The sequence below is a fragment of the Mirounga angustirostris genome, unplaced genomic scaffold (genome assembly GCF_029215605.1).
Source record: "Mirounga angustirostris isolate CCGP_5_RB_7025 unplaced genomic scaffold, mMirAng1.0.hap1 SCAF_5, whole genome shotgun sequence".
Lineage (NCBI taxonomy): Eukaryota > Metazoa > Chordata > Mammalia > Carnivora > Phocidae > Mirounga > Mirounga angustirostris.
Genome location: NW_026991713.1, coordinates 15,233,469 through 15,447,180, shown reverse-complemented (window position 1 = coordinate 15,447,180; position 213,712 = coordinate 15,233,469). Strand labels below are relative to the sequence as shown.

Here is a 213,712-nt window from a genome sequence, read left to right as displayed (position 1 = left end):
TATTGTCATAAAAACAGCCACATAGATAAATGGAACAGAATGGAGAGCCCAGAAATAAACCCATGCATATATAGTCAATTAATTTATCACAAAAGATCCAAGAATATACAATGTGGAAAGGATAGTATCTTCAACAAATGGTGTTGGGAAAAACTGGACAGCCATACACGAAAAAATGAAACTGGATGACTACCTCACACCATACACAAAAATTAACTTGAATTAGATTAAAGACTTGAACATAAGACCTGAGGCCATAAAAACCCTAGGAGAAAACATAGGCAGTAAGCTCCTTGACCTAGGTCTTGGTGATGAGTCTTAAAATTTGATTCCAAAAGCAAAAATAAACAAGAGAGACTACATAAAACTAAAAAGCTGCTGTACAGCCAAGGAGATTATCAACAGAATGAAAAGACAACCTACTAAATGGGAGAAAATAATTACAAATTGTATACTAATAAGGGGCTAATAGCCAAAATATATAAAAAATTCATACAACTCAATAGCAAAAACCCCAATCTGATTTAAAAATGGGCAGAAGATCTGAATAGACATTTATACAAAGAAGACATACAGATGGCCAAAAGGTACATTAAAGATGCTCCACATCACTTATTATCAGGAAAATGCAATTCAAAACAACAATGGGATATCACCTTACACCTGTTAGTATGGCTATTATTAAGAAAACAAGAAGTAACAACGGTTGGCGTGGATGTGGAGAAAAGGGAACCCTTGTGTACTGATGGTGGGAATATATATTGGTATAACCAATATGGAAAACAGTATTGTTTTCAAAAATTAAAAATAGAACTACTATGTGATTCAGCAATTCTACTTCTAGGTATTTATCCAAAGAAAATGAAGACACTAATTTGAAAAGATATATTCACCCTTATGTTCATGGTACCATTGTTTACAATAACCAAGATATATGTTACAACAAACTAACTGCCCATAGATCGATGAATGGACAAGGAAATTGTGATACATATACAACGGAATATTATTCAGCCACAAAAAGGAATGAAATCTTGCCATTTGTGACAACATGGATAGACCTGGAGGGCATTATGCTAAGTGAAAGAAGTCAGAGAAGAACAAATACCATATGATCTCTCTTATATGTGGAATCTAAAAAACAAAACAAAACACCAAGCTCATAAAAACAGATTGGTGTTACCAGAGGTGGGGCGTAGGAAATGGGAGAAATGAGTGAACCATTTTTTTTTGTCTACACTGAATACAAATTTTTTAAAAATAATTCTAAGCCTGTAATATTTGACCAACAGTAAAACCCTCATTGCAATTCTGTGATCTCAAGGGCCTTTGGGGATGTTCCCAGGCTGCTCAATGTAACAGATACTTGTTGGGTACCTACTAGGTGTGTAGACCACTGTGCAGATGTGGTGGAAAAAGGCAGGAATTTGGTTTCCTGCAGTTTAGACCCTGTAGCCCTATTAGGATGAAGACTAAGATCTTTTGGAAGTGTGTTCCTGGTTAGCCTAGGCATCTCCAGCAGCTACATAGTATTGGCACATACCAGGAACTTCACAAATTCTTGCTTTCAATGAATGAACAAAGGAATTAATGGATGGCCTGGATTTGAATTTGTGTCCCCTATGTAAAAGGGTATTTTCTTCTCTGAACTTCTATTCCCTAGTCCGTAAAATAGAAATGATAACCCTTACCCCAGATTGTGAGGATCTATTGATATAACGAAGGGTGATGCCTCTGTCAACTGGAAAATACTAAAAAAAAAAAAAAAAAAAAAAAAAAGGAGGTGGGGGAGGGGAATCTCTGTATTTTAAGGCTCACCAACCATTTACTTAGCATAACTAGGAAATATATTCTTCGCTCCCCAAAGTGATGTTTCCATTTGAGAACTAGAAAATGTTTTCTGCCATATTTTCTAAGTTTACTTGATTAGCTCAAAGGGATATTGTGGAAATAACCCAAATTCAATGTGAAGTACAGACTGTTTTTCCCACCCCTTCTCCCAACCTTCTTTCTTGGCAAACAAATAGGTTGTGCTCTTTGTTTGTTTGTTTGTTTTTTACCTCATTTCCAGGTTTCCATATATGTCATTTGAAGGAGATAAATTGGATAAATTCTAAATTCTCTTCCTTTTAAAACAGATTGGAACAGGGACAGCTGTCCAGCAAGGACAACATAGCAGGCCCAATGTTGTGGAAAAACGGTGATATGCTGCCACCTGTTGGTGATGCATTGAATTATTTTTTGATTTTTTTTTTTGTCAAAGCTGAAGTTTAGCATTTAAACATTATTAACTACAACCTAATGAATTTACACACATATTTACAGTAGAAACTCACTACAGTGCCAAGGGAAAGAAATACCTCCCCCCAAGTATTAACAATAGTCGACTCTTAAGAAGCATCCAGTACCAAATGCTACGTGTATTCTCCCATTTAACTCCTCATCGCCACCTACTGCAGAGATTCTTTGATTATCCCCATTTTACAGATGAAGAAAGGGATGTCTCTAGGTAATGGCTTGCCCCAGGTCACAGGGGTGGTAAGGAGCAGAGGCAGAACTCAAGCCCAGTCCTTTCTGATGGGGCCCAGGGCCCAGCATTAACAGGTACCCCCGCAGGTGTATTTTATAGTATTTGATTTCCTTGCTTCTGATTAGAAAAGTAGTTAACATCTTTGTAGAAATTTTTGTAAATTACAAAGAAAATAAAAATAACTTGAAATCCTATGACTAAAATGAAATCAATGTTAACATGTTGTGTGTATCTACATAGTATTTTTTTTAAGTTTATTTATTTTAAAGTAACCTCTGCAACCAACCTGGGGCTCGAACTCATGACCCCAAGATCAAGAGTCACATGCTCTTCTGACTCAGCCAGACAGGCACCCCTCTAGGCAGTATTTTTTTTTTAATATTTTATTTATTTATTTGACAGAAAGAGACACAGTGAGAGAGGGAACACAAGCAGGGGCAGAGGGAGAGGGAGAAGCAGGCTTCCTGCCGAGCAGGGAGCCTGATGTGGGGCTCGATCCCAGGACCCTGGGATTATGACCTGAGCTGAAGGCAGACACTTAACGACTGAGCCACCCAGGCGCCCCTCTAGCCAGTATTTTTAATGCTTATATTGTGTATATATTTGTATTTTAATATATAATTGTCAAAAATCCCCTTCTCCTTTTAAAAATTCATTCAATCATCCAATTAAATTTAGCAAATGCTTAATTTAGCAAATGCCAGGGGGAGATGCAATGGAGGAGATTAAAAAACAAAAACAAAAATATGACCCCCACCCTTGTGAAAATAACAGTCATAAAGAAGTGGACAAATAATTACACTAAAATAAATACTCCAAAGTATTCCATTCGGAAACTGTTCCAGAACAGGTGACAAGGGAAGCCAGTTTACACTGGAGGCCACAGAAAGCTTTTTTGAGGAGAAGTTTAGAAAGATATGGACAATTCACGTACTTTTTGACCACCCTTCCCACTCCCTACCCCTGCCCCCACCACACATATATGGTCCCACAACCAACTTTCCAAGCAATTCTTGGCTTCCCAGAGGGAAAACCTGGCCTCTCCATTCTCTCTCCACTGCTCAGGTAGGCACAGAGACAGACGTGTAAGCCCCTCTCTAAGCAGATGAAAGAGTGGGAATAAGATATTATTCTCTTACTCCAGGCACCCCCAATATTTACAAGTGATTTTGGGGGACCTCCCCTCTCTTGGCTTCAGAGAGAGGAAAGCTTCTCCCCATACAAACTCCCCATTTCCACTCCCACCACTGCAGGGATCTAGCTGGTGCCTCTCTTCGGGGAGAGCTCGAGTCTACAGTTTGCAGCTGAGATCCTAGTGTCAATGCCTGGGTGACAGGAAAAGGCCCACTTCACAATTACGCCACTGGTTCTCAATCCTCACTGCAGAGTAAAATCACCTGAGTTTTGGTCCTCAGCCTCAGAGATTGATTTAAGTGGTCTGGGGGCAGTGCCTGGGTCTCTGGGGTTTTTGTTGTTGTTGTTCTAAGCTATCAAAGTAAGTGGACAAGTGCAAAGTAAGTGGACAACTGTGTCATTTTTGGTAATTCTGTAACATTTAAAACTATTATCTGCTTCCTTCTCCCACGTCCTTAAAGCTTTTTCCCCCCTTGTTTTCTGAGGTGGTGTGGTTCTAATGGACACGTCCCTGACCACTCCACATCTCCCTACTTTGATGGCTCCTTTCTCCTTTTGGCCCCCAAATGTAGGTGTTCCTCTGGTTTTTTTCTTCACCTTCTCTACTGTTACACTTGTTTCTTTGGCATCACATAAACTTCCAGAGCTTCAGCTGTCTCTCTTCAGTTCTAGTCTCTTCCCCTAAACCCAGACTCACATTATATTTTCCTCCTAGACATTGATACTTAGAAATCTGATAAGACCTATGGAATCATTACTTCTATTAAATGTCCTTGCCACATTTCAGTTTCCCAACACTGATCCAACAAATAACCACAAATTTTTGCCCCAAACAGTATACATTTGTTATCTTACAGTGTTACAGGTCAGGAGTCTAAAACCAATCTTACTGAGTTAAAATTAAGATATGTCAGCAGGGCTGCATTCCTTGCAGAGGCTTTAGGAGAGAATTCGTTTCTTACCTTGTCCAATTCTTAGAGCCTGTTGCATTCCTTAGCTTTGAGCTCCCTTCTACCAAAAGCCAGCAACAACCTGTTGAATCGTCTGCCTCCCTCTCCCCCATTTAAGGATCCTTGTGATTACACTGGTCCCACCCATGTAATCCAGGATAACCTCCCTAATTTAAGGTCAGCTGATTAGTACCTCAATTCCATCTGCAACTTTAACTCCCCTGGTCATGTAACATAACACATTCACAGTTTCTGGGGATTCGGATGTGGACATCTTTGGAGGTCATTGTTTTGCCTGCCATAGTCATCTCTCCACTCCTTCCTGGCATCATTGCTTTCATTCATTTTTTTTAGGGGGGCAGGGCATGGGGAGAGGGAAAGAGAATCTTAAGCAGGCTCCACACCCAGTGCGGAGCCCACTGTGGGACTCAATCCCACAACCCTGAGATCATGACCTGAGCCAAAATCAAGAGTCAAACATTTAACCGACTGAGCCACACAGACACTCCCATTGCTTTCATTCTAATGCAGTCCTTCACTTTTTCTCATCTAAATTTTTATTTTTTTAAATTAACATATAATGTATTATTTATTTCAGGGGTACTGGTCTGTGATTCATCAGTCTTACACAATTCACAGCACTCACCATAGCACATAGACTCCCCAATGTCCATCACCCAGACACCCTATCCCTCCCACCCCCCTCCACTCCAGCAACCCTCAGTTTGTTTCCTGAGATTAAGAGTCTCTTATAGTTTGTCTCCCTCTCTGGTTTCGTCTTGTTTCATTTTTCCCTCCCTTCCCCTATGATCCTCTGTCTTGTTTCTCAAATTCCTCATATCAGTGAGAGCATATGACAATTGTCTTTCTCTAATTGACTTATTTTGCTTAGAATAATACACTCTAGCTCCATCCACGTCATTGCAAATGGCAAGATTTCAATTTTTTGATGGCTGCATAATATTCCATTGTATATATATACCACATCTTCTTTATCCACTCCTCTGTTGATTGACATCTAGGCTCTTTCCATAGTTTGGCTATTGTGGACATTGCTGCTATAAACATTGGGGTGCATGTACCCCTTCGGATCCCTACATTTGTATCTTTGGGGTAGATACCCAGTAGTGCAATTGCTGGGTCATACAGTAGCTCTATTTTCAACTTTTTGAGGAACCTCCATACTGTTTTCCAGAGTGGCTGTATCAGCTTGCATTCCCACCAACAGTTTAGGAGGGTACCCCTTCCTCCGCATCCTCGCCAACATCTGTCGTTTCCTGACTTGTTAATTTTAGCCATTCTGACTGGTGTGAGGTGGTATCTCACTCAGGTTTTGGTTTGTATTTCCCTGATGCCGAGTGATGTTGAGCACTTTTTCATGTGTCTATTGGCCATTTGGATGTCTTCTTTGCAGAAATGTCTGTTCATGTCTTCTGCCCATTTCTTGATTGGATTATTTGTTCTCTGGGTGTTATCTTGATGAAGTCCCAATAGTTCATTTTTGCCCTTGCTTCCCTTGCCTTTGGCAATGTGTCTAGGAAGAAGAAGAAGTTGCTGTGGTTGAGATCAAAGAGGTTGCTGCCTCTGTTCTCCTCAAGGATTTTGATGGATTCCTGTCTCACATTTAGGTCTTTCATCCATTTTGAGTCTAATTTTTGTGTGGTGTAAGGAAATGGTCCAGTTTCATTCTTCTGCATGTGGCTGTCCAATTTTCCCAGCACCATTTGTTGAAGAGACTGTCTTTTTTCCATTGGACCTTCTTTCCTGCTTTGTTGAAGATTAGTTGACCACAGAGTTGAGGATCCATTTCTGGGCTCTCTATTCTGTTCCATTGATCTATGTGTCTGTTTTTGTGCCAGTACCATACTGTCTTGATGATGACAGCTTTGTAATAGAGCTGGAAGTCCGGAATTGTGATGCCGCCAGCTTTGCTTTTCTTTTTCAACATTCCTCTGGCTATTCGGGGTCTTTTCTGGTTCCATACAAATTTTAGGATTATTTGTTCCATTTCTTTGAAAAAAGTTGGTGGTATTTTGATAGGGATTGCATTGAACGTGTAGATTGCTCTAGGTAGCATTGACATCTTCACAATATTTCTTCTTCCAATCCATGAGCGTGGAACGTTTTTCCATTTCTTTGTGTCTTCCTCAATTTCTTTCATGAGTATTCTATAGTTTTCTGAGTACAGATTCTTTGCCTCTTTGGTTAGATTTATTCCTAGGTATCTTATGGTTTTGGGTACAATTGTAAATGGGATCGACTCCTTAATTTCTCTTTCTTCTGTCTTATTGTTGGTGTATAGATATGCAACTGATTCTCATCTAAATTATTGATATTAGCTTCCTAAATGGTCTCTCTTAGTTTCTCCTCACTTCATCTAATAGTGGGCTATAAAATCAGTCTTCCCAAGGACAGTTCAAACAATACTATTATCTTGCTCAAAAACATTCAGCATATCTCTAGAGAATTGATTCACTGATATTTTGTAAAACAATTAACATTTGCTAATACCTTCCCTTTGTTTTCTTCTTCAATTTCAACTTCTTCCCTTCCTTTCCAGGGATAGCCACACCAAGAATTTTGTGTGATCTTTTGGGTGCATGAATTTCTATATTTCCCACATAAATACATAAATACAGCAATATATAGAATGTTTTGGATACGTTTAAGATTTTTTACATAAATGATATCCCATTGTATCTTTTTGCAAGTTGCTTTCTTCACCTTGCTTTTGAAGTTTCCACTTTTTCATATGTATAGATCTAGTTAATTATTTTAACTGCTATGTAGATTCAATTGGGTAAATATGCTACATTTTAGTTTTTGAATTCTTTTTTTTTTTTAAGATTTTATTTATTTATTTGACAGAGAGAGAGCACAGAGGGAGAGTGAGAAGCAGACTCCCTGCTGAGCAGAGAGCCAATTGTGGGGCTCAATCCCAGGACCCTGAGATCATGACCTAAGTCAAAAGCAGATACTTAACCAACTGCACCACCCAGGTGCCCCAAGTTTTTTAATTCTTTTGAATGGATAATTCAGTTGCATGGTTCAGAAATGAAAATTATACCAAATGGTACACACTGAGGTCTTGTTCTGCCTTTGCTCCTGTCTACCCACTTTGACCCCATCACTTATGAGTTTCTTTTATATCATTCTAGCATTTCATTATGAAAATACAAGTGTATGTTCTTATTTTCAACTCTTTTGTTTTACAAAAGATACTACAATATATTCACCCTTCTGCATTTTGCTTTTCACATAACAGATTATTCTGGAATCACTATGAAGCTGTGGGTCTTCAGTTCTATGGGAGGTGCAGGAACCCAAGCTCCTTCAAATATACACCTCAGGGCAGCAAGACCTTAACAGGAATGGTTGTGTACCCACCTTAAGAGCCTCGGCAATGAGGGACGCCTGGGTGGCTCAGTCGGTTGGGCATCTGCCTTTGGCTCAGGTCATGATCCCAGGGTCCTGGGATCAAGTCCCGCATTGGGCTCCCTGCTCAGCGGGAAGCCTACTTCTCCCTCTGCCTGCCACTCCCCCTGCTTGTGCGTGCTCACTCTCTGACAAATAAATAAATAAAATCTTAAAAAAAAAAAAAAGAGCCTCAGCAATGGTCCATATGGATGGTCTTGTCATGGTGAAAGATAAGCTGTCTATTTTCAAATGGAGCAATGGCACTGGTGGACCCCACAGAGCAAGGACCTTCCACATTTCCCTGGACTGTTGATTTGAGAAACATTGTCCATGAGCGAGGAAAAGGACACAGAACAGCAAGCAAAGTTCACATATAGAAATCAGCCATGTCCATACCTACTGTTAGATGAAAGTAGCGCTGACAACAGTCCTTCAAAGATCAACCCCTGAACACAAAAATAACATCCAGAAGACTGTTTATGTCAAAGAACAGAACCCCTCTCGGAAAGATGTTTCCACCAATCAACCAGTTCAGCCAACGAAGAATCCAAATCATGTTTGAGAACTGGAGAACAGTATCTATGGTCTTATGATGAATGATCAGGAAATATTTAATTCTGAGTCAATGAACTGGTGACATCCAGTTTTGCCTCTTAAAGTGACTGAAGACAATTTAGTATACTCATGCTTCTGTGAATATCATCTAACAGCATGTACTGTTAACAACAAAACAAAAAGAGGCCCAGCTATATGAATAATATAAAAACTCCTCCAACCACCCTGCCTTAGGCATGTGGGGTGGAGGACCACCCTGCCCTAGGCATGTGGGGTGTCTTTATGATAATCACCTGTGACCAACAAAGAATAACCAGACCCTAAAAAGGAAGTAAGCCTTTGAAGGTGTTACTAATAGAGATGTTAAAAAGATTTAAGTTCCCTGGTTAGCTTTCAATAAAAGACCAACCCTAAAGGCCCTCACTGGCAACCTTGTCAGGACCCCTCTCACTGTACAGAGCTTTTTCCGTATCTTCACTTAATAAACTTCTATCGCTTTACTAAAAAATAAAATAAAATAAAATAAAATAAAATAAAATAAAAACTCCTCCACTGAACACATCAGCTTGTTAGAGCTTTATGATTTCTGGCTATCTTGTTCTTTAACTTAACTATAATTCAGTGGTCTTCTAACTTTTCTCCTTCTTTCTTTATGTTAGCTTGTAGCTGCAAATTTGATGTAGTATACTAATCAAGAACTCTAAAGAAAGTTTAAATTCTATATAACTAACTCTGTAAGTCTAAAGCCAACATTAAATCTAACAAAACAAAAACAATTCAAAAAAAACCTAGTGGTACATCTTAGAAATCTTTCCAAACAAGTTCATTTGCTCATTCTTTTTTATTTTTTTAATAACTTCATAGTATTCCATTGTGTGGGATGTACCATAGTTTAATTATTTCCCTATTGAAATGATGCTGTAATGAATAACCTTGTACATTCATCATTTCATACATTTGCAAGTGGATCTTAAGGATAAATTCCCAAAAGTGGGATTGCTGAGTTGAAGGGTAAATGTATTTGTAATTGTGTTAGATGTTGCCAAATTGCCCTTTAGAAGAGTTTATCTTTTGACATTCCATCAGTAGAGGGCAAGACAGTATATATTTCCAGAAACCTCTCCAAGAGAAGGTATTGTTGAACAATTGGATCTTTGCTAGTCTGGTAGAGCAGAAAGTATCTTAATATAGTTTACATTTGCACTTCTCTTAGTATGAACGAGGACTGAAGGTCAACATTGTTTCATGTATAAGAGGCATTTTTGTCTTCTTCCTTCCTTGTGTCTTTCTTTCTTTTGGAACTCTGTTCTTATATTTTGCCCATTTTTTCCTATTCCTATTGTGTTGATGTTTCATTTCATCTTAATTTCTAGCAGCTCTTTACATAGTGAGTGGATAAGTAGAGTGATTAACTCCTTCTGTCTGTAATACGGATTGCAAATATTTTTCCCAGTTTACTATTTATCCTTGACTATGGTTTCTTTTACTTGAAGAGGTTTTAGATTTTTATATAGCCATATTTATCAAATTTTAAATGGCATCTGAATTTTGAGTCACAGTTAGAAAACCCTTCTTAAATCCAAGGTGATAAAAAAATTTCACTCATTTTCCCTCTAGTGCTTTTGTGAAGAAAGGATCCATTTTCCCCCAAATGATCACCCAGTTTTCATAACACTATTTACTTTACTAAAGCATTTTTACTCCACAAAATGGAGATGCCACCTCTGTCATACAGAAAACTCCCATACATATTTGGATCTTCTGAATTTTCCATTATATTCCATTGGTTTGTTGTCCATTAATGCACATACTGTTTTCATCACTGATACCTCATAGCATGTGTAATCTTTGGTAGGATTAATTTCTTCTCATTGTTTTATTTTTCAGAGTTTTATTGGCAACTATTACTTATTTTTTATATTAACTTCAGATTTAACTTGCCCAGATTTTTAAAAATGGTTGCTATTTTTATTGGAATCATGTTAAATGAATATATGAACATTATAATCTGTTTAATGTTCAAATTATCCTATCTTTACCAGTGAGAATCATTTTAAGTTGGCTTCAAGTTTTTTTTTAATTAAATAAAAATGGTTATAAAAAATTAAAAATCCCCTTACATACACATCATCCAGGTTTAACTATTATTAACTAAAGGCCAGTCTTGTATCATTTATACTCATCTTCACTCCCCCACCCACAGATTACTTTTAGGCAAATCCCAAGACATTATATATATTATTTAATTCATTAAATATTACAGTAGGTACTAAATTATAAGGACTCTTTTTTCTCAGCTTTTGAGATATAATTATCATATAACATTGTATAAGTTTAAAGGTGTACAATGTGATGATTTGATACACAAATATATATGAGAAATGATTAAGAACTTTTTTATTTTTATTTATTTTAAAGATTTTATTTATATATTAGAGAGAGAGAGCATGAGCAGGGGTAGGGGCGGAGGGAGAGGGGCAGAGGGATAGAGAGAAGCAGACTCCCCGCTGAGCAGGGAGCCCGCCATGGCATGCGGGGCTCAATCCCAGGACCCTGAGATCATGAACTGAGCCGAAGACAGATGCTTAACCGACTGAGCCGCCCAGGCACCCCAAGGACTTCTTTTTTTTATTTTATTTTTTTAAAGATTTTATTTATTTATTTGACAGAGAGAGGCACAGCCAGAGAGGGAACACAAGCAGGGGGAGTGGGAGAGGGAGAAGCAGGCTTCCCGCCAAGCAGGGAGCCCGATGCAGGGCTCGGTCCCAGGACCCGGGGATCATGACCTGAGCCGAAGGCAGACGCTTAATGACTGAGCCACCCAGGCGCCCCAGGACTTTCCTTTTTATAAAACATAGCCACAATGTCACCATCACAGCTAAAATTTCCTAGAAGTTAGATTTCTGGGTCAAAGAGCACTTACATATGTAATTTTGTTGATATTGCTAAATTCTCTACCATGAGGCTTGTACCATTTTTGCATTCCTAGTGGCAATGTATGAAAGTGCCTACTAATATAATCTAATTGTCAAACTCATGGATTTTTGCCAATCTGATAGGTGGAAAATGAGATTTTATCAATAGAGATATTTTCAAATGCCTCTGTATTTTTTCTGTGAAGAATCTATTCAATATCTCTTGTTCATTTTTTAATATGATTCTTGGTCTTTATCTTTTCTACTTAAATTCTTTATATATTAAGGACATTAACCCTTTGTGATATCAGTTGCAAGCATTTTTCTCAGTTTGCCATCTTTGTTTTTACTTACCATGGTTTCTGTCATGCAATTTGTTATCAGCTGAATTGTTTTCCTCCCAAATTCCAATGTTAGGTCCTAACCCCAAGTACCTCAGAATGTGACTGTATCTGGAGATAGGTCCTTTAAAGAGGTTATTAAGGTAAAATGAGGTCATATTGATGGGCTCTAATTCATTATGACTGATGTCCTTATAAGGAGATTAGAACACAGACACTGGGGAAGACCATGTGAAAACAGAAGATGGTAATCTATAAACTAGGGAGGAGGACCTCAGAAGAAGCCAACCTTGCTGACAGCTATCTCATACATGCATAATTGTGAGAAGTTTCTGTTGTTTAAGCCACCAAGTTGAACTCTGTTATGGCAGCTCTAGCAAACTAATAAACAAAAGTTTTCTAAAACCTTGTCAGATTTATCAGTCTTTTCTTTAGTGTGTCTAAGTTAGACACTAGGAAGTTAGTAAATGTGTCCTACTCCCCAATAGAGAAATTCACCCTCACCTTTTTTCTAATATTTGGTCATTTAATTTTCCCCCATAACTGTTTAATTTTAGAAGTTTTAGGTTTGCAGAAAAGTCGCAAAGATAGCAGAAAGCATTCTTGTATAACCCTCACGCAGTTTGCCTTGCTGTTACCATATTACCATAGTATTTTTGTCAAAACCAAGGAACCAATGTTGATACAGTGCTATTAACTAAACTTTACACTCTGTTTGGATTTCATTAGATTTCTTCTGATGTTTCTTCTTCTGTTCCAGGATCTCATCCAGGACACCACATTACACTTACTTGTTGTGCTGCTTTAGGTACCTCTAGACTGTGACATTTTCTCAGCCTTTCCTTGTTTTTGATAACCTTGATCCCAGAACTACTGCTCATGTATTGTGAGGAATATCCCCATTGGGGTTTGTCTGGTGTTTTTCTCATTGTAGACTAGGGGTTGGGACTGCTGGAAGATCACAGAAGTAGAGTGTCATTCTCATCACATCATATTAAGGGTACGGGATATCAAACCTGACTTATCTTTGATGATGTTAACCTTGATCACTGTAAAGTTACATTTTTTCCTCCCCTTTTCATACCCGACTCCTTGGAAACCAAGCACACCCTCAAGTGAGAAGAGGAATGAAATTCTTGTTAGGAAAATGCCTGATGAATTTTTTTAAAAAGATTTTATTCATTTATTTGAGAGAGAGAGAGAGAGCACATGCAAAGACAGGGAGAGGGAGAAGCAGACTCTCCACTGACCAGGGAGCCAGACACGGGGCTCGATCCTAGGACCCTGGGATCATGACCTGAGCTGAAGACAGACACTTAACCGACTGAGCCACCCAGGCATCCCATCTGATGAATTTTTGATGGCAAATGCCCTACCTGAACATTCCACTGCCCAAGCCTCTGCTGTGAGCAATAAAAAACCTGGTCAACCTCTTCAACGCTGGCCAGATTCCAAAAATGTAAATATAAATCATTCAAATGTGATACTTATTTGGTTTTCATGGAAACTTAAAGCAATTATTTTAATTAATTATATTGAATTGCTTTTTGAGAGAATTTGTTTACTTTATGAAACCACATACTTAAAATCTAAGATGATGTGGATTATCGTTAGAATTTGCAACTTCATTGGCAAATTAATTCAACTATTTTTCTATAATCACTACTTCCCTAAATAAACATACTTTTGAGAACAATCACATTGCCATAATTTAAATAAATGATTGCTCTATGTATAGAAAAATAAATGTGGTCCTCTTGAGTTTATGTTTTGGAGTATTTATCAGTAACTGTTGTCAGGTACTGAGTTCATTAGCCAGTGTTTATTTTTATTCTTGAGCTTTGATTAGTGAACTTTTTTTGAGTTAGTAAACTCTTTTTGAGTTCTACCTGATTTGTATTGTTTTTAGCCAAATGGGTCATACAGCTCTAAAACCTACTATTTATGGAAACTACGTTAAAAAAAAAAAATCCAGGCCAATACACAATGTAAATCATGGTTGTCCTATATTGGGATAAGCTATCAACTGCCTTTAGATGCAATATGTAATATTGTTGCATCAAGTTTACTTACTGGCAATAAATCAGTATCTGCTTTTCAGTGATAGGCAGTGACAGTGCCTTCTTCCAGGAAAAAAGGGAAAGAAACATCTCATTACTTTGTATACTTATATAGTTTCAGTGACAAAGACTTCTGAAAAAATCAATTTCTTACAAGTGACCTTGACCTCTACAGTCTTTGATTTTTCTTAAAATTGTGATTTAATTAACTTTTTAAATGACAAATGTAATGTATGTGATTCTCTGTGCATTTTAAGTTAAAATGCCTAAAATATGAATTGAGACATAGCCATGTGTTTGTATTATAAACAGTAAGCAATCTGTTTGAGATGTTAGGTTTTATCACCCGCTGATGTATTTGTAAACAAAGACAAATGTTGCTCTAAGAGGTAGTTGTAATTGACTATGGATGGATACTTGATTTCTTAAAGATAAGCTTGTTTGCTCTTGTGCATTATACTTAAAAACTTTTTTAAAATGTATTTTCATAACTTTAAAAAAGTTAGGTAAGTTCCCCCCTTTCTTTTTTTCTTTCTCTTCCCCTTGTGACAATTCAGTCCAAGACCACTAGATGCCACAGTGGGCTTCCACAGCAGGGTAAGGACACAGGGTTGGGGGAAGATGTTCATGTGGGGTGGGAGCAGTATGGGATTTTACCGCCCATGTGGAGTGAAGAAGATGTTAGTGTAGGAGGGTGGCCACTCCCTTGGAACAGAAGCCCAAGTGGAAGAGGAAGATGGGGCCATGCTGGCGATGAGAGAATGATTACACAGAGTGCGATTAATCAAATAAGTAAATACATTAAAGGTAATGGGAACCAGGTGTCTCATTATCAGAGAAAGGACAAATAAATATGGAAAGGGAGAAGGCAAAAATGAATCTTATGGCATTAATTTCAAATCAGAGGTATTGGTGTAAACTTATGGTTGTCAATATAGAGACATACAGAAATATAGATTTTATTAAGATATCAATAAATGTGTGTTTGTACAACTTAACAGCACTGAGCCTACCCAGTGCCAGATCTTGGTTTCCACATACCGTAGATAAAGTTGGAACATCTTGTATAGGAAGTTAGAAACTGCTTGAGAGTTACGGGCACATGTCAAAAGGGCATGGGAGGCAACTTAAAATGGGCTCCCACTAGCCAAATCTAGGCCAGTCTGAGCATCAAAATAAATAATGATAACCTATTGAATAAAAGAGAAATCCATGAGTCCATATTGATTTAACTAAACAAATTAATTGAATGTTTGATGAGGAATGGGAATATTTACAAAGTCTCACAATACCTCTGCACAAAATACTAATTACAAAGGGAAGAGTAATTTTATAGTAGATACCACCTAGACAAGTGATCAAAATGAACATCATGAGTAATGAGACAGATTGAAATCATGAGCCAAATGACTGTTCGAAATGCAAAGAACACAGTATCACCTCTGTCATACTCCTGCTGTTCTGGTTATCTCTTGTGGCTTAACAAAACACCCCAGCTAGTGGCAGGAAACAAAACCATGTTACATGTTCACAGATTCTGTGGGTCAGGATTTGCATGAATCATCTGTGTTCTATCAGGTTTGGGGTCTCAGCTGGGGAAAAGACTATAACTTCTGGGGGGGGGGGGCACTGAAACAGCTGGGGGCTGGAATCATCTCGAGTCTTCTTTACTCAGTTTGGCACCTGGGCTGGGATGATTTGAAACCTGGGCTCAGCTGGGGCTGTCAACCAGAGCATCCCCATGTGGCTCTCCATGTGGTTTGGCTTCTCATGGCCTGGTACCTGGGTTCTTAAAGGGAGCATCCTAAGAGAGATTCTAGGGAGGGAGTGTTACAAGGGACATACACAGAAGCTGCAAGACTTCTTTTAACCTAGACTTGGAAGTCACCAACATCACTTCCACTGCATTCTCTTGGTTACAAGAGAGTCCCTAAGGCCCACCCAGATTCCAAGGGAGAAAAATTAGACCCCACTTCTTAATGGGAGAGTGGCAAGGTCACATTGCAGAAGATCATGGGAGATGGGAAAAAGACTGGTTCAATTCAATAATTTTGGCTACACTTTCTTGCGTTGTGTGTTTTGTAGATATTATCTCATTGTCTTCTGGTGTTGAATGTTTCTGTGAGAAGTCATATGTTTCTGAGGAGAAGCTAATTTTCTTTCCCTTAAAAGTGACTTGATGTTTTTACCTGGCTGCCTAAATAATTCCTTATTTCTCTCTCTGGAATAATTTACATACCATAATATTTGCTCATTTCAAGTGTACAATATAATAATTCTTGGCAAATTTACATAGTTCATAGTTACATAGTTCTGCAACATTACCACAATCCATTATTAGAACACTTTCATCACCCCAAAAACATCCCTCTTGCCCATTTGCAATCGATCCCTATTCACAACTCCCAGTCCCAGGCAACCACCTTGACTTTCTACTTTCTATCTACTTTCTATCTTTATAAGATTTGCCTTTTCTCTCAATCAACATAGTACTAGAAGTCCTAACCAGATGAGTTAGGAAAGAAAAAAAAAAAAATACAACGCATTCAAATCAGAAAGGAAGAAGGAAAACTATTTCTATTTGTAGATAACATATTATATATGGAAAACCCTAAAGACTCCATCAAAAAACTTAGAACTAATAAATACAGTAAAGTTGCAGGATGCAAAATCAATACACAAAAATCAGTTGCATTTCTATACATGAATAATGAACTATCATGAAGAGAAATTAAGAAAACAATCCCATTTACAATTGAATCACAATGATTAAAATATCTAGGAAGGGGGCATCTGGCTGGCTCAGTGAGGGTCAATGACTCTTAATCTTGGGGTCATGAGTTCAAGCCCCACGTTGGGTGTAGAGATTACTAAGAAAAATTTTTAAAAATTTTATTTTTTAAAAGACTTTTATTTATTTATTTGACAGAGAGAGAGACAGTGAGAGAGGGAACACAAAGCAGGGGGAGTGGGAGAGGGAGAAGCAGACTACCTGCTGAGCAGAAAGCCCAACACAGGGCTCAATCGCAGGACCCTGAGATCATGACCTGAGCCGAAGGCAGACACGCAACAACTGAGCCACCCAGGTGCCCCCCCCAAATTAAGATAAATAAAATAAAATACCTAGGAATAAATTTAACCAAGGAGGTGAAAGACTTATACACTGCAAACTATAAGACACTCATGAAGAAATTGAAAAAGATGCAAATAAGTGGAAAGATATTCCATGCTCATGAACTGGAAGGATTAACATTGGGTTTTTGGGGAAGAATTAATATTGTTAAGATGTCCATACTACTCAAAGCAATCTACAGATTCAGTGCAGTCCTTATCAAAATTCCAATGGTATTTTTCACAGAAATAGAACAAACAACTATAAAATTTGCATGGAACCACAGAAGACTCTGAATAGCCAAAGCAATCTTGAGAAAAAAAAGAACAAAGCTGGAGGCATCACATCTCTTGACTTCAAATTATGTTACAAAGCAATAGTAATCAAAATAGTATGGTATTGGTATAAAAACAGACACATAGATCAGTGGGAAAGAATAAAGCCCAGAAATAAGTCCATGCATATATGGTCAATTAATTTACAACAAAGGAGCCAAAAATATATAATGAAGAAAGGATAGTCTCTTCAATATATGGTGTTGAGAAAACTGGACAGCCATTTGCAAAAGAATAAAATCACTATCTTGCACCATACACAAAAATTAACTCAAAATGGATCAACACTCAAACATAAGACCTGAAACCATGAAACTTCTAGAAGAAAACTTGGTAGTAAGCTCCTAGACATTGCTCTTGGCAATAATTTATTGGGTTTGACACCAAAAGCAAAGGCAACAAAAGCAAAAATAAGCAAGTGGGACTACATAAAACCAAAAAGTTTCTGTACAGCAAAGGAAACCACCAACAAAATGAAAAGGCAACCTATTGATTGGAAGAAAATGTTTACAAATCATATGTCTGATAAGGGGCTAATACTAAAAAGTATAAAGAATTCATACAACTCAGTAGAAAAACAATCAATTTTTTTATTTTTTGTTTTTTATTTTTTTAAAGACATATTTATATATCAGCATCATGATCAGACTATTACATTTAGCAATCAGCAGCATGGGTGCAAAAAAAAATCTATATTAAAACCCTTTGTTGGAATGCTTTACACCTTCCACAGAACAGAAACTACAGTAACCTGTTATACAATTAGTTACAAATACAGACCTTGAGTTTTTTGCCCATACACATGAGCATTGTCTAAAACATGTCTTCTTTGTAGCAGCTCGGCCCTGCCGCCACCGTGCTTGAGTTCACAAATCTGTTGCAGCCTGTAGCTTCCCTGTCACTTGTCTGGCTCTCCTCTCCGGCTGAGCTTTGTTTCCTGGCAGCAGGGAAAATCCCCTGTCACTGCCATAGCTGCTGCTGCTGCTGGAACCGCCGTAACCACCTTGGTTTCACGGTTTGGCAAGGTATTGGCCTCCGCCACCATAGGGGCCAGAGCTTCTGCCTCCAAAATTTCCTCCTCTCATGGGTCCAAAATTTGAAGACTGACTGTTGTAACTGCCAAAATAATGATATTCTGCCACCTCCAGAGTTGCTTCCAACATTACCAAATCTGTTCTAGCCGTCCCCACTGCCACCATATCCACCTCGACTGCCAACAAAGTCCCCTCGCCACTGAAGTTTCCTCCATGACCAAAGGTGTCATTCCCACCAAAACCACCTCCATGGCCACCACCAAAGTTTCCAGAACCACTTCGCCCTCTTTGGCTGGATGAAGCACTAGCCATCTCTTGCTTTGACAGGGCTCTCCTTACTTTATAGTTGTGGCCATTCATAGTGTGGGATTTCTGAATGACAGTTTGTCTGCAGAGTCATGGTCATCAAATGTTACAAAAGCAAAGCCTCTGTTGTTGCCACTGCATCTGCCAGTCATGATTTCAATCATTTCACTTGTCCCATACTGTTCAAAATAATCTTAGATGATGTTCTTCTGTGTCTTCTTTAACGCCACAGACAAAAATCTTTTTCACAGTTAAGTGGGCACCAGGCCTTTGAGAATCTTCTCTCGAGACAGCCCTCTTTGGTTCCACAACTCTTCCATCCACCTTGTGTGGCCTTGCATTTGTGGCTGCATCCACTCCTCCACAGTGGCATACATGACAAACTTTGGACCTGTCATGACCACACAGTCCATAAGTGTTCCCGTTGCTCATAAAGGCTCCTTGGATTCTCATCGGTTGTTTCAGAGCTCAAACCTCAAGGAAGAGCTTCCACAGCTGTTCAGGGTCTTTCGGAGACTCTGACTTAGACATGACAGTGGTGGGAGGGGAGACTTTAACGATGCTTACTTGGCACTGTCCATGGGCAGAAAGGCACAACCTGGTTTTTTAAATGGGCAGAGAATCTGAAAAGACATTTTTCCAAAAAAGACATACAGATGGCCAACAGGTACCTGGAAAGATGCTCAATATCCCTAATCATTAGGGAAATGCAAATCAAAACCACAATGAGATAATCACCTCACACCTGTTAGAATGGCTACTCTCAAAAAACAAGAACTAACAAGTGTTGGCAACGATGTGGGAAAAAAGGAACCCCTGGGCACTGTTAGTGGGAATATAAATTGGTACAGCCACTGTGGAAAAGAGTATAGAAGTTCTTCAAAAAAATTAATAGAACTACCATGTGATTCAGCAACCCCATGATGGATATTTATAAAAGAAAACAAAATCACTATCTCAAAAAGATATATGCACCCCCATATATTCAGTATAGCATTATTTACAATAGCCAAGACATGGAAACAACCTAAGTGTCCATCAGTGGATAAGAAAATGTGGTATACAGGGACACCTGGGTGGCTCAGTTGGTTAAGCATCTGTCTTCAGCTCAGGTCATGATCCCAAGGTTCTGGGATCAAGTCCCTGCATCGGTCTCCTTGCTCAGTGGGGAGCCTGCTTCTTGCTCTGCCTGCCGCTCCCCCTGCTTGTGCTCTCTCTCTCTCTCTCAAATAGATAAATAAAATCTTTAAAAAAAAAAAAAAAAAGAGGGCGCCTGGGTGGCTCAGTTGGTTAAGCGACTGCCTTCGGCTCAGGTCGTGATCTCGGGGTCCTGGGATCGAGCCCCGCATCGGGCTCCCTGCTCCACGGGAAGCCTGCTTCTCCCTCTCCCCCTCCCCCTGCTTGTGTTCCCTCTCTCGCTGTGTCTCTCTCTGTCAAATAAATAAATAAAATCTTTAAAAAAAAAAAAAGAAAATGTGGTATACATATATAATGGAATACTATTCACCCACAAGAGGGAAATTTTGTCATTTGGAACAATGTGGTTGGAACTTGAGGGCATTATGATAAGTGAAATAAGTCATAAAGAAAAAGAAAAATACCATATGATTTCACTTATATGTGAAATCTAAAGAAACAAACATTTTACAAAAAGCCACTCATAGATATAGAGAACAACAGATCAGTGGTTGCCAGAAGTGGGGGTGAGGGGGCAGGCGAAATGGGTGAAGGTGGTCAAAAGGTACAAACTTCCAGTTATAAGTAAGTCCTGTGATATAATGTACAGCATGGTGACCAGGGTTAACAATATTGTATACTGGAAAGTTGCTAAGACAGTGGATCTTAAAAGTTCTCACAAGAAAAAAATGTAACTATGTGTGGTGATGGATGTTAACTAAATTTATTGTAGTAATCACTTCACAATACATACATCTATTGAAACATTATGTTGTACACCTAAAACTAATACAACAGTACATGTCAATTATATCTCAATTTTAGAAAAGGATTTGCCGGGGTGCCTGGATGGATCAGTCAATAGACTGTGTGACTCTTGATCTCAGGGTTGTGAGTTTGAGCCCAATGTTGGGTGTAGAGATTACTTAAAAATAAAATCTTTGAAAAAATAAAAAAAATTAAAAGGGATTTGCCTTTTCTGGAAATGTCACATAAATGAGATCATGCAATATGTAGTCTTTTGCATCTGGATTCTTTTACAAGTGGGAAATGTTACTGAGGAATGTTGAAGCGTGTAACTAATCATATGTACCAGGTGCACGGACAGAGGCAACCATAGGTGGTACTGATAAAAATTATGAAGAACAGAATATGAAAGTAAGCCTGATAAATTATGAAAATCAGGACTTCAGAGTAAGCCTGATAAAGAATTGTGAAAAAGATGATGTCAGAGTAAGCTCAATGTACCTATAACACAAATTGAAAAATTGCTTCTATTAAAAGTAGGATGATGTATAACAACTGTAGCTTTTTAGCCACTTGTGAGTAACTTATATGCATTCTGGTATTTTTTTCACTCAATAATAAAATTTTCTAATTGTATATTTATGAATTGGCATGTTCCTTGGGGTCTCAATTTCTCATTTCTCCTACATACACAGCATGTTTTTGAGGTTCATGTATGTTGTTGCATCTATCAGTGGTTTGGTCCTTTTTAACTGCTGAACAGTATTCTCTTGTATGGATACACAGTCTATTCTCATTATTCCTGGTACTTATGTTCTATAAAATTGCTTCAAACACTGAATTTAGTGAATACTGAATTACTGACTGTAGGGGAAATGCAAGGTTAGGTTCCTGCAACACGTCATTTTCATCAACTAATAATATATAAACTTGTTTTGTGTGTGTTTTTGTCTAATGACACCATATTTACTATTTAGTGTTGATTCATTAACATCGAACTCATGGCAAACAGCACTATAACTCATGCCTGAATGAAGCTTCTCTAACACATGTATTTTTTGCCACAAGGCACATCACAACCTTCTTGTGCTTAGGAATGCTAGCTAGCACTTCAGCCCTAGGCCTGGATACTTTTTTAAACAAAATCACCAACAAAAGCGCCAAAAAAAAAAAAAAGTGAAAAACATGGCACTAAATAGACTGCAAAAGGACAACTGTGTACAGGAATAGAGCTGAAACAAGAAGGCAGAGTGTCGCCTTGTCTGACCTCAGCTGGGGACATATTTGTTGGGTGACTCAATTTTTCTGCTGCCCTGCACATGTGCATATCCAAGAATGGCCAGGAAATTCCTATTGATTTTGAGGTTACAAATAAGTTTTAGCAAGTAGGCAAATCTGCACATGTGGAATCCATGAATAATGAGAACTGACTACTATATTTCATCTATTCACTAGCTGATGAACATTTTGATTATTTCTACACTTAGGCTATTGTGAGTAATTCTGTTAGGAACATTTGCATACAAGTCTTTGCAAAAATATTTGCTTTTATTTCTCTTGGGCAGATACCTACGAGTGGAATTACTTGTTTGTTTACCTTTTTAAGAAACCACCAAACTATTTTCCAAAGCGGCTGTACCATTTTATACCCCCACCAGCAATGTCTGAGGGTTCTAATTTCTCTATGGCTATAGTAAAATCACCATAGGTTATAGCCTATCTTTTGATAATAGCCATTTTCATGGATGTGAAGTGGTATCTCATTACAGTTTTGATTTACATTTCCCTAATGACTCATGATTTTGTACATCTTTTCAGGTATTTATTTAGTCATTCATATGTCTGTTGTAGGTGAAATGCTTATTAAAATATTTCTCTCACTGGGTTTTTTAATTGGGTTGTCTTTTTATTATTAAGGTCTTTCTATATTCTGGATACAAGTCCTTTATCAGATATATGATTTGCAAATATTTTCTCTGTGGTTTGTCTTTCTATTTCAATGGAGTGCAATTTCATGAAGTACAAAAATTTTCAATTTTGATTAAGTCTAGTTTATCAATTTTATCTTCTCTGGAAGTGATTTTGGTGTTGTGTCTAAGAGATTTTGGTGTTGTACTTTGTCTAACCCAAGATCATGAGGATTTTATGCTATGTTTTCTTCTCAAAGTTATATTCTTTATCTTTTGATGTCTAACGATTTTAGTAGAATATTGTGTTGGCCATTATTGAGCAAATTTTCCCTAAATTATTATGTATAAGTCAAAAAGACTTTTTCTCAGAAAAAAATATATTTTAAAATTTTGCTTATAAATATTTCTATGTTCCACTGTTTTGCTTTTCTTCTTAAGGGAGAATTAAGTATTTTGCCTATCTTCTATTATTTGCCATTTGCTCTAGTCTTTTTTATGTCTTTCTTTTATTCTGTTTCATCTTTTCTTTTCTCATTTCTAATCTCTATTAGAAAGAGCCCCTAACTGCTTTCAGTCATGCCTCATCTTGCTTGTGCTTCTTATAAGTTAGTCTTCATTTTTTGTAATGGTTTTGTTTTTCTCTTGTTTCTTCTTTGATACCTATCACTTAATGCTTCACCCCCTCCTATCATCTAGCTAGTACCTCCTATTATCTGACCATTTCTTTCCTGAGCTCATCTACTTCTGCCATGTATTTTCCCTTCTTAGATTTAACTAAAGCATGGAGTTTCTGAAAGTTCACACTGGGATATTGGGTAATCATTTTCTTTTGCTTTGGGTCAACATTTTTCTGTTAAGTTTCTTTGTCCCTCAGGGAAATTTTATTGCCCTATTTCATCATTTTCTTACAATATCATTATAAGAATGTTTTTTACAAAATTATATTAGATTTAAAGATTTATCAGTTATATATTCCTAAGGAGGTTAGAAGAGGGCAACTTCTAGGTTTTGCATTGCAAAATTGGTTTGTCACAGAAAACCTCCCTAATAAAGTGACATTAGAGCAGACTTGAAGGAAGTGAGGTGGAAGGCCAGAAATCCCAAGCATTCTGGGAGAGGGAATAGCAAGTATGAAGTCCCTGCGGAAGGAGAATACTTGATATGTTTGGAAAATAGCAAGGGCCAAGCTGGCTGGAGTAGAGTGTTTAAGGAGGCAAGAATAGAAGAAGAAATCAAGGTGCAAGATAGGGGGAAAGAGTACAACTTCCACAAGGCCTTTGTAGGAAGTGAAAGGATTTTGGCTTTTACTCTGAATAAGATGGGAAACCCCTGGAAGATTCTGAGCAAGAAGTTGACATAATCTAATTGAGATTGCAAAAGAATCACTCTGAATACTTTGTTGAGAGCTGACTATATGGGTGCAAGCATGAGAATAGGGAGCCTGGTTGGGAGACTACTGCAATAATTCAGGTGAGAAATGATGGAAATCTGGACCACAGTGGTAGCAATGGAAATGGTGAGAGATGATTAGATTCAGAATATATTTTGAAGGTACAGATAACAATTCCCCAAAGACTGGATGCAAGCTATGAACAAAAGTGAGTACTCAAGATGACTCCAAGGTTTTTGAACTGAGCAACTACAAGGATATAGTTGTCATCAACTAAGTTGGGAAAGACTGATGAAAGATGAGGTTTGAGGGGCAACAACAGGAATTAGAGTTTGGACATCAACTCTGAAATGCCTGTTATACATCTTAACTGGAGACTTCTAGTAGACAAATTGCTTATACATACAAGCCTGGAGTTCAGGGGAGAGGTCTAGACTAGAGATATTAATTTAGGAGTAATTGGCATATACATAATATTTAAAGTCATGATACAAGAACTAGAGGAGTAATTGAAGTTACTCAATCTAGGGGGTCACTTTTGATTAAGATATCTGAAGCCTGAGCCCTGGGACTCAATGTTTAGAAGTCAGGATGAGAAGGCACTAAAACATGAGATTCGTATAGAGCCTAAAACACCAGTGAAGACCTAGTAGAGAGCCCAAGAACCCACTCACAGAGCGGCCACCTCTCTTCCACATTGCCATGAGGTCATGTACAACACACAGCCTCTGGGGAAGGGGAATGGTGGGGAAGACCACCCTGATGGACTAAGCATTTATCCCTAAAGAGGCTAAATTGACTCTAAAAAGACTCTTTATTATGGAAAGAGACTGAGTTACCTTTAATAACTGGCAATTTGTGATTTTTCCTCTACCATCAAAGGGAATCGAAGCATCAAGGCAAGTTATAGGAATAGAGTGCTGTATGTTTTACACATTTGGGTACAGTATGAAAAATTTAGATTCTGCTATATTGATCAACAATTCAGTCAAAGACATCCATGTTTCTCAGCTCCCCTGAAGCTCTGACAGCCCCAGTGGATCCAATTTACTCTCAAGCCTCAATAGCTTGAAGGCAGAAGATATTGTGCCTTCAATTGTCTATCACAATACAAACAGCTACTATATACTGACACTTACTCTGTGTGTAAGCAGTTTAATACATTGTTCCTTGATCATCATCACAATCTTAGGAGATGAGGACAATCAGTCTACATTTTAGAGATCAGGGAAAAGAAGCCCAGACAAGTAACCTCACCAAAGCAGCAAAGTCATGATTAAAACCAAACTCTGGTTACAGCACCTGGACTTTGATTCACCATATCATATTGCTAGTCACATCACCTTGAAACTTAGGTTCATCTACTCAAGCCTCCAGGAATCTTGAAGGAAGGGGGGGCATAATTAAGGCAACCCACTAGAGACCAATTGAGCTAAGGGAGTTGGAGGTCACATCTTTCATAAGCGTAGAGGCACTGACAGATATATCTTGCTCAAATTTTGTCACTCCTATAATCCATCTTCCTAAGAAGCATTGGGCTGTGGGACTAGTGGTCTATTTTGGGACTATTAACTAGCACAGAGGTTCTGAAAAGCTAATTAATCTCTTGGCAAATAAATGATTAGACCCCATGTAAGGATGTGCCCTCAAAGCAAAGAAGGAAATTAGGTCAAGGAGTCAGCGATAACAAATTTTAGCTTGGCAGTTTTAGATCTAGGGAGAGATTAATGTTGGCTTTTTCACACTTTGGTGAAGGATTTGTGGTTATTTCCCTCAAATTCTATGTGAGTATATATGACAGATTTCAAAAGTTGCTCTAAAATAGGGTTTCCTCTCCTGGAACTCATTTGCCTTCGCAAATTGTTGTTTGATATTAGTATTTCATGTTAGGAGAAATCCATCTTCCCTGGTTACAGAGGACTTGATTTAAGATACTAGATATCCTCAGGTTTTTCTTCACCTGTAAAAGAGAGACCATACCCTTTATAATGCATACAGTATTGCCTAAATCATAGATGGGAAGTTGTTCCCAAACACAGGCCAAACTGAGAGGCTCTCTTACTGCAGTTCACAAAAATCCCAGACAATCATACTGTGTTCTGGGGTCATGGAAAATGTTAACTCAGTAAGTCTGTCATCTAAGGGTAAACATATAGGTTCTTTCAATCTGACTATTGCAGATGACAATAAAGACCCTATGGTTCAACTTCGGGCTGCTCTACTGTGTATTTTTTTAAAGCTCTACCTTGCCCATCTTCACCAATTGCCATTTAACTCTTTATCATTGAAAAGGCTTCTGCCAGGTGAACTCTGCTACCACATTGGGTGCTTTGCCCCAAGGTGAAGTTTTTATTACTAGTTCCCTTCATGGGTCTAATATCTATACTGGATGTGGGTAGAAAATAGTAATCATTCCACTCTGCCTATTTATAAGTATCCAGCTCAAGTCCTTATAAAAGTAGGCACTTAATATTTATTAAAAGATAACTACCTCCCACCTCCTTATCCTAAAAGCTCCCTGCAGGCCACATCCCTATCTTTCTTTTCTGTATTCATTCAGTCCTCATTGTCAGACCACCCATTTTGACATTTATTTGTATTATTCTTCAATGATTTATAAATGCTTAATATGCCCATGTCTTGCCTTAAGAGTGAACTACCTAGGGATAAGATTTATATCACCTATCTTCTAATGCTAAACACATGGATGGTATGTAAGAAATGCCCAATGTTTTGGTTAGATTCTGCTGGCTACAAGAAACAAAGGCTACAGAAGTTCCCTCAACTAATGAGAGAAACTATTCAAAGAGAAACCAAAGCCAAACAGCCCATAGGAAGAGCAGGGCCCGCAGCAGAATCAGGCTATAGGATACTTAGCATTCTACTACTCTAGAAAGTAGAACCAGGGGTAGAAACCAGATTCAAACTGGGGTACCCAGGTTGTTTTCCCTAGGCATATAGACTTGAGTCCCAATAATTCTAGTAGGGAAGCTGGTTTGAAGCTAATCTGATAATAAAAGTTATCTTTCCATATCTATGAGCAGCTTCCTCAATCATAGAGAGTCTACCAGTTCATGGTTATAGACCTTCATGAGGTCTGGTTACACTTACTGTCCTTGCCTTCCATAACATGTCTACACAATCATCTTCCCAATTCCACCTCCTTTTTTTCTGACTCTAGCTCAAATGAGTTTCTCTTTCTCATAACAAAATGATCCCTTTCTAGAAACCAATTTCCTACAATAAAATGGTTCCTCACTAAGATCACAATAGTCTATGAAAGTATCCACATTATTTCAACCCTACAATAAATTTTATTAAAATTGTTTTCTGGGGCGATTGGGTGGCTCAGTCTGACTCTTGGTTTCAGCTCTGGGTCCTAGATCCAGCCCCGCATTGGGCTTTCTTTCTCCCTCTCCCTCCCCCTTCCCCCCTTCCTCTTGGTTCTCACGCTCTCTCTCTCTAAAATAAATAAATGAAATCTTTTTTTTTTTTTAAAGATTTTATTTATTTATTTGACAGAGAGAGACACAGCGAGAGAGGGAACACAAGCAGGGGGAGTGGGAGAGGGAGAAGCAGGCTCCCCGCAGAGCAGGGAGCCCGATGCGGGACTCGATCCCAGGACCCCGGGATCATGACCTGAGCCGAAGGCAGTCGCTTAACCAACTGAGCCACCCAGGCGCCCCAATAAATGAAATCTTTTTAAAAATTGGTTATTGGGCGCCTGGGTGGCTCAGTTGGTTAAGCGACTGCCTTCGGCTCAGGTCATGATCCTGGAGTCCCTGGATCGAGTCCCGCATCGGGCTCCCTGCTCAGCAGGGAGTCTGCTTCTCCCTCTGACCCTCCCCCCTCTCATGTGCTCTCTCTTATTCTCTCTCTCTCAAATAAATAAATAAAATCTTTAAAAAAATAAATAAAAATAAAAATAAAAATTGGTTATTTTCTTTTCAATAATTGAATTCCTTCCTTTTTGGAACTATTGGGAGGAGAAAATACTACCTTCAGTGTACACATTATAGCCTGTGCTGTCTCTTCTGACCATGGAGGGGTTAGTCTCCTATCTTTTTGTAGTTCCCTCAACTAATGCAAAAATGCAGACTACACTGGGCTTGAGAAAATTCTAAGTCACAGGGAGAGATGAGCCAGACAAACCTTCAGTGGCTGAAAGAAGAAAAGAAGATTCATTGACAGAAGAAATAAAAGAGAATCTTTAAGCAATTATAGACTCTCTGTCCCAGCTCTGGGTTAGGAAACTTGGACAGAATTGTAAAACTGGAAAAAGAACTGACAAATGCTAAAGAGGAACTTGAATTCAGGGCTAAAAATTGGGGGTATGTCAGATGTAGATTTTTCTTTAAAATTCACCATAGCTGAGGGGCGCCTGGGTGGCTCAGTCGGTTGGGCGACTGCCTTCAGCTCAGGTCATGATCCTGGAGTCCCGGGATCGAGTCCCACATTGGGCTCCCTGCTCAGCAGGGAGTCTGCTTCTCCCTCTGACCCTCCTCCCTCTCATGCTCTCTGTCTCTCATTCTCTCTCTCTGAAATAAATAAATAAAATCTTAAAAAAAAATAAAATAAATAAAAAAATAAAATTCACTATAGCTGAGCAGAAAGAAGAGATGCCAGGGAAATATGATGATATGGAGTCCCTAACTAGGAATACACAGTTAAAGATGACTTTATGAAAGATATGAAAGTACAACCGGTTGATCCCAAAGACACTAGATATGAAATGCTTGATTGCAAAATTTTTCTCCTTCAGGAAAAAATTTCTTGAATCCCTGTCGAGAAACTTCAGGAAAGGGCGCCTGGGTGGCTCAGTTGGTTAAGCGACTGCCTTCGGCTCAGGTCATGATCCTGGAGTCCCGGGATCGAGTCCCACATCAGGCTCCCTGCTCGGCAGGGAGTCTGCTTCTCCCTCTCCCGCTCCCCCTTCTTGTGCTCTCTCTCTCTCTCACTCTCTCTCTCAAATAAATAAATAAAATCTTTAAAAAAAAAAAAAAGAAACTTCAGGAAAACAAAGACAACAGTAGCTACTGATGTTGGAAGAGTTGGTAAATGAACCAACGTGGCACATTGAGACACTTTAAGCAGACAGCTCTATGGCAGTCTGATGAAGTTTCATACTCACCCAGGGAACTATGAGTGAGGCTGAATTCTGCAAGTGAAACTGGAAGGTTTCCAGGTATTATGCAGTCTTCTTTAACTGCTTCTTAGAAGGCGCCTGGAGCACTTAAAGCAGAATGAAGACCCTGGCCACCACTGCCACTGAAGAAGAGGGAAACAAGAAAGTCCATCAAAACGAGGCCTTCTGAGCACTAGTGGGTGATGTCCAGAATGGGCCATTAGCATGGACTGTGAAATTAATCTCAAATTAATCCACCTGTATCTTTGCTTGATCTCTACATAACATGATAGAGGTTATTATAAAAGTATTAGCCCCTGTTAAATCATTCTTAAACTAGATATTTACTCAAGAGAAATGAAAGCATGTTCACACAAAAACCTGGACCCACATTTTATAATAGCCCCAAACTGGAAATAATCTAAGTGCCTTTTAATTGGTGAATGGATAAGCAAATATTTTCGTCTTCATTCCCTTTTCCTAGGTCTAAAGGAGAGCAGCCATATATGCTCCTAAAGGGCAGCACTTCATAGCATGCTCACTGCACGAGCATCCCATCAGTAACACAACCCGAGTTCAAAGATGCTCAATTTGCTTCTATGTTTTTACCCACTTTTGCCTACTTTGCCTACTTGACCACTGTTGGCTACTGGTAGGCTCTCAAAGGCCTTTACCTCTACAGGACAGCATTAGGAAACTCATTTGTGCAATAAACATGTTCCTGCAAAGCTGTAAATCAGAGTTTTTGAAATCCAAATATATTTTCCCACAGTTCCTTAGTTTCAGAGATGTTTTATCTTAATTTGTGATTAATAATCAGTTGGCAGTGACTTTCAACTCCAGTTTTAAGTTACTCCACTATAAACCAAGTAGTTCCTCATTTGTACAAAAACATTTTTTTAAGATTTATTTATTTATTTAAGAGAGGGAGTGAGAGAACTTGAGCACGAGCATGGGGGAGGGGCAGAGGGAGAGGAAGAAAACAGACTCCCCACTGATTGGGGAGCCTGACTCAGTGCTTGATCCCAGGACCCTGAGATCATGTCCTGAGCCAAAATCAAGTCAGATATTTAACTGACTGAGCCACTCAGGCACCCCTGTCCAAAAACATTTCAATGTACTATGAACTTACTCTACAAAAAAGAAAGGACAAGTTCTTTCATAATGTGGATTATGCACTAATAATTTATCTTTTTAAGATTTAGAATTTAATTATCAGGTGGGCTACTGTTCTTGTCTTTATATTCATAGTGCCCAGTGGCCATACCTCATATCTCAACTTTTTTTCCATTTCAACATTTTTCTAAAATCAGGCTTATTGAGATATAATTGACATGCAATAAAATTGCTCCTAAAATTTCTTCAAAACTCTATGAGTTTTATTTTTTTAAAGATTTTATTTATTTATTTGACAGAGAGAGAGAGCACAAGCAGGGGGAGTGGCAGGCAGAGGAAGAAGGAGAAGCAGGCTCCCTGCTGAAGAGAGAGCCTGACGTAGGGACGTGGGGCTCAATCTCAGGGCCCTGGGATCATGACCTGAGCCGAAGGCAGATGCTTAACCAACTGAGCCACCCACGTGCCCCAAAATTATGAGTTTTGAAAGATGCAATGTGTAACCCACATCACACTCAAGATACAGAACAGTTCTATCATCCCCAAAAGTCCCTCAAGCCCCTTTGTAGTCAACACTTCCCGACTCCCATGCTACCACTAATCTGTTTTCTTTCCCTACAGTTTTGGCTTTTACAGAAACATCAGTATATAGATATTTGAATTTACATCTTTCACTTAGAAGAATACATTTGAGATTAATTTATGTTGTATCAGTAGTTTGTTCCTTTCATTGATGAGTATTTTCCATTGTATATACAAACCACTATTTGCTTATCCATTCACCAATTAAAAGGCACTTAGATTGTTTCCAGTCTTTGACTATTATAAAATGTGTGTCCAAAAAAAAAAAAGTGTGTCCAGGTTTTTGTGTAAACATGTTTTCATTTCTCTTGAGTAAATATCTAGGAATGGTATTGCTGGATCATATGGTAAGCTTATGTTTAACTTTATAAGAAACTGCCAAACTGTTTACTCAAATGTCTCTCTACTATTCTGCAGCCCCACCCACAATGTCTGGGAGTTCTAGTTGCTCCACATCCTTAACAGCACTTGGAATTATTTTTATTTTGACCAAGGAGTAATATTTCATTGTGGTTTTGATTTGCATTTCCCTAGTGACTAATGATATAATTTCTTTTGCCATCCATATATCTCCTATGGTGATCATTCAACTACCCCAATTTTTTAAAAAGATTTTGAGAGAGAGAGAGAGAGCACAAGTGGGTGGGGGAGGAGCAGAGAGAGAGAGGGACAAGCAGACTCCCTGCTCAGTGGGGAGCCCGATGTAGGGCTTGATCCCAGGACCTTGAGATCATGACCTAAGCTGAAGTGAGATGCTTAACTGAGCCACCCAGGCACCCCAACTAACCCAATGTTTTTAAAACTGGTTTCCTTGTCTTTTTATTGAGTTGTAGGAGTTCTTGATACAGTCATTTATCAGATATGTTTTGCAAATATTTTCTCTCAGTCTGTTGTCTTTTCATTTTCTAAACACTATCATCCAAAGAGCAGACATTTTTATAAATTAATTTTTTAATGGAACTTTGGGTGTTGTAAGAAATTTTTTGCCTAACCCAGGATCACAAAGATTTTGTCCTATGTTTTCTTCTGAAAGTGTTATAATTTTAGATTTATGATCCATTTTGAGTTATTTTGTTTGTGGGGCAAGGCATGGGTTGACAGGTTGTTCTCTTTTTTCTTGCAAAATAATGTTCAACTATTCCAACATTTTCTTTTCTTTTCACTATCTTTTGGTAAGATTCCATTTATCAGACACTCCATACAGAATCTACAAAAATGAAGGACATCCTTTAGCTTTGGTGTGACAATCTTATGACTAGAGATGGGAGGACAGTTCCCACTTTCTTTGGCAAGAAATGTGTAAGTAGTGTGCTTTCTGCTCCATAGATATGCATTCTATAGGACAGTCCAGAAAGAACTGTCAGTGCTCTCTAGCCAGGGATCACCAGGAACACACCAGTGGTTTGACAAGGGTGCTTATTACTCAATTTCAATGAGGGAAAGCACACACTATGGGCATCAGTGAGGCATCTCAGTAAGAGGAAGGACTTATATTAAGTTTTAGATTTGTGTCAGGTGATTTAGGGAAATGTGCTTTAAATTGGATGCTGTCAGGAAGCAGGGGTAAGTCTACGATTGAGTATCTTAATAAATCTTAATAAATCTTTTGGAGAAAGAGGGAAGACTAGCATGACACTAAAGCTGTAATTGGTAAAGAAGTAACAGTCACATTATTTGATATTTTCAGTTTGTGTATTCCATTTGGTGGCTTGGATATGTTTCATGTTTTCGCCTATGTTCAGACATGGTTATGGGGTAGTCTTATTTTTGTCCTGATCCATCATGATCATGTAGTGGCCTTTTCTGATGTTGATGTTCTCTGAAACCGTTTATGTTCCACAGGAGACATCAAGGCCTAGCTATGCCAGGCCAGCTCCTAGCAACACCAAGACCTGGCTGATAGCACCAGGTCAGCCTCTGGATGTCAGGGACTGCTTTTTTCTCTCAGAATATAGTGGTTGAGAACTTAGCCGTAGAGTGAGAAAACAAAACGTGTTTGATTCCAGGATCTGCTCTTTACTGGCTGTGGACCCTTGGATAAATTATCTAACTTCTATCTGCCTCAGTTTTGTCATATGAATATGGGATAACAGTACTTGCTCATTGAATTATTGGGAGGAATGAGATTTGTGCTAAAAACTTGTGTCAAGGGGCACCTGGGTGGCTCAGTCAGTTAAGCGTCTGCCTTCGGCTCAGGTCATGATCCCAGGGTCCTGGGATAGAGTCCCGTGTTGGGCTCCTTGCTCAGTGGAGAGTCTGCTTCTCCCTCTGCCTGCTGCTCCCCCTGCTTGTGCTCTCTCTTGCTCTCTCTCTGACAAATAAATAAATAAAATCTTAAAAAAAAAAAAAAAAAAAAAAACGTGTCAAATAAACCTTAGTTCTATCACAGAAAAGGTTAAGAAAGCTATTGGGGCAGAGAAAGGAAAACCAAGAATAGTCCAGGTAATTGTGCCAGGAAAGTCAAAGAACAGTAAGAAAGTGAGAACAGAAAAGCAAAATAATTTACATTGGGTGATAATCTATATAAAGCTGTTAACTGTCCAGCTCATTTCAAAATGCCAGGATAATGCAATACATTCATAAAAACATGATGGAACACAGGAAAACATGTGGACTTCATACCAAGTGATTTGACATTTAAATGAATTCACATAGAAACACTGAGAAGAGTGGTCAACAACTCAACAATGAAAACTATTATTGTGCCTATGCTAGGAGGTAGATTCACGTGACGGATAGAAAGTTGGATTGGGATCCCTTTCAACTTCAATGCCTATAAATAATTTATTTCTTGCTTTCATGCTTTTGGTGTACAGCTTGCTTCTTTCTGGCCCTTACTTTTTGAATGCCCCATCTTGTTAAGCATGCAATATCACATCTAATTTCTAGCTTTTCAATAATGCAGAAGGCTCTCTGTGTGTAACCAACTACAGGAAAATAGCGATTTAAGAGACTGGATAATTGATAAAGGCTGCATTAAGAATTTGTTCCATTAAAAGAAAATTATTGCCTGAAGGCTCCATGGACCCATCATTTTAAGACATTATACAATCTTTCAAAATAACATCTAGAAATGGTTTCATTTTAATAATCTGAGAATGAGATTTCACAGAACAGGAATCAAGACCTGCGTGGATTCAGTCTATAAAATGAAGAGGGCCTGACTTCCTTGAGGCTCCTTCTGTCACACCAAGGTACCCCAAATCAAGCCAGCATTCTTCTGTAGAAGCTATTTCATCATGATCATAATATTTTCATTTTGGATCTAAGGGCAGGTGGGCACGGAGTGATGCTATTCACTTTTACAAGTTTGAAAACTGAGGTAATAAGAAATGTGTCAGCCTTACCAGAAATACATGCCTATCTATACTGGCAGTTTTATAAGGTTCTGGTGAACTCACAACCTCCCAAAGAGCTTCCCTCCATCTTGGTTGGTTTATGCGGTGGTTTTTAACCACTGCTGCGGATTACAACTTTAATAACTGTAAAATGCACAATCTCCCAGGAGCGGCCTCAAGTTTTATTAATCATTCATACTTTATTACTGATTAAATTCTCTTGTAGAGAGAGAGAAGTGAAAAGGAAGAACAGTGTAATTGTCCACTTTGTAATTCTGCCTAGTGTTCACCCTGGGAAAGTTATGTATAAGGACAGAGGTTTCTGTGATAATAATAGGTACCAAACTCTTCACATTTTGGGTAAACACCACAATCCTTAGAGCCTAATCATTCAAATAATATTTTACTTATTTTTGTAATTTTTTTTTTTAGAGAGGGAGGGGAGGAGGGACAGAGTGAGAATTCTAGGCAGGCTCCACGCCCAGTGCAGAGCCAGGCAGCTGGATCATGAGATCACGACCTGAGTGGAAACCAAGAGTCCCACACTTAAGTTAATGAGCCACCCAGGCAATCCCATCCAAATTATATTTTAAAGTGACAATATTTGTTAATTTCCCCTTTAAGTTCTGGAAAACTAAAATATCCTGATAGTCTTGCAGATCTAAGTCTAAGTGGATTTGATTTGCTGCTTTGATAAATGAGTGACTAGGCTGAAACCATAAACTCTATCTAGTCCACTACATTTATGACCTGGGTCAAAGTTGGGTTCTTCCAGGGTGTTCTCCTTGGTTAGCATGTCCTTCTCTGAGCCTGGTCAATAGTTACTATTCGGTTGCATCACCTTGGTTATTTTGCATTGGGAGGCGGGTAACATTTTGTGAGGTTACTGACTGGTTGCTTCGCGTGTGTTTTGTCTTGCTCACTGGCCCGTGAAGGAAGATCTCAGACTTCTAAAGGAATTCACATTCTGGAAAGCCCTTTCACACCCACCGCCTCTTGATACTCTCAAAAAAACCTATGGTGGACTGCCTGCCTGTTCTCTTCATGTTAAGGTGTGGAGGAGGGGCAGAGAAAGGTGAGCGGGTCTCATTTACCTAGTTGAGCAGCCTCTGTGCCCCACGTCTCCTTTCGTCCCCACAACACCTGCAGTTAAGAGTGAGACGCCTCCCATCGCCCAGAGCTCAGGTGCAGACAGCGTCGTCTCAGCGCTACCCGCTTCTCCACACCTTCCAGAACGGCAGGCAGAGAGCTTCTGCCTCGGCGGGGAGGCGAGAAGGGGCACCCCGCTAGTCAGCAGGTGGCGAGGCACGGGCGCCACGCCAGGTTTCTAACTCCCGACTCACTCCTCCATCCACTACCAAACACCCACTCTCCTCTTCGAGCGTCTGGCGAGCCCTCAGCACCAACCGCAGCGGTTCTCACTGCCAATTCCGGGGCAGGGCAGCTTTATAATAACGTCCACAACGTCCCTGTCGCCACCTCTGTCACCTGGACAGTAAGGGCGCGTCGAGAGCCCCACAGTGAAGGGCTGACAGAAGGCCCAGCTCGTCACTCTCCTGAAGGGAAGCAGAGAAGGGAAGAAGATTGAAGCCCGGGGGCTAAGAAAGAGCCCGAAAACTGGCGACCATTCCACCGTCCCTAGGGCAAAGGTTCTGAATTCCGACCGACCCTTACTCGCAGCGGAGCGAAAGCTTGGCGAAGCCGCGGGGCGAGCGCTTGAACCCTGAGGGCCGCCGCCAGCGCGTTCCCGGGGCTCCGCGCCCCTCGCCCGATCTGATTGGACGGCGGAGGAAAGGGGGCGGGAGGCTCCAGGACAAGGCGCGCGCGCAGGCAGGCCGGGGTTCCCGCGGAGGCACCCAGCGGGCCAAGGGGCGGGAGCAGGCCGCCGGGGGCGCCGCGCGTGCGCACGTTCGGAGGCGGCCGGCTGGGGGCTGCTGGGAGGGCAGGGCAGTTCGAGAAACGGGTGGGCGTGTGCCGGGTGTGCGCGGGAGGGGCCTGGGGTGCGCGTGCGCGTCGGGGCCGAAGCCGCGGGAGGAGGCGGGAGCTGAGGAGGCGGTGGAGGGGGCGGGTCGCGTCCGGCGCCACGTCCGCAGCCAGAGGCCGCTGCTGGCGCCGTAGCCAACGGAGTCTTCAGGCTCCAAAGCTTGAGGAGGCGCTTTCCGAATCCGCAACTGCCCGGGGCTGTGCCAGTCGCTCAGGCCACCGCAGCCCTCTTCGGTGCTGCCCGCTCCCTCCGCCCAGCCGCGGCTCCAGGCGACAACCCTCGACCCCGGAGGTGAGTAAGTGGGGCTGGGAGGGCGGGGGGCGCCGTCCTGGCTTCCTGTCCTCCTCTCTGTCGCCTTCTTCCGTTAGCTCTCCTGCACCTCACCACCCCCGGGCCTGGCTTCCCCGAGCGGAGCCTTCTGGGGGGGACTGAGCGGGAAAGGGGGAGGGGCGGGACGATGTTGGGGGCGAACGGAGGTTCGCTGGCGGGGTGGTTATTCTTTACGTGTCCCGGACTCCCCAGCGGTGGTTTGTGACTGGGGACTCTCCGTGGAAGCCTCCGCTTCACTTCTTAGCTCCCTGGGTGTCAGGCTGGGGGGATGGGGGTGGGAGGGCGTCAGCAGCTTGGGAGAGGAGAGGGATGCGGCTGGGGGGCTGTGTGCTGGGCTTCCCCACCACACTAGCTCCTGACCTGTTGATAAACCGCTCTCTTGGGTTCAGGCACACAAGCCTTGGTCCCCAGTGCGCTTCCCACGTAGGAAGCTCTACTCTCACGCCTAACCGAAAGCTGAAAGTGTGGAATGGAGAGAGGCGCTGACGGCGCCAGGGGTGACTGGGGACCGATGGAGCACCCGTCGGTGCCGTCATTGCCTCCCGAGTCTAAATAAAAACCGTGCCTGCTAGGCACACGCAGCTTCGAGACTGGTCCCCAAGCTCCCACTTCCAATCAGATCCCCGCCTAAACAGGTCGCCTTTTCTATATGAGATGACAGAAATTCTGGAACCCTGTGGGAGTGGGGGTGTGCTTGGTGTACAACGTGGAGCAGAGGGAGGAGGTGCTGAGCTTAGCCCTAGTCACGGCTTCTCCAGGGTCATTTTCTGCCTCTCCTGCCACGTCACTCCCTCTGCTCAAGAAAAAGACTTGCTTGTGACTAAAGAGATCAGTGGGGGGAGAAGGGGCCGCTGGGAAGGGTTTAGAAACACCTGAAGAGGAGAGTTCTTATTTTGTTTATTACGCCCTTGTCAACACTTGTGCTAATTCCAAATGAAGATACTTTATTTGCTATATGCGATTGCTTAACCTTTAGAACGTCCACTGGTGTGGCTGCTCTAAGGGGCTCCCAGGAATATTGATACCACATCGACAGGTCTGTGTTTGCATGTATGTGGGCATGTCTGCTTTTTCAAAGAACTAGGGAAGTAGTCTTTAATAAACCTATATGCACTCTATTTTGACTTTTTTTCTGCCACTTTTATTTTAGTCTATGTTACGGCAGATGTACCAGAAACCAAGTTCAATAAAAATGTGACCATATATAGAGAATATCATTAGAAAAGTTTAAGGATAGATGGAAAAGTTTCTGTGTGTGTGTGTGTGTGTAACTTCAGGAAAATCTTTACCTGTCTTTGTTTCAGTCATTGAGTACTTGCTGTTTTTGCTACTTCCTGAAGATATCTCACTGGATTACATGTAAACACCTCCAGAGTAGGGCCTTCACATGCTTGTTCTAGTTGTAACCTCAGTGCCTAACACAGTGTCTGATATGGTAGGGACACAAATATCTGTTGAACTAATGAGGTATAATTTAGTGAAGATTACTGATGTACTGGTTATCTGGTTTGATAGCTTATTGTAATTCTGCTTAATGTTTCATTTAAAGGCAACACTTAAAAAATTGCCATTTTGATACTCTCAGTTGTTACTGTCACTAAGGTGGTCACTTAAGACAGGTTACTTTTTCTTTCCTGCCAGATTCAATGCATTTCTTGTAGCCTGTTTTCTGTTGATTTAATGGGCGGGGGCCGTGTTTAAAATCAGCCTGTTCAGGATAGTTGGTTAACTAGAGAAACCTAAACACAGTAAGCTGGTGTTTTAATATACACTGCTTATTGGTGTATGTGTGTTAAAGTTCTGTATAAATGTATTTTTGAAACTCCTTGTAGTTATTTGGCAAAGAAGCTAAAACGGGAGTGAGGATGTGGCAAAGTTCCTATATATAGGATGTGTAGAAGAATTTAGCTAATTCATTTATAGTCTTTTTCTTATAGGAAATTGGCACTTACTATTTAATAACAGGTTTTTGAAATGGCTTTGAAGGTAAACTGTTGTGTATTGTATTTTGTAGTTAGGCTTCATATAATGTGTTAGTGCTATTTAACTTCCTTTGGTACACAAAGGGGTGTTTAGCCATAGGCAAATTTGTGCACTATTTTCAAAGTTTGTTTTCACCATTAATGAAAACTATGTATCAAATGTTGTAGATATCCACAAACAATACGGATTCATCTGTTTTCCTTAAAAAAAAAAAAAAAAAAAAAAAGGTTCCTAAGAGGCATTTGTTTACTTATTTCTATTATTGGAAGAAATTGCCCTCTAGGGAATAGTGTCGTTATTAATCCTTGTTCAGTATACTTGCCAGCTGCTATATCTATGATACTATTGTACTGAACAAGAATTATTTCTCCTTGGCCTAAAATGCCTAATGTAACTACTGGTGAATTGTAGTCTACAGCGAAGAAGTCTTTAACATTTCACAATTTCTTAAAAAAAAAACCAAAACACTTATAACCAGTTTTAGTTGGTACTCTAAATTTCACGTTAGGACCAAGTAGTAAAACTGATTTATGTCCAAAGAATAAGTTCAGTTATTTGTCCTGATCTAAAGGCTGTTTTCTGTTTTTATTGCCTTCCTTAGGAAGGTACTTTTTTAAAATAGAAACTGTGTGTATTATGAATTCCTAGAGAGCAGGTCATTTTTTGGGTTTTGCATGAAATAAATTGATAAGTGCCAAGAAAGTGTGTCCCCTTTGGGGTAAACTGGTTTAGAGAAGTCCTGTGTGTGCTGAATCACACTGAAATCTCAGAGCCTGACCGGGTGTCTAGCACATAGTAGGGACCCAAGTATATATTGAACTAATAATTCAGTGAGTTTAGGGCAGATGGTTTGCGTAGAATTTAATAATTTTGTTTAAGGGTAACATTTAAATGGTCATTTTGACACTTTTCCTGCCAGTTGTTACTTGTCTCCATGTGTGTACTTTTAAATTTTACAAGCAGATTATTTACCTTTCCCAGTTTTAAGAGATTAGGAGTGTGTTTGTGTTCAGAATTACCAATTTAAGAGAAACAAGACCCCTGTAATGATGATCATGAACAGGATGGTAATATAAAAAATAGTTCTCCTTAGTGATAAAGTGGTAGTATCTGTAAAGAGGTAATATCACTAAAAGTTTGGCACATACATGTGTGTAGGGGTTGGGAATGATTTATGTTAGTAAAAAGTATAGGTGGCATTACAGATAGTTAAGGATTTTAACAAAAATACTTTTTACAAGGTATTTGATGCCTTATGACCAAATTAGGAATTTAGAAAACAACAATATTTCAAATACTTGCAGCTTTTACATAATTTTTATTACCCTAAGAGTTCTAGAGGAGTTTTAATACTACATACTTGTTGTTAACACCAATGATGTACAAGAAACTCAGACATTAAAAAATATGTACACAAAACAATCCCTGTGGCCTCTTAGGATTTCAGAGCCCTCTAATACCAAGTTCCTCTGTTCTTGTTAGCCAGGCTTCTAGCCTGGCAGGACTCCAGATTTTCTGTTTTACTGTTTATTGATAATCCTGCTGGTAACTATCACTAACAATATTAAATGTATCTGTGGATATTTCTGTATAATAGTATCTAGATTCTTACATTTCAAGCCCTTCTCCCAAAAATACACCTAACTTAAAAGCAGAATAAATTCAAGGGGGTTGGGTGTGTGGCGGGCTGGGAAGAGAGAGCTGGTAAATCTGAGAGTATATCCTGAAGAAGTTCCAAGCAAGAATGAAATTTCTTGAGAGTCTGGTTATCCTAAAAAATTCCCAAGCACTTTTCAATTATCTTTTTAATTTGTGTATATTTAAACACAAAAAGTATTTTAAGTTACTGTGTAGTAAAATGCGTGCCTCATCTCTCTCCTGTGGTTCTTAAAGCCACTGGCATACTACTGCTTACTCTTAAATAAGAACATTTGAAAAACACAATTCTAGCTTCAAGTATTTTTTTAACAAAAAATTTGGACCGTATATTGGTATGTATCTTTTCTTGCGATGCTTAAAATTAATGTAGCTACAGATGATAATTTTATCCCACTTATTCCACAAATACTGTGTGTCAGCTTACAACAAAACATATTCTAACAAAATGATAAGAATATAAATAAGATACTCAAATTGCAGACCAACCAGGGAGAACAGCAAAAGAGTGGGGGTCTTGAGGTGTGGAGTTGGGGGAAAATAGGACAACTAGGCAGGCCACAGGAACCTTATCCCAACCTTAAGCTGGGATTTTACCTGTAAGCTTCCTGGAAGTCAGAGGGAAAAGGGAGATACCACATCTTTCTTTGTATCTTTTAAGTAGGAAAGTACATAGATCTCAAAGAGAAGAAAGCATTGTAAATCTGTTGCGGAAACAAAAGTTTTTCTGAATACCGCTAAAGAAATTTCTTACATGGAGCTCCGTATCAGAGCTATCGAGTGATATAGTAGGTAATTTCTTTACAGTGCAGTACAATGTAGTAAATAGCCTGCATAAGGCTCTCTTGTCAGGGTTTCCTTACTAAGGACATAACCGAGAATTAAACTCAGTGATGTCATTTTCTTCAAATCTGCATTTTGTGATTTGAGTATGTTGTTTTTTAGATCACCTTGATTTGAGGATAAAAACCTAAAAAAAACTAAGATAAAAACTAGGTAGATGAACTGCATAATCTTTGGAAGTACGCTTTTTGAATATCACTGATTTCTAAGACTTAAAATATATAATTTTCTTTAGGTACGAAAGCAATACATGTTTATGGTAGGAAATTAAAATACAGATGTTAAATACAGATTTATATCTATATATCTATATAAAGGGGGATGATATTTCTCTTTCTCTGTAGCGCATTCTCTCTGTCTCTTCGCTCTCTATATATTTCTACTCCCTAGTGGCAGTCTTTTTCAACATTTTGGTGTACTTTCTTTCATTCTTTTCATGTGCATTTAAAAAAATTGGATTATATGATATATGCCTTTTATATTCTCTGAATGTAACATTAGCATTTCCCCATAGTATTTGGTCTTCATAAATTATTTTAATGTCTGCCTTGTGAGTCTCTAGGAAGCTTACAAATTCATCTCTTGCCTTCCATGAGGCTATACTCACTTGTACACTTCCACATGTATTTTGTATTTTGTTTGTTTTTGCGGGCTTCTCTTTCACTCACTTCTTAAATATGAGCAGTCCAGTTAAGGTTATCAGTCTACTTCTCTCTTCATTCTTTTCCTTGATCATATCACCCATCCCCCACATTTGTACCTATCACTTCAAACCACTCTCAGGGCCTCAGCTCTAACTCAGACTTCATGCTGAGTTTCAGACTCCTTAAATCCACTTGCCTGCTAAACATGTCCTGTAGATGCCCTGAAGGCATTTCAAATCGAGCTGTTCAAAAACAGTCCTTTCATCATACGTATAATAGTAATGTATTGCACGCTTCTATTTTAGAGGGTAGATCTCATGTTAAGTATTCTTGCCACAATAAAATAAAAATTTTAAAAAGTGCTTCATCTTTTCTCAGAAGTGGTTTTTTGTCTCCTGCCCCTTGTCTTCATCATCTTTGTCTACTTAGTTGCTCACACTAGAAATTTTCCATCCTATGTTTTCCTTTTATCTCATTAATACCCAAGCTCTGTTCTACTTCATACAAAAAATTCAAGTATTTGTCTATCATGCATCTGGCATTGAAAAGGGCTCTGGGGATGGAGCAGTGAACAAAACCAAGCCTTGTTCTCATGGACCTTACATTCTAATTGTGGGAGACACAAAGTAAACATATGTATTTATATTTATATATAAATATTTGATATATATGATATATATATAAATCATATATATATTAAGTGAAAGTAAGAGCAATGAAGAAAATTGAGCAGGGTTAGGTGAAAATGATAGGGAAAGGAGTAGGAGGGTGCTAATCTAGTGTAAGGTGGTCTGGGAAGATCTCTGTTAAGGGGACATTTGCATAAAGAACTGAAGGAAGTAAGGAAGCAAGCCCTGCACATATCTTGGGGAAGAGCCTTTCAGGGGGAGGGTGAGCAGGGAAACCCGTGTTGCTAGACTGGTATGAGTGAGAGGCAGAGGGAAATGCTATCAGAGTATTAGATGTCAGGCCTCAACTCTGGATTTTATTCTGAACAAAACAGGAAGCAGTTGTAGGGGTTTAAGCAGAGTGTGACACGGCCAGACTGAAGGAAGAGCAGAGATAGAAGCTCAGAGGCCAGTTAAGAGACTTTGTAGCAACCCAAGTAAGAGATAAGATAGTAATTGAAAGTGATAGATAGTAATTGAAAGTGATAGCCGTAGAGGTGATGAGAAGTGGTTGTGTTCTGGATTTATGTAGGCAACAGAGTTTACTGATGATTAGATGGGAATGTAAAAAACAGGAAATCAAGGGTGACACCTAGGTTTTTGCCCAAACACTTATTTATACAGGAAAAACTGGCAGAGATTAAACTGTTTATTCTATCTCACTGAACTTCTAAAGTAGCCACTTACTGTGTTTAATCTCTCTGTCCTTCACCTGTTCTTTTTTTTAAAAATTTTATTGTAGAAAGAACAAGCGTGAGTGGGGGAGGGGAGAGGGAGAGAGGGAGAGAGAGAATCTCAAGCAGACGCACTGTGCGCAGAGCCTGACACGGGGCTCAATCCCACGACCCCAGAGACCATGACCTGAGCTGAATCAGGAGTCAGCCACTTAACCGACTGAGCCACCCAGGCGCCCTGCCTTCTTCATCTGTTCTTGCTTCAGTTAGCTTCTTAAAGCACAGATCTGACGATGTTACTGTCATGGCTCCTCTTTGCCTACCCATAGAAGGATAAAGTCAATTCATATTACAAAGATGAACTTGCAGATGTCTTTTATAAAGCAACTCTAAGCTTTTGAAATGGTGGTCTTTTTCTTTTTAAAATTACAAGATATATGTGGGAAAATTAATTTTTTTTTAAATTATTTTTCTTTCTCTTTATTTCATTTTTCTTTTTTTTTTTTAAGGAAAATTAATTTTTTCAAGGGATTCTGAATTAGGAAAAGGTAAGTCTTTTAGTTGGGATTTGTGGGATATGTACAGAAAGGCAGTTTTGAAATGTATGCAATTGCTATCACACCTGTTTTTTAAGTAAGCTTTATGCCCACTGTGGGGCTTGAACTCATGACCCTGAGATCAAGAGTCACATGTTCTACAGACTGACCCAGCCAGGCACCCCCCCATCACACTTGTTTTTAAAGTCCAGTTAACATACGTAAGATGTATGTGTGTATATAATTTCTCCATATTTCTGTTCATGGTATGGTAGCATCTGTTGATTGGTTGATCAGCCAGGTGATCTGGATTTGTATGTGTATGGTATACAGATCCTGGGAACACAGTGGTGACCAAGCTAAACAGTCTCTCCTCTTGGAATTAACAGTTCAGTGGGGAAGAAGGTGGCTCCACAGTCGTTTTTCATGAGGAGGAGATACACATATTCTGTTAGGAATTTCTGCATATTTTGTTTTAAATTTGTGAAATAGTATTCTAATACTTGGAGTACTAGTATTCCAATCTTGACTTGTTTTAATCTTTTCTTAGTCAAGTGAATATAAAAGCAAATATTTTAAGATAGTAAAGGAAATTGGGAAAAGAAAGTTTAACTGTTTTTTTCATCCCAGTGTAGCTTATTTTATTTCTTGGGTTCTTTTACTACTTGTACTAAGGACATAATCACATATGTATTTTTTTCCATACATTTTGAGTTCTTTTGCTACCTGTATTTGTAAGAGCTCTAAAAACAACAATAAAAAAGTAATCAAAGTCCATCTCTTAATGATTCAGATTGGTGATGTCATCTTTATAGGATATCATGATTTTTAGAAAATTTTCAATAGAACATTTTTTTTAGTCATAGTATAGGTTTTCCTTAAGTCTGTTGTGAAATAAATTACAGATAAGTTAACCAATACTCTGTAGGAGGAAGCACTTAAGATTTTTGTCCAACCCTGACTTTCCAATTTTCTTTCAATTAGTAAGCATCAGTAACAACATAGGAAAGCTTGTACTATGCTTGTTAGCTCTTTGGTTGGTGTTTGAGATAAGATTTTTATTGTCCACTAGTGTAATTGAAAGTATTTCTTAAACACCATAAAGTAGGAGAGACATAAGATGTAGTTTCACAAGAAGTGTTTTAAAATGTTGTTTATCTGAATAAAGTTAAGTCTTAATTGAGCATGTGCTAAGAGGTCATCTCACAGGTTGAGGTTATAATGAAATGTGTATGTGTTTTTTAGGAGATCATGAATCAGGCAGATAAAAATCAAGAACTCCCATCATACCTTAGTGATGAACCACCAGAAGGTAAGTATGCATCCGACATACTAAGAACGGAAACAAACATCCTACTGAAATAAAATTCTGATTGTTTTTATTAAATTTAAAGTAACAATCTGTTTACCTTGTCAGTGAATATGTTCCAAAAATAATTGAAGATAAACATTTTTAGCTTCTAAGAAGAAAGCACAGATATCGCTGAATGGGGACACCATGCAACTGTTTTATTATATAAGATCTATTCTTTTACTACTTTTTATTAAGACCATTTTACAAGATAGAGTACCCTTTCATTTGTAAAGAATGGGTGTAGGGTGCAGAGGAAGGATGGACTATGTTTTTTTTTTCATGTCATGAATATAAAAATTCAAGAGGCCCTTGAGGTTTGTTATTAAGCTGTTATTTATCATTGGTAGTTCTTCTTCCTGTATTAATACATGGTCTTAGGGTCTGCTTAAATTTAAATTCTCTTTTGGTTTGAAACTTGTGACATCATGAGTCATTTTCTTACCTAAACTTCAAAAATCCTTGAAAACGCTAACTGCATACGTGAATGTCTTGATTATATACAGAAAATGACTATAGGCATTTTCTATTTATGGTTTTGGTGTAGAACATTATTAAACTTAAACCAAATAGTAATTTCCTTCGACAACTGCATGTTTATATAGGACAGTCCTAATAGGTAAGATAGAGAATCAAAGTGAAGAATAAGGGATGAAGTGGCCAGCAGACCAGACTGGAGTTGCAGACAGACTAGTATCTCTGGGAAGAGGGGAGAGCTGGAAGTTGTGACTCTGGGTTTTTATTTTCTTCCCAGTTACCCACTGTCCAGAATTTTCTTCCTGTATTTCTTATGTTGATAGACAAAAATGAAATTGCTAGGAAAACACAATGGAAAGTTTGTACTTAAGCCTAAAAAAAGATGGAGGTAGGTAGGTGATAAGTTTTAGTTTGGTAGAAGAATAGCCTGGAAAATTATTAGTTCAGCTGTTTTCTTGACTTACTTTTTTAGGTCTAGAACCCTAGAGTTTTGAAAAGAAAAGTTAGGGCTTAATGAGAAAGTTAATAAGGACTTTGTAGGGATAAAGTCAGGAAAGAGATAAAGATGGCTCAGGAGCATGCTTGTCAAGGAAGAGAAAGTGCTTTAGTAATAATATCTTTTATGGCAACCTGCTAAACCAAAGTAGTCTGCAGAGCAGATAATTTATATGGTGGTAATTCAGAGCACACTGTAATTAAAGAGATCAACAGCATTAATATTTATCTGCTTTGACTAAGAAAAATTGTCTTCATCAAATGCATGTGCACCAAATTTGGCATAGCAGGATAATACTAATGAGGGTATTCAGCATGAGGCAGTTATCTGTTTTATCCTCAAATCAGGATTTTTTTCCTTTTCCTAGTGTAAGTGACCTTGATTACAAAAGAATTACCGTTATGTAACCCTTTCCATCATAATTTTATAATTAACATATTCAAATGCTTTTCCACATCTTGTCTTTTATTTCAACTCTTTAATTATATTAAAAAATAATTTTATTTATTTCAGAGAGAGAGTGCATGTGCTTGCACAAGCATGCAGGGGTGGGGGGGGGCACAGAGGGAGAAGCAGACTCCCTGCTGAGCAGAGAGCCTGATGTGGGGCTCAATCCCAGGATGCTGGGATCGTAACTTGAGCCAAAGGCAGATGCTTAACCAACTGAGCCACGCAGGCGCCCCTAGTTCAAAATTTGTATTAACTATGCTTATTACTCAAATAGCTTCAGTTAAGAATTTGGTTTTTATAAATTTAGCCATTGCTATATCTTTGTGAACTATTTTGACGAGTCAGTGATATTTTCATACTTGTGATATGATGTAAAACCTCTAAGCAATGGAAGGAAAATCTTTATCAAGGTAAATTTGTGCTGTATTAGAAAAGCTCGTTTTTCAGAATTTTTTCTCCATCAAGCATTATCAGTTTCCCGTTGTTGTCTTCTCTTATACATTCTGCTACGAGTTAGTAGCTTTGGTAGTCCTAGTTGGGCCTGTGTACCCAAGAATTTACTTTTCTTTGTGTGAGTTGTACCTTTTCAGTGATTAAAGCCTGAACTATTTAGTGACCAAGTAGTTTCCCACAAAGTTTAGAAAAATATAAACACCATTGCTTACGTGTTGTTGCTGCCTAAATCATTAGATTACAGAGGAGAAAAGACCTGGGTTTGTTTGAGGTTGATACAAGCAAATTTTTATGAAATCTTCCTGTTAATTATTTTATGGCTGAGTTTGAGGTTACATAGCAACTTGAATGACTCTATTCAAAATGAAACAAACCAGAGAACAAACTCATGACTTTATAAATAAATCTGAATTTTTCATACTGATACTACATTTTCTGGAGTAAAAGAGTGTTTACAGACTAGATGTTTAAATCACATACTCTCACTCTCCTGTAAGAATTACTGACGCAGTGAAAGTATTAAGCATAGCTGTAGTTTCTCAACACTACAAAAAATGATTTTAGGTAAGTAACAGGATTTTAAGATGAATAATTATCCTATTTTTACATAGCATTAGCTCTTTAAATACATTATTAAAATGCAAATAGAACAGATACCCACATATATTTAAATTAGTGGTTCTCAAACTTTCTGGCTTTTCCACTTTTAAAAATTGAGGACCCCAAAAAGCTTGTGTCTTTGTTGATATTTGCCATATAAATAATAAAAACTGGGAAATTAAATATTTTATTCATTAAAAACCCCAATAGACCCATTACATATTAACATGATTAACATAGTTTTTTTTTATTTTTAATTTTTTATTTTAAAGATTTTATTTTTCAACAGAGAGAGAGGCAGCGAGAGAGGGAACACAAGCAGGGGGAGTGGGAGAGGGAGAAGCTGGCTCCCTGTGGAGCAGGGAGCCCAATATGGGACTCAGTCCCAGGACTCTGAGATCATGACCTGAGCTGAGGGTAGACCCCCAACAACTGAGCCACCCAGGCACCCTAACATAATTTTTAAAAGCAAAAAAAAAAAAAAAAAATGTGAACAGGGTGGGTGACATTGTTTTTAAATTTTTGCAAATCTCTTTAATGTTAGGGTTAATAGAAGACAGCTAGTTTCTCACAGCTGCTTCTGTGTTTAGTCTCTTGTGTTACTGCACATCATTTAGATTCTGGAAAATTCTGTAGACTTGTGAATGAATGTGAAAGAATAAAAGTGAAAGGATAAATGACATGTTATTACTATGAAAATAATTTTTATCCTGCAGAGCCCCTGAAATGGTCTTGTGGATACCCAGGGGTCCCAGGCCATACCTTGAGAACCAGTGCTTTAAATGAAGAAGGTTGTTTGAGTGATGATTGAATTCTGTCAAGGAAATGAAGGCTAAATATATTTATCTTCTTAGTTTTTCATGCTCCTTTTAGGACATAAAGATTATTAACAGCAGCAAAACTGTAAATCAAGAAAACATTTAAATTTAGATTCTATTTTATGAAAGTTGTCTAGTCCCCAAAGCATTTTTTCTCATGGATACTAAGACTTAGCATTGGACCAACGTGTTTTAAAAACATGTACAACCATAGCTTTGAGGGAAGAGGTTTTTAGTGTCTTGATCGGATTTGTATTTATGTGGTTCACCTTATCAAAACAACCTCCTGATTGTTAGGAAGTCTTAGGGTCACTCATTAATGATTTGTACTGCTCTTATAAAGACTTATGTTTGACGGTCTTCATTTTTTCTCTCATTAGGTTCAATGAAAGATCACCCACAGCAGCAACCAGGCATGTTGTCCCGTGTGACTGGCGGTATCTTCAGTGTTACAAAGGGAGCTGTTGGTGCTACCATTGGTGGTGTGGCTTGGATTGGTGGGAAGAGTCTGGAGGTGACCAAAACAGCTGTTACAACTGTGCCTTCCATGGGAATAGGGCTGGTGAAAGGGGGCGTGTCTGCTGTGGCTGGAGGTGTTACAGCTGTTGGGTCTGCTGTTGTAAACAAAGTGCCCTTAACAGGAAAGAAGAAAGACAAATCTGACTAAAATATGGAGATACACTCGCTCTCCACAGCATTATGATGCCAGTGGCATTGAATTGCTAAATTATGGACTACAACCAAGTCACCTGTTTGGACGTTTATCTTCTAAACTGCTGTGTTGAAAGTATTGATGACTGGCTTTTGTCTAAAAAGAAGAGACCAATACTAGCACAGTGTATGAAGGTTTCTCATACTTAAATTCCAGCTTTTTATCTGGTAAAATGTTACACTTATTCAGTTGTAACTGAAGATATGGTATATTTGATATTTACTAGAAGTCTTTCAGTTTAACTAAAAAATGTGAAAGTTGAATTTAGTTGATCCTTACAGTTCCATATGTATAATGTGCCAGGTAACTCATTTGCCCCTTAAGAAGGGAACCTTGAATTACATAAACTGTACCTTTGATGTGCCTAATAGTTTCAGATGTCTTAGTTTTTTTTATAACCATAGTTGAGTAGGCCAAGAGGCATTCTTTTCTTAAGCTGGTAAAAGTAGCAGGAATTTAGAGCAATTTAAAAGAAGAGATAAATGGTTTTATGATACTGAGTGTTAACCATCTTTTGTTAGATAAGCATTACATTAATCATTGATGCCTTATAAAACATCTTTTCTAATACCCTAAACATGTGCAGTTCTTAGAACTATATATGGATTCTTTTAAAAATTGTGAAATTAGTTTTCCCTCATAAGAATCTCAGGAGTATTGGGGTAAAGGCATTTCTTGCTCTCAGCAGATAAGGTAGTGCTTGTAGGCATTTTGTTAACTGTCAGTGTAGTTACCGGCCAAGGTTATGCTTCAGCCTGGTTTCATGCTCCATCTTTAGTACACCTCACAGTGCCTAAGGAATATTTCTTTGCTGGTCATAAGCTATCTTGGAAGTTTCATATTAAGGAGGAACAAATAATTTTAAATTCTTAAGAATCACCTAAAGCATCCAAGATATAAAAAATCTTCACACCAATTTTATCTTTAGGATGGCTTAAAATGTTAGCAGTACCCCTTTTGAAAATCACAGTAAAAGCAGCCACAAATATTTGGGAACTGACTTTTAAATCGAAATGAAATAGGCTCTACAGATTAGTTTTGAATGTAAAGTAATAAGTGCTGTCAGTGGTTTGTAGACTTTTAAAATGTTATCTTACAATCCTTTGAAGAAGTCGTAGACTTTGTACCATTTCCAAGTCAACTTCAGGCAGGGAATTGAAGTTTTTTATTGTGGATGGTAAGTGTGTCATGTCTTCTTAACATGTCTCATCATGTCTCGTTCATTCTCAAAGAATATGACTTAACTGGAATTCATTTTTTATTTCATATTCAGTTTCATAAAAATTTTAAAAGTGGCACATATATATTTGGCATTCCTCTTAACTAAGGGTTATAATCCAAGCCTGAAAAATCTTAGTTTTCTTTATACTTAAGTCTGGAAATTTGCCTCCATTTTGCAGAAGTGTGTGTGTGTGTGTGTGTGTGTGTGCGCGCGCATGTGTAGGAAAGGAGGTGATGCTCTAGAGTAAGTCAGAATACATCCTTGAGAACTTAAAACAGATCACTCCAACACCCAAGGCTTAAATGTTTGTTTCTAAACCACTGAGAGTTTTACATTAATAATGTGGAACAACAAATGGATAAGAACACAACTTTTAAAAGCTTTCATAAACACAAGTAGGGATCTTAAGCAAACCTACAAAGGTTCTTGAACCTACCGCTACATAGAAAACTGAAAAGTTGTGGAGTTCATCAGAAATTAAATGGTCGTTTATTTCATGCATTATGATTTAAGGTATATTTGTTGGTATATCCGGTCAAATGTCATAATCAGCAAAAGGGATTTTTAAAAGAAACTCCAAAGTTAATGGATGAACACTAAACAATGATCTAAATAATGGTATTGGAGAACTTGTTTCCTGCTATTTGAAAGAAATTATTGCTTCATTGCTAGTTTATATTTCTAATTTATCTTCTATAGTCATAGGCTCTGCTGTGCTTTGTACCTGAATTTCTAAATACAGACTTTAGTTTACTTTGTGCTTGCATATTTATTTTCAACCTTGCTTGTCTTTAAACTTGCTTGAGGAAAAATGGTTGTAATTTCTGCCACCTGGTAGAAAAGCCACCTGGTACATTTTAGCTCATCAAGTTTGTTTTAAACTCTGAACTGTAACTTTATTCAGGGGAGGCTTTTGCAAGGATGGCAGAGAAGTGTACAAATGAATGGTTAGTTATAGAGGTTCTTGTTGCAATGAACTTGCCATTTGATGATACGTACAGCTGTACACTTGAGTCTTTTCCAGTTTATTTGCGTAGACTTAGCAGCTTGACCTGTGAAACCGTACTGGTTCACTTCAAGAAACTACGGTTGATACATACACTTGGAGGCGTCTGTTATTCAATGTATCTTTTGAGTGGGAATTTGGCACAATGAGGATGAACTTGTGTGACCCACTTGAATGACTGATCTAATAATGTTGACAAGAATCCTGTACTTAGTGAAATGTCAGATGAAGATGACTGGTGATTAATAAAATTTTTTTTGTATTAAAGGAACGGGAAAAGAATACATAAATCTGTTAATAAAACACTATGATCTACAAAAGATGAAATGTTTCATAAAGATCTAAGGAAATAAAGGAAATTTAAAGGAAAAACAGGGCAGTCTTAGAATTTTTATAGTTCAGAAAACACTGTAGTCAGTTTTTAATTTTTGATACTAATGCACAAACATGACAAAACATCTTTGAATATGTATTTTGATACCAAGACAATGAAATGCAAATATATTTTAGTCAACTCTGATGAAGATTAAAAATGCGGATTTTTAGGTTTTACCCCAACTTTCTGAATCTCTGCAGGGTGGGGCCCAGGACTGCAATTTAACAGCCTCCACAGGTGATTCTTGTCTACCATTTGGGATCTGATGGAGAAGTAGAGAGCACTTTACTCTGTCCTAAGTAACTGTGGAACCAACTTGCACCCCTCACTAGACAGAAGTGACTCAAAGAGATGGGAAACAGTTGGAGGAAGGTAGAAAATGGATATATACTGGGTATCTATCTACTTACCTGCCAGGTGCTGTCCATACATTATCTGATTTAGTCAGTGCTGGGGAAGTACCTCTTTTTACAAATACGAAACAGGCTTTCCGTGTTAGCAATTTCCCATTATCACTTTTTTTTTTTTTTTAAGATTTTATTTGAGAGAGAGAGAATGAGAGAGAGAGAGCACATAAGAGGGGTTAGGGTAGGGCGCCTGGGTGGCTCAGTCGTTAAGCGTCTGCCTTCGGCTCAGGTCATGATCCCAGGGTCCTGGGATCGAGCCCCACATCGGGCTCCCTGCTCCGCGGGAAGCCTGCTTCTCCCTCTCCCACTCCCCCTGCTTGTGTTCCCTCTCTTGCTGTGTCTCTGTCAAATAAATAAAATCTTAAAAAAAAAAAAAAGAGGGGTTAGGGTCAGAGGGAGAAGCAGACTCCCCGCCGAGCAGGGACCCCGATGCGAAACTCGATCCTGGGACCGCAGGATCATGACCTGAGCCGAAGGCAGTCGCTTAACCAACTGAGCCACCCAGGCGCCCCCCATTATCACTTTTGAATTCGAGTAAGTCACAACTTCTCCAGTTAATATCCGGAAACAGAAATGGGGCTACTCAGTAACCAGTACTTCATTCTGCTGTTGGCAGTCAGTGCTGACTATACGCTTGATTTCCCAGGCTAACTTGAGTTCCCTGGAAGTCTTATAGGTAATCATTTATTTTGGCAGCTAATTACATTTTGCCACAGGAATGAATTTAGTGTAAACTGTTGAAATAATTTTGTTATTAGAGCCTTTTTTTTCCATGGAGGAAATAAAATCTGACTCTAGTGTTTTCTGTAAGGCTGTCTCTCCTTGCTATATTGTTGATTTTGAAGATTTCAAATTTTATTCTAGGAAGACAGAAATAAGAATGCAATTATGGAAAAAGGCAGAAAGGTTCAAGGGCTAAAAACTAATGGAATAGGATTTGGTCTAAGGGAAAATAAAGTCCGTAGACTATGTTTGGCCATGATGGCCAAATTTTCTAAAAATTTAATCTTGTCAGAGTAAGCTACACGTGTATTTCTATAACCGTGACTGCCTCTGGTTTTCCACGTCTGGACCTGAGCACAATTTTGCTGATGTACTGCCTAGGCTTTTTACAAATTAATGGCCACTCAACCCTGCCAAACTTTCTTATATACCCTCTTGTATGTTCATTTTCTTATTCCTCAAAACAACACTTCTCTTTCCAGCCCTCCTGCAGTACTCCCCTCCCATCCTACTGCCCTTTGTAAGAGGCAACCTGACAGCAACTCTCCTCTCACACCACTTACCCCATCACCCTGCCTGCATCCGTCCCCATGCTCTGTGGACCAGGACTACGATCTCTGCTCTGATCCCAAGTCAGTCCGCTATATCCTGCAGTTTTTCCATCTCATCCCTGTCTCTCTCCTGGGTCATATTCATCAGCATATAAACATGTTCTGGTATTTGCTTTCTTTAAAGAAAAATTATGCTTAATCTTACAACCATCATTTTCCTGCTTCCCTTCGCAGTATTTTTGAGAAACTTTATACAGTCTCTGCATCTTACTCATCTCCTGTTCTAGAGACCCGCTCCAGTTTCCTTCTTACCTTTCTCGTTGCACCAGAATCGCTCGATAGGCCAACCAATGATTTCCTTTTTGCCAAATCCATTGGTCACTTATCTATATCTTAATTGACCATCCCATGGCATTCAATATTATTGGCCATGCCCTCTTTTCCCGGCAGACCTCTTTTGGTCAACTCCTTCCAGGTGTGGCCAGCCACTACTACAAATCTATAATTATTTCTGGGCAATCTCATTTAGAGTCGTAGCTTTTTTTAAAGATTTTATTTGACAGAGAGATAACGAGAGAGGGAACACAAGGAGGCTTCCCGCCAAGCAGGGAGCCTGATGCGGGACTCGATCCCAGGACCCTGGGATCATGACCTGAGCCAAAGGCAGACGCTTGACGACTGAGCCACCCAGGCGCCCCTAGAGTCGTCATCATTGAAACACAGATGATCCCTGAATATCTATCTCCCGTTCTGACTTCTCACAGTTCCAGACTTTGCCATCTGCCTGTTTGACATCTCTGCTCAGATATTTAGTAGGCATCTCAAAATAAAATGAACTAGAACTAAGGTAACCATATAAATGTATAATCTGTTCCAAACTAGGCCACTCCTGAGAGTGGAAGATAAGCACACCACTGATAATTATGTCAGGACAACAAGCGAACTTTTCATAGCACATTTCATCTGGGATATAGACCCAAGTCGTCTTCCTCACCACCAGCTCTAGAACACCACTTTCTTTCCAAAGGTTCCGAAGGTTTCCCATCACACTTAGAACAAGATCCTGTTCCTTAGATGGACAGGTGACACTCATCCTGTCCCACTCTCCCTGACACTCAGTCCTGCCCCAGCTGTTGCTGCCTGCCATTCTTTTGCTCAAACAAACATTCCTGTTTAACTTTGGGTGACACCCTTTCTGTGCCTCCATCTCACTTGTGTAGCAGTAAATGGCGGTACCCAACTCTAAGGGTTCTAAGTACAGCATGCCTGGCAGTCAGTAGGTGCTACGTGGGAGTATCGTTCACTACCCTAAGGAACCAAACATTTGGATAGTGAGGGTTACTTGCATTTGCTTACTGAATAAAGACATGGCCTGCATTTCTAATAGGTTTTTCATTACTTAAGAAAAGGCCATGCACACGTAGGATACAGATGTTTGTCAGAGTCAACTGTCTGGTTGTGTATTTGTTACAAAATTCAAACTCCACAGCTGAAAGTGAGCCAGTCTTTATCTGTATAATGTTTATCTTGGACCAAGATTTAGAAGTAGAAACTTGGAATGCTACTAAAATCAGTACCAACCATCACACACTTTCCCGTTCAGAGCCAGACCTGGATTTTTAGAGTTTTCTAAAAAGCTGCTTACTTCAAATGTATATAAATTAGATCACTTCAGGAGCACCTGGGTGGCTCAGTCGTTAAGCGTCTGTCTTCGGCTCAAGTCATGATACCAGGGTCCTGGGATCGAGCCCTGCACTGGGCTCCCTGCTTGGCAGGAAGCCTGCTTTTCCCTCTGCCTCTGCTTGTGTTCCTGCTCTCGCTATCTCTGTCAAATAAATAAAATCTTAAAAAAAAAAATTAGGTCACTTCATATTTAAGGAATTTTACATAAAAATCCCTAAGTTTGTTGTTGGTACTCCTTTGGCATGTCAGGTAAGGATATGGCTTTTCTTTTTAAAAGATATTTATTTGAGAGAGAGAGAGCATGCAAGAGGGGGACAGGGCAGAGGGAGAGACTATCCAAGCAGACTTCCTGCTGAGCATGGAGCCATGAGATCAGGACCTAAGCTGAATCCAAGAGTTGACACTCAACCTATTGAGCCGCCCAGGCACCCCACGGTGTGGCTTTAAAGCAATCCTTTTTCTATTCACAGGTTTGAACAAAGTCAGATCATAGTAAATCTGGGCTCTGTCACTTGGCAGGACTCTCTAAGCTTGTTTCCTCATCTATAAAATGGGGAAAGTAATGAATGCACATAAAGAGTTCTATGAGATGAGATGGTCAGTTTTAAACTAACCACACAAGTAAGCTCTATTCTTTTTGAATGAGAAATACTTGGTTCTCAAAGGCACTCATTTATCCCAACCAAGAGATGAAATCAGCTTTTTCTAAAAAAAAAAAAATGTATTGGAAGTTTTCTAATTTCACTTAACACTAAGCTACAGGATTCAGACCACAGTAGAATGGTGTTTCAGAGCTGGTGGTGAGGAAGATGACTTGGGTCTATATCCCAGATGAAATGTGCTATGTAAATAAAAACATATCCATACTTTGAATTAAGGGAATGCACTTGTCAATTTCTTAGAAATGATTCACTTGTAAGGGGCACCTGGGTGGCTCAGTTGGTTGAGCGACTGCCTTCGGCTCAGGTCATGATCCTGGAGTCCCGGGATCGAGTCCCGCATCGGGCTCCCTGCTCGGCAGGGAGTCTGCTTCTCCCTCTGACCCTCCTCCCTCTCGTGCTCTCTGTCTCTCATTCTCTCTCTCGCAAATAAATAAATAAAATCTTTAAAAAAAAATTTAAAAAAAAATTAAAAAAAAAAAAGAAATGATTCACTTATAAAGTTATCACTCTGATGTGCCATTTACTAGTAGAGAAGTTTTTGACACAGCAGTTCAAGGTAAAAATTACCAACTTTATTTAAAATAAATGCAGTTTATAGTTTAAAATATAGCAAATGAGTCCGAGATTATCTACTCAGAGGTAACTTGGAGCTCATAAGCTACGCAGCTTCTTAAAAGTACTAGAGCCTATAAACTGCCTGACTCACTTAAGTCTTTGCCCCTCAGCTTCACCCTGCAATGCTAGAATGCAGCAGCAGTCCTCAGGTTACTCTTCCACATTCAATGGTGCCACCGGGTTAAATAATGGCCTTCCTTTTTTGGCCTGAGTTTTGCCAAAGTTAGCCTCAAACTCTTCTTTTGTTCCATTTAGATTTACTAGATGTCCATCCTTCATTCTATAGCCTAGGGAATTCAGTTTCCTCATCCTGTACTGTACTATCTGTGGAGTTAATTCAAGCACCATTGGTGTCTCTTTTATCTGAGCTATGGAAATTCCTTCTTTCAGTAATCCCTGAATTCTCTCTTCCAAAACTGGAACAGAATAATATAAAATGGCAGGACATTTCAAAACTAATTGCTTCAGGTCACGATCTGTGCATTTAAAAGCATTTTTAGAGAAGGTAATGCTGTTCTGTATACTTTCTGGGCAAAGTTGAAAAAGAAATCCTTTCAGTTTGGATAGAAGCTGGAGAATTTCAGAGTTTGTGAAACCTTGCTCCTGGAGAAATTCTAGTGTTTCCTTTATAGCTGCAGAAGAATTTAGCAAAATAAATGGATTTTGGCTTAATAATTTCAGTAACCAAACTTTCACGTTGGCCTCGGAGCCACCTAAATTTAGATAACTCTCTTGGAGAATACCTATCATTTGCTTATTTTTCTCAATAGGATTATGAAAAATACTAGATGCAGTTGTCAAAAATCTGCTAATGACCACATTTCTGAGTCCCAACTCTTGAAAGAACTGAATGTTCAGCTTCTGGGTTTCCTGGTCCTTAACAGTAAAGAAAGATTCTGGAAACTGTTCTATTAATTTGACTAACTCTTGCTCGTTTTTGCAGACCAACTGCCAGAGTTCTCTCTGGGTGTTAAAAGTGGTTGGACTGCAGACAATTGCTTCTGGGCAGTGTTCCAAAATACTGGCTATAGCAGCTTCATTGGCACCTAGCAGTTGTAAAACATTTGCAATTTCCTCAACATAGGTTTCATCTTCAAAAAGTACCCATCCTTTTAATCTGCGTATTTTCCTGATATCCACTGAAAATTTATAGAGCTTTTCCACTGTTCTTTTATTTTCTTTGTTTGACTGACGATCAGTTGCATAGGTGAAGCATGCTAAAGAGGGTCTGTATTTTGAAGCTGAGAGCATCTTTCTGAAAGAACAAAGCCTGCAGGGCTGGGAGCTTATCAGCAATTTCCACAGCATGCCGGCAGTCCATTGGCTAATTCCCACTGTCCTGGGGACTCAGAATGTACTCAGCCTACCTGTAACAAAGAAAACACAGGTTTTAACATAAGGGGCATTGACTTTTAGAATGCAAAAATAAATCTGGGCTCTAAGCAGTAGACAGAAATAACATGGATTTAAATTAGACAGGAAAACTGAATTTTGCCAAAGTTAGCCTCAAACTTTTTGTGGAATATTATATATATACTCTTAAATAATTTATAAAGAAACTAACATACCTCTTCACAACTTAGACATCTTATACATTATAAACACATTGTCTATGTGAGCTTTGCCACAACCTTGTGAGGTAATTTCCATTTTACAGATCAGTAGCAAGCCCATGAAGAGTTCAAAGATCTCAAATGTTATTCTGACACAAATTCCCTTTCCTACAACTCTGTTATGTTTTTCTTTAGGAGACATATTTTACTTCTACACACACACACACACACACACGGTTTTTAAATTTTTTTTAACATTTTACAAATTTATGTTTAGCTGAAGCAAACACTTATTGGGGAAGGGGAGTCATCTCTAATTTTATATTTTAGAGTAAATATTTCTGCTGAATAATTATCCAAAGTCAATTTGTTTAAAATGAGTTAATAAGTATAAACTTGTTTTATGAGAATTATATGAAAATCTTTTTTATAAATCCAAAATTAAAGTCTTAGCCAGATAACGTAGGGAATGCTATGTGACTGCCCCAGTGGAGCAATGGGCAATCAAATTAAGTGGAATGGGGACCATACTTTTACAAGTCTAACCAGCTGTCCGCACTTGACAGCTTCAGGTCCCTAGAGATGGCTATACTGTGCCTAATGCATTATGGACTTCGGCACTATTTTCTTGTTATCTCTGGTAATGTAAACATGCCTAGTTTGTTGTTGTTATTGTTGTTTTATTTTAACATGTTATTTATTTAAGAGAGAGAGAATGAGAGAGACAGAGAGCATGAGAGCGGGGGAGGGCCAGAGGAAGAGGCAGACTGCCCTGCTGAGCAGGGAGCCAGATGCGGGACTCGATCCTGGGACTCGATCCTGGGACTCCAGGATCATGACCTGAGCCGAAGGCAGTTGCTTAACCAACTGAGCCACCCAGGCGTCCCGCCTAGTTTGTTGTTTTAACTTTTTTTTTTTTAAGACCATATTTGAGAGAGAGCATGCACAAACGGGGGAGGGGGATAGAAGCAGAGGAAGAGGGAGAAGCAGACTCCCCAGTGAGCAGGGAGCTGACAAGGGGTCGATCCCAGGACCCTGAGATCATGACCTGAGCCAAAGGCAGACGCTTAACCACTGAGCCACCCAGGCACCCCGTTTTAACTTTTAGTAGCTGAGAGTGTTAAGTGTCGCATCTCTGCCACAAAAGCATTAACTGTTTAGCTAGTCAATAGCCTTCCCTTATTACTTGTAGGTTTGAAGGAAAGTTGAAAAAAGCCATAATCCAATCTCTGCCCTTAATAATGCCATCACCATATATGTCAAGGACTTTTCACTTTCAAGCCTGTCCTAATGCAAATAAATTGCTATTCTCTAAGGAAAAATAACAAGTAACAATGTTCTCAGTTTGGTTTACCATTTGTAATAATAGCTCATTGTTAGTGCCCATGGTGTCCCAAATAATTGTAGGCACAGTTTGTTTTACTACTGGTGGTTCAACCAGAGTTTTGTTCATATAATTCCTAATACCAGTTTCCTTTAGAGGATTCCTAATGAAGCTATTTCAAAATTTCTAGGAGGACCATGGATTTTAACAGGAAGGAGGAGATACTACATAATGAGGATGGGTACATGCAGATCTAATCTGGAGCCCCATACTCCACAGTCTTGGGCCTCACATCTATACCACATGCTGGAAGAAGCGTGGGCTCTGTCGCCAAAATGTCCATGCTCAGTCCTGGTTCTAATTTATGGGGTCATCTTGGGAAAGTTACTTAGCCTCAGATTAAGTCAGTAAACAAGTAGTGATTAGAACAGTACCTCACTGTAAATGTTCAGTAAGTATGACTACTAATAGTACCATCTGTAAAAGGGAAAGAAAGTACATAAACTTTACAGGGATACTGTGAGTCCAATACTTTGCACAGGTACATAGTAAGCACTCAATAAACAGTAGCCATTACTAGGAAAACCTGGAGCTAAAATTCTTGTACTAATACAACTTTAGATTGTATTTTACACAGAAGTACATTATTTACAAAGAATAAGTGAAAATTGTGAAAACTATTTTAAATGCTTTGGTTGATCCAAATAACTGTTTATAAAAGCAATACTCTCACTAAAGGAAATTTGCCAAATTCTGAAAAGAATAAGGAAGTGGGGGGCGCTTGGGTGGCTCAGTTGGTTAAGAATAAGGAAGTGGAAGAGTCCTTCACAACTGTTCATATCTGATATACATGTCTGTTTTTTTCTGATTCTTGTCCCTTTTGTTGTAATTTTTATTTTTATTTTTTAAAGATTTTTATTTATTTTTTTGACAGAGACACAGCGAGAGAGGGAACACAGGCAGGGGGAGTGGGAGAGGGAGAAGCAGGCTCCCCGCTGAGCGGGGAGCCTGATGCAGGGCTTGATCCCAGGACCCTGGGATCAGGACCTGAGCCGAAGGCAGACGCTTAACGATGAGCCACCCAGGCGCCCCTTGTTTTAATTTTTAAATACATAAAGCAAGGCTACCTTGTATATGAGAAATAGGGTCTTAAGCTCAGCCTACAGTTTGAAATTGTGAAGACGCAGAATTTTTCTTGAAAATGTCTTGAGCAGGCACCACACTAAATACTGACATAATGTCTTCCCAGCTGTCCCCACTTGACAGCTTCAGGTCCCTAGAGATGGCTATACTGTGCCTAATGCATTATGGACTTCGGCTAGCAGAGCAAGGGGCTCCTCGGCACTGAAGGAGATCCCGGTGTTTGGCTAAACACCAGATGAAGTTATTTGGCTTAGTGTGGGGGTTACACTACACAAAATGACAGGTTAAATGTTAGCACCACATGGACCACGGCAAGATGCTTCTGCCCAATGAGTCTGAGGGTAAAGCAGGCCGTCTCACATTTCCTGCTTACTCCAGGATGAACCATCATGTGCCCGGTGAGTTGTCCCACAATTAACGCTATCTTGCTCTTTCTTATTCTCTCTCTGATGAGCAAACACAGTGGACTGCAAAAGCGAAGAGCACAAATGTTGTGACTCCTCTATAATCAACACAAATTATATATACATTGATTTATTTTATGCACTCTAAGTATCTAAACTTGGCATCAAGAACACTATAAACATTTAAAATGAGTACATGACATATGACAGATACACTGTAATTCTGTAATTCATTCCCTAAGAATGAGTATTTGGGCTATTTGTAGTATTTGTAATATGCTGATTATCTGTCCACATTTCATCATTTTTAGGATGAATCCCAGAAGAATTACTGAAAAAGAGATGTGAGAACATTTTAAGAGCTAGGTTGTTAATTTACTATCCAGAAAAAAGATCTCAGTTGACCTTGTCACAAGCAGTATGACTGGTTCATCAGTTTTAATTCTGATATGTGAAAAATGAACACAATACTAATTTAACTCCATTTTCTTCTTTTAATGAGGCTGAGCTTAATGAATTATTCTGGCCATCTTTATTTCCTTTTGTGAGTTAACTATTCCTGCTTTTTTAAACAGGAATCTTCCTGTTTTTTAAAAACTGACTTATATAAATTCTTCATATATTAAAAAAAAAATCCTCGTTTTTGGATTTTCTCCAATTCTCTTTCAGTTGTAAATGGTATATTCCAGCATTACCAAAGTGGTTACATTTTTTTATTGTGGTAAGATATAAATTTTGCCATTTTTAGGTATATAATTCAGTGGCATTAAGTAAATTCACACAGTTGTACAACCTCTACCACTATTTCCAGAACTTTTTCATCACCCCAAACACAAACTCTGTTCCCATTAAACAATAACTCCCCATTCTTTCCTCCTCTCAGCCCCTGGTAACTTCTACTTTCTGTCTCTAGGAATTTGCCTATTCTTGGTACTTCATATAAGTGGTCATACAATATTTGTCCTGTTGCATTTGGCTTGTTTCACTCGGCATAACATCTTCAAAGTTCATACATAGTATAGCACATGTCAGAACAAAGTGGTTAATTTTAAGTGGGCAAGGGTCAAGGAAGTTTCCCTCTTCTTGATGATTCCTACTGCTTTTACGTACCACATGGTCAGACAAAAATTCATCCATATGTCCTTCTGTATTTTTGTTTGATTTTAAGAAGTTAGCTCCTTTAATTCACTTGAAATTTCTGTTGTGAGCTGAAAGTCTAAATAGATTATCAATAGTTTAGCTATCTCAAAGCACTGTTTTTGAGCAATCCTTTTCTTCCCTATGATTTGTGAGGTCTCCTTCACTATACATTAAATGTAGCTTTTGATTCTACCTAGCCTCTGTCCTCACTCTCCTGATATTTTGCAATTCCCTGAATGAGCCAGGAGGCTAATTTCTTTGCTGCAAACTCGGCTCCCTCTGCCAGACCATTCTAAAACAATCTCTGGGTCAATGCACTCTTGCATACCCCCCACAACAATGTCAAATCTCCTCAGCTTGGACCTCCAGCTTCTCCTGACCCCTACTCCACTCTCATCCAATGCTCTCGCCTCTACTCTGTACAAAGAAAGGAGAGCAACTCATCACACCAAACATACCTTCTGCTATCTCCCCTTTCCTACAATTATACCTTTCAGCATCCAGGGTAATCCCTGCTTCTGTACTGATCCCAACCTCTCTGGCCTGAACACCTCCAGAGCCCTTTTTTCTCATATACTCACTCCTTCAGCTGTATCCTTCCCTCTGGGGCTCCCACCCTTCAGCTGAATGGATCTTCTCACTGCCACTCCAGCTAAAACCCTATTTTCTCTTACCCTCAGTTAATTCTTGCAGATCCTTCTTTCTCTCCAATTCCTCTCCTACTTATATAGATCCCAATAAAGACAATTCCCATGTGATTAGAGCCAATGAGGTCTGTTCGTTCCTGTCTCTTCTGACCTCTACAGCTTTCAGCATAGTCGACCACTTTCTCCATGAAATACTCTCTCACCTGATTTCCAGGACTTCCCACTCTCAGTTCTCTTCCCCCTCTTGCTACACTCTCACTTCCCTTTATCTATCTCCTTTGCAGGCTCATCTTCAAGGCTTGATTCTAGACCCTCTCCTCTCCTTACCTTACAGTTTCTCCTCAGAGATCCTGTCCTCATCCAGGGCTTCAGTTAATCACTTGGGCTTCTCTCCAACTTCTTCTCAAAATGTGATCTTGTCACCTCCCTGCAATAAACTTTTCAATGGCACTTTAGGATAAAGACATAAAACAAAATACAAATGCCTTACACCATGGTCTAAAAGGCCTCTCTGTCTGGGCTCTGTCACTACCCGAATCTGTGCCCATCTGCCCCACCCCCAACCCCACCAGCCACACCAGTTCTTTTCAGTCCCTGGTGTTCTGCCTGTGCCCACCACAGGATCTTTGAAGGCTAAGGGCTGTTCCCCATGCCCAAAGTGGCCCTAACTCCTAGGTCTGAGGGTCACTCTCTCAGGGAAACTTCCCTGACCATCTTGAATAGACTAAGTCTCCTGTCCCCATTACAGGCTCTCATGGCACCAGGACTGCTCCTCTGTGCCACCTGTCATAGCCGCAGCTGTTCATGTGTTGTTTCTGTCTCACCCTCCAGGAGGGCAGAGACTCATCACCACCATGTTCCAATGAATTGCTTCCCTACCCTTCACTTCACTGGCATTGCTGACTCTAGGAGGCATTCCTGGACAAGGATGATCTTTGTGTGTGCTCTTCCACTGCATCTTGCTCTTAACCTTACTGTAGCACTTAACCTCCTGTAAAGTTCTTCATCCATTCAACTAGTGGTTTTTCTTTTTTCTTTTTAAGCTCATGCTGTGTTGTCAGGCATTAGGTTAGATACTAGCTGTTCCGCCACAATGTTTCTTCCTAACTTTGGATCACAGACCCACTGGAGAACCTGGCAAGAGCCACAGAGTCTCTTTCCAAAAAGAAAAAAAGAAAAGACCTGTACTCATAACATTTGCAAAAGATTTTACCAGGATTCATAGGCACCCTGCAGCCCAGCTGTAAACAACCTGTACTAGATTGCAAGCACTGGGAGGGCAGGGTCTGAGTTCTGTTCTTCTCTGTCCCTTGTACCCAGCAAAGAACTTGGTCCACAGAGGAACAAAATAAGTATTTGTCAACTGAAACTGAATGAACAAATCCAGTTCATGAGGCAGCCTAAGGTAGTGTGTAAAACTGTGGTCTGTATGGACTTAATTCCTGGTCATTGGTTGTGTTGTGACGTGGGAAAGTCACATCATCTCTCTGTGCCTCAGCTGGAGTGTCAGGAAAATAGGGATACTACATTCTGGGTGACTGTGAAGACTACATTGAGTTAATACCATAACCACTTACAGAGTAGTCAGAAAAGTTATTAAATCACCACAAAAACCCATTTTAAAGATGAGGAAACAGATGCAGGTAAAATAACCTGCCCAAGGTTGCTCAGCTAACAGGGCAGACCTTGGATTCAAACCCAACAACTTGGCTCCAGAGTACAGCTCTTACCCTGTGCCCTACACAGCAATGCTCTGGGCAAATGTTTGTTAAATCACAATGTGGTCTATTCCCAGATACTTCATGCTTCTTAAGCATTCCTGAGGAGATAAGTTCACTTCTGGAATATGCACAGTTTTCGTACTTAATACAGTCTGCTCTACAACATCAGTAATAATTCAATTAAGTTCTACTTTTATAACATGTATGATCTGCTGACAGTTTCAAATTAACCCTAATGTTTATAAATAAGTAAAAAATGAGGACCGAAGGAAGATCTCGGGGAATGATTGACAGCCACACATCCATCTTGTGGGGCCGGCGCTTGTCCAGAGGAACTTCTGACCTCCGGCGCCTGGGCATCTGCCCAGGCCAGGGAGGCTGAGCGGCTGGCGGGGAGTCCCGTTTCTCGGTGCGCGACCCCAGACCCCTGCCTGTCGGCCGCTCTGTTGCTGGTGAGGCTCCCCCCCCGGGGGCGAAGAAAGGGGTGCGACTCACCTGTCCACTCCGCGCAAGACGCACTGAGTCCCGGGTCCCTGGCCCCGTCCTTCCTCCCTCCCCCCCGCCGAGGTTCCCCGTGGCCTGCCGTCTTCCCGAGGCCTGGGAAGAGGGGTCAATGTCCCAAGACGAGGGTGCCAACAGGGCCGCTAATTTCTCCCAGCACTGCTGTCCCGGCCCCCTGCCCTCTACCCGCAGCCAATCACGGCACAGGACGCCCGTGAGCCCGCAGACGTACGCCCCCTCAGTCCCAACTCAGCCAATCAAGGTGCGGGACGCAGGCCACGCGACCCTCACGCAAGGCGGGGCTGCGCGACGGAGGCGGGCCAGCGTGGGAATCAGCTTTCCCGGAAACAGCCGGGTGCAGCAATTATTGAGCCTGGCGTTTTCACACCCTTTCCTTGCCAGCAAGTTCCGGTCGTTTTGTCCCTTGGGGAATGTCACTAGCCCATAAGAGAAAACGTAAAAGTAACTCAGAAACCGCTGTATCTTGAAGCTATAGCCATTCAGAATTCCCCAAATAATTCGATAGGTAAAGAACTAATTTACCAAAAAAAAAAAAAGTAGTTCAAAAAACAAAACACCTCTTTGGAACATAGCTAGCCTTACTGCTACTCCTCCCACCCGCCCCCAGTAGTGAGCGACTGTGTCTGATACGTCTTTAAAAGCCTCCCCCTGCCACTTTCGCCTAAATACTTGCCTTTTCCGATAAACTGTCCAGTGGTTTACATTCTAATTATTACCAGTGATGCCAACCTCATAAACTAATTTCTCCTTAAAGCCAGTCCAATGTCTATCCCATTTATTCTTATATTTATCTATCAACCAACAAATACTTATGGTATGCCTATTAAGTTTCAAGCATGTGAAACAGCAATGAGAAGACAGCAGTGGACAAGACAAGGGGGAATAAAGTACATTCCCGGTCCTGATGGAGTTTACATGTAGGACAGCGAAGGACAAAGACATTAACAACCAATAACATGATTAATCCCAACTAGAGTTAAATGTTTCCAAAGACAGGGTGCCCTGACCCTGCCTAGTTGTCCTATGCTCCTGTATAGAGTTGGGTGTCGGGAAAGCTGTGATTTTCCCAGCCTGGAGATCTCTCCCTTCATGAGTTTCATAGCACACTGTGCACAGTTCTAACAGCCTGAACACACACCACCGTAATTCTTCCAGACTGCCCTCTCACTTTGTGAACTCCTTGTGGAAACTTATGGATTTATTTTCCTATGAACAGTATCTGGCACATTATAGGAACCCAGGAAATGCTAATTGGAGCCTAGCCTTAATATTCAGTTTGTGCTCAATAGGCTTTTTGAGATGGACTGACATTTGCACTTTAATTACACTGAGCAGCAGCAAGAATCCTAGCTCTTTATCGCAAGATCAACTCTGATTTCCAGGACATTCTAAAATTAAATGAGTAGCTCATGTATATGAGGCTAGGGCTGCTTGTCCAGTGACCCTTCTCCTTCTGAGTTATCCTTATATAAAAATCCTATTATTCATGGCTTTACTGAACACTTTTTCCTGCAATTCAAGGATCTGGGACCTGGATTAACCAAAATGTTTCACTGCATTAGGAAAAGGGAATTAGAGTAGGATACAGACAAGGGAAGGCAGTCAAGGAATGTAAACTCAAGCACTTTAGAACTGCATGCTGCAATCACTGGTCAGGAGAAAGGGAGCAGACATGTACACTAGGGTGCTGGCAGCTTAACTTGTACAAGGGCTCCACATAGTTGTATAAGAAATGGTAATACATATGATCATGTGCATTGTAATCAAAACTTGAAACTGACCAAGTCAGCTATGCCAACTGTATTAAATAAAGGCTACCTAAAGTTTTTTCCATTCCAAGTATTTAGTGAATTTCTAGGACCACGCAATCAGAAAAAAAGCACTTGGATGGAGAAATGGAAAAAAGAAGCCAGTATTATGGATATTACCTATAAGAAAATTACAAACATGTTTGAAATTGTGGGAAGATCCTGAAGTTTCTAGTACTTAAGAGATGTATTAAAAATATATTGTTATGGGCTGCATGGGTGGCTCAGTCGGTTAAGCTTCTGCCTTCAGCTCAGGTCATGATCTCAGGGTCCTGGGATCAAGCCCCATGTCGGGATCCCTGCTCAGCGGGGAGTCTGCTTCTCCCTCTCCCTCTGCTGTTCCCCCTGCTTGTGCTCTCTCTCAAATAAATAAATAAAATCTTTAAAAAAATATACTGTTATCAGTCTTTTATATCCCAATTTTACTAATTTATTTCAAGTGAATGTAAAAGCATAAAAACTTTGCATGTGTTCTTTCAAAAGTTTGGTTTCCTCAACTCAATTTTTCCAAGTTGCAGAACAGAACAGGTTTTGTTAATAAGATTTCAAGATACATTTCCTGAATGAATATAAGGTCTTAAATCCCTCAACCACCAGCAGGGTTTTCAGAAACTAACCCTTCTGGTTAGGGGAAAACACTGTATTCAAATATCTGCTTACCTGAAATACACTAATACCTGTCTTTCCCTTTCAGTGATTCTTTTTAGTTACAATTTAGACCGAACTGAAAAAGCTTTCCAAAAAACCCCCTAAAAGCCCAAATCCCCCTACATTTAAAAGTAAAGTATCAGTGTCTATGCTGAAACAATGTTCTTTTACTAAAATATTTATTCACATTGAAACTGAATCTTTTAGGGGCGCCTGGATGGCTCAGTCTGTTAGGTGTCCGTCTTGATCTCTTCTCAGGTCTTGATCTCAGGCCCATGAGTTCAAGCCCCACATTTGGCTCCACACTGGGCGTGGAGCCTACTTAAAAACAAAAAAAACCTGAATCTTTTATTCCCCTGGATGATGATGACAAATCCCAGGTCTATGAATTTCTCAATGCTGTACAGTACAATCAGGTCCAAAGAGTAGGTTGCTAAATAGAAGCATCATGAAAAACAATTAAAATATCACTCCTTATTAACAGTGGTGAAAGAAGATAAAACATTTTTTTTCTTTTCTCAGTAATGGAACTTATCAATCAGTGTTAATTCATTATTCAGGATGCTTTTTAAAATGGGTATCATATAAAAAATATGTTACTGTTTTTGCATTTTAGACTCAAATTATTCTTAAGTTACCTTTAAATACAATTATCACACTGAACATCTATCACAACTAAGAGTGGGAAAATAAACAAAAACCACTGGTTATAATTCCAAAAGGAAAAAACTAGCCTACGAGAGACAGGAATGGGATAATAATAGTAATGAGAACAACAACAGCTAACCACAGCTGTGGCATACAGTTAGGCAGACTATGCACTGCACAGTCCAGGGAGCTATAAAGCATGGCAGCCCTGCAGCTAACACTTATCGACTAATCTGCCACATGCCAGGCACTGTTATGAGCATTTCATATGTAGTATAAAGCAGATACTACTCTCATCCCTATATCATAAATAAGAAAAAAAAGGCACAGAAGGTTAATAACTTGCCCAAGATCTCAAATGAGTGGCAGAGCCAGGCCTTTGACTCCAGAGCTCACATTATTAACTGTAGTGACTAACTCATAGTGTTAAGCCCCATTATCTGAAATAACCTCTTTGGTTTTAAATCTTTCTTGCAGATAGGTATGATAAAAAGTATAAAGCATTTGGAAGTTAGTAATCTTATTTGGAATAATTTTGAAAAATACTATATTACTAAATAAATGGGAGCTGTTCCTTCATCCAGAATGGTTACATGTGGTTTATAGACTCTGTCTCTGATTTGTAATCACATCTCACAGAACAATGCTCTCCCCCTTAACTAAAACAAAAACTTAAAAAGAAAAGAAAAAACAACCACCACCAAGTACACAAGATTCCATATATGCATATACTTTAATAACAAGGTCACTTAGCTGTAAATGAACAAAGGGAGACAAAGAGAACTTAACACATGATACTTCCACAGATTTGGGTCAAAACAGGCATACATGAAGATTTAAAACATATACTGTCTATGTTAACAGAGGCTATAACTACCAATTTTGATTGTGCACATTTTCTAAAACATTATTATCAAAGACTGTAAAGTTAGATCAAACAATAATTATCAAGAAAATTTTGCTCTAAAATTTTAACAAAGTCTTTTAAGAAAGTCTAAAAACCTATTTTCCCACATTGACTCTCGAAACTTTTTTATATCAGAATATCAGTTTGCCACTTTAACTTTTACCATACATGAAAAATTATCAAAAATATATGGGTGGGTCTATATTAATTGTGAGTATTTATATTTACATTAAGCAAAACTTTTACCAAGTTATTTATATACAAATTACCATTTGTCCTATGTGAAATTCATTAGAAAGTTTAAAACTATAGAAATGTCATTAGAAACAATGCATTTCAAAATGTAACTGCTTTCCATCAATGAAGAACATTTTAAAATAATTTAACTGAAAAAAGTAGTGAACTCCCCACCAATTTCAGCTGCAACAGTATTCCTCCTGAATGTTTTCTGTGATTTAAGGGGGAAAAAAAAAAACTGGGTAAAGTTTGACTGCAAGGAATTAAATGATAAAAATTTGATGAGTGTTTACTGATCTTCAACAAATGTACAGTCTAATTAGGGTTGGTGCTAAAAAAACCCAGCAATTTTTTTAAACTTTTACTTTTTATTATTGCTGTTCATATATATATTACTACTGAAGTATAACTGACAGACAATATTATATTAAGTTTCAGGTGTACATCATACTGATCCAACAATTCAATATGTTACTCAATGCTCAACATGATAAATACAGTTAGCAGTAATTTAAAAATTGCAAACAGTTTAAGATAACTGAAGAAACATGTCTTTTAAAACTGGTAAATGTACTGTTTTAGATACTTTTCATATAAACTTAAATCATAAAGTAGTATCCCACATCCAATTCAACTGAATATAGCCATGGCTTTTTGATACCTCTAAAAAGGGCCAATATTAAAAAAAATTGAACTATTCCTGAACTGGAAAGAATTTAGATTTCAGAAGTATCACAACAGACAAAAGAAACTTATAAACATTTAAGAGGCAAAGATTTGGGGAAAAGTTCATAAAGAGATTATGTTAATACCACTAAAATAAAAAGTCACTTTAATTGTTTTAAACTCATGGTCACATAGTAAGGAGTTGAAAAAGAGTTTTTTCTGAGAAAAAACTTGAGCACAACATTATTACTTTTTCAGATTTAAAGATCATCAATTAAGATGACCATAAAACTAAGTGCAGCAATTTGTCCAGCAGAGATGAACTTCTCTTATCTAAGAATTAACTGATTTTGTAACAATCACTGAAAAATTTAAGCCTCAGTTTCTCTAGTTTGAAAAAAAATGATTAGCTCCATTTTGGAAATTGTCTTAATTTATGTTGATCACACAATACACTAAAACAAGAAATAAAGGTATAAAATATTTACCTAATTAGTGCTCTGTCGCTGGACCTTAGGACCAATACTCTGCGTGTCCTCTTCCTCGCTAGGACGTTTCCCAGTGCTGAGACCAGTGCCCATGGAGCTTCTTCCTACATATTTAAAAAAATGTATTTTTTTTAAGTGTATGTTTAATATAGGAATGGTAAAAAGAACAGTATGCTCAAATGCTTCATTCTTACCTTGCTTTAATAGATGAGTTTGCTGACTGTCTCCATGAGCATAATGTAAAATACCACTCCCTTGAGAGCAACCTGTTAGTATTTAAAAATACTTAAATTACTTAAATTTACTTAAAATTTAGTAAAATTACTTAAATCCCAAGTCATATGTATTAAGACTACAAATCTAATTTTTAGTTAACAGTATTAAGGGCATTTATGCTTTTTAGGACTAAACCTCAATCCTTCATATGAGCCAAAAATCACATGCCCAAATCAGGAAAATTTAAACATAGGGTCATAGAAATGTTGACTTTTGGTTCAAAGGCAAAATCACTGATAATCATTTTCTAAAAAACATTCCTTTACTGAATAACAATTAGACACTTGGAAGCAAAATATAGAGCAACAGTGGGATATATATCCTCCTTTCACCTCTTGTCCCTTTATTCCACATTCTTCCCTCAGTGCCTGTCCAAAACATATGTCCTTGGAGAGAAGTGAATGAGGGTCTGCCAGATGAGAATTAAACAATTCAAATCATACAAAGAGGAGGAAATACAATGTGGCAGTTACCTAGCCTAAGCAATTACATTAACCCTTCTAAAAAGAAACAATGTTACAGGAGAATGGGTTGGCACAGAAAGTAGGTTCTAGAGAAACATTTTTGTCAGTGTGTCCAGATTATGGACAAATATGAACATTCTAGCTCCTACAGAGAAGTCACCTCATGGTCTGAACAAGGCAATCTACTTATTTTTTATTGTAATTTCATGCTCATCAAGTTCCTCTGGATAAAGAATTCAGCTTTTCAGGTACTCAAAATTGGGAAAGTGAATGCCCTGATCAGGGATGAGGGCTTCCATCACTGGAAAGGGATACCTCCACCATAAATAATAAACTAGTGTTCCCTGTTGATACATATTTTTTATTTTATTTTTATTTTTATTTTTTTTAAAGATTTTATTTATTTATTTGAGAGAGAGAGAATGAGAGAGAGCACATGAGAGGGGGGAGGGTCGGAGGGAGAAGCAGACTCCCTGCAGAGCAGGGAGCCCGATGTGGGACTCGATCCAGGGACTCCAGGATCATGACCTGAGCCGAAGGCAGTCGCTTAACCAACTGAGCCACCCAGGCGCCCGATACATATTTTTTAAAGATTTTATTTGTCAGAGAGAGAGGGGGGAGAGAAAGAGAGGGAGAGGGCACAAGGAGGGAGAGTGGCAGGCAGAGGTAGAAGCAGGCTCCCCCGTTGAGCAAGGAGCCCGACGCGGGACTCAATTCCAGGACCCTGGGATCATGACCTGAGCCGAAGGCAGACGCTTAACCGACTGAGCCACCCAGGCGACCCTGATTATTTTTTTTTTAAGATTTTATTTATTTATTTGACAGAGAGAGACATCACAAGTAGGCAGACAGGCAGAGGGAGAGGGAGAAGCAGGCTCCCCGCTAGGCAGGGAGCCCGATGTGGGGCTCGATCCCAGGACCCTGGGATCATGACCTGAGCCGAAGGCAGATGCTTAACCGACTGAGCCACCCAGGCGCCCCCCTGATATTTTAAATCACATGGTTGGTGTGTGTGTGTGTGTGTGTGTAATTATGTATGTATGGATGGATGGATGGATGGATTGATTTAGGGGGTAGTGCAGAGGGTGAGAGAGAATCTTAAGCAGGCTCCACAACCAGTGTGGAACCTGATGCAGAGCTCAATCTCATGACCCTGAGATCATGACCTGAGCCAAAATCAAGAATCAGATGCTTAACTGACTGAGCCACCCAGGCGCCCCTAAATCACATGAGTTTTAAACTTCTAGTCTGCCAGTCACAGGATGGTCACCTCTAATTATACTAAAAACACTCAGTTCTTGGACTTGTTGAAGGTCAGATTCTGGACTATAGCAAATTCACCACTGAATGGTGCTATTCCTGGTTTTACCATCAGCAGGGCTTCCCCTAATAGTGATAATTGTTGTCTTGCATTATTGTACAAGATTATTTAAAACTTCACACAACAATGTGAACGTACTTAATTCCACTGAATTGTACATTTAAAATGGTTAAATGCTGGGCGCCTGGGTGGCTCAGTTGGTTAAGCGACTGCCTTCGGCTCAGGTCATGATCCTGGAGTCCCAGGATCGAGTCCCACATCGGGCTCCCTGCTCGGCAGGGAGTCTGCTTCTCCCTCTGACCCTAACCCCTCTCATGTGCTCTCTCTCATTCTCTCTCTCAAATAAATAAATAAAATCTTTAAAAAATAAAATAAAATAAAATGGTTAAATGCTAAGTTTTATGTTTACATATATTTTGCTATCAAGAAAACTTCAACAGGGGCGCTTGGGTGGCTCTGTCGGTTGAGCATTGGACTCTTGGTTTCTGCTCCAGTCATGATCTCAGGATTGAGCCCTACATCAGGCTCCCCACTCAGCAGGGAGTCTGCTTGGGATTCCTTCCATCTCCCTCTGTCCCTCCCCCTGATCACATACACACTCTCTCTAAAATAAATAAATTAAAAAGAAAGAAAGAAAGGAAACTTCAACAAATACATTTTTGATTATCGTATTTAGTCATACCTTATACATTTGTTGAGTGCTCCTTTATGCTAGAGATTATACTAGGTACTAGGGATACAAATATTACTAAGACATGAAGTCTTGTCTTCAAGGGGCTCACAGTCCAAGTAGAAAGTGACAGATACATAAAATCACTAAGTACAACTAAATGTTATTATAATGGCTCTGGGATGGAAGTTGTTACAGCATACAGTGAGGACAATGAGGAAGGAAAAGTCAATTTTACTGGAAGATTCAGAGGTAGGTTAAATCACAGACTAGTCACCTCATTTTCTCAACTTCATCAATTTTCTTCCTCTTCCAGTTCTAAGATAAATGAGAATAATCTCATAAAAAAAATATTGAGTGAAAGCAGCCAGATACAAAAAACAAACTACAGGATTCTATAAAGTTCAAAAATGGGCAAAAAATTATAGTATTAGAAATCAGGAGAATGATTACTTTTAAAGATGAGAGGGTAAATTAATAAGCTCAATAAATACATTCAGAATTTCCTTAAGATAGCAGTTTATTTCTTTAGAGTTAAATGATAAGCAGGCACTTAGAATCTTCCTGTGGCCCTAAATAAATGAATATCTCAACTGCCTATAACTTCCCCATAAAAATGCAGTAAATTGGGGCACCTGGGTGGCTCAGTCATCAAGCATCTGCCTTTGGCTCAGGTCATGATCCCAGGGTCCTGGGATCGAGCCCCACATAGGGCTCCCTGCTCAGTGGGGAGCCTGCTTCTCCCTCCCCCTGCTTGTGCATGCTCTCTCTCTCTCTCAAATACAGATTTTATTTATTTGAGAGAGAGAGACAGAGATAGCGACAGAGATAGCGAGAAGACAGCATGAGCGGGGAGGAGAGGGAGAGCAGGAAGCCTGATGGGGTTCAATTCCAGGACCCTGGAACCATGACCTGAGCCAAAGGCAGACGCTTAACTGACAGAGCCACCCAGGTGTCCCAAATAAATAAAATGTTTTAAAAAAATTCTAACTCTAAGCTACTGTGGGGGGAAAATGCATAGAAAAGATATTCAAAGGAAATACACAAAAATTTAATAGTAACTATCTCTACTGGATGGAATGGTGGGTGATTTTTATTTTTCGTTTTGATTTTTCTGAATTTCCTAAATTGTATATAGTGAATAGGGTTTTTTTTTAAGCAGTTTTGAGGTATAATTTACATAACATAAAATTCACCTGTTTTAAGTATACAGTTCAATAAATTTTAGTAAATTTGCAGAGTTGTGTAATCATTGCACAATCCCATTGCATTCATTCTCATTCCTACCCCTAAACCTAAGGTAACCATTAACTTACTTTAAAGAAATGCCTTTTCTAGATAGTTCATATAAATGGAATTGTGCAGTATGTGGTCTTTTATGTCTGTATTTTTGAGGTCTATCCATGTTGTAGCATGTACCAGCATTTTATTCCTTCTTATGGATTAATATTCCATTGAATGGATGTGCCACATTTTGACTATTATAAATAAAGCTATCATAAACATTCTTATGATTCTTAAGTCTGTGTAGATATATTTTCATTTCTTTTGGATAGATACTTAGGAATGAAATTTCTGGGTTATATGTTAAATTTATGTTTAGCTTTTAAGAAACTGCCAACCTGTTTCCCAAAGTAGCTGTACCATTTTACAGACCACCTCTCAACAACATATGAGAGTTCCAGTCTCTTCACATCCTCCATAACACTTGTTATCGTCTGTCATTTTTTAGGTACTTGAGTGGGTACAGATAACAAACTCACCCCAGTTTGTCTGGGATTTTTCAAGTATTAGCACTGCAAGTCTCATGTCTCAGGAAACCCCTCAATCCTAGGTACTCAGTGATAGTTGGTTACCCTCAGTGGGAAGTCTCTTAGTGGTTTTGATTTGCATTTCCCTAAGGACTAATAATGCTGAATGGGTATTTTTAATAGAAAAAAAATAAATACAAACATATTACTATCGTAAATAGATTGTGATTTTATTATAAGAACAAAAATACTTCAAGTCATCTGTGTACAAGTTATAAAGAATCTTGCCCTTTGATATGCCTTCTGAGACACTGTAAAATAAAAGTCTACAAACAGGATAAGTAGAGGGCATAAAGGGATATGCTTCAGAAATATCCAAGTCCTTTCAAATGGAACAGAAACTAGAGGGAAGAGAAATGCTTAATAGCATAGTCCAAATCCTCAGGATCTTTCCATAATCACTCCCATTTCCAGGTCCACAATGCTTTCTCCTTCATCTGCCTACCCAAATGCTACCCATCCCACCATCTTCCAAGAAAACTTCTGTAGTTCTTTCAGCTCTCAATGACTGTTTCTTTTCTTATTGCATATGGAAGCAGCATCTTACAATTTATAATTTTTTCATTTGTGTTTCTCTTCCCCCCATTTACACTTGAAAGCCTCACAGCACCTAACTACAGAGTGTGTTACAGGCAACTATTTACATGATTAGAGTACTTCAAGATTTATTAATCCTATTATATGATAAAATATCATGTGTATTTGTAAAGCAAAATTATTCCAATTTAACTTGCTACCATGGTTAGTTTTTGCAGATAACTCCAAATAATGAATACAGATTTGAGTGGACCAAGAAGCAGTATGCACCATCACTATCCATTAGTTGGGTATCTGGAACCTGTTGCTTCCTACCGTTCTGTTACCTGCCTGTTATTTATGTGCTTCACAGAACTTCTATCCCTCAAATTCATGTATGGACAAAGGAAGCAGGCTGTGAATTGAACAAGAGATCTGACAAAACTATTGAACTGATACCCTGATGAAGTTCAAAATGTAGCTCTGAGAAGAACAGAAGAAGAAGTATACTGCCATCACTGAGCTACTACTAGACCGCTAAGTGAGACACGTTCCAGTAAAAAAATGCTTTATCTTATAAACACTATATATGGCATTACATTTGCAGGGGAGGCCCAATAAGAACTTTTGAACTAGTCAGACCTGGATCTGAATCTTAGCTCAACTACTTACTAACTGTGGGATCTTGATTAAGTTACCTAACCTTTCTTGGCCAATTTCCACCACTACCTCCCCAGATTATTGTGAGAATGTGGCAAAAATCCCCCTGTACTGGGCATAAAGTAGATAGTCAAAATGTGAGTGCTTTGTTCCTTTCTCCTTAATCTAATTGTTGGAGTAAAAAAATATATGCTCTCAAAAGGATACAAAGTATTTCTGAATAAGAAAGGTTCAATTTTTTAAAGGTTTTGTTCTTAATATCAATTTTAAACGTGACTTTTTGGAAAAAAAATAAGCATTCCTCAAATGCTGCCTTGTTTTTAATCAAATTAATTAGCCTCATGCTATTTTGGTTAGAACCTTTGCAAACGTATACAATGATTCAAATTTCCAGTACTGGCTTCTTGACATTATTAATATCATACATTAAGAATATATGTGGCGGGCGCCTGGGTGGCTCAGTTGGTTAAGCGACTGCCTTCAGCTCAGGTCATGATCCCAGGGTCCTGGGATTGAGTCCCGCATCAGGCTCCCTGCTCTGCGGGGAGCCTGCTTCTCCCTCTCCCACTCCCCCTGCTTGTGTTCCCTCTCTCGCTGTGTCTCTCTCTGTCAAATAAATAAATAAAATCTTTAAAAAAAAAAAAAAAAGAATATATGTGGCAACTAAGTATATATCATATGGAAAATCACTACAAACAAGACTGGAAGGAAAAATTCATGTGCAAAAAGACAAAAGGCCCTATGTATGTGTATGATAAATCTTTTGGCCATATTCACAGGACCACTGACCTTAACTAATTACCTTATACCTGATATGTACCTAAAGAAAGTAAAAAATAATGAACCTTCAGAAAATGGGATCTTTGAGTTTCATTTTACCCTTAAAATTGCCCTTCTCAATATCATGCAGCCATCAAAAAAAATGAAATCTTGCCATTTGCAATGACATGGATGGAACTAGAGGGTATTACGCTAAGTGAAATAAGTCAATCAGAGAAAGACAAGTATCATATGATCTCAATGATAAGAGGAATTTGAGAAACAAGACAGAGGATCAGGGGGAAGGAAGGGAAAAATGAAACAAGATGAAACCAGAGAGGGAGACAAACCATAAGAGACTCTTAACCTCGGAAACAAACTGAGGGTTGCTGGGGTGGAGGGGGTTGGGAGGGATGGGATGGCTGGGTGATGGACATCGGGGAGGGTAAGTACTATGATGAGCGCTGTGAATTGTGTACGACTGATGAATCACAGACCAGTACCCCTGAAACAAATAATACATTATATGTTAATTTAAAAAAATTGCCCTCTTCATTCAGTTTGCAAGATCTTTACTTTGAGCTAAATTCTACTACATGTAATGATGCTTTCCATCCCCAAAATGTCACTAATGGAATGACGGGTGTGTGTGTGTGTGTACATGTATGCCGAAAAAACATTATAGTGAGATTTAATAAAAAATATATTTGAGGGGCGCCTGGGTGGCTCAGTTGGTTAAGCGACTGCCTTTGGCTCAGGTCATGATCCTGGAGTCCCTGGATCGGGTCCCGCATCGGGCTCCCTGCTCAGCAGGGAGTCTGCTTCTCCCTCTGACCCTCCCCCCCTCTATGGGCTCTCTCTCATTCTCTCTCAAATAAATAAATAAAATCTTTAAAAAAAAAAAAAAATATATATATATATATATATATTTGATTATTAATCTCTTTATGTGGCTAAGTACATAAATTTCCTTTTCACTTACTTCCACTGCTGCTACAACCTGGAATATTTTCTCCAGGAGAATACCCCATGAGGCCTCCATTCCCATTAGGATTAGAAGGCACTGATGCAAGAAGACCTAAAGGGAAAAAATTTCCTATTAAATTATGATCAAGATCAAATTCAAGGATAGGTACATAAACACCTGCCAAAGAAACAAACCAAAGGTAATTAATGACATACCTAGTCCTCTATATCGTGAAAGCTGCTGATAGATCTGCTTCATCCTCTCAATATTCAAACGGCTTGCCTCAGCATGATTCACCATTGGTTTAGGATAATTAACTCCTATCAAACATTTGGCTACCTTTTGGATACCTTCTGGTGCATTCCAGGGATCATAGATATATTTTGCAGGGAAACCTCTTAGTACAGGCAAATAACGCCTTTTGGGAGAAGGAAGAAAAATTATTAATAAAATGAACTACAAGCAAATTATAACAAACTAATTATTAGCTATGAATGACCAAAATCAAGTCAATATCATTTAATGATTTGTTTACCTATCTCCTCATCTCTGCTGCCCAACATGAGTGGGGAAAACCTTAAGTGTTGCTTAAACATGAAAAGCTCTTCCTGGATTAGTTATTCCAAACTGAATAATAACCACCCTTGATTTACCTGATATAGTCTCCATTGGGATCTGTTCTCCTACCAAAACCAACAGGGCAATAGCAGTGAAAAAACTGCTGGAAAAAGGAACTACAAGACAGCCACATCCAACTTCCAGCATTTATGCTCCAATCTGCATCAAGCAATAATTCTTCAAATACCTTCAGAAGTAACAGTAACCAATTAGTTTGTACACATATAATTCTCAAAGCAAGCATTTTCCAGGTCTCTGTAGATCAAAAGTCAAGGGAAAGAAAATCTAGCACAGAACTGTAAAATTAAACATTCCAAAGTTAGCCTCCTTGTCAATGTTCTGTTCTGTAATGAGTTATTTCAGGGAAAGAAAAAGATCAGTAATATAAGTGAATTTACCTTTCTAGTCTTTGCTGTGTTACTGAGGGGAGGGTAAAATAATGACTCAAGTCACTGATCCAATTAAAAAAGGGAAGAAAAAAAGCAGCGAACACTTTCAAGAAAGGAAAGATGCTACCAAATAAATCACTAACAAAAACTGAGAAGCCTGGTATACTGGCCTACATATAGGGAGCACCCAAATATAAATGACTTTTAAAAATGCACTTGAGAAAAAATCCAAAAAAACAAAACAAAAAATACACTAGTGAAAAAGCACAAAAAAGAAAAAAAGAAAAAAAGCACTAGCATTATAGAGTTTAAATTTGGAATTCCTTGACCAAAAGGGAAACAGATTTAAAATGCCTTTTTATAAATTCATTAAGTGTTTACTATACACCCACCTCATGTACAACTTTGTCCAAGGAAATACAGGAGATGCAAAAAAAAAAGGGGGGGGGATCGAAATGGTCCTTGGATAGGGGAAATATATGATATAGGCAGGAAGGTGAAACAAGTCCTATTATATATAACCACAAGATGATGTCACAAAATGTTGTATGCTTCACTTTACATAATCATTAAAATGTTATGATGTTGTAGTAAGGCAAAATGATATATATTTTAAATTTTATAATATAAATTCACTATTTCTAAGAATTCTTGGGCAAATCCTTTTTTGTAACAGAAATGATCATCTATAAATATGTTAATCCAATGAGTCCAGAGTGTTAAACCTTATAGTTCCCTTGATGGCTAGGCTGGTTCATGGTTCAGTCTCTGAAATGACTTGAGGTTATAATCAAACCAGTTTTCACCATTTTTCCTGTCTGATTACACCATTCTGCTCTCCAAGAGTGTGCCTGTATTAGGAAATTAAATTCTTTACCTGCTGAAAAAAATTAGACTATAAATGAATCTAAGTAAGAGACAACTTCTAGGAATTGTTTTAATAAGTTATAGGCTCAAAATAAGACTCTGCTACATTAGTTAGAAAAATACTCACCTTCATTCCTTCTTCCCAACTAATCCACAGGTCACCCCGGGTCAGGAAGCAAGCCACTGCATGTCTGGCTAAATGGTGAATCCAACCCTCCTGACGAAGCTGTGTCATGATGGCATCAATCCATGGAAAGCCTGTCCGGCCTTCTGCCCATTTTGCTAAAGCCTCAGGATTCTTATCCCAAGGAATCTGAACACAGATGGGATTTCCTTCCATTTTATCAAAGCGTGGATTATTTGTTGCTGCTGTATAGAAAAATTCACGCCATAACAGTTGCCCATAAAGGGAAAGGGGAGGGGAACTGTTCTTCTTTACCTAAGGTTAAAAAGCAAAGAGGTATTACCAGCAATTTTTTAAAGAAGTTATTTTGAAAAATTAGCTTCAGTTTTAGGTAATACCTTTTTGTACAGATCTGTTAGTTTGAAGTAAAATAGTCGACATGACAAACAACCAAATCGGAGATAAGGACTGAGTCCAGTAGGGCTAGCAAGCAGGGAATTTGCATTCATTCGAGGTCTTTCAAAGTTGGCTACCCAAGCCTGAAAACACACAGAGAGAATTATGCTGGCTAACTGTCTTTTCCATTTTAAAAGAGTATTTAAAACTGACTTTTTTTTTTTTTTAAAGTTACATAGTTCTTGGGGAATAAAATTTTATTATCCCAGTCACAAACACGTTTTAATAAACACAACAGAATAAAAGTGAGCATTCTTTTGTTTCAGCCATCCTCGTGTAGCACATACTCATGTGAAATAAATTATCTTCAAATTCCTAACACCAAGCTGAGAGCACTTTCAACCTGTCTCCTTGACATTGAGGTAAAGGTGAAATAGAAGAACTTTATCTTAGCTTCAAAGTTATGGTCATCAGATACCAGCTTACACAGAAAGAAGAGAAGAGATAGTACTGGTAGTAGCTAAAGAAGAAATAGTCAGCAGAGGAGGAAAAAAATATTTAAATGAGGAGATGGTTGTTAATTTTCAAACAATTAGGTCTATGCTATTTTAACTATTTCTCTCAATTCTTCTTTTCAACAGACTATTTTTTGTTTTTAAAAAAGAGTGAAATTATTTTTTAAATGCCAGTTTGGAAATACAAGCATGACCTATATTATCATACTTTTCTTTCCAAATGCCTTTCCAAACGTGTAAGTGCTTCAGTTTCTCCGCCTGGCCATACTGCAGAGGGCAAGCCATCTGTATCAAAACCTAAAAAAAAAAAAAAAAAAAAAAAAACAGAAAAAAGAAAAAGATATTCTTCTGTAACTAAAATAATTTTTATTGAACCACAATAATTGGGAAAAAATACTTCACAGAAAAATTAACAGTAGCATAAAAATTAACTGAGGGCCCTGGATAGGTCTTCACATATAAGGATATAATATGGTCTCTATTCTTTAGGACAAACATCTTAAGGTGATTAACAGATCACATTTATAGCACACATATGTACAGATTTATCACTTCTTAAAGAGTTTCTTTTAGATTTTTTTCTCCTTTCTTTCCCTCTTAATGCAAAATACTTTACATGTCAAATTAGAAGTGAGATTTTCTGAGTGATTTATTAACTCTTAAGCTTCATTTATACCTACCTAATTCTTCTAATGAAGGGACTCCATATTTCTCATCATGGTCATCAGAAAGAGGAGTTGTGCACTTTTCTATCACTTCGGAAGTAATTGTCTCTACTGGTATCTCTAGTGGTTCCATTTTGCTGATAAGAGTCTGGAATCTCTTATAAGTAAGAGGTGGTTGTCCACCATTGAGTTCTATGATCCTATTGTAGTGCAAAGTTAGTAAAGTGCAAAAAAAAAGTTAGTAAAATGCAGTTAGTATTAAGAAATGACAATATATTTTGATTGATAACTTCTGAAAATGCTTAAAATCAGAAAACAAAAATTAATTACTTAAGACTTCCATATAAGCTTCTCTTATGACCAAGAAACTTATTAAAATAGCTAATGAATCTAAAAATTATTCTCTTCATTTTCTAGACATCTGCTATGTGTCAAAAATATACAGCACACAAATAACAAAACCTTTAAGACAAAGGGTATTTAGTATCTATGAATGAAAAAAACAAGTGGTTAAATCAGCCTAAAAGTAGTAACATAAAAATAATATATATGAAAGGTAAAAACATATTACAACACAACTCAAAGAATCTCTTAATCATCAGTAAAAACCAAACCAGACCAATATTATATTGAGGAGCAATAAAGCAAGTCTTATTAATTAGGATTCTATATACTATAGTGATAATCACTTGCTACTTTCTGTTGTGCTCATCATGCCTTTGTTAAATATGTCAGCATATGTATCTTATGGATATACTTTAAATTTCCCTCCTCCTTTTTAATGTACTGTTTGAATCAGTTTGCTAGTATTTTGTGAAGATTTTTGCATCTATATTCATGAGAGATACTGAGTTCTCTTTTTTTATGGTGTCTTTATCTGGTTTGGTATCAGGCTAATACTGGCCTCACAGAATGAATTTGGAAGTGAAATTAAGAAAACAATCTCATTTACAATTGCACCCAAAAAAAAAAAAAATCTAGGAATAAACTTAATCAAAGAGGTGAAAGACTTGTACTCCAAAAACTATAAAACCTGACAAAAGAAATTCAAGATGACACAAAGAAATGGAAAGACACTCCATGCTCATGGGCTGAAAGAACAAATACTGATGGGACGCCTGCCTGGCTCAGTCAAAACAGCGTGCAATTCTTGATGCTAGGGGGAGTTCCACGTTGGGATTACATAAACAAACAAAATTAACACAAAAGATATTGTTAAAATGTCTACACTACTCAAAGCAATATACACATTTAATGCAACCCCTATCAAAATATCGATAGCATTTTTCACAGAGCGAGAACAAACAATTCTAAAGTTTGTATGGAACCACAAAAGACCTCGAATAGCCAAAGCAATCTTAAAAAAGAAAAACAAAACTGGAGGTATCACAATTCCAAATTTCAAGTTATATTACAACGTAGTAGTAATTAACAGTATGGTACTGGCATAAAAAGAGACACATAGATCAGTGGAATAGAAGAGAAAACCCAGAAATAAACCCACAATTATATATGGTCAGTCAATCATCAACAAAGGAAGAATGAATATACAATGGGAAAAGTCTCTTCAATAAATGGTGTTAAGGGTGTGGGGCGGAGGCGGCGGAGAGGCCTGCGGCGGCAGGGAGTGGTGGGGCCGGGAGCGGTGGGGCCGGGAGCGGTGGGGCCGGGAGCGGGCGCTGGGGCCGGGCCGCGCTGAGCCGGAGTGGGTGGCGCACGCCGGCGGGGCGAGCAGCCACCATGTCGGTGTTCTGGAAACTGTTTGGGGCAGGACGGGGCAAGGCCGGCAAGGGCGGCCCGACCCCGCAGGATGCCGTCCAGCGGCTGCGGGACACGGAGGAGATGCTAAGTAAGAAGGAGGAATTCCTGGAGACTAAGATCGAGCAGGAGCTGACTGCCGCCAAGAAGCACGGCACCAAAAACAAACGCGAACTAGAACAAATATAGAATTATTTGGAACCACAAAAGGCTTGAATAACCAGAGCAATCTTGAGAAAGAACAATGCCAGAGGCATCACACTTCCTGATTTCAAACTATACTATAAAGCTGTAGTGATGAAAACAGTGTGGTATTGGCATAAAAACAGACACATAGATCAATGGAATAGAATAGAGAGCCCAGAAATAAACCCACAAATTGACCATATATGGTCAACTAAAAAATAGTAATAATAAATGGTGTTAAGAAAACTGGACAGCTACATGCAAAAGAATGTAACTGGACCATTTTCTTGCACCATACACAAAAATAAACTCAAAACCGATTAAAGACCTAAACGTGAGACCTGAAACCGTAACAATCCTTGAAGAGAGCACAGGCAGTAATTACTCTGACATCTGCTGTAGCAACATTTTCTAGATATGTCTCTTCAGGCAAGGGAAATAAAAGCAAAAATAAGCTACTGGGACTATATCAAAATAAAATGCTTCTGCAAAGGAAACAATCAACAAAACTAAAAGTCAACCTACTGAATGGGAGAAGATATTTGCAAATGACATATCTGATAAAGGGTTAGTGTCCAAAATCTATAAAGAACTTATAAAACTCAGGCGCCTGGGTGGCTCAGTCATTAAGCATCTGCCTTCGGCTCAGGTCATGATCCCAGGGTCCTGGGATCGAGCCCTGCATCGGGCTCCCTGCTCCGTGGGAAGCCTGCTTCTCCCTCTCCCACACCCCCTGCTTGTGTTCCTTCTCTCACTGTGTCTCTCTCTGCCAAATAAATAAATAAAATCTTTAAAAAAAAAAAAAAAACTTATAAAACTCAACACCCAAAAAACAAATAATCCAATTAAAAATGGGCAGAACACATGAACATTTTTCCAAAGAAGACATCCAGATGGGCAACAGACACATGAAGAGATGCTCAGTATCACTCATCATCAGGGAAATGTAAATCAAAACTACAATGATGTATCACCCCACACCTGTCAGAATGGATAAAATTAAAAACACAAGAAACAACAAGTGTTGGTGAGGATGTGGAGAAAAGGGAATCTTCTTGCACTCTTGGTGGGAATGCAAATTGCTGCAGTCACTGTGTAAAAACGGTATGGAGGTTCCCCAAAAAGTTAGAAATAGAATTACCCTAAGATCCAGTAATTTTACTATTGGGTATTTACCCCCAAAATACAAAAACACTAATTCAAAGGGATACATGGACCCCTACATTTATAGCAGCATTATTGGCATATATAACAGCCAAACTATGGAAGCAGTCCAAGTGTCCATCGATAGATGAATGGATAAAGATGTGATATGTATGTATGTATGTGTATATATACACATTATATATATATATATAAGGGAATATTATTCAGCCATAAAAAAGAATGAAATCTTGCCATTTGCAACAACAGGGACAGAGCTAGAGAGTATGATGCTAAGTGGAATATATCAGTCAGAGAAAGACAAATACCAAATGATTTCATATGTGGAACATAAGAAACAAAATAAACAGGCGGGGCGGGGGAGGGGGGAAGAGACAAATCAAGAAACAGACTCTTAACTACAGACAACAAACTGATGATTACCAGAGGGGAGGTGAAGTGGGATATGGGGTAAATAGGTGATGGGGATTAAACAGTACACTTTTACCATGATGAAAAAAATAAAATTAAAAAAACAGTACATTTTTCATTATTCCACATACAGTTACATATAAATTGTATGTATAGAAAGTAAACACCACAAAAACTATCCTCTCTGCTTTTAGTAATTTTGTTTCAGTGTAATACTTCGAGTTTATACACAGGGTCATAATGAAACTTGTGGGCTGTAGCGATACTGCAGTGATACTAGTGAAGACACTGCTAATTATAGAACTTAAGCAAAATAAAGACCTGAGAAAAATGTTTTCTGTATATTTTTATATGATGAATTATATATGGTAAATATTCACATTCAATCCACTAACCAATCCAATTATATGCATAACACTAAATCTCCCACTTAGATGCATGCAAACTGCTCTTATCCTATTTTGCCTCTGATGGGGTTTGGGACAGGTCACCCCAAAATATGTCACTTTGGCATATTGATTACTTTGAATTAAAATTACTTAAGAAACAGCATAAGAAGGACACTCTGACCCTGCTCTGTCTCCCTGAAAGCAAGAAATAAATTCTCTATGTGAAGGGTACTTTCCCAGAACCTGGAGAGTAAAAGGTATCCTTATCATCAGAGACAGGTTAATTCAGGCCTGAGAAGGCTGTATAAACTTCATACATTTGCTACCCTAAACCCAAACTTACTTGTCTTGGTATTTCTTCACTAACTTACTTTTTTTTTTTTTTTCTAAAAGGTGTAAAAGCTGCCTGCTTTGCTCACTTCTTTCAGTCTTATATCCTGGACATATGAATTAAATTTATTTTTCTCCTGTTAATCTGTCTTAAGTCAATTTAATTATTAGACCAGCCAGGAAGTTAGAAGGGAAAAAGGGAAAGTCCTATCCCCCACCCCCACCCCAAATATACTTCCTTCTTGCTATCAGCTTCCTAAAGTTAAGAAAACTGGTAAACTAGAAGGCAAGTTTATTTTCAAGAGATATAGGACTTCTGACTTAATAGCAAATAAGACCCCTGCCTGAAATCAAACCACAGTTTTTCCATACATTTGGAAAAGTAGAATAAAATTAACTAGTTTGTCATATAATTTATAGAGTTAGCTTTATTAACTAGATAAAATGAGTAAATAACTAAAAGCAAAATAATTTAAAAGGTGCATAAATTATGAGATTTTAAGTTCAGCACTTGTGAAGACAACAGTATGCCAAAAGTTACTAAGTTAATTAATCTGTGAACCTTCAAAACTCAAAGCATATAATAATTCCTAAATTTAAACTTGACCACAGAATCTTTTTTAGACAAAGCATCACCAAGAAATGGTATTTCAAGAAATACACTTCGAGAAATAAGATATTATGTCACTGTTCAGAGGACTACAGCTATAGAAAGTAGTATTACATACAGTTGGCAACTGGACTTAAAATCCAGATTGACAAGATAAACACACATGAAATAAAAAAACTTCATACAATCATACTAAATATATCACAGCATTTCATGGTTTTGTGTCATATAAATATGAAATTAATATTGCTAAGAGCCCAGAAAGGTAAGACCACAGGCTGAGTTAGAATAGTCAAGGTAAATTTTGTGATACTCTTAACAGTTTGAAACTGAAATTCTAAGTATTTTTATCTCATGCACTCACTACATCTGTAATTTTGGCATCTGTCACTGAGTAAGTTAAAAAATCCGAGCAGTTAAATAAAATGCTAAGGGTTTGACATATTCATTTAATTCTCCCACAGTTCTATTATGTATATGTTGTTACTTCCATTTTAAAAAACTCCCACAGGTTAAAACTTACTTGTCCATGTACTTTTTTTTTTTTTTTTTAATGCCCAGCGTGGAGCCTAATGTGGGGTTTAGGCTCATGACCCTGAGATCAAGACGTGAGCTGAGATCAAGAGTCAGACAATTAACCAACAGAGCCATCCAGGCGCCCCTTGTCCATGTACTTAATACCACTGAACTGTATACTTAAAAATGGTTGAGACAACAAATATTATGTGTATTTTACCATAAAAAATAAAAGAAAAAAAACTTACTTGTCCAGGTCATATAATGTATGTGAAATTCGTACAATTACTTCTACTCCAGCTTCAGTAGCCAGTTTCTTAATAGCTGCATCTCGTTCCTTTCCAAAAGGCTCAGAATCATACTCAATTGAAAGTTTAGTAATGTTCCATTCCTAAAGTAAGAAAAGGGAACAAAAATGTACACAAATTTAAATAATTATTTTTCCATTATAACAATACATTCTGGGAAAAAGTGAAAAGCTCAAACTCTACATATGAAACGATTATACATAAATCAAACTTTGAATATGCAGGAAGAAACCACACAATTTATAAATTCAGAATTATGTAACTAAGAAATGTACACTCACTAGATTTCAGGCATTATACTAGGCAGTAGACAATCTAGTAATATGCTTAAAACCAGCTTCCTACACTAAATTCGTTTGTATAGCATTTTACTTTTCAAATAATTTACACTTGTATTATTTCATTCGCTCCTCAAAATAACCCCCAGTTTGGCACTTTGGTTGATATCTCCATTTGGCAGATAAGGTTATTTTAAAAATTTAGGGACTTGGGCGCCTGGGTGGCTCAGTTGGTTAAGGGTCTGCCTTCGGCTCGAGTCATGATCCCAGGGTTCTGGGATCGAGTTCTGCATCAGGCTCTCTGCTCAGTGGGGAGTCTGCTTCTCCCTCTACCTCTGCTGCTGACTCTCTCTCTCTGTCAAATAAATAAATAAAATCTTTTAAAAAATATTAGGGACTTGCCCAAGTTCACAAAGAACAAGAATACCTGGAGGGTATTTATGGCTGCTGAATTTATGTCTGCTGATTCTAAGAATTGGTCTTTCACAAACCTTTTTTTTTTTAAGATTTTATTTATTTATTTGAGAGAGAGAGAGCATGAGTGGGGGGAGGAGCAAAGGGAGAAGCAAACTCCCCACTGAGCAGGGAACCCAATGCAATGCGCGGCTCAATCCCAGGACTCTGGGATCATGACCTGAGCCGAAGGCAGATGCTTAACCGACTGAGCCACCCAGGTGCCCTTTCACAAACCTTTGATAGTTAATACGGTATATGTTGCTTTGCAGAGGTAGTCTGTTTTATAATTTTTTATTTCTGATTACCAAAAAATGTTAACTGTGGAGATACAGAGATAGTAATAATGTCAAATATTTATTGAGTATCAGGTGCTATATTGATAAGTTCTGTACACATCTCCTTATAGTGATTTTTTTTTTTTGAAGATTTTATTTATTTATTTGACAGGGAGAGAGAGAGACAGCAAGAGAAGGAACACAAGCAGGGGGAGTGGGAGAGGAAGAAGCAGGCTTCCCGCTGAGCAGGGAGCCCGATGCGGGGCTCGATCCCAGGACCCTGCGATCATGACCTGAGCTGAAGGCAGAAGCTTAACCGACTGAGCCACCCAGGCTCCCCTCCTTATAGTGATTTTCAATGTGGAGACTGTGACTTCAGGGAATTGTGATTTCCTAAGGGGGTAGTAACTTTAATTCTAAAATCTATTCTGATATATCTTACAAGAAAAAAAAAATCAACTGTAAGTCTACTATTATTTAACTCAGGGGTAAAATATTAGCTACTAGCTATAGTAACACACTAATTCTCCAAACCTGTACAGTTTAGACAAGGGCTGTTCCCAATGGTGGGTTAAAAAAAAATACTACTATAAACCTTGCAGGGTATATCTTTATCTTTATGCATGCATCTTAAACATTTTGGGGCATTTGTTCTATTTTTCCTAGAAACAGTTCCTTGAAAAACAATGAATAGATAAGCATATTTAAAATTCTGACAGACAGTGCCAAATTTTCCACCAGATATATTGTACCAATTCACACTCTCATCAGTAGTATACCAAAGTGCTTGCTCCCCATACACTTGCCAGTAGTATGTTAAAGGTTTTTAAAAACCACTAACATACAAATGGTATACACAAAAAAACAGTACCTCATTTTAAAAATTTTCCTTTCTTGAACATCTTGAAGAATGTATACCAAGCTGTCAATAGCTGTTACCTTTAAATTTAGGAGTGCAAATAAGGTAATTATTTTTTATTTTACACACTGTTGCATTGCTCCCATTTGTTAGTTCAATCACATACTGTTTTTGAAATTCAGAAATAAAATAAGAGTAGGAAAGCATTATATTTGTTTTATAGTGAAGCAGTATAGAGTAGTAGTTAAAAAACATAGGATCTAAAGTCAGACCTCCTGAGTTCAAAGACTGGCTCAACTATTTGCACAAATGGCTAAGTTCTTCATGCCTGCTTCTTCATCTATAAAATGGGTAGAATGTGAGTAATGTGCTTAGAGAGTCCCTAGCACATAATAAACACTATGTGTTTGCTACAGTAAAATGAAAAAAAAAAATCATTATGTTACAGGGTTGCTGAAAGAGTAAATGAGATAATGCATGTAAATTGTTAAGGACATAGTATACAGTTCAATGAATGACAGCTATTATTACTAGCCATTTGTATATTTCTTTTTTTGTGAGTTGCAGGTTATGTTTGCTTGGTTTTCTATTGCAGTGAATTTTTCTCTTATGGACTTGTAAGAGCTCCTTATATTTTAATGATAGCAACCTTTCTCTGCCATATATGTTACAACTTTTTTTCCTAAATAGTAGTTTGCAATTCTATGATTTTTTTTGATAAATAATTTTTTAGTTTTTAGATAGATGATAGAGTTTAAGATAAGTCTGTTAACACTTTTGAAAAGGAAGAGAACGTAAGTCAGACACCTAAAGATCAAAATGTAGACCACATTACTAGTAAAGATGAATTGGAGAAAACATACTAGGTTTATGAGCAGGTAAGCTTGCTAATATTTTACCCCTGAATTAAACAGATTTATCCACCCAATGATAAGCATCCCCTTCCCTGCAGTATGGGCTACCCCCTTAAAATTTATCACACAGGAGAAGAAAATAGGATGTGTGCTCTCAGTAAGTGACAAGAAAAGGTACAATCTGAGCTATACTCACCTAGCTCCTTTTACTAAACTCACCAATGAAATCTTTCACTTCTTCCCTGGGGATAAATTAGTGAATATCTCTCCCGAAGAAAAACGAAAAGCTAGGGAGGAGAAGGTTCCCCAAACATTAAATGTATTCATTTATACATCAAATATTACAATCTTTTTTTTTTTTTTAAGATTTTTATTTATTTATTTGAGAGTGAATGAGAGACAGAGAGCACGGGAGGGAAGAGGGTCAGAGGAAGAAGCAGACTCCCTGCCGAGCAGGGAGCCCGATGCGGGACTCGATCCTGGGACTCCAGGATCATGACCTGAGCCGAAGGCAGTCGCTTAACCAACTGAGCCACCCAGGCGCCCTCAAATATTATAATCTTTATTACAGGCCAGATACAATGCTAGGTCCCTCCCTCCTGGAGCTTACTGAGGAAGACTGGTGACACAGAGGTAAATTTAAAAAGCAAATACAGGGGCGCCTGGGTGGCTCAGTAGTTAAGCATCTGCCTTTGGCTCAGGTCATGATCCCAGGGTCCTGGGATCGAGTTCCACATTGGGCTCCCTGCTCGGCGGGAAGCCTGCTTCTCCCTCTCCCACTCCCCCTGCTTGTGTTCCCTTTCTCGCTGTGTCTCTCTCTGTCAAATAAATAAATAAAATCTTAAAAAAAATAATAATAAATAAGTAAAATAAAAATAAAAAGTAAATACATAATAACTATTAGAAAAAAAGAGAATGCTATGATAGAGACTATGGAGATGAGGGTAAGGTGATAAGCTAATTATCTACTCTTTTTCTTCCCAAATTATGCTGGCAAGACTTTCAGTTAGTGGTGAAAGTTTATATCCTTGCTTTTCACCCTATCTTAGGTGGAAAACACTCAGTATTTCACCATTAAGAATGACATTCACTATGTTTTTAATAGACAACTTTTATCAAATTAACATTTACCAATTTTCTATTCCTAGTTTGTTTAAAATTTTTTTAAATCATAAATGGATGTTGAATTATATCCAATGCTTTTTCTTCATCTATTGAGATAATCATAGCTTTTCCTATATTCTATTAATAGGAAGGATCACCTTAATTGATTTTTATAATGTTGAACCAACTTTGTATTCCTGGGCTAAACTAATGTAGTATTATTTAAAAATATTGCTAATTTCAATTTGTTAATATATTGTTAAGGATATCTGAGTCTGTTTCTGGCAGGACATTTGGCTATTTTTTTTTCCTTAAAATTTCCTAAAATTTCTTCATCAGGTTTTGCTGTTAGAGTTATGTTGGTCTCACAAAAGAAGTGTTTTGGGGAAGTGTTCCCAACATTTTCCTATGTTTTCTGAAAAGTGTTATAAAACTGGTATGATTTCTTTCCCAAATATGTGATAGAATTCACAACTAAAGCCTTCTTGGGCCCGGAGTTTTATTTATGGGAAGGCTTTCAATTATAAATTCAATTTCTCTAAGAGATATAAGGCTATTAACTTTTTCTTTTCTTTTCCTGAGAATTTTATAACTTGCACTTTCAAGAAGTTTTTCATCATTTCATCTTAGTTGCATAATTTATTGGCAATATGTTTATAATATCCTTTATTATGTCTGTAAAATTTAGAGAATCTCTAGTGATAGCCCCCATTTTTTCTGGATAAAAGTGATTTTCTCCCTTTTTCACCCTGATCAAGATTGTTAGTGTTTATCAATTTAATCTTTTCAAAGACCCAGCTTTTGGCTTTGCTGACTGAATCAATCAGGGTTCAGTCAGGAAACAGAAACCACATCAAAAATTTGAACAGGGAAAATTTAATATAAAGAATTATTAGCAAGTAAAAGGTGGTCAACAATGACAAGGAGTAAAAGAGGAGTTAAGGCTACACTTTCCAATATGGTAGATAGTCAGTAGCCACAGAAGTGGCTTCTGAGCACTTGAAATGTAGCTAGTTGGAATAGAGATGTGCTGTAAGAATAAAATATACACTGGATTCCAAAGACTTCACATGAAAAAAGGTTAAAATAGCTTAATATTTTAATAATTTTATATTGAAAGGAAAATATTTTGATATACTGGGTTAAATAAAATATATATATTTTTTAAAAAGTAAAATATATTATTAAAATTAACTTCATCTGTTTCTTTTTACTTTTTTAAATGTGGCTATTAGAAAATTTAGAATTACATTATGTGGCGTCTGTTGTCCAAGGTGTCCAAAATTAGCAATTGCAGAACACTACTACCACCACTAAATGGAGGGAAAATAAGAAAATAAAGAATTAAGAACTTCGAAAAAAAGAACCCTCCACTGAGATTCACACCTCAGTGCATGGGTTCTCCTGCCACAGTAACACAAAACCTTCCCTGTAGGGAAGGAACTTGCCAAAGGGCAAAGCCAGACCTGGTTCATAGGAACAGCACACTGGGTGGCTGAGAAACTTGCTGCAGGGTGTAGGTAAGCTGGAGCTGGTCTGTGGAAGTGGCCTATCAAGGGGCAGGGAAATGTGCCAGAAGGTGTGGTTAGACTGGGGCATGTCCAGAAGGGGGGCTGAGGTAAACACTACTGGGTCTCCCACATGCTCAACTGCCAGCTAGTGTGCCAAGAAAAAAGTGGCCACCAAAACGGAAAGCCCCTTCTGTCCTACTATGACTTTGCAGAGAACCACCACCATCTCTCGACAAAACCTAGTATCAAGCCAGCTGACAAAGGAGAAATGTTGACAGCATCCAGCTTCACTATCACAAAGCAGGACGTAGAAGGGTGGATTAGAGCTGAGAGACAATAAATTGACTATTGCAATTTATTTTCTCTATTGTTTGCTTTCTGTTTCATTGATTTCCATTCCTCTATTTTCTTTCTTCTACTTACTATACTACAGGTTTGATTTGTTCTTGTCTTCTACTTTTTAAAAAGATGGAAGCTTAGTTCTTTGATTCCTTCTTTTCTAATAGAGTACTGAAAGCTATTAATTTTTCTCTAAGCACTGCTGTAGCTGAATCCCATGTTTTTTTAATGGCAAGTTGAGTTTTAATATTTTAAAGAAATTACCCTAATAGTAACACTATTTTTTAACTGAAGTATGTTGTGAATCCCATAAATTTTTGTGTAGTTTTCATTAGCAGTTATAAATATTTGCAATTCTCTTGCTATTCATTTTAATTCTACTAAAGTCAAAGAATATATTCTATAAGATGTCAGTTTTTTGAAATTTATTGATATGTTTTGTGGCTGAACATATGGTCTATCTTGGTGAATATTTCATATGCGTTAAAAAAGAATGTGTGGTTTTGGGGTGTAGTGTTCTGCAAATACCAATATACCAAATTGGTTGATAGCATTATTCATATCACCTGTATCTTTATTAATTTTTGTATATTCTATTAATAAGAGTTAGTTTGAGATTCACATATTTTTATGCTGTTAGTTGGTACATACACATTTATAACAGTTATATCTTCTTGATGTAAGATTGCTCTTAATCTCTGGTAATTCTGTCTTGAATTCTACTTTCTTATGCTTACTATTTGCAAAGTTTTTTTTTCAGTCTTTTTTATTTCAAAGGGTTTATTAATTAAATTTTTTTTTAGTAGAGTTGGTACACAATGTTACACTGGTTTCAGACCTACAACATAGTGATTCAAATGCTCTATATGTTATGCTATGCTCACCACAAATGTAGCTACCATCTGTGACTATAAAACACTATTACAATATCATGACCTATATTCCCTATGCTGTGCCTTTTATTTCTGTGACTTATTCATTCCACAACTGGAAACCTGTATCTCCTGTTTTTCATATTCTTATTTTTATTATTTATTTATATTTTTTAAGATTTATTGATCTTAGAGCGAATTAGAGCAAGAGAGAGCAGGGGGAGGGGTTAAGGGAGAAGGAGAGAGAATCCTTAAGCAGACTCCCCGCTAAGCAAGGCGCCCAAGGTCCTTCCCAGGACCCTAAGATCAGGACCTGAGCCAACATCAAGAATTGGACACTTAACTGACTGAGCCACCCAGGTGCCCTTCTTCATATTTTTTAAATGTCTCTTCTAATCAGCATATAGTTGGTTCTTACTTATTCTTTATCCAGTCTGACAACTTGTGCCTTTTAAATGGCAAGCTTAAAGTAGACCATTTACACTGAATAAAATTATTGATACAGTTGAGCTTAAATCTACCCATCTGCTTTCATTTAAATGAGTCAAATATTTTTAGTATTCCATTTTAAACTCCTCTATTAACTTTTTTGAAATAGCTCTTTATGCTATTTTAGATCACAATGTACATTCTTATCACTGTCTACCTACAAATCATATGTTACTACTGAATAATGTAAGAACTTATAGATACTTGTATTTATTTTGCTCCCATCTTGTGTGATCCTGTTATAAATTTTATTTCTATATATGTTACAAGCCCCTTAATATTGATATTATCTCCTACAATTCACTGCTATTAGTTGGTTTTAACCGTCAAGTCTTTTAAAGAAAATAGAATATATAAATATACATAACTAAAAATTTTAAAAAGTTGGTCTTTTATATTTACCCATATATTTATGTGTTCTTTCCTCTTTCTTGCAGATCCTGTCTTTCATCCAGAATGACCTCCTTTCACCTAGCAGAAGTTCCTTTAGTCTTTCTTACAGTACAGATCTGTTGGAAATGAATTATTCTGTTTTTGTCTGCCTGCAAATGTCTTCATTTTACCTTTTTAAATCTCTATCTATCTATCATCATCTATCTGAGCCTATAGAACCAGGTATTCCCAGGCAGTCTCCCACCCAAGTACAAACCAGGTCCAACCCTGCTTAGCTTCTGAGATCAAACAATCAGGCAAGTTCAGGGTGGTATAGCCTTAGACTATCTTCTTCTTCTTTTTTTTTTTTTTTTAAAGATTTATTTATTTAGAGAGAACAGTGGGGAGGGACAGAGAGAGAGAGAGAAATTCTCAAGCAGACTCCCCGCTGAATGTGGGGCCTGGTGCAGGGCTCAATCTCACTACCCTGAGATCATGACCTGAGCGGAAATCAAGAGTTGGATGCTTAAATGACTGAGCCACCCAGGCATCACTAGCTTCTCTTTTTTTTTAAATGCATATTTTTGCTAAGTTAACAAAGTTGTCTGTAGGGTTTTGGTTTTTTTTTAAGATTTATTTTTAGAGAGAGAGTACGCAAGTGAGAGGAGGGGCAAAGGAAGAGAATCTTTCAAGCAGACTCCCCACTGAGTGAGGAGCCTGATGCGGGGCTCAATCCCACAAACCATGAGATCATGACCTGAGCCTAAACCAAGAGTCGACACCCAACCAGCTGAGCCGCCCAGGGGTCCTGTGTGTAGTTCTTTAAAGATGGCATTCAATTACTGTCTGGACTCAATGGTTTCTGATTTAAAAAGCCACCAATAGGGACGCCTGGGTGGCTCAGTTGGTTAAGCGACTGCCTTCGGCTCAGGTCATGATCCTGGAGTCCCAGGATCGAGTCCCACATCAGGCTCCCTGCTCAGCAGGGAGTCTGCTTCTCCCTCTGACCCTCCCCTCTCTCATGAGCACTCTCTCTCACTCATTCTCTCTCTCTCAAATAAATAAATAAAAATCTTAAAAAAAAAAAAAAAAGCCACCAACATTCTTATTGTGGTTCCCTGAATAGGTCTTTTCACCTCTGGCTACTTATAAAATTTTCTAACTTTGGTTTTCAGTTTATTGACTTTGATGTGACAAGAGGTGGTTTTCTTTATATTTATGCTGTTTGGGGTTTTGTCACACTTCTTGACACTGTGGGTTGATATCTTTTATCAATTTTAGAAAATTCTTTTTTTTTTTTTTTTTAAGATTTTATTTATTTATTTGACAGAGAGAGACACAGTGAGAGAGGGAACATAAGCAGAGGGAGTGGGGGAGGGAGAAGCAGGCTTCCCGCAGAGCAGGGAGCCCGATGTGGGACTCGATCCCAGGATCCTGGGATCATGACCTGAGCCAAAGGCAGATGCTTAACGACTGAGCCACCCAGGCGCCCAATTTTAGAAAATTCTTAATCATTATCTCTTCAAACATTTTTTTTCTGTCCCAATCTCTCTCCCCTTTTTTTTTCTAGGTCTACAGTTTTACATATGTTAGGTTAGTGTCACACTCCGTTCCCTTTTTAAAAACACTTCCTTCTCTTTGTGCTTCAGTTAGGATAATTTCAATTGCCAGTCTTCAAGTTCACTGATCTTTTTTCTGCTCTGTCTACTCTGGAAAAGCCCACTGAATGAATTCTTCATTTCCTTCTTTTTAATAGTTTCCATTTTTATACTGACATTATCTTCTATTCACGTTTTTCACCTTTGACTAGATTCTTTAATATCTATAGCATAATTATTGTAAAGTCCTTTATTCTAATCCCAACATCTTCATCAACTGTGGGACTATTTCTATTGTTTTTTTTTCTTTTTTTTTTTTTTACTTGATTGCAAGTCACATTTTCCTGCTTCTTCATGTGTTTCATAATTTTTGATTATATGACAGACAATGGTATAAAGAAGAGAGATGGAACAAATAATATTTATCTCTAAAAAAAGCACATACTCTTGGCTCTTACTGCTAGAATTTGAATTACTGTAGTCTGTAACTGAGGTGGGGCTTGGCTTTGTTGCTGCTTTTGTTAAATTCCATTCACCACTGGGGTTCAAATATTTTGAGGGTAGGATCCAGACTTTTCAACAGGGCTCAGGATTGGAGTATAGACAAGATTCTAGATGGCTTTACAGCCCAGTCAATAGCATTACAAACTGTGTATCTCTCTCTGCTTTGTTGTCTACCCATCAGCTCTGTGGCTGATGGGGAATTCTCTTTGTTTTCCAGCCCTGTCCCCCAATTTTCTGAACCTCTGAAGACATCCTTCTGTCTGTCCTGCTGTGTGTCTGGAGACATCCTGCTGTCCCAGCTTCAGTGGACTGCTACTTTGCACTAAGTGAATGCCCAGTAGCACTTCAATGAGGGATCTCTCTCAGCTCTTCTGCCTTGCCCCAGCCTTTGGTATATTGCCACTGGTACTCCACAAAAGTACTGAAAGAACTAGAGAGTGCGTATGAACTTGACTGTGACCAGGGTTTCCTGGAATTCTAATCTGCCATGTCAGTCCATGCATGACCATGAAAAGCTTGGTAAATTTTGACTGGTTTCTTTTTACTCTCAACTATAGTGGATTCCCTTCTTTTTCTGCTGTGCCTCCATGGATATAGACATGAGTCTCTTTCCTATGAAAAGCTCATCTCTTTATGGAATTTATTTAGGTTTCTCTGTGTCCTCAACTCTCTAGCAGGTTAAAAAAAAAAAACCACCTATGATTTTGTGGCATATTCACTTTCTTCTCATTGTTGAGACATTAGCCTTAGCAACATATTTATGGACATCTCCTCTGGCAAGGGAAACAAAAGCAAATTAAACTATTGGGAGTACACCGAAATAAAAAGCTTTCACACAATGAAGGAAAACAACAAAACAAAAAGGTAATCTACTGAATGGAAGATGATATTTGTAAATGATATATCATCCAAGAAGGAATTAATATCCAAAATATATAAAGAACTTAATAAAACTCAACACCATCCCCCCAAAAAAATCTGATTAAAAATGGTCAAAGGACCCTCAGTTTGTTTCCTATAGTTAAGAGTCTCTTATGGCATTAAGGAGGGCACTTAATGTAATGAGCACTGGGTGTTATATGCAACTGATGAATCACTAAACTCTACCTCTGAAACTAATAATATACTCTATGTTAATTAATTAGATTTAAATTTAAAAAATGGTCAAAGGACCTGAATAGACATTTTTCCAAAGAAAATATACAGATGGGCAACGGATACAAAAAAAGATGCTCAACATCACTCATCATGAGGGAAATGCAAATCAAAACCACAATAAGATATCGTCTCACACCACTCAGAATGGTTAGTATTAAAAAGACAAGAAATAACAAGTGTTGGCAAGAATATGGAAAAAAGGGAACCCTGATGCACTGTTGATGGGAATGTGAATTGGTGCAGCCACTGTGGAAAACAACATGGAGGTTCTTCATAAAATTAAAAATAAAAATACCATATGATCCAGAAATTCTACTACTGGGTATTTACCCAAAGAAAATGAAAACACTAATTCAAAAAATATACGTACCTCTCTGTTTGTTGCAGCTTTATTTATAATAGTCAAGATATGGAAGCAACCTAAGTGTCCAATGATAGATGGATGGATAAAGAAGATGTAGTATGTGTGCGTGCGTGTGTGTGTGTGTATATATGTGTGTGTGTGTGTGTATATACACACACACACATATATATGATGGAATATTACTCAGTCACAAAAAAAGAATGAAATCTTGCCATTTACAACAACATAGATGGACCTGGAGTCTATTATCCTAAGTGAAATAAGTCAGACAGGAAAAGGCAAATATATGATTTCCTTATATACGGAATCTAAAAAACAAAACAAATGAACAAACAAACAAACCAGACTCTTAAATACAGAGGACAAACTGGTAGTTGCCAGAGGGGACGTGGCTGGGAAGATGAGCAAAATAGATGAAGGGGATTAAGAGGTATAAATTTCCAGTTATAAAATAAGTAAGTCATGGAGATGAAAAGTACAACATAGGGAATATCATCAATAATATTGTAATAACATTGTATGGTGACAAATGGTGACTATACTTATGGTGAGCACCGAGTAATAGATAGAATTGTTGAATCGATATGCTCTATACCTGAAACTAATATAACACTGTATGTCAATTATACTTCAGTAATAAATTAAAAAAAAAAAGAAAAGAAAATGTAAGTGAAATCATGTCACTCATGTTACTCAAAAATCGCCATGGATTCCATTTCACTCAGAGTAATAGCCAAACTCTTAAATATGGTCTATAAATAAAGTCCTATAATATGGCTCCTTGCAATCTCTCTGACCCTTTCTCTCCTTTTCATTCACTGCTTCTAGCCATGCTGGCCTTCTTGCTATTCCTAAACAAGTCATGGCACACTTCCACATGAAGGTCTTTGTAACTACTGCTCCCTCTGCCTGCAACATTCTTTCCCCATGCTGCAGTGATCTTAGCAGCTCAAAATGACAGATTCTCACAAGTCTGTCAATTAACTAGATGGTGGTTCTGTTGGTCTCACTTGGGACTCACCTATGAGTCTGCAATAAGCTGACAGCTTGGCCGGGCCTAGAGGATCTGAAATAATCTCTCTCCCACATCTCAGATCTTGGTGCTGCCTGTTGACTGGCCTTCTATCTCTATATGGTCTCCCAAAATTTGATATTCTAGCCCATATTCCCTGCATAATACAAGAAGCATTCCAAAAGGGCAAAGGCAGAAGCTTCAAGGTTGCTTGAAGCTTAGAATTTGGAACTCAATGTCTTCCTTGTCAGTGGGTCAAAATAAGTTATATGACCAACCCAGATTTAAATGCGACCTTTTGATGGAACAAGGTGCAAAATGTTGTGAATTCACAATATCACACCCCAGATATTTGCATGGCTCAGTCCCTTCACATGTTTGCTACATGTCATCTTAGAAGTGAGGCCTTCCATGATTCCATATAAAGTAATTACCTTCCCCTCACCTTGGCATTTAATACTCCACACTTTATTTTAGCACCACCTGACATGCATATTTACTTGTTTATTATCTGCCTCCTTTCCACTATCATATAAGCTCTGCCAAGGTAGGAATATCTTCTTTTTGGTTCCCTAATATATCTGCACCACCTTGAACTCTGCCTTGTACATAGTAGGCACTCAGTCAAGACCTGCTGAATGAATTCTCTTATTCAAATGAGCATGTACTATAAAATAATACGGCAAGAATCCAAAATAACTCAAAAAGCATAATACAAATTCTATGCATGTGAAATATTAGTGGCTTTAGATGTTCTTTGATTTATTCTAAGATTTTGAACAGAACATTTTGTTACATTTCAGTGAGTCCATCTATATAGACTTTAGTCCCTGTTTCTTGAATATAATGAGAATGTTTTAATGTTTCAACTCTTCATTAAAAGTTTCTGCTGGGCCCAGAATGTATATGGTCTTGGTAGCTTACCGTTCTGGCACCAAATGTGGAAGCTGCAAGATTTAACTGCATAATAATAATAATTTAAGTAAGATTCATATGATTAATAGCATATCCAAGTTTTGCCTACATTAGTGTCTGCTAAGTTTACCATTTCTTCAGAACATAAAAAAAGAAGTTAAAAAAAAAGTCCTATATTAAGTTCAGAATTTAACTGGGAAAAATTCTAAGTAGAAAACACATCAGAAAACAACAGTTTATCAGACATATATGTAAATATGTGTATATAAAAAAAATAAAAATACTCTGACCTCATCCCTAAATCTACTCAATATAAACAGAATGAGTGAATGCTATAGAGAGGAGAAGATATATACTAGACATCAGTACTGGAACCACTCTCACCATCCCAATCAACTAAAGCACTGTTACCAGGTCTAAAACAGTTTTACCTTCCATGTGGGAAATAGGATTACTTACCTATTAAAAATTCTATTTTCTGTACTAGAATAATAAAACTAGAGACAATAATGTAAATGAGTCAGCTGGTTACCAACAAAAGAATCTTTTCCCTCAGAGAAACGGGTATGTGAGGGTGAAGGGGTGGGAAGGAGACCTGCTTTTTATTGTATATCCTTTTAGGCTCTTTTTTTCTTTTTTAAACACATGGATGTAGCACCTCTAAACAAAAAGTAAAAATAAAAACATCAATGCAATTTAAAAAAAGGAATTAATTCCCTCTCTGGCTCTAGACATAGTATATAATCTGAAAGGAAGTTTTCATAAGTGGCATTTTACATAGTACACAGCCCAAGGAAAAATCAGAATAAAATGGTAAGCACTCTATATGCCTTATGTGTTTCATGTGTCTGTATTTTATGGCCCATGTGGAAATCACTGCTTCTCTGCCAAACTGACAAAGACCGGGATAGCATCTAAAGATGGTAGGTAGTTTAATCCAATAATGTTAATTTAGGTAGAAGAAAACTTAAAACTAAGAATATAAAAGATCTGCTACCTTAAAACAATTTTTTTAAAACAAGTAAGTTTTGTGATTTTATTTTATTTTATTTTTTGGTTTTAATTCCAATATATTCAACATACACTGTTATATTAGTTTCAGGGGTACAATGTAGTGATTCAACAATTCTATACATCACCCAGTGCTCATCACAAGGGCACTCCTTAATCCCCATCACGTATTTCACCCATCCCTTACCCCCACACCCCTCCTCTGGTAACCATCAGTTTGTTCTCTATAGTTAAGAGTCTGTTTCTTGATCTCTCTCTTTTTTTTTTAAAGATTTTATTTACTTATTTGAGCGAGAGAGAATGAGAAAGAGCGAGCACATGAGAGGGGGGAGGGTCAGAGGGAGAAGCAGACTCCCCGCCGAGCAGGGAGCCCGATGTGGGACTCGATCCAGGGACTCCAGGATCATGACCTGAGCCAAAGGCAGTCGCTTAACCACCCAGGCGCCCTTATTTTGTTTCTTAAATTCCACATATGAATGACATCATATGGTATCTGTCTCTCTGATTTATTTTGCTTAGGATTATACTCTCTAGCTCCATCCATATTGTTGCAAATGGCAAGATTTCATTCTTTTTTATGACTGAGTAATATTCCATTGTATATATACACCACAACTTCTTTATCCATTCATCTGTCAATGGACACTTAGACTTTTCCATACTTTGGCTATTGTAAAAAAATGCTGCTATACATGTAGGGGTTGCATGTATGCCTTTGAATTAGTTTTTATATTTTTTGAGTAAATACCCAGTAGTGCAATTACTGGATTATAGGGTAGTTCTAGTTTTAACTTTTTGAGGAATTTCCATATCGTTTTCCATAGTTGGCTGTACCAGTATGCATTACCACCAACAGTGCAAGAGGGTTCCTTTTTCTCCATATTCTTAAACACTTGTTGTTTAAGCTTTGTTATTTTAAAGCAACAAAGTCCTCTTAGGATTCATTTTACTTATACCACATGGATTTAGAGATACATACACTTTTACACTCATGAGTTGTTGATAAACTATTATACCATTGTTTCTGATGTGCTTTCTACTCAGAATTCTTCCAGGTGCCTAGATTAAATTCTGATTCTAAGTAGCCATAGTAGTAAAACATGCTTTGATAAAGTAAATCTTCACTAGCCAAAACTGCTGCATTAGCCAAATCCTAAACATTAAAGGTTTCTTTCATACCAGTGAAAAAGATTAGGTAGTTTAGGGCGCCTGGGTGGCTCAGTTGGTTAAGCGACTACCTTCGGCTCAGGTCATGATCCTGGAGTCCCAGGATCGAGTCCCGCATCGGGCTCCCTGCTCGGCAGGGAGTCTGCTTCTCCCTCTGACCCTCCTCCCTCTCATGCTCTCTGTCTCTCTTCTCTCTCTCTCAAATAAATAAATAAAATCTTTAAAAAAAAAGATTAGGTAGTTTATTTGACTCCCAGCACTGGGGACATTTTCATTCAGGGAAAGGAACTGTTCTCTTCTGCATTAGAAATAGGAATATTACTATAAAAAAAAAATTGATGAATCAAACAGCTGCCAAAAAAAAGAAAAAAAAGGCAGATATACATTAGAAATCCTAATGGTAGGAAAGAGGAAGGGATGGATAAACAAGAGATAACCAGGAATCACCTTCTGGTCTGACCGCTTCCATGACCTAGCTGTATGACCTTAGTCAACTCTTTTAACCTCTCCAGGACTAATTTTTTCATTTAGAAAAAAGAAAAAGAAGGGAGACATAAAACCAGGAGATTTAAGATTCTCCTTAAGTTAAAAAAAAACCCACAAAACTACAGTTTTGTATTATTAGTAGCATGTTGTTCATTATAGCCCTTGGACCTAAAAAGTTCTCTTATGAGAATTATGCCAAAAATGTACCAGCACATGTGAGCAAAGATATTTGTATCTGGACAAGGATGTTCACTGACAGCATTATTTGTATTAGCAAAAGCCTGTGGAAAATGACCAAATGTTCAGTAGACAGCTTGTTAAAGAAATCATAGCATACCTACACAATGGAATACTACAAAGCCATTTAAAAGACTGAGGGAGCAGTAGGAAACAACCTCTAAAATACACGGCCATATGAATAAAGCATGGCACAGATGGTATAAAATATAGTGCATCTTTTTTTTTCTTCAAGATTTTATTTATTTATTTGACAGAGAGAAACACAGCGAGAAAGGGAACACAAGCAGGGGGAGTGGGAGAGGGAGAAGCAGGCTTCCCGTGGAGCAGGGAGCCCAATGTGGGGCTCCATCCCAGGACTCTGGGATCATGACCTGATGATCCAAAGGCAGACGCTTAACCGACTGAGCCACCCAGGCGCCCCTATAGTGCGTTCTTATCTTGGTTGTTAAGAAGGGGATGTTAACATACACAAAAATGCAAATTTATATACACAGATGGACCTACAGGTATTTTATATATGTATATATAGACATATGCACATATATATTCTTATTAATGCAAAAAATATTTCTAATGCATACACAAGAAACTGGTAGTAGTTGTTGCTTATGGGAGGGGAACTAGCACTTTAAGGCAGAAGTAAGATTTAAGTTTTTACTGTAAACCACTTTTTCGCTGTCTGATTCTACCATGTGAAGTTTTTATTAAATAAATTAAAAAAAAACATAAAATTTTTTTAAAAAATACTTATATTTCCCATACTTTAAATTACCTCAAATACCTTACTTATCAAATATGTGTCTTCTCTGAAAAAAGATTATTATTTTATGCAAAGATTTTTCAGATTACCTTAAAAAGCCTGGGAAACACATCTGCTGGTTGTCCACGAATCACAAACAAACGAGAATTTAATTTTCGCAGATTGGCATCAAGGTCTTCAAGACATTGAAGCAAAAATCTACAGAGAAAAATATTATTAAAATTCTTAAACATGTATACTTAGAAGATATAAAGTATTACAAAATCATGTTATTCTAAAAATTGACATGCCAACCCCATAATTTTATTACCTCTTATTATCTTATTATTTCTAACTGATCTGTAAATTACTGTTTCCAGAGATCATACTTACAATTTTCTTATTACAACACAAGTTTCTCAGTATTTTAATGAAATTCCTAAATTAAATCACTAATTTCCATTAAATAATAGTGAGTGAATGTTAGCATGGTTTAATTTGTAAGCATAAAAATTATATAAATTAAATGAACTGATTTCACTGTTTCATTGATGAAATGAACTCAAGTTCAAACAGAAAAGCCATCTTGAAAAATCTAGAACATTTTTCTACAGAAAAAAATGGAAATATCCTATTTAATCACTCTGAGCAAGTGAATAATTTAAGAATTTGAGTATTAGGGGATACTGTAATCATCTATGAGAGAGAAAACATGCCTATATTCAAGTTTCTTATCTAATTAAAGAAACTGATTAAATAGACATGAAATTATGTGGCATAACTCTGAATGCCAGATTAATTAAAAAAGAAAAATTCCATGCAACAGGTGGGCTTTTCTCAATGAAGTAAGTACCAACAAGGCTTACACATGATAGTATGTTGAGAAATTCTGGGGTAGTACTAGAAGACTGCTCACTGTGCATCTTTTATTGTAAAGAAATGGAGCAGTCTCCAAGAGGAAATCTGAAAGAGAGGTCATCCCTGGAAAATTCAACCTCACTATTTGCCTCATTTCATCTAGATTCTCTTCCCCTCAGCTGGACATATCTTATTTCCTCTTTACTCTGCTCCTTTCATGTATCTGAACTTAAGGTTAAATATGTGTCTGCCTTTTCCACAGGCCATGTGTTCTCTGAGAATAGTGATTGTGTTTACTTATGAGGAGAAGCTAATATGAATGAAAAGGCACATTTCAGAAATGCATTGTCCAATATGGTAGCCACTATGCACATATAGCCATTTAAGTTTAATCACCAATTCAGTTTCTCAGTCACACTTGCCATATTTCAAGGCCTCTCGACAGCCACATGTGTGCCTATTAGTTACCATATTGGACAGCACAGGTGAAGAACATTTCTATCACTGCAGAAAGTTCTACCAGACACCATTATTCTAGGAGGCTGTTCAGTTCAGATCATTTGCCTATTCTGATACTATCATTTCATCAAGAAAGTTTTGTTAATTTTTTACAGTTGTAGTTATTACTGACATCAGTATACCTAGTCAAGTTTAATACTCTTTTCTATTTAGGAGCCATCATCTCTATGGGTGTGGGAACTCATGAAGACTCATGACTATATATATCACCTTTATTTATTTTTTTTAAGATTCTATTTATTTATTTGCCAGAGAGAGAGAGAGAAAGCACAAGCAGGGGGAGTGGCAGGCAGAGAGAGAAGCAGGCGCTGAGCAAGGAGCCAACACGGGACTTGATCCAAGGACCCTGGGATCACAACTTGAGCCGAAGGCAGATACTTAACCGACTGAGCCACCCAGGTATCCCCCATCATATCACCTTTAGGAAGTTGCAAACTTGTCTTTAAACAAACAGGAAACAAATCTTTCTATCTTCACATTTGTATTTCACCTCACCCCTGTTCTGTTTGGGTTTGGAGCCATTGCCCTAACACTGACCCCTACCCTCAACTTACCACTACAAATGTGCAAATACTCTGGGGGAGAAGATTGTTGTTATTTTTATACCAATACAAAAGTACCTGAATTTTATAAAATTATCCGTAACTATGAATAATTTTTCATGTTTGGTGATAAATGTTTATTACAAAACATCTAGTTTTATGTATTTGCTTGGCAAAAGAGTTTTTAGACACTCTAGCAGTCAGATAAAAAATTAAGAGGTTGAATGAACTAGCAATTTTAAGTTTTCTTAAATTTAAACAGTACAAAACTAAAATGTCCTGGAAGGATAATCCAAGGCAGAGATAATTCTCAAATCTCTTTTGTGCCGTTAGTTTCAGAATGGAAATGTTTCCATATGGTACAAGCAGGTCAAGGATAGATGGGAAAAAATGGGAAAAGAAAAAAAACCTGATTAATGCATAAAATGAACAAGCCTGGATTAATTAATAATTGGCCTTTTATTTTTCCCTTTCTTGTTCACAGGCTAAGCATTCTTAATACTTTTCAATAAACACCCTATGAACCAAACACTGGAGAGAATGATATGAACTGAAGTAATGTCTTACAATGGAAAATGCAACCAAATAATTAGTTTTGTTTTGGTACTGCATAAAACAAAGGAATAGATATATTTAAATATGGTGTTTTTCTTCCATAGTATGATATTTTTCTTCCACAGATGTTATCATTTATATCATTGTAATTTCACATAAAAATTAGAGAAGTACAGTGGACTCAAATATAGGTACTTTTTTTTTTTTAAAGATTTAAAAATTTTTTTTATTTATTTGACAGACAGAAAGATAGCGAGAACAGGAACACAAGCAGAGGGAGTGGGAGAGGGAGAAGTAGGCTTCTCGTGGAGCAGGGAGCCTGATGTGGGGCTCGATCCCAGGACCCTGGGATCATGACCTGAGCTTAAGGCAGACGCTTAAAGACTGAGCCACCCAGGTGCCCCCAAATATAGATACTTTAAAAAAGAACATTGTACCTTTCCACTGTGACTTCTGAAACCAAATGCATATATTTTTTTCATAAAATAAAATTTACTTTGCACATATTTACTTATGTTATATGTACATAAGAAAATTATTAGAAGAATACTTACCAAGCTGTTAATAATAGCTACCTTTGGGGAGTGGGACTGAAGATGAAACAGGCTTTTTTTTTTTTTTTTACCTCATAAAAAGTATAAAATTGATAATGAGCATACACTCAAAGTAAAACAAACTGAGAAATACTGTATCTACTATAAACAAGGTTTAATACAGAGTGAATATCTTTTCAAAGCAAGAGACATACCTCTATGGCATCAATTTTGTTGGTTTCATAGTATTCCATTACATGGATATCCCATAATTTAACAACTCTAGCAACAAATTACTATCCTTCAATCAATCCTGAAAAGTTCTAATTTCCTTATCTTTATGGCGGGGATAGTAATAGGACCCATATCACAGCATGTTGTGAGAATTAAATTAACTAATATATGTGAAGCTCTCAGAATGGTGCCTGATCCATAATAAGCACAATTACCTGTTATCTATTATTTTTGGTCCTCTCCTTCCTAGCACTTCTGTTCTTGGTATAATAATTCTAGCCTTTATTATCTCTTGCTGGCATTATTTATTGCAATGTCTTAAAATACATTTTCCTACCAACATCTGTTCCCCACTCTAATCCATTTTATACAGTACACCAAATCTTTCTGACGCACACTTTCCTGTACAAAGGTCTTCAAAAACTCATTCCCTAAAACACATAATTTTGTTTGGCCACTAACTTAGGGTTCCAGATTCATTTCTTACTATTCCCCCTTCCTTCTCACCAAACCAAACTACTCTTTTCGCTCTCCTGGAATGTGCTCCATGATCTTCCCTCAGCCTAGAATACCTTTCCCAATTTCCATCTCTTCAAGTTCATATACAACTAATCTTCAGTCTTCCAACTGAAAGTAATTTCTCCATCATCTAAACTATTAAAGGACATATGGAACTCATCCTAGAGAAACATTCACATTGTACTTTACATTACAGCTATCATATATACACAGCACCTTCTCCTTCTGATGGATTCCAAATTAGTATGTGTCTCTCATTCCTAACTATACAGTTTTCTTAACATGTGTTTTGGTTTCTACATTTGGCAAACAAATATCATATGATCAATACAATCTGTTGAAAAGATTAGAAACAGGATTAAAAAAAAAAAACCCATAGAGTTGTCTTGTATGACTGTTGAAAAACTAGAAACACACACACACAAAAAAAAAAAGAAAGAAAAACTAGAAACACTATAAAATCACCTAGTAGAATTACTAGCACTTGGTAGATATTCATTAGCATAAGTTGGTAGCATAAGTTATCATTATTCTCCTCTTGGAATAATTTATATTTCCAAAAAAAGGAACACATATTTCTATGTAAATACCTGGGAATGAGAACAGAAGACAATTAATTAGTTGGATGCCTACATCTACACGCATAATTGTCTTGGATTCATAATTTCTCCTGAATGTGACTTTGAACAAAGGTTCAATGAATATCTTTCCCAGTGACAAGGCAAATGCAAACATGAATAAGTATATAACAGGAGCAAGGGAAACAAAAGCAAAAATAAACTATTGGGACTACATCTTGGGACTTCTCTTCTTCACTCCACTCCACAGTGAAGGGAAACAATCAACAAAACTAAAAGACAACTTATTGAATGGAAGAAGATATTTGCAAATGACATATCCAATAAAGGGTTAGTATCCAAAATATATAAAGAACTGATACAACTCAACACCCAAAAACCAAATAATCCAATTAACAATGGGCAGAAGAAATGAACAAACGTCTCTTCAAAGAAGACATATAAATGGCCAACAGACACATGAAAAGATGCTCAACATCATGCATCATCAGGAAAATGCAAAACAAAACCACAATGACATACCCCTCACACCTGTCAGAATGGCTAAAATCAAAAACTCAAGAAAAAAGTGTTGGTGAGGATGTGGAGAAAAAGGAACTTTTGTGCACTGGTGTGGGAATGCAAACTGGTGCAGTCATTTTGGAAGACAGTACAGAGGTTCCTCATAAAATTAAAAATAGAACAACCTTATAATCGAGTAATTGCACTACTGGGTATTTACCCAAAAAATACACTAATTCAAAGGGATACATGCACCCTTGTTTACTGCAGCATTATTTACAATAACCAAACAATGGAAGCAGCCCAAGTGTTCATCAATAGATGGATAAAGAAGATACACAGATATGCATATATCATGGAATATTACTCAGCCATAAAAAAGAATGAAATCTTGCCATTTGCAACAACATGGATAGATCTAGAAACTATAATGCTAAGTGAAATAAGCCAGTCAGAGAAAAACAAATACCATATAATTTCACTCATATGTGGAATTTAAGAAATAATACAAATGAGCAAAGGGGCAAGGGGAGAAAAAAACAAACCAAAAAACAGACTCTTAACTACACAGAATGAACAAATGGCTTCCAGAGGGGAGGTCGGTGGGGGAATGGGTGAAATAGGGAAGGGGATGGAGAGTACACTTATCTTGATGACCACTGAGTAATATCTGGAATTGCTGAATCACTAAATTTATACCTGAAATGAATATAACACTGTAATATTAACACTGGATACAAAACTTTTCTATATATATCTCAAGATATAGTACAATTAAGATCCTGAATCAACTAATCTCTAAGTATATAATTCTTCCTTGATAATACCATAAAATGAAACCTCTAATATCCTAGGTTCAAAGTATCAACTCATTGACATACAAGATTTCTTTTCAGTGCTGAAGGGATAGTGTTACTTGAAAGGGTGCTATATAAAATCTAACCTTTCATCCTTTACCCTTAACTGGGAAGAGTGAGTTCTGTCAGAGTTCAGATTCAGTGTGTTCCAGAGAACACACCAATTTCAGCCTTTATATATTACGGTTACATGTGCCTCAGAACAGGCATCTGATATTCAATGGAATAATTCAATATAATACATTGAAAATACACAGGGTACACTTTTAACAGGAACATATGTTCAGATCTTCTCTTAATATGGCATATTACTATACCCATTTGGAGGCTCAGTTAATAATGCTATTAACTACATGCAACAAATTACTTTTAAAGGCCAAACAGTAGTAAAACTCACTACATCTCTTTGCATAATTGTATTACCTATATAGAACCACAGTTCTCTTGTTATTTAATTGCATTACTAATTTGCATCACTTCAAAACAGAAAGGGTGTTAAGAAAATATACTTCTTCAGTTTAAACATATTAAAGACTTAAAAAAAAAATCTCCAGAGATCACTACTTTATTGCTAAAAAAAAAAGTTATACGCAGTGAGTTTCCTTATACCATTTCCAACAGATGATTTCAACATGAATCAAGAGAAACAGTTTCTTAAAGTAGGTCATTGCTATAGCAACCAGTGGGTGGTTTGGTATACTCCCCATCACAATGACCTACTTTCTAGCCTGTGCTAGAATAGCTTTATATAACCAGAATTTCTAGTTCTGTCTATAAAATAGTCTAAAAAAGGCAATGATGAGATACAACATAATCCCACGGTTGTTGAAAACAAGGCATACAAATTAACATGTATCATACCAGAATAAAGCCATCTGGTTCTGCACTTTAGTTTATAAAATATATCTTATCATATGCTCAAAGATGAAAAATACACTTAGAATATCTGAATCAAAACAATTCATTGCTAATCCTAAAGAACTAATTTAAGGAATATAAATTAAAATTAAAATCACATGTAAAATACCTTCTGTCCTCTGCATGAAACAATAGTCAAATTTTTAAAAATTAAAGTTCTGGACATATTAATTATAATGAAAACAAGTAAAGAATCTTAGTCATTAACCAAAGTCTATGACGTTTTATTAGAAAATTTTAAAATTATAAATAGCAATTTGCCTCTCTATAAATTGAATAAAGTTTGCATATACTTTTTTCTGGTTTGTAACAAATTTTTGGTGCTTTCATCTAACTTAATTATTATTCAAATTGTCAGAATAGTTTGTGATACACATTTCCCCTAAAGAGAATAGCTTAGGGGCGCATGGGTGGCTCATTTGGTTAGGCGTCTGCCTTTGGATGGCTCAGGTCATGACCCCAGGGGTCCTGGAATGGAGCCCCATGTCAGGCTCCTCAGCAGGGAGCCTGCTTCTCCCTCTCCCTCTGTCTCTGCCCTTCCTTCCCACTCGTGTTCTCTTTCAAATAAATAAAATCTTAAAAGAGAGAGAGAGAGAATAGTTTAATGTTCTATAAAGACTAAATGTATATTTTTAAAGTAAATTTTTTATTTTGCCAGGCTCTAATAGTCGTAAAATAGTGAACTTATAACATGACACAATGTTGCTTTTTAAATAGATTTTATTTATTTGAGTGAGCGAGAGCAAGTGAGAGAGAGAGAGAAAGAGAGCGCACAGGCCAGGGGAGAGGCAGAGGGAGAGAGAGAAGCAGGCTCCCCACAAGCAGGGAGCCCAAAGCGGGGCTGGATTCCAGGACCCTGGGATCATGACCTGAGCCGAAGGCAGCCGCTTAACCATCTGAGCCACCCAGGTGCCCCACAATGTTGCTTTTTATAACAAATATTTTGCAGTGCTCTCTTCTAAATTCTGAAATTTAAATAAAAATTTAAAAGAAATTTAAAGATAAAATAACATATCTATATGTACAAATTTAAAGCATTAATATAATGCTTTACTGTAATATATGGCAGAAATTAAAGGAGGGTCATTTATATTTTAAAAAGAAGTAACACGTACTTCCAAATGTAAATATCTGAGTATGACAAAAGAAGACAATGAATTAGATGGCTGCCTACACCTACATCCAGAATCATTTTAAATTCAATAGTTACAAAAACGGACTGACATTTATATTAATGGTGACTCAAACACCATGAGTGGCACTGCCTTTGGTGACATGATTTTCTGTAATGTTGAGCAAGACTTAGTAAAATTCTGGACAAAACAAAGTACAATTTTTCCTTGATTTACAAAGGTGATAAATATATTCTGAGAAAACTCAATATATATCACTCAGTGTGTGTGTGCATGTGTGTGTGTATATATATATATACACACACTCAGTATATATATTAAATATATATATCTTATTTCATAAGAAATACCTAGCATTTACATATAAAATGGATTTAGGCTCTAGATTCAGAGAATTATAAGTTTTTCACTTACATGTAATATCTGGTAGAATATATGAAAGTTATTGGCACTCAAGACAATAATTTATCCTGAGAGACTATCCTGAGCATCGCAAGAAGTCTTTCGTTCTTGGTCTTTCTTCACTAATTCCACTGGTGCCCTCCAATCATTGTGAAGAACAAAAATGCCCCCACAAATTCCTAAAACACCTCTAAGGAGTTTAAAGATTTATTTGTCAGAAAGAGAGAGAGAGCGTGCAAGAGTGAGTGCGCACAAGCAGCAGGAGCAGTAGACAGAGGGAGAAGGAGGCTCCCTGCTGAGCAGGGAGCCCAATGCGGGACACAATCCCAGAACCCTGGGATCATGACCTGAGCTGAAGGCAGACGCCTAACTGACTGAGCCACCCAGGCATCCCAGGAGTGATATTATTCATTATTCACATAATTTCACTGATTTGAGAGATACAAGATAAGTGATAGGTATGTCCAATACTCGAGCTGAAAATCTAGAAAAGAAACTTAAAAATATACATGATGTATATGCATGAATATAACAGAACCTGCCAGGTAGAATGTAATATATATTATAAGAGATATGTATGGATAACATGAATATTGCTTTTAAAAATCAAGAGGGATAAATCACTTCTGGATTTCTCTTTTTGAGATGGGGAAAAATTTAGGCAAAAATTTCAAAGATGTGCTGATTGTAGAGAGAGGCCTTCCAATATTAATATAATTTTAATAGGCAGAGATAGGGAGGGAGAATTACTGACTGCTGGACTGTAACTTCCTTAAAGACTGGGACTAGATCTCTCTGTCATTCCACCCCCTCCCCCGCTTGTGTGCACTCTCTCTCTCTGACAAATAAATAAATAAATCTAAAAAAAAAAAAAAAAAGAGGGGCACCTGGGTGGCTCAGTCATTAAGCGTCTGCCTTCGGCTCAGGTCATGATCCCAGGGTCCTGGGATCGAGCCCCACATCAGGCTCCTTCCTCAGCTGGGAGCCTGCTTCTCCCTCTCCCACTCTCCCTGCTTGTGTTCCTGCTCTCGCTATCTCTCTCTGTCAAATAAATAAAATCTTTAAATAAATAAATAAAATAAAATAAAATAAAATAAAAAAGATGGACTAGATCTCATTCACCACTTTCCACTGCCTAGACAATGCTAACATATAGAAGTTAAAAAAATATTTATCTAATAACCTACGAAATAAATTCATGAAGGCAAGAGAAAGGGAGGTTTTTTTCAAGTTTTTATTTAAATTCTACTTAGTTAACATACAATGTAATATTAGTTTCAGGTGTACTATATAGTGACTCAACACTTCCATACAACACCCAGTGCTTATTACAACAAGTGCACTCCTTAATCCATATCACCTATTTAACCCATCCCCTGATCCACCTCCCCTCTGGTAACCATCAGTTTATTCTCTACAGTTAAGAATCTATTTCTTAAAAAAAAAAAAAAAAAATCTGTTTCTTGGTTTGCCTTTTTCCCTCTTTGCTTATTTGCTTTGTTTCTTCAATTGCACATATAAGTGAAATCATATGGTATTTGTCTTTCTCGGACTTATTTCACTTAACATAATACTCTCTAGCTCCATCCCTGTTGTTGCAAATGGCAAGATTTCGTTCTTTTTATGGTTGAATAATATTTCATTGTGTGTATATGTATGTATGCACATGTGTGTATACCACTTCTTTATCCATTCATCAGTCAGTGGGCACTTGGGCTGTTTCCAAATTTGGCTATTGTAAATAATGCTGCTATAAACATCCGGGTGCACGTATCCCTTCAAATTAGTATTTTTGTATTCTTTGGATTATTAAATACCTAGTAGTGCAATCGCTGAATCGTAGGCAGTTCTATTTTTAACTTTTTGAGGTAGTACTATTTTTCACAGTGGCTGCACCAGTTTGTATTCCCACTAAGAGTGCAAGAGGGTTCCCTTTTCTCCACATCCTCGTCAATACTTGTTGTTCCTTGTGTTTTTGATTTTAGCCATTCTGACAGGTGTGACGTGGTATCTCATTATAGTTTTGATTTGCAGTTCCCTGATGATGAGTAATATTGAGCACCTTTTCATGTGTCTGTTGACCATCTGGATGTCTTCTTTGAAAAAATTTCTGTTAATGTCTTCTACCCATTTTTAATTGGATTATTTGTTTTTTGGGTGTTGGGTTTTATAAGTTCTTTATATATTTTGGGTGCCAACCCTTTATCAGATATGTCATTTGCGATTATCTTCTCTCATTCCACAGGTTGATTTTTAGTTTTGTTGTTTCCTTTTGCTTTGCAGAAGCTTTTTATTTTGATAAAGTCCCAATCGTTTATTTTTGCTTCTATTTCCTTTGCCTTAGGAGACATATCTAGAAAGAAGTTGCTATAGCCAATGTCAAACAGGTTGTTACTGCATATGTTCTCCTCTGGGACTGTTATGGTTTCAGGTCTCACATTTAGGTCTTTAATCCATTTTGAATTTATTTTTGTGTATTATGTAAGAAAGTGTTCCAGTTTCATTTTTTTGCACGTTGCTGTCCAGTTTTCCCAACACCATTTGTTGAAGAGACTGTCTTTTTTCCATTGGATATTCTTTCCTGCTGTCAGAGTAATTGGCCATATGGCTGCATGTTCATTTCTGAGTTCTCTATCTGTTCCATTGGTCTATGTATCTATTTTTATGCCAGTACCACACTGTTTTGATTACTACAGCTTTGTAATATAACTTGAGGTCCAGAACTGTGATGCCTCTGGCTTTGTTTTCTTTTTCAAGGTTGCTCTGGCTATTCGGGGTCTTTTGTGGTTCCATACAAATTTTAGGATTGTTTGTTCTAGCTCTGTGAAAAATGCTGTTGGTATTTTGATAGGGGTTGCATTAAATGTGTATATTGCTTTGAGTAGTGTAGACATTTTAACAATATTTGTTCTTCCATTCCTTTGTGTCATCTTCAATTTCTTTCATCAGTGTTTTACAGTTTTCAGAGTACAGGTTTTTCACCACTTTGGTTAGCTTTATTCCTAGGTATCTTACTGATTTTGGTGCAACTGTAAATGGGATTGATTCCTTAATTAGTAGAAAGGGATTTTTAAGACTTGAGTCAATAGTCAATAGAAAGAACATTCTCTAAATGTTTGTACTAGGTACTTTACAAATATTTCCAACAACTTTACAAGCTATCTCATTTAAAAAATGATCAATCTAAAACTCATTAAGGACATTTTCTGAAGTAACTCAGCTAAAAATAAAGTAAAAATTTTAATTTGAATACATCTGACCCCAAACCCATGCTCTTTACACTATGTAATGCTACTCTCCTACAGGATATATAATAATCTAAAATGTTTTAGGGAAACTAGTTTGACAGTTTTAAGGACATAAAAAAGATGGCCAGAAAACAGTTTCTGCCTTCAAGATGATGGACAAGCATGTGTGACATGGGACGCCTGGGTGCCTCAGGTGGTAAAGCGTCTGCCTTTGGCTCAGGTCATGATCCCAGGGTCCTGGGATTGAGTCCCACATGAGGCTGCCTGCTTCTCCCTCTGCCTGCCGCTCCCCCTGCTTGTGCGCGCGCTATCAAATAAATAAATAAAATCTTTTTAAGAAATAAGGTTTATTTCTCACTCATGCTATACATTGATTGCAGATCAACCAAGGCATTTCTGCTCACATTTAATTGGTGAAAGCAGGTCACATGGCCAAGCCAGACTTCAAGAAAGCTGAAAGTACAAAATAAACTTCCTGCAGGAAGAGACACCAAAAAATGGTAAACAAAATAACATCTACCATAATATGTAAACCAAACACTGATATATACGTACCATGTGGTGAATTTCTTAATGGTGTATTATGGCAGCACAGAAGAAATCTAACTCTGGCAGGGGGTTGGCAGGGAAAAGGGGACATGAGAAGGCATGAGGAAGAAAATATTTGAGCAGAGTTTGGAATCAATAGGCTGTTGATCAAGAGGATAAAAAAGAAAAGGACAATCAAAGCAGAGAAAACAGTATCTTTAAATCAAGGAATTCTTAAGAATTGTGTGTATGTGTCTGTGGGAAGGAGAATGACTACAAGTATCATACTTCCTAATACTAAGATGTATATTCCCCCAACCCAGTGTTGACACTTCAAAATATGTTCATAATCAATGTCAAAGAAACCTACCAACTTCTATTGCTGACAGTATACTGGATTAAGATACCCTAACAGAAATACCTAACAACAAACTAACAGCTACAACAAAAGAAAACTTTAAACATAATTCACTGGACTGCCCCAAAAGTAAGGAATCATAAAAGTAAGTAGGTTACTAAGGTCAGCTTTAGCTGTGAGGATTTCTATAGAGCACTGGAAACCATGAGTTTAATCCAAGTTGAGGAGGACAGGAGATAAAGCCCCAGGTCCGTCCAAAATGAGGAAGCTAATAATAAACCCTCAATATAAAGCCTGGGCTTCAAAAAGCTCCACCCATAGTTCAAATATAAATAAGGCATAAATCTCAAGTCATAGCATAGAGCAACAAGGAAACTTGCCGGTCTTTACTCAGTCTGGATTGAAAGAAAATAAAATCTCCCATTCCTGAATGGAAAGGGATAAAATAGTACTTTACAGTGGAGAAACCTAGCAAACACCATCTTAACCACATAATCAGAGTAAACATCACAACATGTTGATATCCTGTACATTCTGACATGATGTGATAAGAAGAACATTTTACCACTATGGATTTTTCACAAAACCTATATCCCAGTCTAATCATGAGAAAAACATCAAACCTAAATTGAAGGCCAGTCTACAAAATACATAACCAGTACTCAAAATCATAAAGGTCATAAAAAGCAAGGAAAACTTTAGAAACTGTCAACTTTAGAAACGGAGACATATGACTGAATGAAATGTGGTATCTTGGATGGGATCCTGGAACAGAAAAAAAAAATTAGTGGAAATATAAATAAAGTCTGGAGGCTAGTTAGTGCTTATAAGAAAGTGTGTAAGATGAAGCAGGAAAGAATATCCAGTGGAAAAAAGACAGTCTCTTCAACAAATGGTGTTGGGAAAACTGGACAGCCACATGCAGAAGAATAAAACTGGACCATTTCCTTACACCATACACAAAAATAGACTCAAAATGGATGAAAGACCTAAATGTGAGATAGGGATCCATCAAAATCCTAGAGGAGAATAATGGCAGCAACCTCTTCGACCTCGGCTGCAGCAACTTCTTGCTAGACATCTCTCCAAAGGCAAGGGAACCAAAGGCAAAAATGAACTATTGGGACTTCATCAAGATAAAAAGCTTTTGCACAGCAAAGGAAACAGTGGCCAAAACCAAAAGACAGCTAACAGAATGGGAGAAGATATTTGCAAATCAGATAAAGGGCTAGTATCCAAAATCTATAAAGAACTTATCAGGGGCGCCTGGGCAGCTCAGTTGGTTAAGCGTCTGCCTTTGGCTCAGGTCATGACATCGCGGTCCTGGATGGAGCCCCGCATTGGGTTCCCTGATCGGTGGGGAGTCTGCTTCTCCCTCTCCTCCCCGCTCATGTGTTCTCTCTCGCTATCTCTGTCTCTCTCAAATAAGTAAATAAAATCTTTTAAAAAAAGAAAACTTATCAAACAACACCCAAAGAACAAATAATCCAATCAAGAAATGGGCAGAAGATAGGAGCAGACATTTCTCCAAAGAAGACATCCAAATGGCCAACAGACACATGGAAAAATGCTCAACATCACTTGACATCAGGGAAATACAAATCCAAACCACAATGAGATACCACCTTACACCAGTCAGAATGGCAAAAATTAACAAGTCAGAAAACGACAGATGTTGGTGAGGATGCGGAGAAACGGGAACCCTCCTACACTGCAGGTGGGAATGCAAGCTGGTGCAGCCACTCTGGAAAACGGTACGGAGGGCCCTCAAAAAGGTGAAAATAGAGCTATCCTATGACCCAGCAATTGCACTACTGGGTATTTACCCCAAAGATACATATATAGTGATCCGAAGGGGCACCTGCAACCCAGTGTTTATAGCAGCAATGTCCACAACAGCCAAATATAGGGCCCAGATGTCCATCGGCAGATGAATGGATAAAGAAGATGTGGTATGTATATACAATGGAATACTATGCAGCCATCAAAAATTTAAAAAATGAAATCTTGCCATTTGCAATGACGTAGATGGAACTAGAGGGTATTACGCTAAGCAAAATAAGCCAATCAGAGAGAGATAATTCTAATATGATCTCACTGATATGTGGAATTTCAGAAACAAAACAGAGGATCATAGGGGAAGAGAAGAAAAAATAAAACAAGATGAAACCAGAGAGGAAGACAAACCATAAAAGACTCTTAATCACAGGAAACAAACTGAGGGTTGCTGGAGGGAAGAGGGGTGGAAGGATCAGGAAATAGGTGACGGACATTAAGAAGGGCATGTGATGTAATGAGCACTGGGTATTATAAAAGACTGATGAATCACAGGCCTGTCCCTATGAAACCAGCAATACATTATATGTTAATTGAATTTAAATAAAAAATGTTAAAATGGCAAAAAAAGTGTGTAAGATGTTAATATTAGGGGAGACTGGGTACAGAGTACACAGGAACTCTCTGTACTATCTTTGTATGTTTTCTACAAATCTGAAGTTATTTTCAAAAATTATTTAAAAAAAAATCTTTTGCCCCCTGCCCCCCAAAAGCATAATCTCAATACCAATTCATGGAATTTAAGTGGTCCTAAACACCTCAAGCATATCATTGCATTTAAAGTGGTCCCAGGTTGGTTATGATCTGGGATAACTGTTAAAAGAAATTACAAATCCTCTCTGGATTCAAACGCATGCCTCAATTTCCACACACACACACAAAAAATCCACCAAAAATTAATCAATCACAAAATATCCAAGGAAACAAGAATTTAATCTGAGTTGAAGAATGAGAGGTCTTAAGATGACTAAGAATTTTCTGGAACTGCTAAAAGTACCAATTCAAGGAAGTCACAAATCCCAAGCAGGGTAAGAAAGAGAGGGACATAGGGTAGGAGATGAGGAGTAGAACAGAGGTGGTAGGGGAAATAAAGATAGAAATAAAGAACAGACAGAAATGGGCAGAGATATAAAGAGGGAGAGTCAAAAGACGGAGACAGACAATCTACATCTAGACACATCCAATTGAAACTACACAAAACCAAAAACAAAGATACAGTATATAAAGCAGCCAAAATACAGTTATATCCAATAAGCAAAGAATATGTATTCAAGTGTACATGGAACATTTATGAAAACTGACCCTATACTAGATCATAACACTGTACTTAACAAATTTAAAAGAATTGGTATTCTTATATCTTGAAATTTAAAAAACACTTTTCTAAACAAATTAATGGGACAAAGAACATCATAACAGATTTTGGAAAATACCCACAACTGAACGATAGTGAAGAAAATATACCTCAAATGTGAAGAATGCAAAAAAAAAAAAAAAAAAAGTGGTGTTAGAAAAAAATGTATAGGCTTAAATGCTTTATTAGAAGACTTGAAATTGAGTTAGAAAAACAGTAGAATAAATCCTAAAAGAAAAAAAAGAGAAAGGAGATGATAAAGAACAGTAATTAGTAGAAACAGAATACAAATACATAATAAAACAAAGCCAAAATTTATTATTTGAAAGATAATTAAAAGGAAAAAAGGGGAGGAGGCAAAATAAGCAATATTAATAAAAAGGAGATGTAATCTCATAAATTTTTTTTTTTTTTTTTAAAGATTTTTTATTTATTTATTTGACAGAGAGAGACACAGCGAGAGAGGGAACACAAGCAGGGGGAGTGGGAGAGGGAGAAGCAGGCTCCCCGCAGAGCAGGGAGCCCGATGCGGGACTCGATCCCAGGACCCTGGGATCATGACCTGAGCTGAAGGCAGTCGCTCAACCAACTGAGCCACCCAGGCGCCCTCATAAATTTTTTTTAAAAGATTTATTTATTTATTTATTTGAGACAGAGAGCTGGGGGGCGGGTGGGCAGAAGGAGAGAGTCTTAAGCAGACTCCACACTGAGTGCGAAGCCTGATACAGGGCTCAATCTCACGACCCTGAGATCACAACCTAAGCCAAAACCAAGAGTCGGTTGTTCAACTGACTGTACCACCCAGGCGCCCCTCAGATAAAAATTTTTATTAAGAGTAAAAAATACTGCCAGGATTAAACAGAAAATAAGGTAATATGAACAATTTTATGCCAATAAATTTGAAAACTTAGATGAAATGGATAAATTCCTCACTAAAACTGACTCAAAAGCGAAAATGGAACATGAATAGTCCTATAGCCATTAAAGAAACTGAATTTGTGGTTAAAAATCTTTTTTTTTTTTTTAAAGATTTTATTTATTTATTTGAGAGAGAGCACATGAGAGGGGGGAGGGTCAGAGGAAGAAGGAGACTCCCTGCCGAGCAGGGAGCCCGATGTGGGACTCGATCCCGGGACTCCAGGATCGTGACCTGAGCCGAAGGCAGTTGCTTAACCAACTGAGCCACCCAGGCGCCCTTGTGGTTAAAAATCTTATAAGCAAGACACAATAGCTTTACAGATAAATTCTACCAAATTTTCAAAGAATACATAACTCTAATTTTATAGAGGATGCTAATCTCATACAGAGGATATACAAAAAAGGAACACTCCTCAACTCATTTTATGAGGTTAAATTTACCTTAACACCAAAATTAGACAAAGACAGTACAAATGGAAAATTACAAACTAATCTCACTCACAAGGATATTAAACACATCACATCAGCAAACCAAATCCAGCAAAATATAAAAAATATATATAAATTGGACTTATCTTCAGAAAAGTGATTAGTTTAATATTGAAGATTAGTTTATGCAATTCACCTCGTTCAAAGAATAAAAGAAAAAATCATATTACTAATTGAACAGATGCAGAAAGAGTAGCCACTAAATTTGATTTAGCCTCAATAAACTAGGACTAGAAAGTAACTTCCTTAACATGAAAAAGGACATCCAAAATAATACTTACAGAAAACATCATATTTAATGGTAAAATGTTGAAAACACTGCTTTTAAATTGGGGAGAAGACAAGGATGCCTGCTATCACCACTTCTATTCATCCTGTAGGTAGCAGACCTATCCAGTGAAGTAACAGAGCAAGAGATAAAAGGTATAAAGAAGGGAAAGGGGAAGAAACAAAAGCAGGATTATTTATAGATGATAGGAGTATCAATACTATCAATATAAAAAAAGAAATACACAGAAAAATTATTTGAAATAATAGGGCTTAAAAGGGTTAAAATCACTTAATTCCTAGAATCAATTTACACTAATACAATCTATGTAACTTAGGCCTCTCTGACCTCAAATATCACAGAAAGCTATTTATAATTTAGAACTCTTATAATTCCTGTCTAATTTTAGAAACCACTGCATTGTGACTTTACCAGGTTAGAACAAAATTAAGTATAAGATGTACCTGTGGGCTTTAAAGGATTTACATACAACTAAATAAAATCTGTCCAACATGAGGTCAAAAGCATGCTGTCCCAGATCTATGTATAATTCTTTTCTGTAGTCTAGTAGTACTATTTGAGATTTGTCACAGTTATATCTCAATACAGCTGGAAAAAATTAGTATTTCAGTTTTCACTTAATAAAATTCCAATATTCATGTGTGAAAATTAAAAGACTAATAATGCTGAAAAAAAAATTTTTTCCCCTAACTATATGACCAAGCACGTGTCACACAGGTCTATCTACGGTTTGGCCAATGGTCAAGATCTTTCCCAAATTGACATTACTCCAAAAAGTGATAGCTACCTAATGCAATCTATCCATCTACCTTTTCATAAAAAATTTACTGAGAGCCTACTAACATTGTCATGGTCCCTGGGATAAAGGAGAAAACAAAATTAAGTGCCTGGTCTCATGAAGTTTTCATGATGATGATGATAACAGCTGCAAACATTTAGAAAGTGTATTATCAGATGCTGCTCTAAGCGCTTTACATGCACACACACAACCCTTTGATATAAGTACTTCCCTCATTTACAAATGAGGAAACTGAAGCATAAAGAAGTAATTCTCCCAAAAACACATGAATAGAAAAGCAGCAAAACTAGGATGTAAAACCCATTCAGCCTGCCTGCCTTCAGATTCTAAGCTCTTGAATCACTACACCACACTTCAGTTGTGATAATTTCTACAGAGAAAAATTAAAATATGGTAGAGGAATATTGGAGGAGAGTATAATTTTATACACAATGGTCATAGCAGAATTTTTTTTATTTTCTACAGCCTTGATTCAACATCTTCCTTTGAAAATCCCCTCAAACCTCTCTTCCCACAGTCTCTCCCAATCTTAGTTACTGATGATTCCATCCTTCAAGTTACTCTGACCTGATTGGTCAGAACAGGATATACTTATGTTGAGAAACAACTCCCAAATCAGTAGCTTGACAAAACAAAAAATTTTATGTTGCTCATGCTAAGTTCACTGCAACTCCAGGCAGTTATCCTCTAAGTGGTAACTTCACCATTCCAGTTCCTTTAATCTTGTGGCTCTATAATTTCAACACAAGGCCTCCTTCCCAGCAAGAAGAACCAGAGAAGGCTATAGGGGCTTTGCTCTGCCTCAGCCAAGCACATCCTTACACAATTCACTGGCCATAACTAGTTATGTGGCTTCACCAAACTACAAATGGAGATAAGAAGGGAAATGTCAAATATGCCCAGGTAAGAACTGGATATTGGTGAGCAGCATCATATCGTCCTTGACTCCATTTTCTTTTGTAGCCCACATGTAAAACGTCGGCAATCTTATCAGTTGTACCTTCAAAATACATCATCCAGAATTTAACTACTTTGCACTACCTTTACCTTACCACTCTGGTTCAATCTTCCATCATTTCTGACTTAGATTATTACAATGACCTTCTATCTCACTGCTTCCATACTTGCCCCCACTGGCCGCCCCCCCACCGTCTTCACCCAAACACCAAGTGGTCATGAACAAAACCTCCAACTGCAATGACTTCCCACCCCATTAAAAAAGAAAAGTTCTTAAAATGACCTTCTAGGCCCCACAGGATGAACCTGGGCAACAGTTATCTCTCTGACTCCATCTCCTACTACTTTCCTTTTCCTTTACTTTGTTCTAGACACAGACCCTCTTTGAGATCCCTTGAAGATGACAGAAATGCTCCTATCTCAGTGCCTCTGCAAAGGCTATTCTTTCCATCTAGAATACACTTCCCTCATATACCTACATGGCTCAGTTCCTTAGTTTCTTCAGGTCTTTGAGCTCAAATATCACCTCTGAAGTGACACCCTCTGACCATCCTATTTAAAACTGACCTCCCCCCTCACTTCTGCCCCTAGCAACCCAGACCCCCTTTCCTTTCTATATTTTTCTTTTTAACACATGCCATCTCTTACATACTAATATATATTATTTTTATATTTATTCACATTCCAATCTAGATATAAGTTCTATAAGAGTGGGGTTTTTGCCTCTTTTGCTCACTGCATTCATTAAATATATTTTTTTATATGAAAGAATGAAGATATCATTTGTGCAGAGAGAAACACTTAAGAGAGTAAATGACCTATACAGATCTCTGAGAAAAGAGAATGTCCATAGAGGGTAAAGACCCAGATCCATGAGGTCTTGTGTTTGTTTGAGGAACAAAAAACATGACTGGAGGCCACTCAGTGAGGGAAAAGAGTAAGAAAATGATAAATGATGTTAAGGATGCACTAGGTGTCAAATCACATAGAGACTTTGACTTTTACTCTGAATAAGATAGGAAATCCTTTGAACAGTTTTGAGCATAGGTTGGGACATGACATGAGTTAACTTGACTTCTGGGTAGAAAATGGGTATCAGACAAAGGGCAGAAATAGGAGACCACTTAGGAGACTTACTATACTTCTGTAGAGAAGAGATGATGGCATAGATAAGAATGGTAATAATGGTGAAAATTATAAGAACAATTGAAATCTGGATAGAAATTTAATAGATAACATAGCAAAGGAAGTGGGATTACGAAGTCTAGAGTCCAAGTCTTCAGTCCAAGTATGGGCTGAAGATATAATATTGGAAGTCATCAGCACACAGATCGTAGTCACAAGACTAGATAAAGGAAAAGAAAAACAGATAGAAGAAAGGACCTTCACTTGGAATGAAAAGATGAAATGACAGACAGGAGGACAGAAAGAAGGCTAGAGAGAAAAGGAAAAAGAAAAAGGATGGGATGAAGTCTAGATAGACAGACGCAAGGGATAAATGTATATATTCCCAGAAGGAAGGATGGATAGAATGACTGATGAAAGGAAAGGGAGGGAGGAAGAGCAGTTAAATGGGATAACAATGCTATGACACATGGGAGAAAGAAGGACACATGATAAACTCTCCCTCTTCACAGATGACATGATACTTTATGTGGAAAACCCAAAAGACTCCACTCCAAATTACTAGAACTCATACAGCAATTCAGCAATGTGGCAGGATACAAAATCAATGCACAGAAATTAGTTGCTTTTCTATACACTAACAGAGTAATTGTAGAAAGAGAAATTATGGAATCAATTCCATTCACAATAGCAACAAAAATCATAAGATACCTAGGAATAAATCTAACTAAAGAAGTAAAGGACCTATACTCTAGAAACTAAAGAACACTTATGAAAGAAATTGAGGAAGAGACAAAAAGATGGAAAAATATTCCATGCTCATGGATTGGAAGAATAAACATTGTTAAAATGTCTATCTTCCCCACAGCAATTTACACTTTCAATGCCATCCGTATTAAAATACCACTGGCATTTTTCAAAGAGCTGGAATAAAAAAATCCTAAAATTTGTATGGAACCAGAAAAGACCCTGAATTGCAAAGGGAATGATGAAAAAGAAAAACAAAGCTGGGGGAATCATGTTGTCTGACTTCAAGCTATATTATAAAGCTGTGATAACCAAGACAGCATGGTATTGGCACAAAAAAAGACACATAGACCAATGGAACAGAACAGAGACCAGAAATGGACCCTCAACTCTATGGTCAACTAATCTTTGACAAATCAGGAAAAAATATCCAATGGAGAAAAGACAGTCTCTTCAATAAGTGGTGCTGGGAAACTGGACAGCTGCATATAAAAGAATGAAACTGGACCACTTCCTTACACCACACACAAAGATAAACGCAAAATGGATGAAAGACCTCAATGTGAGACAGGAATCCTTCAAAATCCTAGAGGAGAGAGAACATAGGCAATAACCTCTTTAACACTGGCCACAGTAACTTCTTTCAAGACATGTCTATGAAGTGAAACAAAACCAAAAATGAACGTCTGGGACTTCAACAAGATAAAAAAGCTTCTGCACAGCAAAGGAAACAGTCAGCAGAACTTAAGAGGCAGCCCATGGAATGTGAGAAGATATTTGCAAATGACATTACAGATAAAGGGCTGATATCCAAGATCTATAAAGAACTTCTCAAACTCAACACTCAAAAAACTAATAACCCAGTCAAAAATAGGCAGAAGACATGAACAGACACTTCTCCAAAAAGACATACAAACGGCTAACAGACACATGAAAAAATGCTCAACATCACTAGCCATCAGGGAAATACAAATCAAAACCATAATGAGATATCTTACACCATTTAGAATGGCAAAAATTAACAAAACAGGAAACAACAAATGTTGGCAAGGATGTGGAGAAAGGGGAACCTTCTTACGCTGTTGGTGGGAATGCAAGCAGGTACAGCCACTTTGGAAAACAGGATGGAGGCTCCTCAAGATGTTAAGAACAGAGCTACCCTACGACCCAGCAATTGTACTACTAGGTATTTACCCCAAAGATACAGATGTAGTGAAAAGAAGGGGCATGTGCATCCCAATGTTCATAGCAGCAATGTCCACAATAGCCAAACTACGGAAGGAGCTGAGATGCCCTTCAACAGGATGAATGGATAAAGAAGATGTGGTACATATACATGATGGAATATTATTCAACCATCAGAAACGATGAATACCCACCATTTGCATCGACCTGGATGGAACTGGAGGGGATTATATATTAAGTGAAGTAAGTAAAAAAGACAATTATCATATGGTTTCACTCATATGTGGAACATAAGCAATAGCACAGAGGACCACAGGGGAAGGGAGGGAAATCCAAAAGGGCAGAAATCAGAGAGGGAGATGAACGATGAGACTATGGACCCCGAGAGACAATCTGGGGGTCTCAGAGGGGAGGAGGGTGGGGGGAGGGGGTAACAGGGTGATGGGTATTGAGGAGGGCACGTGCTGTGATGAGCACTGGGTGTTATACTTAACTAATGAATCATTGAACACTACATCAAAAACTAATTATGTACTATACAGTAGCTAACTGAACATAATAATAAAAAAAAGCAAGAGTATATGGGACAAAAATGCAAAGAATGATGGGGTAGAGAAGCAAGAACGGACAGAAAGACAAGGAGTGGGGGACAGGATGGTAAGAGAGAAAAAGGGGGAAATAGGACAGAGGTAGGAAGGAACAATCCAACTGAAATTTGAGAATCCTAAGTTTTCAGTAACAAAAAAAGGGTCAGTTTGGTTTAATTACTAATAGTGAGTTATGAACCAGTCACGGACCTCAAACACATCCCAAACAGACTTGATTTCACAGTTGAAAGTAAGAAATGTCTCTTTTTTGATGCATGCTATATAACTATACACAGAACTTGTTCTATGCTTAGAGAAATTTATGAAGTAAAACTAAATGAACCCAAAATATATCACCATTTCTTATTTGGTAAAGAGACTAATTTAGATTCACATTAACTTTTACTCTTTTTAGAGACATTTGAGAGTTAATTATTAGCAATCTAATAAAATGTAGAATCACATATTCTGAAGTGTAGTCTTTCATTTATACAACCAACATTTGGGCACCTACACAGGACACAAAAAATAAATCCAGATTTCTAGTTCTCAGAGCCTCCAAGTTTAATGAGAATAAGACATGCAGCAAATTTATTATAGTAATTAATACACTGTATTATTGAAGTCCCTATTATTTTGTTTTGTTTTTGAAGTCCCTATTGTTAAAGGACATATAAAGGAAGGCAATTAGGCTGAGAAATATCTGTAGTAAAGTTTTACAAAGAATATGACTGATCTGGATCTTTTAGGAACTATTAAGTACTTTGTAATAGCAGTTTATTTTTTTTTAAGATTTTATTTATTTTTATTATTTTTTAATTTTATTTTATTATGTTATGTTAGTCATTAGTATTTGAGGTGGTGATCCACTATTCATTGTTTTCGTATAACACCCAGTGCTCCATGCAGTACGTGCCCTCCTTAATACCCATCACCGGGCTAACCCATCCCCCCACCCCTCTCCCCTCTAAAACCCTCAGTTTGTTTCTCAGAGTCCATAGTCTCTCATGGTTCATCTCTCCCTCCGATTTCCCCCTCTTCATTTTTCCCTTCCTTCTCCTAATGTCCTCCATGCTTATGTTCCACAAATAAGTGAAACCATACGATAATTGACTTTCTCTGCTTGACTTATTTCACTTAGCATAATCTCCTCCAGTCCCATCCATATTGATGTAAAAGTTGGGTATTCATCCTTTCTGATGCCTGAGTAATATTCCATTGTATATATGGACCACATCTTCTTTATCCATTCATCTGTTGAAGGGCATCTCGGCTCTTTTCACAGTTTGGCTATTGTGGACCTTGCTGCTATGAACACTGGGGTGCATATGGCCCTTCTTTTCACTACATCTGTGTCTTTGGGGTAAATACCCAGGAGTGCAATTGCTGGGTCATAGGGTAGCTCTATATTTAATTTTTTAAGGCACCTTTACACTGTGTTCCAAAGTGGCTGTACCAACTTATATTCCCACCAACAGTGTAAGAGGGTTCCCCTTTATCCATAACCTCTCCAACATGTGTTGCTCCTTGCCCTGTCAATTTTTGCCATTCTAACTGGTGTAAAGTGGTATCTCAATGTGGTTTTGATTTGAATTTCCCTGATGGCTAATGATGATGAACATTTTTTCATGTGTCTGTTAGCCACTTGTATGTCTTCTTCGGAGAAATGTCTGTTCATGTCTTCTGCCCATTTTTTGACTTGATTATTTGTTTTTTGGGTGTTGAGTTTGAGAAGTTCTTTATAGATCTTGGATATCAGCCCTTTATCTGTAGTGTCATTTGCCAATATTTTCCCCCATTCTGTGGGTTGCCTCTTTGTTTTGTTGACTGTTTCCTTTGCTGTGCAGAAGATTTTTATCTTGATGAAGTCCCAAAAGTTCATTTTTGTTTTTGTTTCACTAGCTTTTGGAGATGTATCTTGAAAGAAGTTGCTGTGGCCAATGTCAAAGATGTTATTGCCTATGTTCTCCTCTAGATTTTGATGGATTCCTGTCTCACACTGAGGTCTTTCATCCATTTTGAGTTTATCTTTGTGTATGGTGTTAGAGAATGGTTGCAGCGAATATCATCCTCAATGGGGAAAAGCTGAGAGCCTTTCCCTTAAGATCAGGAACACAACAAGGATGCCCACTCTCGCCACTGTTGTTCAACATAGTACTAGAAGTCCTAGCAACAGCAATCAGACAACAAAAAGAAAAGGTATTCAAAATTGGCAAAAAAGAAGTCAATTCTCTCTTTCCACAGATGACATGATACTTTATGTGGAAAACCCAAAAGACTCCACCCCCAAATTACTAGAACTCATACAGCAATTCAGTTATGTGGCAGGATACAAAATCAATGCACAGAAATCAGTTGCTTTCTTATACACTAACAATGCAACTGTAGAAAGAGAAATTAGAGAAACGATTCCATTTACAATAGCACCAAAAACCATAAGATACCTCGGAATAAACCTAACCAAAGAGGTAAAGGATCTATACTCTAGGAACTACAGAACACTCATGAAAGAAATGGAAGAAGACACAAAAAGATGGAACAACATTCCATGCTCATGGATCGGAAGAATAAACATTGTTACAACGTCTATGCTACCCAGAGCAATCTATACCTTCAATGCCATCCCGATCAAAATTCCAATGACATTTTTCAAAGTGCTGGAACAAACAATCCTAAAATTTGTATGGAATCAGAAAAGATCCCGAATCGCCACGGAAATGTTGAAAAAGAAAAACAAAGTTGGGGGCATCACGTTTCCCAATTTCAAGCTATATTACAAAGCAGTGATCACCAAGACAGTATGGTACTGGCACAAAAACAGACATATAGACCAACAGAACAGAATAGAGAGCCCAGATATGGACCCTCAACTCTATGGTCAAATAATCTTAGTTACTGAAAGAAATGTATTTATATATCCCTCTGTGATTATGAGTTTATTTTTCTTTTTAGTTGTTTTTTTTTTTCGTTTTTTTTTTAAGGTATTTTTTATAAGATTGTATTTATTTATTTGAGAGAGAGACAGAGTGCGTGAGAAAGAGAAAGAAAAGGAGCAGGGAGAGGGACAGAGGGAGAAGCAGACTCCCTGCTGAGCAGAGGCTCCATCCCAGGACTGAGCTGAAGGCAGACGCTTAACCAACTGAGCCACCCAGGCACCCCTCTTTTTAGTTCTATCAGTTTTGGCTTTTTGCATTTTGGGGCTATGTCTCACACATAAAATTAGACCTAAATATCTTCCTTGAGGACTGACCATTTTAATATCCATGAAATATCCCTCTATGTCTCTAATAATAATGCTTCTTTGCTTTAAATTCTACTTTATCTGATATTAGTAACACCATACCACCTTTCTTTCTATTAGTGTATGCACAGGCATATCTTTTTCCATGCTTTTTTAACTTCAGCCCATCTTAAGCTCCACATTTAAGGTGTATTTCTTATAAACACCATATTTTAGGTTGAACCACATGAAATTGCTAATATTATACTGTTTTTGACCTACAAAAACAGAAATTTCATAGCTCAAAATCTCACAGTTCTTTTAATTCAAACCATCTTTGTTAATTGGAAAATGTGGTCCATTTAAATAGAGTTACTGACATCCATAGGTTTTAAATTTACCTTCTTAATATTTGTTTCACTTGTTCTATGCCCCCTTTCTTGTCTTCTTTTAAATTATTTTTTTACTATGCCATTTTCCTCCACTCTTAGGCTGTTATAACTTCTTTTAGAGGTTACCTATAACAGCTCCAGTGGCGCAATCGGTTAGCGCGCAGTACTTATAAGAGGTTACCTATAAATCAAAATATAATCCCTAATTTCTTAAAGTCCAATATAAATTTGTATTTTTATTGATTCTCTAACAATGCAAAGATCGTAGAATATACTGACTCCATTTAACTCCATTTAACATAGATACATACACAAAAGATATTCTTATTACTTTGAACTGTTGGTATTCATTCATTCACTTATTCATTCAGTATCCACATACTAACAGTTTCTATTACTTAACTTCTGTATTTCTTTTTTTTTTTTAAGATCTTATTTATTTATTTGAGACAGAGTAAGCCGAGAGAGAGAGAACTATCGGGGGGAGAAGCAGAGGAAGAGGGAGAAGCAGACTCAACTGAGCAGGGAGCCAGACGCGAGGCTCGATCCCAGGACTCCAGGATCACGACTTGGCCCAAGACACTTAACCAAATGAGCCACCCAGGTGCCCCACTCTTCTGTATTTCTATCTAGAATCTTTTTCTTTTGCCTGACAAACCCTTTCTAGAATATTCTTCACATTTGATCTGCTACTCCTGGATGATTTTCTCTCCTCTCCTTCTGGAATTTCAATACAAATATGCTAGACCTCTTTGCCATGTCCTATATGTCTCTCACACTCTTGTATATTTTCCATCCTAATGTGTCTCTCCTTCAGTCTATTTTTTTCTGAACTATCTTTCAGTTTACTAATTCTTTCCTCAGCTACATCTAATCTTCTATCAAACCTATTTGCTGAGTTAACAATTTCAGCTATTGTATTTTTTCATTTCTAATATTACTTGATTTTTTCATAGCTTTTTTCCAAGATTCTCTTTTATCCAATTTCTTGAAAATATTAATCATGATTGTTTTAAAGTCCATGATTAATTACTCTAATATCTGGATTTCTTACAGGTTTGCTTCTAATTATTTTCTTCTTTCACTTATTCAGGGTTTCAGTAATTTCTTGTCTTTTAGTATGCCTGGTTATTTTTTACTGCATGCCAAGCATTATGTATCTAAAAAAACTATAGGGTTGCCTAGGTGGCTCAGTCGGTTAAGTGTCTGACTTCAGCTCAGGTCATGATCTCGGGGTCCTGAGATTGAGCTCTGCATCAGGCTCTGTGCTCAGTGGGGAGTCTGCTTGTCCCCCTCCCTCTTCCTCTACCTTCCCCCCTCCCCCCACTTGTGCTCACATGCGCACCCTCTCTCTCAAATAAAATCTTTAAAAAAAAACTATAGTCTTCTTTATAGAATTATTAACTTTTGTTTGTAGCACTTCTAAAATGAAGTCTAAGACCATTAATCAATCAATAATTAAGTTGATTTAATGCTGGATTTCAGTGCTTCAACAGGCTGTTGTATTCAAACTCTGCTCCTAGAATATTGCCCTTCAAGGATCCCAAGCCAAAGTTGAGAATTTTCAAGGGCCTTTATTCCTTGGTAGGCTCTGAACTCCACTATTTTCCCCTTCTGGCCCCATGAAACTGCTGGAAATTCTGCTCAGCTTCTTAGTCACAATTTTAATTTTCAAAAGTGACTTCTGGGGCGCCTGGGTGGCTCAGTCATTAAGTGTCTGATTGGGCTCTCTGCTCAGTGGGAGGCCTGCTTCTCCCTCTCCCACTCCCCCTGCTTGTGTTCCCTCTCTCTCTGTCTCTGTCTGTCAAATAAATAAATAAAATCTTAAAAAAAAAAAACACGTGACTTCTGCATTAAGGAAAAAGCAGCATCAAATGCCAGGTTCAATTGTCTTCATTTTCCTTTTCTTCTAGATCTTATTCCACCAACTCTTAATAACTTTGTAACTCTCCAATAACTTCAAAGAGATTTTCTTTCAGGTTTTCTACATGCTTTTAGCAGTTAAGTTGGCCTAAGACAACCTAATCAGCCATTTCCAGAAGCAGAAATGCTCAGGAGTTCAGTTCTACATATATTTGGTTTGAGGTGTCTATTAGATATCCAAGTGGACTTGTTAATTATTAAATGACATATGTAACCCTGCTATTCAGGAAAGATATCTTGATAGCTAGACATAAACTTGGGATTCATTGTATAAATGGTATTAACAGCTGTAAGGCTAGATGTATGGATGAAATGACAGATGAATAGAAATAAAAAGAAAAGGAGTTGTAGAAGGAAAGCCTCAAGGAAGTGAGGAGATAAAAAAGGAATGGACTCAAGAGTAAGAGAGAGATACATGGGGGAAAGAAAATAGAAAGAATAGTAAGAGAAGCTGGAAAAACTGGGAGGATATAAGGGAGACTATGAGGAGAACTAGGCAGAAGATGGCAAGGGGAAGGAGGTTGGGAAAAAGAATTGCAGGATGCACGTGCCCACACACACACACACACACACACACACACACACTCACAAAAGAAGGAGACAGACTAAGGAAGAAAGCTTGGCAGAAAGGATAGGTCTTTGTAAGACAGATCTCTGAAAGAATGACATGGATGAAACAATCAGCCTTTGAAAGGACAAACTAACCAAACTTACAACAGATGGATGTCTAGATGTCAATTAGGAAGTTAGGAGGCAGGAAGAATGAAAGCAAGGAATGGTGGATTGGAAGGGAAAGAAAGGGACAGACACCTGGATGAAGAGGACTAATGGGAGGTCAATGTAAGGGCTCTAAAGAAAAGAAGAAAAATGGAAGAATGAAAAATATCCAATTAAGATAGCCACTAATATGACACAGTTTTCAATGCAGGGTGAAGAGAAGGAGAGAAACCTTTCTTAAATTCCAAAAAAGAGGGTCTGGACCTGTCATGGTCCACAAACTCTAACTGCATGTGTTTGCACATCTGAAAATAAGAAATGTTCCCTGACCACACAGATATTACATAATCATACAAAAAAATCATATTCTAAATAAAGAAAAAATAATAACAGAAGCGCACTTAATGAACTAACTGTGCAAACTACAGTATCTTATTTAGATAAAAAGTCACATTTCAGCCTGTACTAATTTCTACTATCTTTCTGGCCCCTAGTAGGATGCTCCATACCATTTTGATGCTTCCATAGTAAATTACCAGTGACTAATAAAATACAAAAAAGCATATCAGAAGCACTTTCAATTATTCATTCATTCTTTAAATCAACATTTGAGCATTTTCTTGAGATACAATAATAAATATAAATTCATATTCCTTACGGCCTCCCAAATTTAATGAAAATAAGGTATAAAGATAAACTATTAGTTATTGAAAGTGTTATAAAACTTCATGGCACTGAGGAAAGACAGAAAAGTCAAATCTGTTACAGAGGACTGTAAGGTTTCACAAAGATGTTTGATATGTATGGGTCTTTTACTATCATAGCATTGTACTTTATAACAGCAGTGTAAGATGATCTTTAACAGCAGTATCATATATCTTCTGGAACTGAATTACACTAGTACATGTATATGTAATTTATTCCAACCTCATTTTAAAAAATCACATAAAAGTATTTGTAATCTAGGCCTCATACTAATCTTTGTCTATTTTTAGAGAGCACTGCATTTTGCCTTCAAAAGGACCAGCAAAATCAGGTAAGAGAGCTATTTGGGGGCTTTAGGAGACTTACAGGGAATTAAATAAAATCTGTTAAACATTTGTAAAAGGCAAACTATCTTAGAGAGCTATATATAATGACTTTCTTTAGTTAGCCTGAAAGAAATTTCTTTTCTGAAAAATATTCAAAAATGCTGCAAGTTATACTGATTTTTCTGATCTATGACCTAAATTGCACACAACTATCTCAAGTTTGCCAGCGGTTTTTCCCAATCGTAACCAAATAAGAACACCCCCCCCCAAAAAAAATAAGGGGGAAAAAAAAGAAGAAATCAAGAAGTTCACAGAAAGTAAACCACAGGGCGCCTGGGTGGCTCAGTCGGTTGAGTGTCTGCCTTCAGCTCAGGTCATGATCCCCGGGTCCTGGGATCAAGTCTCGCATTAGGCTTCCTGCTCTGTGGGGAGTCTGCTTCTCCCTCTACCCCTCCCCACTGCTCATGATCTCTCTCTCTCTCTCTCAAATAAATAAATAAAACCTTTAAAAAAAAAGATAGTAAACCACAGTATTATAATTAGATTTGTGACTCCTTCCCAAAATGACAGTACCTACTCTCACCACAATGGCAATCCCTTGAACAATGCCATGTAATCATTTTTCCTTCAATAAATATGTTTTGAGAACCTATTATGTACTATATGAACTGCACTAGATGTTAGGGACATAGTTATTCAAAAAAAAAAAAAAAAGACATTCCTACCATTTATTATGTAGCTTATATTTTAGTGAGGGAGGGATGCAGACAGAAAAATAAAGGAATGAGTCAGATGGTAATAACTGAATAATACAAGATTAAAGAGGAAATGGCGATTTTATACAATAAAGGAATGGAGATTGTTATTTCACATAAAATTGTCAAGTAAATCCTCAGTGATAATGGAACACTTATGCAGAGACCTAAAGGAAAGTGAGGGAACAAGTCACACTGGAAGAAAAACATTCTGTGCAGAGGCAATAGCATATGTATAATTCAGATGAATATGCATAGTATCTTTGGAAGAATATTCAAGAGATTAGTATGGCTACAGCTTAGTGAAAGGTAGAGTGCTAAGAAATTAGGTTAGAAAGTTACCAAGTTCCAGTTCACACAATATCTTATAAAGTATTATATGGACATCACATTTTATTCTGAGATGTCATTACAGAATTAATCTTACTTATGATTATGAAGGATCATAACACGTTAAAGGAGATAAAAGGAAGAACCAGGGAACTCTAAAAGGAAACTATTGCAACATTCTATGCAGTGGCTTTGGTCAAGATAATTATGAGACATGGTCTGAGCTTGGGTACATTTTGAAAGCAGAGAAAATATAATTTAATCAATACGTTTAAAGTTAAAAAAAATAAACAAAAGCAAGCAAACAAGCAAGAACCAAAAACAGTAAGTTTAGGGAGTAAAAAATGGAGTAATTTTTTTTTCAGATATGTGAAAAAGAATGAAAGAAAACTCTATAAAAAATATAATTGAGATAAAACAATGATACAGTTAAAAAGAGAATTATGTAATGGAAAGCTGATATAAAGAAATTTTACAAAATGAAACAGAGAAGCAAAAAATGGAAAGCATGGAGAAGTAAGACATTAAGAATGCAGTGAAAACATCTAACAAGTGTACAAATGGAATTCCAAAAGGAGAAAGGAGAATGAGGTAGGAGCACTATTTGAAAAGTTAACAGCTGCAGAATTTTCAGAACTGATTAAAGATACTAACTCAAAGGTTCAAGGAGCCTTACAAATCAAGAGGAATGAATGTAAAAAACCAAAACAAAACAAAACACCAAGATCCATTATTGAAAAGCTGAAGAACATACCAAAAAAAAGAGAAGATTTAAAATTAAACAAAAACACCCTCAATAGGGCACCTGGGTGGCTCAGTTGGTTAAGCGACTGCCTTCGGCTCAGGTCATGATCCTGGAGTCCCGGGATCGAGTCCCACATCGGGCTCCCTGCTCAGCGGGGGGTCTGCTTCTCCCTCTGACCCTCTTCCCTCTCATGCTCTCTGTCTCTCATTCTCTCTCTCAAATAAATAAATAAAATCTTTAAAAAAAAAAAAAAAACCACCCTCAATAAAGTAGCAGCAGGCATGGCAGCTGACTCTACTACATCTCTAATATGCTGAAAGAAAATAATTGTCAACCTAGAATTCTATACCCAGCAGAAATAAGGACAGAAAGATAGTACCTTTAGACAAACAAAACTTGAGTGTGCCACTAGCAGTCCCTTCACTATAGAGCATTCAAAAAGATATTATTAATGTAAGAGAAAGTGATTTCAAGTGCAAGATTTGAGATGCTAGAAGGAATAAGGAACACAGAAAGTAGAAATATGTAGGTAAATAAACATTAGCCTTATAAAACAGCAAAGACTGTATTTTGGATTTTTTAAAAGCAAAAAAGAAGGGGTGCCTGGGTAGCTCAGTCAGTTAAGCGTCCAACTCTTGATCTCAGCTCAGGTCTTGATCTCAGGGTCTGAGTTCAAGCCCCACATTGGGCTCCATGCTAGGTGTGGAGCCTACTTAAAAGCTAAAAAGAGAGAGATAATTAGTATGTAAGTCAGGAAACTAATTGGACTTTAAAATTTTAAGTGTTTCAAGGGCCTTGTATTAGCTAAAAAGGGGCAGAGTTACTGATTAACTTTAGACACTGATCAGTGTGCCTGCAGTAATTTCTAGGATAAATACTAAAAGAAGTTAAAATTATGTGTAATTTAAAGCTAGTATAAAGAAATGAAAAAAAGTTAAAACAATTAATTTTAAAGAAGGGAAGATAAAGCAGGCAGGACAGAAAAAAAAAAAGAAAATAAGATGGTGGATATAAATCTAAATGCCCTGGTAATTACAACAAATGCAAATAAGCTTAAATTATAAAATAAAAATTGTCAGGCCAATTAACCCATTTACTAAACATCTTGACATCTGAAGATGCTCTTGTGATTTTTCTTTGGTCTATTAGTATAGAGATTATATCACTGTATTTCCAATATTGAATTACCCCTGCATTTTCAATATGCATGTAGAGCGTATCTTTAAATATGATTTTTGTATTCTATTTGATAAATATGTATATTTTATTCCTAAATAATATTGGACTATAGATTCCTCCTCTTTTATTATGCTCTAGAACAGTGCTTTTCATGGCACTAAATTTACATATTCCTAAAAGTTCTGTAGAACCCAACTATGAACCTATCTGGGCCTGATGCTTTTTCTAAAAGTAACTCTTTGACAATATTCTGTATTCCTTCTGTAAGAACTGTCCTTTCAAAAGATCAATAAAATTGAAAAGCATCTGGCAATCTAACTAAGAAACAAACAAAAAAAGAGACAAAAATACAAATACCTATTAGTAATCGTGAAAAAGGGACTATAACAGCAATTCTGGTGATTATTAAAATAAAAGAAGGGGGCACACAACTTTAGCAATACATATGAAAATATAAAACTAGATTAAATGGTAGACATTAGGAAAATATGAATTATTATCAAATTAAATGACCAAACTGACTGAAAAGAAAACCTAAGAAAATTAATAAACACCAATGGAATTGAAAAGTATGACAAAGATGATCTAAGTCAGGACTTGTTTCACTGCAATAAACAGAAATCTACTCAAATTAAGTCAAGCCAAAGAAAAAAAAAGTATTGGGAAAATACTGGGGTATCTCACAGAACCTGTACTCAGGGAGTATAGTCAGCTAAGGATTCTATAATGTTAGGAACCCAGGATTCCTGCTCCCTTTTGGAACTGAATGGTCTCATTTGTTCTTTCTATACATGTGCCCATTTTTTTTTCTTTTTACAATCACTTTTCTATGTAAGATTCCTAGCTTTTTATGCCTGCTCAATGTCAAGGCCCAATACCTACCAACTAGAGTCTCTATGTGCCTTTTTGAAACTTCCAAATTCCAAATTGGTAGAGCTTGGGTAAGGTACAACTCTAGATCCAATAAACTGTCCACAGGAGAAAGACAAAAAATAGAGTACAGAGTCATAAGCTACTAAAAAAAAGCTAAATTCATCCTTTCAGTAAGGGTTTTGACAGGGACAGTATAATGTGTGAACTGCACAGGTAGGTACCCTGAGATATCTACAAAAAGAACCTTTCTCCTCCCAAAAGCCCCCTACCCAAAAGACTTTATGGGTGAATTCTAGCAAACCTTTTTTTTTTTTTTTTTAATATTTTATTTTTTTTATTTGAAAGAGAGACAGCAAGAGTGAGAGACAGAACACAAGCAGGGGGAGTGGGAGAGGTTGAGCAGGGAGCCCGATGCGGGCCTCGATCCCAGGATACTGGGATCACAACCTGAGCCGAAGGCAGACACTTAACAACTGAGCCACCCAGGCGCCCCAAATTCTAGTAAACCTTTATAGAACATAAAATCCCTGCTATTTATTCTGTTAGGGAGCATAAAAAGGATGTAATGTTACAGATTTATTTTACAAGGCTAACAGGATCACATTATCACAAACCTAACAAAATTAACTCCCAAAGCAATGGTCAATGAATTACATTTTTTTTTTTTTAAAGATTTGATTTGACAGAGAGAGAGACACAGTGAGAGAGGGAACACAAGCAGGAGGAGTGGGAGAGGGAGAAGTAGGCTTCCTGCCGAGCAAGGAGCCTGATGCAGGGCTCGATCCCAAGACCTCGGGATCATGACCTGAGCAGAAGGCAGATGCTTAATGACTGAGCCACCCAGGTGCCCCGAATTACTCACATTTTTAATAGAGATGCCAAAATTTACATACAAATATGTACACATATTCATATGAATTCACATTTTCATATTTTTAAAACTATTACCAATAGCATACTTCTTAGGAGTGATACTGTAGAGATACTTTCTTCATATTATTTGATTTATAATTATCAGTCTTCATCAGAAAAAAAAATTTTTAATTTAAATGGCCTAGAAACAAACCTCAAAATGTTAGAAATTTAGTATATAGTTAAGATAACAGTTCAGTAGAGATATTAATTAGTTAGTACTGATGGAAAGACTGACCACATTTTGGAGGAAATGACCATCGTTTGAGGTAAAACAAGTAAAAGTTCAACCTCAGTGTCAATATAAATTCTAGATAGAAGAAAAATTTTTATGTATAACTGAAAACATAAATGTATTAGAAAAGCATATAGATAAATACCTTTTTACAATTTTATTTGTTTTTTATTGTTGTCGTTGTTGCTCTTTAGAGAAAGAACGTGCGCAAGCGGGGGGTGGGAGGGGAAGGGCAGTGGGAGAGGGAGAGAGAGAACCTTAAACAGGCTCCACGCAGGGCTTGATCTCAAGACCCTGAGATCATGACCTGAGCTGAAATCAAGAGTCTGACGCTTAACTGACTGAGCCACCCAGGTGCCCCATCCATTACCCTCACTTTGATACACCTTAAACCAAGTTTATCATTCTAACCCCCAAACTAGCTCCTTTTGACTTTGTCTCCCTTTCTGTGATCCCAAAACTTGGAATCATCTGTCTCCTCCTTTTCTGAAACCTCTCATATATATCACAAAATCCTTTTTAGTATTTCTCTTTCATTGATTCAATCTTTGCTTTCTATTCCTATTATATGACCCAAGGTTATGACCCTCATTACAAAAAATAGCAACACTAAACCCTATAATAAAAAAGGTATGTTAACTCTAAAGTGAGAATCTGACCACCCATCACATGTTAATATCAATAAAAGGACTGGCAGGCACATTCTCTAATACATATACACTATACAGTAATTTAATACTAAGTCATTCTATTTATACATTATCACTTAAAACAGCAAAACTTAAAGACACCACATATGTCATCAAGATATTTAGTTTGTTGTTATTGTTGCTACTGAGAGGTAAGGCTGGAATAAGATAAAAATGGCAAAAGTAACTACAGTCAATAGAATCCCATTTTTTAAAATAGCATTTTTCCTTCTTTCATTTCTAGGAAACCCTAATATCCAATTAAAACAAGTAAGCAATCCAAAACAAAAATATGTGAGAGTTTTAAAATGTCAAATCTTAAAATGTCAAATCTTAAAAACCTTAGTTACATCTTTTATAGTACTAGTAATTATTTTTCCTAATACCATCACAGAAATCATACAATCCCTCCAAATCCTCTGTAAAACAGAGGCCAACACTCACTGATGGCCAAGACTAATTTCAGCTTGAGAAAAGCAAGCTATCACTTTCTAGCACATCTGATTCCTGTTTCAATCAGTTAAAGTTCTAGGCATATCAAGAGTCAAACCTGGGGCACCTGGGTGGCTTAGTTGTTAAGCGTCTGCCTTCGGCTCAGGTCATGATCCCAGGGTTCTAGGATCGAGCCCCGCATCAGGCTCCCTGCTCCACGGGAAGCCTGCTTCTCCCTCCCCCATTCCCCCTGCTTGTATTCCCTCTCTCACTGTGTCTCTCTCTGTCAAATAAATAAATAAAATCTTTAAAAAAAAAAAAGAGTCAAACCTGCTTATGTCAGTTGAACTTAACTGTAATCACATAATTTAAGTTTTAATTACTGATTAAATGAGTGTAAAAAGAAAGCAGTTTGTCAAATCACTATGTTGTACGCCTGAAACTAATGTAACACTATGTTAAGTATACTTCATTTTTAAAAAAGCTGTTTTATTGAAAACTAAACTGAATGCTTCAAAATGGCTCGATAAAAGGTGAATCACTAAAAAAGTTTCTAATTTCCTGTGGATAAAATATTTATAATATATCATAAGAAAAAATGTACCAAAGAAATGTACTCAAGTTTGCTTCACAAGAGTCTTTAAGGTTTTAATCAATTTAAAAAAAAAAAATAGGCACTATCAGACTATGGGTGTAATTTATGCATGAAAGCCAACATGAAACTCCATCAATGAAATCAGCAGAACAATATTCATTTATACACTCAACCTACAAGTACATGTTGAATACCTGTATTAACTTTTTGGTCTCAGGACCTTTTATATTCTTAAAAATTACTGAATAATCCCAAAGAGCTTTGTCTTATAGGTAATATCTACCAACATTTATGTGAGAAATTAAAGCTGAGAAAATTTTAAAATGCAAGACTATACGCGCACACATTCCATTAGCCATCACAGCAATAATGTCATTACTTATCAGCATCTGGAAAACTTACTTTATACACATGTAAGTGACAGTTAAAAAGTCAAATAATGTCTTAGTATTATTATAAATGAAGACAGTTTTGGCTTAACTATAAGAGTCTCAAGAACCCATAAGCATCTCTGGACCAACCAATGAGAACCACTATTATAGGGTTAAAGAGCCAATAATGAATAATGAGGAAGCAACAATGAATCAACCCCTTTTGTGTAATTTGCTGAAGAAGACAACAAAGAAGTAAATCAATAAATGCATAATTTCAGGTAGTGATAGATGCCATTAAAACAGGGCAAGGAGACAGGGAAAAGTGGGAGGTATGTAGAAGTAGGGGCAATTACTTTACATAGGATGGTCAGAAAAGGTCTCTTTGAGAATGGCTATTGAAGGAATGAGCCCTGCTAAGGTCTGAGATAATATTCCACGTAGAGAAGCAGAAAATGCAAACACCTTGGAAGCCATGGGAAGATTTTGAGCATAGAAATGACCTGATCTGATTAAGGTTTTTAAAATATTCCTCTGGCTTCCACATGGAACAGACCAGGAAGACAGGTATAAAAATTGAAGTAGAAAAGTTAGGAGGCTATTGCAATGTCCGGAAAAAAAAAAAAAAATTGGTGACTTGGACAGTATAATAGCAATGGAATGGTGAGATTTGAAAGGATATGAAAGTTATTTTTTAAGGAAAAGCCATAATAACTGCTGAAGGACTAGACATGAGGTTGTGAGGGAAAAAAGAAATGAAAAAAAGATGGCTCCTACGATTTTGCAGAGCACCAAGGTAAATGTTGCCATTTATTGTGATACAGAGAAACCATGGTAGCTGGGGAAGATGGAGGCAAAACCAAGCTGAAGATATTTATTTGGAATCCAAATAAAAACACTGGATATGTGGGTCTGGAGCTCAAGATAGAGGTCAGGGTAGGAAATGCATGATAGGAAATCATGAGGCATTCAAGTATGTGACTAGACAAGATCACCTAATGAATAAATGTGGATAAAGAAGTGAGTAGGAGAACTGAGATCTGGAATTTTGTCTTACATCAAAAGTTGTCAAATTAACATACATTTATGTAAGTGTTCTTTTTTATGTTTGCCTTTTTCAGAAAACTAATTGCTGGTCCCAATGGTATCAGATATCAGAGCTTTTTTCGTACTTCCCTTTTCATATTAGGACACTGACTCAAGAATCTCTGGAACTTCTCTCAAACCAGTATTTCACTCCCTCCTTCCTCCCACCCACTCCCCCCCTCCACACAAACACTAATCACCTCTACTCCTAATTTCTCCCTCTCCTTCCCCCAAGGTTCTCTCTCCTCTGTGCTCCCAAGATTTACATATTTCTACAGAGGTCCTATTTAACATTCTATATTCTAATTATTTGTCCTTTAATGGTGTGAAAGTTTCCTTATGGGCAGGAACCTTGACTTTAATCTTTGTATCCCCAGGGCCCTGCAAAACAGGCTCTTAATGTCTCCTAAATGAATAAAATGAAGGGTGAGTGACCTATCCAAAATCAGTACCACTACTACTCAGTAAGAAAGTAGGGATCAGAATCTAGAGAGCCAGATATTCTAAACTCACTTTAGTCTGTCATTCAAAGAACGCTACATTGGGGCCTCACGTTATCTATATATTTCCTATTTATCATCCTGTCTTGACCGTAAGTCTGGTGATGTGCCCAAAATTCACTTTCTTCAGCCTGTCCAGAATCTGGTAAGATTTATGTCTTACCTCTCCCATAAAAACTCTCATCAATCCCTCAATCATTGCCCTCCTCCCCCACACCAGCCACACACACAAAAATCGGTAACCCCTTATATAATCTGATTTCTGATCTTACAGCTACATTGAAACTACTCTTTCAAAGTTTACCAAAGTCCTTTATAACAGTTAAAGTGTAATTTTCAAAACAGTAAAATCATGATTCTCATAAAAATATTAAATATATGGCAGAGATTTTATTTAATTCATTATAATGAATTAAGGAATCAGTAAGATGCTAAAATTGGTTCAAATGAGAATTGGACATACAGAGATTTACAATGCTCATGCTACAAAATTCATTTGCATGACATGAATAGGAATAATTTACATTGGTATGGACAGGAAACATTTGTTCTGTTATCAGTTTTCTAAATCTTAACTTTTTAAAAAATTGTATTTCAAGTGTAATTAAACATACAGTGTTCTATTAGTTTCAGGTGTACATTGTAATGATTCAACAACCCTATACATTTCTCAGTACTCATCAACATAAGTGTACTCTAAATTCCCTTTACTCTTTCACCCACCTCCACACCCACCTCCCTCTGGCAGCCACTAGTTTGTTCTCTGTATTTGAGTTTGGTTTTTTCGTTGGACTCTTTTTCCTTTGTTCATTTCTTAAATTCCACATATGAGTGAAATCATATGATATCTGTCTTCCTCTGACTGACTTATTTCACTTAGCATTATACTTTCTAGGTCCATCCATACCGTTGAAAATGGCAAGATTTCATTCTTTTTTATGGCTAAAATTCCACTGTGTGTGTGTGTGTATGTACACCACATCTCCTTATCCATTTATCTTATCAGTGGACACATGCGTTGGTTCCATGTCTTGGCTATTGTAAATAATGCTACAACAAACACAGAGGTATATACATCTCTCTGAATTAGATGTAGAAGATGTTTTCATTTTCTTTGGGTAAATACCCAGTAGTGGAATTACTGGATCATATGGTATTTCTATTTTTAATTTTTTTTTTTTGTGGTTTTATACCTTTATTTGACAATCAGCGATTAGTTCTCATCCACATTAACTGTCTGTAGATTTTTGAAAGTGGTGACAGGTACATAGGTAACCAGTGTGTAGAGCTTGTTTGGTGAATCTTCATCCTTGTTACGTTTTCTGGACAACTGCGCATGGATACGGTATGGAACATTCCTTTGGCCCAGACAGCTTTGTTGAGCCTCATGTCAGTGCATACATCTGGAGTTCCCATCTCCTTCATGGCAAATTTCCGGATCTCTTTGAGTGCCCAAGGGGCACGCTTCTTGAAACCCACCCCATGGATGCACCTGTGAATGTTGATGGTATATTCTCTGGTCACTATCTCGTTGATGGCAGAACGGCCCTTCTTCTTCTCGCTACCCTTCTTCGCGGGAGCCATTCTGCCAGGCCCTGGTTGGAAAGGAAGCTATTTTTAATTTTTTGAAGAATCTCCATACTGTTTTCCACAATGGTTGCAGCAATTTGCATTCCAACCAATAGTGCACAAGGGTTCCTTTCTCTCCACATCTTCACCAACACCTGCTTCTTGTGTTTTTAATTTTAGCCATTCCAACAGGTGCGAGGTGATAATCACATTGTGGTTTTGATTTGCACTTCCCTGATGATGAGTGATGTTGAGCATCTTATCATGTGTCTGTTGGCCATCTCTATGTCTTCTTTAGAAAACTGTCTAGGGGTGCCTGGGTGGCTCAGTCATTAAGTGTCTGCCTTCAGCTCAGATCATGGTCCCAGGGTCCTGAGATTGAGCCCTGCATCAGGCTCCCTGCTCCACAAGAAGCCTGCTTCTCCTTCTCCTATCCCCCTACTTGTGTTCCCTCTCTCACTGTGTCTCTGTCAAATAAATAAATAAAATCTTAAAAAAAAAACACAAAAAAACCACAACTGTCTATTCAGGTCCTCTGACCATTTTTAATCAAATTGTTGAGTGTTGAGTTGTCTAAGTTCTTCATATATTTTGGATATTAACTCTTTATCAGATACATCACCTGCAAATATCTTCTTTCACAGATTGCCTTTTTGTTTTATAGTTTCCTTCACAAAAGCTTTTTACTTTTGTGCAGTCCCAATAGTTTAATTTTGCTTTTGTTTCTCCTGCCTGAAGAGACTTCTAGAAAAATGTTTCTACAGCTGATGTCAAAGAAAATACTGTCTGTACTTTCCTCCAGGAGTTTTATGGTTTCAGGTCTCACAGTTAGGTCTTTAATCCATTTTGAGTTTATTTTTGTGTATGGTGTACAAAAGTGGTCCAGTTTCATTCTTTTTCATGTAGTTGTTTAGTTTTCCCAGCACCATAACTTTTTTTTTCCCCAGAGGTAGAATTTAGTGATTCATCAGTTGCATATAACACCTGGTATTCATTCTGTCAAGTGCCCTCCTTAATGCCCACACCCATTTACCCCACCCCCCCACCTACCTTCCCTCTAGCAACCCTCAGTTTGTTTCCTATAGTTATGAGTCTCTTATGGTTTGTCTCCCTCTGATTTCATCTTATTTTTTTCTTTCCCTTATGTTCATCTGTTTTGTTTCTTAAATTCCACATATGAGTGAAATCATGATATTTCTCTTTCTCTGACTTATTTTTCTTAGCATAATACCCTCTAGTTCCATCCACATCGTTGCAAGTGGCAAGATTTCATTCTTTTTGATGGCTGAATAATAGTCCACTGTGTGGGGGCACCTGGGTGGCTCAGATGGTTAAGCGTCTGCCTTCGGCTCAGGTCATGATCCTGGAGTCCCGGGATCAAGTCCCACATTGGGCTCCCTGCTCGACGGGGAGTCTGCTTCTCCTCCCTCTGACCCTCCTCCCTCTCCTGCTCTCTGTCTCTCGTTCTCTCTCTCTCAAATAAATAAATAAAATCTTTAAAAAAAAAAAAAAAAGTCCACTGTGTGTATATATGTGTCTGTGTGTGTGTGTGCACATCTTCTACATCTTCTTTATCCATTCATCTGTTGATACACACACATCTTCTTTATCCATTCGTCTGTTGACGGACATCTGGGCTCTTTCCATATTTTGGCTATTGTGGACATTGCTGCTATGAACATAGGGGTGCATGTGTCCCTTCGAGTCACTATATTTGTATCCTTTGGATAAACACCTAGTAGTGCAATTGCTGGGTTGTAAGGTAGCTCTATTTTTAACTTTTTGAGGAACCTCCATACTGTTTTCCAGCGTAGCTGTACCAGTTTGCACTTCCACCAACAGTGTGGGTTGGAAGGGCTAGGAAGGGTTCCCCTTTCACCACATCCTTGCTAACATCTGTTGTTTAACTGAGTTGTTAATTTTAGCCATTCTGACTGGCCAGCACCCTAACTTTTATCTACACTTTGCCTTTTATCTCTTTTTACAGAGTTGTAAAGTAGTCTAGACAATCAAGAACAAAAGTACTTATCCCTAAGTTAGAATAATATAATTTCTGGAGGGTCCTCTATATCCCAGAGGGTCTACTGCCGGGCATTCAAGACATGCAGTCATTTCTTCCACCTGTTTCCAAGTCATTGAGTATTTTTCCCATATAACTGTCAAAACTCATCCTAACTTGCCTTCTTCAGCACAATGAAGAAAAATTCTTGCCACCTTTGGTTTCCATGATGCAGTACTCACCTGGCTCCTCTTTCTACCTCTCTGATTGATTCTCTCAGTCTCCTTCACCAGTTTCCATTCATCTTAAGTATAGTAACCACCAAGATTTTGATGCATTTTACTCTATCCAATATCATCAGTCATGTTTCACCTATTAATTATACAGGAAGTATTCCCATATCCACAGTTCTAATGTCTATAATCCCCGAACTTGAACTTCTCTTTTCTCCATTTCCCATGTTGATATCTTAGCAGTCCCTCAAATTCAGCAATGACCTAAACTAAACTCATTCTTTTCCTCATCTAAATATGGTCTATTCCTGCGTTCTCTAACTAAAGAGCTAATTGTCAAAGAGGCACAAAGCATGAGAATCTTACATTCTAATGCCTCTCTGAAACTGCCTTTTTGACAGTCACCTAAACTGTCCATTGAACCTCTACAATCACTCTCTTGCATCTTCCCCTTCCTCACAGACTTTTCCCTAATTAAAGCCTATACTATCTTTCAATGGACTACTGATAAAGCCTCCATACTGCTCTACTATCTCTTTCCTCTATCATTCACTCAACTGCCAAAGTTATATTTCCTCAAACAGGAGTCAAAGTTTTTCTGACCTTCTGATCTGAGTTCTTACATAATAGGCATCTATTGTTTTAGGACATCCACCTACTTTCTACTCATTCTACTTCAGTTACTTCAGTCCATTTGAGTTGATCCACCCATGAGGCACACAACTGCAGCTCACACAGATGCTCACAATGACTGGCTCATAAATTGATCCAAACAGAGCCACTGAAGTACCACAGACTTTGCTGAGACTTCTGGGGCAGAGACATATGCTTTTTACTACTGTAACTGCTATTGTTATTGCTATATTTCACCACCAGAGGACAGCCTGAGAAGCCAACCCAGAATAAGTGAAGTTTGGAGATGTAAAGAGGGAAATTTGGTCCTGGAGACATCTTCTGAGCCCAAGCACCAACCCATATGTCTGAAGCCACTTCCCCTTAGGTTGTTCAATTATATTTGCCAATAAACTCTTTCTGCTTAAGCCTGTTTGAGTCAGGCAAAACCATCCAGAGTACTAAACAATACCTGTCTTTTCATGCACCATATGACTCAGTTACACCAACATCTATACCAGTATCAGAATATTGTGCCTTGCCTCATGTTATTTTCTTAGCCTGAAATTTTCTTCCCTCAGCCTGGGCGGAATTCCTTCCCTCTATTCTGTGTTTATTAAGATTCATCTCATACTTCAAGGCTCAGCTCAAATGCCTCAGTGAAGCAATCCTCTAAGGCTAGAAAAAGAAGCAAAGGACTAGATTACACACGGATTTTAAACTATGCTATGGCTTTTGAACTTTAACCTAAAGGTAAAGAAATGTCACTGAAGGATTTTAAAGAGTAAAGCACATGAACAGATTAGCAATTTTAAAGGATCACTCTGGTTGCTGTATAGAGAATGAATTAGAGAAGGGCAAAGGGGACAATGATTCATAAACTACTCAAATAATCTAGCCAAAAGGATGGTGGTATGGAAGTGACAGTGGAGAGAGAAGAATGTATTTCTGTGGTTATTTTATTGCTGAATAAATCCCTCTTTATACTGTAAACTCTTTAAGGGCAGAGAAATTATCTACTGACTTCCATTTACCCACAGAAATTAACAAAGTGGTTGGCACACCAGTAGAACTCAAATATTTCTTAAATAAATTAATATATAATTAACAATCTAATCTGTCAATTGAGCAACTGGGCAAATGATGGTATTATTTATGAAGATAGGACACACAGGAAAATTCAGTTTGTTTTTGAGATAGAAATAATGGAGAAGATGATCTTTGTGGTTTTTAATTTTTTTAGAGGGGGAGAGGAGAGAGGCTGAGGGGGAGGGAGAGAGAATCTCAAGCAGGCTCCACGCCCAGCCCGGAGCCTGACACAGGGCTCCATCTCACAACCCTGAGATCATGACCTGAGCTGAAATCAAGAGTCAGATGCTTAACCAAGTGAGCCACCCAGGTGCCCTGATGATCTCTGTTTTGAACAAACTTTGAGTTTAAGGTAATATAATACAATCAAAGAGACAGGGAATCTATATATAATGGATGCATATCTGGGGATCAGGAGAGAGATATGAGCTGAAGATGCTGATTTGTGAATCTTGAGCAAATGGATGGTAACTGACTTTTTGAAGAGAGAGGAGACTGCCTAGGAATTATGTAAAATGAAAAATGGGTGATCACAGACCTAAGGGGCATTTAAGAGCTGAACAGAAAAAGAGAAGTAAAGGAAGAACACTAATAGCTTTGGCAGAAAAAAAAAACAAGAGGAGGGTCCTCCAACCAATGTAAAGGGAAGAAGAGGAAAGTGTGGTCAAAAGTGTCAAACATGGTAAAAACTCAAGGAATGAAAAGTTTAAAAGTATCCTTTGGATAGATACTGTCTTGGTGGAGTAGATGCAGTGGAACCCAGACTAGGAGTGGATTGAAAAAGGGTGAGTAGAAAGAAGATAAAGAAATGAAGTCAGCCAGTATTAGATATCTTATGCATTAAATTTGGCTATAAAGAAACTGAGAAACATAGAGGAAAGGAACATACTCAAAGGGTAGGTTTTCTTCCCCTGTTGGTTTTCCTGTTCTTACAGAACTGGGACTTATGCATGTTTAAGTGCCGATTGGAAGCAAACCAAAAAGAGGTTAAAGAAAGGATAAGAGAATAAATCATCAAAAATGAGAGTCACAATATGTGTGTATATCAAAACATCATGTGGAACACCTTGAATATATACAATTTTTGTCAACTACACCTCAATAAAGCTGTAAAAAATATGAGCAGTTTAAAATGGGGTATACCTGAAAAGACTGGTTTTGAATAAGGAAAGCAATGTCTCTTCTACTGAAATCAGACAGGAGAAGGAAAGAATGGGTAAGGATGTAGGTATATTTATAGATTTCGTTATTGAAAATTAAAAGAATCTACATGTGATAACGTCAACTGTGTTTTTTTTAAGATTTTATTTTTATTTATTTGAGAGAGAGCGAGAGAGAGATAGCGCACAAGCAAGGGAGGGGCAGAGAGAGAGGGAGAAGCAGGCTCCCTACTGAGCAGGGAGCCCGACGTGGGACTCAGTCCCAGGACCCCAGGATCATGACCTGAGCCAAAAGCAGACGCTTATCCAACTGAGCCACCCAGGCGCCCCTGTCAACTGTGTTTTAAACATGCTGAAGTTTAAATGTCAAAAATAGTATCTTCACTGAAAATTATTTCTCTGAATTATGAGTTTAACACATATTAGCATCAAAGTTAAATGAAGTAACTGTCACATTCCTAAACCCTAGATTTAACAAAGAAAATTTTAAAAAGATTTATTTAATGCCTACTTTGTACGGACACTGTGGAGAACACAGAGAGAGCTCTTCCCCCCAGTATCTGTACAGCCTTGTTACCTCCCTTTCTTTAGGGCTCTGTTCTCACAGTCTGCTCTCTCTCTCTCCATTATACTTACCACCACCTGACATATTATATATGTTTTATTGCCTGTTTCCCCTCCTAGACTAGAAGGACCTCAAGGGCAGGGACTTTCTCTTATTTACTGTTGTATCTCCAGTACTAAAACAGTGCCTACTATAAATATGAACGAAAAATAAATCTCTGATTGAATGAAATGGTACCTTCTCTTCAGGAAAAAGAGTTGCAATCTGTTAAATGAAGGAGAAATGAATATATGAGGACTATATCAATATTCACAAAGTAAGAAGTATTTACTTCTTTTTAATGGTATTTAATGGTGATGTGGGAAGCAGTATCAAAAAATGGCCTAAGACAAGATGTCCATCAACAGATGAATGGATAAAGAAGATGTGGTGTATATATATAGAATGGAATATTATGCAGCCATCAAAAACCGAAATCTTGCCATTTGCAATGACGTAGATGGAACTGGAGGGTATTAGGCTAAGCAAAATAAGTCAATCAGAGAAAGACAAGTATCATATGATCTCACTGATATGAGGAATTCTTAATCTCAGGAAACAAACTGAGGGTTGCTGGAGTGGTGGGGGGTGGGAGGGATGGGGTGGCTGGGTGATAGACATTGGGGATGGTATGTGCTATGGTGAGTGCTGTGAATTGTGTAAGACTGATGAATTACACACCTGTACCTCTGAAACAAATAATACATTATATGTTAAAAAGAAGAAGATAGTAGGAAGGGAAAAATGAAGGGGGGGAAATCGGAGGGGGAGACGAAACATGAGACCATGGACTCTGAGAAACAAACTGAGGGTTTTAGAGGGGAAGGGGTTGGGGGGATGGATTAGCCCAGTGATGGGTATTAAGGAGGGCACATATCGAATGGAGCACTGGGTGTTATACACAAACAATGAATCATGGAACACTACATCAAGAACTAATGATGTAATGTATGGTGACTAACATAATAAAATAAAATTTTAAAAAATGGCATAAGAGTTCACAAGACTGTAAAGTGTAAAGCATCCCAGACAACATGATAAAAAATGTATTATGGAAAAGGCGGCATGTGGACTGGACCTTAAAGGGGTAGGTAGATTTTTTTTAAGTGTACAATTCAATGTTTTTTTAGTATATTCAAAGAGTTGTGCAACCATCACTGTCTAGAATATTTTCATCACCTCAAAAAGAAACCCCATGCCCCTTAGCTACCACCTCCCAACTCCCCCAAGTTGGCTAGCCCTAAAAAGCCACTAATCTACTTTCTGTCTCTACATATTTGCCTATACTAGACATTTCATATAAACATAATCAAATAATTTGTGAAATTTTGTGACTGGCTTCTTCACTTAGCATAATGTTTTTAAGGTTCATCCATGTTGTAGCATGTATCAGTACTTCATTTCTTTTTATGATTATTACTCCATTGTATGGATATAACATATTTTAACCATTCATCAGGAGATGGTCATTTGGGTTGTTTCTAGCCTTTGACTATTATGAATAATAGTAAATTATTAAAATAATAGTCCTATGAACATTCATATATAAGTTTTTGTGTGGTGTAATTTTAGTAAGAGATAAGTAAAGGAAGGAATTGAAATTTTTTTTTAAGTAAGCTCCACCCACAAACTGGGGCCTGAATTCACAACATTGAGATCAAGAGTGGCATGCTCTACCAACTGAGCCAAATTGAAATATTTTATATCATTCAATCCCAAATATGACAAATTCAAGATAATGTTTTCACTGATGAGGCAAAGTGAATTTTAATAAAGCTTAATTTATTCAAGTCAAAGGACTGTCCTTTATTTTCCAACAATGTCCTTCAAACTTTCTTGTTAAATGTTAAAGCATCCCTTTTAAATGAAATTATAGCAATATTAAAAGGTAATTTTGAGGTGCGCCTGGGTGGCTCAGTTGGTTGGGCATCTGACTCTTGATCTCTGCTCAGGTCTTGATCTCAGGGTTGTGAGCTCAAGCCCTGCACTGGGCTTCACGCTGGGCATGGAGCCTACTTAAAAAAAAAAAAAAGGTAGTTTTGTTAATTTACTTAGGTAAAATAAACTTCGTTAAATCCAATCCAAAAATCTAGGAAATGCTGTTGACTGAAGGAAATGGCACGAAGGAAAGAAGGTAGAAACCCACAAGATAGCCTGAATGCCAACTAAGGAGATTGCACATTATCCTACGGTCAATAAGGAAATGAATAAAGTTGTTTAAGTATCAAAGTACTGACTTCTGGATGCCATTTCATTCAATGAACTGTAACTGAGCTACAACTATATAAAAAGTACTGAATTCAGTGCTATGAGAACAGACTAAATAAAACTCTGTCCCTGCCTTTTTATAACTTAGTCTTTAGTATAAGAAAAAAGTGTCTATTCATTGTTTACATCTTTACCCATCTTTCAGAGAGGACAATATTTAATAGTTAAAAATAATCTTTTAAAAAGGAAAATATGGGGGTGCCTGGGTGGCTCAGTCATTAAGCTGCTGATCCGGCTGTCCGCTCAGCAGGAGGCCTGCTTCTCCCTCTCCCACTCCCCCTGCTTGTGTTCCCTCTCTCGCTGTCTCTCTGTCAAATAAATAAAATCTTAAAAAAAAAAAAAAAGGAAAATGTGAGACTATTCTTACTGTGCTTTCAAGCTTTATTTCACTCATTTGACAATGTGAGTTGCTGGGTGTACAAAGATAACATATAACTCCTATCCTACAGAAGCTTACAGTCTAGATTTTATAAACTTACCAAATGCTCTAGAGGAAACTGACTGCAAACATGTAATTAGATATTATTCACCTAGGGCTTTCAATTTAGTAGCAAATAACAAAAAAGCACTTACCAGTCACATTTTAAGCATTTTACATTTGTTAACTAATTTATTAACAATTTTATGAAAAGGTTATTACTATATTATTTTAAGATATTATTAATACATTAAAATGTATTACATTTATCTTTTCCCAGAATCTACATTAATGACATCAGTTCTGCTAGTGAGTGCTTTTATATACAGTTGCTGTATCATTCCCATCAGCACAAACATACGGTAATTTCTCCAATCTTAAAAAAAAAAAAAAAAAAAATCCTCTCTTGAATTCACATTCCAACCCAGGCACCTCATCATTTTTCTGATCCCCTTATAACAAAACTTCCTAAGATAGCTGTCTGTAGGAGATGTCCCCCAAATTCTCTCCTCTCAGCCTCTCTTTGCCATTCCAGAAAGGCTTTGCCTCTGACACTACTGAAACCACTCAAAACTATAAATGACCTCAAAATCCTAAATAGGATTTTTAGTTTTTAGTCCTTATCCCACTTGACCTATCAGCAACACCTGACATAGGTAAAGCATGCTCTTGGAAATACTTTATTTGGCCTCTAAGTCACCATACTCTTCTGGGTTTTCTTCTCATCTTACTAGATACTCCTCAATCTCCTAGGCTAATTCTTCCACAGCTCCACAATTTCTACACATTAGAGTATCCAAGACTCTGACCTTGGACTTACTCTGTTTTCTATCTACACTCACTTCCTTATGTTCTCACAAAGTCTCATGGCTCCACTAGAATTTAACTTTAACAGGGTAGGGATTTTTTTAGCTATTTTTAATGCTGAATGCCCTGAACCTAAAAAATGCCTGGCATGTAGTAGGTGCATGACAAATATTTGTTCAATGAAAGGATGAATGAATAAATGGCTTTAAATATTATCTACAAAGTGATGACTCCAATTTATACCTCCTGCCTGGATCTCTGTCCTGAACTCCCGATATATCCAACTGTCAATCTGCCATCTCTACTTGGATGTATAATAAACACCCCAAACTTAAGTCCAAAAGAGAACTCTAATCACCCTCCCAATGTCTTCTGCAAATGACTTCACTTTCTTGGCCAAGTGCAGCTTTAGCCTAGTTCCTCAAACCAACAATTTCAAAATAATTCCTAATCTCTTCTCTTTCTCTAATACCACATAACCAATCTGCCAACAAATACTGTGGATTCTTTTTTTTTTTTTTTAAGATTTTATGTATTTATTTGAGTGAGAGAATGAGAGAGAAAGAGCATGAGAGGGCAGAGGGTCAGAGGGAGAAGCAGACTCCCGGCTAACCAGGGAGCCCGATGCTGTACTGGATCCTGGGATTCCAGGATCAAGACCTGAGCCGAAGGCAGTTGCTTAAACAACTGAGCCACCCAGATGCCCAATACTGTGGATTCTTCCTTCAAAATATACTCAGCACTCGACTACTTCTCACCACGTCCACCACTATCACTGTGGTTCAAGCTGGAAGAATGCAATAGCTTCCTGTTTCTTGTCCACCTTCTCCTCCCAATCCAGAACTATGATCAGAGAAATTTTTTCAAACTTAGATTACACCACTTCTCTGCTCATAATCCTGCAATCATTCCCTCTTTGCTCTGAGTAAAAGCCCAAATCTTGACAACTGCCTATAAACCTCTACTCAGCCTGGCCCTATTACCTCTGACCTCACCTACTACCACCACTAGTCTGCTTTTTTTTTTTTTTAAAGACTTTATTCATTTATTTGACAGAAAGGGACACAGCGAGAGAGGGAACACAAGCAGGGGGAGTGCGAGAGAGAGAAGCAGGTTTCCCGCTGAGCAGGGAGCCCGATGCGGAGCTCGACGCGGGGCTCGATCTCAGCACCCCGGGATCATGACCCAAGCCGAAGGCAGACGCTTAACGACTGAACCACCCCGGCGCCCTTATTCTGCTCCTTTCATATTGCTTCTTTTGCTGCTTCTTCCAAAGGTTAAACACATTTCCACTTCATGGCCTTTTCCCTCACTGTTCCCCCGCCTGGAATGCTTTTCCCCTAGACATCTGCAATCCATTACCTGTTTCATCAGTTTGTTCAACTGCCACCTTCTGAGTTCTCGGCGACCACCATATTTAAAACTGCAAGGAGGGGCACCTGGGTGGCTCAGTCCGGTAAGCAGCTGCCTTCAGCTCAGGTCATGATCTCGGGGCCCTGGGATGGAGCCCCAAGTTGGGCTCCCTGCTCAGCGGGGAGTCTGCTTCTCTCTGCTCCTGTCCCTGGTTCGTGCTCGCTCGTTCTAGCGCGCTCTCTCTCAAATAAATAAAATCTTAAAAAAAAAAACAAAAAAAACTGCAAGGATAATCCCACCCCATTGTATTCTTTATCCCCTATCTCTTCTCTATATTTCTCCACAGCTTTTATCACCATCAACTACTATATATTTGACTTTCTGGGACATAACGCTCGAAAAGGATAACAATTTCTGTCTGTTTCATTCGCTGCTATATCCCCGGTGTTTAAAGCAGTGCCTGGTACACAGTAGTGATCAATAACCCATCTGTCAAACAAATGCTTTCATTTCCACCAGGGAGCCTAACAATCACCTAGCCTGGTATTCAGGAAAAGACCATAAGGCTTCCCGAAAATTTTTTTCAGGGCTCTGATTCCTAGAAGGCTTTATACTTTGCCTAGAAAGAAAAACTGTGCTTTCTCTAGTCAACCACAAGGCGGAGTTGAGAGGAAGAGCTGAGCAAAGAGAAACCAGATGCTTCCCTTGCTTTTCCTACGGCAACCTCGAGGTGGAAGAAAAGTGGATTTGGAGGTGCCTGTCCTGAATGATTTTTCTCCACACTATGCGTTACCTAGACACACACACAAAGAGGCCAAGAAAATCAATCCACCGGCCACTGAGAACTCGGAGGGTGTTTCTTTAACTCCACCGCTAAGAATTCCCCATAAAACCAGGGGAAGAGTTCCCAGTAGCGCAGAGGCACGTAACTCATACATGAAGGCCAAGGTATTCCAGGTTGCTGGTACTCTCTGGCCAGAGAACGATTAAATCAACTCCATTTCACACTCAGGCACCTCCAACTTGGAAAACGGCGTAAGTACCGCGGTCCCAGGTCTAAATTCTCAGATTCGGCCGACTGCAAGTCAAGTCCTGATCCTTTAAGCACCAAAATCCCCATTTCCCACGGGATTTCGACTTACCGCCACCTGTTGATGCCCACATTGGAGGAGCCGGCGAACCAGGGGTCGAGGATGTAGACGCAGCGGATGGTGTCAGCGCCCTGAATGCACTCCTTCAGGGCGGGGTTGTCGTGAAGCCGGAGCCCCTTTCGGAACCAGTGCACGGCGTTCACCCCCATCCCGGGGGCGCGGCGGCGGGCGAGTCCTTGCCCAGTTCCCCCACCGAGAAATTCAAGGAAGGAAGGGCCGGCTCATACCCAACACCTCTGCTTCCAGGGGAACCGCCACACCCAAGGAGAGGGGAGAGGGCGGCAGAGGGGAAAAAAGGGAAAAAACGAGTCCGAGGAGGGGCCGGAGAAGGAGAGGACGCTGGAGGCGCAGCTGGAAGATGAATGGAGGTTGCCGTCAGCGGAGTCCGGGTGCGACGCCCTTTAGGAGCCGGCGCCCGCCGCAACCGCCGGCACGAGCCGCATCGCTTCCAGGGCCTCGGAGCCCTGGGAGTGAGCACGTTCCACGAACCCGAGCCGCCACGACGGCGCCGACCGGCACCGGCAGCCCCAGGAGGTTCGTCACGGAAACCTCGCCCCACCGAGGCGGCCCCGGAGGAGAAAACGGCCCGCCCGAGGCGAGCCACCGAGAGGAAGGAGAGGGGATCCAGCCACAGTCGGCCACGCCGTCCCTCGGCCCGCGGAAGAGGAGTGAGCGCGGAGGCGGTGGTCGAGGCCGCTGGACGGTTGCCGGCCGGTGACCGGTCCCGAGGCTGCCCGGGTGACTCCGCCGCCACCGCCGCGTCAGCGGCCTCGGCCCCGCCCCCGGGTCCTCATTGGAGAGCGCGCTCCCCACGTGACCCCCGGCACCTCACGTTTCTGAAGTGTGTTTACTACAGCGGCTCTGACTGAGGAATCTGCTCGCGATTCAGTCGCTTCTAGGGGGCGGCAGCTGCTTGATCTCAAAGCCCTCGACCCTCGCCCGGACTCCGAGCTTCCTTTCTCTGCCCTTTTTCTCCGCCGACTGATCGCCTAGAAGCGCCCACGGTGACCACAGGCCGCATGTGAGGAAAGGCTTAGCCCCGCCCCTGGAGGCCGTGAGCGTCCCCTATTGGCTGAGGCTCTCTGAGACCCGGATGAGCACGGGGATGCGGGGAGCTCACGGGGGCGCGCTCGGCGGGGATGGCGCGCGTGCGCTCTCGCTGCGTTCTAGAGAGAAGGAGGGCGCGGCCGAACGTCTGGAGCGCGCTCTGGGATTCCGCGTTCCGGGAAGGCCTGGGAACAGCCCGGTGTCCTCCCGGAGCCGGCAAGGGAGTCCGGCGGGGAGTGAGCGCGGGACGGGTTGAAAGGAGAGAAGAAAGCTCCGTTAGACTTCAAGCGCAACCTTGTGCTTCAGTGCAGCTTTGGCTAAAGAAGCCGACTTTGGAGTGTGTGGAGCTGGCGCCCCCCCATTCTTCTGGCCCTCGTGGTGTGGCTCCCTCGGATGTGTTCTGGGGAATAGGGGTAATGGGCAGGGCAGGCGCCGGGCACCCGGAATTCCTTAATACTATCTATGTGTCTTCAACCTGTCAGCCCTGATTTCTCACCCTTCGTGTGGTAGAGCGACAGTGAGCATCAGGCCCGGTCATTCCTTTCGACATGTGATGCCCTTATATTCATTAAGCGATTTACTGAATGAACCAGGCGCTGTTCAGGGTGCTCGAGGTACAGGAGAGAAATAGACAAAAATCTCAGCCCTGGTGGAGTTTACGATGATGTGTCTCTTAACCTTCAAACGTGCTATTTTTTCCTTTATAGAATGCTCTTTTTTAGAATGTGCTAGTCACCATAGCAACCTTTGAGCTACCTAGTATATTTCTACACATCCCTTTAGACTCAGATAAAGTGGTACCTAATTTGTGAAAATATCCCTGTCATCCAGAGCAGGTTTAGGACGTATACCCATCTCCCCAGGTGTGTCTCTGATACATTACTTAACATACTATTGTGAAGATTAAAAGAAAAGTACATACTTTAATACCTAGCATGAAGTAGGTGTTCAATAATAGTATTTATTATCATAACAATGTGTCTCTGATTTCCTCTCAAGAACAGGGTGGCTGTCCAGTTTGTGTTTTGCATCATCAATACCAAGTATAGAGCCTGACACGCATTACAATGTGTATTGAATGAATGAGTGAATGAATGAATGCTCTCTGCCACCAGTGTGTCCGGCAAGGTTAAAAGGAGCAAAGATATGGTAATTGTTATGGGTTGAGTTGTGTCCTAAAATTCATATAACCCCTCGTACCTGTGAATGTGCCCTTACTTGGAAGTAAGGTCTTTGCAGATGATCAAGTTAAGATGATGTCACTAGGGTGGGCCCTAATCCAACATGACTAGTGTCCTTATAAATTTGGAAATTTGGACACAGAGACAGACCCACACACAAAGAGAATGCCATGTGAAGATTGGAGTCATGCTCCCATAGGCCAAGAACTAACTATTCAAAGCTAGGAGAGTGACCTGGAACAAATCCTTCCCTGGCACCTTCAGAGGGGGCATGGCCGTGCTAACACTTGGGTTTCAGATTTCCAGCCTCCAGAACGATGACACAATAAATTCCTGTTGTTCTAAGCCACTTATTTTGTGGTACTTTGTTAATAGCAGCTCTAGGAAACTAATACAGCAATACTAAATTCAGTCATCTAGTGAGCCAGTGTCTGGATAGTCTTCCCTAACCCTGCTTCTATTGCCATAAAAAGGGCATAACATCCTTTCTTTGGTTTCTTAAGAGCATTTAAAGTTATATATATGAAAACCCTTTGTTCACTATAAAGTATTAAATATTTGTTATTTTTATCAGTGGAGATGAGCCTTGGGTAATCACCACTCTGAAAGATCCATCATCTATGCATAGGATGTAGTACACAGAGCTGTGCCCTCACTTGGATTACCTCATTCTCCAGGGTCTATTGTACTTTTTAAAATACAGTGTTTTGGGCGCCTGGGTGGCTCAGTTGGTTGAGCGACTGCCTTCGGCTCAGGTTATGATCCTGGAGTCCCTGGATCGAGTCCCGCATCGGGCTCCCTGCTCAGCGGGGGGTCTGCTTCTCCCTCTGACCCTCCCTCCTCTCATGTGCTCTCTCTCATTCTCTCTCTCTCAAATAAATAAATAAAATCTTTAAAAAAATTAAAAAATAAAATACAGTGTTTTGTGTTTCACTTTAGGCAGTGTTAAAGTAAGTAGATCATGCCTAAGGACATAGGAATTGTTTTCAAGCAATCAAATGAAATTGTGGAATGGAGGGAGAGAGAGACTACTGATTTGTGTAGAGTTGACTTATGTTTGCCAATTGTCCATTTAATAAAGACGGATTTTTTTCCTAACAGGCAGCTGTATGTGGGTGTGTGTGTAACTTTCATTCACACAGAAATGTAGTGATTTATTATAAAAGTGTCAGTACTGTCAACTGTGCATTCCTCGAAGACTAAAAGGTTTTTAGGGCACACAGGTGGTTACTTTAATATATCTATTATGAGGAAGGAGGAACCATTTAATAATTGCTGTGATTTATTGAGCACCTACTGTGTGCCAAGCAGTTATTATTAACCCTCATAATAATCTTCTGAGGCAGCTTTTTATTATTATCAATTAATTTATGCCTGCTTTCCTGATGAAGACACTAAAGCTCAGAAATACAAACAAGTAGTTAAACAAGATGAAAAGCCAAGACTGTTTCTGAATCCAAGCTCCTTGCTTATTTATACTATCCCTCACTGGTAACACCACTCCCTTTCTTTTTCAGTATTTATGTTTAAAGGAGTAAAGGAGGGATTGAGAGCATTGTCAGAAATCTGTGAAGTTCTGGTTGGCTCCAACATCATGGGGTAGGAAGAGTATGGGACTAAGAAGAAGAGACTAGGTAATTATCTCAGCTAGCCATTAATTAGTTGATGATCTTGAACAAGTCACTTAGGCTTTCTTAGCCTGATTAATTCATCTATAAAATCGGTGGATTGGTGGTGCCTGGGTGGCTCAGTCGTTAAGCATCTGCCTTCTGCTCAGGTCATGATCTCAGGGTCCTGGGATCGAGCCCCGCATCGGGCCCCCTGCTCTGTGGGAAGCCTGCTTCTCCCTCTCCCACTCCCCCTGCTTGTGTTCCCTCTCTCACTGTGTCTCTCTCTGTCAAATAATAAAATCTATAAAAAAATCAGTGGATTGGACCAGATGATTTCTAAGTTTTTTCTACTATTTAAAAATGCTAGGACTCCATGAACACAATCCTGACACAGGCTCAAAAATATCTACCAAGAGTCCTGTTAAACATCCTTTTAACTGCCAACAATGTTGGATCAATATCTCTTCAAGTTCATGAGCACCCTTGATAAAAGTGTATAAGCCTCTAAATTGAAGGCCTGTGTTCTCTCATGACCCATCTGGCAAAGGTGATTTGGGGTATGTTACCAATACACAAATAATGAAGGAGGAGAGCATGCGATCAGCTCATGCAGCTACAACCACACCTCTCCAATGAGGTCTGAATCTCACCCTTGGAAAAGACCCCTTACACTCTCCCAAGTTTGTCCTTCCTTAGGTACTGTCCTTCAGGCCTGTGGTATTCATCATAGTTCCCTTCCCCCCCTTTATCATTAATTATAATTAATTATAAATTCCCTGTTATCACTAATAATTCTTTTTATGAAACATTCCCTGTTGGATTTACTGTGTGGTTTCTGTCTCCTCACTGGACACTGACTGATAGAATCTGTTAACTGATTGAGTCCACACAGATGTACTTGCGAACAGTTTTCTTGGTTGTTCTTACCCTTTTTGTTGCCCAAATGCATTTAGAAAGTGTAAATAGTTACAAATGTGGCAATATGATATTGTGAAATATTAGCCAACATTTTTACGCCACAGATCTTTTTTTTGTCCTGTGACCATCCCCCTTCAGGTCATTGGATGGGAGTCTTCTGTTGCCTCAGAGGGGCAGAAGTTGAGGACAAAGGTAGTCCAATGTTTTTGTTCTAAATTCAAGGGCTTAGATCTAGATGTAAATCAGGAAGAATTTGCTGCTCCTCTTCCCTCTCCCAACACTATATAAAAATTCTTTAAGCTGAGATGGGATATGTATACAAGGAAAATAAGACAGAGATGCACTGATCTTTTCTAAAACAAGATAGTATTTCACCTATCCTTGTAGGATTAGCTCCAGATTCCTAGAAGAGCTTAGGGTGTTCTGAGAGTAGAAGACATTGATGCCAACTTCCCATCTGAAATCCGGAGGCTGACCCTTAGGGAGTCCCCATACCACTTTACTGGGACGCAGAACAAAAGCCTATGAGGGATGCCACTGGACAGAGAGGGCGTGGAGAGCCCTGCCAAGCCTCCTACTGGCTAAGAGAACAGCTAGATTTTTTTACATGTCCCCTCTTCCTTAGAGGGCTGCAAAGTTTAGCTGAAAGAGAAAACCAACTAATTAAGGAGTTTTGCCAAAGGGGACAGAATTGTGCAAAATGTCATGAAAGTTTATAACCGATGACCAAATGGGGACGTGGGCATCTCAACAGACACCATCCTGGAGAGAGAGCAACACCTGAGGACGAGACAAGATCATACATTCAGTAGATGGCAGAGTAGACAATTGAGGAATGACAGCCAGATCACCCCCTTCCCTCTAAAGATGTACTGTTCCTTAAACATCTGGGAACTTAAATGCTACCCTGAAGAGAAGTTGAGGAAAGGAGATGTTTTTCACAGTTGACTGAGTTGGGATGACAGGAAAATTCTGAAATGACCAAGAAAACCTGGAATTCACCAACCCAGTTTTCAACCAGGGAGTAGTTTGAGATGTTAAGACAGAAATTAAGTTTAGCTATAGAAAATAGGACTGCGGGGCGCCTGGGTGGCTCAGATGGTTGAGCGTCTGCTCAGGTCATGATCCCAGGGTCCTGGGATCGAGTCCCACATCGGGCTCCCGGCTCAGCGGGAAGCCTGCTTCTCCCCCTCCCACTCCCCCTGCTTGTGTTCCTGCTCTCGCTGTGTCTCTCTCTGTCAAATAAATAAATAACATCTTTAAAAAAAAAAGAAAAGAAAAGAAAAGAAAATAGGACTGCTAGGAACTCTCTAAAGAACATACTCATAAATGACCAGTATTATTAACTCAAGGCAGAAGAAGAAAGAACAAGTTAGAGGAGGCAAGTTGTATAGGCTGGTGTGAGAACAGGTACTGCCCAACCTGCTGCTTACTTTCCCCAACCTCACAATTCCTGGAAAGCAGAGAGGTCGCCTAGGGCTTGTCATGCCACCTGGTGGCTAGTGCAAGAAGTACAAGCAGTTCCACAAGAATCCATACAATGTATTCAGAAAAATCGCCACTCTGCAAAGAGGTACTGTTAAAACAATAAGGTTTATGAAAAACATTTGGTTGAGATGGACCACTTAAAATGTACACAAGTTAATAACGGAATCAGTAACAAAAAATAACCATCCTAATTGTTGTATTCCCCTGAAGCTTGCTGTGTCCAGCTGTGTGCACCCACTTTGACATTCAGCTGTTGTTACTTAGTGGAACAAAACATTAACCTATTGGGTAAAATTGCATATGAATCAATACAACTTTTGCCTTTTTCTGACGTCATTTCTCTATTAACCAATCACGGACAGACAAATTTGCATATCAGAAACCCTTGTATAGAAGAGCTTGTGAGTCACTTTCCCTTCCCCAGCTCTCAAGGGGACCTTGACCTACTGAGCACACTGTATCCAATCTCCATGAGCCCCCCACCCCAACTCCCATGCTCACACTTCTTCCAGTCTTCAAAACATAATCCTACTTCAAGCAAGGTCTTTATAACTCTTATTTAGCTGTTGTGACTCAGTCCACAAAACCAGGTGTAGAGAAAAATCATTTTCTATAAATCAACTTAAGGGGGGCTGGGTGGCTCAGTGAGTTAAGTGTCTGCTTTCAGCTCAGGTCATAATCCTGAATCCTAGGACTGAGCCCCGGGTCGGGCTCCCTGCTCAGGCGGTCGTCTGCTTCTCCCTCTTCCTTTGCCCCTCCACTGTCTTGTGCTCTTTCTCTCTCTCTCTCAAATAAATAAATTAAATATTTTTTAAAAATAATAAATCAACTTAATTTCTCATGTCATGCTCCGCTAAGTTGGCAGGAAATCTAACCTAGTCATTCTTGGAGTTTTCCTCTCACTTCCTGGGAGCCATGTCAAGATTATGGCCTCATGCAGTGGGGCCCAGGTTTTGGGAGCCCTCAGTCATCTGTCCATACTTGCCTCTGCATCTCTGCAGAGATAGCTAATGTCTCTCTCACATGGTCCCTTCAGATCTGGGTGCCATCTGCTGATGACAACAGGGCATTGGGCACAAGTCTGCCCTAATAAACACAATCCTCCCTCAACTGCCTGTTACAAATGGGGGCACCATGGGCACTGGGCTGCTCTCTGTCCCTTGACCTGGGGGAAGGCGGGGGGTAAGAACCACCAGTAGCCTCCCAGATGACTGCCCAAGAATGAGGAGGCCCCCTCCGGTCCCCCACCTTCAAGGATCCACGACTGGAGCCAAGGGTGCAAATGGATGTGGCAGGTAGGCCAACTATGGTCCTACTTGATACTGGGGCCACCTATTTCACCTTGACTTCCTTCTCTGGAGCCCACTCCTCTAAAACCTACACCATCATGGGAGTGTCTGGCCTGCCAGCCATCAGACATTTCACTGATCCCCTGTTCTTCATTTGGGAGGGACAAGCATTTACTCATAGTTTTCTAATTATGTCTGAATGTCCCAGCCCATTATGAGGCAGGGACCTCTCACAAAAATGGAGGGCTGAAGTCCTTTTCGGGCCTTATACTGAAAACTGTCTTTGAAACCTGCTAGGGGCTCTCTTAACATCACCTTCACCCATTCCAACACAAATCCTAAAAGGCTGGGGGGCGCCTGGGTGGCTCAGTTGGTTAAGCGACTGCCTTCGGCTCAGGTCATGATCCTGGAGTCCCTGGATCGAGTGCCGCATCGAGTCCCGCATCAGGCTCCCTGCTCGGCAGGGAGTCTGCTTTGTCCTCTGACCCTATCCCCTCTCATGTGTTCTCTCTCCCTCATTCTCTCTCTCTCAAATAAATAAATAAATAAATAATCTTTAAAAATAAATAAAAAATAAATAAAAGGCTGGGATTCCCTAGTCAATCCAGACATCTGGGATCAGGGAATCCCTGGAAGGGCAATATCAACCACACCCATTATGATTCAACCTAAGGAACCCATTACCACCCTCATAAAAAACAATACCCTCTTAAACCTGAAGCTAAACCGTGGCTACAGCACATAATCACCATGTTTTTAAAACATGGGCTTCTTCTCCCAAACAACCTCACCCTGCAACACTCCCATCCTAGCAGTTAAAAAAAACAGGACAACAGTTATCACCTAGTCCAAGACTTATGAGCCGTTAATGAGGCTGTTACACCCCACCCAATGGTGCCAAATCCATATGTCCTCCAGGGCACCATTCCTTCAAACAGTCTCTGGTTTATGGTCCTGGACCTTAAAGATGCTTTCTTCTGCATCCCATTGGCTCAACAATCCCAATTTCTGTTTGCATTTGAATGGGAACCCGCATGTGGGCCACCCAACAACTTACCTGGACAGTACTCCCACAAGGATTCAGGGATAGCCCCATCAGCTTGGCCAAGCCCTCTCTAAGGATTTATAAGACTTACAACTTGAGGGGGGAACTATCCTCTAATATGTGGACGATTTGCTCCCCCACTCAAGAGTTAGCCATCCAACATACTGTCCAAACCCTAAACTTTTTGGCAAAAAAAGGACACAAAGTATCCAAATCCAAAGCTCAACTGATACAGCAGCAGGTGTCCTACCTGGGAGTTATCATAACCTCTGGGAGACAGAGTCCTTCCCCAGAACAGAACCAAGCCATAATTAACCTATCCATACCTACCACTGGTAAGCAGCTAAGGGCTTTCTTGGGTCTAACGGGTTACTGCAGAGTCTGGATTCCCAACTATGGACTTTTTGTGGGGCTCTAAAAGACAAATCAGACTCCACTCCCCTTAATTGGGGACCCTTCACACAGTCGGCTATGGACAATTTTAAGAGCCTCTTAAGCAGGGCACCTGTTATTGGCCTACCCAACCCAGCTAAAACTTTCCAATTTTATGCCCAGGAAAAGGAGGACGTTTTAACACATAAACCTGGGACTACTCCCCAGCCCAGGCTCTGGAGGTGTGGCTGTTAACCTTGGTAGTTAACAGCCTCATGCCTAACTACCTGCCAAAGCTTATGTTCCAGGCTCTGTTCTAAGCACCAGAGACACAAGGGTGAGCAAGTGGGTCCTCTGTCCCCAGTGGAGCTGCCATGTTGTACAGAAACATTTGTCCCTCCCAAGCTCTGTTTAAATTGCACACTTGAAAGCAAATTAATAATTGCTGCAGTTGGAAGCCACTGTTTTGGGTGGTTACACAATGTTGAAAAGAAAACCACAGGCCCAAAATGGCATCAGTTAGGCCTAGTCACCAAACCCAGGGCTTAATTCCTAACCTAAGTGCAGTTTCAACCTCCAGAAATATAAATCTTCACTGGTGAGTCATGCATTTTCTTACAGGCACCAAGAAGACAATCAGTCCCATGAATCCTCTCTACCCAACACCAAAGGAAGATTGCGGGTAAGTCACCTCATAAGACACACCCCTCCCCCCTTTTCCCCCTAAGGAAAGGTGACCTTGCCCGGAACAATCCTTTCTTTTCTTTTGCTGATAACTTCCTGGCCCCACCCTCCCTCCTCTCAAAATCTTCCATTTTGTACAAGTCCACAGAGATCCCCTCTGCTTGTTAGAAGGGATGCTGCCCAATCCCTGAATCGCTCAAGAAAACCAATGAGATCTTCACATTCACTGGGTTGAATTTTTGTTCTTGAACAACAATAATGGTAACTGCAACACCACTTGTAAGCCCAAAAGAAATTCTAGTATTTACTGATAAATGTAAGGCTAATGCTAACAAGATACTTTTATCAAGGATAAACAAGACATTTTGAAATTAGAAAAAAATAATACTAGTAACAATAATAATAGCATCTGTACCCATCAAATGCTTTTCCCCTTAATTTTTTTTAAAGATTTTATTTACTTATTTGAGAGAAAGAGTGTGTGTGAGAGAGCACAAGCAGGGGGAGCAGCAGACAGAGAGAGAAGCAGGCTCCTCACTGAGCAGGGAGCCCAATGTGGGACTCCATCTAAGGAGCCTGGGATCATGACCTGAGCCGAAGGCAGACGCTTAGCCGACTGAGCCACCCAGGCGCCCCTGCTTTTCCCCTTGGATCCATGTGCACTGTTCTGAATTTCCATGAAGCACCTTTCCCAGGCTCCTGGCCCTCTGGCTTCCAGATAGGTTTGGCCAGTGGTGATGAAGGATAGTTGGAAGAAAGACAGGCAGGGACAAGGGCCCCCACCCTAAGAGGGAAGTACCCTTAAAAGGATTTTATACCACCCTGGAAGGAGCCCTCCACCCTTTCCCACATGATAGGCAGATGACAAAAACCTGATTGGGTGCCAGGCTCATGGAGGGTTAATCAGATTAAAACAGCCCACCAAAAAGCCATAAAAACCCCTAGACTTAGAAACTCCAGTGGCAACCCTCTTGAGAGCTTTGTATTTTCGCTCAATAAACTTTGCTTTGCTGCCCACCACTCTTCTGCTGGTCTGCCTCTTCATTCTTCTAAGCTGCGTGACCAAGAACCCCAGACACCAAAGGAAAAGAAATCCTGTACCAGTGGGAGGCACAGGCATTAGGCAGGAAGGGAGAAGCCGGGGTTTATCTCCACCCACCCCTCTTTCCAGCCACCACTATTTCTTGTGACATCCTTTCTGGCATTGGCTGTGACTCCAGGGTCCTACCACCAGCTGGATAGCCCCTCTCTCAGGGGTGCTGGTTTCTGCCTAATCCTGCTTCTGGGCCCCTGATAAGACTGGTTCCTCCATTTGCACCTCCATGTCAAGGGATGCTACCTACTTCCTGCTGTGAGTGACCTCGGCGTTGTCTTACCAGACGGGCTTCTTAGCTCTTTCAACACAGAGGCCCTTTGTTATTTTCCCTTTATTGGAAACGCTTTAAGTGGTTCCTATTTCCAGGCTAAACTGTGATTGATTCAATCACTAATATTTATTGTGTATTCTAGGAACACCTCTATTAAAGTTACTATTATCATTTCCATTTTCCATGTGAGAGAAGGCACGGAGAGATTAAGCTGCCCAAGATCACACATTCAGACTCGGTGCCATTAATATCTACAAGCAATGAATACCGTCAGGAATTACTTCTTAATTAATGTTGAATAAAATTGACAGTCAATGTTAGGGGTCACTAGGAGGCCTTCTGGGGTGCTGGGAATGTTGGGTTATTGTAATCAAACCAATGCGAGTTTGTTCCTTGGTAAGTCAGAAACTGCCCCAGGTTGAGTTGTCCCACGAAGAAAACTTTCATTTGCAACAAATAAGGAGATGCCCAGGAATGGCTTCCAAAGCTGGGACTCCCTGAGAGATGGTGAATGGGTTCCTTTTGTTTAGGGTTAGAGATGAATATTTAGATAGGGAAGTCTTGTCATCATATGTAGGGATGGCCATAAGGTCGCACATGCTCCATAAGGAAACATGCCTATACATACATTGTATGCTATGTAAATGAGGCTGAGCCTCCTCCGTGGGTGGAGATTTTAGTATTATAATGAAGTAAAGGTGATTGTAGACCATTCCAGAGGTCACTCCAGGGTCGTCTGCACAGGAGCAAGGTTGGCGGGGGGGGGGGGGGGGGGGGGGGGGGGCGCAGTTAGCTCAAAAAGTCCAGTGGTCTGGGCCAGTGGGAGGTCTTGTCAGGGCCCGTTGCCCTCATCTGCAGGGTGGTTTCAGGTTTCATTTGCCTGAGTAAAGAGGTAAACTGGAAAGAAAAGCTTAAGGAAAAATGTAAAACAAAGGTTAGTGAGTACAAGCAGGTGGGCAGTAAAGATCAAGTCTTGGGGTCTAGCTGGTGACACTATTTGATCTGGGGCTGGTTACATGAAAGTGCTCAATTCGTGAACACTCATAAAGCTGTACGTTGATTTGGGCACTTTTCTGTGTGTTATACTCCAATAAAAGTTACTCTCTATAGACTATGTCCATTTTTGAAATCTCCAGAAATCTTTGAGTCCTCATTAAATCTAGAATTCTCAAATCTTAAATTTCAAGACGCATTATTTCTTTTTGAATTCTAGAGATTCCAATTTCAATTGAAGTCCACGTTGTAAATAGTTTTGGTGGCACAATTATGTGCCAGACAGGTGGGAATGTACCTGGACGTAAACAAAGCCCTCCCCCTGGTGGAGCCATGGGGAAGACCACATTGGAAAGGAATCCCAACCCAGATGTGGGACCCACTCAAGTGGAAGTTTATTAGAATATGGGAGCTTATAAAGAGAGGAGGTAAGCCAAGTGGAACTGAAACTAAGATCTGAGGCTAAAGGTGGGAGTGGGGCAGGGGAGAAGGAGGGGCTGAAGAAACGCCAGAGTAAAGGAAGTGAAAGGCTCCAGGGCGGCCCCCGGGCTAGGCCTAGGCAGGGAAAGGTAGAAAGGAAGCCATAGACAGAAAGATAAAGCAGACCAGCAAAGGCCACATTTCAGAAATGAATTTTCTGGCAGAAAATTGTTATCAGTGGCTATCAACAGCTCTCAAGTCTGCCTGCAAACAAGTACTAGGGATACTTGGGTTAACAGGAAGTCAGAAGTACATCTTTCCATGTAGCATGAGATGAGACCCTACCAATTCCCCCACGATCACCATATGGGAGGAGGGACGGAGGCCACAGTAAATCGAGGACAGGGTTTGGAAGAGTAGAGGCTCCATGCCTTGAGCCTCTGTTACCATCATGCCTCTCCTCCCGAGGACACACTTCTTGATGTCCAGTCAACTTCTTCCCTCTCTCATTATACGCAGAGGCCACTATCTTCCCGTCCCAGGCAGACACTCTTTCCCCATCCTGCCTGACACACAACATAGCCTCACAGTGATCCTGGGCAGCTTTCCTTCCTTGAAGCTAACACATGCCATCGGTAAAGACTTAAAGACTGTGCAGATAGCAGACAAAGATAAAAATGTTAAAAATAATGCCCAATTCAATCAAACAGTGAAAAAATGAGTTGAATCCACTTAAAGCACCATGGGGGATGGGATGGGCTGGGGATTCAAATAAAGGCCAGGAATTAGATAATGGTGTAACTCAAAACCAGAAGGCGGGTTTAGCAACACCAACCATTTCCATTGGAAAGTTTTGGGTTTAACGTCCCCCGTTGGAATAAGTGACTAATTTTTTAAAAGGCGAGTGCATCTATTTTTGGTGCTGGAAAAATAACCGTGGAATTCAGATCCTGCCTTGGGCCAGAAATCTCTGGCAAGAAATCAATGTAACTTGCTTGGGGTGAGAACATCAACTCATTCTGAGATGGTCTAACTTAGTCTGGTGTGTGTATGTATGTATTTTAGCCTTGGGAAGATTTAAATTAGATACAGAAAAATCAAGAGACCAAATCCACACTATTGTATTAAATTTAGAAACAACAATCTGTGTATATTTGGTATTCACAGTATTTATAATGTTTAAAGTAATTGGATATATGAGAATATCTCAGAGATTAGCCTTCTGATTCCAACTTGAAATGTATAATGGAGTAATTGACCTTAGATTTGTAATTTAGTGCTGAAAGTTATGATAGGATTTTATGGTTTGCAAGCTGTATAGTTTTGGAATATTTAGAAGATTTGTTATATTTATAAATTTAGTTTAGTCTGTAAGTACTTGAGAGTGCTTTGCTTGTCAGAGTAGGTGATTAATGTACTTAAGAAAATTGAATGTTAAATTTATTAATGAAGTTTAAAACAAGGGAAATTTAATTAAACTAAGCTTGTAAAAATAACTGGTTGAAGGGAGTTTAGTTTGTTCAACTTGAGTATATTAATCAAAGCCCCCTTATTAAAATATACTAGACTTATTCTTAGAATAATAAACTTTGTATGTCGAACCTAAAGGCTTAAGGGAAACTGGATTTAAAATTTTATCATTTAAAAAAATTGATTATAGGTTTAAAAAATAATCTTTTCTGCACATATCACCAACCTTCCACCTCACCTCCTCCATGGACACCAAGCTAAAAGAACAGTCTTTTGGGACGCCTGCGTGGCTCAGTCAGTGAAATGTCCGCCTTTGGCTCAGGTCATGATCTCAGGGTCCTGGGATCGAGCCCCGCATCCAGCCCCACATCAGGCTTTCTGCTCAGCGGGGAGTCTGCTTCTCCCCCTCCCTCTGCTGCTCCCCCTGCTTGTGCTTACTCTCTGTCTCTCCCTCTCTCTCTCTGTCAAATAAAGTCTTTAAGGAAAAAAAAGATTCTCTCTCCCTCTCCCTCTGCCCCTCCCCCACCACTCTTGCGCTCTCTAAGGAAAAAGAAATTAGATATAGTATTACAAAAACTGTAAGGAGAGGGGCGCCTGGGTGGCTCAGACGGCTAAGCGTCTGCCTTCGGCTCAGGTCATGATCCCAGGGTCCTGGGATAGAGCCCCACATCGGGCTCCTGGCTCAGCAGGGAACCTGCTTCTCCCTCTCCCTCTGCCTCTCTCCCTGCTCATGCTCTCTCTCTCTCTCTCCCTGTATCTCTGTGTCTCAAATGAATAAATAAAATCTTAAAAAAAAAAAAAACAACTGTAAGGAGAGCAGCCACATTAGCTTATATTCACCCACTCCTGTCATAGACTGTAAACTGGGCCATATACAAAAGTACGCATCATTATCTTCAGGGAAAGACATTTGCAGCTAGTTCACAGTATTCCCCCTTGGATATTCTTGCATTTTCCCCCTCATTTGTGACAGTCAACGTCTGACTTCAACCTTACAAATGTTTTGTGTTTTAAAAGATCTAAAATGTGATGCAATTCCATTTCAATCAAAACAACTTTGTCAACAGTTAGTTCCCCAAGCTTATTTCATTCATACTGTAGCTAAAATAAACTGCATTTGAACTGAAAACTCTAGAAAACAGTACTGCCACATTATTTACGAGAGCCCTCAGCATAGAAAGCTATAATAGATGTGTGTTTCGTATGCGTAAGTGGCTGTGGAGAAGCTGGGTGTAGCTCGATTGGCCTCTTGGTCTCTGAAGCTCTCCTCCTCTCTCCACTCTCATTTCTTCTGAACTCTTGGGATTTCATCCAGCTGGGAAACTTACACCCTCTTTTTTCCTTTTCCCCAATCTTGCAAAAAGTTCTTAAGGAAAAAATTAAAAGTCTGTTTTGTTTTTAAGATTTTATTTATTTATTTGAGAGAGAGATAGTGACAGAGCGAGAGAGAGCACAAGCAGGGAGGGGAGGGAGAAGCAGGCTTCCGCGGAGCAGGGAGCCTCACGTGGGGTTCGATCCCAGGACTCTGAGATCATGACCTGAGCCAAAGGCGGACACTTCACCGACTGAGCCACCCAGGCGTCCCTGGAGAGAGAGAATCTTAAGCAGGCTTCACGCCCAGCCCAGAACCTGACACGGGGCTCTATCTCATGACCTTGAGATGCTGACCTGAGCAGAAATCCAAGTTTATTTTTATTTTTATTTTTTTTTAAGATTTTATTTATTTATTTGACACAGAGAGAGAGACAGCTAGAGAGGGAACACAAGCAGGGGGAGTGGGAGAGGGAGAAGCAGGCTTCCTGCCGAGCAGGGAGCCCGATGCGGGGCTCGATCCCAGGCTCATGACCTGAGCCGAAGGTAGACGCTTAACTGACTGAGCCACCCAGGCGTTGCACTATATCTAATTTTAAGGGTTATTAATGAGTATGACAAGGTGATATTAGCTAGCGTGTTCTCTCTCCTCAACCCCTCCAAAAAGTCCTTTGAATTTCTTCCTATTTACCATGTGGTTTAGCCCCTCAAACAGACTGGACCACTTCAGTTGATTCAGGGAGAGGGGACCAATGCCCTCTTGCCTGCTGCACCTCAGGAGGCAGAAGCCTATTGCAACTGCACTAACACAGTGCTCACCAGCACCTGCAGCTCTCGAGCCCTGGAAATGTGTCTCATCCAAATTGAGATGCGTGTCAGCATAAAACACATCAGATTTTACTTAGCATAAAAAAAAAAAGAATGTAAAACATCTCACTGATAAGTTTTATATTGATTGCATGCCAAAATAATAATATTTTGGATATATTAGATCAAATAAAATTAGTAGTAATTATACAGGTGCTCACCTTATAATAACTCATTCAGCCATACATTTGTTATAAGGAACCAATGCTGACTTTTTAAAAAGCATGCGGCTACTACACAATCTTAAATTACATATGTGACTTGCATTATTTTTAATTGGAGCGCTCTGCCTTAGAAGCTTCCAGTATCAGAATATTGTTCCATTTTGCCTTTGCGTGAAACTTTCCTGCAAGGTGCTTGTCAGGCTCTAATAGGGCAGAGAGTGGGGACTTCACTGAAATTATGTGACTTTTCGTGCCTGTTTGCTAATGAATGTACATGTGGCTTCCATTGAATGATACCATCTGGTAGTGAGATTGTGCCTAGGGACAAATTAGTCCCTGTAACCATGGGACCCTCCTGATTCTTACCAAAAGAACCTGACAATTACAGGACAGACAAATTAATTTAGGTCCGTTTGCAAGAAAGAACAGGGACTTTCCAAAGTCCCCACAAAAGGCTTAGGAATGAGCAGAGAGAGTGGGCTTACAGAAAAATTCTCAATTCCAGTGAGGGGTTGCTACAGAAAGCAGAGTGAGTGATGCTGCCTGGGGCATGGCTCCCTCAGCAGAGGCCAACGTAAAAGAATGCCCATGCCCGGGTGATAGACACTGGGGAGGGTATGTGCTATGGTGAGCGCTGTGAATTGTGCAAGACTGTTGAATCTCAGATCTGTACCTCCGAAACAAATAATGCAATATATGTTAAGAAAAAAAAAAAAAAAAGAAGAAGAAGAAGAAGAAGAAGGTAGCAGGAGGGGAAGAATGAAGCGGGGGAAATCGGAGGGGGAGACGAACCATGAGAGACGATGGACTCTGAAAAACAAACTGAGGGTTCTAGAGGGGAGGGGGGTGGGAGGATGGGTTAGCCTGGTGGTGGGTATTAAGGAGGGCACATTCTGCATGGAGCACTGGGTGTTATGCACAAACAATGAATCATGGAACACTTCATCTAAAACTAATGATGTAATGTATGGGGATTAACGTAAGAATAAAAAAAAGAATGCCCACGCCCAAAGTTCAGTGGAAATTTGCCCTTTGAACCAACATCAGTGCAGGACTGAGGAGAGCGGCAAATCAGACATTTCCCTGCCTTGCTTCTAAGCTGCCTGGGACTTAGATAGATCCCGGGAAAGAGGGAATGAAGAAAAAAAGAAGGGAAAATTAAAAATCAGCTTGAGTTTAAACCAAAGGTGGTTCAGAGCAAAAACTTCCAGACTGTTTTCTGCCCTCAGGCAGACTGGGAGCTCAGCTAGAAACAAAGTCTGGCTAGTGAGAAATATGCTTGATATCTGTTTTTTAAACATCTGAGTTCTGTGGCTTATGAAATTCATAGTTAATCCATAGGCTGATGGGCCATATTTGCCTAGTTTATCTAAAAGATACAAAACGTTGGTCGTTCCTGTTGGTAGAGGTGCACCAAATACACATTTTGGCCAAATTCCCAAGATATTATAATCAGGCCCAAAAAGTGAATATTACCACCACAGAATTAATTTCTGGCTTCCGAAAATCGGGTAGATTATTGGAAAAATGGCTTCTTATATTCATGGCCCCTGTTTGAAGGTGAGGATACAATTTTTTGAGGCAGTCCCCCACAAATAAAAGCTCTGTGAGCCATCTGAAGAAGGTGTGCTCTATTTTCCAAAGCAGACAAAAACGATCGTCATGGCTTCCATTTTTTTTTGTTCCTAATATTTCTGCGTATACTTGCTGCCTCATGCCATCACTTGACAAAAAAACATTTTTTTTGTTCTAAAATCTTGGGTCCAGAAATGTGGCAATGGACCAATTTAAATGGCTTCCAAGGTAACACAATTCCCTGCATTTCCATTCGCAACTCCGCTTTTGTGGTCTGCACACCAATTTTTAGCATCTTCCCTGGCAAAGCATGATAGGAGCATCTTTGCGGATAAGAATTACTTGCCCTCTTAAGGCCTATTGCTTTGGTTACTTCTTCAGCAGTTTCTGGCATATGAACCACTTTCTCTGCAGGCAATATTTGGTGGTTAGTAAATCCTGCAATATTGGTATTTCGATCTGCAAAGTAGATTAAAGGCTTTTAAAGGCTTTCTTTTGTTCAAGCAGCCTTTTAAGAATGTAAAAGCCGCTACTTCATCTTGTTTGAACATCTTGCATAAGAACGTGACAAGGCGATTCCAAAATCCCTCCTCTGCTTTGTGGTTTGTCTTTGCTTGAAGGAAAATGATGAAAGTGGCCTGTTATCTTTCTGTTTACAGAACATAATTCTGCTTCATTAGGCTGCACGCTAATTAGTTGCAGAAAACACAACTGAAGATTCATGGCCTAAATGGAATTAAATAACTAAAAGCCAAATACACTTTTTGGAGGTTGTTTTAATGTTATGAATCCTAGAATACCAAGCAGTACTATGAAGATTAGAATTAGAATCTAGGAGCACCTGGGTGGCTCAGTGGGTTAAGCGTCTGACTTTGGCTTGGTCATGATCTCAGGGTCCTGGGATCAAGCCCCACATCAGCTTCAGTCTGCTTGTCCCTCTCCCTCTGCCCCTCCACTCCCCTCCACTTGTTTTCTCTCTCTCTCTCTCTCTCTGCTCCTCCCCCGACTTATGCATGCACGTATTGTGTATTAGTAACTTATTAGTAATTTTTTCATAACATGAAGCATTTTCAAATCTTCATTAATTATTCTAACACTTTACTCTTGCAAAGTAAAAACATACATTTAGACTCCAACTGACTGATAGGAATTCAAAATCCAAAACACACAAATCTTTTTTTTTTGCTCGATTACATCTAAAATGCTTACCTATCTTTGAAAATACATATTCAGATATTAATAATGACTCTGAATGATAGATCTCATTCTGCTATTGACATTGTCGTGCTGATTAGATTTAATGGTAGCTCTGCAGTTGCTTGTGTATCGATCAGACGCAAGTTCAGGGAGGCCAGAAATAGTATTAAAGTTGGCATATTGCTACTCAGAATGCCGGAAGGCTTTTGACCCTCAGAAACCCAATGCCAGTGGGAGCCTGGGTGGCTCAGTCTTTAAGCGTGTGCCTTCGGCTCAGGTGATGATCCCAGGGTCCTGGGATCAAGTCCCACATCAGGCACCCTGCCCAGCAGGAAGCCTGTTTCTCCCTCTCCCACTCCCCCTGCTTGTGTTCCTGCTCTCGCTATCTCTGTCTCTGTCAAATAAATAAATAAAATCTTAAAAAAAAAAAAAGAAACCCAATGCCAAAAATGGATTTTGTCCAAATACTGTGGCTGAAGCCAGGCTGTGATACAGCCCTCATTCTTAGGACACAGTGAATGAATGGAGGTCCAGGCATTTAGGCAGGAAACAAAGGAGAAGGCAGCTACCATAGACAGAAACGACTTGTTGCTCAAATTAATGGGGGATATAGAGTTAGGCCAGGAATAGGATTTGGTGATCAGGGCTAAAGGACATTGCCATCAATTAAAGGGGAAGCTTAGATTAGGCCTATCCTTTATGAAAAGTCTACTAAATATCACACGTGCTAAGTGTTTTCCATGTGCAGCCCAGATGTCTGCTAGATTGATGGGCCCTGCTGGTTAGCAATACCTAAACCTGTCCCCACCCTTATCAGTGCCTCCAGTTATTTCCAGAAGACACTCAAAAGTGTGACTCACATCTTCCTTCTGTAGGTTGGTATCACGTGTCTGTGGACACTATGTACATAGCTGCTTAGAGAAGACCCACCGCACAGCGTGGAAATCCCCAGGACCCTGCCAAGGACACTGCTTCTGGGTACACTCAGTACCAACCCCCGGGTGCCTGAGCGGTGTCTGGCAAGGATTTGGGCAGTGTGGTAGAGTGGTTTCTTCCCAAGTAACTTTGCTTATGCCCAGAGCCCCTCAAATCCCTCTTGATCAGCCTTGCTGGCCTCTAAACTCCCCCCTCACTAGGGGCTGAAAACTAGACCCTGGTCTAGCACCTTTCCCTTTTCTGGATTTTTCCTCTCCCACTACTTGGCTCTTCCCCTCATAAAAACACTCCTCCATCTTCTTCCAGTTTAAAAAATAACAAGCAAAAAACCCACGTCCAAATGTAGACAGATAAATCAGTACAAGTATGTGTCGAGGGTAGAGAGAGAGGAACAAGATATTGTTTCTAGCCATTCCCAAGTTGGGATGTTATTCTAGTTTTCTGTTGCCGCATAAAACATTACCACAAGACCAGTGGCTTAGAACAACATCTGTTTTACTATCTCACGGTTCTGTAGGTTAGAAGGGCAGGCCAGTTCCCCTGGGTTCTCTCCTTAGGATTTTATAGATTTTCTCTTCTGCTACCAGCTGGAGAGACCTCTCTGCTCTTGAAGGGCTCATGTAATTCAATGAGGCCCACCCAGATAATCTCCCTTTTGGGGAGTGACATCTCATTTTAACCACAGGTTCCATCCATACCCAAAAGGGAAGGGATTAGGCAAGAGTGAGGGTCATTGGGGGTCATTCTTATAATTGTGCCACCCACATACATACATTAGAATTATTACTTTGATCAGAGTCAAATTTCCAGATTCTCAGGCATCTCTCTTCCTCTCTGAGATCCTGGTTTAGCAGAGCTGAGCATAACTCAGGAATCTGTACATTTTATGGGCTTCCAATGTGATTCTGAGGCATAGTCTTTTTGGAAGAGGATTGGGCTATCAATAAAGAGTCCAAAGAGGTCTGCTACAGGTATACTCATCTTTTATCTTCATGATAATTTTTTTTCAGATAAGTATTATTTTTCCTCCATTTTGGAGTGAGAAAATTGAGATACAGTGTCTAAGTAACTTCCCCAAGATTTCACAGTAAAGCAGAAGAGCCGGGCTTAGAATTCCCGAAGTGTGGTTTGCAAAACTGCGTGGTTCATCGATCTCTTGGAAATAGATTGATATTAAAATGGATACTTAGAGTTTCCTGGGAGCCAGGCAGATGGGCTTACATTTAGAATAAGTTGGACTAGGATGTTGGGCAGGAATCCCAAATTAAGGGAACTAGTAGATGCACTCCATATTTGCTAAATTTAACTTCTCCCGGACAAAGTTAGACTTTGTCTACTCCATATATCTTTAATTACTTACCTATGTTCAAATTAACTGAACATACTTATCGAATGTCTCATTCATTCATTAACTCATTTTAAAAAAAACCTGTTTACACGCTCAAATATTCAAAAAATATTTGAACATTAGGTATGGGTTGATCCACGCTGGTAAAATTTGTAAGAGAAATTTCATATAGAGAAATAGATGTATAATTATCAAAGTTCACAAAAGCATCTAACCTGAGTATTGCACAATACATATGGCCATGATGCAGTAATAAGAATACACTATGCAACAAAGAAAACAGTCAGCAAAACTAAAAGGCAACCTATGGAATGGGAGAAGATATTTGCAAATGACATATCTGATAAAAGGCTAGTATCCAAGATCTATAAAGAATTTATGAAACTCAACACCCAAAAAACAAATAATCCAGTCAAGAAATGGGCAGAAGACATGAACAGATATTTCCCCAAAGAAGACATACAAATGGCCAACAGACACATGAAAAAAAATGTTCCACATCCCTTGGCATCAGGGAAATACACATCAAAACCACAATGAGATACCACCTCACAGTAATCAGAATGGCTAAAATTAACAAGTCAGGAAACAACAAATGTTGGTGAGTGTGTGGAGAAAGGGGAACCCTCTTACACTGTTGGTAGGAATGCAAGCTGGTACAACCACTCTGGAAAATGGTATGGAGGTTCCTCAACAAGTTAAAAATAGAGCTACCCTATGACCCAGCAATTGCACTACTGGGTATTTACCCCAAAGATACAAATGTAGTGATCTCTAGGGGCACCTGCGCTCCAGTGTTCATAGTAGCAATGTCCACAATAGCCAAACTGTGGAAAGAGCTGAGATGTCCATTGACAGATGAATGGATAAAGAAGATGTGGTATGTATATATATATATATATATATATATACAATGCAATATTACTCAGCTATCAGAAAGGATGAATACTTACTATTTACATCGACATGGATGGAACTGGTGAGTATTATGCTGAGTGAAATAAGTCAATCAGAGAAAGACAATTATCATATGGTCTCACTCATATGTGGACTAAAAGAAACAGGGCAGAGGACCATAGGGTAAGGGAGGGAAACCTGAATGGGACGTCATCAGAGAGGGAGACAAACCATGAGAGACTCTTTAACTATAGGAAACAAACTGAGGATTGCGGAAGGGAGGTGGGTGGGGTGATGGAGTAACTGGGTGATGGGCTTTAAGGAGGGCATGTGATGTGATGAGCACTGGGTGTTATACGAAACTGATAAATTATCGAACACTACATCTGAAACCAGTGATGTACTATAAGTTGGCTAATTGAATTTAAATAATAAAAAAAAAGAATACACTATCACACACTCATTACACTGTGAGTTCCAAAGGACAACAACAATTTAGGACCTTTTCACAAAGGGAAAATTCTATTAGTCCAAGCACTGTTTGTTCGATACAACATTATACATTTGTATTTCCACTCTGTAACAGAGGAATATCTTGATAACTATTTGTAAATAAAATGTATTGCTTGTTTAACTGTTTTTTTTCCTGACCTTATATATTATTTTACTCATTCCTCAGGCAATTATTGTCTGCCTGTCATGTGTCAGGACTTGTGTTGGGGGCTAGCAGTATGAGAAAGCATCAATCCTTCAGGAGTACATAGCCTGGTTAAGGAAGAGGGACATGTAAACAGAAAACAATATATATTTTTCTTGTGTTTTAGACTTTAGGATTGTTTATTGTGTAATCATTGTATTCTTTTTAGATTAAACATCAAAACTTTTGCTTTAAATCTGGTGCCACTTCACCTGAAAAGGAGTTCTGAAGATGGAAGAAAAATTTATTGAGTATATTCTTTGAAAATGTAGTGCCCATCCTATTTAAAAATAAATGTATCCCATGTTTCCTAACTTTTCTGGCACCCTGTGAAAATGGAAGTGCTGTGGTTGAGCAGTGATTTTTATCAGAGGCACCAGAGAAGGTACTTTCTGACCTTTGAGCCGTGGCTTGAAGAATCTGTAGGAGACCAGCTGCTTTAGTAAAAGTGCAGGAAGAACACACGTTCCAGGCAAAGAGAACAGCAAGTACAAGGGCACAGGGGATTGGTATATACGGGAACTGAGAAAGATCCCTTCACTGAGCCTGGAGGAAAGAGAGTATGAGAGAAAGAGGGAGGACATTGCCTAAAGCCAGTTCGGAAGGCATCCTGTCTACCCAAGTAAGGACTGTGGACACTTCCTGGAGCTTAAGGGAATTAAATAAGTCTTTTAAGCAGGGGATTGAGCTGATTCATATTTTAAGAAAAGAGGCATTTCTGGCAGCAGAGAGGAGGATCGACCAGACCAAGCAAGGAGACCACTCTCGGCAAGAAACAATGAGGTATGTGGGAGTGAAGATAGAAAAGGGAGCAAATTTGAGAAGTAATGGGAATGTGGGACTTCCATCTCTTACTAAATGTAGCCCTTGAGAGCTAGCCTGGGGATCATGGGAAATCGGAAGTGGTGATTAGACACGGAGCTTATTGTGTCAAGTTAATGGATAAGGGCTTTGTAATGCAACCCAGTATCTTTATCATAAGATCAATGTAAGCCAAGATCTCGGGGTGAGAGGGACACTGGTGGGAGGTGGGATGAATGTCATACACAGACCGGATGCAAGCCACTTGAGAGGATTTACTATTGCCTTCTTGATGGGTCTGATTAACTTTAGATACTCTGGAACAAAGGTCAATTTACTTTTTCCCTCTCCATTCTACCCTTGGTCCCAGAAGCTTCTCCCAGATAGCCCCATGGCTTATTTTCTCACTCCCTTTGGGTCCCTGCTGAAGGTGGGGAGGAAAGATTACTGGTGTAAACTAGAAGATTGAAAAAACAAATCCAAGATTTTTTTTATAGCATTTTTGGGAAACAAAGACAAGGGAATCTAATCTCTTTGTTTCAAAATGTTACTTTTATGGGGCTCCTAGGTGGCTTAGTTGGTTAAGAGTCTGCCCTTGGCTCAGGTCGTGATCTCGGCTTCCTGGGATCTAGCCCCGCATCAGGCTCCCTGCTCAGCGAGGAGTCTGCTTCTCCCTGTCTCTACTCCTCCCACTGCTCTCTCTCTCAAATAAATAAATAAAATATTTCTTAAAAAGACTTTAATTTTTTTTGTTTTTATTAGATACTGAATATATAAAAAGCAGGAACTATAACAGATGTGAAAAACTTAAAAAATAACAATACCTCGAACACCCATATATTCAATATCTAGTTTCATTTATTATTATTATTATTACTTAAGGATTTTATTTATTCATTTGAGAGAGAGAGAAAGCATGAGCACAGGGAGTGGCAGTGTGAGAGGGAGAAGCAGACTCCCCACTGAGCCGGGAGCCTGACGCAGGGCTCGATCCCAAGACCCCGAGATCATGACCTGCACTGAAGGCAGACGCTCAACCATCTGAGCAACCCAGGCGCCCCTAGTTTTATTTATTTATTTATTTATTTATTAATTATTATTATTGGCATTGTGGGGTGAGGGAATTGGAAATGAATGTTCAACATCTAGTTTTAAGATGGACTATTACTAGTGCCTTTGGAACCCAGTCCATTCTTTGTGCCTCCTTGATCTCTCCCCTCTCCTTCTGCCCAGAGGTAACCATGTCCCTGAACTTTATGCTTGTCATTTCCCTATTTTTCTTTATGATTTTATCATGTATCAATCTCCAATCAATATATTGTTTAATTTTCTGTATTCCTGAACTTTTTAAAGTTGAATCATACAGAACCTAGTCTTCTGTGACTTGTTTTTGTTACTCACCTTATGCTTTTGAAATGCAGCCAAGGCTACTGATTTCTACTGCTGCATAGTATTCAATTTAAAGAACAAGCCACAATCTATCCGTTCTCTTATCAACAGATTTATGTGCATTTTATTTTTTTGATATTACAAACATTGTTTCTATAAATATTTTGTCTTCTGGTATTTATATGCAAGAGTTTCTTTAGAAAATATACCTTTAGGGCGCCTGGGTGGCTCAGTTGGTTAAGCGACTGCCTTCGGCTCAGGTCATGATCCTGGAGTTTCTGGATCGGGTCCCGCATCAGGCTCCCTGCTCGGCGGGGAGCCTGCTTCTCCCTCTGACCCTCCCCCCTCTCATGTGCTCTCTGTCTCTCTCATTCTCTGTCTCAAATAAATAAATAAAATCTTTAAAAAAAAAAAAGAAAAGAAAATATACCTTTACTGCATGCAGCACTGGGTGTCGTGGATCACCACATCAAAAACCAATGATGTATTGTATGGTGACTAACATAACAAAATAAAATTAAAAAATATATATATACCTGGAAGTGGATTGCTGGATCATAGGGTATGTGTACCCTTGAAATTATTAATTAACATCAAATTGTTTTCCAAACAGGTAATACCTACTTGTACTTCCACTAGAAGAGTATATGAGTATCTCTTGCTCCTTATCTCCAATCAAATTTGATATTGTGAGGATTTAAAATCTTTGCCAGTTGGGTGGATATAAAAGATCTCATTCTATTTTATTTATTTTATTTTATTTTAAGTAGGCTCCATGCCCAAAGTGGGGCTTGAACTCATGACCCTGAGATCAGGAGTCACATGCTCTACCAACTGAGTCAGCCAGGTGCCCCAAAAATATCTCATTTTAGTTTTGATTTGCAGTTTCTCAAATAATAATGAAGGTGAGAATCATTTCATGTTTATTTCCCATTGGTTTTATGTTTTTTCCTCTCTGAAGTTTTCTATTCCAGTCTTTTGCCCATTTAAAAATTGTTGTTGTCTTTTCCTTATTGAAATTTTGGAATCCTTCACACAGTTTGGATAATAGTCCTCTGCCAGTTGTATGTGTTGTTAATATCTTTTCCTAGTCTGTCTTTTCATTTTTCTCATGATCCTCTGATGAACAGAAATTCTGCATTTTAATGTAGTTGAGTTTAACCAGTCTTTTCTTTTAGAGGTTGTGCCTATTTGTGTCTTGTTTCAGAAATCCTCTTCTTTTCGAAGGTCTTTTTTTTTTTTTTTAAGATTTATTTACCTATTTGAGAGAGAGAGAGCATGCGTATAGGATCAGGGCGGGCGGTGGGGGTCGGGGGAGAGGGAAAGAAGCAGACTCCCTGCTGAGCAGGGAGCCTGACACAGGGCTCCATCCCATGACCCCAAGATTACGACTGAAAGCTGAAATCAAGAGTTGGATGCTCAACCAACTGAGCCACAAGGCACCCCTCTTCCAAGGTCTTAAATTTATTCTCTCTCTTTTTTTTTTTTTCTAGAAGTTTTATAGTTTTACTTTCTACAATTAAGCCTTGAATCCATCTGGAAGTTTTTTTTCTGATGTATGAGGTATGGACCCAATTACATTTTATTTAACATACATAACCCATTGTAGAGGCCCTCCATTTCTCACTAGCTTGTAATTCCAGTTGTGTTTGATAACCTCCAAAGATGGCTATGATCAATTCCTTCCTCCATATAAATATGCCACTCTATCCATCAAGAGCTAGGGCCTGTTTTTTTTCCCCTCGAATCTGGGCTGGCCTGGCTGCTAGCTTGAACAAATAGAGAGAGGTCATCTGGAAGAGAACTGAACCCCAGACAGCACTCCATCCATGGGAGAGCAGTCTTTTTGGACTTTCCAGCTAGGTCCAGCGAACACCTGAATGCAGCTGGAATGACTGAGTCAAGGTGAGACATACACTAGGACAGGCCAGTCAATCCAAAGAACTGTAAGAAATTATAAAATGCTTGCTGTAATTTTAAGACATGAGGTATTGGTGTAGTTGGTGACATAACCATTGATAATCGCTCTGTAACAAATCCAGTTTCCACACATGTTAGAGTCTATTTCAGGATTGTTTATTCTGTTTCTTTTTTTTTTTTTTTTAAGATTTTATTTATTTATTTGAGAGAGAGAGAGAGCATGAGAGGGGGAGGGTCAGAGGGAGAAGCAGACTCCCCGCCGAGCAGAGAGCCTGATGCGGGACTCGATCCCGGGACTCCAGGATCATGACCTGAGCTGAAGGCAGTTGCTTAACCAACTGAGCCACCCAGGCGCCCCGTTTATTCTGTTTCTATTGGTCTGTTTGTCTCAATGACTATCTGATAGGGCAAGTATTTCTACCTCGTTCTTTTTTCTGTTTTCATATAATGTTAGAATTAGCTTACTTGATCACACACACATACCCCACATCTATTATATATATTTCTCCACTTATGTGGTCTTCTTAAAAGATAAACTGAGGCATATTACAATTTATAAAGTTTATTGGAGCAAAAATCAATTCAAGTTGGGCAATGCCAAACTGGAAACAGGAGGGCTCCACCAACAGGAGCTAGGGGAAAGACTTACAGAGAAGAGGCAGAAGCAAAGCCAGGGAATTATCTGGCTATAGATAAGGGGTTGCATTACCTGGGAGAGCTAGTGGCTCTTTCCTGATTGGCTGTCCTTGGGTTTCGGTTTCTTAACTTTGAGGCATTACAGGCTTAGGTTTTGGTTTGCTTACGTAGGCTACTAAGGCATTAAAGCCACCTCAGCCTAACAGCCTTCTTGTTTGATTAACTTAATAGTCTTCTTTATTATCTTTTTAACATTAGATTCATAATCTTCTCCATAGAGGTCTTACATGTCTTTTATTGGATTTATTTCTACTTTTTATTGTTGTTGTAAATCCTCTTTGTTACTGATATATACAAATGCAATTTACTATTGCATACTGACTTGGTAAGCAGAAACTTCTTTAATTAATTTTTAGACTTTGGATTCTTCAGAATTCTGTCTGTAGATAATCCTATCATCAGCAAACAAAGGCAGTTTTGTTTCTTCTTTTTCAACCTTATCTATTTTTTTATTATTATGTTATGTTAATCACCATACATTACATCATTAGTTTTTGATGTAGTGTTCCATGATTCATTGTTTGCGTATAACACCCAGTGCTCCATGCAGAATGTGCCCTCCTTAATACCATCACCAGGTTAACCCATTTCCCCACCCGCCTCCGCTCTAACACCCTCAGTTTGTTTTTCAGAGTCCATAGTCTCTCATGGTTCGTCTCCCCCTCTGATTTCCCCATCTTCATTCTTCCCCTCCCAACCTTATCTATTTTATCTCTTGCTCTTATCTTATTCCCTGGTCAGAACCTCTAGTGCGATGATAAATAGAAGCCTTGTTCTTGATCTTAAAAGAATATTTATATTTTTAAATCTCACTATTTTTGGGCACCTGGGTGACTCAGTTGGTTAAACAACTGCCTTCGGCTCAGGTCATGATCCCGGAGTCCTGGGATTGAGTCGCACATCGGGCTCCCGGCTCAGCGGGGAGCCTGCTTCTCCCTCTGACCCACTCCCCTCTCATGCTGTTTCTCTGTCTCTGTCTCTTTTTCTCAAATAAATAAATAAATAAAATCTTAAAAAAAAATAGATCTCACTATTTTTTTTAGAGATTTTATTTTTAAGTAATCTCTGTATCCAATGTGGGGCTCGAGCTTACAACCCTGAGATCAGGAGTTGCACGCTCTACCAACTGAGCCCGCCAGGCACCCCTTTATATATTACTATCAAGCATGAACTTTGCTATAGCTTTTTTTCCCTCTAGATAAACTTTATAAGGTTAAAGAGGTTTTCTTCTATTCCTTCTATTTTGTTGCAAAGAATTTTTTCCCCAAATCATAATCTGTTTCATTCTATTAAATTATTTTCCTACTTCTGTTGAGATGATCATATGTTTTCTTCACTCTTAATTTGTTGCCTTGGTATATTAAATATTTTCAAAAAGCAAACCAATCTTGAATTCCTGGAATGAAGCCAACTTTGTAATAATCAAATATGTTTTTTATTAGTTCCTAGAGTCAGTTCAATTTTGTTTAGGATTTTTGCATTTGTTATCATTATTGAAATTGATCTATAATTTTTCAATCTTTTATTGCTTTTTGTCTGTCTTTGATGTATGTGATGCTTATGTTGACACTATACAGTAACTTGGAAAACATCTTCTCTTTTTCTATATTCTAACAGAATGCCAGATTGGATTTACTTGTTCCTTAAATATTTGATAAAATCTCCCCTGTGAAACTATATGGGCATAGTATTTTTCATGGAAAGATTTTTGATTAATTATTCAACTTTTTAAAAGGTTATAATGATTGTTGAGGTTTTTTATTTCATGTAGAGTCATTTTTGGTAAGTTATAATTTTCTAGGTATTTGTCATTGTAAAGTTGTTCTTAATCCCTCTTATCTCTTTAACAATTATATCCCTTTTATGACCCTAGTAGTATTTATCTATGTTTTCTCTTTTTTTTTTCTTAATTTTTTTTTCCAGAGATTTGTCAATTTTATTAATCCTTAAAAAAAAACTTTTAGGGACACCTGGGTGGCTCGGTCAGTTGAGCACTGACTCTTGGTTTCAGCTCAGATGATGATCTCAGGGTTGTGAGATCAAGCCCTGCATCGGGGCTCAGCACTCAACATGGAGTCTGTTTGGGATTCCTCTTTCCCTCTCCTTCTGCCCCTCCCCACCTAAATAAATAAATAAACAAATAAGTAAATAAATAAAATCATTTTATTTTATTTTATTTTATTATGTTATGTTAGTCATCATACATCATTAGTTTTTTATGGTATATTTATTTTTTTATTTTTATTTTTTTTATGTTGTATTTTTTTTGTTAATCACCATACATTACATCATTAGTTTTTGATGTAGTGTTCCATGATTCATTGTTTGTGTATAACACTCAGTGCTCCATGCAGTATGTGCCCTCCTTAATACCCATCACCGGGCCAACCCATTCCCCCCACCCCCCTCCCCTCTAACACCCTCAGTTTGTTTCTCAGAGTCCATAGTCTCTCATGGTTCATCTCTCCCTCTGATTTCCCCCCCTTCATTTTTCCCTTCCTTCTCCTACTGTCCTCCATGCTATTCCTTATGTTCCACAAATAAGTGAAACCATATGATAATTGACTTTCTCTGCTTGACTTATTTCACTTAGCATAATCTCCTCCAGTCCCATTCATGTTGATGTAAAAGTTGGGTATTCATCCTTTCTGAGGCCTGAGTAATATTCCATTGTATATATGGATAACATCTTCTTTATCCATTCTTCTGTTGAAGGGCCTATCGGCTCTTTCCACAGTTTGGCTATTGCAGACCTTGCTGCTATGAACACTGGGGTGCATATGGCCCTTCTTTATACTACATCTGTGTCTTTGGGGTAAATACCCAGGAGTGCAATTCTGGGTCATAGGGTAGCTCTATATTTAATTTTTTGAGGCACCTCCACACTGTACCAACTTGCATTCCCACCAACAGTGTAAGAGGGTTCCCCTTTCTCCACAACCTCTCCAACACCTGTTGTTTCTTGCCTTGTCAATTTTTGCCATTCTAACTGGTGTAAGGTGGTATCTCAATGTGGTTTTTTGTTGTTGTTGTTGTTGTTATGTTAATCTCCATACATTACATCATTAGTTTTTAATGTAGTGTTCCATGATTCATTGTTTGTGTGTAACACACAATGCTCCATTCAGTACGTGCCCTCTTTAATACCCATCACCAGGCTAACCCATCCTACCACCCCCCTCCCCTCTAGAACCCTCAGTTTGTTTCTCAGAGTCCATAGTCTCTCATAGTTCATCTCCCCCTCTGACTTCCCCCCCTTCATTTTTCCTTCTTGCTATCTTCTTCTTCTTCTTCTTTTTTTTTTTTTTTTTTTAACATATAATGTATTATTTGTTTCAGAGGTACAGGTCTGCGATTCAACAGTCTCACACAACTCACAGAGCTCACCATAGCACATACCCTCTTCAAGGTCTATCACCCAGCCACCCCATCACTCCCACCCCCACCACTCCAGCAACCCTCAGTTTGTTTCCTGAGATTAAGAATTCCTCATATCGGGGCGCCTGGGTGGCTCAGTTGGTTAAGCGGCTGCCTTCGGCTCAGGTTGTGATCCCAGAGTCCTGGGATCAAGCCCCACATCGGGCTCCCTGCTCGGCAGGGAGCCTGCTTCTCCCTCTCTCTCTGCCTACTTGTTCTCTCTCTCTATCTCTCTGTCAAATAAATAAATAAAATCTTTAAAAAAAAAAAAAAGAATTCCTCATATCAGTGAGGTCATATGATACATGTCTTTCTCTAATTGACTTATTTCGCTCAGCATAATACCCTCCAATTCCATCCACGTCGTTGCAAATGGCAAGATTTCATTCCTTTTGATGGCTGCATAATATTCCATTGTATCTATATATACCACATCTTCTTTATCCATTCATCTGTTGATGGACATCTTGGCTCTTTCCACAGTTTGGCTATTGTGGACATTGCTGCTATAAACATTGGGGTGCACGTACCTCTTCGGATCCCTACATTTGTATCTTTGGGGTAAATACCCAGTAGTGCAACTGATGGGTCGTATGGTAGCTCTATTTTCAACTTTTTGAGGAATCTCCATACTGTTTTCCAGAGTGGCTGTACCAGCTTGCATTCCCACCAACAGTGGAGGAGGGTTCCCCTTTCTCCGCATCCCCACCAATATGTTGTTACCTGACTTGTTAATTTTAGCCATTCTGACTGGTGTAAGGTGGTATCTCATTGAGGTTTTGATTTGGATTTCCCTGATGCCGAGCGATATTGAGCACTTTTTCATGAGTCTGTTGGCCATTTGGATGTCTTCTTTGGGAAAGTGTCTGTTCATGTCTTCTGCCCATTTCTTTCTTTTTTTTTTTTTTAAGATTTATTTATTTATATGAGAGAGCGAGAATGAGAGAGAGAGTACATGAGAGGGGGGAGGGTTAGAGGGAGAATCAGGCTCCTCGCTGAGCAGGGAGCCTGATGCGGGACTCGATCCAGGGACTCCAGGATCATGACCTGAGCCGAAGGCAGTCGCTCAACCAACTGAGCCACCCAGGCGCCCTTCTGCCCATTTCTTGATTGGATTATTTGTTCTTTGGGTGTTGAGTTTGATAAGTTCTTTATAGATTTTGGATACTAGCCCTTTATCTGATAGGTCATTTGCAAATATCTTCTCCCATTCTGTCGGTTGTCTTTTGGTTTTGTTGACTGTTTCCTTTGCTGTGCAAAAGCTTTTTATCCTGATGAAGTCCCAATAGTTCATTTTTGCCCTTGCTTCCCTTGCCTTTGGCGATGTTTCTAGGAAGAAGTTGCTGCAGCTGAGGTCGAAGAGGTTGCTGCCTGTGTTCTCCTTTAGGATTTGATGGATTCCTGTCTCACATTTAGGTCTTTCATCCATTTTGAGTCTATTTTTGTGTGTGGTGTAAGGAAATGGTCCAGTTTCATTCTTCTGCATGTGGCTATCCAATTTTCCCAACACCATTTGTTGAAGAGACTGTCTTTTTTCTATTGGACATTCTTTCCTGCTTTGTCGAAGATGAGTTGACCACAGAGTTGAGGGTCCATTTCTGGGCTCTCTATTCTGTTCCATTGATCTATGTGTCTGTTTTTGTGCCAGTACCATACTGTCTTAATGCTAACAGCTTTGTAATAGAGCTTGAAGTCTGGAATTGTGATGCCACCAGCTTTGCTTTTCTTTTTCAACATTCCTCTGGCTATTCGGGGTCTTTTCTGGTTCCATACAAATCTTCGGATTATTTGTTTCATTTCTTTGAAAAAAGTGGATGGTACTTTGATAGGGATTGCATTAAATGTGTAGATTGCTCTAGGTAGCATTGACATCTTCACAATATTTGCTCTTCCAGTCCATGAGCATGGAACGTTTTTCCACTTTTCTGTCTTCCCTGCCATGTTCCTGACCTTTGGGGGAAAGCTCTCAGTTTTTCCCCATTGAGAATGATATTCGCTGTGGGCTTTTCATAGATGGCTTATATGATATTGAGGTATGTACCCTCTATCCCTACACTCTGAAGAGTTGATCAAGAAAGGATGCTGTACTTTGTCAAATGCTTTTTCTGCATCTATTGAGAGGATCATATGGTTCTTGTTCTTTCTTTTGTTAATGTATTGTATCACATTGATTGATTTGCGGATGTTGAACCAACCTTGCAGCCCAGGGATAAATCCCACTTGGTCGTGGTGAATAATCCTTTAATGTACTGTTGGATCCTATTGGCTAGCATTTTGGTGAGAATTTTTGCATCCATGTTCATCAAGGATATTGGTCTGTAATTCTCCTTTTTGATGGGGTCTTTGTCTGGTTTTGGGATCAAGGTAATGGTGGCCTCATAAAACGAGTTTGGAAGTTTTCCTTCCATTTCTATTTTTTGAACAGTTTCAGAAGAATAGGTATTAATTCTTGAAATGTTTGGTAGAATTCCCCTGGGAAGCCATCTGGCCCTGGGCTTTTGTTTGTTGGGAAATTTTTGGTGACTGCTTCAATTTCCTTAGTGGTTATAGGTCTGTTCAGGTATTTTATTTCTTCCTGGTTCAGTTTTGGTAGTTAATACATCTCTAGGAATGCATCCATTTCTTCCAGATTATCTAATTTGCTGGCATATAGTTGCTCATAACATGTTCTTATAATTGTTTGTATTTCTTGGTGTTGGTTGTGATCTCTCCTCTTCGTTCATGATTTTATTTATTTGGGTCATTTCTCTTTTCTTTTTGATAAGTCTGACCAGGGGCTTATTAATCTTATTAATTCTTTCAAAGAACCAGCTCCTAGTTTCGTTGATCTAATGTTCTTTTGGTTTCTATTTCATTGATTTCTGCTCTGATCTTTATTATTTCCCTTCTCCTGCTGGGTTTAGAGCTTATTTGCTGTTCTTTCTCCAGCTCCTTTAGGTGTAGGGTTAGGTTGTGTATTTGAGACCTTTCTTGTTCCTTGAGAAAGGCTTGTATTCCTATATACTTTCTTCTTAGGACTGCCTTTGCTGCATCCCAAAGATTTTGAACAGCTGTGTTTTCATTTTCATTTGTTTCCATGAATTTTTTTTAATTCTTCTTTAATTTCCTGGTTGGCCCATTCATTCTTCTTTCTGAATTTAGTGCCATTGTATTGCCTGTAAGGTGACTGTTACTGTATATTGTCTGTGTTCCTTTCTGGTCTATGTTGCTTTTAGGCTCTCTCTTTGCTTAGAGGACCCCTTTCAAGATTTCTTGTAGGGCTGGTTTCCTGTTTGCAAATTCCTTTAGTTTTTGTTTGTCCTGGAAGCTTTTTATCTCTCCTTCAATTTTCAATGACAGCCTAGCTAGATATAGTATTCTTGGCTGCATATTTTTCTCATTTAGTGCTCTGAATATATCCTGCCAGTCCTTTCTGGCCTGCCAGGTCTCTGTGGATAGGTCTGTTGCCAATCCAATGTTTCTACCATTGTAGGTTACAGATCTCTTCTCCCGAGCTGCTTTCAGGATTTTCTCTTTGTCTCTGAGACTCGTAAGTTTTACTATTAGATGTCAGGGTGTTGACCTATTTTTATTGATTTTGAGAGGGGTTCTCTGTGCCTCCTGGATTTTGATGCCTGTTTCCTTCCCCAAATTAGGGAAGTTCTCTGCTATAATTTGCTCCAATATACCTTCTGCCCCTCTCTCTCTTTCTTCTTCTTCTGGGATCCCAATTATTCTAATACTGTTTCATCTAATGGTATCACTTATCTCTTGAATTCTGCCTTTGTGATTCAGTAGTTGTTCATCTCTCTTTTTCTCAGCTTTTTTATTTTCCATCATTTGGTCTTCTATATCACTGATTCTCTCTTCTGCCTAATTTATCCTAGCAGTTAGAGCCTCCATTTTTTATTGCACCTCATTAATATCCTTTTTGATTTTGACTTGGTTAGATTTCAGCTCTTTTATTTCTCCAGAAAGGGTTTCTCTAATAACTTCCATGCTTTTTTCAAGCCCAGCTAGTATCTTTAAAATCATCATTCTGAACTCTAGTTCCAACATCTTACTAATGTCTGTATTGATTAGGTCCCTGGCAGTCAGTACTGCCTCTTGTTCTTTTTTTTGAGGTGATTTTTTCCACCTTGTCATTTTGTCCAGAGGAAAATAGATGAATGAGGGAACAAAATGCTAATAGGGTAACAACATCCCCAGAAAATATACACTAAATAAATCAGAAGAGATCTGAAACTGGGGGAAAAGAAAGGGAAAGAAAGAAAAAAGAAAAAGAAAAAGATAAAAAACAAAACAAAACAAAAGAAAACAAAAAAACAGAATATGATCTAATATGACCAGGCTGGTGCATAGATCAGTGCCACACATTAGATTTTGGGCATATTTTGGTCTGTTAGAAGAAAGTGCCTCCCAAAATTTTAAAGAAAGAAAAACTTATATTTGTACAAAAATAAGGGTAAATACGATAAAGGGATGGAATATGACTGTAAAGATGAAAATTATAAAAGATTTTATAAAAGGAATTGATAAGATAAGAAGTTGGTTGAAAAAAGAAAGAAGAGGATTTTTTTAAAAAAAAGAGGGAGACAATGTGATCAGGCAGGAGACTAGAACAAAGCCATACACTAGACATTTAGGGTATATTTTGGTCTGTTAAAAGAAACTGTATCCCAAAATTTTAAAGCGAGAACAACTTATATATATACCAAAAATAAGGTTAACTACTATGAAGGGATAGAATATGACTCTAAAAATGAAAAATAAAAAAGATTTTTTAAAAAAGGGATTGATAAGATGTTGGTTGAAAAAGGGAAAAAGAAAAATTCAAGAAAAAAAGAAAAAAAAAAGAAAATTTAAAAAATTAACTTTGAAAGAGTAAAGAATCATGGTAAAAAAAGCCATGAATTCTATGTGCTGTATTCCTCTAGCTCTGGAGTTCTGCCGTCCTCATTGATGGGTAAACTTGGTCTTGGCTGGCTGTTCTCCCTCATCTTCTGGGGGAGGGGCCTGTTGCCGTGGTTCCCAAGTGTCTCTGCCGGAGGCGGAATTGCCCCGCCCTCGCCCCCTCCCGGCTAAGTAATCTGCTCGGGTTTGCTCTCCGGGGCTTTTGTTCCCTGTGAGCTTTCCGTACAGCTTTGGAGGCGGAGAGTGAAAATGGCGGCCTCCCAATCTCCGCCCCGGAGGAGCCGAGAACTCGGGCCCCGCTCCTCAGTGAGCCCCCAGAGAAAAGCCGTCAGTCACTCCCGTCTCCCCGGTCTCTGGCCGCACTCCGTGCTCACCCGGCCTGTGACCGCGCGCTTCTATCTCCGGCACCCGACCCCGGGTGGAGTCTCCAAACCCAGCAGATCCCTGCGGTGCACTCCCGTCCCGCTCCTCCCGGGGGAAGAAGGTGAGTCTCCCCGGATCTACCGCTTGTTGGGTCCCTGCTGGAGGAGCAGGGGCCCGACTGTGCCGCGGATCACGGTTTATGGCCACCCCGAGCTGAGAGCCCGCGCCTGGGCTCCGCCTCTGCAGCCGGCTTCCCTGCTCCGATACCTGGGAGCTCTGCCGCACTCAGGCACCCCCGGTCTTTCTGTGACCCCGAGGGTCCTGAGACCACACTGTCCCACGAGGGTTCCACCCCCCGCTTAGCCACCAGAGTGAGGTCCCTCGGCGGAGCAGACTTTTAAAAGTTCCGATTTTGTGCTCCGCGGCTCTATCACTTGCCAGAAGCGGCCGACGGAGGCCCCTCCCCCGCCGTCTATCCTCCCGAATATCGCCTCAGATTCACTTCTCCACATGTCCTACCTTCCAGAAAGTGGTCGCTTTTCTGTTCAGAGAGTTGCTGCTATTCTTTTCTTCGATCTCCTGTCGAGTTTGTAGGTATTCAGAATGGTTTGATCCCTATCCAGCTGAATTCCTGGCACCAGACGAAATCCAGGTCTCCTACTCTTCCGCCATCTTGCTCCCCCCCACCAATGTGGTTTTGATTTGAATTTCCCTGATGGCTAATGATGATGAACATTTTTTCATGTGTCTGTTAGCCATTTATATGTCTTCTTTGGGGAAGTGTCTGTTCATGTCTTCTGCCTATTTTTTGACTTGATTATTTGTTTTTTGGGTGTTGAGTTTGAAAAGTTCTTTTTAAAAAATCTTTTGTTTTGTTGAACTTCTCTGTTTTGTGTTCATTCTTTATGAATTTCTGTTTTTATATTTATTTTTTTCCTAACTTCTAAAGTTAGATGTTTAGCTAATTACTTTTTAGCCTTTATTCTTTTACAGTATATGCGTTTAGGGTACTATACATGTCCCTCTAAATACTCCCTTAGCCATACTTCATTAATTTTGACAAGTAGTGTTACTGTTCAGTTCTAAATATTTTTTACTTTTCATTAGGATTTCTTTGTGCTGTGAGCTATTTAAAAGTATGTTTTTCAATGTGCAAGTGTGTGATTATTTGTTTTATTTTTTAAAATTGCTTTCTAAATTAGTTGCATTATAGTCAGAGATTGTGAATACTGATTTTTTGGAATTTGTTGAGAATATCTTATGATTAGTCCACAAGCGATTTTTCATAAATTACTCCACAGAGCCTGTAAAGAATGAATATTTTCCCATTCTTAGATTCAATGTACTATATATAGATATTATATCAAGCTTGCTCATGGTTATTCAATCATCTTTATTGTCACTGACTTTTCTGTCGGTTTGAATATAAACTTCTTTATATGTTTATGTTTATTTTCTTATCTTGCTCCAGAAAGTTGTGTCCGTTCTTTGTTTGTAGTGCACCTCTTTTCAAGCCTCTGTCTGAATCCCATTGGGTGACTCTGAAACTTAATGATTTAGTCTACTTTGAAGGTTATGTGAGATAACAAACAACCCCAAAATCTCATACATGTACCCCGATGTTTATAGCAGGATTATCTACACCAGCCAAATTATGGAAAGATCCCAAATTCCATCGATAGATGAATGGATAAAGAAGATGTGATATATGATAAAATGTAATATTACTCAGCCATAAAAAGAATGAAATCTTGCCATTTGCAATGACGTGGTTGGAGCTAGATAGTACTATGCTAAGCAAAATAAATCATTCAGAGAAAGACAAATACCACATGGTTTCACTCATATGTGGAATTTAAGAAATGAAACAAATGATTATAGTGGGGGGCGGTGGTGGGAAAGAGGGACAAACCTAGAAACAGACTCTTAACTATAAAGAACGAATTAATGGTTATTGGAGGGTTGGTGGGTGTGGGGAATGGGTGAAACAGGCGATGGAGATTAAGGAGGGCACTTTTTTTTTTTGTAAGTTTTTTTAAAAAATATTTTATTTATTTATTTGACAGAGAGAGACACCGCAAGAGAGGCAACACAAGCAGGGGGAATGGGAGAGGGAGAAGAGGCTTCCTGTGGAGCAGGGAGCTTGATGCAGGGCTCGATCCCAGGACCCTGGGATCATGACCTGAGCTGAAGGCAGATGCTTAACGACTGAGCCACCCAGGCGCCCCAGGAGGGCACGTGTGATGAGCACCAGGTCTTGTACGTAAGTGATGAATCACTAAATTCTACATCTGAAACAAGCAACTCCAGAATCTCAATGGTTACAACCACAAAGCCTTCCTTTTTCTCCATCTTACATGTTATTCCCTAGTCAGCCCTGCTCTGTGTCTTCATTCTGGGACCTAGGTTGGTGGAGAAATCCATACCTAAGATGGGCTGCTTTGTGTTAGAGGGAAAAGAGCAATGAATGACTACTAAAAAGCTGTTGAAGTTTCTGCTTGGATGAGGCATACAACACTTCCACGCACATTGCACTAGGCAAAACAAGCCATGTGGCCCTGCCTGATGTCAGGGATGGAGGGGTGGGAAGTATAATTATATCACAGAGAGGGAGGAGAGAATGGTAGGGAACAATAATATAATCTACAACACCTGCCTTTTTGTTCTCTTTGAGTAGTCTCTACATAGAATTTCTAAACAAGATCTTTTGGTAACTAATTCAGGGTTGCCCCTGCCTGGCCCCAATTTTAGGGTACATCCAGTTCAAAGTAGCTGAGCTGGACGATTTGTTTATGCTTTGCTTAGATATGCTCATGGACGTTTTGCATGTAGTATTGTCTTACCTCAACCATTAGACTGAAGATGATTAAGCATGTGAAAACAGTGAAAAATGCGCATCAACCAATATATCCAGTTGTGCTTACCACTTAAGGGATGTTTAAGAACTACCTGAATTTCACACATGAGCTGTAGGTCCCTGTTAATTTTGCAACTGCCTATGAACACATCTGCATTCTCCACCAGACCACACAGTGAGGTCGGGTTGCATCTGTTTTGTTCACTATATGTGCTGTGACCAGCACCCCACTTGGCATATAATAAGCCTTTGATGAAAATGTGTGCAATGAATAAGCAAACTAAACTGGAATTAGAACACAAGACTAAGGTCCCACATCAAATGAACGGGGTCAAGTTAGTAAAGATAAGCTATGGTCATCAGAAGCCCATGATAAAATAGAGATAATATTTATACAAAAACAGCAAAGTCTTTGGGGGAGTGTCTGCTTCTTTTGTGTAAAGTCCAATGAATGACAAAAAGCCTGGGGCGCCTGGGTGGCTCAGTTGGTTAAGCGACTGCCTTCGGCTCAGGTCATGATCCTGGAGTCTCTGGATCGAGTCCCGCATCAGGCTCCCTGCTCGGCATGGAGTCTGCTTCTCCCTCTGACCCTCCCCCCTCTCATGTGCTCTCTCTCATTCTCTCTCTCTCAAATAAATAAATAAAATCTTAAAAAAAAAAAAGCCTGGACAAATTGAGGTGGCTTCCAAGTCAGTGTAAGTGAATCTTTTTACTTATTTTTATTTTTTTGCCCTTTTCCCTGCAAGCGTTCACAGCCAGAACTTGTCAGGCTGGTAATGATTATCTCTATTTTATGTCATACCCCTCTGAGAACAGCACCCTGGGAGAGTCCCAGAAAGGTAGGCAGCCTGATGAATGAGTGCCGCCATTCTGGAGTTTTCTGTTTGAGAACCAGTATCTCCTATATGCCCAGAACCACCAGCAGATGTCATGCCTGATCTCTGTGGTGATTCTGCTGTTTGCTTTTGGTTAACTGTTTTCATTGCACCATGTTTTTCTGTATGTGGCATGCTTTGTACACGCAGGGCATATTTTCTTTCTCATCTCCCATGATCCAGGACACCTTTGATATGCCTATTTATTTATTCACCCGATAAAAATTTATCATGTGCCTACTCCATGTCCTGGACGGAGACTACTGTGGTGAGCAAACCAGGCACGGCCTCTGCCCTCCTGAAGAATTCTACTGGAGAGGACAGTTAGTTCAAAGAGTAATTTTGAAAATTAGGATTTGGGTTATGCTGGTTGAAGTAGATGGCTCCAGGAGAGCAAGTGAAACAAAATGGACCAAATGTAGCCTAAGGAACCAGGGAAATTCTTCCAGGGAAGCACAGTTTCTAGTGAGTTCTGAAAGATGAGTAGGTTAAACAGACCAAGAACCAGGGAGAGGGCCTCTGCTTTACCTTTAGGGAATCTGTTCTTTTAATGAGGAGAAAAGACAGGGTCCTGTTAAACACACAGGTTCTGGGCTATGCTCCCTGGAATTGAATCCTCCCTCTGCCATTTACTAGCTATGCTTCAGTTTTCTCATCCGTACAATCAGGAAAGTAACAGAACTCACTTCCCAGGGTTACTGTCTGGATTAAATGAACTAATTCATGTGTCTGGCATAAAGTAAGCACTCAGTGTCGGCCCCTGCTGTCATTTCCTGGAAATTCAGCGATATCCGTTGTGCCTCAATTATTTTTCAGATTCAGAAATTCTCTGTGAATTGGAACAGCGCAAACCCAGTGGACTCCAATCTGCTAAATTTTGTTTCTGAGGCACAGCCACCTTTTGGCTTTGGTTGTGGTATATGTGTCTTGTGTAGATGACATATGAGAATCCAGCCACGTTTCATATAATTTCATGCCACATAATTTAGCTATGAGTCCTATAATGTAATCTTTTCTTCCTAATCCCATAGATACATACCCTGGCCACATTGATAGAGAGTCCTTGAATCTTAAGGTAGCAAATCACAGACTCATTTCAAAGTTATTGATACACAGATCTGTATAGTGTTTTATGTTCAATTAGGTTTTTTTTTTTTAAGATTTTATTTATTTATTTGAGACAGAGAGAATGAGAAAGAGAGAGCACATGAGAGGGGGGAGGGTCAGAGGCAGAAGCAGGCTCCCCGCCGAGCAGGGAGCCCGATGCAGGACTCGATCCAGGGACTCCAGGATCATGACCTGAGCCGAAGGCAGTCGCTTAACCAACTGAGCCACCCAGGCGCCCCTATGTTCAATTAGTTTTAATTGTAAATTTTCCTCTCACCTGACAATATTATCCCTTCAGTCTCAGGGCTGCACGACATCTGAAATCACGTCACTTTCCTTTACTGTTTAATGAGGATCTTTATGGTAAGATTTTGGGGAGCGCTTTGAAGTTTTAGTGTCCCTGTTATTAAAAACAGGGACACTAAAAAAATATGTACAGGGCATAATTAAGTGGTCTTAGGTTTTTGTAGAGATTAGAAGCAAAAATCCAAATAAAGGTAGCAGGGAAAAAAGCCTCCAAAAAGAAGAGCACACCTTTTAAATTACATAGTTTTGTTTTTTTAAATTATACTGTATTACAGAATATCAGTCAAATGTCATCCTGAATTTTATTTTTATTTTTAGTTGAAGTATAGTTGACATGCAATATTATTCTTGTTTTAGGTATATAACATAGTGATTCCACAATTATACACATTTCATAAATGATTACCACAATAAGTATGGTTACTATCTGCCACTATACAACATTATTGCAATATTATTGACTATATTTCTTTTTTTTTTAAAGAATTTTTTTTTAAAGATTTTATTTATTTATTTATTTGAGAGAGAGAATGAGATAGAGAGAGCATGAGAGGGAGGAGGGTCAGAGGGAGAAGCAGACTCCCTGCCGAGCAGGGAGCCCGATGCGGGACTCGATCCCGGGACTCCAGGATCATGACCTGAGCCGAAGGCAGTCGCTTAACCAACTGAGCCACCCAGGCGCCCGACTATATTTCTTATGCTGTACTTTTCATCCAAGTGATTTATTTATTTGATAATTATAAGTTTGTAACTCTTAACCCCCTTCACCTATTTCGCCCATCCCTCCACTCCTCTCTGCTCGGTTCATTTTCTGTATTTATGAGTCTCTGTTTTTTTGTTTGTTCTTTTTTTTTTCCTTAGATCATCCTGGGTTTTGAATATTGTAAGTTTTCGTTTTTTAACTTGTCTATTATTCATTCTTGGTCAATCTTTTTGACTTTCAGAGTATGCCAGAACTTTCTTTATAGCTATTTTTTAAAAAAGGTTAGAGATTCAACACCAATTTTATTCACATCTACATACAGATAGAAAAATACTGTGAGACATTACTCACTGTTCTCTTTGGGTTCTGGGATCGAGGGAAGACTTTGTTTTGTTATCATTTTTCTATTTACAATTTTAGTTTCATAATAAAAATGTGTGGTGTTGGTTTTCTAAGGGGACCTAGAAAATAGTTCTCAGTCCTAAGCAATTCCATTTAAATACAACTCACTTATTTTATTTTTTTAAAGATTTTATTTATTTATTTTAGAGAGAGAGAGTGAGAGAGCGTACGCAGGAGCAGGGGGAGAGGGGCAGAGGGAGAGGGAGAGAGAATCTCAAACAGGCTCCAGGTTGAGTGTAGAGCTGGAGGTGGGGCTCGATCTCAGGGCCCTGAGATCATGACCTGAGCCAAAATCAAGAGTCGGCCACTTAATGGACTGAGCACCCCAGGCACTCCTAATTCACTTATTTTAGAACAGTACAAATCCAATCAAAAAAAGTTAGCTGGTAATGGAAATGCTAGAGTTTATTAGAAAATGCCCCAGTTCCAGAACGGTTTGCTTGTCAAGGGTTAATATACCATAGCTGCAATTTCCCTTCATGTGGTTCTTACGGGTCTTACCCTTGGATTGATTCATTATTGAGACTAAGTTAAATTTTCTGGGAAAGAGAATTCCAGTTCTCAGCAGGCTAGTTGCCTTCAGACTGGCTACATTAACTCTACCTATCCCCAACGTAGCCAAAGAATCAATAAAAGCTGGTGGCATTAAGACTAGTCATGAATTTGATTTCTGTATCCAAAATCATTTCCATTCCAGGCTGATCTCACAGTGGCCGTCTGATCTGATTACAAGGTCATTTTCCCACAGGTGGTACTCAGCGGTTTGAAAGGTACAATGTGTTGGTTAAAATCGGATCCTTGGGGAATATTTGCTCATTTTATAAGCTGCTCCTCAATTTGACTTAATTCAATCCAGTGGGCAGTTGCTCCTTAGGGACCCTGACGTGCTAAACCTCAGAGTTGTTCCAGCCCTGTCTCAAGGTGGCCTGACACCCCTCACAAACCCCTCACCCCCCACCTCCTTCCAACTCAAACTTTTAATAACCATCTACAAGGAAGTCTTTGTGCTCCACAAATGTTCTCGAATTTATGATAGCTCTAATGTGGGGGGAAAATATGCTAAAGATTTGATTGGAAAGTATTTTCTTAGCCTCAGAATAATCATTTTTATAATAATAACATTATTTCCATTACCCAGAACTTTACAACCACTTTAAATGCAACAGAGCTCATTGATTTTAATTTCAGAGATGAAAAGGACCAGGTACACTAGAGATGTTATCTGGTAAATGAAGAAACTGAGGCTCAAAGAGAACCAACTGAACTGGCCTCCAGTTAGATGGCTAGTTCTTAATGGAGCTGGGACAAAAACCTTAGATTTCCTAATTTCCAGCCCAATGCCTTTTCCAACTGCCTCATTCTGCCTGTCTAGTCCCATTTTTGATGCTGGCTAATGGACTATTGCATTCAATATTATTATTATTAATAATGACCACTACCATTTATTGAGCCCTTTTTAGGTGTCTGATGCCGTATGACACACTCATACACACAAGAGGTAGGTCCTCTTATTATCCCATTTTAGAGCTGAGAAAATTGAGTCCCAGAGAGGATAAGTGACTTAACCAGTATTTTAAATAACAGTGAGTAAAAGGCAGGACTGAGATTCAAATCCAGTTCTTCCTGATCTCACACCCAAGCTTTTAATTCTTTGGTACCATGGCTGGATTTCTCAGAACCTTCTTTCCTTGGCAAAATATATAAAACTGTCTTTTAAAGTGTCTCGGCTCCCAAGACTTAAGTTAGCCTACCTGATATGAATAGCATCCTTATCAGGATCTAGGATTTCTTTTTCTTTTTTTTTTTTTTTTTAAAGATTTTATTTATTTATTTGACAGAGAGAGAGACACAGCGAGAGAGGGAATACAAGCAGGGGGAATAGGAGAGGGAGAAGCAGGCTTCCCGCGGAGCAGGGAGCCCGATGCGGGGCTCGATCCCAGGACCCTGGGATCATGACCTGAGCCGAAGGCAGACGCTTAACGACTGAGCCACCCAGGCGCCCCAGGACCTAGGATTTCATTACAGTGCTCTCTCTCTTTCTGGCGGACAAGTCAGAATAGAATTCTTTTAAAATAGGCTCTCTTTGTTGTATCCTTCTAACCCCCTTAAGTCTGTCTTACATCAAATTCTGCTCTTTGGGGGACGGGCTAGTAACAAACCCCAACAGAATTCACACAATGATTTCAAGCGCCCTAGTGTGGTAGTTGCTGAAGACAACAGTTAAGAAGTAAAGGATGCTTGAGCAGAGGCTTCTTGTCTGGAAAAAGACAAGAGTGTGGGGCCCATCTGGGCTGCCCACGGGATCCAGGCAGGCATAGCACATCGTAAATAGCCTCCCACACAGGCCTTGCTGCCAGTTCGAAATGGGTTTTGAGCGTATTTGGTTTGTTTTTAAAGAGAGTGTGAGCTAAAGGTTGTCATTTAAAATTGCCCAGAACCCACGTCACAAGAACAGGTGGGCCTGATTGAAAAGAAAATAAATGAAAGGCTGAATTTACCAAAGCAAACATTAGGCAGTGATTATTTTGCTTTAGAACAGGATTACCCTTGGGACTCCTTAAAACAGTGATCTCCCTTAGTGCAATTAAAATGTAAATTTCTCTATTCAAATTTGGTTAACCCTCAAGACCTGTCAAGAAAGTCCTTGTTTTATTAAGCAAGGGATCCCTTATTCAGGAGAAGAGCAAATGAAAGGTTAGTTTTATCTTATAAATACTGAAGAAGGCGTGCAAAGCTTTACTCCTTTTTCTTTCTAAATGTTAAGGCTGTTACGGTTGCTGCTTTGTGGGAGGATTTTTGTTTTTAAGTATTACCTGAAACTCTTTCCTGAAACATACTAATGCTCAAAACGAGGAAGAGCTAACCCTTCGAGAGCACATTTTATCTGCTGCCAAAAAACCCTTTAACAGTAGGTGGCGCTCTAAGAATGAGATTACTATACCGTGGGTGCAACGCTTTCAGTTTAGGAAAGCAAAATTGCCCCCTTCTTTGGCATCTCCCGGATGGAAATGGTTTTGCCCTGTGCCCTTAGATTGCTCCCCTTCCCGAGCTGTCCACCTTTGCATCTGCTGTTTGAGTGTAAGGATGCCCACACTGAACCCTTCTTGGAACCAGTCTGTGAAGGCTAGAGAACACCTCTTACGTAATGGCTTGGCTTGCAGCCTTTGGTCCCAGAATCACAGGCTCTGTAAAGCTTGGAGGAACCTTAGAAATCATCTTCAACCCTCTCATTTTTTTGATGAGAAAGTTGAGACCTGACATGATGAACTGATCACTGAAGGTCACCTTGCTAGTTCTTAGCTCAGCCAGGATGGGAGCCCCAGTGGGCTTGCTCTACATCTGGTGCTTGTCCGCTGATGGGTGAACATTGCGGGGGCACGGGAGAGAGGGAATAGGTACCAGATGTATTCAGGGAGACAATGGCCTGTTGGCGAGATGGGGTGCAGGCGGAGCTCATTGACCATGGGTAGGGGATGTTAAATATCTAATATTTTCTTCCTCTACTCTTTATACTCATGATTGCCACTCTAGGAGGGCTTATTATAAATGTCAGGTGCTGAATCTCTCTCTCCAAGCTAACTTTCCCAGGTATCTTGTTTCTGCCAACAAAACCACCATTCCCATCACCCAGATTGGAAACTCTGGAGTACCTATTGGCTAGTTCCTGCAGCATGGATTCAACATGTGCTTGGAAATGTTTTATTTTATTTTATTATTTTTTAAAGATTTTATTTATTTATTTAAGAGAGAGTGAGCGAGAGAGAGAACGTGAGCAGAGACAGAGTCAGAGGGAGAGAGGGAGTCTGCTCCCTGCTGAGCAGGGAGCTGGACTCGGGGCTCAATCCCAGGACCCTGGGATCATGACCTGAGCCAAAGGCAGACGCTTAATAGACTGAGCCACCCAGGGGCCCCTTGGAAATGTTTTAGGCTCCAGGATATAGAAGTGAACATAACAGACAAAAATTTCTGTTCTCATGAAGGAAACAGAAAATAAGTAGAATAAATGAGTCAAATATATAGCATGTTATAGCATGCTGAGCGCTAAGAAAGAAAGGGAAAAAAGCAAGAAAGAGGGATATCAAGTGTTAGGGAGGGACTGAAAAGTGGGTCAGGGAAAGCCTCACTGAGAAAGTCACTTTTGAGCTAAGACTGATGGACAGGAGGGAGCTAGGTGAAAGCTATGGAGAGATAGAATCTTCTAGGCAAAGGGAACAGTAGGTGTGAAGGCCCTGAGTCAGGAGCAGTCTTGGAATTTTAAGAACGTCAAGGAGACCAATAGATTATTTCTAAATTCTTACCAAGTGCAATTTTTTTTCCTTTATCAGTATGTCTTCCCATTCATTCCTGTTTTCACCTCCTTTGGCTAGATCCCTAAACCTTACAATTCTCATTAAACTGGTCTCTTCACTTTGAGACTCTTTCTCAGGCTACCAGATCTTTGACTAAATGCTGAGCTTGAGATGTGGCAACTCAATGCAATGTGTCACCCTGCATTGGATTCTGGAAAAGATATAGGATGTTAGTGACAAAACTGTTGAAATCCAAACAAAGTCTGGAGTTTAGTTAACAGTCATGTAGCAGTGTTGGTTTCTTAGTTGTGATACATGTGAGATTTTTTTTTTTAAGATTATTTATTTATTTATTTGACAGAAAGAGGGAGAGAGTACAAGCAGGGGGAGCAGCAGAGGGAGAAAGAGAAGCAGGCTCTTTGCTGAGCAAGGAGCTCAATGCGGGCCTCAATCCCAGGACCCTGGGATCATGACCTGAGCTGAAGGCTTCACCGACTGAGCCACCCAGGTGCCCCTACATGTGAGATGTTAACAACAGAGAAATCCAGGTGAGGGTGTACGGGTACTTCGGGTACTATCTTTGTAACTTTTCTATAGATTTAAAGCTATTCCAAAATAAGTTTATTTTTAGAAATTCTATTTGTGATATGTCACTTGTCTGCTCTAGAATTTTGAATGATGCCCTAGGGCTTTTGGGATGAAGTAAAAATGCCTCACTCTAGCATGTAAAGAGGCCCATAGATAGTCACATACCCAATCAACAAATAGTTTTTGGATCTCCTACAGTGTTCCAGACACTGCTAGACACTGAGTGGTGAACAAGATCAACACAGTTTTTTTTAAAAAAATATTTTATTTATTTATTTGACAGGGAGGGAGAGAGAGAGAGAGCACAAGCAAGGGGGAGCAGCAGAGCGAGAGGGAGAAGCAGGCTCTCTGCTGAGCAGGGAGCCCAATGTGGGGCTCGATCCCAGGACCCTGGGATCATGACCTGAGCTGAAGGCAGATGCTTAACCAACTAAGCTACCCAGGCACCCCAAGATCGACACAGTCTTGCTCAGGCAGCTTACTGCCTGGTGGGTGGGGGCTCTGGCAAGTTGACAATGAATTACAAAGTGCTGGGTACTAAAAAGGAGAGGTACAGTATGAAGTACAGTGGGGATCAGTGAGGGGAGTCAGGGATGTCATCCTGGCAGAAATGTCTAAACTGAAACTGAGCAGATGAGTAGGAGTAAGCTAGGTGTAAGCAGTTGGGAGGGGTGGAGAGAAAGAAGGGATAAGAGGAAAGTTCTAGCATGCTATAAAGGTCTGTTGTTCCCAAAGACGCATTTTGAGCCAGACTAGAGGATTTACTGTCTTTGGAATCCACATTGTTCATTCTTCTTTTGTGGCCTTGCTGATTATTTCCCCATTCCACCTCTTGGGGTCCCCTCTCTCTCTCTCTTTCCAGGCTTAGTCTTCCATTAAGACTTGGACCATCTTTTAGGACCCAGTAAAAATGCCATTTCTTTCTTGAAGGCCTGGGCTGTAACCCCATCTTTATATGATCATTCCCTACATTGAGTCCCATAACGTTATAGACTATGTATTTCATTTGCTTCTTAATCATATTATACTTTGATTTATTACTTATCTTTGACTTGGCTGTGCGTGACCGCACTGTTGTGAGCCACAGAAAGCTGGAACTGGATCTTTCTCACACATACGCACACACACTCACACACACACACACACGCAGTACTCTGCAGATCGCCACACTGGGAACCTGCAACAAGAAAGGCAGTTTCCTCATATGTAAACTGCAAGAAGTACAATCAGCCTCATAGGAGAGTTACAAGGATTATATAAGATACTGTAACTCAAGTCCTTATATAGGGTCTGGCTGCACTGTAACCATTTATTAAAAGGTAATCGTGATAGTGTGGTTAGTGGAATTAACTAACTAATAGGACTTCTAGTTCAGCTTCTGGTACTGCTGCGTATCAGCTTTGTGACCTTGGACAGGGCATCTATCTAACAGGGCTTGTGGGGCTCTCTTCTCTCATCTGAGAAATGGGAACCTCACAGAATGATTCTAAAGCCCAAATGGATAATCATGTGTGTGTAACACTTCTTTGAGGGGCTCACTCTATGTAGGTACAAAAAACAGGCAGAAGTTTTATTTTTCCCAGTCTTGCTCGCAGCTGGGGTCTTTGTATTCCTTTCTCCTAGGGGAGGACCCCCTTGGTGATATCTTGGACAGATTTAATGACTCTCTAGTCATCTTGCTGATGTGAGCAGTCTTGTTTCAGCATTTAGGACCTAGTTCTGACCCCATGTCTTCATGACCCCAGTTAATGTCAAGCCTTATTAAAAGCTCTGTTCCCTCGATTCCTGGCCCTGGGGCAGATGACTCTCTTTGTGGCCCCAGGAGCATGGAGTGGAGGGCCAGAGAGGGCTCTGAGAAAACTGCCCCACCCTCTTCCGAGAGCTCTCCTGTGTCAACAGTGCAGGGAGGAGGCTAGACGAGGCAGAGGTATTCTTTTGTGATTGCCTGCAAGAGGGCAGTATCTGATTTCTCCCCAGTTCTGGCAGGTTCTGTCTAAGGCTAGTGCTGTCTGTTGCAAGTCTCCTTGCAAGTGATGTGTGTTTGTGTTTTTGGGATGGTGTCACTGATGACTGCTTCCCCTAGTGGGCAGCCCATCACTTGGCCCAGTCGTCACTGGGTGAGGGTCACTCCGAGACTTCTGCTCTATTGCTTACCTTGGTATTGCTCCACCCAGGGGAGCCACAGAAATTTCCAAGGTCGTCTTCTGTACCCTCTAAAGGCGACAGAGAACTGGGATGGAGTGGGGTTTCTTCCCAGCCATATCTTGCTGCACCATAGATGCTTCCGGCCCTGTGGGTATGACCCAGCCCATCAAGATGCTTATCTTTAGAAATTGTTCAGTGATTACCAGTCTGTTTCCAAAGACTCCCAGATCGAAGGCTATATACATCAAGCACCCATTTTTCTTTACCATAGTGAAGAGAAGGATGATAAAATTGATGGGCTGTTTCTAGGCTTACAGAACATTCTCCAAGAGCTCTTGCACTATAGTATGCTTGGGGACAGTTTGATAGTGGGTCAGTGGATACAAGGATCCTTCACTGGGGAATGGGGAGTCTCTTCTTTTTATAAGCACCCCTAACCTCACAAGAAGTTTACCTGGCTTAGAAGAGGAAATATCCTCTCTCCACAAATGCTGGATTTTCTTTAAAGCCAGTGATGGTCTTCTCTCTCCAGTTCTCTCATGGGCATTGAGTCCTATGTGAGGAGTGACCAGGTGGTGGTAGATGGAGGTATTTTACCAATCTGGAGCCTCCTCAGCAAGCCCTGCAGGGAAATAGCTGGAAAAAGCAAGGAAGAATTCTGTATTAGCCAGAGGTCTCCAGAGAAATAGAACCAATAGTATGTGGGAGGTGTGTGTGTGTGTGTATTATTATATATATATGATAACATATATATAATAATTATTATATATATAATCTGTCTATCTATCTATCTATCTATCTATCTATCTATCTATCTATCTATGGAATTGGCCCACATGATTATGGGGGCTGACAAGTCCCCAGATCTGCAGTTGGCAAGCTGGAGACCCAGGAAACACCTTTGAATCAGGAGAGCAAATAGTGTAGTTTCAGTCTGGAGGCCCGGAGGCTTGAGACAAGGGAGAACCACTAGTTCAGTTAGAGTCCAAAGGCAGGAAAAAACAAACAAAAAAACCAAAAGAACCCCCGCAATTTCCCAGTTTGAAGACAGGCAGGCAGGAGGAATTCCCTTTTACTCAGGAGTCAGCCTTTTTGTTCTAGTCAGGCCTTCAACTGATTGGGCAAGGCCCACCCACATTGGGAAGAGCAATCTGCCTTATTCAGTCTATCAGTTCAAAGTTTATCTATTTATAACCTCTACACACAATGTTGGGCTCGAACTCATGACCCCAAGATCAAGAGTCACATGCTCTACCATCTGAGCCAGTCTATCAGTTTAAATGTTAAAACTCATTGCAAAATACTATCACAGAAACCCAGAATATTGTTTGACCAAATATCTGGACACCTCTGTGGCCCAGTCAAGTTGGCACATAAAGTTAACTATCACAAGTAGTTAATTGTCAACTTACCAATTTGTCAACTTGGCACCCACATGCCTCTCCTTAAACCATAATTAGTCTCCAGACGAAGACAGTTACAAAGTCATAAATCCACTTAACATGGTATAACTGTCCTGCATACAACCAAAACTACACTGACTCCTTCCCCAGGAGAGGAGATAAATGAGTGATGTTTACTCTTGAGTGATGTTTGCTATGCTCCTTGATATTCCATAACTTAAATACTATGATGTAAAGTTAACAAAACTTAACTATATTATGATATAAAGTCAATTCATCTTATGTTACATGATAAGGGAATAAGAGGGGAGAAAACAAAGGTATTTGACACATATACACACACAAACATATTCATTACAAAATAAGGAGGAAATACTCATGACAATTACAGTCCTTGTTTCTTAACTGTTCATGTGGTCATAGCCAGTATTTGTAACTACCTTCTTCTACTACCCGTTCTGTATTCCCTTTGCCTTTAGCAAGTACTTCAGCCGGTTGTTCTTTACCTGGTGAGGTGACCCAGATCTTTGTTCTTGAAGGATCTGGACCATTAGTAGTCCTGCCTGAATTAGGTTGTTGTAGTTTTCCATTGGCTTTAACCACAGGGCATGATAATACTAACAGAGGCCTTAAGGGATCTCCTGATTCTCTTCCTTACCTTCACAGTGAAAGAGTAATCCAATTTCCCCATGGGAGTCAGGACTAACCACCAAGTCAGCACAGTTACCCGCTTCTTTATTAATTCAGAGGCATGAGGAGTCCAAAGGAGCTGGGTACCTGTCTTAACTTCCAGTTCAGTGGAATCATCGTGTCTCCTGGTAGAAGCATTCCTCCCTTTGGAACTAAGACCTCTAGGCCAACAGAGCCTGTGGGAACAGGAAGCAGACATCTTGCTAGTGGGTCACTAGAGGTAATAGGCAATAGTGCCACTCCTATTTCCACCCCTCGACGCCTGGATCCATAAATTCTGGCTATAGGAGAAACGGTACCATCTACTGGACAATGATTCAGAGCATACACAGCCTTCTGGAGAACCTTGCCCCAGCCCTCCAAGGTATTGACATCTAGCTGGTGCTGTAAGTGAGTCTTCAGAAGGCCATTCCATGGTTCCATGAAGCCAGCTCCTTCACGGTGGTGGAGGACATGACAAGTCCAATGAATTCCATGAGTATGGATCCATTTCCCCACTTCTTTTGCTGTGAAGTGATTCCATGATAGTGGATAAATAATTCTGTAAGTCTATGGATGGTAGTTTTGGCAGAAGCATTGTGTGCAGGGAAGGCAAATCTGTGTCCAGAGTATATGTCTATTCCAGTAAGAACAAAACGCTGCCCCTTCCCACCCACCGTGGAAGGTGTCCAATGTAATCAACCTACCATCAGGTAGCTGGCTGATCACCCCAGGGAATGGTGTCGTATTAAAGACTCAGTATTAGTCTCTGCGAGTGGCACTCAGCAGTGGCTGTGGCCAGGTTGGCCTGGCTGAGTGGAAGTCCATGTTGCTGAGCCCACGCATAACCTCCATCCTTTCCACCACGGACACTTTGTTCATGAGCCATTGATGATGACAGGGGTGGGTGGGGAAAGAGGCTGACTGGTATCCAAACATGGGTTGCCCTATCCACTTGATTTTTAAAATCCTCCTCTGCCGGGGTCATCCTTTGGTGAGCATTTACATGGGACATAAATATCTTCATGGTTTTTGCTCATTGGGAGAAGTCGATCTACTCTCTTCCCCGAATTTCCTTGTCACCAGTCATGTTCCTCACAAGTTTCTAACTATTCAGCCGTATCATTGGCCACAGCCCATGCACTGGTATAAAATCACATGTTTGGCCACTTTTCCTTCTAAGCAAAGTCAACAACCAAGCTCTGCCCACTGAGAGGATTTCCCTTCCCCCCTGTCCTTCAGGGACATCCCAGAAGGGGGCTGGACTGCTGCAGCTCTCCACTTTCTGGGGATGCCTGTATATTGTGTAAAACCATCTATAAACCAGGCCTGAGACTTTCCCTCTGTCAGCTGATCATGGGGAACTCCCCAGGAGGCCATAGGTGCAGGCTGGGAGAGAGAGATAAAGTGTAGCCCGAGGGGGACCTTGGGCATTTGGGCCACTTCTTCAGGTCACTTAATGGTGTCTTCAGGGCCTGCCTGTGTTCTGTGATGGACAGCTGCTCTGCACACCCACCTCTGTGGCTTTGTGTGGCAGATAACACCCCGTGCATGATGAGCAGTTTGGGTCTCCTGGTAACTTGATGGCCCATGGTTAAGTGTTCATCTCTATTAAGGGAGCAGGCCACGAGCCGTTTCTCAAAAGGAGAGTGGTTATCCACGGCAGGATTGTGCTGCAATTCACCCAAAGGGACCTGCCCAAGGCTCCAAACAGCGTCCCTGGCTTCCACTGACACTCAAGCACCCCTGGATCTGCTGGATGCTATGGTCCCAGGTGTCAGAGCACCTGGCCTGGCCTCCTGGACCCATTGCAGAGCCTTCTCGTTCTGGGCTCTGTGTTGCATTACTAAGGCATTTCTTTCCTCGTAAAGGCATTTCCTTCCTCCCTCTACCTTTCCGTATTGACTTTAGAGGCTTAGAGAAGTTAGGTAAAGTGCCCCCAAATAAACAGATAAATAAATGGTGAATTGCAAAGAAAGAACTTGGAACTAGTCTAACTCCAGAGTCTATGTACTTAACCACTATACTTTGTAGGTTATATCACACATCGGTAAACTGCCGCCCACTGAGTAATATATAATAAGCATTTTCTCACCATATGTTTCTCACAACACTAAAAATATAAACCAAAAAAAAATAGAACATAGCCTTTCTCATAACATTAAAAATTCCTCAAAAGCATAATTTTCGTGACTGCTGAATAGTCACTGACATGACCTTTTTGGCTATTAAAAACAGCATATAGTCAACATCTTTTTGCATGGAATTTTTGTCTGGCTTTCCAATTGTTTATTTAGAGTAATCTTGGAATGAGATTACTGGGTTAAAGAGATGAACATTTCTTTTTTTTTTTTTAAAGATTTTATTTATTTATTTGACAGAGAGAGACACAGCGAGAGAGGGAACACAAGCAGGGGGAGTGGGAGAGGGAGAAGCAGGCTCCCCGCAGAGCAGGGAGCCCGATGCGGGACTCGATCCCAGGACCGTGGGATCATGACCTGAGCTGAAGGCAGTCGCTTAACCAACTGAGCCACCCAGGCGCCCAAGAGATGAACATTTCTTAAGGCCAGATTTCTTTCCACAGCGTTCTGGAATTCTATTGTCTTGGGCACCTCTTGGGAAAGAGATGATATGATCTGTGCTGTTAGGCATCACTTCTAAATTTCCAGGTCCTCATGCAGCTCAGGGCATAGCTCTACGTACATACGAGGCATGTCATAAATAGTTGGGTTGGTTGATATGGCTGGAATGGAATCCCTTGGGGTGCCTTATTTTGCGTGGAGGAAATGAGACCCAGGTGGAAAATGACTGGGTAAGAAGCAGGGACAATTCAGTTCAACCAGCTTGATCCATGTAATTAAGGGGGGAAGTGCACATAAAAAGGGACATATGTCCCATGTTAACAGTGATTGTCTCTGGACAGAAGCCATAGCAGACATGGTTGGTTGGCTGATCCTATGCCCATATTCCAGGCCCCAACCCCCATGCATGATCTCCTTAATCCATCGACAACCTTATTCTCCACCGCCTTCCAGCCAGATGTGAGCATATGACACAGTTCTGTCTAATGAGATGAAAGCAAAGTCTGCTAAGCAGAACTGTCAGCGAAGTGATTGTAGTGTTGATTTTTAAAAAGCCAGATTTAGGGCACCTGGGTGGCTCAGGTCATAATCCAAGAGTCCTGGGATCGAGCCCCACATCGGGCTCCCTGCTGAGCAGGGAGCCTGCTTCTCCCTCTCCCTCTGCCCCTCCCCCCCAGCTCATGCTCTCTCTCACTCTGCTGTCTCTCTCTCTCAAATAAATAAATAAAAATCTTAAAAAGAAAATTTATGCACGTGATGTGATGAGCACTGGGTATTATATGCAACTGATAAATTATTGAACACTATGTGGAACAAATGATGTACTGTAAGTTGGCTAATTGAATTTAAATTAAAAACAACAACAACAACAATAACAACAAAAAAACAGAAAAAGAAAAAGAAAGCCGGATTTAGCTGGCATGCCATTTTCATATCTTTCCCCTTCATCTGTCCAGAATGCTATATGATGCCTAAGGATGTGACAGCCTTCTTGAGACCATTAGGAGCCAAACATGAGGACAAAATCCAACTTGTTAAGGCTGGCAGGGTGTTAATATTAACAACTGTAACAACACATGTTGCCTACTGCACTATTCTAGTGATTTGCATATATTAAATTATTAATCCTTTCAATAGGCCTGTTATTATTATTATTAAAATGACATTTTTTTAGAGCAGTTTTAGGTTAATAGCAAAATTGAGGGGGAAGGTACAGAGATTTTCCATACATCCCCTGCCCCTACACATGCATAGCTTCCCCCACTATCAACATTCCTCACCTGAGTTGTACATTTGTTACAATTGATGAGCTTAGACGGACACATCATAATTACCCAAATCCCTAGTTTACTTTAGGGTTCACTCTTGATGTTGTACATTTTATGAATTTAGTCAAATGTATAATGACATGTATCCATTATTATAATATCATACAGAGTGATTTCACTGCCCTAAAAATCCTCTGTGCTCTGCCTATGCATCTCTTCCCTAACCCCTGGAAACCACTGATCTTTTAATTTTTTCCATAGTTTTTCCTTTTCCAGACTGTCATATATTTGGAATCATACAGTATGTAGCCTTCTTAGATTGGTTTCTTCCACTTAGTAATATGCATTCAAGATCCCGCCATGTCTTTGCATGGCTTGAGAGTTCATTTCTTTTTAGTATTGAATAATATCCTCTTGTTCGAATGTACCACAGGTTTTTCATCCATTCACTTACTGAAGGACATCTTGGATGCTTCCAAGTTTTGGCAAATATGAATGAACACCTGGTTATAAACATCTGTGTGCAGGCTTTTGTGTGGACATAAGTCTTCAACTCCTTTGCACAGATACCAAGGAGCACGATTATTGGATTGTACGGTAAGAGTGTGTTTACTTTGTAAGAAACTACCAAACTGTCTTCCAAAGTGGCCGTACCATTCTGCATTCCTACCAGCAACAAATGAGAGTTCCTGTTGCTCCACATTCTCACCAGCATTTGGTGTTGTTAGTGTTCTGGATTCTGGCCATTTTTTTTAAGATTTTATTTATTTATTTGAGGGAGAGACAGAGCACGAGCTGGGTAAGGTGGGGATGGTCAGAGAGAGAGGGAGAAGCAGGCTCCTCGCCGAGCATGGAGCCCAAATTGGGGCTCGATCCCGGGACCCTGAGATCATGACCTGAGCGGAAGGCAGATGCTTAACTGACTGAGCCACCCAGGAGCCCCGATTCTGGCTATTCTAATGGGTGTTAGAAACATCTCATTAATTGCAATATATGTTAAGGAAAAAAAAAAGAAGAAGATAGCAGGAGGCGAAGAATGAAGGGGGGGAAATTGGAGGGGGAGACGAACCATGAGAGACGATGGACTCTGAAAAACTAACTGAGGGTTCTAGAGGGGAGGGGGGTGGGAGGATGGGCTAGCCTGGTGATGGGTATTAAGGAGGGCACGCTCTGCATGGAGCACTGGGTGTTATGCACAAACAATGAATCATGGAACACTACATCAAAAACTAATGATGTAATGTATGGTGATTAACATAGCAATAAAAAAATAAAAAAACTAATGATGTAATGGATGGTGATTAACATAACAATAAAAAATTTTAAAAAAGAAACATCTCATTATTGTTTTAGTTTGCATTTCCCTGATGACATAGGACATGGAGCATCTTTTCATATGCATGTAACCATCTTTGGTGACATGTCTGGTAAGGCTTTGGCCTGTTTTTTAATCAGGTTGTTTGTGGTCTTACTGTTGAGTTTTGAGTTCTTTGCATATTTTGGATAACAGTCCTTTATCAAATGTGTCTTTTGCAGGTTTTTTTTCCAGTCCGTGGTTTGTCTTCTCATTCTTTTGATATTGTTCTTCACGGAGCAGAAGTTTTTAATTTTAATGAGGCCTAGCTTATCAATGATTTCTTTCACGAATCGTGTCTTTGGTGTTGTATCTAAAAAGGCATCAGCAAACCCAAGGTCATGTAGGTTTTCTCCTATGTTACCTTCCAGGAGCTTTATAGTTTTGAATTTTATATTTAGACTGGTGATCCATTTTGAGTTCATTTTAGTGAAGAATGTAAGGTCTGTCTCTAGAGTCACTGTTTTGCAAGTGGATGTCCAGTTGGTCCAGCACCATTTGTTGAAAAGACTATTTACTCCATCGTGTTGCCTTCGCTTCTTTGTCAAAGACCAGTTGACTATATTTATGGTGGGGGGGGTCTATTATTTTTATGGCCACTTTACAGACAAGAAGACCGGAGAACTGGAGCGAGGTTAAGTAACTTTCCCAACATCACACAGTCACAGAGCCAAGATTTAATACGAGTTAATAAGAGCTAATCGTGCCAGCATCCCTGTACTTAACCATGGCACCCTCGCTGTCCAGATATATAGGCTCAGTCTGAGTTCTGGTGTCACATTTGAGCAGCTGCACCTTCCCTGGATCTTATATTGATATTTCTCTGTATGAAAAAATAAATCTCTATTTACTCGTATTTCTTGTTGTGTGTGAAAAATCAACCTCTGTTTATTTAAGCCACTATTATTCAGATTTTCTGCTATAGGTAGCAGAATAAAGTCCTGAGACCCAAGCCATAGTGCAGCTAATCCCCTAAATCACTTTGATGCACCTCTGTAGTACATCACCTTTCCCCTGTTAGAGTGTTAGCTCAGCGAGCACAGGGACCGCACCCACCTTGTGCAGTTTGGTGCCTTAGTGTGGTGCCTGTACATAGGAGATGCTCAGTAAATACGTTGGAATAAGATTGATAGTGACTAAATAAATAAGTGCAAGCTCCTGTTCCGGCCTCACTTAGCATCATACTAATTTGCATTCTCTGTATAAAGGCTAGCAAAGAAAGAGGGCAGGAGTTCTGTATTTTGTGCTCATGTCAGTCTAAACTGGCACTAAAAAAAAAAAGAATAAATCATCAAGTCCATGAACTGTTGAGAGGTAAGTGTACTTTCGGGTTTTTGTTTCCCTTGCCATTTTTTTTTTTAAGATTTTATTTATTTTTTTTAATTTATTCATGAGAGACAGAGAGAGAGACAGAGGCAGAGGGAGAAGCAGGCTCCCTGCGGAGCAGGGAGCCCGATGCGGGACTCGATCCCAGGACCCTGGGATCATGACCTGAGCCGAAGGCAGACACTTAACCGACTGAGCCACCCAGGCATCCCGTCCCTTGCCATTTTCTGTCCCCTTTCAGCCTGTCCTTAGCTATCAGTTTCCTACTTCCTTTTAATTCCATACCACCTCTCACATCAATTTATCCTTTTGATTCATGTATCTCATATATGCTCTTTTCTTCTTCCTTGTCTCTCCTTATTTCCCTGGACATACTGCACAGTTCCTCTCCACTTCTGAGAGAATAATTTCTCTAAGGTATAGAGAACTGTTTGCTACCCTATAACGTACCCAGCCTGTGCTCTCCTCACCACCCATTGCAATTTCCTGGTGTGATTTATCCAGCAATCAGACCATTGCCCAAAATT

The 213,712-nt window shown here is 39.1% G+C and overlaps 3 protein-coding genes and 1 pseudogene across 11 annotated transcripts; 1 reads left to right on the top strand and 3 right to left on the bottom strand.

Moving 5' to 3' along the window:
- Window positions 1-18,150: 18,150 nt before the first annotated feature.
- Window positions 18,151-155,979, bottom strand: CRY1 (cryptochrome circadian regulator 1). Of its 8 annotated transcripts, XR_010411368.1 has the most exons (16): window positions 154,948-155,979; window positions 103,250-103,358; window positions 86,477-86,619; window positions 80,880-81,064; window positions 80,408-80,496; window positions 79,687-79,827; window positions 79,292-79,603; window positions 77,944-78,095; window positions 77,506-77,708; window positions 77,306-77,401; window positions 70,041-70,112; window positions 69,847-69,950; window positions 64,418-67,333; window positions 62,529-62,651; window positions 47,978-48,116; window positions 18,151-19,312 (listed from the first exon to the last, which is right to left on the bottom strand). XR_010411368.1 is itself a non-coding variant. In XM_064590671.1 (13 exons), exons 1-12 carry the CDS (start codon window positions 155,103-155,105, stop codon window positions 69,847-69,849), a joined length of 1,764 nt encoding a protein of 587 aa, XP_064446741.1. In that variant the 5' UTR covers window positions 155,106-155,979; the 3' UTR covers window positions 18,151-19,312. The 8 variants fall into 8 exon arrangements, 6 of the variants coding, with proteins under 6 accessions (XP_064446741.1, XP_064446738.1, XP_064446739.1 ...); XR_010411369.1 differs by lacking the exons at window positions 62,529-62,651; window positions 64,418-67,333; XM_064590671.1 differs by lacking the exons at window positions 47,978-48,116; window positions 62,529-62,651; window positions 64,418-67,333.
- Window positions 36,130-51,345, top strand: TMEM263 (transmembrane protein 263). Of its 2 annotated transcripts, XM_045872668.3 has the most exons (4): window positions 36,208-36,345; window positions 43,362-43,400; window positions 44,634-44,700; window positions 48,414-51,345. In XM_045872668.3, exons 3-4 carry the CDS (start codon window positions 44,640-44,642, stop codon window positions 48,698-48,700), a joined length of 348 nt encoding a protein of 115 aa, XP_045728624.1. In that variant the 5' UTR covers window positions 36,208-36,345; window positions 43,362-43,400; window positions 44,634-44,639; the 3' UTR covers window positions 48,701-51,345. The 2 variants fall into 2 exon arrangements, with proteins under 2 accessions (XP_045728623.1, XP_045728624.1); XM_045872667.3 differs by lacking the exon at window positions 43,362-43,400 and having other exon boundaries at window positions 36,130-36,345.
- On the bottom strand, window positions 55,926-57,298 carry MTERF2 (mitochondrial transcription termination factor 2). Its single transcript, XM_064590673.1, has one exon. The coding sequence runs from the start codon at window positions 57,296-57,298 to the stop codon at window positions 56,141-56,143; it is 1,158 nt and encodes a 385-aa protein (XP_064446743.1). The 3' UTR covers window positions 55,926-56,140.
- LOC123845012 (5S ribosomal RNA) lies at window positions 94,174-94,290 on the bottom strand (annotated as a pseudogene).
- Window positions 155,980-213,712: the final 57,733 nt, after the last annotated feature.

Excerpts from the sequence above, each read along its gene's own strand:
- TMEM263 (XM_045872667.3), top strand. The coding sequence starts at position 44,640 with ATGAATCAGGCAGATAAAAATCAAGAACTCCCATCATACCTTAGTGAT. Across the intron at positions 44,701-48,413 it reads TAGTGATGAACCACCAGAAG|GTTCAATGAAAGATCACCCA; the intron begins GTAAGTATGCAT and ends TTCTCTCATTAG.
- CRY1 (XM_054506852.2), bottom strand. The coding sequence starts at position 155,105 with ATGGGGGTGAACGCCGTGCACTGGTTCCGAAAGGGGCTCCGGCTTCAC. Across the intron at positions 79,828-80,407 it reads AAAGGCATTTGGAAAGAAAA|GCTTGGGTAGCCAACTTTGA; the intron begins GTATGATAATAT and ends GTGTGTTTTCAG. Across the intron at positions 69,947-70,040 it reads AACTCATCTATTAAAGCAAG|AAGCTCCATGGGCACTGGTC; the intron begins GTAAGAATGAAG and ends ATATGTAGGAAG.
- MTERF2 (XM_064590673.1), bottom strand. The coding sequence starts at position 57,298 with ATGCTGTGGAAATTGCTGATAAGCTCCCAGCCCTGCAGGCTTTGTTCT.